General features: G+C 37.8%; 2 protein-coding genes across 10 annotated transcripts; both read right to left on the minus strand.

Moving 5' to 3' along the window:
• Positions 1-3,241: 3,241 nt before the first annotated feature.
• Positions 3,242-144,608, minus strand: TAF4B (TATA-box binding protein associated factor 4b). Of its 9 annotated transcripts, none has more exons than XR_014251500.1 (16): positions 143,776-144,608; positions 132,513-132,658; positions 130,903-131,010; positions 125,297-125,458; positions 125,067-125,189; positions 123,120-123,209; positions 119,912-120,526; positions 111,291-111,426; positions 110,513-110,615; positions 90,182-90,351; positions 86,418-86,548; positions 81,075-81,200; positions 75,198-75,254; positions 50,471-50,581; positions 18,711-18,831; positions 3,242-8,180 (listed from the first exon to the last, which is right to left on the minus strand). XR_014251500.1 is itself a non-coding variant. In XM_082416039.1 (15 exons), exons 1-15 carry the CDS (start codon positions 144,116-144,118, stop codon positions 18,823-18,825), a joined length of 2,430 nt encoding a protein of 809 aa, XP_082272165.1. In that variant the 5' UTR covers positions 144,119-144,608; the 3' UTR covers positions 11,308-18,822. The 9 variants fall into 9 exon arrangements, 5 of the variants coding, with proteins under 5 accessions (XP_082272165.1, XP_082272162.1, XP_082272164.1 ...); XR_014251501.1 differs by lacking the exon at positions 3,242-8,180 and adding an exon at positions 11,308-13,018; XR_014251502.1 differs by lacking the exon at positions 3,242-8,180 and adding an exon at positions 11,308-17,581.
• Positions 144,609-150,004: 5,396 nt separating this feature from the next.
• PSMA8 (proteasome 20S subunit alpha 8) lies at positions 150,005-198,638 on the minus strand. The gene is made up of 8 exons (XM_082416235.1): positions 196,168-198,638; positions 182,651-182,777; positions 178,144-178,268; positions 174,645-174,767; positions 169,303-169,422; positions 169,125-169,187; positions 163,093-167,115; positions 150,005-162,772 (listed from the first exon to the last, which is right to left on the minus strand). The coding sequence occupies exons 1-7, from the start codon at positions 196,267-196,269 to the stop codon at positions 167,023-167,025; spliced, it is 753 nt and encodes a 250-aa protein (XP_082272361.1). The 5' UTR covers positions 196,270-198,638; the 3' UTR covers positions 150,005-162,772; positions 163,093-167,022.
• Between the last annotated feature and the right edge of the window lie 7,986 nt (positions 198,639-206,624).

The following is a 206,624-nucleotide window of genomic DNA, read 5'->3' on the forward strand; positions in this document are numbered from 1 at the left end:
TAGCAATAAAGTATTTTTAAATTAAGATATGTACATTTTTTTAGACACAATGCTACATACTTAATAGACTACAGTGTAGTGTAATCGTAACTTTTTATGCACTGGGAAACCAAAAATATTGCGTGACTTGCTTTATTGCAATATTTGCATTATTGTGGTGGTGTGGAACCAAACCCGGAATATCTCCAAGGTGTGCCTGTAGTTTTTCTTCAAATAGAAAATTTTAAAATATATATTTTAATCTTTTATGAGATATCGACAATTTTTAAAATGTTATATGCCATTAAATACACAAATTATTCAACTAATAGGAACATTTCAGAGACAATTTTTTGAGAATCTCTCTTCTCCAGAGAGGGACAGCTGGAGTAAATCATCAGGGTTGCCCCTGCGGCCGGCATGCAACTTGCTGCTGGGGTCAGGAGCCAGCAGTGCCTCGAAAACAGGGCAGCGACACCTAAGGTGTAAGTTCTGGCAACAGTGGTCTGTCTCCTTCCACATATTTTACATCAAAGCCAGCCAAATTTCTCTGAGGTTCCCTAAGAATTTCTCTCACTATATCCCTAGGAGAAGGTAGAGTTGGAGAGAAGAAATCGTGTTTTTAAAGGGCCAGTGAGGATGCTGCTTTGGGGAGCCTCACAGCCCTTTGCCCCCGAGCCCTGGGCTCGTCCAGCAAGGCGGGGCCCCAAGGGATCTTGAATCCTGTCCAGGTTCACGGTCAGATTCCATGTCCCACAGGAGGAAGCCCTATGGAGAGAAAGCTCTACCTGTGCACTCCCTGCTGAGAAGAAACCCAGACCCTCTCCAAGTGGACGGCACATGAGGCAGCAAACTTTCAAATATAGATGTGATTTTTTTAGGTTCTTATTTCTCTGGTCCTTGAATTTCTGCCTGGAATGTGAGGAGGTTTCCAAGAAGACTCCAAGCTGTACCCTGAAGTGGAACACGCAGAGTGGGAGCCTGGGCTTCCTACCCAGCTTCACGGAGGGTGTGATCCGGCCCTGCTAAGCCTCACTTTCCTCATCTGTAAAATGGGCATAAAAATACTCTGCTGCCACAAGTCCCAGTGGTGCCACGAGTATGAAGTGGGGAGATGGACATGTCTGCACACAGTGAGAGTCTAATAAATGTTGACTGTTGTGATTTCTGCCCAACAGAAGTTTGCTTTAGTTACCTAAAGCAAATATCCTCAATCTGGAGGATTGAGAATAGTCAAGCTGTTAGAAACGGTCTGGATGGACGGCTGATTTTTCATAAAATTACGGTCTTCACTGTCCTCGTAATAACCCCTGTGGGATGCCCACCCAGAGGCACAAGTTTCCCCCTGTGAACCCACTGCCCTGGATTTTATCTGTGGCCTTTGACCTCTGGTAATGGCCATGGGTGGGACTCCCAGTGATGCTCCTGAGCTTAGCCCCACCCCTGCTGCCCCATGCCCAGTGCACACCAGCCGATGGCTTTAGTTGCCGTAACAACGCAAGCTGCTGCCCAGAACGCAGCTTCAAGTTTTTCCATCCCTAAACCGTGCTTTACGTGTTTAAACTAACAACAGAGTGTCCATCAGCACAGAAAAGTGGATTTCCTCCTTCTATCGGAGAGAGGAGTGAATGGGGAAGCAAATCACTTAAAGGGGTTTCAGAAATGAACAACCAGGAGCTCTTGGTTGTGAGCAGGTTGGAAGGAGACTCTGCCCTCTCTTCCACAGGGTGCCCGCCAGCTCGCCAGGGAGCAACCACCAAAAACCACGGACAAGGTGGAAATCTCCAGAGAGGTGAGAGCTTCTGTAACTCCTACAGAGCATGACTTGGGCCCTGGGAACACTCCAAGAACTGTCACCTGGCCCTGAAGGCTATTCGCTAAAGAAGAGTTAATTCCAACTGCTGGTGGTCACTGAACCTCCAGAAGGAGAGAATAACATGCATCCTTTCCCAAACAGAACTCACCACAAAACGCTTTTATTCGCGGAGTTCTGAGGGAATGGCTCCCTCAAGCCATTGCTCTAGGGACGTGAGCAAAGGGAGAAGACACAGCTCCCGGACACAGGAGGGGACAAGCAAGTTGAGGCCATGCTGCCGCCATGTTGAAGAAACCAGACACACGACCCCAGGCAGCCAAGCCAAGGGACGTTGTCGTGGAGTGAAGGGCCTTCCCCTTCCTTTGCTCTCCCTTCTTTCTGAGTACACGCTCCTGGGTGTTTTCCTGGTTCTACCATAGCATCCATCACAGAGGCTCGGGGGGTTGGGGGGGGTAGCCAGGGTGGGGAGGTCCAGCCCCTCACATGGCCTGGACACCTGACCCAAGTCCCAGCCAGGCCTGAGACAGAGGTGGGGATGCTGAGTTTTGTCTTTGTGTTTTCTATGACTGTACTTTCCACCATCAAATGGACTTTTTCAAAGCAGTCATTCTCATTGTTTTAAAGGATGAAATTTATGGTTTGAAAGTAATGGCTGCCAACCTCATAAAATGAGCTTTAATATCACCACAGACATTCTCACAATTGGCCAAATCCCCAGGACCCCTATAAAGAGTGAATCGCCCTAGGCAGAAAAGGATTAAATTCACTGAACATCATAAAAATACACAATGAGCTCCATATCCTTTCTCATTTTCCAGTGACAGTTGTGCTGGGGAGGGGTTCTTTGGTCATGATCTCCTCTCCCCTCACCGTGCCCTCCTCCCAGTGTCCATGTGCTGGCCTCCACACTAACCCCACACAGCCTGGTCTTCTACCGCTGGTCTCGGCCCCTGACATCAATGTGGACCTGCTCCAGCCCGATCACAGTCAGTGTCTTCTCTTGGATCCTGAAGAACCAGATGAGTCCAGAATTTGTTTCTAGATGTTGGGAATATGGACTCATTAATATAAGGCAATTAAAGGCTAATATTCACCTTGACCTGTGAGATGTGTGAAAATCTCTTTATAGGTAGGCTATGCTCTGCTTTATAAACTGTGACCTTGAGAAAGTTACTTAACTGCTCTGAAACTGCTTATTCATCTGTTAAAAAAATTTTTTTTAATGTGGAAGGTAACTTTATTTTATCGTCTCCCTTAATACTCACTAAAATCCAACTTTCACAGCAGTTGAGGAAACTGACATTCCCCAGCCAGTACGAGTGGAGTTGGGGTTCAGATTCTGGTTTGTCTGATTCCAAAATTCACACTCTTTTTCGAGAGCCCTCCATCATATCCCGGGGCGGGGGGGTGGGGGGGATGGGAATTTCTGGAATAGTAGGCAAGATGGCTGAGAAAGGAAAGAGGCCAATAGCAGAGCCTGGCACCCTGGTCCAGAGTGAGAGATCCTAAACCAGAGGAACAGCAACTGGAGGGGACAGAGATGCTGTGAAGGCTGAACCAACTTGATAGGAGCCAAGGGGGAGAAGAGTAAGAACGTGGGAGGGACCATACTAAATTGAAATTTTTGAACCTAAATGACCCGGGAGGTGATGGAAGAGATGAATGTAAAAAATTTAGAAAAGAGAGGCATCTTGAGCATCAGGACAGTAAATGAAATGTCTGGAAGGAATTTAGGGATACAAGATTTTAGATTTAGAAGAGATTAGATGCAGAATCAAGATGTGAAAAGCAGCCCCGTTAATTAAGGCTAAAGTCACGAAGGCAGGGGACCCCCCCAGTACAGAGAGGAAGGCTGTGGGCTGAGAGAGGCTTGGGTGGAGCGGTCACAGGTCACGGGGCAGGGGGAGCAACCCAGGGAAGGGACACTTTCCCAGCAGGAGTGCTCAGAATCGGTACACAAAGCTGAGGGAAGGATGTGGTGATAGAAGGAAAGCTTTCCTTTTTAAGAGCGTAATCTCAGTAGATAGGTGAGGGTGGAGGTCAGATTATAGTTGGTTAAAAAAAGACTCAGGGCAAAGAAAGAAGACAGAAGTCATAGACCACATGTTTAAGATACTTGGAAGGGAAAAGATAAAAAAGGGGACACAGGACCAAGGGAAGAGATTTTTCTTTCCCCTCCAAGTCAAATACTTGAGTGTGTCTGGCTAGAGGAGGGAGGAATCTAGTGAAGATGGAGAGTGAGTAAGGAAAAGAGATCATTGGAAAAGCTGATTTCTAGAGAAGGCAAGAAGGGATTCATTTGTTAAGTGACAATGAGCCATTGTATGCAAAGTATTGTGTTCAGGACAGTAAGAAATAATAAGGATAAAATGAAAAACAGTGCTTTCTCTAAGGATCCCACAGTTTAGTAGGAGAGATGACCGTTAAACAAATAGTAATATTGCATGGCAGTGTGAGCCCTGTGTTCATTTAGCAATATAGTGTTATTTGAGGTTCAGAGAGGAAATTTGAGATGAAAAGGAAAGGGACACCACAAAAGGCATCACAGAAGAGAAAGTACCATATTCAGCCTCAGAAGATGAGCAATAATATGACTGACAAAGATGCAGAGGAAGTGTGTGAGAAAGGAGGAATTCCAGATGCAAAGATGGTATTCAGCACAAGGATAGAGGAGGTAGCCCTGGAAAGAGGAAAAATTCTCTAAATGGGACTTAAGGAAAGAATAAGTAGGGAGGAAAAATAGGATAAAGAGGTATTGGAAAGCAGAAAGGAGGGAGTACAAGAGAACTCATACCTGATGGTCTCACTGTACTTTGTAAGGTTGGCAAGCAGAGGAGCCTCTGAAAGCAGAGGGTCAGGGGTCAAGGTCAAGAAGAAACGGGTGCATCTGAAAGAGATGGAGACACAGACTGCAAAGCAGCCAGGTGGGCTTGTTCTACTGAAGTTAGAAACTCCCAAAACTTTGTCTAACAAAAGTCAGCACTCTGGGAATAGGAACTGGAATAGTAACTGTTGGGAGGACTTTTACTTCTGGAAGCATGGACGAGATACGCTGGCCTACCCTCCTATGGAAAACGATTAACAATGCTGATCTATAAAAAGCATTGTTGAGTTTGGCCAGAAAAATGGCAAGAGACTGAAAATTAAGTGAAAGTGAAAAACTAGAGAGATGTGTAGACTTCTAAAGCCAGCTTTTACCTTGATGACATTTGCTGCAACAGTGAACTTGAATTTTGTTTTTCACAGCCTTGCTGGGTGAAGGAAATAGGGCCCAGTCAAGGTGAGGAGTCTAATAGAACACCCCCTACATAAAGTTAGAGACTCACTGGGTTATATCTTTCATGTAAGAGTGAACTGAGAAATAGACTCATCTATTCCCTCCTCCAAGGGGGTGCAAGGAGTTTCCCTTTGTGAACCTAGAACTCAGGAAGAAGGAAAAACTTCAAGTTGAATATTTAGTTTAAAGATATTTATGACAGGAGGTGCCCCAGATACCTGAAAGAGGCAAACACAAATTTTCCCAAGAGAAACTCATCAACCAAGCCTCAAATAATTCCCACAGGTATCAGCTCACAGTCAAGAATCACAAAATACATAAGGAAACAAAGCATGAGTGGGTACAAGCAGGATTTAAAAAAAAAAAGATGAAGAAGAATCAGACCCATGGAATTATCAGATAAAGAATATATGTTGTAAAAGATAAAATAAGGAATTTTAAATATGATTAAAGACAAGAGACTATATGAAAAAGAACCAAAAAACCCAAGAAATGAAAATGATAATTATAACATGAAACTCAGTAGTTGAGTTTAACAGCAGATTGGATACAATTGAAGAGAGAATTAGTGGATCAAAATACAAAACGTTAGAGCATATAATCTGAGATTAGAGGAGGGGTTTTTTGATAGGAGTTAAACTATCCCTCAAATCATGTATTGTTCAGAAAGAGGGAAAAAATACTGATTAACTTTGATGTTAGAATTTCTAGAATAGTAAGAAAAAAATGGGAAAAAATTATATAATTTTTAAGCTAGTAAGGGGAAAAAGGAGATAAGAAAAATAATTTTTACTCTAAAAAAAGAAAGAAATGGGTGGGCCTTACTGGATCCAATTCAAGCAAACCAATACAACAGTAAAAAAAAAAAAATTTTTTTTTGTATGTGAGACAATTAGGAAAATTTGAACACTAACTGGATAGTTAATGATATTAAAGAGTTACTATTTTTTAAGATGTAATAATGGTAATGTGGTTTTGTTTTATAAAAGACCTCTTAAATATTATAGATACACACTGAAGAATGTATGAATGAAATTATATGATGGCTTTGTTTTGCTTAAAAACAATCCAATGTTGGGTTGTGGGGAAAATATAGAGAATAGAAAAAATTTATTTGGTGAAGCTGAGAGATGGTTTTTCCATTTTTGTATGTGTTTAAAACTTTCTGTAATAAAAAGTTAAAATAAGAAAATAAATATTAAACAGATAAAAGAAGGCAAGTAAGGAGAGAAAAAGAAACAAAGAAGGTAAGACAAATAGAAAGCTTTTGATCAAATGGCAAATATATCAGTAATCACATCAATACAAATTGACAAAGTTTCAGTTAAATAAATCTGTCTATATGCTATTTATAGGTAACACATAGAAACATAAAAGGTAAAAGTACAAAGGACTGAAAATGATATTCCAGGCAAATGCTAATCAAAAAGCTGGTGTACCTAAATTTAGAGTAGAGAAAATAGACATGAAGGTAAGAAGCGCCACTAGAAATAAACAGAATCATTATACAGTGATACAAGTTTCAGTTTACTGGGAAAATAAAGCAACTTTAAACATGTGTAACCCAAAAATATAGCTTCTGAATATATAAAAGAAAAAATATACACAATTACAAGGGGAAATAAGTAAATCCACTCTTATGGTAGGAAAATTTATTATACCTGTCCCAGTAATTGAAATATCAAGAATACAAAGCAAAACAAAACAACAACAAATAAAACAAAAAAGCACAAAACACATACAAATATAGAAGATTGGAACAGCACCATAAGATTGATCTAACACATATTTATAGAGAATTATACCAAACAACTATAGAATATAAGTTATTTTCAGTGATAACACACTGAGTCAAAAAATGTCTCTATAGATTTTAGAGTATTGATATCACACAGACCACATTCTCTTATTACAATGTAGTTAAAATGAGAAAGCAATAACAAAAAGATAACTTCCTAATGGTTGGAAATGTTCAAATATGCTTATAACCATTGATTCAAAGAAGCTAAGGCAAACAATTTATAATAGAATTAATGAGCTAAGCATACAACTTAAGAAGATAGAAAAAGATAGAATGAACCCAAAGGAAGATGAAGAAAATACAGATGAGAAATTAATGAAATAGAAGACAAAAATATAGAGAGAATCAACAGAGCCAAAAGTTGTTTTTGGACAAAACTAATAAAATTGATACATTTCTGGCAGGATTAATCAAGAAAAGGAGCAGTCACAGATAACAATATCAGAAATTTAAAATGAGACATAATTATAGATGCTGCAGACATTACAACGATTTAAGAGGTTAATATAAACAACTTCATACCAATAAACTTGGAAATGTACATGAAATGGACAAATTACTAGGTAAGTATAATTTTATATAACTGACTCAAGAAAAAATAGAAAACTCAAATAGTCCTTTAAACATTAAATAAATTGAAATAACAGTTGAAAATCTTTCAAAAAGGAAACACCAGGCTTAGATGATTTTACCAGCAAGTTCTACCAACATTCAAGAAATGAAACTAGTTTCAAATTATGTTAAGATAGAGAAAAGTAGGTACAACTCACCATTTCAATGAGGTTGGCAGAACTTTGGTATCAAAAGCAGACAAGGACAGTAGCAGAAAGTTACAATCTCACCTATGAAATATAGATGTAAAACTAGTAAACGGCTAGCTAACGATGGCAGATTAAAGATGACTGCACTTTTTTTTTGCGACTTCTCCCATTCAGAGGTAGAGTCTAATTCCTTCCCTTTTCTTCTAGAAAAGTGCTTCATCAATAGAATGTGGTAGATGTGCCACTGCATGACCTCCTTCTGCCTTAGTCTCTTAGAAACTTCCTCTAGGAAGCCCTGAGCAGCCATGTAAGGAGTAAGACTACCGTGAGAACGCCAGGTGGACAGGCAACATGAGAGCACTGTGATTGACAGTCCCAGATGAGTCCAGTTTTTCAGTCATTTCTGTCAAAGCACCAGACGCATGAATGAGGCTGTTTTGGACCCGCCAGACCAGCCCATCTGCCAGCTTAAATCCACCAAGTGACCTCAAGGAGTCCATATGAAGCAGGAAAATCCCTGGGCTGAGTCCTGTCCAAATTTCTGATCTGCAAAACTGTGAATAAAATAAAATGAATATTGTTTTAATCAACTAAGTTTTGAAGTAGTTTGTTATGCAACAAGAGATAACCAGAAACACTAACAAATTCCAGTACTGTATAAAATCATTTATGACCTAGTTGGTCATAAATATTAGGAAATCAGTTAATATAATTTACTCCATTAACAGATTAAAGGAGAAAAGTCATCTTATCTTCTCAAAGTAAAAAGAAAGGTAGTTGTTAAATTACTACTCATGATTTTAAAAAAACAAAAAACTCTTAGTAATCTAAGTACATAAAGGAACTTCTTCAGCCTAGACATCACTTGACAGACATCATCATATGGTAAAACATCGTCTGTATTTCTTTTAATATCGGGTACAAGACAAATGTGTCCGCTCTCACTACTTCTAATCCATTTTGTACTGGAGATTCAACCCAATAGAGGAGGGCAAGAAAAAGAAGTAAGAATTGTAAAGACTGCAAAGGAAAAAGCAAATCTGTCGTTATTTTTTATTTTTTATTTTCTTATAAATTTATTTATTTATTTATATTTCTTTTTGGCTGTGTTGGGTCTTCGTTTCTGTGCAAGGGCTCTCTCTAGTTGAGGCAAGCGGGGGCCACTCTTCATCGCGGTGTGCGGGCCTCTCACTATTGCGGCCTCTGTTGTTGCGGAGCACAGGCTCCAGACGCGCAGGCTCAGTAGTTGTGGCTCACGGGCCCAGTTGCTCCGCGGCATGTGGGATCTTCCCAGACCAGGGCTCGAACCCGCGTCCCCTGCATTGGCAAGCAGACCCTCAACCACTGCGCCACCAGGGAAGCCCAAAACTACAAAACTTTTAAAAGACAACTTAGGAGACTATCCTTATGAACTTGGATGTAGTTGAAAAGGATTCCTAAAACCAGACACAATTATGCAAATTCTAAAGGGAAAGATTAAAGAACTTAACTACATGAAAATTAATAACTTCTGTTCATCAAAAGGCACCACAAAGACAGTGAAATGATAAGCCAAACCTGGGAGTATATATTTGCACAACACATAACTGACTGAGGATTGACATCCAAAACATATAAAGAACACCTGTAAATCCATTAAGAAAAATAGGCAAAATATTTCAATAGATGCTTCACAATGGCTAATTGGCATAATTAGAAGACACCCATCCTCATTAACCAACAGGGGAATTCAAATCGAAACTATGGTGAGCTGTCATTTTCTGCTCACTGGACTGACAAAGATAAAAAACAGTATCAAATGTTGGTAAGGAAACAAACGGTACACTTACTACACTGCAGCAGAATGGAAACTGACCTAGCCACTTGGGAAAACTGAAGATGTACACATTCTAGAACCAGTCATTTTACTTCCAGAGCAAGTCTCGAATGAGGAGACATATCTAGAATGTACATAGCACAGCAGGAAAGTCTGAAATAGTGAAAACAACCTAAACGTCCTTCAGAATCAATATCACCATACGATGGGACTCAGTGAGCGGAGACACTGAACAATTTCACAGCCGCAGCCAAAAGGATGCTTCTCAGGTGCCTGGTGTTGCCGGAAAGAAGCTGCAGAAGAATATTATTCTATCATGTAAAGTCCGGAAACATGCAAACTGAATATTCTAGTTAGAGATACTCAATATACATGAAAACGTAAAGAAAAGCAAGGGAATGGTGAACACACAACTCAGGATGATCGATCACTTCTGGGGGAGAGAGAAGGAGGTGGATCAAAGAGAGCCCACAGGACACACCACAGGCAAGAGCAACGGCCTTTTATGTAGAGTGAGGGTTGGGCACATGGGTGTTCTCTAAATCATGAGTCTTTTTATTCTGTTCCGTCTCATTAAAAACAGCGAGGGTCCCCCAGGATTGGCGACTGGTGGCCAGAGGCGCCGCTACAGGACAGAGATCCCTGTTTAGCCCTAGCTTCCAGACAGTTGGGCTTAAGAGGAAGGTGTTGTAATTCTCTTCGGTCACCCCTCAAAAATCAGAAAATGCTTTTTTAAAAAAGCAAAAGCCCAGGTTTTCCACCTGAGCTAGCTTCAGGGAAATCTCTGACTCTGACGGATTAAGGATTACGCACGTGTGAATGCGTAGGTGGCCGGGGAGGGGTTGAAGAAGGATGAGGGAAAGTGAGAAAAGAGTGTGATGGTGGTGGTTCGGGCCCCAAAGACAGGCACCCAATGGGAGAGGTTATGGGAAAGCTTCCTGTAGTCCCCAAGGAAAGTGAGGATTAACGCTGAACGCACCAATTAACGCACGTAGCGTCTACACTCAGAGTCTGATGAAACCAGTTTGATTCTGGCCAACAGCCAAGGGGAAAAAAACCCCACTGGATCTGATTTCATAGTGCCCTTGAGGATGTACCCAGTAAACGGACACCTTGGAAAGAGGAAGAAAGGGTTGTGTCAGTTCCTGCCAACTTCTTATCCTTGCAAAGTCCTTCCATCAGTTAAAAATGCCTCTGTCCTGTTGGGCCTGTCTGCCAGGGCACAGGGGAGGTACGATGGCCTTGCTTAATACCAGGGATTGCTCTGCCTTAGTTTTTCCTGAAGCAAAACTTGGCGCTGGTCTCCAGCGTGGCAGAAAGACAAGCCCGTCCCTCCCAGGCCCAGGCCATTCATTCCTCGCCTGGACTTGGGGCGGGAAGGTTGGTGATGCATGAAGCGCCTCTGGGAAGGGGCCACCGTGCTGGCCTGGCTTCCCAGGCACAGGGTTTGAATCAAAGGCGGAGGGGGAGCCGCTGGCTCCAGTTGGGCTGTGCTCAGAGCTCCAGCTGTTGGGTCTTTGGTTTTTATTACATTAGTCTTCAAAAAAAAAGTTTTTAATCAGCAAGAATCAGTGAAGCAGGCTTTATGGTGCAATAATTCTGCATGTTTTGTTATAAATATCCCCAGGCAAAGTTAAGGTTATTTCATACGACTATCAAAGTAACACGCCCGCTTCGGTTGCAACAAGGAATCTGTGAGGACTAGCAAGCAGGAAGCATACCATCTGCATTTAAGAGGCTTTTGTTTTAATAAAACGGGTACATATTTATCTATAAAAGAGATTGACCGGCTTGGTAAAGCCAGAGCCTGTAATAAGTAAAGATACAGAGAGAAGCCATGTTATTTGCTGAATTAAAAAAAAAAAAAAAAAAATCCATCCACTCACTTTCCAGAAACAGCACTCAACTGTGGGTTTTGGCCACACTGATGTTTACAATAAACTCTCGGAGCTCAAAGGCTCCAGGTCCAGTACCCGAGGCCTTGGCTCTACAGGAGATGCTGACGTCTGATTTTTTATTAAGAGTTAAGACCCTTCCCCACCCCTCCCCTGAGAAAACATCAGATGAAAGTTTGAAATTGTTCAGTCCAGGATGAAAAGACACTCCCATGGTTCTGCTTCATATATCGCGCTCGATCTCGCTTATTTCGACCCTGAAGAGGTTTGGCAGTAGACACCGGAAGCTTGCAGAAGGGCAGTGCAGAGGCGACAACCCCCCCATGCAGTTCTTTCTAAACCACACACACTTTCTGATCGCGGTGCAAAGACACATTTCCAAACTCCATGCTTCCTGCCGGGGAGGATGTCACAAATTCTTTCCCGTCAAACTTCCCGAAAGCTTCAATTCTTGATGCTGAGGCTGTCCTGGGTCAGAAGGAAATACCTACAGGGTGTCAGATTTAGTAGGAAGTCCGTTTGTTCGCTTACCTTTTCATTTACTAGGCGTCTCACACATCCCAGGCTGGCCCTGGGCATCTGCATATTGAGACATCCAATGACCCTGCAAGGTAGGCATCTCCCCTGGCACAGACGGGCCCGCAGAGGCCGGAGAGGGCAGGAAGGTGTCCAGGAGCACAGGCTGCTTGGTCACTGAGGGCTTGGGAGGCAGATCTGCCTGCTGCCCTGTTCTTCCTCTTTCCCACCATAAATAACCCATTCGGCTCTCCTCCCTCTGACCCCTCCGCCATCCAGGTGGGTGAGTTGTGAGAAACATGGGCAGCCAGGAAATGCAGCACGAACTTGACCTGGAGGCAGACCCTGTGGGGACGCTCAGGTTTTCACACCGTGGAGACAGCAGCTGCAGGAACTCCGTGTCAAACCACCTGTCCCAATTTTGAGTAGGAGACATGGCACTGACTGTCACAGTGACCCTCCTTCTGCCCTTTGACTGGATGCTCTACTTGGAGACCCTCCCAGGAGTGTGTCCCGGGGACACTGCCGGCCTCCTGTCCCACACTGAGGTGCAGAACAAGCATCTTTACCCTCCTGACCTCCGTGCTTCTGAGCCGTGTGGAGCCGCAGCCTCTGACACGGGGTCTGTGAGCCCGTCCGCCAGGCATCCACCCAGCATCCACCCCCCAGGTAACATCCCCTGGCCCTGCTGTAGCTTAGGGCTTCCCTCCAGCCTGGATGGTGACGGCCACACCGGCGGGGCTGCCCGAGTCTCAGGATAATCATCTCCCTCGCCCCTCATACCCATAAATGCACACCTGACGCCACGTAACCCCCTTGGGGCTCAATCAGCAGCCTACGTGGTATTTGGAAGGGATTTCTTCTCTCAGAGCCCTTCCTACAATGGACAGACTAGGCTTCTAGGCAGTAAAGTAGTCCTCCCACCCCACAAAAAATAAAATGACCAGGGAGCCCATGGTTGGTTAACAGGCCTTTAGTTGGTGCCCGAGTGGGAAACCCGGGGCTCTGGCTAGGGATAGAAGGGTCTGGAAGTAAGACAGTTCGACCCATCTTGATTGTGCAGCCAGAGGCTTCGCTCCCAGGACAACAGAGTGATGATAAGGGAAAACAATGACCTTCTCTTCTCGGTTTTCCAGCTTGAGAGACGGCGTCCAACCCTGTGGGGGAGAAATGGCTGGGACACCACACGACCACCGACCAGAGGAGGAGAAGGGGCGACAGCAGGAGAGGAGCCGCAGCCGGGTTTTCTATTACAGAGCACGTTTGAAAGTGCTTAACCAGAGTCCATGATTTACACGGCACAAGCCACCTGCCGGCCGTGGCTTCCAGGAGATGATTTACGAGGGTTCTGCACCCAGACGACCCACCTAAGCCTTCTCAGGAAGAGCCCCAGGACCGTGCCTGTGACTCAAAGGTGGCCTGTGCTGCCATCAACAGTCAGGAGAACCACTGCCCGGCCCTGCCCAGCCAGTCTGGCTCCTGCTGACTTCCAGAATTTCCATTCCAAAGGAGGTAAAAACAGACAATAAAATCCCTAATTATGGCTTCCCTAGGCACTCCCTCCCCCAGGCTCAGGCTACCTGGCAGGCAGCTAAGCAGCTCCCAGGTGCCAGTGCCTGGGGAGGGGACCCCTGCTGGTGCTGGGCCCGCCCAGTCCCGCCAGGGCCCACAAGTCTTCCCTCAGCCTTCAGACCTCTAACCAGACCCGGGGTTTTCCAGAACCGAGGTTGCCGTGAAGGGGCACCTCTTCTGCTTGTTACCACAACACAAGTCACGTGGCGCCTCAGTGGACCAGCCCCACGCGAGGCCGTCTGCAGACAGCCTGGACCTGTGTCCTAACCCACTCCCACCAATCCCACCACGGAGAAGGAGAGGGTGGGAGTGGGCGGAGGAGCCCCCAGAAAGACGCTCCAGGGTCCGACCAGGCAGGGGCTCAGGCAGCTGGGCAGCAAGCCACCCCCTGGCTGTTCTCTCGGTAGTGGTGCCTGGCGGGCAGGCAGGGCCGCCACGAGATACTTCATCAGCAGTCCTGCCATGTGTGCAAGACCAAAGCCCGAGGATGGAGGTGGCTGGTGTGTGGGTGTGAACGGTGAGCAGAAGGGAGACTGTGCGAAAGCTGAGGCCCTCTCATCTTAAATTCAAGCAGGCCTTACCTCTCAGGAAGCCTGTGTGTGTTCCACCAATGTATTACCATGTAAAGGGCTCCAGAGTCAGGCGAGTCAGGGATGTGTGTCCTGTGCCACTATTGAAGGGTTGACTCCTGTACTCCCGAGCTGGCTTACAGAAGCTGTCATTCTGCACGTGCTCCATCCTCAGTGAACAAACAAGTCCCCAGATATAGACACGTCATGGACCTCTGCCTTTTGCCTGGACAATCTTCTTCCGAGGAGTCTAGGCAACTCCTATTTATTCTTCAAGTCTCAGTGTAAACTTTCCCAACTCCCTCCCAGAGAAGGCCCTCCTCCTGTGTACCCCGAGGGGCCTTGCACGTCCCCCGTCCCAGCACTTAGCACACCCCATGTAGCTATTTGGTGACAAGTGTGTCACCTGTCACCGACACAGTTCACCTCTGTGTACCCATCCCAGTGCTTGGGTACAATGGACGTGTGATAAAATAAAACCAGGTATTACTATCCTTAAGCTATTTGATATTGATTCATTTTCAAGAAGGAAGAGAAACTGAAAGAAAAGGCAGAAAGTGAAAGAAATAGAGTTGATGCAAACAAGAATGAAAACCCTCCCGCTGCACTTGGTTCATCTTTCACCCTCACCACACTGTGTTCCGTCCACCTGCCTCCCGGATATCTTGTTTACTCTATGCAGGGAGCTCCCAGGGCAGGGAGTGTGTCTTCTTCATCCTGGAATCCCACTGCATGAGATGCAGTGCCTGGTACACAGTAGGCACCAAATATATGTCTGTTGGATGCATGGCAAAACCGATGATTGCAAGAACTCCATAGACAAGAGGAGCAGTACTACACGTTGAGGGAAAATGGTTGAATGCATTGGAGTATATCCAGCTCACAACCAAGACACCTGTATACCTGGAAGCAAGAACCACAGCTAAGACCTGTCGCTGGGGAACAGGGGTAAGTATTTTGCCAGGCGGCCCAAGCAAATGCCCAAATATCAGGTTCTCAGGCTCCCAAGACCAAGCTCACAGCCACACGGGACACCCTACCGATCTGTTGGATGATTCAAACCTCTGTCCCCCTGGACGCCAGTTTCTGCTTTGCCACTGACCATTTATGGACATTATTCTCCTCACCTGTAAAACGAGGTGCCAGTTCCAGGCTCTCTAACATTCCTTTGAGTGTTCATGTATATAATTCCACCCCCTCAAAAGCTCTGCAAAGGGGATATTCTGTAGCTAAATATTGAATGAGCAGTGACCACTACAAAACCTAAGAAGAGTATTTTAAACTATAAGATCAATCTATGGATCAAATGGAAAATTCATCAGGGAAAACCTTCAAGATTGCAATGGCATATTTTTTTAGATATCAGTGTGACATACATAGCTCATTCATACAGATCTAAAATGCTGTACTAATTATTATTGCTACCAGTGCCACTACTGCAAGTGCTTTTATTATCATGGTGTCTGTTTAGATGAAAAATGTGTGTGGGCCAAAGGCATTCTGATGTGAATCAAAATGGAAATTTAAAATATAGAAGGTGTGGGAGAATTTGCTTAGAAATGGGATAGACTTTAATAATCTCTCCTAAGAGGGTAAGACCAGATAGAGTAATTCTCCAAGCCAAGTGTTGGCCCCTGTAACTGGAACCACAGTGGTGTTTCTCTTTGGCAGACAATCCTTCTAACTTCTCTTCAACCCTCCACGGTACTAACCCCTCTGAATGCAGTTCATGTATGCAGCCAGCTAATTCGTCCATTGCTTTAATAAGTTTAGGCCCAGTTCTTACGTTTATCTGGCTCAGAAACTGACTCAGTATTGCTGGGTTGCATAAGAAAATAATTTTTTTTTTATATTACCAGTGTTCCTACACAATTGTGCATAATTAAATGCATTCTAGTGCTGTGCTCTTAGGCAAACTAATCTCTCTGGTCTTCAACTTCTCGTCCTGAAATCTGTCTGTGTGGCTAAGGCTCAGCACAGCTTTAAAACTCCTAGGATCTGATCTGACCCACACGGGTATGCAGTTTTAAGCAAGCCTAATATTCAGAAAAGTTCAAATTTACCAAAAATCAGTGGGGACAGGGCTTGGTAGAGCAGTTCTTCTCAAACTTATAACACACATACAAATCCCCTGGGCATCCTGTTAAAATGCAAATTCTGGTTGAGCAGTGCTGGGGTGGAGTCAAGGTTCCTCATCTAACAAGCTCCTGGTGATGCCCATGTTGCTGGTCCATGGACCACACTTTGAGTAGCAAGGGCATGCCCGCTATGCTAAAGTCTTCCAGTGAACAACACTGCCAAGGGCACTTCCTCGCATGGGATCTTTTCTTGCTTTACACCTGTGACATTATACCCAGGGACTAGCACCTGACCCCAGAGCAACTATCTATAGGCCAGCCAGTCAGTCACCTGTGAGATAGTTTAGCACAAAATCATTATCCAAAATGTATGAATATCCAAAAGGAAGAACATTTAATCTATCCAAGCACTTCCTCTCTCTTGCGAGGTTTGAATGTGACACACAGAGATTTGTGCCCAGATGTAAAAATGTGCAGGGAGAAAGCACTCAACAGAGAACAAAAGCAGTAGCAGAAAAGTTAGCAGGAGAAGCAGGGATTGAGCAGCTGAGGCACTAACGTCGGAAGCACTAGAGTCACGAGAAAGGGATTCTGACGTCGAGGGGACAAGATGACAGGGCTGCTGGGGTTTGTGTGGTATGGTGATGACTTTCTCATTCTCCCAGAAGCTTCACCTCAGGGGTGTTGTATTCTGGGGTTCCCAGTAAGCTTTGATTAAAGCCCATGAATGCAGACACCTTGAACATTCCTCCATACCTTGTGACCCTAGAAGTGATCTTGCCCTTTGAGTCAATCCTTTACTTCACCCAGGACGTTACTGGAGCAAACAGCCCTGAGGCGTTTTAAAGGTAGCATCCTTTATGCCCACGTTTCTCACACACACAGAAAGGTACCACCTCAGATCATCTTAGCAGAGCCAGATGATCAATTCTACCAAAAAGCAGTGGCAGAAGAGGGGAGGGGATGGGATGGTAGATTGCTCAAGGCTGCCGTAACAAAGAACCACAAACTGGGGGGCTTAGACAACAGAATATTTTCTCACGGTTCTGGAGCCCAGAGATCAAGGTGTTGGCAGGGCTGGGGTCTCCTGAGGCCTCTCCCCTTGGCTTGCAGGGGGCTGCCTAGCTGCTGCGTCCTCACATGGTCTTCCCTCTGTACCTGTGCCTGTGTCCCAATCTCCCCTTCTTGCAAGGACACCAGTCACATTGGATTAGGGCCACCCAAATGAGCTCATTGTAACTACCTCTTCCAAGACCCTATCTCAAATACAGCCACATTCTGAAGTGCTGGGGGTTAGGAATCTGCTAGCAGGTGAAGACCTTCCAAACCATCATCATGTTCTTTGAGGTGGCTGCCGGGCCGGCCCAGCACGCGCTGGATGGTGCACCTGAGGGAGCAAGTTCGCCGGAGCTGCTCGTGAAGACTCTGGGGGCCCTGCAGCAGCACTGCCCGTCAGATACGACCCCGGGCGGCCAGAGCAGTGTCGGTGCTGATTAACAGACTGACGGTGGAGACAGAAACGTGCTTCGTTATTTCCTAGCAGCCCTGTCCTGTTCAACACGTTCATGCGCAAACTGAATGAACGCAGAAGGCATGCTGATGAAACGCGTGGGTGACGCGAGGCTGAGCAGGATAATGGGTTGCAGAGTTGACTGAGTCACTTGAACTCAGATGTGCTCACTGAGTGACAGAAGCAAACTTAAATGATCATAACAGGCCAAAACTAACAAAATGAAGCAAGCAGAACATAGTAATGTTTTCTCTTTAGGTTGATAGAGGCAATTGAGAGACAAGTGCGTCTCAAACTGCAGAGAGCACAGGAGTCACCTGGGGATCTTGCTAAAATGCAGGTTCTGACTCAGTAGGTCTGGAGTGCGGGCTTCAGCTCCTGCTTTTCTAACAAGTTCCTAGGTGAAGACGATGTTGCTGGTCCACTGGCTACTCTCTGAGTAGCGAGGGTGAAAAAGCCCTGGGGTGATTTGTCTGCCACAAGTTCGCACGACCACCATCTGACTTCAAGCGTACGAATGGGCCCGCTATCCTCCGATGCCTCCAGCCCCTTCTGCTGTGTTGCATTTAGCATAGGAAACCAAGTTTTAATGTGGCCTTTAGCAGAGTAGAATGTGACCAAGAGAACAATGAAAATTCTGAGACATCTGGAATCTATGTGCGGAGAATGGAAAGAACTAGGACGCTTCAGCTGACAGAAGGGAATACCAGGTGTAGGAAAGGACACGGGTAGCTATCCCTAGATATTTAAAGTGCTGTCACATGGGACAGAGATGAGCTCTGAAGCATTAAAAAACAAACAAAAACAAAACAAGACACAACAACCCCCCAGCTCAGTGTAAGGATCAAGAGTGTAGGCTCTGGGGTTAGACCTCCAACTCCATGACTTTCTCTGTGACTTCCACTAAATTGTCTAATCTCTTAAGGCACCGGTGTGTTTATCTGTAAGATAGAAATAATAGTAGCAGTAGCTATCTGGGTTAGTTGATTTAGCTGCTATAGTTATATTATACATCATAATATGTATAGCATAGTTATATTACATATATAGTTATTAGCAATTAACTACTATGGTAGTTACATCATATTAGTGATTTACACATTAGATGTTTATTACTCACTTGTGCATAGTCCAAAATGGGTGTCCTTGATTAGCAGGCAGTTTTGCTCCAAGCCACGATTCAGTGACCACAGCTCCTTCCATCTGGTGGCTCGGCCATCTTCACGAGCCTTTCAGGGCCTCTGTGGAAAGGGAAAGAGCACACAAGTCATACATGGCAGGCTGTCATGAGCCAGCTTTGACATGTCACACATCACTTCTGCCTACATGTCATTGGCCAGACCTCAGGCACAAGTCCACTTTCAACAACAGGGAGACTCAGAAACGTGGTCTAGCCGCGTGCCCAGGAGGAAACGGGTTTAGTGAACAGCCAGCCACCTTCTGACACTCTCACAAGGCCGCTGTGAGAGTGATGATTTAGACAGCGCTGGTAGAATGCTTAGTTTCGTCCAGTCTGAGTTACAGAGTCAGTACTCAACAAACCTGTGTTATTATGTAACTTCGGAGAACAAATGTAGGCCCCAAATGTTAAATTATAGGAAGGCAGATTTCAAATCAAACCAAGACCGAACAAAGAAATAATAGTTCAATTATGAATTCCATGATAAGATTGTAAGGTCCCCATCAATGAAGCTATTCAAGTAGAGGACCTAGGCCTCAGGGATGCTGAAGGGAATTCCTTTATTAGTGGAATGCTGGACTAGCTAACCTTTGGATGGCCTCAGAAATATCGAGAACCTTGGGCTGCAAGTAAGTGGCTTGATTCTAAGTGGATTTGTACTCAAATGTGGTAGACTAGACCACATCACCTCTTGTTCTACAGACACTCATCTTTGTGACCTAGCCTGCATCTCAGCAATTGACGTCTCTCAGTAACACTGAAACAGATGTAACAGAGAGAAGATGAAACGTCCTATCATTTTGCTTGATTTGATATCTTTCTCTCCTTATCCCTATGCCTGCCTCTGCATCTGCCTCTGCATCTATCAAACAGATGGATTAAAACTTAATCTGGGGAACCTGATATCTGAGTCCTCCCTTGAGATAACTACAGACTATGTCATGAAAACAAGTTTGAGAATCTGGTAGATGATTGAGCCTATGTTAGCATTTTAGGCACAGCCTGCTGTTTTTTGACATTTACAGACTGCACTCGATAGACTTTTCTGTGGGATTCTGCTTAGAATATATGCAGACGTCGTCTAAGGGCCTTTTCCCCAAACCCCTGCCAACTGTTTGTCTAGTTATTCAGTAAATCCATAAGAAGTAGACAGAGGATGGCCTTTGAAAGCTGCAGTAGGCAAAATACACATTCTTTAAAAAGTTAGTTAGGATCTTTTCAATACTCTATCGCAAAAGAAATCTGATAAAAAGCTGAACTGCCTGTTAGCGACTTTAGATTTAGAACTTGCTATCAACTCCCAGGTCCAGAGGCTAATAATGCCTGATGGTGGCATCTGTGATGAAGTCAATAAAACTATTCTTGATGTTTCTCCAATTTCTAAGTCTCCTCAGTGATGCCTCTCTCCCCAGTAATTCTGGGCTTTGCTTCTTCCTTTCCTTCTCCAATAATAGAGATTCCCACCTCAAAAGTGAGACTGCCAGTGTCAAATCAACTGACTTGATTGATTTAATGGGACTGGGTCCACAGTTGGCACTTGGGAAGCAGATTGTGAAAGGCACAGTTACTGACATTTTCCATATATTGGCACATTCTCATTTCAGGACTAGACAGCCATACCTTGGAGATATTGTGGGTTTCGTTCCAGACCACTGCAATAAAGCAAATATCACAATAAAGTGAGTCACACAAATTGTTTGGTTTCCCAGTCCATATAAAACTTATGTTTACACTATACTGTAGTCTATTAAGTATACAATAGCATTATATCTAAAAAAACAATGTACATACCTTTATTTAAAAATACTTAATTGCTAAAAAATGCTAACTATCATCTGAGCCTTCAGCGAGTCATAATCTTTTTGCTGGTGGAGGGTTTGAAATATTGCGAGATACTGAACAAACTGTGACACACAGACATGAAGTGAGGAAATGCTGCTGGAAAAACGGTGCCAATAGACTTGTTCAACGCAGGGTTGTCACAAACCTTCAATCTGTAAAGCAAAGCACAACTAAATGAGGTACGCCTGTACTCTCTTGACGTTCTTGCAGAGAGGACCTGGGTTCACTTCTATTAAAAAAATTCTAATACTTGACACTTGTTAGAAATAAACTTATGATTTGCTCATAGTGTGGAGAATTTCCTTAAGAACAGTCAACATGTACATAGCATTCAGAATCTCAAAAGGCTTCTGAAGACAGTCACTTGAATATACTTCTGTAAACACCAGGATGGCACAGTCTAAACCACATCAAAGACACATTTCTCAGAACAGAGCCACCTACTAGAAACTTCTGAGCTGAAAGAGGAGAGAAGTGGGGAGAAGAGGAGGACAGGTATCTTGACAGACCACAAGATTCTAAGACACCCATTTAGGGAGACACAAAATCAACCCCTTTACATTTTAACAACCATTAAGTTTTTCACTACTTTTGAAGTCAGAGGTAAAAAATAAAGTATCAGGAATATATAATCATATACAGTATGCTCCTGTAGTGGGGTAGACAGTGTCTCCCCACCTAATACATGTTCACCTGGAACCTCAGAATGGGACCCTATTTGGAAATAGGGTCTTTGTAGATGTTAGTTGAGGGTCAAGATGAGATCATACTGGATTCAAGTGGGCTCTGAATTCAATGCCTGGTGTTCTTATATGAAGAGGAGAGGACACAGAAGACGCAGAGAAGACCATGTGAAGATGGAAGCAGACACTGGAGTTCTGCTGTCACAGTCAAGGCCATTAAAATCTACCAGAAGCTGGAAAGGCAAAGAAGGTTCTCCCCAGAGCCTTTGGAAGGAGCTTGGCCCTGCTGACACCTTGATTTCAGACTTCTGGCCTCCAGAACCGTGAGAGAATTTAACTGTGTTTTAAGCAGCCCAGTTGTGGCAATTTGTTTTGGAAGCCATGGGAAATTCATCTAGCTCGATATACCTCAAGAAGGATGCTTGGATTGTTCTTTGATTGGGGTCTGGCCCAGCACCATGCACAACGTACACTTTTTGATAATGGCAGAAGACACGGAAAAGACATGATGCACCATTTATTCAATTGCTCTCCTCAGCCGTAGAGGCAACCACTGTCTACTTTGATAGCAATTAAAACTCCCAAGAAGCACCCAGTGAGATACTCATACCGCCATCTGAAAGTTTAAAGGTTCCTTGAAGACCAGCTGGCACAACTTCACACTTCTATTTAGGGACATGAAAACCTAAGGCATGAGATTTCATCAAGAAGCCAACCAGCAAATCCTTACCTTCCCCTCATCTTCAGGCAGAGACTCCATTAAGATTACAAACAGGAAAGTTATCAGTCCTATAGCCTAAACCTCATGGATAACATTCCTACATTAGCTTTGAATCTGCTCAATAGTTTACAGAGAATTATGGCAATTCTTCCTCCACATTACCTTCTCATATAGAGGCTCAATGCAAGTAATGATGAGACATAAAAGGTACTCTCATTTCACCCCGAAGTGCAGCAAATTGAAATTGTTTTAAACAAATCCACATGCTATATGATGGCACCAGAAACATGGCCTCTACATCACTTTGAAAAGACAGAACTCAAAAAAGTGATGTTTTATTCTCCTAGCTGTGTTTCCTCTCATTTTCCCTAGTGTCTCCAATGGTCTGTAGGTAAGGATACAAAGCTGGATCAACTTTATGATCTAAAACATCTATCTACAGATTTAGCACAGAAAAAAAAGGATAGAAAGAAATGCACCGAATATTATTATATTTTTCATTTTCCTTATAGTCTTTTATTTTCCAAATTTTCTACAGTGTGAATATATCATTGTTATAATCAAGGGAAAATCTTTTGGGTGGGTAGGGGGTTGGTTTCAGGCAACTCTTACCACTTTCTTTTTCTATAATCACTTTGACATAAAAATTATAAATAACTTATCTAGAAGACAAAGGTAGGGGACTTTTATATTCTTTTGTATCTATGAATTTTGGACACTGTAAATATTAGTTGCTACTATCTTAATTTCCAAAATTATTTTCCATTTCTCCCTTACATGACTTTCATAATCAGCCAAACTAGATCTAGATATTTACTTCCCTAAAAGTACTCTATCCCCCCCCCCTTTTTTTTTTTTTTTTTTGCTTCCCAACCTTTTGCCTTAGAAGGCCTTAAAACATATGACTTGAAAAAGTCTTATCCATTCCTTTCATTGCACAGGTCAAATTCTATCTCTTCTGTAAGAAATTGAATACGATCATTCCATTTGGAAGTGACATCTTTTTTCTAAAGGCACCTACAAGAAACTGCTATTTACACCTCTCTCTAGGAGGAGTATATGCTACTTTGTGTTTATGTGTCTAGAGTCCATCTCTCTGACTAGAAAACCCCTCCAGGCCATGGACTGTGTCTTATGCATCTTTGTTCCCCATAGTGCAGAAAATTTTTACAAATTTGCCAAATGAATATTTTGGTATCAGGCATTCCTTCATGGATCACTCTCAGGAACCCCAAATTTAGATCATCCCTATTATGATCTACTTATTACATTTAAATGAAGAATATCAATCTTACAAAAAAGAGGTTGGAGTGATCCTCAATTCAGGTTGGCTTCCAATGCTAATGTTCACGGTGGGAGGGTTCTGTCAGTGAAACTTTATAATTACAACTAGAATACTCTATTCTTCCTTTAAAGGATTTTTCCTCTTTCCCTCTCCCCACTTCCTCCCAGAGGAAACCTCTACTCCCCTTGTTGCTTTTCATGATGCCTGTTTGGTAGAGGAACGTTGCTGACACACACTCAGATATGACTGAATTCTTCTAGTGAAATAAGAAAATTTACAAAACAGTAAGAAAATCTGAGACTAAATCCTTCAAGGAAAAATTCAGTGTTGTTTTCCCAAAGATTTACAGGAAGATTCTACTAGGACCCCTGGCCTGGGACACAGTATAAATTGACTTAAGAATAATGAAACCGTGAGAATGGCAAGGGATAGATCAGTATGCTCCCATATGCAAATAAAGGGGGAACCTACAACTATGTGCTTATATGTATACAAACTATGTCTGGTAAGAGATATATGAAACTGGTAAAAGTGGGTGAATCTAGGGAGGGGAGCACAGGACCTCAGGAGGTCTGTGAGTAGAATTACTTTGGTATGCCCTGTTACGTGATTTGATTGTTCACAATATCTATAATAGTTTCAATTAAAAATTTAAAAATAATGGCACAGCTTCATTACTGCTTCCAGCCCTACAAGAAACTTAATAGGTAAAGCCAGGGACATAAGAATTACTCTGCTTAATGGCTCCACTATAGTATCATACTTTTCTCCTTCTAGCCTCCCATCCTCCAATCCCCAATGCAATACATTAGACTTTTGCATGAGCTTAGATTATTCTATTTAAAATAAGATACTAGGTTCATGCATTCAACCGGTGACTTTTATCAATACAATCTAGTACTGGAGGTGGGTGGGAGGTACAACTATGCCTTTCAGAATTGATACAACCGTGACAACCACCATTACTAACAAATATAGTGTTTACTACATGCGACACACTGTTCTAAGAATTCATTAAATTCCCACAACTACCTCACCGGTAGGTACTATTATTTGCAGATGAGGAAGCAAAGGCAGAGAGATTAAATAGTTTACCCAAGGTCACACAACTGGTAAGAGGCAAGACTGAGATGGTGACAATGTCAGCGAGGGCGACATTGCCTCAGTACCACCTATAATAAGAGAATTTAGAAAGATATCAAACTGACCTTATTATTTGAAAGGAAAAGAGCCGCCATTAAAATTGCTCTCATCATGTTTTACCAACCAAGTCAAAAGTCTTCAAGTGAGTTCCTTGGAAGTATTTTCTTCCCACAAATATTCAATGTGCAAAGTCTACACAAATTCTAAACATATAACTGTTAACATTATCTGTTCCTCTCATCCAACCAGTCAGTGTCCAAGTACATAGTGGCCAACACTTTAGGTTTCTTGCATGCACAGCAGTCTCTCAAAGTTTCCCAAAGAAAATTATGGCAAATATATTCTACTTGGAACAATTTCTAACTGATGGAATAACTTCAGTGAAAACGTAATTGCACCAATGCCATACAGCTGAAACGCATGTGAAAATACCAAGAGGTTGTTAAAAAGTCAGAGAAAAAGAAATTGATATCAGATGTAACTGTGCCTAAATGTTAAAAAAAAAAAAAAAAAAAATTGTTTCAGGGCAGCAAGGCATATGAAAGTATCTTAAAAGATAATAACGCTAAAAACAACAAGGTAAAAACTGGCTACTAGGTCATATATAAACACAGGATATACTATACTTTTATTTCCTGTAGAATCACTGAGTCTTGCTGAGGTTAAAGTTTCATAAACATTTAGTTGGTTCATTGTACAACTAGGTATAAAGTCCAACTTAATCCCCCTGAGATCTTGGTTTCTTATTTTTCTGAAGAATATGTCCTAATATTGCTTGCGTTTTTTTGCTGCAACTACGACATAACTAGTATAAATGGTTTTAATTCTAAATAAACCTTTGCCAAAATTCTAATGAGACAAAATTTACCCCAAAGCAGATTTCAAGAAATATAGGCTTTAACTTTTATTCAACATAATTTTGGAAGTCCTAGCCCCAGAATCAGAATAGAAAAAGAAATAAAAGGAATCCAAACTGGAAAGGAAGAAGTAAAAATATCACTGTTCTCAGATGACATGAAAATCCTAAAGATGCTACCAGAAAATTAGACCTCATCAATGAATTCAATAAAGTTTCAGGATACAAAATTAATATACAGAAATCTGTTGCATTTCTATACACTAACAATGAACTATTAGAAACAGAAATTAAGGAAACAATCCCATTTACCACTGCATCAGAAAGAATAAAATACCTAGGAATAAACCTATCTGAGGAGGTAAAAGACCTGTACTTGGAAATCCTTAAGACACCGATGAAAGAAACTGAAGACAATACCAACAGATGGAAAGATATACCATGTTCTTGGATTGGAAGAATTAATATTGTTAAAATGACCACACTACCCAAGGCATTGAATCTGCAGATTCAATGCAATCCCTATCAAAATACCAATGGCATTTTTCACAGAATTAGAGCAGGTAATTTTAAAATTTGTACGGAAACAAAAAAAACCCCAAATAGCCAAAACAATCTTGAGAAAAAATAATAGAGCTGGAGGAATCATGCTCCCTCACTTCAGACTATACTATAAAGCTGCAGTAATTAAAACAGTATGGTACTGGCACAAAAACGGACACATAGATCAATGGAACAGCATAGAAATCCCAGAAATAAACCCACATGCTATGGTCAATTAATTCATGAAAAAGGAAGCAAGAATATACAATGGAGAAAAGATGTCTCTTCAATAAATGGTGCTGGGAAAACTGGAGAGTTACTTGTAAAAGAATGAAATTAGAAATTCTCTAGCACCATATACAAAAATAAACTCAAAATGGATTAAAGACCTAAATGTAAGGCTGAATACTACAGAGGAAACTCCTAGATGAAAACAGAGGCAGAACACCCTTTGACATAAATCACAGCAATATTTTTTGGATCTGTTTCCTAAAGCAAAGGAAACAAAAGTAAAAATAAACAAATAGGACCTAATTAAACTTAAAACCTTTTACACAGCAAAGGAAACCACTGACAAAATGAAAAGACAACCTATTGAATGGGAGAAGATACTTGCGAATGATATGGCCAGTAAGGGGTTAATATCCAACATATATAAACAACTCATACAACTCAACATCAAAAAAAAAAAAAAAACCTGATTAAAAAATGGGCAGAACTGAACAGACATTTTTCCAAAGAGGAAATGCAGATGGCCAACAGGCATATGAAAAGATGCTCAACATCACTAGTCATCACGGAAATGCAAATCAAAACCACAATGAGATATCACTTTACACCTGTCAGAATGGCCATCATCCAAAGAACAAAACAAAGAAACAAAAAAACCCACAAGTAACAAATGTTGGCGAGGATGTGGAGAAAAGGGACCCCTCGTACACTGTTGGTGGGAATGTATTGGGTTGGCCAAAAGGTTCATTTGGTTTTTTCATAAGATGGCTCTAGTAGCACTTAGTTGTCTTTAACTTCATTCAAAACAATTTTGCTAGACTGTATGGGACAGCTGTCATATCAGCATGCATTTAAAAAATGACATCAAAATTAGCGGATTTTTGTGTAGCCATTTTAATATTGAAGATGGAAGAAAAAAAGCAACATTTTCGGCATATTATGCTGTATTATTTCAAGAAAGGTAAAAATGCAACCGAAATGCAAAAAAATGATTTGTGCAGTACATGGAGAAGGTTCTGTGACTGATCAAACATGTCAAAAGTGGTTTGCGAAGTTTTATGCTGGACATTTCTCGCTGGATGATGCTCCACGGTTGGGTAGACCAGTTGACAGTGATCAAATCGAGACATTAACTGAGAACAATCAACATTACACCATGCGGGAGATAGTCGACAGACTCAAAATATCCAAATCAAGCACTGAAAATCATTTGCACCTGCTTGGTTATGTTAATCGCTGATGTTTGGGTTCTATGTAAGTTAAGCGAAAAAAACCTTAACCGTATTTCTGCATGCAATTCTCTACTTAAACGTAATGAAGACGTTCCGTTTTAAAAACAAATTGTGACAGGTGATGAAAAGTGGATACTGTACAATAATGTGGAATGGAAGAGATCGAGGGGCAAGAGAAATGAACCACCAAACACACCAAAGGCTGGTCTTCATCCAAAGAAGGTGATGTTGTGTATATGGTGGAATTGGAAGGGAGTCCTCTATTACGCGCTCCTTCCGGAAAACCAAACGATTAATTTCTACAAGTACTGCTCCCAATTAGACCAACTGAAAGCAGCACTTGATGAAAAGCATCCAGAATTAGTCAAAAGAAAATGCATAATCTTCCATCAGGATAACGCAAGACCTCGTTTCTTTGATGACCAGGCAAAAAGTGTTACAGCTTGCCTGGGAAGTTCTGATTCATCCGCCGTATTCACCAGACATTGCACCTCCGGATTTCCATTTATTTAGGTCGTTACAAAATTCTCTTAATGGAAAAAATTTTAATTCCCTGGAAGACTGTAAAAAGCACCTGGAACAGTTCTTTGCTCAAAAAGATAAAAGGTTTGGGGAAGATGGAATTTTGAAGTTGCCTGAAAAATGGCAGAAGGTAGTGGAACAAAAGGGTGAATACAGTGTTCAATAAAGTTCTTGGTGAAAATGAAAAATGTGTCTTTTATTTTTACTTAAAAACCGAAGGTACTCTTTGGTCAACCCAATAAATTGGTGCAGCCACTGTGGAAAAAAGTACAGAGGCTTCTCAAAAAACTAACTAGAACTACCATATGACCCAGCAATTCCACTCCTGGGTATATATCCAAAAAAAACAAAAACACAAATTTTAAAAGATACATGCACCCCAACGTTCATAGCAGCATTATTTACAATTGTCAAGTATGGAAGCAACCTAAATTTCCATCAACAGATGAACGGATAAAGAAGATGTGGTATACACACACACACACACACACACACAACGGAATACCACTCAGCCATGAAAGAGAATGAAATTTTGCCATTTGCAGTAACATGGATGGACTTGGAGGGCACTGTGCTAAGTGAAATAAGTCAGACAAATACTGTATGATATTACTTATATGTGGAATCTAAAAAGTACAACAAACTAGTGAATAAAACAAAAAAGAAGCAGACTCACAGATATAGAGAACAAACTAGTGGTTACCAGTGGGGAGAGGGAAGGAGGGAGGGGCATTACAGGAGTAGGGAAAAAAGGGTTAGTATGGGATTATATGAAATCATGTGTGTGAAACTTTTGAAAATTGTAAAGCACTAAAGCGCTAGAGAATTTAAAGAATCTTTCATTCAATAAAAAAAAAAGAAAAAGAAATATAGGCTTTACAAGAATGTTAAACTTCACTTCTTTTAAGAGGAGAAGAATCTTACAGATATTCAGGAGGAAACAATTTAAAAGGTCCATCAGTCATATTAAAATTAAATGGATAAAATGGTGAATTTTATATGTAAAACATGCCTCAATAAAATTGCTTAAAAAACAGTAAATAGATGGAGAATTTCTGGCACTTTCCCCTTTTAGCGTTCATCACTTGAGATCAACACTGAAGGCAGAGTCTCACACTTCAATGCTTAAAGGGATCAGGCAAGGGAAGGTGAACTTAGGCTCCCACATCTAAAGTGGACAGCCACTGGTTGGCTCCAGCAGACTGTCACACGAACGGTACACCTAGTGACTCCAGATCTTCTAATTTTTCAAAAGAAGTGGAAATATAGCTTTTTGTGAATTAAAATATCGGCAGCACCGTGTGAGTCACAGAGAACGCATTTAGAGATCAAATTGGCCCCAAGGCCATCATTTTGCAAACTGAGTGGAAGAATACCTTGGGTCCACTGTGCTTGTTCTTTTGTGTGTAAGATATACTTTAGGACACAAAGTTTAAAAATGTATATTAAGGATAAATTTTGAAAAACAATACCTTTGTAAGAAAACCTTGGTGGGCAAGAGAAGCTTTTGTAATGAATATGTGTAGCTTTCATTGTGAGTCAAATACCATGCAGGTTTACAACTATTTCAAAGAAAGTGATACAGGAACTTGGATCTGAAGTGAGCTTCTGGAACCCAAATGCTCACACTCCAAAGTAACAATCCCAGCTAAGAAAGATCTACTGCCCAGCCCCCAGCTTCAGGGGCTAACTTCCAGAGATATTTCCAAAGTCAGTGACTAAGCAAAGTTATTCTTATAATAAAATAATTATTTTAATGAAGTATTTGAAATAATTTTAAACATCTGATCAATAAGATTACACACAAATATGGGAGTGTGCTGCACTTTACCAAAAAATAAAGCTAAGCATTTAAATATACAAAAACAACTTTAGGTATAGATCTCTTCTTAAAGGACTCTTTTAACATACACATAATTTATAGCATTTTTACATAATAACTTGCTGAAACAGAAAATGTGGCCAATTTGAAACTTACTACAGTATAGAATATGGCCATAACAGTCCCGACGGGAAGAACAGGATGAAGAATAACATACTTGAGGTTTTATTCCCCTGAATTCTTTTTCTAAGAAGCACAGCTTTCCCCCCCCCTTTTTTTTTCTTTAGCCTTCTTTGGAGGATTTACTCATTCTTTCTGTATGTGACTAACTACAGCTATTATTTTTCACCAGCTACATACCACAAAAGTGGAATTAAAAAAAAAAAAAGAGGGTTTGCTTTGCAAAATGTCAGCTTCCTCCTCAAACAAGTATATATAACATGCTTCTCATAATATATGTAGAGCCAAGATCTCCAAGAGTAAGATGCTGACATTACCTTTTGAGTACAGAATCCAAAATGGAATCCCATTGTTAAAAATTTCTAATCATCAATTAGGATTTTTTTTAATGCAACAAGATGCTTAAAACTTAGGGTAACTAAAAGAGTTTATAAAACTATCCTTCTTGAGATTTAAAGCAATACACAAAACAAAGAATAACTTCTTCCTTTTGAAATACGATAATTTAAAATGTTTGATACATTTTCCTTTTTGGTTGGGCTGTGATTTTTTTCCTGTCAACAAAACATGTACTGGGGGCTTCGGAGTTCCAATTCGACCACTGACCCCTCTTAGGTGTATACAGCATATTTCCTGTTTCATGATTCCGTTTTCATTTTTCCTCCATTGGTTTGGAGGCAATGCTCCATCATTCCTTTCTATACTCTCCATCTTTTCAACGAGGTATATCAGCACCTTCAATGTATATCATCCTTCCCTGACAAGGATGTCCCCTCACTTGGTATCAGAAGCAGCACCTGGTGGTGAGGTGAACCAGGGAACAGCAACCTCAGGCACAAACTATCCCCATTTGTCAACGTTTTAACAACAATGGGACTCAGCCGACAAAAGCCACCATTGGCCTTACCCTGTGGCTTGTCACCTTCAACCACAGAAGGCAACTGTCACAATTTGCTAAGCAGCTTCTGATTCCAGCCCAGAAAGCCTAATGCTTTGAGTCAGGTTCCGAGTAGGATGAAATACATAGTTTCCTGGTAAGTGGTGACCCTTCCTTTCTTCCCCCTGCATCTCAATGCAGGCTGTAGTAGGGAAAGACGCCTTACCTATTAATAGTTTGGCAAATGAAGCAGGGAGTAACAAACAGAGCCTTGCTGTAATTAAACACGTAGGTAGGCATATGCCTACTTCTGTGTAAATAAACCGTACTTCACAACCTATTTTTAGAAGCTGAATCCTAGTCATTAAGAACCTAATGGAATACATAAGATTTAATAAAAGTATATAACTGTAAACAATGGTCTTCCCTATCGGTGATTATTTTCCAGAAACTGAAATTTCAGGACCATGTGACACCGCTCTTTATATGTCTTCTTTGGCAGTAAGTAGCAAGGATCTGGATGGAGAGGGCCGTGGTCACTTCAGAAGGGCCAGGTACAGAGCTCGGGAATACTTCATCTCCCTCTCCTGCTCCATACAGAAGATCAGGTCCCTGAGGCAGATTCTTGTGATTCTTGGACGAAGCAACTGTTTGGTGGCTGTCAGGCTGGATGTCCCAGAAGCAAAAAGGTTGTCTTTTAAACCCTATACAAAGTAAAGGGAGAAGCAAGTTTAAAATAAACAATCTTTCATAAAGAGAGAACCTGTCAATTCAGCAAGAGCCTGCTAGCCTCTGGCCCCTGGGGTAGGTGCTGGAGGTAATAGCACGATGCAGCTTGTCCTCCAGCAGCCCAGGCTCTCGGGGGAGGCCCATGGCCAGCACACCTAGTTCATGGCCTCAGTCACTCTCTCTCACCTGGACCATGGCCACAGCCTTTTAACTGACTTCTCCACTTCACTCCGTTCTTTGCTGCATATCACAGGGCAGACTGTCCTCTTTAAAGGTCTTAGACAAAACTTTCGGGAGTGATGGCTGTGGTCATAATTCTGATTGTGGCGATGATTTCACAGGTGTGTATACATGTAAGAACCTGTCAGATTACACACTTTAAATGTGTGCGGTCTTTTGTTTGTCAATTATAAAAGTAAAAGTGAAAGCCTCACGTGGTTCAGATCCCACCACTCCATGGTTCAAAAACCTTCAATGGTTCCTCTCTGTCCAGAGTAGCTACTTGAGCACTTATTATACTTTGAGAGCTACGTTAAGCACCTTCCACACATGATCTCTTTTCTTTCATACAACACTGCAGCAAGTTACATGGGTGCTGTCCTCATTTATCAAGTGAGGAAACTGAGCTCAGACAGGTTAAAGTAACCTGTTGAAGTTCACACTGCAACACTGAGCTGGGACTCAACTTTTGATTTGATCGAAAGTGAATGCTCGCCGCATAGCACAGGGAGATCAGCTCTGTGCTTTGTGTCCACATAGAGGGGTGGGATAGGGAGGGTGGGAGGGAGACACAAGAGGGAGGAGATATGGGGATGTATGTATATGTATAGCTGATTCACTTTGTTATACAGCAGAAACTAACACGCCATTGTAAAGCAATTATACTCCAATAAAGATGCTAAAAAAAATAATAAAGTGAATGCTCTTAGCTTGTTCTGTATTATACATCATATCAGGTACAAACTCATTACCTGGCTTCCCTTCAGCCTTACTTCCCATTGCAGAGATCAGCAAAAGGCCATTCCAGGCCAACCTACTCATCCTTTAAGACCCATTTCAAATGGGTCTACTTACCCTCCCCTTCCCCGTAAGAATTCTCACTGTGGTAATTATCTTACATCGTATTATAGTAATTTGTATACGCTACCACCACCAGCACATACCCACTAGACTGTAAGCTTTCTGAGGACAGGGACTATCATTTCTATATCTTCTATGGCTTAGCAAAGTATACAGAACAACACAGATTATCAGCAATATTTTCTCAATTGAATACACCGGTTTAAAACAGAACAACTAATACGAGTTCTAAATGTCATTCAAAATTGAATGAAACCCAATACTTCTGTATTAAGATATTAAGTTTCCTAAGTATCAATATGTCTATACACCACTATTTAAAAAAAAGATTTGGAAGAAGAAATAAAAATACAGAATACTCAGATATAGAATAATTTGGCAAAAATGAATCCTTTAATCTCCCATTCTTTTTTTTTTTTTTAACCATACTTTGTTTCAAAAACATCTCAATTGAATTGGCAACCCTCCTTTCCCTACCCAAAAGACTTACACAAGGAAAGATATCTACCTAACACAGGAAGCGAATCTTCTGGTTCCATTACTATCTTTTTATAACCTTCAAATTTTAATTACTCCCTCTACATTTCTGGTTTTTTCTTCTTTTTGCTTTGTTTTAGTTTGATGGAGGGTAAGGAAATCCCCTTTAAGGTCTCCAAAACCCTATGGTCAAAACAAGTGAACTTAATTCCATACATGTTCACAGAATGACTGGGAGCACTTTACCTCACAGTCGAATAAAATTTCCTTCAAAGATACTACTCACTTTTGAAGGGATATGATATCACAATCCCACTTCTATACTCATTAGGTCAGACTTATTCAAAAGCATCCATGAAGCAAATTTTGGAAAGTCCACGTTTTTTAAAAAAAAAAAGGACAAAAAGACTAACTTAGACGTGGTGTAACACAGATATAATCTTAACTCTTGTAAATTATCACCATCAAAATATTCTCATAAGATTTTTACAGAATGGGCCCACCAACTCAGCTTTGGAACACTGGATAAAAGGACAAATTAGGAAGAAAGTTAATATAACACGTCCCAGGCACTGAGCAGCAATTTTGCTGTATATAGGAGTTATCTATTTAAAACTACAGTATATTTAACTAGAGGCATTTTTCTTAGCCAAAAATTAGATATATTATGCTAAAGCTGAATCTAAACATGTTTATAGATCTTTCCTACCAAGTTTGCCAAAAATCACTCGTTTAGTGTTTTACATGAATTTTTAAATTAAATGGCTAGTTGGACATACTATATCTTGGCAATTTCATTTCCACGTAAATATCCAGAAATATGTCATGTCTTTTGATAAAAAGACATGTATGAGAATGTTTAGCACTACTATTCATAATGGCCCTAAGCTAGAAACGATCCAAACGCCCATTAAGAGCAGAAAAAACTGTGGACTATTCACACAAATGGAATACTACACAGCAGTAACAAACTGAGTAACATGGACAAATGTCACAAAATGTTAAATGAAAGGATCCAGATGCAAAGGAATACATATGGTTTGATTCCATTTCGATAACGTTTAAAACAGGCAAAGCTACAGAAGTCAGGATAATGATTCCCCTTAAGGGAGAAGAGTGGTAACCAGAAGGGGATAGTAGAGGTTTTCTGGGATTCTGGTGATGTTCTCTTTCTTGACCTAAGTACTGTCTGCATAGGTGTGTTCGCGCTGTGAAAATTCAGTGAGCTTACTCATGATTTGTGTACTTTTCTGCATTGATGTCCTACTTCAATAAAAAAAATTAAACTGCTACCAAAAAAGTCTTGTGTAGGTAGGAAATACAAAGGGAAATGAAGAGGGAAAAGAGGAAAGAAGATAAGGCAAAATAGTTAAATAGAAAAAAATTATGGAGAACGAACCATCTGGGTAAGGAACAAAGGGGTCACAGTTCATGTCTGTCATGTGACAAGCCTGAAGGATCCCAGGGAAAGAGCCATATCACAGCTGCCAGCACAGGGTTGAAAAGGAGGTCATTCCAACAGGATGCAGCAGAAGGCCTGAGGCAATGTTATAAATGAAACAAACCCCAAGGGACATTCAGTAACCCAACAGAAATGTCTTTTATAATTCACAACTTTACGAAAGTGACAGCATTCTCTTCCCCCAAATAGTGACTGGCTTGGAAAGTTAATCTTTGTTGAACTTAGATACAAATATACAGCATTTTTATTCCTATGCTTATGATTCGAAAAAATCCACAATCTGACTTTTCAGCTTCATACTGACCTGGCCAGAATAATCAGCTACATCTCAATTATCCATGGTAAAGCAGGTGGAACTCAGAGCCATAAAAATTCAAACCTGCCTTCACCATCAGTTTTTATTTTCTTCCTCACCAAGTCCTTTGCCCAAAGTCACTTAGGGCTGATTTCTGGTTACACTATACTGTCAGTGCCAAAGAACACAAATGTAGTTAGGAGACCATTTGTAAGAAGACAAAAAAAACCTGTTGGGACAATGTACTATTTGTTTCTGAAATAGAGGATTTTCCCAATCGACTTTCTACATGAAGATATTCCTTAATCTGAATTCTTCACTTAGATGAATAGAGGGTAAAATAGAAGATGGAATTCAATGAAGATGAAAGAAATAATTCACTTACTAAGTGTACAACAGATGTTTTTGGAAGCGTAACCGAACCTAAATGTAAACATTCTTCAACACCGCCAGGTCAAATTAAGTTAGCCCTCATTAATTTGTTCAATTATATCACTAAACAAAGTTTTATATTTTTATAATGAAACTTCTGAGAAACCCTTTTGCTCGAATAAGGAAAACTTGAACACTGTCAGTTACCAATTTCAGAGCAATGACACCATTTTAAGGATGACACTAAGTAATTAAAATAACCAATTATTCACATTTCCCCCCAACTTAATAGAGCAGGTGCTGTGAGGTAAAACTTTTAAAAGCGTCTCTACTTCTTTTTCCATGTTTCCTTAAATTATGTTACTGCTATACTAACTAGTTCATGCTAGCCCATGTACTGATTCAATTCAAAAGTTATCTGGGTTACTGGGTGCCTACTATGGGCAAAGGAATTGTTCTGGCAGCATAAGATATACAGGGGGACTGAATGGTGGTGAATACACGTTGTCTCCTCCATAAGGAAACTCAGACAAATTACTTAAGTTCTCTGTGCCTCAGTTTCCTAATTTGCAAAACAGGGACAGTAACCGTAATCATCTCACAGCGTTGGCCTGAGGATTAAATGAGAACAATGCCTGGCATACAGTACACAGTCTATAAATGTCATTTGTCAGTTGGGAGGCATTGAAGGTTTATAAACAGGAAACAGTATAATCCTAGTTCCAGATCTTTTTTTTCCATCCCCTAAATCTAATTAAAAGTTCCGGTCCATGCCCTAGTCTCATAAGTCCTGGCTAATTTAAATAATTTGTCCTGCCACACTAACCTTGTCCCTCCTAGAGAAATTTTTAAATTTTAGTTGAGCTTTGAATGCTTAAAGCTAAAAAGTAAACTAATGGGCATTACAGACATATGGCAAATGGATGAGGGATGTATCCTGGGACAGGAAGGTTTTCACAAGCTCCTCACATCAAACAGTGGAGGAGCAGCGCTGCGGCTTTACAGAACCAACCACACGTACAGTACCGTCTCCAGGAGCTGATGTCCATTCCTTCCATTCTAGTCCCTGAATCATAAGACCAAGAAAACACAAACGTGTCCCTGAATCTTAACAGTTAACCAGGAACAAGAGTGGGCATTTTAACCTCTAAAAGGCAAAGATCCATTATATTTCTCAGACTCTCTACTTGATTTATTCTAATCCCATGTCACCATGGCAGCTCTTAAGGGACGAATCAAGTCTCAAACTTTAAGGAAAAACAAGAACTAGACATAGGGCACAGGGGGTGGAAAGAAGATCTGGCTCCAGAACAAAAATCAAACTTCTTCTAAGTCTTGCAAGCAAAGATAAATAAAAGTGCCCTGGATGCCTGGCCTTAGTGTAATAAGATCACTGAAAATCTACGTTCGAAAGACCTGAGCTTCTAGGCCTCAAGGGCAGCACAGAGCAGAAAATACTGAGTTGTGAGACTGCCTGCCCTCTGCTGGTCAACAAGCAGAATTTATGAAGTAACACATCCCTCACCTCTATCACCTTCATTGCATTCCTTTGAGTTATTTCAGAATACAGACAACCTTGCATATTAACTTCCACCCTAGAATTTTGTCACCTCTAAGTATCTGTTTTTCAACAGTCTTTATAGAAGTAATACGTCTAAATAGACTGATGTGACATGTAATCGTGGGCTTTGAGTTCTAATTCTAGTTGTGTGATTATGAGAGTTGTGAAGACAATACTGGTTGTCCTATGCTAATGACCACTCGCGTCTTTATCTCCAAAAGAACACTTTCTTAAATTCTAGACCTCATTGTTCAATTTCCTAATAAAGTATGTAGCCTAAATTCAACATGTTTCAAATCATTACTCCTGCCTTTCTCCTCTTCTCTTTCTCATTTAAAGGAATGGTAATACCATTCACCTCCAATGCCTAAGCCAGAAAACTGGGTGTCATCCTCAACCCTTTCTTCTTCTAATCCCATCTATCACTTCTTATCAGTTCTACCTCTTTAATAGTTTCCAAATCATCTACATCCTTCTACATTTTCACTTCCATTATCTTCTGCCTAAGATGACTTCATCAACCTTCTAAGAAACTATTTCCAGTATTAATATTCTTCACACTGCTGTGAGAATGATCTTTCTAAAATAAGTAATCTAATAATACCGTTTTCCTGTTTAAAATGCTCCCATGGCTAAAAATCTCCTCTAGGACCAAGTCCAAGTATTTAAGCATGACATATATAGTCAACCATGAGCATACCAAAGCTTCTCCCCACATTCTCATCTCTCATTCCTTTCTTCCTATTTCAAACTATTGATCATGCCATAGAATGTTTTTTCCTCTTTGTTCCAGACAGTTAATTCTCTCCTCCTGGAACTCCTTCTCCAATCTCTCTGTCCTATCCTTATATCACATCACCCGACTAAGTTCTTTAAGACTCAACTCAGGTAACCTGTTTCCCCAACGCTACAAACACAGACTCACCCCAGGTATAGATTAGGTGCAACTCCTGTGTATTTTAGCTGTACTCTGTACTTTACCGTCACATGTATTCAGCGCAATGCAACAACCTCTTTAACTTTCCCACTCACTGGAAAGGAAGGATTCTGTACCTGTGAATACTTTATATATATATGGCACTAGCTGGTATCCAATCAACATTTGTAGTACAATTATGCATCAAGTGTCACCCAATATCATCAGTTATATAAATTACCAAATAGTGAAAATGAGCCATATTATGGGCTTTGGACATTTTAAATCAAGATCCTGCTGTCATTCTTAGCTTTAAGCCAAATAAATTTGGGAGAAAAGCTGAAAGGTAAAGTCCTTTGATGACTTGTTCCTCAGCATTACTCATCCCCACCAAGCTGCCACCAGATGGGATTTGCTCAAAAGGCTATTTTCTGCCACTTTCTCCAAACAGTGGGTAAGTGCTTCAACCCACCAAGTAATACAACACACAAGAACAGCAAATAACCAAATAAATCTCAATTCTGAAAAGCAGTAACTTACTGCAAGTTGAAAAGCCTGTGTCAGTAGGACTTTCCTCTTTATACTCTGGTAATTTTCTTTACCTTTAATTAAGACACAAAGTCCTTCGAAAACTCAAGTAACCTATGTCCAGAACTAAGTTTTATCTATTATTTTATGATAACTTCTTTAAAGGACCGCCAGTTAAAGATTTTTCTTTCAGAGCCAACTTTAATTTTATCCTTGAAGGACTATAAATGTTAAAAAAAGCTACAACATCAGTAAGGATTGCTGTGCCTCACAACTAAAGGTAGATTTACCAGTATATTTAAATGTATTAATAGTAGCTTTAGGTTTGTTTAATTAAAACTCTGGTAATTCTGGAGTTGATGAATTGCATATAGACTGACAGAAAATGATACTAGAAAGAAATATGAATTTACAGGAAAAATGAAGGAGCACTAGAAATGGTAAACATTAAAAAGCTGTTTTTATTTTCATAAGTTCTTTAAGAGATATATGACCAAGTGATAACAATGTACTATGGAGGTTAAAACATATGTATAAGTAAAATAGGTGACAACAATAGCACAAAGGATGGGAGGGATTTGTATAATGGAATTATATAGTTAAAAGGTTTTTACATGATATGTGAAGTGGCATTAATTCAAGATTGAGTATAATCAGTTAAGGATACATATTGTACCTTTAAACAGATCTGTAAAGCAACCATTAAAAAAAAAAAAGAGGTACAGTTAAAAAGCCAAAAGAGGATATAGAATGGTATACTAAAACACTACTTGGTTAACTCAAAAGATGACAAGAAAGGAGAAACAAAAAAAACAGAGGGACAAACAGAAAATAGCAAGATGGTAGACTCAAATCTAATCATAGTAATAATTGCATTAAATGTAAATGGACTGAACAGTCCAAATAAATTTTGGATACAAATCCAAAGCTCAATTACATGCTACTCATAAGAAACCAGCTTTAAATAAAGACACAGATAGGCTGGAAGTAAAAGAATGGAGAAATGATAAATCATGCTAATACTAAGCATAAGAAGTGCTGGTATAGCTATAATAATATCAAAGTAAACTTTAAGACAAGGAATATTAGAAATGAGAACAATTTCACAATGACAAAAGGGGGCAATTCATCAAAAAGACATAATGTGTTTGCACTTAGTAAGACCATCAAATAAAAGAAGCAAAAATTGGGCTTCCCTGGTGGCACAGCGGTTGAGAATCTGGCTGCCAATGCAGGGGACACGGGTTTGAGCCCTGGTCTGGGAAGATCCCACATGCCGCGGAGCAACTAGGCCCGTGAGCCACAACTACTGAGCCTGCGCCTCTGGAGCTTGTCCTCTGCAACAGGAGAGGCCACGACAGTGAGAGGCCCGCGCACCACAATGAAGAGTGGGTCCCGCTCGCTGCAACTAGAGAAAGCCCTTGCACGGAAACGAAGACCCAACACAGCCATAAATAAATTAATTAATTAAAAAAAAAATTTCAGCAACATTTAAAAAAAAAAAAAAAAAGAAGCAAAAATTGACAGGTAAATATAGACAAATGCACAATTATAGTTAAAAGAAAACAACTTATGGAATATTATTCAACCATAAATAGGAATGAAGTACTGACACATGCTACAATATGGATGGATCTTGAAAACATTATGCTAAGTCAAAGAAATTAGATACAAAAGGCCAAATAATGTATAATTCCTTTTATATGAATGCCTAGAATAGGTAAATCCATAGAGACAGATGGTTGCACAGCTATGTGAATATACAGTTGTCCCTAGGTATATTGGTTCCAGGACCTCCCATGGATACCAGAACCTGTGGATGCTTAAGTCCCTTATATACAGTGGCATAGCATTTGCATATAACCTACACACATCCTCCTGCATACTTTAAATCATCACTAGATTATACTTATAATACCTAATACAATGTAAATGCTATGTAAATAGTTGTCAGCACTTAGCAAAGTCAAGTTTTGCTTTTTGGAACTTTCTGGAATTTTTTCCCCCAATATTTTCAATCCATGGTTGGTTGAATCCATGGATGTGGAATCCAGCAGATATGGAGGGCCAACAGTACTGAATTGTACACTTTAAAATGATGAGGTATGGTGTGTGAATTTTATCTCAACAAAAATCCAAATAATGGCACAGTCTGGTAAGTCAAACAAACAAGTTCAAATAAACATTTCAAAAACAACTTATATTTATTCTTTTCAATACTCTCCACAATTCTTAGGGAAAAATGCGTAAATAGGAATTCAACAACATACTCTAAATAGGTACTGTTGCAATGCTTAAGGCAGATACATTGTTTTCCATGTAAACCTGGATTTTCACTGGTAAGATTAGTTGAAAATCTGAACATTTTATTTCGGAATATTTCAGAGAGAAATTTACTGTCATTTAAACTACTGAATAATTTTATTGCTGATTTCTCCTCTCTTCTTTATTCTTGTGTATTTATGTCATTTTCACTCCTTTACTAACATTTAAGGGGGATTTGGGAAGAAGGGAAGATAAACCCATAATGTGCAATTCAACTTATTTCACAGGGGGTCCCTGAAGATAGCTGACAAGGTGTCAGACTTTAAATCTCTGGAAAATTTTAAAGATCCATCTAAAATTCAGATTTATGTTTAAGTCATTTACGAAAAAGAGGCATATTTGTTTATGGAAGTGTGAGCAAAATAAAATGTGAAAAATATATCTCAAAACATAAAAAAGCTGCTTCTTTATCTAAAGTAATAATGCTCTAGATTCTAATGAATCTACATGATATTTATAGAAAGTGTTAGATGACAACAAATCTGTTGAAATCTCTAATTCTGTTTGTCCCCTAGTAGATTTTAAGCTGCTGCGTTTCCTCAAATCATTTCAGGCTTAATATTTCAATTATAATCTACTCAGATCCTCAAATAATGAAAACTAGTAAATACGGTAAACAAAATGACATCTATGTAAGATCGATCATTCAAATACCCATAAGAATTCAACTCAGTTCTCTATTTCAAAATACACACATTTCTAAGTTATGGGGAAAAAAAAGTCCATAAATAATTTTAATGCTTAAATAAAAATTTTAAAACCCAAGTATCTCCCTCATAAGGTATTTTAGAGGTTTTTCACACTTCTACACCATGTTTCCATACAGAAATAGAACCTCAACCTTTGAAGAGGACACATAGAAATGGTAGAGATACAATAAAGGAAAAATTGTAGCGACTAGAATATTTTTAAATGACTGATCACATCTGTTGCTAAAAGGGAATGGGAAAACAGGCATTCACACAGTGGTGGAAACTGGCACAAAGTTTTTGGAAAGTATTATGGAAATATCTATTAAAATTTAAGATGTGCACACCCTTTGACCCAGAAGTTCCATTTCTAGAAATCAATTCGGCAAAATAAATGGGTACATGAAGATAGAGGATGCTAACTGTTTATAATAAACCAATGAAAATATTCTAAATGTCTATCAGTGGATCATAGAATTACGGCACAAAAGTATGTACCAGTATGGAAAAATGTCCAAGAGGCAGTGCTTCACAAATTGTAAAACACTACTTTTAGGATGATCTCATTATAGTAATTAAGAGCACAGACACACCCCGATGAAGAGTGGCTCCCGCTTGCCGCAACTAGAGAAAGCCCTCGCACCGAAACGAAGACCCAACACAGCCATGAATAAATAAATAAATAATTCCCATTAAAGAAAAAAAAAGATTAAAAAAAATTAAAAAAAAAAAAAAAGAGCACAGACAAACACCAAATTCTCTGGACATGTTATCTGGGTTTCTCCACTTACTAACTGTGGAACTCTGGAAAAGTAATCTTCCCTATACCTCAACTTTTTCATTTAGGGAAAATAATAGTATGATTTTACAAAGGAGTTACAAGGACTCACCAAGATAATACATTCTAAGTGCTTGCTAAAAGTAAACTATTATTATATATGCAATTGTAAATATATATATATTTGATTATATTAGGTAGAATTATATAAAATTGCCAATACTTGATAGTTTTCCACCTATGAAAACGGCAAGTTCATATGGTTTAACCTAATACATGCATGGATATTTTTGGAAAGGACAACCCAAGAAACTTAAGAGCTGTCTGTAATACTCTTTTATACTATTTTGACATTTTCAACATGATCAGAGTTAACAAACACTCTTCTCTCCCAAATAAAAAGCTATCTACTCTATTCCCCTTGCTTACGCAGTACTATCTTAAAAGTATAACAGACATTTTTCTTCCCCCCAAAATCAATAATCATTTGTTGAATGTATAATCTACCTTCTGATAGTACTCTTTTAGAAACTGAGTCTTCTTCATTTCAGAGAAATTTAGACTTCATAAGAAACTTGCAAGCATTGGAAAGGATCTTACCATACCTAGGTAAATTCATACCAGTTTAAACAATGGAAGAAAGTTATCACTGAAATCTATTCTAAATATTATATTCCAAAGAGCTTTGATTTTAGTAATTCTATACAACTATCCTTATATAAAGGTGGGTGGGAAGAGAGAAGAAAAGGCAAGAAATAAGAACAAAATAATATTTTCTGACAGGTACAAAGAAACGTGTGGGGGAGTCTGTGTTTGAGACCACCACGTGTCTAGTGCTTTGGAAGCCCTAGCCTGCTCCATGTTGAAGATTCTTGGAAAAGCAATAATGGGGGAAATAATTAAGTCCAGAAATTCCCTAATCATCTTCCTTTGAAGAAGACAAAGCAATGGAATCCATCTTACCCTGCCTCCTGATATTTCCTCTTATCTGATACAGACACACGCAAACCAGCAAAGTTCCATCCGTTCTTGGACAGAACATTCTCTGGTACCATCACTGCCTTTCCAGGACATCCCACCTTCCCCAGACTTCATTTTTGTCTATGAGCAGGAAGCTAATGCTGAGCGCTTGTTTTAAAAAACAGGTACATCATTACCTGTCACTTAACTCGCTAACTTCCACTTCCTTGAAGGGGCGCACCACCAAAGAACAGAAATAATGGGAGAGGGACAGAGAATACTGTTGTTACGATTAGCATGGAGTGAAAAAAAATGGCTACCCACCACACAGACTTCTTCAGCATCTCAGAGATAGTTCTTGGACTCCAGTAAGTAATTCTTTTCCTGAACGCTCAAAGACATCCTAAGACACTGAGGATATAGTATTAAGTCATGAGGACAGGCAAATGTTTGTGCTACTATGACTCTGGTAAATTTTTTCTCAGATATATTCAAATTAGTAGAATGCTCAGGTGATTTCTGGCTGTCTATGAAGTAACTACAATTATTTTTCTTTTTCTTAAGAATAAAATTATAACAGCTCAAGAAAAAAATTTTTTTCAAAACACAATGCGTTTTATTACTTTTTACACTGCTTCAGCACTGCTTCATAGTAACTTGTGATTTTTTCTTCAAACAATTTCAGTTTAGTTTCTAAAAAAAAAAGCTTTATTTCCCACCTGATTTTCAAAGTTGTATACTAGGTGCCAAAAAATTCACATAAATGAATTTTCAAACCCTAAGATATCTTTAACCTAAAACAGGTTAGGCCCTAATGGTGTACTTTGCCCTTCAGAGGACTAGGTGTCTAGCAGAGTAGAGACATTCTGTGTTTTAGGGCACCTACACACAGGCTAAAATAACAAAGAAAACATATGGAAAGATTCTTAAAGCTCTTTTGTTTCCTTTATAGCAACATCATTTATTTCTTTATCCTGATTTTTTTATTGCAGTTTGCCCACAGTCTTCTGAAAACTGCCTTCCCTCTCCCTGCCCTGTCCCCCCAAAATCAAAGTACTCTAATACTTTAAACATCAAATTGGAGCTAAAGGGAAAGGTAAGTTGCTACAATAGATACTATCACAAGATCCTCAAGTTCTATATAGAGACGTTCTAATAATATCTATAGCAAACTGCTGTGGAACACTATTTGAGGTACAGGATTTTTTCAAAAGTTCATCTCTAAATACATGTAAAAATTAATGAAACTTTCTCAGAAATCACTCTTCTGTAAGCTATAGCATGAAATATTCTTGCCAGTGGAATTCAATACATTATTCTAAAATGGTCCTTTCTCACCTTCTTAAGCCTACTCATAAAATACTGCAATGTGATCACTTCTATTATTAATGTTATAGTGAGACCACTAAACATAAATGGTTAAGAATATAGATTTAGGGTTCTGCAGTAGAATCATTTTATAGGTTCTATCCAAATAATATTTGCTTGGCTAATAATATTTAAAGAATGCTTGGTTTAAAAATATTTACAAGTATGCCTAACTGAAGTGCCTTGTTTTCAAGGTATACAAATTTAAAAAGTACAATAAAGAAGAAATGAATTTTAGGAATGCACCTTTAATTGTAGGGAGATATAGCAAAATTGTTATCAATATCTGACATTTATCTCTGAATTAGAATTCAACTGTGGAAAAAAATATGTTTGTCTGAAAGCAATTCTGATTCAATCAAATTTTCTATTTATTGCTAAGAAACGTTTCAAAAAAAACCCTTCTCCTCATTATCTTCCTCTAAAATTCTTACAGTTTTACAGGGTAGTACTTTAACCTGCTTCTAGATAGAAAGGAAATACACTTATCTATATAGTAATAATTTCTTTGTTTTGGTTAGCAAATGAACACTATTTTAAGCAACACATACTAGGCATATCAATACTATAAGCATCATGTAGTTGATCTGGCACTGTAACCACTTAATTTTAAAAGAAATATCAGCATTTTCAAGCCAATATGTTATAAGGTTAAAATAAAACGTATCTTTATTTTCAATAAAATAAAGAAATATTGCTATGATGGTTGGCTCATTAAGTTAGGTGAACTATTTGAAAGTATTGCTAACAGAGAAAAGATAGATCCTTTCTAATCCAAGAACATAAAATTAATGCAGGAAGTAAAGTTATTAATGACTTAACATTCCAAAGAACCCCAAACACATCACCTCAGCAGTATACATACATGACACACACATGCAAACACTCTAAATCTTTAAGTAGGTTCTAGATTACTGCATAGGTATCTGTACAGCCTATGTTAATTTAAGAACTAATTTCATATGCATATATTCTTATATGTAACTTCAACACACAGCAGTAAATTAAGGACAAATTAAATACTCCAAAGTAGTAAATTTTAAGTTTCCCCCCCTTAAAGCCAACAGGCTTATGAAACAAATAATTTGGTTCTAAATGATAATTGGTACTTGTTGCTTTTTCCCAGGTTAACATGAGGAGACAGGAGCTGATGCTATTCAACTCTACCAAGACTTCTGAGAATATCAATGTAAATCTACACAGAGGATAGTTTAATATATAAATTGTACAACTAGAAAGATTTTTTTAAAGGATAAGAGCCAGTTTTGCTTTGTTTTACATAATAGAAAAAAATACTAAAGGAAGAAGGTCTAAAACTAATTTCTCCAAATTTATTATTGTTGATTTATTATCAACAAAAATGATAATCTATGAATGCTGAATGTTCTAAGTTTAATTCTCTGAATTTTACATTTTTTAAAATCACCGTTTTATGCAATCTTCCAAACTGAAACCTCTTCCCTTCAGTACTAAAAACCTGCATTTGAACTAAGGATTTTACTCTTCAAAGAGCAAGACTCTACCTCACTCCCCTCTGGGTTTATATGCTTATTCTAGTAAATTCAAATCAAACAGGTAAGATTTCAGGCTCCCATCTATAAAGAAAGAGGCAGACAAAAAGTACACCCTCAGTTTTCAAGGTACAGAATATTAAAAATCTAAATGGTTTCATACATCAATTTTGTGTTATTTGTGAGAGAACAAAAAAACTGAATCGTTAAAGGGTTTTTAACAATCCTGATTCATGCAATTTAAGTGACTGGAGGGGCAAATCAATCAGCACTATATGTAAACACTGAAAGAGCATACAGCAGGGTTCTCTCCAGTTTCCCATTTTTCAAAGAAAATTACCTTTGAAGTTAAAACACCATGAATAAAAATCAACAAAAAAAATAGTTTTCAGCTAATTTCAAAATAAGGATTGTACTAAAATGTCATCAACTCATTAAAGAAATGGATATTTTCAATTCAGGTTGGCATTACTTAAAAGTACTCGCCGTTATAATTCAGTAAAAGTCTGACAACGATCGAAGTTTAAAGTCCAGGAATAAAGGGGAAAACATACAGGCCTAAGTTCTCAAAACTGAAGAAGCACCAAGCAAACACACACTTCAGTATATTTATAGCCACGTTAGAACACATCTGTTTTGAAATTTAAAAATTAAATAAGCTTATATTTTAATGCTAATAGATAAATCATATAAACTGATTTTTTTTAAATCACTGTTTTGAACATCAACAGTACATTTCATTTTCCCCCCGTAAACTATGGACTTTCTCAGATTCAAACATACAATCGATGAAAAATTCTTTAAAATCTCTGATTATTAGAAACCAGGGAACATTAATGTTTCTGAGATTTGTGACAAACTCAAATGAGACATAAAAATGAAGCTTTGAAGAGATTAATGATTAACAGTTCAAATTCACTATGGATCATTAATACTACTTATAAAATTCTATTAAAAGCTAAAATAATGGTACTATTACTATGATGACAAAGACGACAATTTATTAGGCCTGTACTTGAGGCCAGGAACTAATTAAGCACTTTACATAATCCAATCCTTAAAGCATTATAAGGTGGGTATTATACCCATATTCCAGTTGGGGATAATTGAGGTAAGAGGTTTAAAGAACTTGTCAAAGGTTACAAAACTTAATGGTCAAGAACCAAACCCAGATTTGACTGAGTCCAAACTATTAGGTACTTACCCACGTGCTATGACGCTTCCCCACAAAGCAAACATTTAACAGAATTTGTTGTATAAAGCTACCATTATCAAAAAGTAGGGCAGGAACTTAGACATCCCTGTAGCTCTTTCTCAAAGGAGTTATAATATTATAAAGAATAACTTTATGTGGATGACAAAAAAATTACAAGTAACTGTTCTTGCCAAAAAGAAAAAAGTATGCTAACTAGGCCATATTTATAGGAATACGCTTAATGATGAAATAGCATGCCCCACTTTTAATAAAATATTTACACACATCTACACACGAGGTAAATAGACGAAAAATAAAGGGCAGTGGCTTGTCCTGTGCTAGAGAAGTAGGAACATAAAAAACTCTACTGGGGGGGCTTCCCTGGTGGTACAGCGGTTGAGAGTCCACCTGCCAATGCAGGGGACAGGGGTTTGAGCCCTGGTCCGGGAAGATCCCACATGCCGCAGAGCAACTGGGCCCGTGAGCCACAACTACTGAGCCTGCGCGTCTGGAGCCTGTGCTCCACAACAAGAGAGGCCGCGATAGTGATAGGCCCGCGCACCGCGATGAAGAGTGGCCCCCGCTCGCCGCAGCTAGAGAAAGCCCTCGCACAGAAACAAAGACCCAACACAGCCAAAAATAAATAAATAAATTTATTTTAAAAAACCCTGATACTATTCTCCCCACTTTAAAAAAAACAAAAAACAAAAAAACTCTACTGGACTAGTTTTACCATATTTTAAAATATACTAAGATTTGGAACCTTGAGGTCACAAAAAGACAAATACTAAATGATTCCACTTACATGAGCTATCTAAGTAGTCAAATTCATAGAATCAAAGTAGAATGGTGGTTACCAGGGGCTGGGAAAAGGGAAGATGGGGAGTTGTTTAATGGGTACAGAGTTTCAATTTTGCAAGATGAAAAAGTTCTCGAGATGTGGTGCATAACAATGTGAATATGCTTAACACTACTGAACTGTACACTTAAAAATGGTTAAGATGGTTAAAAAAGATTTGGTACTAATACATAAGTAGCCATAAACAGATATACATCAGTAGACTGGTCCTGCTGCACTTATATGGTAGTTGCTAGTCACATGTGACTATTAAAATTTACATTAATTAAAAAAAGTTACAGCTATTTCCTCAATCTCACTAGCCACAGCTCAACTGCTCAACAGCCGTATGTAGTTGCTGAGGACAGCACAGACACAGCACATTCTCATCACAGACAGTTCTACTAGCTAGCACTGGGTCAGAGTATACAGAGACAGACTCAAATACATACGGCAATTTGTATTTGACACAAAACTGTGATAAAGGTGGCATTTCAAATCAGTGGGGAAAGAATCATTAAGTAAATAGTGTTGGGACAATCTGCTAGCCTGGGGGAGAATGAGGGGGGGAGTGAGGGAGTAATGGTAAATCCAGATCTCAACTCTTATTCAAAACAAATTCTGAATGAACCAAAGATTTATACTTAAAAGCTGAAATGATAAAAGTACTAACACATGAGTCTAATTATTAAGAAAGGGCTTTCCAAACACCATAGAACCCCAGAAGGACAAAAGCAGAAGACTGATTTTTTTTTTTAATTTAAGAAAATACAAACTTTTAGATGAATAAAGCCCAGACAAACTGAAAGGAAAGTGGAGGGAGGTATGGAGTGTTCCATTTTCTTAATCTATTAAAAAATATAACGCAGTGGGGAAAAGGTAAATTGAAAGTGCCAATATACACATGAAAAAATTGCTCAATTGCACTCATAATTTAAACACTCTATTAAAAATTGCATTTTCAACCATCAGATGGCAAAGAGAATCCCCAGTGTTAAATGAGAGTGTGAGAAAACAGGCACTAATGGATGTAAAACCTGATACAACTCATTCAGGAGGTAATTTAAAAATATTTATCAAAAATGAAAAGCAACAAATAATATTTATGGGTAAAATGATATTGAGTCTAGGATTGACTTTAAAATAACCTGAGGAGTGAAAAACTTACCTGAGAAGGTTGGTGTAGATATAAATAAAACAAAATTAGGCATAAATTGATAGTAGTTGCAGCAGGATGGTAGGTGTGTAGGGGATTCATTATACTACTCTAGCTTTGAGTATGTTTGAATTTTTCCAAAAAGGTTTTCCTATTAATGCACACCCTTTAACCCAGGAATTCCATTTCTAAGTATTTAGTCTATAGTTACAGTGGACAAGCACACAACAAGGTAAGTACAAGGATGTTCTCGGAGGCAATAAAAGCAAAAACCCGGAAACAACCTAAATTTCCATTAGAGAACTGGTTGAATACATTATTTATCTAAACACAGTAACGTTATATACCTTTAAAAAGTATGGAGGTAAATTATATGAGAGAGATTACGGAAAAGGGGAAAAGAATCAAGAGCAGAACAATAGACACAGTTTGACTGCATTTAGTAAAAACAAAATCAAATGTGGATTTGTGAAGGCACATGAGATACATGCCCATATTCACAACGAATTCTAGAAGGATATGTGAGAACCTTAATGGTGGTTACATCTGGCTGGGCAGGAGATGGGGGACTAGAAATCTGTGAGGAGGAAACATTTACTTTTTTCAAACATTTTTATACTATGAATTCTTTTTGCATGTGAACATATTGCATCCATTATACTTTTATTAATAAAAAGAACTAGACGTTTTAAATCCTTCTTCTACTGAGATGACTGTCATTCATTTAGGAACTATCAATGTTTAGGGTCAGCACTGGGAGGAGCTTGCCTCAAAGCACACTGAAGTTTTACAGAGCAGAACAGAGGAGCCGCGGTTCCTTTGCTGCTGACCTAGCTCAGGGCTCTTATCGAACCTGTATCTCAGCCCTGATGACCGATCTGAACATCTATCACTACAGCAAATAATTACTCTAAAGACGTAAGTAAGATCCTTCCTTGGTGTTACTCAAACATTAATGATATTTATTGAATATGTATGTGCCTGGTCCTGTGGGAGATACAAAGGAAAAGGATTATAGTCTTGCTCAAGAAATTCATAATCTCACAGAAGAGAAAACACGCATGCGAGGAGCAGAGAATGATTAATGCCATGCAAACACATTATGTGCTGAGAAAAGGAGAAGTCAGTGTGGGTATGTAGAGTCAAGGTTCATGATAGAAATGAGAGGGCAGACTTGATTTTAACAGATGAGCTGGATTTAGATACACAGAGGGGAGAAAATTACATAAAACTGCCTGAAAGAGTGCACAGAAGAAACTGAGATAGTGAGATTCAGTATGACTAGAGATGGGGGATAGGAAAAAGTATAAAATAAGTAATTAGTAGGAGTAAAGTTCAAGGTGATATATATTTTTAAAAACAAGCAAAAATTAAGATTTTATAAAAGAGGCAAAGGAGAGTTTTAACAAGTATTTGATAGCAATAGTTTGCAAGGCAGAGTAAATTATTTGCATTCTTTGCTTCCTTCAGGCTTGCTTTTTTGACATGAAAAATAAAATAACAAACAAACATTATTTCAATACCTCACTTCCAGACCCGGATTCTAGTGGTCTCTTCTTCCTTGGTCCAATAGCTGCAAGAGCTGTGAGATTAGCATCTCTATGCTGTATCTGCGCGAGCTCCAACTGTTGTAACTAGAAGATGGAATAAAAAAAAAAAAAAAATCAGTGTTTACACACAGTGATGCTCAAAGGGGGAAAGAAACTGATCACTAAGCCCACTGTTCTGTTCTTTACCAAATACGTGACAGTGTAAAATAAATATCAGATTTCCCTAACAGCCAACGGTACATCAGTTCTTGATTCCTTTCCTCTAACAAACTTTTTATTCCTGAATCTCTAAATAGAAGAGGCAGAATTTAGGTAAGGAAGAAGTATGGAATAGAAGAAAAAGAAGAGAAGAAACACCCCTAGAGCTTAAGCTCTCCTTAGTTTAAGCACAGGTTAAGAAATGCCTGAAGAATAAGTTGGACGATAAATTGGAGGGAAAGTGGCCAAAATATAGTCAAACCTTTTGGAATAACAGAGAATTACAGTTGGCCCTTGAACAACAAATGTGGGGGGGTAGAGGCGCGGACCCTCTATGCAGTAGAAAGTTCACATGTAACTTATCGTTGGCTCTCCACATCCGAGGTTCCTCCATATCCACGTATCTGCATCCATTAATTCAACCAACTGCAAATCGTGTAGCACTGTAGTAGGTACTTAGTGAACAAAATATGCATATAAGTGAACCCACGCAGTTCAAACCTGTGTTGTTCAAAGGTCAACGGTACTTAAAAATAGTTTCTGTATATTATAGGAAACAGTTCTATGCTGTATGATTTACAAAGCACTTCCTTAAAATTAACTCATTTAACTCTTACAACGACACTGAAAGGTATATATTAATTGCTATAATAACATGAAAATTATACATGTTTTTTTAAAATAACTAAGGGAGAAAGTGAGGTTTTAAGAGATTGGGAAAACTTCATAAAGGTCACACAAATAATAAGTAGTAGAAACAGAACTCAGAGCCAAGTGTTCTCATTATAAACCTTTTCAATATATCACACTTTCTTATGGATTTACTCTGTATCTACCCTCATGTCAACAATTGAAAGTGAGTTAGTATTGTTTTGTTGTACAGCTTTCATTATGCCTAACCCACAATGACCAAATCTACAAGGTATAATTTTTTAGTATTTGGGCACTAAACTATTCAGGGGTACCCATCAAAGATGCCTCATTAAGGTAGATAAATTTAAGATACTAAAACTGGGAAATAAATGCATGAAACATAGCATCATTTCACCAAGGCAAGTAAGTGTCAAATGGTATTCTTCAAAAAAACAAGGTGAAGAAGTCAAAATAAAATATCACTACACAGGTCCTTAAGCTTTTCTGGAAAAGGAAGCAGGTTTAATTCCCACTGACATCTTATTACTGTGGAGAAGAAGGAAGAAAGAACCTGGCACTGGTTGCTAGATAAATATTCAAACAAGATCAGACTCCAAGATAGTCAACTGTAAGTAACCTATTGGGGAACCATAAGTGTATCCTGAGAATATTTTTCTAAAAGAACACTAACTAAATTTTTAACATTAAAAAAAAAAAAAAAGCCTGGATGAGAGCAGCAAACAATTTATGATGAAATAGGCAGTCTCAGAGAGACACAAAGTAAAGATCACTTCAAATTATTTTATAATATCAGAGGAAAGACAAAGAATAAGCCATAGGTAACTGAATCCAGCAAAGCAGAAAACACTTAACTAAAGAAAATGAACTAGGAACCATTTTCCATTTGTTCCCCAAATTACAGGGCAGAAATCCTTCATTTAAATTGTGTATTTACTTACATATAAATTGCTAGAAAACTATTTTCAGGAGTTATAAACCATCTTTTGTTAATGCTGGCCTTTTAAATAAAATATATAGTTTTACAGTCTGATGCTGTCACAACACAGAACTTGTAAGTGACAAAATATAATTTTAATTAACCTACCCTGCAGCACAAATCAAACAACAAGCTATATTTTAGTCTTTCCCTGTAGAGAAATGGCATCTGCACAATAGTCACATCAAATTAATAGTTTTAAAATTGACCTCTGTCATCAAATTCCGCTACCTATATAGTAAAATACTTTCTCCCACTCTGCAAATTACACTTTGGTTTTCAGAAATCTCACAGACGTTTTAGAAAATTTTGCAAAACTCTTAACAAAAATGGAAACTGACAATAGTTTGGTTGTATTTACAATGAACTTTCTTAAAAACAATGTACTTTGGCCAGCACAACAGAGAAAAACTATGGACTTTTTTTTTTTAACATCTTTATTGGAGTATAATTGCTTTACAATGGTGTGTTAGTTTCAGCTTTACAACAAACTGAATCAGCTATACATATACACATATCACCGTATCTCCTCCCTCTTGCGTCTCCCTCCCACCCTCCTTATCCCACCCCTCTAGGTGGTCACAAAGCACCGAGCTGATCTCCCTGTGCTATGCGGCTGCTTCCCACTAGCTATCTATTTTATATTTGGTAGTATATATAAATCCATGCCACTTTCTCACTTCATCCCAGCTTACCCTTCCCCATCCCCATGTGCTCCAGTCCATTCTGTCTGTCTGCATCTTTATTCCTGTCCTGCCCTTATGTTCTTCAGAACCTTTTTTTTTTTAGATTCCATATAAATGTGTTAGCATACGGTATTTGTTTTTCTCTTTCTGACTTACTTCACTGTGTATGACAGACCCTAGGTCCATCCACCTCACTACAAATAACTCCATTTCGTTTCTTTTTATGGCTGAGTAATATTCCATTGTATATATGTGCCACTTCTTCTTTATCCATTCATCTGTCGATGGACACTTAGGTTGCTTCCATGTCCTGGCTAATGTAAATAGAGATGCAATGAACATTGTGGTACATGACTCTTTTCGAATTGTGGTTTTCTCTGGGTATATGCCCAGTAGTGGGATTGCTGGGTCATACGGTAGTTCTATTTTTAGTTTTTTAAGGAACCTCCATACTGTTCCCCATAGTGGCTGTTATTAATTTACATTCCCACCAACAGTGCAATAGGGTCCCCTTTTCTCCACACCCTCTCCAGCATTAATTGTTTGTAGATTTTTTGATGATGGCCACTCTGACTGGTGTGAGGTGATACCTCACTGTAGTTTTGATTTGCATTTCTCTAATGATTAGTGATGTAGAGCACTCTTTCATGTCTTCGTTGGCAATGTGTATATCTTCTTTACAGAAATGTCTATTCAGGTCTTCTGCCCATTTCTGGATTGGGTTGTTTGTTTTTTTGATATTGAGCTGCATGAACTGCTTGTAAATTTTGGAGATTAATCCTTTGTCAGTTGCTTCGTTTGCAAATATTTTCTCCCATTCTGAGGGTTGTCTTTTGGTCTTGTTTATGGTTTCCTTTGCTGTGCAAAAGCTTTTAAGTTTCATTAGGTCCCATTTGTTTATTTTTGTTTTTATTTCCATTTCCCTAGGAGGTGGGTCAAAAAGGATCTTGCTGTGATTTATGTCACAGGGTGTTCTGCCTATGTTTTCCTCTAAGAGTTTTATAGTGTCTGGCCTTACATTTAGGTCTTTAATCTATTTTGAGTTTATTTTTGTGTATGGTGTTAGGGAGTGTTCTAATTTCATTCTTTTACATGTAGCTGTCCAGTTTTCCCAGCACTACTTATTGAAAGGGCTGTCTTTTCTCCATTGCATATTCTTGCCTCCTTTATCATAAATAAGGTGACCATGAGATTGGTTCAAGATGGCGGAGTAGAAGGACGTGCTCTCACTTCCTCTTGGGAGAGCACTGGAATCACAACTAACTTCTGAACAATCATCGACAGGAAGACACTGGAACTCATCAAAAAAGATACCCCACAGCCAAAGACAAAGGAGAAGCCATAATGACACGGTAGGAAGGGCGCAATCACAATAAAATCAAATCCCATAACTGCTGGGTGGGTGACTCACAAACTGGAGAACACTTATACCACAGAAGTCCACCCACTGGAGTGAAGGTTCTGAGCCCCATGTCAGGCTTCCCAACCTGGGGGTCTGGCAACAGGAGGAGGAATTCCTAGAGAATCAGACTTTGAAGGCTAGCGGGATTTGACGGCAGGACTTTGACAGGACTGGGGGAAACAGAGACTAGACTCTAGGAGGGCACACACAAAGTAGTGTGGGAATCAGGACACAGGGGAAGGAGCAGTGACCCCATAGGAGACTGAACCAGACCTACCTACTAGTGTTGGAGGGTCTCCTTCAGAACTGGGGGGTGGCTGTGTCTCATCGTGAGGACAAGGACATGGGCAGCAGAAGTTCTGGGAAGTACTCCTTGGTGTGAGCCCTCCCACAGTCCGCCATTAGCCCCAGCAAAGGCTCCAGTGTTGGGTCGCCGCAGGCCAAACAACCAACAGGCAGGGAACCCAGCCCCACCCATCAGCAGTCAAGCCGATTAAAGTTTTACTGAGATCTGCCCACCAGAGCAACAGCCAGTTCTACCCACCACGAGTCCCTCCCACCAGGAAACTGGCAAAAGCCTCTTAGATAGCCTCATCCACCAGAGGGCAGACAGCAGAAGCAAGAAGAACTACAATCCTGCAGCCTGTGAAACAAAAACCACATTCAAAGAAAGACAGACAAGATGATAAGGCAGAGGGCTATGTACCAGATGAAGGAACAAGATAAAACCCCAGAAAAACAACTCAATGAAGTGGAGATAGGAAACCTTCCAGAAAAACAATTCAGAATAATGACACTGAAGATGATCCAGGACCTCGGAAAAAGAATGGAGGCAAAGATCGAGAAGATGCAAGAAATGTTTAACAAAGACCTAGAAAAATTAAAAAACAAACAAACAGAGATGAACAGTACAATAAGTGAAATGAAAAATACAGTAGAAGGAATCAATAGCAGAATAACTGAGGCAGAAGAACGGATAAGTGACCTGGAAGACACAATGGAAGAAATCACTGCTGCGGAAAAGAATAAAGAAAAAAGAATGAAAAGAAATGAAGACAGCCTAAGAGACCTCTGGGACAACATTAAACGCAACAACATTTGCATTACAGGGGTCCCAGAAGGAGAACAAAGAGAGAAAGGATCGGAGAAAATATTTGAAGAGATTATAGTCGAAAACTTCCCTAACATGGGAAAGGAAATAGCCACCCAACTCCAGAAAGCGCAGAGTCCCATACAGGATAAACCCAAGGAGAAACACGCCGAGACACATAGTAATCAAAGTGGCAAAAATTAAAGACAAAGAAAAATTACTGAAAGCAGCAAGGGAAAAACGAAAAATAACATACAAGGTAACTCCCATGAGGTTAACAGCTGATTTCTCAGCAGAAACTCTACAAGCCACAAGGGAGTGGCAAGATATACTTAAAGTGATGAAAGGGAAGAACATACAACCAAGATTACTCTACCCAGCAAGGATCTCATTCAGATTTGATGGAGAAATCAAAAGCTTTACAGACAAGGAAAGGCTAAGAGAATTCAGCATCACCAAACCAGCTCTAGAGCAAATGTTGAAAGAACTTCTCTAAGTGGGAAACACAAGAGAATAAAAGGACCCACAAAAACAAACCCAAAATAATTAAGAAAATGGTAATAGGAACATACATATCGATAACTACCTTAAACATGAATGGATCAAATGCTCCAACCAAAAGACACAGGCTCGCTGAATGGATACAAAAACAAGACCCATATATATGCTGTCTACAAGAGACCCACTTCAGACCTAGGGACACATAAAGAATGAAAGTGAGGGGATGGAAAAAGATATTCCATGCAAACGGAAATCAAAAGACAGCTGGAGTAGCAATACTCGTATCAGATAAAATAGACTTTAAAATAAAGAATGTTACAAGAGACAAGGAAGGACACTACAGACAAGGGATCAATCCAAGAAGAAGATATAACGAGTATAAATATACAGGCACCCAACAAAGGAGCACCTCAATACATAAGGCAACTGCTAACAGCTATAAAAAAGGAAATTGACAGTAACACAATAATAGTGGGGGACTTTTTTAACACCTCAGTTCCACCAATCATCCAAACAGAACATTAATAAGGAAACACAAGCTTTAAATGACACAATAGACCAGATCGATTTAGTTGATATTTATAGAACATTCCATCCAAAAACAGCAGATTACACTTTCTTCTCAAGTGCGCACGGAACATTCTCCAGGATAGATCACATCTTGGGTCACAAATCAAGCCTCAGTAAATTTAAGAAAACTGAAATCATATCAAGCATCTTTTCTGACCACAATGCTATGAGATAACAAATCAATTACAGGGAAAAAAACCGTAAAAACCACAAACACATGGAGGCTAAACAATATGTTACTAAATAACCAAGAGATCACCGAAGAAATCAAAGAGAAAATCAAAAACTACCAAGAGACAAATGACAATGAAAACACGATAATCCAACACCTATGGGATGCAGCAAAAGCAGTTCTAAGAGGGAAGTTTATAGCAATACAAGCCTACGTCAAGAAACAAGAAACATCTCAAATGAACGATCTAAACTTACACTAAAGTAACTAGAGAAAGAAGAACAAACAAAACCCAAAGTTAGCAGAAGGAAAGAAATCATAAAGATCAGAGCAGAAATAAATGAAAAAGAAATGAAGGAAACAGTAGCAAAGATCAATAAAACTAAAAGCTGGTTCTTTGAGAAGATAAACAAAATTGATAAACCATTCGCCAGACTCATCAAGAAAAAGAGGGAGAGGACTCAAATCAATATAATTAGAAATTAAATAGGAGAAGTTACAACAGACACTGCAGAAATACAAAGCATCCTAAGAGGCTACTACAAGCAACTCTATGCCAATAAAATGGACAACCTGGAAGAAATGTACAAATTCTTAGAAAGGTATAACCTTCCAAGACTGAACCAAGAAGAAATAGAAAATATGAACAGACCAATCACAAGTAATGAAATTGAAACTGTGATTAAAAATCTTCCAACAAACAAAAGTGCAGGACAAGATGGCTTCACAGGTGAATTCTATCAAACATTTAGAGAAGAGCTAACACCCACCCTTCTAAAGCTCTTCCAAAAAACTGCAGAGGAAGGAAAACCCCAAACTCATTGTATGAGGCCACCATCACCCTGATACCAAAATCAGACAAAGATGTCACAAAGAAAGAAAATTACAGACCAATATCACTGATGGATATAGATGCAAAAATCCTCAACAAAATACTAGCAAACAGAATTCAACAACACATTACAAGGATCATACCCCATGATCAAGTGGGATTTATCCCAGGGATGCAAGGATTCTTCAATATACACAAATCAATCAATGTGATACACCATATTAACAAATTGAAGAAGTAAAACCATATGATCATCTCAATAGATGCAGACAAAGCTTTTGACAAAATTCAACACTCATTTATGATAAAACTCTCCAGAAAGTGGGCACAGAGGGAACATACCTCAACATAATAAAGGCCATATACGACAAACCCACAGCAAACATCATTCTGAATGGTGAAAAACTGAACGCATTTCCTTTAAGATCAGGAACAAGACAAGGATGTCCACTGTCACCACTATTATTCAACATAGTTTTGGAAGTCCTAGCCACGGCAATCAGAGAAGAAAAAGAAAGAAAAGGAATACAAATTGGAAAAGAAGTAAAACTGTCACTGTTTGCAGATGACATGATACTATACATACAGAATCCTAAAGATGCCACCAGAAAACTACTAGAGCTAGTTAATCAATTTGGTAAAGTTGCACGATACAAAATTAATGCACAAAAATCTCTTGCATTCCTATACACTAATGATGAAAAATGTGACAGAGAAATTAAGGAAACACTCCCATTTACCACTGCAACAAAAAGAATAAAATACCTAGGAATAAACCTACCTACGGAGACAAAAAGACCTGTATGCAGAAAACTATAAGACACTGATGAAAGAAATTAAAGATGATACCAACAGATGGAGAGATATACCATGTTCTTGGATTGGAAGAATCAAAATTGTGAAAATGACTATACTACCCAAAGCAATCTATAGATTCAATGCAATCCCTATCAAATTACCAGTGGCATTTTTTACAGAACTAGAAAAAAAAAATCTTAAAATTTGCATGGAGACACAAAAGACCCCGAATAGCCAAAGCAGTCTTGAGGGAAAAAAACAGAGCTGGAGGAATCAGACTCCCTGACTTCAGACTATACTACAAAGCTACAGTAATCAAGACAATATGGCACTGGCACAAAATAGACCAGTGGAACAGGATAGAAAGGCCACAGATAAACCCATGCACCTATGGTCAACTAATCTATGACAAAGGAGGCAAGGATATACAAATGGAGAAAAGACAGTCTCTTCAATAACTGGTGCTGGGAAAACTGGACAGCTACATGTAAAAGAATGAAATTAGAACACTCCCTAACACCATACACAAAAATAAACTCAAAATGGATGAGAGACCTAAATGTAAGACCAGACACTATAAACTCTTAGAGGAAAACATAGGAAGAACACTCTTTGATGTAAATCACTGCAAGATCTTTTTTGATCCACCTCCTAGGGTAATGGAAATAAAAACAAAAGTAAACAAATAGGACCTAATGAAACTTAAAAGCTTTTGCAAAGCAAAGGAAACTACAAACAAGACGAAAAGACAACCCTCAGAATGGGAGAAAATATTTGCAAATGAATAAACGGACAAAGAATTAATCTCAAAAATATATAAACAGCTCATGCAGCTCAATATTAAAAAAAAAACCACCCAATCCAAAAATGGGCAGAAGACCTAAATAGATATTTCTCCAAAGAAGACATACAGATGGCCAAGAGGCACATGAAAAGCTGCTCAACATCATTAATTATTAGAGAAATGCAAATCAAAACTACAATGAGGTATCACCTCACACCAGTTAGAATCGGCATCATCAGAAAATCTAGAAACAATAAATGCTGGAGAGGATGTGGAGAAAAGGAAACCCTCTTGCACTGTTGGTGGGAATGTAAATTGATACAGCCACTATGGAGAACAGTATGGAGGTTCCTTAAAGAACTAAAAATAGAATTACCATATGATCCAGCAATCCCACTACTAGGCATACACCCAGAGAAAACCATAATTCAAAAAGACACATGCACGCCAATGTTCACTGCAGCACTATTTACAATATCCAGGTCATGGAAGCAACCTAAATGCTCATCGACAGATGAATGGATAAAGAAGATGTGATACATATATACAATGGACTATTACTCAGCCATAAAAAGGAACGAAATTAGGTCATTTGTAGAGATGTGGATGCATCTATAGAGTGTCATACAGAGTGAAGTAAGTCAGAAAGAGAAAAACAAATATCGTATATTAACGCATATATGTGGAACCTAGAAAATGGTACAGATGAACCGGTTTCTAGAGCAGAAATTGAGACAGAGAAGTAGAGAAAAAACATATGGACACCAAGTGGGGAAAGAGGCGGGGGGTGGGGGTTGTGGTGTGATGAATTGGGAGATTGGGATTGACATATATACACTACTATGCATAATAGGTATAACTAATAAGAACCTGCTGTATAAAAAGATAAATAAAATTCAAAAATTCAAACAAAAGAAAAAGGTGGCCATATGTGCATGGGTTTATCTTTGGGCTTTCTATCCTGTTCCATTGATCTATATTTCTGTTTTTGTGCCAGTACCATACTGTCTTGATTACTGTAGCTTTGTAGTATAGTCTTAAGTCAGGGAGCCCGATTCCTCCAGCTACATTTTTCTTTCTCAAGATTGCTTTGGCTATTTGGGATCTTTTGTGTTTCCATACAAACTGTGAAATTTTTTGTTCTAGTTCTGTGAAAAATGCCATTGGTAGTTTGATAGGGATTGCACTGAATCTGTAGATTGCTTTGGGTAGTATAGTCATTTTCACAATATTGATTCTTCCAATCCAAGAACATGGTATATCTCTCCATCTATTTGCATCATATTTAATTTCTTTCATCCGTGTCTTACAGTTTCCTGAGTACAGGTCTTTTGTCTCCTTAGGTAGGTTTATTCCTAGGTATTTTATTCTTTTTGTTGCAATGGTAAATGGGAGTGTTTCCTTAATTTCTCTTTCAGATTTTTCATCAATAGTGTATAGGAATGCAAGAGATTTCTGTGCATTAATTTTGTATCCTGCTACTCTACCAAATTCATTGATTAGGTCTAGTAGTTTTCCGGTAGCATCTTTAGGATTCTTTATGTATAGTATCATGTTATCTGCAGACAGTGACAGCTTTACTTTTTCTTTTCTAATTTGGATTCCTTTTATTTCTTTTCCTTCTCTGAGGGCTGTGGCTAAAGCTTCCAAAACTATGTTGAATAATAGTGGTGAGTGTGGGCAACCTTGTCTTGTTCCTGATCTTAGTGGAAACGGTTTCAGTTTTCACCACTGAGAACGATGTTGGCTGTGGGTCTGTCATATATAGCCTTTATTATGTTGAGGTAAGTTCCCTCTATGCCTACTTTCTGGAGGGTTTTTATCATAAATAGGTGGTGAATTTTGTCAAAAGCTTTTTCTGCATCTATTGAGATGATCATATGGTTTTTATCCTTCAGTTTGTTAATATGGTGTATCACATTGATTGATTTGTGTATACTGAAGAATCCTTGCATCCCTGGGATAAAACACACTTGATCATGGTGTATGATCCTTTTAATGTGCTGTTGGATGCTGTTTGCTAGTATTTTGTTGAGGATTCTTTGGCATCTATGTTCATCAGTGATATTGGCCTGAAGTTTTCTTTCTTTGTGACATCTTTGCCTGGTTTTGGTATCAGGGTGACGGTGGCCTTGTAGAATGAGTTTGGGAGTGTTCTTCCCTCTGCTATATTTTGGAAGAGTTTGAGAAGGACAGGTGTTAGCTCTTCTCTAAATGTTTGATAGAATTTGCCTGTGAAGCCATTTGGTCCTGGGCTTTTGTTTGTTGGAAGATTTTTAATCACAGTCTCAATTTCAGTGCTTGTGATTGGTCTGTTTACATTTTCTATTTCTTCCTGGTTCAGTCTTGGAAGGTTGTGGTTTTCTAAGAATTTGTCCATTTCTTCCAGGTTGTCCATTTTATTGGCATAGAGTTGCTTGTAGTAGCCTCTCAGGATGCTTTGTATTTCTGCAGTGTAAGTTGTTACTTCTCCTTTTTCATTTCTAATTCTATTGATTTGGGTCTTCTCCGTTTTTCTTGATGAGTCTGGCTAACGGTTTATCAATTTTGTTTATCTTCTCAAAGAATCAGCTTTTAGTTTTACTGATGTTTGCTATTGTTTCCTTCATTTCTTTTTCATTTATTTCTGCTCTGATCTTTACGATTTCTTTCCTTCTGCTAACTTTGGGGTTTTTTGTTTTATTTTCTCTAATTGCTTTAGATGTAAGGTTAGGTTGTTTATTTGAGATGTTTCTTGTTTCTTGAGGTAGGATTGTATTGTTATAAACTTCCCTCTTAGAACTACTTTTGCTGTATCCCATAGGTTTTGGGTCATCGTGTTTTCATTGTCATTTGTTTCTAGGTATTTTTTGATTTCCTCTTTGATTTCTTCAGTGATCTCTTAGTTATTAAGTAGTGTATTGTTTAGCCTCCATGTGTTTTAGTAATTGATATCTAGTCTCATAGCGTTGTGGTCAGAAAAGATATTTGATATGCTTTCAATTTTCTTAAATTTACCAAGGCTTGATTTGTAACACGAGATATGATCTATCCTGGAGAATGTTCCATGAGCACTTGAGAAGAAAGTGTATTCTGTTGTTTTTGGATGGAATGTCCTATAAATATCAATTAAGTCCATCTTGTTTAATGTATCATTTAAATCTTGTGTTTCCTTATTTATTTTCATTTTAGATGATCTGTTCATTGGTGAAAGTGGGGTGTTAAGGTCCCCTACTATGACTGTGTTACTGTCGATTTCCCCTTTCATGGCTGTTAGCATTTGTCTTATGTACTGAGGTGCTCCTTTGTTGGGTGCATAAATATCTACAACTGTTATATCTTCTTCTTGGATGGATCCCTTGATCATTATGTAGTGTCCTTCTTTGTCTCTTGTAATAGTCTTTAAAGTCCATTTTGTCTGATATGAGAATTGCTACTCCAGCTTTCTTTTGATTTCCATTTGCATGGAGTGTCTTTTTTTCATCTCCCAACTTTCAGTCTGTAAGTGTCCCTAGGTCTGAAGTGGGTCTCTTGTAGACAGCAGATATACATACGGGTCTTGTTTTTGTATCCATTCAGCCAGTCTATGTCTTTTGGTTGGAGCATTTAATCCATTTACATTTAAGGTAATTATCAATATGTATGTTCCTATTACAATTTTCTTACTTGTTTTGCGTTTGTTATTGTAGGTCTTTTCCTTCTCTTGTGTTTCCTGCCTAGAGAAGTTCCTTTAGCATTTGTTGTCAAGCTGGCTTGATGGTGCTGAATTCTCTTAGCTTTTGCTTGTCTGTAAAGGTTTTAATTTCTCCATCAAATCTGAATGAGATCCTTGCTGGGTAGAGTAATATTGGGTGTAGGTTTTTCCCTTTCATCACTTTAAATATGCCCTGCCACTCCCTTCTGGCTTGCAGAGTTTCTGCTGAAAGATCAGCTGTTAACCTTACAGGAATTCCCTTGTATATTGTTTGTTGTTTTTCCCTTGCTGCTTTTAATATTGTTTCTTTGTATTTAATTTTTGATAGTTTCATTAATATGTGTCTTGGCGTGTTTCTCCTTGGATTTATCCTGTATGGGACTCTCTGTGCTTTCTGGACTTGATTGACTATTTCCTTTCCCATATTAGCGAAGTTTTGAACTATAATCTCGTCAAATATTTTCTTAGTCCCTTTTTCTCTTCTTCTTCTGGGACCCGAATAATTTGAATGTTGGTGTGTTTAATGTTGTCCCAGAGGTTTCTGAGACTGTCCTCAATTCTTTTCATTCTTTTTTCTTTATTCTGCTCTGCAGTAATTTTTTCCACTATTTTATCTTCCAGGTCACTTATCCGTTCTTCTGCCTCAGTTATTCTGCTATTGATTCCTTCTAGAGAATTTTTAATTTCATTTATTGTGTTGTTCATCATTGTTTGTTTGCTCTTTAGTTCTTTTAGGTCCTTATTAAATGTTTCTTGTATTTTCTCCATTCTATTTCCAAGATTTTGGATCATCTTTACTATCATTACTCTGAATTCTTTTTCAGGTAGACTACCTATTTCCTCTTCATTTGTTTGGTCTGGTGGGTTTTTACCTTGGTCCTTCATCTGTTTTGTGTTTCTCTGTCTTCTCATTTTGCTTAACTTACTGTGTTGGGGTCTCCTTTTCGCAGGCTGCAGGTTCGTAGTTCCTGTTGTTTTTGGTGTCTGCCCCCAGTGGTAAGGTTGGTTCAGTGGGTTGTGTAGGCTCCCTGGTGGAGGGGACTGATGCCTGTGTTCTAGAGGATGAGGCTGGGTCTTGTCTTTCTGGTGGGCAGGTCTGCGTCCGGTGGTGTGTTTTGGGCTGTCTGTGACCTTATTATGATTTTAGGCAGCCTCTCTGCTAATGGGTGGGGTTGGGTTCCTGTCTTGCTAGTTGTTTGGCATAGGGTGTCCAGCACTGTAGCTTTCTGGTCATTGAGTGGAGCTGGGTCTTAGCATTGAGATGGAGATCTCTTGGAGAGCTTTCGCCATTTGATATTATGTGGAGCTGGGAGGTCTCTGGTGGACCAATGTCCTGAACTTGGCTCTCCCACCTCAGAGGCACAGGCCTGACACCTGGCTGGAGCATGAAGACCCTGTCAGCCACACGGCTCAGAAGAAAAGGGAGAAAAAAAGAAAGAAAGAAAGAAAAAATAAAATAAAATAAAGTTGTTAAAATAAAACATTATTAAAAAGTAATTTAAAAAAAGGAAAGAAAAGAAAAAATGGACAGGCAGAACCCTAGGACAAATGGTAAAAGCAAAGCTATACAGACAAAATCATACAAAGAAGCATACACATACACACTCACAAAAAGAGAAAAAGGAAAAATATATATATTTAGTTGCTCCCAAAGTCCACTGCCTCAATTTTGGGATGATTCGTTGTCTATTCAGGTATCCCACAGATGCAGGGTACATCAAGTTGATTGTGGAGATTTAATCCGCTGCTCCTGAGGCTGCTGGGAGAGATTTCCCTTTCTCTTCTTTGTTCGCACAGCTCCTGGGGTTCAGCTTTGGATTTGGCCCCGCCTCTGCGTGCAGGTTGCCTGAAGGCGTCTGTTTCCGTTCAGACAGGACGGGGTTAAAGGAGTGGCTGATTAGGGGGCTCTGGCTCACTCAGGCCGGGGGGAGAGACGGGTACGGAATGCGGGGTGAGCCTGGACGTTGCAACAGCCTGAGGCACGCCGTGTGTTCTCCCGGAGAAGTTGTCTCTGGATCACGGGACCCTGGCAGTGGAGGGCTGCACAGGCTCCCGGGAGGGGAGGTGTGGATAGTGACCTGTGCTCGCACACAGGCTTCCTGGTGGCTGCAGCAGCAGCCTTAGCATCTCATGCCCATCTCTGGTGTCTGTGCTGATAGCCGTGCCTCGCGCCCGTCTCTGGAGCTTGTTTAGGCGGTGCTCTGAATCTCCTCTCCTCGCGCACCAGGAAACAAAGAGGCAAGAAAAAGTCTCTTGCCTTTTCGGCAGCTCCAGACTTTTTCCCGGACTCCCTCCCGGCTAGCTCTGGCTCACTAGCCCCCTTCAGGCTTCCTTCACGCAGCCAACCCCAGTCCTCTCCCTGGGATCCGACCTCCGAAGCCAGAGCCTCAGCTCCCAGCCCCCGCCCGCCCCAGCGGGTGAGCGGACAAGCCTCTCGGGCTGGTGAGTGCTGGTCGGCACCGATCCTCTGTGCGGGAATCTCTCCGCTTTGCCCTCCGCACCCCTGTTGCTGTGCTCTCCTCCACAGCTCCGAAGCTTCTCCCCCGTCCACCCTCCGTCTCCACCAGTGAAGGTGCTTGCTAGTGTGTGGAAGCTTGTCCTCCTTCACAGCTCCCTCCCAGAGGTGCAGGTCCCGTCCCTATTCTTTCGTCTCTGTTGTTTCTTTTTTCTTGTGCCCTACGCAGGTACATGGGAGTTTCTTGCTGTTCGGGAGGTCTGAGGTCTTCTGCCAGCATTCAGTAGGTGTTCTGTAGGAGTTGTTCCACATGTAGATGTATTTCTGATGTATTTGTGGGGAGGAAGGTGATCTCCACGTCTTACTCCTCTGCCATCTTGAAGGTCTCTGAAAAACTATGCACTTTTAACTGGAACAGGAGGATGTTCTGGGCATTAACGTGGACTTGGCATACACAGTGGGTGAAAACGACATGCAAGCTCAGTTCAGTAAAAACAGCCATTGAATTAGCGGTTTGCTGGTGGAAAACAGGATTGCAAGTGACATGCTTATCTACACAGAAAACCTCAAGGTAGGTACAAAAAAACAAAACCAAAAAACCTCCTAGGACTAATGAATGAGTTTAGTAAGGCAACAAGACTCAAGGTCAATACACAGAATAATCGTATTTCTAAATATCATTAAGGTAAAGTCTGAAACTTAAATTTTTAAAAATCCCACTTATAATAGCTTTCCCCAAAATGAAATACTTAGGTATCAATCTAACATGTACAGGTATTTGTATGCTGTAAACCACCAGACGCAGATGAAAGAAATAAAGGAAAATACAGATAAATGGAGAGACATGCTGCATTCATGGATTGTAAGATTCAACATAGTAAAGATTTCCAGTCTCTCCAAATTGATCTACAGATTTAACACGATTCCAATAAAAAATTTTTGTGGATATGGATAAGTTGATTGTAAAACTTATATGGAAACCGAAGAAACTAGAAAAGCTAAATCAATTTTGGGGAGAAAAAGGGAACAAAATGGAAAGAATTACACCATGCAATTTTAAGAATTACTTATATAAGGCTACAGTAATCAACATTATGTGTTATTGACAAAGGAATCGACACATAGGTTAATGAAACAGAATAGAGAATCGAGAAATAGATCCACATAAATATGGCCAATTTATTTTTGACCAGGGTGGAAAACAATTCAATTGAGAAAGCACAGTTATTTCAACAAATGGGGCAATTGAACATTCACATGCAAAAAAATGAATCTTGAACCTCAAACCTTATAAAAAATTAACTCAAAATGTCAACTATAAACTTCTAGCAAAAAGCTTAAGGAAAAATCTTTGTGACTTGGGACCCAGAAAAGAATTCTTAGACATGACAGCCAAAGGCAGGTCTATTTTTTTTAAATTGACAAATTTGACTTCATAAAAATTAAACTTTTGCTCTGTAAAGGACACAGTTAAGAGAATGAAAGAACTAATTTTTCTCTACAAGCTATATGCCTTTTCCTTTTCTTGCCTTATTGCACCAACAATATAATGTTGAATAGTAGTGAAGAAAGCAGACATCCTTGCCTTTTTCCTAATCTTTGGAAGAAAGCATTCAGACTTTTCACCATTAAGAATGATTTTTAGTGGTAGGGTTTTAACAGCTGTCCTTTATCAGACTGAGAAAGTCCCTTCTATTCCAAGATTGCTGAGAGTTTTATTATTAATGGATGTTGAAATCTGCCAAATGTATTTCTACATCAATTGATATAGTCACATGGTTTTTCTTTCTTAGACTATTAATATGTTAGATTTTACTGACTAATTTTTGAATATTGAACCAGCTTTGCATCCCTGGGGTAAACTCTACTTGGTCAAGATATATTATTATTTTTATATATCACTGGATTTGATTTGCTAATATTTTGGTGAAGATGTTTACATCTATGTTCATGAAGCATATTGGTCTGTAGTGTTCATTGGTATGCTGATTAGATCAGAGTCACATATAACAAATCTGTAGCTCAAGAGTGGTAATAAGAATTAAACATAGTAATATGGGGTTGCTTTCCTGAGCTCCTCCCTTTCAACCATCTTCCCAGTAATTTCTGGTTTCCTGGGGCTCCTCTTTTTGGCCCTCTGGCCAGAAAGCTGGGGCTTTAGTTACTCCTCTTTGCCACATAGTTCTATGACTGCGTCCATGCCTAAGGTCAAGCAGCAAGAAAAAATGGGGGTGGGGAGTGGAGTAAAAAGTGAGATGGCAACCTCACTGCTGGTTCAGAAGTCAGTTTGAATTCTCATCTTCTTCCCCAATTTGCCTACTATTTACTTTTCAAAGCCTTCGAATAGCTGCTCCATGCATTCTGTCCTGGTTTTATAGCTGTGTTCAGTGGCAGAAACAGTACGGAATGTTTTGACTCCATCTTAACTGAAACCATTAAAAGCTAGTTTAATCAGAATTCTGACAGCAGGCTTCTGTTATATTATATTCCTACTAGCTTTTACTTCATAAAACTTAAGCCTGCTTGCTCACCTATACCAGCAAACTCTCTCAACTTGGTCCAAAAAGACCTAACAGGCTTGGCAGGTTTTCTTTTAAGGGCACCCTCATTCCTTCCTTAAAGACTAAAGAAAAAGGCAGAAGTCTTCATCTCCCTAATCATAGTCTCTCTGATATCAAGTAGAGGTCCCCTAAAATTCAAGTCAGTGCCCTAGAGAGCAACAGAGCAATCGTGGTTGAAAATTATTTTATCTCTGGTGTTTAGTACTTGTCTCTGTTCCTTAAAAGTATAACTATGGTAGTACTGACTTTAATCAAGAGCCAAACCACATTAACAGATTACCTTAAAAAATCACACAAGCTCTCAGAGGTAAAACTCGGTAGAGGTACTTCTTGATGCTAAGGACATAATTTTTTTAAAAAACTAAAGATATAGAAAAAATGAAAATTAATGAAAACAGAAAGCAAAAGCTTATTAGGCAGAATCAGAGGAGTTACATGAAGAATGAATAAGCTAGTGTCCTACAGCCAACTCCCTCAACAAATATAGGGACATATTTAACAGAAAGGGCTAAATTATCTAGATAATTATGACACTGACATAACAGGAAATCCAAAAATGAGTTTCTGTTTCATGCTCAAGGAAGGCAAGATATTGGGGGAAAATGCAGGCACAGAGAGTACAAAAGATGACAGCAGAGCTGTCCTTCATAACAAATGATCCAAAAATATGAAGTAGTGTCACCTTCAGTCCGATTTTGCTACATACTTTCAGAAAGTGATAAGGTATAAAGCAAAGGAAGGAATTGAGAGGTAAGTTAATGAGCCTGTGCTCTAGAGCCCACGAGCCACAACTACTGAGTCCTCGTGCTACAACTACTGAAGCCCGTGCGCCTAGAGCCCGTGCTCCACAACAAGAGAAGCCACCACAATGAGAAGCATGTGCACCACAACAAAGAGTAGCCCCCGCTCGCTGCAACTAGAGAAAGCCTGCACGCAGCAACGAAGACCCAACAGAGCCAAAAATAAATAAATTAATTAAAAAAAAAATGTCCTGCTTAGATTTCATAATTACGGTTAACATAATCTTAAACCAAAGGAAAAAAATTTTAGAACAAGTTCCAAAAAAAATCATCTCCCCACCTCACATAAATTCAAGGATACCACAATTCAAACACAGAATCCTTTTTAACCCCTTAAAGACAATTATTAAGCAGGCATTCTACCAAATCAAACAGTCACAGGGTCTGATTAATTTTTCTCCCAACCATTAAGGCTAATAATATCAGGACACTGTCCAGAAGACCTGAGATACTTGGCTTGAAGTTTTTTTCCTCCATTGATAATTTTTTTTAATTGAAGTATAGTTGATCTAAAATACTGTGTTACAATGTTCATTGCAGCTCTATTTATAATAGCCAGGACATGGAAGCAACCTAAGTGTCCATCGACAGATGAATGGACAAAGATGTGGCACATATATACAATGGAATATTACTCAGCCGTAAAAAGAAATGAAACTGAGTTATTTGTAGTGAGGTGAATGGACCTAGAGACTGTCATACAGAGTGAAGTAAGTCAGAAAGAGAAAAACAAATACCGTATGCTAACACATATATATGGAATCTAAAAAAAAAAAAAAAGGTTCTGACGAACCTAGGGGAAGGACAGGAATAAAGACACAGACATAGAAAATGGACTTGAGGACACAGGGAGGGGGAAGGGTAAGCTGGGACGAAGTGAGAGAGTGGAATGGACATATACACGCTACCAAATGTAAAACAGATAGCTAGTGGGAAGTAGCCGCATAGCACAGGGAGATCAGCTCGGTGCTTTGTGACCACCTAGAGGGGTGGGATAGGGAGGGTGGGAGGGAGACACAAGAGGGAGGAGATATGGGGATATATGTATACATATAGCTGATTCACTTTGTTATACAGCAGAAACTAACACACCATTGTAAAGCAATTATACTCCAATAAAGATGTTTAAGAAATAAATAAATAAAATATTGTGTTAGTTTCAGGTGTACAGCAAAGTGGTTCATATATATATATATATATATTTTTTTTTTTCAGATTATGTTCCATCATAGGTTATTACAAGATATTGAACATTGTTCCCTGTGTTATACAGTAAATCTTTGTTGCCACCTGAGATAACTTGGAATTTGAAATGTATACCTGCTGGTCAGCCCTTCTAATCCATCTCTACCTTTCAGGAGAATAGTATATTCCACATAATCTCAATTGAACACTTTTCCCCTTACATGCCAACATAATACTTGATTTATGTATTGTTAAAAAGAAATATAATGTGCTGTATTCATATTAGATTATATAATTTTTTTTCCAGTTCTTACTCTTATATCCTTTTTTTTATTCCCAAACTTCTTTTCATTCCTCTGGAAGGAAAAAAAACCCAAAAAAACTAAAAACTGACATATTAGTTTTTGGAAACTGACATACCCATGGGCAATCTCAAGATTATTATATTTAAGAGTTTGATGGCATCTTTCTTAAATGTATCTTAGCTAATGGTTTTAAGCTACTGGTTTTCCCTCTAATACCGCACCTTTCCCTAAATTATGACAGCTCTGTAATACAAGCAGAGCATGTATTGTTACATTCATTTTAAATACAAGGAAATGGGTAAGTTCAAAGAGGTCAAGTAACTTTCCCAAAGTGAAATCTAGATAATGGCAGGCTGAATCTAGCATCCAGGACTCCTGACTTCTACTTCAATGCTATTTCCTCTATAATACACACCTTTTCTATCAAAAGGATAATACATATCTCAAGACACACAGATCCTATACATCAAAATTAAAGAATGAGTACAACCTTCTGAAGAAGCTCTAAATAAAATGTTATATTTTCTATGTAAGGTTCACCAATCAAGAGATACAACCAATGAAGGTCTCTTGAGAAAATTTCCATTAAAAAACCTAGTGTAGCTTTCCTGCTTCCAAAGAGAGAACCTAGTGAATGGTAATTGGATGGTAACTGAACTATGCCAGTTGAAGATGCCAATTCTCAGATTCCCAAATCACAGTATTTTATTTAACTTTCTATGACCATTTAGTCAATGGGAAAACAAAAGTGATAGATTTTAAAGGCCCCCTTCTTTCCCCTCCTAGATTCTAAGTGTGATCTCCAGAACAGTGACAGCAATAGAAAAATCACCGAAAATTTGTTGGAAATGCAAATTCTCAGGCTTCACCCAGGCCTACTGTGTCATAGACTCCTGGGGTGGTACCCAGCAATCTGTGTTTTAACAAGCCCTCCAGATAATTCTTATGCATACCAAAGTTTGAGAACTACTGTCTTAAACTATCAATGCTTTGAAAACATTGCATTTCTGTTTCTCTGCTATGTATACAAGCTCTTTATAACTTGTCATTTTAAGAACATCTTCTCCATACTATATTAATTTGATTGCACTTTTAATGACAAATTCATTTTTCCCTGTTCAGTGTTCCATGAGTTCTGGCTCATGCAGAACTAGCATAAAGTTTAAATACAAGTTGCTATAAATTTAATAGTTAGCCTTAACTATCATATTTCACTGACTCCGTATCTTTTAAAATTTCATTTAAAAAAATCCCTTGCCCTTCTTGTACCTAAATAATATATCTTCTAATCAGTAATGAGCCTTATGAGTCAGTATTTTATTTATTGTACAATAATGCTTCATGGAGAATTGTATTACTTATAGTTTTTATATCCTATATTTTCTATAAACAAAAATCCAAAGTCCTTCAGGGTACAACTTTTCTAATCTGTTATGCATTTTAATTATTTAATACTTATTTTTGCCCAGTTTCTACAGGATGCACTGTGAAACTAATGTGCCAGCAGGTACATGTCATGCATTCCTTTTTCTTTCTTCTAATGTCTGATAACAAATGAAAGTGGGGATGCTAGGAATTGTTAAAAAGAAAGTAAATGAATTCTTTGTCTCACTCTGCAAAGATGTACTAAACTCACATTTCCCAAAGGAGAAAGAAGATATTCAAAGGAAATAAGGGTCACAATATATATAACAAATGTTTAAGGAATCAGGATGTTTGAACTCCAAGGTCAGATGGTTTGCTCTGAAGAACTCTGGATGATGTGGTAAGAAAGGAAAACATTGAAGGCTAGATGGTAATCTAGGACACACAGCGCACATTTCAGACAAGTCTGCAAAAGCATTAAACAAAAACGTGCCTGCTTGTTTGAAGTCAGAATTGGCAATTAGTAATCTATTTAAAACCTTTCACACATTGATGGTGAAATGGAAGAATGTCAGTACTTATATTTCAGTAAAAGTATCTAGGGGAAAAAAGCCATCACAATTTAAAAGTGTCCATATTTAAAATATAAACTTACAATACAGAGAACGAGAACACTTATGACTTTTTTTAAAGGCAAAGATAGAAAACAGGAAAAAGATGGCCCCAAAGTTGGAACTAAAATGTTTGATATCCACAGACATTTTAGCCAGACAACAAGGTTTTCAAATAGATGGATAACCTGTCAGATCAATAGGAATAGTATGTAGCAGGAGCTGCTTCAATGGATTCAGACTAGGCTGGAGGCAAACCCAAAGGCAGCCTACTTTTTTAAGTGCCAAATGAGAATGACAAAATTGGAAGAAGTCAATAGGAAGGATGAAAAGAAATTAGACATCTTTACAAAAACCTGCCCAATTTAACAGTTTGTCTTTACACCAGAATGCAAAGAAGAAATGCATAGACTCTAAAACTGTATTAGAGAGAAGAAAACCCATGGGAGAAATGACCAAGATCAAAACTCTAGTCCTTAACAGTTGAAAGCAACCATGGATTATAAGACTACGTATAAAGGGGATTCAAGTTGTGATTTAATATTTATATGACAAACATCACTGCTGAAACATTCCTCAGGATCAATAAAGCCTACAACTTCTCTAAACAGTTCTTTGGAGTTCTATATTTGTAAGATACTGTCATTAATCTGTTTCCTATGCCCAGCTTGGTAGGTAGGTAGTTACCGGAAAAAGGAAAGCAAAGCAGTTTTATATTGAGCAACTGTAAGGAATCTGTACTAATTTTCACAATTGGACAAAGAAAACTTCCTAAACAGCCAAATACCAAAAAATCACAAACCAAAGCTTTATAGTTTATAGCAGTGTGATAACAATTAGTATATCCCAAATGATAACCTTACGAATTACCATATAAGACAACAATTCAACTCTATATAAAGATAGGGTCAGTGATTTTGCAACTGAACAAAATATGGTGTGTTTGATTCTAAATTAGAGCCCCTTAGAATATTAAAGTTATTAAGAACTCTAGGGGGCAAGGGGATGACAAAAATGACAATATTTTACTTTCATCCAACATTTGCAACTAATACAGAGTGGCTCTGTTCTTGGAACTGGGCCAATGTATTTGATTCTTTTTTAAATCAAAGATGATTTAGAATAGGAAGCAACCAGAAAACTTTTGAAATATTTTGGAAGGAAAATATACAGTCTTTTTAATCTTGCTAGGAAAAATAAATAAATGGAGGTGCAAAAACAGTGGGCAAAAAAAAAAAACAGGTTTGCTACAGCACACCTGCTCTCATTGAGAGGTTTTGTTTCTTCTTTTCACATTTGCTCTTACAATTTTCTTCAAAAAATCCTGTCCACCTATTCATCCTTCAGGGAATAAAAAACACAATTAAAAGAAAAACAAACAAACAAAAGCATTCCATACAAACCTGAAGGAAAAATTAATCTATGATCCAGATGTTTGTGAAGGTATATGAAATAAGAACAGACAGGATAAGACATTTAAGGATAAAGCGGTAAGTTTTCTGATATTTATTTTCCAAAAAGTGGGTGGGATTAGAAGTAAGATAAGCATCTATCAGTCTTAAATGAAAACAAAGAGGGACACTCATGATTCAAAGCAATCAATCTATCATCAAGCCAGGCTTGCTGTAAGATTATAGGTCCAGTTCTCATGTTAACTTTTTTAGATAATATTTTTAGATAAATTTTCTGGAAAGAAATGAGTAACAGAAATTTTTTGTTGTTGAAATAAAATGATTCGGTTTCAAATCCTTTTTAATATTCTCCTTTCCCAATTCTCTTCACCTCAATCCAGAAACCCCTCCATCCAGACAGAGTTCATGTTTTCTTTCTTTTCTATTTTAGTGAAAACACACCACATTGATTGTAAGAATCTTACTAGATTTCCATTTGCTTTGCCTCAGCTCCTACATTAATCCAAACAATAAGGGCCTTTAAAACATTCATAAATAACCTGCTGCTGCTGGCACCTAGGAGCCGAGTGCAGCAATGTTAAGCAACAACAAATTTCATAGTTCAAGAGGCACAGTTAAGGAAAAAGGTTGCTCAGGAAATCACTCTTATTTAGCACAAAGATCCTTAAAAATTGCATGAAATCAGTCAAGTAACTATAGAAACCAATTTCTTCAGCTCCATATCACACGTCTCACACCTCAATTGTCTTTATTATCGTCTGCTGTCAGATCCTTAATCAGAAATGTGAACAGGCTTGATGATTTATTCAGCAGGGAAAAGAATCTGTAGGTCAAGTGAAAAATTTCACACACACACCCATACCAACACCACGTCTTCAACCTCAGGTACTTTCATTTCCTTCTGTTCTCAGCAGCTCTGGGGGCAACTCCAGTGAGATCCAATATTAAGGCTCAATTAAAATAAGCTCCAATTAGTGGAGCTTTTTTCTCTGGGGCTAGAAAAGTCAGGAAATGGATATTGGGAAATGTAAAAAGTCAGCTACTGAGAGGAGGCTGCAGACATAAATGAACTTATTTGTTGATTTCTACAGTTGCTATGCAGAGGCCTCTGGGAGTAAAAGCTTAACCAGTCTAAGCTATAAACTAAAACCCCCGCAGCTAAACATGAACTGTGTGAAACAAGGGCTCCATTCCAGAACAGAAAACTGCTGGGCCCAGAAAATTAAAAGCCAGAGGCGTTTTCCATTTAAAACTAAATCCCAGTACCACCTCCCAGCCAAAGAATTATAAGCAGTATCAGATTTACAAAACGAACAATTACCCTGGAAAAATGTAGCCTATTGTACGGTCCCAGATGCTAAATCTCAGAAGTTTCTTTTCTTTCTTTCTTTTTTTTTAATCCCACATTATATTCCTCCAAGTGTACTGCTGTAGTTTACAAAGAGCCATTTCTAGACAGGCCTAAGCCTTGAAAATAAATTTTAAAAGGAGAGCACATAACTCATTGACCTCATTTGAAGTACTGCCCTTGCCTGCAGCAGTTCCTGTCCTTCCCCAAGGCTTCGGCAAATGGTATGCAACAGCAAAATAAACCCTGACCTAATTGCCAGGAGAGAGCTGCCAACCTTCCCTCAAACACAAAGACAAGCATGGTAACTTGAAAGTCCTACCTCTTTGGCTTTCTGCTTTAATCTCAGCTGTTCTGGATCTTCTTTATTGGAACGACTCTATCAAAGGAAAAGAAAATTTTAATAGAAATTACTAGCATCTAAACACCATAGTTGCCGTTAAATATTTAATAAATGACAATTTTCTCTTGTGATTGAAAACCTTAGCTCCAGGGGAAAATGCCTCAATCCAGTCTCGTGCTCTCCCTCCCACCTCCCCCTCCCTCTCATCATCTGGGCTGGCTGCTGCAGTCTAGCCCGGAGGAAGCTTATAGAGAAAATGATGCTAACAATGTCAGTCAGGTCCAGTTGAGGCATGACGTTGTTCTTGCTGGAACACTAAAAACTGAAAAATGGATGGTAGAGATGAAGGAAAAGAAAAGGATAACTGTTGGCTCAAATGAATGAAAACAATCAACATGGGCTAATCCTTAGGTGAAGCCATTTTGGTAAAAAACATGGTATTTCAAGGACTATTAAAAACAAGAACGTGATGAACTTTGAACCAAATTTCTCTCTCTTCAAAAGTGTAATTTTTAAAAAATAAGAAATACATCCCAATGTTTTCATTAGAGTATCTTATCATCTTTGGGTCCTCTATAGCACTTAACAGAATGCTGTGCCCAAGAAAATGTTCAATAAATGTTTATTGAATGTCACTTTCCATACTGATTCAGTTTAACATTCAAAAAATGAATAATCTTACAGGACTGCTATAAGAAAAGAGCTACCTTCTACATGTAATGCTATGATGGAACCAAAGGTAAGGAAAGAACTATATTTCTGACACTACAGACATTTGTCCACTGAAAAATATGCTGCGGATAGGTGTATTCTTCTTATTCTAATAAAGTTACCTAACTCCTTATAAATCTGAATATTCCATAACATTCAATAGCAGCTAACTAAAGATAGCTAACAAAATGAAAGCAAAAAGTATTTTCCTATTTACTTAGTTTAACTGATAATGTTTTTACTGATTTATCAGTACTTCTGTTAAAGGAAAACACAAGGAAGAAACTGTTTAGATTTGAGTGCCTTCTAATTTTAAACACCTTAATTAAATACCTACATAAGATTCTACCCAAAGCTAATACATTTTTTCTTAATTTTGTCTCCAATCTAATAAAACAACTTCACTCTAGCCCAAACTAAGAAAACTCCCTTGTTATTCTACTTATGTTAGGAGAGAATGAGTATGAGTATATGTGTATTCACATAAAAATATGTGTGTATGTATATGTGTGTGTACATAATTTTTGCCACAGTATAAAATGGGCACATTTGGGTATCAAGCCTTTGTCAGTCAACCAATATTTATTGACTATCCATAGTATATATTCTACTCTGTGTGCCATGGTTCTAGGACTTGGAGATATAGAAATGAGGTAACAAGACAAAGTCTCTGCCTTCGAGTAACTTACATTTTAAGAGAAAAATAAAACAATTTTATAGAAATTAAACACAACTGTGAAATGTAAAACATTTATGATGGGGAAAAATAAAAAACAATGACTGATAGTGATAAGTACTATAAAGAAAATCAAATAGGATAATGTGATAGAAAGGGGGGCGTACTTCTATAGCTAGAACGGGATGGAAGGCATCTCTGAGGAGTGACAACTGAGCAGAGATCTGAATGACAAGAAGGAGGCAGCCACATAACGATCTGGGGGAAGAACACTCTTAAGCAGAAGGTACAGTCACTGCAGAAGCCAAAAATTGGGAATATGGTTGGCATACTTGAGGAAAGAAAGAAGGCTGGTGTGGTTGGAGCATAAAGAAAAGTTGAGAGATAAGGCTGGAGACAATGTGCCGCCTTGTAGGTCATGATAAGGAGTTGGGGTTTGATTCTAGTTGTCAGAAAAAGCCAGTGGAGGGTCTGGAGCACAGGTGTGAGAGGGCACTGGCAGGACACTTTCGGAAGGTCACTCTAGCTGCCGTACAGAGGATGCACTGTGCGGGTGCAAGACTGGAGACACAGGCACACAGAGCCGTTAGGAAGCTGCTCTAAAACAACCGCTGTAAATGCAAGACTGAGAAAAAGATGAGGGCAACTTGAACCAGCACCACAGAATATGATGATAAATAACTAGATCGAAATACATGTTGGGTGGGGGTAGAGTCAACCAGATTTATCGATGGATTCGATATAGGGTGTGAAGTAAAGAGAGGAATCAAGAATGATGCCTAGGATTATGGCCTAAGTAACTGGAAGGATAGAAAATTCCAACTTCCCGAGAAGGTAAAGACCAGAGTAGATTTGGGGAAAGGGAACTCAGTGTTCAGTTTTAGATGTTTCATTAGTAGTCTAGGATACAAACTTGGAGCACAAAGAAAGGTCACTGTGACTGGAGCAGAATGAGTGAAGAAGGGAAGGACATGAGGCAAGTTCAGAGAGAGAGGTGGGTGCCTTTTAAAATTTGGTAGTAAGTTTGGATTTTATTTTAAGGCAAGAGGAAGTCACTGAAGGATTTTAAGCAACAGAGACACACATGATTTGTTATGAAAACATTATCCCGACAACAGTATGAAAAATGGATTGTAGAAGGAAAAGGACATTAGTTAGAAGACATTATAAAGGTCCAAGGGAAAGATGACTCAGACCAGAGTGATGACAACAGCGATGAAGAGAAGGTGGTGGATACATTTTGGGAACTGAATAGGAAAGCGAACTGGACGTAGGGAGAGAAAAGAGGAAAAGGAGTTAAAGATGACTCCTAGGTTTTTTTGGCTTGAACATCTGGGTGAATAATGATGTCATTTACTGAGTTAGAAAATCTGTAAGAGTAGAAGGTAAAACTACGAGAAAGTGAGAGCCAGTATAATATACTACACCCGATAATAACTAAACAAGTATTTAAAGGTTTATAACCTTGTTTACAGCATAGTAATTGGGAATAAAATACCAATAAACCACCTCATTACACTGGCTGTGTGCTTGCTTATAATACTCAAGGGCTCGAGAAAGAGCATCCTCCTGTCCCAGCAGCCTTTCCCAGTGCAAGAGGGGTCAGAATGGGGGCTGAGACTGTGGGACAGTGAGACGCTGCACAGTGACAAGGTTGTGGTGCACCTTGGCACATGAAGGTATAGGCCAGAGGTCAAGAATGCAGGGTGAGGAAGGGCTGGGGAAGACCCACCAAGGCATGGGCCAGTGGGCATGGCGGCCAATTACATGGGCGATGAAATGAGGGCAGGGGTAACAGTGGTAGCAGACAGAAGAGTCAGTCAGCATGGCTGCTTGGGAGATTGGTTACATTGATCAAATAAGTAAACTGAGAACATAAGTAAATATATCAAGGATAATGAGAGCCAAGTTTCTGACTTCAGAGTAAGTACTTATAAACATGGAAAGGTTAAGGCTAGGAAGAACCCTAAGATATCAAGAGTCGGAGATATTCATATAAATTTATAGTTTTATAACGTACACACACAGGAAAATAGTTATAGATCTATGTTTGTGTGTTTATATAGATATGTGTACATATCACATACCATACATGTTTCCTAGATCTGTACATCTGACAGGGTCTACAGGGTATCTATGTAATGATACCCTCTTAGCAATGAGCACACTGTAGGCTCTAATCTTGATTTCTGGATATCATCCTCAACTAAAAAGTATACGGTTCCTTGGAGAACTGACTGATTCCAGGGCTGGGAAAGGATGAGTAAAAGCTGGGCCTGGGGGCTTCCCTGGTGGCGCAGTGGTTGAGAATCTGCCTGCCAATGCAGGGGAAACGGGTTCGAGCCCTGGTCTGGGAAGATCCCACATGCCGCGGAGCAACTGGGCCCGTGAGCCACAACTACTGAGCCTGCGCGTCTGGAGCCTGTGCTCCGCAACAAGAGAGGCCGCGACAGTGAGAGGCCCGCGCACCGCGATGAAGAGTGGTCCCTGCTTGCCACAACTAGAGAAAGCCCTTGCACAGAAACGAAGACCCAACACAGCCATAAAATTAAAAAAAAAAAAAAAAAAATTAAAAGCTGGGCCTGGAGTATCTTGTGCCTGAAAGTAAGGACATGCTCAGTGAATGATGGAAACATGATTAAAGGACAGAAGTGCCAGCTGGAAGGGTCTCCCACTCAGGAGCAATTTGAGCAACAAAATAAATAATGATAGTAATGGGTTACAACCTGTTGCATCAAACAGAAATCCACAAGCGCATGTTGATATAAATGAATGCATGAATGTATGAATGTATGAATGAATGAATGAGAGAGAGGAAAGCTCTTCCACAAAGTAGAGTACTAATAAACGTAGAAGAGATGACGAGAATAAAGAATCACCATTTGGCAGCCATCACAGAGGTATCTGATTCACAGGTATCATCTATGGATGCTAAAGTTGCTCTGTGGAGTTTGATGAGGTACGGGATATTAGTATAATGCTATAATACCGTCCTACAAAAAACTAATTGATTACAAAGGGGGAAAGGGCAACTTTAAAATGGAGAGAACTGATCAAGGTTGCCTTTTGATAGAATCAGCTGAGAAGAATGAAGCATCATTTCTATGCATTCCCACCAAGAATGCATGACCCAAGTCAAGTTGTAAGGAAACATAAGATGAACCCAGGTTGAGAGTCACCCTACAGAAGGTAAGGCTTGTACTCTTGTACTCTTGAAACCTGTCAAAGACATGAAAGAAAAAGAGTGAGAAAATCTGACTGAAGGAATCTGATGACAACTGAATAGACACATATTCCTGAATGGGAAAATGGACCATGAAGGAAAAAGAGGGTTGAGACAGCTGGTTAAATCTGAATGGGGTCTGTGGATTAGATGGTAGTGTCATGTTATTCACGTCCTGACTTGGAAGGTTATACAGAAGAATGGCCTTGCTTTCGCAAATACATGCTAGAATGTTTAGGAGTGATGAGACATCATGTCTGAAGCTTGCTTTCAAAAGGCTCAGAGAAAGATTAATTAGAGACAACAGTTCCACAACTTTGTGAATGTACGAGAAACCTCTGAATTCAAAGAAAAAAAGAACAAAAGAAAGAGAATAATGATAACAGGAGTGTGCACCTGTGTACAGAAATGATGCAGATGGAGGAAATGTGGTAAAATGTTAAAAATGGGGAACCCCAACTGAAAAGGAGATGTATAGTTCTGGCAATTTTTCTGTAAGTATGAAATCATTTCAAAATAAATGAATTTTTAAAAAAGTGATTAGTATGTGACTAGGAACAAATATTCTAAAAGGGGAGGATTCCAGTAACATTGGAAATCAAAACTAAAGCGTTTAAAACAAAAAATAACACTAGTATCCAACCCTTAAGACTGCTCCCCAAGGCCTACAAAGAAATGTGCAGCAACAAAATGCAAACTATGATGGAACTAGCTCTCACTCCATCTGGCACTAATGGTCCAGGAAAATGCTTAAAGGAGGAAGAAAGAAAATCAATAATAGCCTTACCTGTTCTCTCTTTTAGTATCTCTCTAACCCATTCCTGCTCATCTTCTATTTTGTTTCATATAATCCTAATTACTCCTAATTTTTACCTATAACATTCATGTCCACTTTCCAAATTTTCCTCTCTCAACTTCAACTTGGCACATATTAAATCATATCCCTAAAAAGACCTTGAAAAATTTTAAAACATTTTTACTTGGGGAGGGGGGAATGGTATGATGCTAAGCACACAGGAATTGAGAATGAGGAGACAAAAGATTATGTCTCATTAAACTAAATTAACTGAAAGCCACTGTACCACACCATCCTGTGGCTGTGAGAGAATTTATTAATAATTTCATTTTAAGAAATCCTTCAGAGAAATCTAAAGGCCTAACAAAACCAAGATAGTCAACAAATGATAAAGCCAATTCTGACCTCCTTGCCAGGCCATGTTCACTCATAAATCACACAGGACCTTACCTTGGCTGCTTTAAGTAACATTTCTCTTTCTTCTACATCCTTTCTCTGCTTCTCCAGTTGATCTAGCTTTTCAAGAAATTTGAGCTGTGATCTGGTGTCATTAGACAGGATGTAATTTTCACTTGCCTGGGGAAAAAAAAGGTCTTATGATGATCCTAGGCAACACATTCTACATTAGGTCTTGTTATAAATCAGCTAAAGACAGTAACACAAACATAGGGAACTAAATTTACAGGAGGTAATATGTTTATTTCTGTTAAGCAAACAACAACAAAATAAGAACTTTAATCATCCTTAAAATTTGAGAGGTGATTAAGCATTGAAATTTCAAAGAGCTTTCCTAGTAAGCTTCATCCAAGGGGAGGAAAAAGGAATTAAGCCAAGCAGATCCTAATAACTGGAAGTAGAAAGCAAGAGAGTGCACCGTTTACCTATAATCTAAATCTTTTTATTTAAACTATCGTCCAGATCAGCAGACCTTAATGATTAATTAAATCGTAGGCCTGTGAAAGACAAAAATAAGAAACAATCATCTCACTGAAAAATATACCTAAGATGAAAGTTATCACCCTTGTTTCTATTGTTGAATTGGTCACCATGCCAAGTGAAGGCAACTGCTATCAAAATACAACATAAGACAAAATGGCAAACACTAAAATCCTAAACCCTGTTGTAAGGATTTCCTTAAGCTATGGACTTGGGCAGAAACTATAGTCAAAGAAATTAAGTATACAATGTATAAATGAGAGTCATAACAGAGAAGTATAATTATTCATCTTCAATGTTCCATAAAATGATAAAATTTATACTGTTTCATTTATTCTGATATTCTACAGTGTAAAACAGTGCTTTACAGTCTAAATATTTCATAATTTTATCTGATATGACCACCTATCTCTCCTCCTTTAATACATGTATGCTTGTTGGGGGTGGGGTGACTTCCTGCCATCTACTCATTTCAGTAATTCAGACGTCCAAGCTGTAGGAGGGAGACTATAAAATAGGAAAACTGAATGTTTTTAAACATTTAGTCCAACGGTCAGTGCGTGGCTTGGAAATCTGGGTACAGCACCATTCCCATCTTTGTTTTATCCCATGCTTATGGTTGATTCAATTAACTGGGACTGAGAGATTTCATATGCCCAAGATTCTTTTTAAATTAAATTTTTATTGTTGGTATTTAACTAGATCAAAAGAGTATTACATAGAATAATGAACAAGGATGTATTAGTGCTACTTATTTTACTTTGTGTTTAATACAAAAAGAATTCTCAAATGTTTTTAAAGTTAAATAATACAAGATAGAATATGGAATACATTATAAGCCAACCATATAGGCATAAACAATAACCAGTGGTTTCTTAAATACTTCATTTTTACCATTTTTGTGTTCATATACCCTGGAGATAATTTACTGACAGGATTTAATTTAAAAGGACAGCAAATGCTAAATTAAAAAGGGGCACAGACTTCCTAAATTTGAACCCAATCTCATTTCCATGCTAAGATTCCTTCTCTCTCTTCCAACTCAGTACAACTGCCTCTTGCTTAATGCATCCTTCCTTTACTCTTACACATCCTAAACAACTGAGTGTCTTCCCTACTTCTACTGAGTCTCCAATTTTATTTAAACAACAGTAACCCCAATCTTATCATGATGCTTCCTGTCTACCCAGCTGGTCTAACTGAAGTCTTTTTGCACCACAGAGTCAGGTGGTTTAGCAGTGAAAATATAAGGACTCAGACCAAACAATAACATCATCAAGTGAATCCCATCTAAAGAAAGTACTACAGCCCCTTTCAACTGGAAAACATGAAGTTTCTCCACAGCCACTGGCACGTAGAAGACTCTAACATATCTTCAGTGGGAAAAAAGCTGGCAGCAAGATCAAAAGCTTTGTATCACGTGTGTCACTTTCTACTTCTTTACTTAAATCTCAGTTTATGGACTATGATTAATTAGAGAATTACGTCTAACCAGGTGAAAGATTATCAAAAGTAGATGGATTTCAAATGGAAAGAGATGGTGGGATTTTGCTTTTAATAAAAGTAGCTTGGGGCTTCCCTGGTGGCGCAGTGGTTGAGGGTCTGCCTGCCAGTGCGGGGGACGCAGTTTCGGGCCCTGGTCTGGGAGGATCCCACATGCCACGGAGCAACTAGGCCCGTGAGCCACAATTACTGACCCTGCACGTCTGGAGCCTGTGCTCCGCAACAAGAGAGGCTGCGATAGTGAGAGGCCCGCGCACCGCGATGAAGAGTGGCCCCCACTTGCCGCAACTAGAGACAAAAAAAAAAAAACCCTCACACAGAAACGAAGACCCAACACAGCCATAAATAAATAAATAATTTAAAAAAAATAAAAGTAGCTCACTTTTGTGAAATTCACGGAGTAAAATTTCCCATACTGTACAGATAAAAATAAATCCTATCAGGGATGAACTAAAATATAAGGACAGGGCTCAATCTGTGACACAAAGATGATTAAAATCAAAGTCTACAAAATAAGTATATAATTTTGAACTAGATCCAAATATAATTAAATGATTATTATTTCTGTTTAAAGAAGGATGATCATGTAGCTGCTTTTCTATATGTGCAAATTCACACAGTGGCATTAGCTGTATTAAGGAATAAGTGTGCGGAAAGGTGGACAGGGGAAAATCAATCAGGATAGGCAGTGTCAAGACAGAAGGTTAAGAAGGTGTTAGCTTTAAGCTAAGTTATTGAGTTTCTAAGTGGGGTAGATACTATCCATTTTGCCTGGGGCAACTAAATCCTTGAAATATGTGTTATTGATATACACTAGAAGAACTACTCCATCTGAAGGCTATACATAATAGAGCTTTGGATGGCATTCTGGATAGTAAACATTACTTGGAAAAATTCTATTCCATACTAAAGGTACATGCTACATTTTGTATAGAAACTGCTTACTGTAAATGAAAGTGCACTCATGTATATCTGAAACAACAGGGTGTTTGAGGCAGGAAAAGGGGAGAAGCCAGATGTGAAAAATTATAAGGCTCTTTAAAAAGTTACAGTAAAAAGACAAAAAGGAAGACTAATCCCCCCACATCCCAAAAGTGAAGGTAAATTGTTATCAATTTAAATTAGGTTACTGCAAATTTAGGATGCTAATTGTAATCCCCAAGGTAACCACTAAGACAATATCTAAAAAATACACACACACACACGCGTGCGCGCGCGCATGCGCACACGAAGGGAATCAAAACAGTATACAACAACAAAAAAAATCAAACAAAAAAGAAGGCAGTAGTAAAGGAGTGCCAAAAAAGCTGTAAGACACACACAAAAACAGAAATAGCAGAAGTAAGTTCTTCCTTAATCAGTAATTACTTTAAATGTGAATGGATTAAACTCCTCAATCAAAAGGTAGAGACTGACAGAATGGATAAAAAGCAAAATCCAACTATATGCTGTCTACAAGATATTGGCTTTAGATAAAAGCACAAATAGGTTGCAAGTCAAAGGATGGGAAAAAAATATTCCATGCAAATAATAACCAAAAGAAAGCAGGGGTGGTTATACTAATATCAGGCAAGACAGACTTTGTGTCAAAAACTGTTAAAAGAGACAGGACATTATATACTGACAAAAGAGTGAATTCACCAAGAAGATCTAACAAGAAGATATACACACTAGACAACAGAGCCCCCAAATATATGAAGCAAACACTGACAGAACTAAAGAGAAATAGTTTTACAATAGTAGTTGAAGTCTTCAATACCCTACTTTCAATACTGGATTGAATACCTATACAGAATATCAATATGGAAATAGAGGACCTAACACTATAAACCAACTAGATCTAAGAGACATATATGAACATTCCTCCCCAACAACAGCAGAATACACATTCTTCTCAAGTGCACATGGAACATTCTCCAAGACAGACCATATGTTAGGCCACAAAACAAGCCTCAATAAATTTAAAATGATTGAATTGTGCTAAGAATATTCTCTGACAACAATGGAATGAAGCTAGAAATCAACAACAGAAGGAAAACTGGAAATTTCATGAATATGTGGAAATTAAACAATATACTCTCAAATAACCAATGAAATAAAGAGATCTCAAGGGAAATTAGAAAATACCTAAGAAGATGAATGAAAACAAAAACACAATGTACCAAAACTTATAGAATGCAGCAAAAGCAGTGCTCAGAGAGAATTTTATAGCAATAAATAAATGCCTACATTAAAAGGGTAGATCTTAAATCAGTAACCAACCTTACATCTTCAGGAAACAAAATGAGAAATGAAAGTAGGATCATTACCACTGACCTTACAGAAATAAAAAGGATTATTAGAGAATACTATGAACAACTGTATGCCAACAAATTAAATAACCTAGAAGAAATGGACAAATTCCAGAAGCACACAAAAATAAATACTGATATTAGGGGTTTTTTCACAGCTTTTTCTGATGATCATATATTTTTAAGTCAGTCCAGCAAATTCTCACAAAGATTTATACAAGTGAGGACCTCAGCAACTATAAATAGTTCTTCCAAAGTTCTAAATGAAGCAGAAAGGAGAGAAAACAGAATGATTTCCTCTAGGAAATTTACCGGTGGTAGAGTGGCTGATCTTCCCTAGATTGCTTTTAACCTATGTGTAGGACATCATGACAATGACCATTCTTGCAAACTCAAAACCTTATAAGGTTACCCATATACCACATTGTACAAAATCTACCTATGAACATCTCTTGATATAGGGGGAAAAGGTTATCTTTTTCAACCCTCATTACCCAATAAATTTGTTCTCCATCAAAACCATAATGCAAATAAATCTAATGCTTTCATCTTGATGATGGCAAGTGATTTGGTTCACACTACTAGAGATAAGATAGGCTATTCTTGCATTTAATTTTTTATAAAAGTGGTCAATATCAATAATGAGTGGCACCAATATTAGCACTCAATGCAATCATTTAACTTATTAAAAGGAACAGGAGTGCTAGCAGAGAACGGATCACTGAAGAGAACACAGCTATCCAATATGTTATCCTTTCTAACATATCCTCCCTCCCACTCAAGAGCTTTAGGAGGAGAAGCCTCAGTCAGAACAGATGCAAATTTCAATGTACAGTGACACAGAAGCTTTGGATACCATTTGAAACCCTATTTTATTTGTCATGTAAGCGTATCTAAATAAGGCAAGTTAGGAATGAGACTTTTATTTTCTACCAATATGAAATATGTCTCGACCATTTCCTTGAAAAAATATACTTAGAATATGAATCCATATCAAAAAACTACCTTTAACACAATAAAGAAGAGACAGAAGAGTTTGTTCTTCTTTAAGGATTTCCTTTACCTTGTAAGTTGTCATTCGATGCTGAGCGACTGTAGTCAGTTTTTCTAGAAGGCCTCGTAATCGCTCCTGTGTTGCATGGGAGATCAAGTTCACAGCATCAGAGTTAAGTTCTGTAATGTCATGCTTTTTACCTGTGGAAGCAGAGAAAATCCATTACGTGTTTTAGTAGTGGCTGATAATTGAAATAATTAGCACAGCAGGTATTCTGTTCCCCCTGGAAGTCATACCCATTATGAATAAAGGTTTGGAGATTATGATTTTCCTGGTAAAGTCACAACTTCAAAGATCTTAGACATTACATTAATAAAACCTAGCCTGAAGCCTCAGAAAATATAGACATTGTTTCACTTAGCCTCTAGACTCATTCTCCTTGCAAGGTCATTTATAGGACAAAGTTAATAAGAACACAAATCAAGTCTAGTGTTCAGGGAGGAAAATGGTAACTGCAGAAATCAGTGCTGTATTCTGTTAATTTTAGTCATTAAAAAAATAGAAAATTACATTTTGCCGTTTGACACTGTTAACAATTTATGACATTTATTTCAGTTAATTCAGATTGTGAGCCTCTGTTAATAACTTGTCTGCATGACACACCTATACTCCTTTTGTCCATTACCAATCATGCTTATTTTGCACTAACTCATGTTCCATAAGTTGACCTGGTAATTAATTTACAAGTTGAAATGGTTTCAAAGCCTCATCATTTTACCCATCAATTTGAAAAATTTCTCTTTCACTATATCTCCTTCCATAAATAAACCAAACTTCTATTCTTCCTTCTGCTAACTAGAAAGAAAGTTTCAGGAAAACAATTTGGACCACATACCCCAAAGCAGAAGCTCATTTATAAGTCAACCTTATCAGTTTTTAAATAGTAATTCTCCAGCTCAGTGAAACAACCTGTATCATCAGAGACCTAACTCTAAAGATAAAGGTAATTAGGTAATCTCATTTAAATGAGCTTTTAAATAGTGCTATTGTGTTTGTTTTTAACATATGTATTTATAGAAATTTAAAATATATTATTGTTTGATTTTGCACTCTATCTGAAACATACTCATATACTCAAAGTGTGAATGAGTATTGCAAAAAACAAGCTTTAATTAAAAGCTAACAATTCTTAAACACATTCTTTGACATTATTCTATAACAAATGTTAAACTTCATTCAAAATGTGGGCTATAGTAAATCACACAGGAAAACCATATAAAATGATTCAGCTTCTCCTATAACAAACCTTCAAAACAAAGCAGTTCATTACTTTGTAGCAAAAATGAATTAATCACCAAGTGATTCAAGGAGGGGAAAAACACTGAAAAGTCAAATCTGCTTTACTAAAACATCAGCATAAACAAAGAGTGGGAGCCTTCTATAGAAGGAATAATGCAATTTCAAAACAATCCAATGATTAAAATTATAATTAAACATAGAGTATATAGAGGATGACATGCCAGTTAATTATTAAAGAAAGTGAACATTTAAGAATATATAGGGTTTGGGGAGAAACTTTGAAAATAATTTCATATGTATTTTATAAAACAGAAACCTATGCTAAAGAAATATCCGTATTTTTAAAATACTAAAAATAAACAAGTGCTGGGAGTTGCAATCAATTCCAGGGCTTAGTGAACAATCAAACATTCTAATATCTTCACTAAACTGATGATAAAACATAACAGAGTTACAAGTTAAAGTCTCACTTTAAAATAAAACACTCCCTTTAGTAAAGTCACCATTAACTGTTTAAGGCAATCTAGTAGGTGTTCGCAAGCTTACTATGTGATTTTTACATAATGTCTGTGTAATTTAATTTAGGTAATTAGCAAAAAAGGAAGAACACTGGCATGTTTACTCCTCTAACATATTCAAGTAAGAAAATCTTCCTCCCCAAATTCTTTGGGTTACTTTATAATTCCTGTTATTAAGAAATGGTCTTGGTTCTGATCTATTCTGTAAACATGGAATTTTATTATAAATGAAAAAATTCCTAGAAATATATAACTCCATTCACTCCATGGTTTTTGTTTTTGTTTTAAAAGCTTAGGTAATTTAGAGGGAAGAAGTTTTGCAATTTTCCATCATATTAAATGACAAGTTGGTGTTTTACCATCAAGAACTGAAAATACAAAGAGTTCTCCTTGAAAGCAGAGGTTAGCAAACTAAATCTGGTCTCTATAGATAAAGTTTGATGGCAATACAGTCTTTTCTATTTGTTCATATGCTGTCTACAGTTGCTTCTGTAACATAACAGCAGAGGTAAGCAGTTGCAACACAGAGTATATGGCCCACAAAGTGGTGAATATTTATGATCTGGTCCTTTGCAGGAAGAAATATTGTCAATCCCTGTCCTAAATGATGGAAAATGCTCTGTCAAACTAAAAGTTTTCCTATCATATAATCAAGGTTTAAATCAAGCTAGAAATAAAATTTAGAAGGGGGGCAGGGAATTGCTAAAACTAAGTATGAATCTACGTCTACTCCACCAGAGTTCTAAATAATTATATGGCTAAAAGGAGTTAAAACACCAGTAAATTTCCCAAGCCATCACAGAAAGATATTTGCTTAGGCTTATTCCAAAGTTAAGGTACCGTCTCCTATACAATACAAAATACAATGCAAAGAAGAAAACGAAAGAGAAAGAAAGAGAGGGAGGGAGGGGAGGAGGAGGAGGAGGGAGAGCTGGAGAGGAGAGAAATCAAACAAAACACAAGCAAACAGCAAACAAACATTTTACAATCAGCTCTTCTGAATTTCTTTCCCTTTGAACTACTGTAAATTCTAGTTTTTCAAGATAAAAGAAGGATAACATATAACCAACTTAAATTAGAGGTGAAAAAAGTGATAATCTGAATAACATACAGTAGGAGCTCACATATTTCTTTATTGAGTAATTGTGAAGTAGACTTAGAATATGTAATAGTAATGTATTTTGAAGTCCTTAAATATACCATGGATGTATCAAAAATCTGAAACCTTCACATTTTTGTGTTAGGCCTTCAACACAGAATGTAAAGGTTCTTAGTCAAGCATACTAAAAGGTCACTGGCACTGGCCCCTCAAATTGGACATGGGTGAAGGAAGAGAGCTAGAAGAGACTCCAATAAGTCCCTGTGTCAGGACACAAGAAGTGAGATAACTCACATGCAACAATCTCTCTCCAATCTGTCTCTTTTTTCAGTTATCACTGCAAGTTTGGTATTAAACAACAACAAAAAAGCTGTTTGGCTCCAGAATAAAACTGGTATGTTCTCTTCCATTTCCTTTCACATACTTCAGGCCACCCAGCAACTACTCCTGGCCAGAGAGAACTCTGATATTCTAGTTTAGTTCTTTTACGGTATGGATGGGTTTGAATTTCAGGATTGAGATGAGGAAAAAGGGACTTACTCTCATTGGCTATTTCTTTATTTCATAAACACAAACTTGTAACAAGTTACATGCCTAAAGCCCAACCAAGGAAGAACAGCACAGAAAAAAATAGTATATCATAAGCATATATTCATTTTTTACACATCTATTCTCCCATTAAGATGAATAAAATATTAACTTCTATTATCTACACCAGAAACCATAGGTTACATGATTTAAGTTACATTAATAATTTTTAAAATAAAATACTTTTTTCTATAACACCCATGAAATCTTGATTACTTCCAGAGCCTTTTTTAAGCCTCAGAATTTCCAGAAAAATCAACCCAGGCTATCTCTTTCGATAGCATTTTCCTTGGAAGAGACAGTCCTATCAGGTCAATAATCATACTTACCAATGTCTAAAATTCTCTTTTGTAGAGCTCCAATGAAAAGAAACGGTTCATCTTTACATGACTGAACAAGTGTGCCCACCAATTCAGAGTTTGTTGCTAAGATGCAGGCATTTTCTTCACTAAGGTTGACCCCTGCCATGGAAGTCACATCATTGATGTCATCTTCATCTCTAATAGAAAAAAAAGAAAGCTTTCAGTGGTGGTGGTATGTGAATGAGTGATTTAAGAGAGCAAAGATGGCTTCCCCGGTGACGCAGTTGTTGAGAATCTGCCTGCCAATGCAGGGGACACGGGTTCGAGCCCTGGTCTGGGAAGATCCCACATGCCGCGGAGCAACTGGGCCCGTGAGCCGCACTTACTGAGCCTGCGCGCCCGTGAGCCACACTTACTAAGCCTGCGCGTCTGGAGCCTGTGCTCCGCAACAAGAGAGACCGCGATAGTGAAAGGCCCGCGCACCGCGATAAAGAGTGGCCCCTGCTTGCCACAACTAGAGAAAGCCCTCGCACAGAAACGAAGACCCAACACAGCCATAAATAAAATAAATAAATAAATAAAAGAGAGCAAATAATTATAGATCTCTCCTTATAACTAAAGACATTATTTTACTCAATTTATCTAAGCAAGAGAAGTAAAGCATGGCTATCTTTCCGTCAGCCTTTAAAATTCATTGGTGTTTCTAACCACTAGTGTACATTTAATATCAGAAAGATGAATCAGAAGCAACTTTAGTCTCCTAGTGCCCATCTCTCCCGCTCTCAGTTTAGTAAATAAGATACTCTAAGAAGGATTTGGAAGTTATACTAAGTTATCCACAAATTGCGGGTAATGAAAGAATGAAATAAAAACAGACTCCTTTGTTTTCATCCAAGATGATTTAAAAACCCCTCAGATATCCCCAGTGCAGTCCACTGTTCCACTGAGGAGCAGGAGAATTCCCCCAATCCCTAAAGGTCCATACCCGTGTAAAAGCCCTTGAGAAGAAGCTTTCTAGACTAGCTATTCTGAAACCATATGGTTAAAACTAGTTTTGTTTTTCCCCTTCAGACTTTTGGTGTGCTCCATCTGTACCAACTGAATTCATTAAACCACCTCCTCAAGCAAGTGGCTGCAAAGGGCTTATATTTAAAATATAAAATTATACACACATATGTAAAAGACATACATATAAAAACACAAAATATGTTTGAGCTCCTTGCATTGTGCCAGCAAAATTAAATAGTTGCTTTTATCTAATAGAATTGCTACATGGCTACAGTACTAAGATGAGTATATATGTTTAAGGATAGAGAAGTGAGAGACAAAAACACTAAAATCCCCTTATGGCATTTTTAACACCCTGTAATAACAAGCATATTACTGATCATAACTCATGTACCAATGCATAACATAATTTACACAAACATGATTATATAAAAAACATATTGTTTCTATTTATTGCATGGGCCAAAAGATAGATCATGTGGTTTCATGTCAACAGATTTAAATTATGAACCTCCTTGCGGTAATGCATTTATGCACAAAAAAGGGAAATAAAGTATAACTGTCAAGCGCTCAAGATATAAAGGCCTCTGGTGTTCAGCTTTAAAAAGCAGCATGTTAGGAGTGAGAGGGCAAGAGCCCCTACTCACACAGGTATGAGAGATTCAAACTAAATGAAAGAAAGTTAAGTGCTGGACATAGCAGTTGCAAGTGAAGAGAAAGAACAATGGTCTCACAATCTGAACACTATATTTAAAAACCTAACATTAAAAGGTGTGTCTCTGTAATGGAGAAAAGAAAAAAAATGTAATTAGTATCTCAAATCAACCAAATGAAACACGCAATATAAATAAACTGTATGGGGACTTCCCTGGTGGTCCAATGGATAAGACTCCATGCTCCCAATGCAGGGGGCCCAGGGTTGATCTCTGGTCAGGGAACTAGAGCCCGCATGCCACAACTAAAAGAGCCCACACGCCACAACTAAAGATCCTGCATGCCGCAATGAAGATCCCATGTGTTGCAACTAAGACCTGGCACAGTCAAATTCATAAATACTTAAAAAAAAAAAACTATATGAAAATGGTTGGACTCCACCTCATCAAATGTCACAGAGGTACTGTCAGAGGGATGGTATGCTGAGAATGGTTCTAAGAATCAATTTACCAACTATGTAAACAAAGAAGTATTCCAGAAACATCTAAACATTTAAAGTCTAAAGTGTAAGACGTAGAGAATGGACATGAGGACACGGGGAGGGGGAAGGGTAAGCTGGGACGAAGTGAGAGAGTGGCATGGACATATATACACTACGAAATGTAAAATAGATAGCTAGTGGGAAGCAGCCGCATAGCACAGGGAGATCAGCTCAGTGCTTTGTGACCACCTAGAGGGGTGGGATAGGGAGGGTGGGAGGGAGATGCAAGACGGAGGAGATATGGGGATATATGTATATGTATAGCTGATTCACTTTGTTATACAGCAGAAACTAACACACCATTGTAAAGCAATTATACTCCAATAAAGATGTTAAAAATAAATAAATAAAATCTATAGCATAAGAACAGTAGAAACCATAAACCTAAAGATGGACCAAGATCTGAGTAAAAAAGTATTTTAAAAGGTCTGAGTAAAAAATATTTAAAAAACCTCAAGTATCAAGAAAATGAAAAGACAAGCCATACAATGGGAGAAAATATTTGTAAAAGACATATCTGATAAAGGACTGTTATTCAAAACATATAAAGAACTCTTAAAACTCAACAATATGAAAACAAACAGATTAAAAAATGGGCCAAAGACCTAATAGACACCTCACCAAAAAGACGTGCAGATGGCAAACAAGCATAAGAAAAGATGCTCCACATCCTATGTCATCAGGGAAATGCAAATTAAAACAATGAGATACCATTACACGTCTATCAGAATGGCCAAAATCCTGAACACTGACAGCACCAAATGCTGATGAGGGTGTGGAGTAACAGGAACTCTCATTCATTGCTGGTAGGAATGCAAAATGGTACAGCTACTATGAAAGACAGTTTGGCAGTTTATTACAAAACTAATGATCCAGCAGTTACACTTCTTAGTACTAACCCAAAGGAGCTGAAAATTTATGCCCACACTAAAACCTGTACATGGATGTTTATAGCAGATTTACTCTTAATTGTCAAAACTTGGAAACAACCAAGATGTCATTCAGCAGGTGACTGGATAAATAAACTGTGGTAAATCCAAACAATAGAATATTATTGAGTCCTAAAAAGAAACGGTATCATACCATGAAAAGACTAGAAGAAACTTAAATGCACATTATTAAGTGAAGTAAGCCAATCTGAAAAGGCTACATACTGATGATTCCAACTATATGACATTCTGGAAAACGCAAATTATGGAGACAATAAAATGACCAGTGGTTGCCAGGCGTTAGCAGAGAGAGATGAATATGCAGAAAACAGAGGACTTTTAGGACACTGAAACATACAGTATCTGTATGATACTATAATGGTCAATACATGTCATTACACATTTGTCAAAACCCACAGAATGTACCACACACCTAGTGAACTGTAAGGTAAACTATGAACTTTGGGTGATAATGATGTCTCGATGCAGGTTCATCAATCGTAACAAACAGACCACTCTGGTGGGGGATGTGGATAATGGGGGAGGCTGTGCATGTGCTGCCATTTTCTACAACGTCCAAATCAATTTTTTGCTATGAACCTAAAACTACTCTAAGAAATAGTCTATTTAAAAAAAAAAGGCCAAGTACAAATCGATGAAAAGTCAGTTCACTCCAAAAGAGAATACCAACCAGTTACTTAACACCTTTAGGACTCAAATTTTTCTTCCTCTAAAAAATGAATAACTTAGATTAGGTACTTTCTAAGGTCACTCTCAGCCGCTTAAAAGAATGAGGCAGCTCTCTTTGGCCAGACACAGAACAAATGCCAAGGTGTATTGTGAAGTGGGAAAAAACTAAATAAAACATAACAAGGTATAGAACAGACTGCACCTTGAAAAAAATACACACACACACACACACACACACACACACAAGCATAACATATCTCTGGATGCACAAGAAATTCTCCTCTGGAGAGGGAAACAGGGAAGCATGGATAGGAAGAAGATTTCATTTATACCACATCATACTCCCTTCTACCCTTTGAATGTTGTAGTGTATACACAGATTACCCAATCAAATGGTTAGTGATATTTTAAAAAATAATATATAAATAAACAGAGAAAGAAAACTGGAGACAGAAAAATATTATGAAGTTTAGACATATGGCCTCATCCTTCCTTTAAAAAAAATCAGAATTGTTTAAGGTACACAGGACATGGCCTTTACACACATGCAGACAACACTGATTGTTCACAATCTCAGCTGTTTGCCAGGTACACAGGCCCTGTAAACTGCACCCTGCTTCCACAGGCGAGTTCCCACATAGCCCCTGCTGAAATCTCACATACAGACTGGAGAGACCAGTACCAGGCCTCCTTACTACCAGTACCATGCACAGTACTAGAATTGAACAGAACTCATTAATGAGGAGACTGCCCCATGTCTTTTAGAATCTTCTTGCAGCCCTTCTCTGAACTAAGAAGGGAGCTAACCACCCAATAAGATTTGTTCTTGCCTACCCCCCCCCCAATTTGGCCCCAAGCTGAACACAGCTCCCTCTAGTTCAGCTGCCAGTTGCTATGGTTACAGAGGGCAGCAGGAATAGAGGAAGACCCCTACTGAGGGAAGAGGAAAAGGTACCACAATAAACAGTACCCGAACCACTTAAAACTTCCTCTAAGAAAGGAGGCAGACTAAAGGAAAGCAAAGACAACACAGTGTTGTAGCAGCATTATTGATAAGGCTAAATATTGTAAGATAGGCCAAGGCAGTAATAAAGGCTTTGATGCTGAGGCGTATTTGTGATTCTGGGTTGGCTCAATTTTAAAGGAAAAGAAAGTGAGAACCTCCAAATCACATCTTCAAGTCTTCTGGTCTAATGCAGTATGTCTTTTAACGAAGGTGCTGTGAAAGATAACCTGTTTCATTTTAAAAGACATACAAAAAGGAAATTTAATAGTGCCTCAGTAGAAAAAGGCTTCCAACTCAAGATTCTGTGGGGAGTAATAGGTTAATATGCAAAAATTAAAGTAGCATTACCCAATTATCATTAATACCTTGCATTTTGGTTTCTGAAACTGATCTAATTCTTTAGCTTTTTATAAAGTTAACCATTGCTTGTGCCTACCTTCTTAAATCTCTTCTACCCTCTTAAGGTCTGTAATAGCACCAGACTAATTTTTATATAGTAGAGAAAATCACATTACTTTCCTATTCAAAAACATTTCATGATCCTATGAGCTCAACCTGATATTCAAGGCCTTCCAAGTAACGACCTTAACTTAGCACTCTTACCTCCCATTCCTCACCATAAAATAGCTCCTACTGATTCTGGCTTTCCTGTTCTAGTCTTTAGCTTCTCTTGCTTTATTATCTTTCAGCTGTCAGTGCCTTATCTATATTCCAGACCTACTTCAAATGCCTACTTTGGAAATGTTGGTTTAACTTATCTTTATACTTTTAAAGCATCTGTCCAATTGCTACATCTTTTGAACTTCCAAAGGTACATTTTGTCTCTATTATGGTAGGTCTTACTCTGTCTTCCAATAATCAACTATTTGCCTTATACTTCAACCAGACTAATTTTATTGATCATATTAATCACTTTCATCACCTATCGCTTCTAGCAGAGTAGTCATAAATGGTACTTAAATATTTGAGGAATTTGTATGCGCTCAGAACAGCATGCTGTTTATCTGTGACAATGTACTGGGAAGTAGAAGAATGGTGGGTAAAAAAGATGAGTCAAACTGCCTACCGTGAAATCCTGACTCTGCCACTTACTGTCTATATGAAATAAAGCAAATTAATTAACCTCTCTAGGCCTGCATCATCAGTAAAATGGAGACAATAACATTCCCTACATCTGAGACTGAGGATTGAAGGAAGCAATCATATCACGAAAAAAGGAGTTCCTTTAATATATAAAGAGCTCCTACAAATAACTAAGGAAAAGACCTAAAATCCAATGGAAAAATGGACGAAACATAGAAACCTTCAGTTAATGAAAAATTTTAAATGACTCAAATATAAGATGTTTTACGCTACTCATAAGAAAAATGTAAGATACAATTTTTCACCTGTTAGATTGGTAAAGTTCACGAGAACATGTGGAAATATGATACCTTAAGCTTTGTTGCTCAGAGTATAATTTGTTAATCCAACTCCACTGAGAGTTATTTGACATTACCTAATTTAAAGTGAATAAACTGCTCTTTCTAGAAATTATGTGAAACGAGAGTCATTGCAACTCTGTTTTCTGAGTACAAAACACTGGAAACAACCTAAATATCTATCATTATGTAACTTTGTTAAAAACATCAAATCACAATGATTATATACTGATATTGAATAATCTGCAAGATTTATTACTACTAAGTTGTAAATATCAAAATGGGTTGGCCAAAAAGTTCATTTGGGTTTTTCCATTACAGCTTATGGAAAAACCCGAACGAACTTTCTGGCCAACCCAATAAAACATCATGTATTGTATACTGCCATCTATGTTGAAAAGAGTCTATCTAGAGAGATATGCAAGAAATTGCTAACAGTGGTTGGCTCTGGGCTGAGAACCTGGGTAGCAGAGGGAAAATGATGCAAGAGAGAACCTTATTTTTTTCCCACCGTATATCCTTTTGTTCCTTTCGAATGCTATACAAAATGTATGTATTACCTAGTCAAATAAATATATAATTTGCTTAAAAGGTATAAACAAAAAATTTTTATTTTAAGAAGATCAAGTTCTTCCTTTAGGTTACTAATCCCTGGTAAAATAAGGTTACCTTCAATATTCTTTTTTCACCACCCTTGGGCATAACCTCGCTACGTTACCACAGCCAGCTTACAAACCCTGCTTTCTTCCTTCTATGACTTTTTTAAAGGTATCTTTCCTCATGGGAAATTCCCTTTCCTCTTTTTAACTCAAACACAGCATAGGATATTGCAGTATTTCTCAAACTTCAGTGATTTTAGGAACTACTTACGAGTATATTCCTTCGCAGTTTATTCAGCATGTAAGCGCAAAGATAATTTATCCTAAATCGCATTTTACTATGAAAAAATCTGGCCAAAAACTATGAAAGACTTCACAATCTCATCTCTAAGTCTTCATTCATGTAATTTCCCTGTGAGGAATGTTTAAGAACCTAATTTCTAACAAGATTTAGCACAAGGCAACTCCTTCAAGAAGATTTTTTTGTTGTTGAATTTTAACCCTAGATTTAGAGTTTATCTGGGCACAGCTCAGAAGGATGTTTCTTCCCTGTCTCCTGACTTTCCAAGATTTTGTCACCAGAGACTGTTTTCTCTCTCTTTAAGTCCTTGCTTGAATGATTAATCATCTATATTATGTCATACTCTATATAACAAGTGTATATCATTGATACACTTGTATATGTAAGGACAGACTCTTAATAAATACATAATGAAACAATTAATTACATATGAAGCAAGGTAGAGCACAAGCTTAATCTACACTAGAGAATCTGATTCTTGCAATAGGAAAAAATGGGACATTAAAGTTGGTGGAATAATATTATCTGTGCAAACAGCATGTAACCTTGTCCTATATTATTTTCTAAGTGCCTTTTAAAGCAAATTTTTTAAAAAACCTCTTAATTCCTAGCTGTTAAAATACCTTCTAAGTTATATAAGTATATATTAATATACACATATATGTATTATTTATCCATAAATATTTTATTATTTCTCTCTAAAATATAAGGACTCTGAACGAAGACCTTAACCATAAGGCATTATCACCTCTTCAAAAAATCAACAATAATTCCTTATTATTATCAAATAGTCAGTCTGTTTAAATAGAGTTAACTATACAAACATGCACAGGTACTGTAATATTTATCACCTCTGATTCTGAAGTACAAAGAATAAAACACAAATCTCTGGCACCCTCTGGTGTTTAAACACTATATAGCTTCCCTTATTCGTCCCAGATGTACTGACAAGCACAACAGAAAATATGACTTACACTGGAAAAAAGTCACAAAAATGTTCTTTTCAGTTAAACAGGTAGTTTTGAAAATACAGGCAGATATCACTCTGTTATTAAACCTCATCCAGTTAAGACAGGATCTAATGCCATACACTATTACCTCCTCTTATTTAACAAAAGAGTCAATATGAAGGGTCTATTTTAAGCTTCATTTTAACAATAACTGAAGTGATATTAAGTATCCAAGAAAGCAAACTGAAAGAAAAGACATTACTATAAAAAGATATGCATAAAACCACATATAACCCAAATAACTAGAACATATTATACAAAAATGAAAAGTGTATCTTTGTGCAAAAATAAAATATATCTTAAAAACAGATTATATCTAAGATTATAGATACTCCTGTTCTCTTTTTCAAAATTCATTATTTCAACAAATTTCTGAATGCTTATTATGAACAAGGCATTGTTCTAAATGTTAGATATACAATGGTAAAGTTATTGTAAACTCTCAGAGATTTAAAAAGGAGTGGGGCGCATAAAGAAGGGTAAATAAATGAATAGGGTAACTTTAGATAGTGCCTCAAGACAGCAGATGTGACTGAAAAAGGAATAAAGAGAGAGGATTTATCTAAACAGATATAAAAACAAATAATGAAAGATAATTGAAAATGCAAAAATATTAACACAGAAATAAAACAAAAACAGCACTAAAATGAAAATCTTGAAATGTACCCTTGTATAACTGAGAATTTACTAAAAGGTAAAGCAGCATTTCAAATCAGAAAAGTAAGGATGATGAAATCTTCAGTAACTGTTGTTGAGATGAGCAACCCAACGGGGAAAAGGTAATTTCTGTTTCAGCTATTTACAAAGATAGAATCAAGAATTACTGAAGATTTTGTAAAGGTCTATTGCATATATGAGGTGTGTATAGATATCTTGGAAGAAAATATAGGAGCACATCATTATGAGCTAAGGATAGGGAAAGATTTTTTAAAATAATGCAAAAGTCAAAAGCTATAAAGGAAGAGACTAATAAAGTTAATACTGTGATTTAAAATCTTCAAATAACAAAAGACACTAAAAACAAAATTACAAGTTAAACAAAAGATTGGGAGAAAAATATTTATAACATATACATATTTATAACATACACAACAAAGATCTACTCTCAGGAATTCCCTGGCGGTCCAGTGGTTAGGACTTCGTGTTTTTACTTCTGAGGGCCCGGGTTCAATCCCTGGTTGGGGAAATAAGATCCCACAAGCCACACAGCGCAGCCAGGAAAAAAAAAAAAAGAAACTATTTTCCAATATATAAGTCTAGAAAGCAATAAGCACTCAATAGCTAAATGAGCAAAAGTAATAAGCTAGAAACTACCTAAAGAAAATACTAATGGTGACACTTATGCTTCAGGCATTAACTGGACTAGATTTACCCATGAGAAATTACATGACATTCTTCTAATTTAGACCAGCTTATTTTCATTCCAGTGTTGGATGCACAGAAGTTGTCAAAAAGATGTCAGTAAAAATAAGCACTGAGCACACTCTAAAAGTAGAACTGCCTCAGGGGCAAATGCCTGTGGCTAGCACTAGTTTTCGGGCCTCTGTTAAAGTGGAGAAACTCTTAAGTCAGGTTCTCTAGAACAGGTACTAATGTGGTCCCAAGTCAATAGTCATCCCTGGTTCCTATGAGACACAGTCACAAATCTTCTTTGGAGTAAAGCAAACTCCATTTGGGTCACCAGGTTTAATCTGATTTACCCATCCACTGAGGTTTTAAATTCAACAATTATATTTTTCACTTCTATATGTCCTATTTGGTTCTTTATCAAATCTTTGTATTCATTTTTTAATAGATAATTGTTACTTGCTAATTTTTTGTGATTCCACATTTTATTTTTAACCATTTTATGAGTTTTTCATATTGAATATTTGATCACCCAATGTTTGAAGTCAATGGCATTCCAATTGTGTTGCTGTTTCCTTTGCTTGGGGTGACTTTTCCTTGTAGGCTTTATCTTTGAAAGTGAACACATGCATACATACCAGAAAAGAATGAAATGACATTATTAAAGTGCTGGAAGCAAAAAAAGAAAAGCCAAACTATAATTCTAATCTCACTCCTGACATCACTGTCTACATAAATAACCTAATTTAAAAATTATCAGAAATAAGAACTTAACAAGGGGGTTGGCATATAATTTTTTTTTAAAAAGCAACCTAGGGAATTCCCTGGTGGTCCAGTGGTTAAGACGCGGGCTTTCACTGCTGTGGGCCCAGGTTCAATCCCTGGTTGGGGAACTAAGATCCACCAAGCTGCGCGGCGTGGCCAAAAATAAATATAAATAAATAAATAAATAAATAAATAAATAAATAAAAAGCAACCTACATTTCTATATACTAGGAACAGAAAAGGCAATTACCCAAAATTTTACCTATAATAGCAACAAAAAGGTGCCTAGGAATAAACCTAACAGATAAACAAAACAAATGGTGGGGTTTCCCTGGTGGCGCAGTGGTTGAGAATCTGCCTGCCAATGCAGGGGACACGGGTTCGACCCCTGGTCTGGGAAGATCCCACATGCTGTGGAGCAACTGGGCCCATTAGCCACAATTGCTTAGCCTGCACGTCTGAAGCCTGTGTTCCGCAACAAGAGAGGCCGCGATAGTGAGAGGCCCGCGCACCGCGATGAAGAGTGGCCCCCGCTCGCCGCAACTGGAGAAAGCCCTCGCACAGAAACGAAGACCCAACACAGCCATAAATAAATAAAAATAAATAAATTAAAAAAAAAAATAAACCACAAAGAGGCCCCCCATCACTGCTCATGAAACCATTGTTTAAAAAAACAAAAACAAAAACAAATGGTGTACAACCTGTATAGATAAAATTATATCACTTTACTGAAAAATGTTAAAGAAAGCATGCATAAATGGAGACATAAATCATGTTCATAGATAGAAGGTTCAAAATTATAAAGAAATCAGCTGAAGGACAATGGACCTATGGGCTCAAGGCCATGTTGGTCAAATTCTAGCAGAGGTTTCTGGTGGAATTTAAACTGATGCTTAAATTTATATGAACAGCAAAACCCCAAGAATGGCGAAAAAAATCAAGAAGAGCAGGGGAAGGGGGTATGAAAGTGGAGGAAGGAGGGTATAAAAGTAGAGGAAGGAGAGGAAATAAAAAAAGAAAGAGGGATAGGTAGGAGACATGCCTTAACAGAGGTAAAATTTATTTTGAAGTTATAGTAAATATAGTAAAAAGTATAGTAAATAGCAGTATGCTATTGGAAATAAATTAAACAGTAAGATAAAATAGAGATTAAAAAAAAAGATTAACAGAATAGATAAGCCCAGAAAAGACCATGCCTATACAGGCACACCTCCCTTTTTTTTTTTTAACATCTTTATTGGAGTATAATTGCTTTACAATGGTGTGTTAGTTTCTGCTTTATAACAAAGTGAATCAGTTATACATATACATATGTTCCCATATCTCTTCCCTCTTGCATCTCCCTCCCTCCCACCCTCCCTATCCCACCCCTCTAGGTGGTCACAAAGCACCAAGCTGATCTCCCTGTGCTATGTGGTTGCTTCCCACTAGCTATCTATTTTACGTTTGGTAGTGTACACCTCCTTTTATTGCACTGCACTTTATTGTGCTTCACAGATAATGTGTTTTTTTACAAATTGAAGGTCTGTGGCAACCCGGTGGTCGAGCAAGTCTACCGGCGCCACTTTTCCAATAGCGTTTGCTCATTTCGTGACTCTTCGTCACATTTTGTCAGTTCCTGCAATATTTCAAACTTTTTCATTATTTTTTTATTTGTTATGGTGATCTGTGATCAGTGATCTTTGATGTTACTATTGTAATTGTTTTGGGTCACCACAAACCATGCCCATACAAGATTGCCGACTTAATAGGTAAATGTTGTGTGTGTTCTGACTGCTCTACCAACCAGCCATTCCAGTCTCTCTCCCTCTCCTCAGGTCTCCCTATTCCCTGAGACATGACAATATTGAAATTAGGCCAAGTAATAACCCTACAATGCCTCCTAAGTGTTCAAGTGAAAGGAAGAGTTACTCATCTCTCACTTTAAGTCAAAAGCTAGAAACGATGAAGATTAATGAGGAAGGCCTGCAGAAAGCCAAGATAGGCCGAAAGCTAGGCCTCTTGTGCCAAACAATTAGTCAAGTTGTGAATGCAAAGGAAAAGTTCTTGAAGGAAATTAAAAGTGCTACTCCAGGGAACACACAAATGATAAGAAAGTGAAACAGTCTTACTGCTGATATGAAGAAAGTTTTAGTGGTTCTGGACAGAAGATCAAACCAGCCACAACATTTCCTTCAGCCAAAGCCCAATTCAGAGTCAGGTCCTACCTTTCTTAATTCTATTGATTCAAAAGCTAAGAGAGGTGAGGAAGCTGCAGAAGAAAAGTTTGAAGCTAGCAGAGGTTGGTTCATGAGGTTTACGGAAAAAAGCTCTCTCCGTAACATAAAAGTACAAGGTGAAGCAGCAAGTGCTGATGTAGAAACTATTGCAAGTTATCCAGAAGATCTACCTAAGATAATTAATAGAAGTGGCTACACTAAACAACATACTTCCAATGTAGACAAAACAGCTTATACTGGAAGAAGATACCATCAGGATCTTTCATAGGTAGAGAGGAGAAGTCAACCCCTGGCTTCAAAGCTTCAAAGGTCAGGCTGACTCTCTTGTTAGGGATTAATGCAGCTTATGATTTTAAGTTGAAGCCAATGCTCATTTACCATTCTGAAAATCCTAAAATTAGGGTTCAGAATCCAGCAAAGAAAAGTACCCTAAGCCTTAGTTGAAATACCTGAGGTACTACATCCTGGAGTCAGGGAGAACCAAAGGGACATGGAGTCTTGGAAAGATTACAGCCTAGATTTGAATTCAGTTACTGACTAGATGAAGGCAATCTGCTCCTCTCCTGCCAACCAGGAAACTGGATAAATTCTCTTTCAGGAGGTAATTAATCCAAAACTCCTATAATTATTTTTTACACATATTTGACACTGACTCAAAAATTACTAAGTTCATACCAAGAAACAGGACTTAAAAGCCAAATAACAGAAACAGACTTACAGACAACCTGGACGTTGGGAATATTAGGTATGAACTTTAATATAACTATGACTAATTGTTCAAGAATGCAGAAGATAATTCCAATAGAGAACAAAAATCTATTAAAAAAGAAATGGAGGTATGGTTTCTGGTAATGACAGAGTAGCTTAAGTAATCATTACAAAATCAACATACAACTTCTTAAAAAGGTAACCATTTTTAAAAATGGGAAAAAGGCAACCAGAAACTAGAGAGAAGTCAACCCTTGAAATATGGTAACAACGATGGGTAAAATTTGTGAGTTTATGTCTTTTGGCCTGAAAGCACTCTCCAGCCTGTGCAGCCGTATTCTTGGTGTCAGAGGACAGATTTTAGTGTTGAAAGAGCACTTGGACAATTAGGGAAGATACATCAGAATGTAAGGCTCCACAGAAGAGTAATCCCTCAAATCTGCATATAAATCTGACCTAATCATTGACTGATGGAAGAACTACATATGCCCCAGGGGACACTCCAGGCAGTCTAACAAAAACAGCAACAGGAAGGGGAAAGAACCGAGTGAATATTTCAGCTGCTACTCAACCTAAGAAAGACTAAGTTTGGAATTTAAGAACAGTCAAGTTAAACTAAAATAAAGTCTACTAAACTAAAAATCAGTCTCCAGGAACATAACTGAATCCAGAGTCAATAATTACTAGATATGTGAAAAAACAGAAAGTCACTGAATGTTCTGAACACAATGAAAATTTATAAGACATATGAAAAACTGGAAAATGGGACCTAGAGTTTTAAAAAAAAAGTTGGCAGAAATGAGGCAAATGTTGCAATTAGCAGACAAAGATTTTTAAGGAAGCATACAAATATGCTGACAGATTTAAAGGAGAATAAAGATCAAAGAAAATAACAGAGCCTTGGTATATGCAGGAAAATATCAAAGTCTAATGCATATGTAATTGGATTCATAAAAGGATGGGAGAGATAATGGGGCCAAGAAAAAAAATCTGAAGAAACATTTTCCATAGTTAGGAAAAAGAAAAATAAACCCAAAATAAAATAAGAAAATAATAAACCTAAATAAAAAAAGAAAAATAAAGTTACAGATCCAAGAAGCTCAGTAAAACCCAAGCAGAAGAAATATAAAGGAAATCATAACTAGAGTCAGACTGAATCAAAGTCAAAGTGCTGAAATCTAAACAAAGAGAAAATCTTAAACTAGTGAGAGGAAAACAAACAAAAAACAGTGTGCACATGGGAATAATGATATGAATGAAAACTGACTTTTCATCAGAAACAATGGAGACCAGAAAACAATGGAATAACATCTTTAAGTCTTCACAGTAAAGAAGATTGGGTCAGCCTACAATTTCTAATTGGAAAAAAAAAAACCAAAAAAACCTACCCTTCTAAAGGGAAGGTAAACAAAAATAGTTCTCAAGAAAAGGAAATCAGAAGAGTTGTCACCAGAATTACAGACCAAGAAATGCTATAGGAAGCTCTTTAGCTGAAGGGAAAAAATACCACTGAAAACTGAACTCTACAGAAAAAAAAGAAGAGCACTGGGAATGTTTTAAAGAAAAGAAAGAATATTTTAAGGAAAAAAAAAGACTTTAAAGCTAAAATCATAACACTGTAGATACATACATACATTTATAATGTATGCTGATGTAATACATATGAAAATAAAAATATATAGCACAGAAGAAGAGAGTGAGGTAAATGGACTTATACTGTTGCAAAGTTCACATATTTTATGTGTAGTACTATATTAACTCCAAAGACAGTGCATACTAAAAATACATGTTATAGCATATTGTAATCCCTGTAGATCAAACAAACAAAAAAATGCAGAGATATAGATAAGAAGCCAACAGAGGAATTAAAATGAAATATAATGAAATATATTAAAATGAAATATAATGAAATATAATAATCACTTACCCTAAAAGACAAAAAACAAATGAATAAAATAGCAAAATATTAACCTAAAGAAACAACTGTTGGATTTCATAAGAAAAGCTCAACCTAGCTATATGCAATGTACAAAGGACACTCTTTAAATACAAAGACACATGTAGGTTGAAAAAAAGGAAGGAAAAAGATAGCCTATGCAAACAATAACAAAGCTGAAGTGTTTATATTCAGCAGATAAAATACACAGCAATACAAGAAATATTTTCAAATAAAGAAGGACATGTGGGGACTTCCCTGGTGGTCCAGTGGTTAAGACTCTGTGCTTCCACCGCAGGGGGCCCGGGTTCCATCCCTGGTCCAGGAGCTAAGATCCCGCATGCCATGCAGCATGGCCAAAAATTTTTTTTAAATAATAAAAAAATAAATAAATAAAATTTAAAAAAATAATAATAAAAAAAGAAGGACATGTAATTATGATAAAAGGGCCAATTTATTAGAAAAACATAACAATTATAAATATGTGTATACCTAATAACAGAGCTTCAAATAATTAATGCAAAAACTGGCAGAACTAAAGGAAAAAATAAATCTATAAGCATAGTTGGAGATTTAATACCCACTCTCAGTAACTGATGGAACTAGTCCAAAAAAAGAAAGCCAGGAAATAGATATAAACACTACTAGCTACCTTCACCAGAATGGCACTTAAAAAAAACTACTCCCCCAAACTGAGTAATACATTTTTTCCAAGGGCATATGAGATATTCATCAAGTTTGACCACAATAGTCTCAAATTTAGTAAGATTGATATTTTACAGTGTATATTCTCTGATCAGAACAAAATTACGTTAGAAAAAAAATGAATAAAATCTCTAGAGAAGCCCCAAATATTTGTACTATTAAATAAAAGGAAGAGGAGAAAACATTTTGACATGAATAAAAATGAAAATGAAACACTATAACTGGCTGGATGCTAACCCAGTACTTAGGGGGTTTATAGTTTTAAATGAGAAGCAACTAAAACCCAACATAAGGAAAAGAAAGGAATATTTTTTATAAGTCAATAAAATAGACAAAAGATGAACAGATAAAAACAGTAAAATTGGGCTTCCCTGGTGGCACAGTGGTTAAGAATCCACCTGCCAATGCAGGGGACACGAGTTCAAGCCCTGGTCCAGGAAGATCCCACATGCCGGGGAGCAACTAAGCCCGTGCACCACAACTACTGAGCCTGCGCTCTAGAGCCTGGGTGCCACAACTACTGAAGCCCATGTGCCTAGAGCCCGTGCTCCACAACAAGAGAAGCCACCACAATGAGAAGCCCACGCACCCCAACAAAGAGTAGCCCCCGCGCGCCGCAACTAGAGAAAGCCTGTGTGCAGCAACAAAGACCCAGTGCAGCCAAAAATAAATTAATTAATTTAAAAAAAAAAGTAAAATCAAAAGTTAACTCTCTAAAAACACTAAACAAAACTGAAAAAAACATATCAATGAAAAGAGAGTATCACTACAAATCTTACGATATTAAAAGGATAAGGGAATAAAATGAACAGCTATATGCCCAAAAAAGTCAACAACTAAGATAAAATACAGAAAATCCTTTAAAAAAAAAAAAAAGCATGATACTACATTACCCTAAAGAATCTACAAATATTAAAAGGAAAAGAAAGTAGTAGCACACTTTCATTTCAACAAATTTAAAAGTAAGATGAAATGTATTAAAACCTTAAAAAATGCAACTTTCTGTAATTGACATTAAGATGACATAGAAAATCATTTATAGATGAAACTGACTTTCTTATCAAAACCTTCCCCCAGGGGACTTCCCTGGTGGTGCAGTGGATAACACTCCGTGCTCCCAATGCACAGGGCCTGGGTTCGATCCCTGGTCAGGGAACTAGATCCCACATGCATGCCGCAACTAAGAGTTTGCATGCCACAACTAAGGAGCCCACAAGCCACAACTAAGGAGCCCACCTGCCACAACTAAGGAGCCCACCTGCCGCAACTAAGACCCAGAGCAAACAAATAATAAAAAACCAAAAAAACCCAAAACCTTACCCCCAAAGAAAACAAAAGACCTATTTAGTTTCAAGGGTAAATTCATTCGTATATTTAAGGAAGAAATAATATAATTTCTACTCAAAGGTTTAAAATAAAGGAGAGGGAAAAACATCGTACAACTCATTTTTGAGACCAGCATACCAAGTACCAAAATCTGGCAAAGACACCATAAGAACAGAAAACTATATACCAGTATCCCTAATGAACATACATATAAAACCCTTAAAATATTAATCAAATCAAATGCAGCAATATATAAAAAGGATAATAATACTTCAGGAATACTAACATTCAAACTATTTTTTTAAAAATCAGTGTAATTCACAATACATTGTATAATTTAAAAAATGAATGACCATCTTAAATAGATGAAGAAAAAGTGCATGAAAAAATCACTCAATTTAAAAATGGGCAACATATTTGAACAGACATTTCACAAAAGGAGCTACACAAATGGCCAATAAGGACATGAAAATACACTCAGCATCTTGATCAACATGGGTTTGAACTGCACAGGTCCACTCATACACAGATTTTTTTCAATAAATACATACAGTAGTAGATGATCTGGAGCTGGCTGAATCCAAGGATGCAGAACCACAGATATGCCGGGCAGACTTTAGAACTTGAGCAACTGCAATGGGTCCTAAAACCAATCTCACCGCAGATACTGAAGAATGAGGGTACAGCCATATACCAACTACAATGGTTAAAACTTTAAAAACTGCAGTTTATCAATTGTTAGCAAGGATATGGAACAAATTCTCATACTTTGCGGGTAGGACTGTAAATGGTACAACCACAAAGGAAAACAGTTTGGCAGCTTCTTATAAAGTTAAACATATACCTACTAAATGATTCAGCATTTTCATTCATATCTTTATGTAAGTAAAGGGAAAACTTATGTCCATACAAAGACTTGGAAACAGGTGTTCCTAGCAGCTTTATTCATAATAGCCAAAAACTGGAAACAACCCGCATGTCCACCAATGGATAAAGAGACAACAATTCAGTACAAACAAATGCAGTATACCCATACAGTGGAATACTACTCAGCAATGAAAAGCAACAAATTACTAATACATGCAACAACACTGGATGTATATCAAACACATTATGCTGAGCAAAGGAAACCAAACATAAGAATATAAATTATATGATTCTATTGATTTGAAACCCCAGGAAAGACAAATCTACAATGATAAGAAGCCAATCAGTGGCTGCCTAAGGTATAATGGGGGGACTGGCTGGGAAGTCTCACAAAGGAGGCTTCTGAGGTATTGAAAGTATTCTATGTATCTTGACTGAGGTACTGGGTACATGAATTTAGCCTTTTGTCAAAACTCACTGTACTGGAAGACAATGATGACTTCCTAGGTCACCATATTCCAACATTTACTCCCCAAAACAATACAGAACAACAAGAAACACAGCCTCGGCATAACTTGAAGACAAAGAATACCCAAACTTCAAAACAAGAATAAGTGAAAAAGGAAAACAGTTCCCAGTGCATACTTTCTTGTCCTATTGCGACCAATTTCCCAACCCACTCACCCCCACCTCAAAGGCTTTCGGTAAAAGGAGACTGAATAAAAACTGCAGAAGAGAGACCAGAGAACTAGTGGCAGGCACAAGGATGAAATAATGGTTGTCCTGGTAGATCAAAGCATGGACTACATTCAATTAATTTCATCCAAACAAGAGATGACTGGGAAAACTTCAGAGAACAGACTGAAGGTGAGCATTTTAATATAAAAGTAGAACTACAACTAAAATACAGGTGGGGATGAGGAAGGAGGACTAATGTACAAATATTTATAAATTGTGACAAATAATGCAACTAAAAATGGGAGAAGATAGAGAAAAAAGAAAATAGGATATCCACACACTGATTTTTAAGTAATCAACTGGTAGAAATTAAAGAATATCAATCCAAGAAGGACAAACATAAGACTGTAAAACTTCTAGAACAAAGCATAGAAGAAAATCTTTGAAACCTTGGGTTACACAAACATTTCTTAGACAAAACATGAAAAGCATAACCTAGAAGAGAAAAAATTAATGAACTAGACTTAAGCAAAATTAAAAACTTTTGCTCTGTGAAAGACACTGGTAAAAGAATGATAAAACACACCATAAAGAAAATACTTCCTAATCACTATGTAACAAAGGACTTGGATCTTGAATATATAATGAACTCTAAAAACTCAATCATAAGAAAAAAAACAACCGAAAGGAAAAATGGGCAAAAGATCTGAATACAGACTTCACCAAAGAAGATAGTATAAGGATAGCAAATAAGCATAAGAACAGATGCTCAACATCTTAAGTCATTAGGAAAGTGCAAATTAAAATGACAATAATAACAACCACTATACACTTACTGGAATGGTAAAAATCAAAAGAATTGGCAATAACAAGTACTGACAGAGTTGGAGTGCAACTGGAACTCTCATCACTGCTGGTGGGAATGCAAAATGGTACAGTCCCTTTGGTAAACAACTTTGGTAGTTTCTTAAATAGTAAAACACATACTTACCTAATGACCCAGCAATAATACTCTTAGATATTTACTACAGAGAAATGAAACCTGTGTTCACATAAAAATCTGTATGTAAATGTTTACAGCAACTTTATATAGAATCATTAAGAAACTGGGAACAACCCAATGTCCATCAACAGGATAACGGATAAACAAATTTACATTCAGACAATGAATACTGCTCACCAGTACAAAAGAACAATCTTCTAATAATCAAAATGATGTAGATAAATCTCAAAAAAATGCTGAGTGAAAAAAGTCAAATGCAAAACAGTAGATAATATAATTTTCCATTTATGTAAAGTTCAAGAATGGACAAAAATGATCTATGGTGATGGACATAAGAACAGAGGCTGCCAAAGGCAAGGGTTGGAAGTCATTGATTTGAAAGGAGCATAAAGATGATGGATATGTTCAGCATCTTGGTCTGAATTGATTACACAGGCATATGTTTGTCAAAATTCATTGAGCTCTACATTTAAGATCTGTGTACTTTACTGCTTATAAATTATACTCAATAAAGTACTGTTAGCTTTTTAAAAAGGCATCATTAAATTTATTTTATGTAAGTATTATTCTGTCATCCCTTTTCTGTTGTTTAAAAAATATTAATTTCTTAAACCAGACCAAGTTTTAACTATTTAATTTCTTTACCTGAAGGATGTTGTTCCATTCTCTTTTATTTTGTTTTTCTGAATAGATGATTGAAGTGACAGAACTTTATTTCCTGGCAGGGTAATTTGCTTTAGAATGGAAGCTATAAAAACAAAAGAAGAAAGAAAAGGTAAAATTTAAAAAAAGCAATCACACTACATTAGGAAAAATTCAGGACAAGTCATTTTTAATGCATATAGAATAATCAAAGAAAATTTCAAGCTGCCCTAGAACTATGTTTAAATTCAAACATGACAATGAATTTATTCCCTGCACAAGAAATCGTAAAATTAAGACCGCTCCCATTTCTTTTTATATGGTCCTCAAATTGGCTAGAGAATTACCAGCATTATAAAAATATTATACAGAAAAGGTGACAGAAACATGTTAATAATATATCCTTTATATTGGTAGATTTAAAAAATACATAAAACCTCTTTTATTTGTAAGACTGACTTCCAAACGTAGGGAAAGAAGCACATTTTAAAAAGAAATAAGACAATAGCAAATTTTAGAAGTTAAAAAAAGTACTTTATTTACTAGTAGACTGTTTTATCTAGTTACAAAACACCATGAGTGGTGCTTCTTTAATCTAAAACAACATACACCCTTAAAAAGTGGCTATGTACAAAGAATATAATAAAGTTATCTTTCAGTCTTCTCTCACAGGTCTCAACTTAAAAGAAATCTCTCTTCTCTTAACAGTGCAAAAGAAAAGTACGGAAACCCATCATGTTCCAAACCGAAGGTGATGGGGTAGGGATGAGCCAGGGTCTACCTTGAGGAAACTGACTGGTAGGTACTGCAGTGCTCACTGTCACCTTCTTCTGTCCAGATTTCTGGATGGTCAATGCTGAGGAATGGGAAAGTGTGGTCACTTGTTTTGCAAGGCCTCCTGAAGGCTGCTGGACTACCTGAAACAATGAGAATTATTAATACAGTCATTCAACTAGAGCTGCTTTAGGAAAGAACAAGCTTTCAATTGTAACAACAGAACAAATGATTAGGCTCACCTAACTAAGCATACCTTTATCGTAGCATCACAAGAAAGCCTACTTAAAATTTAAATTTGTATGTAGCAAAATTATCTTACTCAAAAGTGAAAAACATGACTATCTCACACTATAATTTTCAGAGTGTAATTCAAATTTATATTCTGCTCAATTTAAATCTCCAAATAGACCCTATTTTCATCTTTTAACTTAACACAGAAAATTTCAAACACATACAAAAGCAGAGGGAACAATAAAATGAAACCACCTATACCATTATTACCCAGCTTCAACAATGATTAATTCTTGACCAATTTTATTTCATCTATATCCTTACCCACTTCTCCCCACTCTCAATTATTTTAAAGCAAATCCCAGATATATCTTTTTATCCATAAATATTTCAAAATATACCTCTAGAAGATGATGACTTGCAATCGGTTGTTTTTTTAAAAGTGTCTGAAAGATAACAATGCTAAAGGCATTCTCCAAGATAACAGTTCAAGAAGTCCAGAGGGTGAGGGTTGGGGATAAAGGAAGAGAAATTAAAGTAATAGCAGGGCCTTGTTTTTAGCTTCAAAGAAGAAAAAACAGAATAGCAGAGTTTCATTTTTTCACTTCAAAGAAAAAAAACAGTCACCATGTATTTGAGACAGCTATCGAGAGCGAACTATTTATAAGTCCTCAAACTCATATATGGCTAATATAAATGATCTAGGAGGTAGACTTCAAAATAGAATTCTGGAGGTATAATTTATTCTATACTCTAATTTTTTATAAATAAAATTGTCTAGTGCATATTACTAAACAAAAGTAACTTACAAGAAATCCAAAATGTCCCAACAAATAATCTTATAGGAACCAATGTTCCTAGAGAAAAAATACAAGTTGGAATAATTCAATTGCCATGATTCTATGAGAAGAGACTCTTGAAAGAGATAAACAACTCTTGAAAACACTGATGTATTTCAGTTGAGATCATACTTATGTATTGTAAAGTCCTAGGAAACAGATTTAAATTCTACAAAGTAATACACATTCAGAGTCCCATTTATGCATTCAGATTGAAACTCAAAAGAAAACAGAAACACTCCTAACAATTCTGGCATACCTCCCTATTGTTCATATTTTCTTCCTTGATATCTTTTATTTGGTATTCTTTTCAGTATTTTAATTACAAAAGATAGTAATAAAATGTTATTAGAAATTTGTTTATGAGTTAGTCTTCATACCATTTTTGATGGGTACTCAAAAATATTTTAAAAAAGTAACAGCCTAGAGACCAGCCCCTGAGGTGGAAGGAGGCTCTATGCCTCCTGGGGTCCTGCGAGGAGGGGTGGGGGCATGGAGGCCAAGAGACCCCAGCATCAGCGTGTGGCCCTAGTACAGAACAAGCTGGGGAAGGCAAGCCTTGGTGCCTGCAGGAGGGCTCCCAGGCCAGGGATGTGTGTGGCTCAGCCTACAGCCCACTCCAGGGCAAGTTCATGCAGGGAGCAGGAGGCAAATGTGCCAACTGATTTAACAATCCTGGATACCCATCATTCCTCATCCTAATGAGGATGTACCAGTGAGGATGTATGCTACCAAGTGTACCTAATACACTTGGTATCATATGTGCAGTATATTCCTGCACACTTGCTGAACAAAATAAAATACCATGAGTGAGAAAGTATAAAACAGTTCAGTAGTCTTCTTTCAAAGAAAGTACCATTTTTAGACCACAATATTAGGCATCTTATGGAGACTGAAATTAGAGAGATGGAAATTGGCCCAAAGATGATATATCTGCTCCTACTTGGCAAGCAAAACAAAGAGCTATTATATTTTTTAAAACATGTCCTTTATTTATTTTCCCTCCAAAAAAAACACTAGAAAAGAAGAAGAGTAAATAGTACATACCTTAGCTTTTTCTCTTGACAAGTCAAGTTCTGATGTTTTACTAGGATGTTAACATAATTAAATGTTCTATAGTTTATAGAAACTGCAGGTCTAGAGCTACACAATATTCTTCAGGTGACAGCTTTTTTTTTTTTAACATTAATTATGATTTTTACATTAACTATGATCTGGAATATCTGACATGGAACTGTTCTTAAATTCCATAAGGAAAGGAAGCAAACAAACACAAGTACAGATTAAACTAGTAGATGAGAACACCCTTCACACTCTGCTTTCTCTATATTTCGACCCCACCAACTCCTCTGTTCATAAATACACAGCAATCAAATACTTAGCTCTAAATAACTCAAGTAGTAAATGCACACAGTTACTAAACCGTAATACCTCCTCTAATTTTTATATAATATTCAATATGTGATTACTGGCACACACTCACTGAGGTTGAGTTCTAGAAAACATAGGGCCCCAAATGAACAAAAACTGTAGTATAAAAAGTCAAGAAATAGGGAATCCCTGGTGGTCCAGTGGTTAGGACTCTGTGCTTTCACTGCCGAGGGCCTGGGTTCAATCCCTGGTTGGGGAACTAAGACCTCGCAAGCTGCGCAGCGTGGCCCCCCCCCCCAAAAAAAAGTCAGGAAATACATGTTAGTTGCCACTATTTCTTAGGAACAGCCAATGTGTGGTTCTTGTGCCACTACTCATACTCCGGGACAAGCATACACCACTAAATACCACCACTTCTATACACCCACATGCAGCCTTAGAATCTTTCTTAATACAGAGGTCCAGTAAAATCCTATAATGAGAGTTGAAATATATTTGCCATGCCCAATCTAGATAAAAATTCAACCCTGGCAACCTCAGAATATGCTGTTTTTTCAAAGGGCCTTCTAACCACTTTTTAAAATTGGCCCAAATGAATTCTTTATTACCAGCTTTTACAGAAATCAGTAAATGCTGCTTCAAATCGAGAACCTATAAATTTCTGTTAAAAAATTTAAATGTGCTTATATTTGTATGATGATTTATATGAACTTTAACAACAAGCAAAACTAATCTGTGGGAGTCATTGCTTCTAGAGGTACACAGGTGGGGACTGACTGGGAAGGGACAAAAGGGAACTGCAAGGTGATGGTAACACTCCATATCTTGAAAGGGTTTGAGTTACACAGAGGTAAGCATTGTCAAAACTTATCCAACGTTACATTTAAAATTTGTGCACATCACTGAATATAAATTTTAGCTAAAAAGAAGAAAAGAGTAAACAAATATTGATTGGTAGTTAATGATATGCATGCATTAAAATTAATGTTTAATTTTTTAGGAAGAAACTTTTGAAATGTATCAAAAATTAAGATTGATGGGTGGATAAATCAAGTATAGTAACTGTAAATAGTAGAATCTAGGTGGTTGGTATATGGGTGTTCACTATAAACTTCAACTTTGCTATGTTTGGAAATTTTCATAATAAAACATTTTCTTGAATAAGGCAAAAAATAAGACAACATACACACTGTAAATATTGTCTCTAAATAGTTTATTTTCCATAAACTCTAATGTATCCTCACCAAACTAAACCCTAAAAAAATATATTCTTCAATTAAATTTAAATGAACTGGCATTAATCAATTAATACTATATAAACCCTGACTAAATTATAGTCCATGAAGATTTTTCGACGCAACTCCTGATTATATATGGAAAATAAAGGGTAGTAGGCCTTACTTGGGTTCAGCCTCTTTACCAAATCTTTCATTAGTCCTATTTGACAATCAACAACTGAATTCTACCTCTCCTGTCACTCTTAACAGCATGCTAAGAAGAAAGAAAAAAAAGACAAACTGATTACTTGTCTGGATCTTAGATCAGTCCAATATGAAACTGACAGTGAACTACTTGACCCAATAAAGCAATAATCTTTGTTTTGTTTCCTACTCAATTTTAATTTCAACTTCTTTAACAAAAATACTGGCCACCAGCACACTCAGAGACTGAAAATTATACCTTGAAAATATTTCTCCTTCTTCAGTGAGAAGTGAAGTCAGAGACAATCAGCAGAGTTAAGCCTCACAGAGCATTTCATATAAAAATGTGTATTTTGAAATTCTTTAATGATTCCCTACTTCAAAATAATTAGGTATGAGACAAAAATATGATGCAACAACAACCAATTTTTTCTAATATTCTGGGTCAATTTATTTTAGGAGATCAGTTTTACTTCAATGAAACTGAAAATTACCACATTAATAATATACTGATAATTAGTTGTTTTTCTCTTATATCCGCAAAACAGTAATAGTTGGAGAATGATTGTTGAACGTACTTGGTCACTGACTTATCAAATGTCTACAATTCTGTTAAGAAAGAAATGCAAGTAATAGTCACCTGGGGAAATACATATCTGAAATAAGGAAAATATCTATGATAATACTACAACTTCCTGCCCTATCTCCAAATAAAAATTTTTTTTAAAGATTTTACACACACACACGCACATGATTACTAAGAGTAACAGTATTCAGTTTACTCTCTAAAACTATACACCTTTTTTCTAAAACCAGAAACCCAGAATTTTGAATTTCCTTTCTCATTCATGATTTTTGTTCACACATGCGGATTTGAGAAGCTTATTAATTTTTTGTGTTAAAATTAGTTATTAAAATTTATCAAAATTTAATTTAAAAAATGATGAGACATTAAAATTTAGCTCTTTTAAATTAAATTAACTTTTCTAATTACATTTAAACTGAATTACTATGGCAATGTTTAATTTAAATTAAATTTAGCTTTTGCTCAATTATGTGCAAAATAATTTTTTCACAAATATCCTAAGGAAAACTTTTAAGCATCAAAACTCCTGAAAGCTTCTACTTATTATCTATCCACCATTGGTAGACTCTAATCCAATTCATCCACTCTCTTTCATTAACTTTTTAAAAAAGGTAAAAATGCCAAGCTCCGCTTAGTTGTAGTATATAACATCCTATAACAGCTGCTATGCCAGAATTGGTAGACAACCAATAAGATTAATCATTTAAAAGAATTAGGTTCTTAGATGAAATACGGGAACTACTGGTTAGTCCATATTTCAACAATTCAAGCATTTGAGGACCAAGATATACAAAGCACTATGGTAAACTACTGGTACAAAATGAAAAATTTACACCTAAAGAAAGTGTGAACAATCTTAGCTAATTTACTTGATGAGAACTTTAGCAGATCCCCAGAGGGCAACATACAAAAATCCATGAGATAGAAAAGATAACATGTGGTCATAAATCTAAATTTTTTTTTAAAAATTGGGAGGAGGGTCTCTTTAATCTGGAATGAAAACATATACTTCATAAAATAATAACTGTACAAAATCTAAACTCTGCAATGGTAGATTAAGAGGATTCTCATACCTTGAAAGTGTGATATTTAAAACATCTTATCAAGAAGGCAGGAAACCTATACAACTCTTCAGGAAAACTAGTACAAGCTAGAAAAAGATAAAGTATTAACAGGGATTTTTAAATTCATGATTATTAAAGGAAATAAATCACATAAATTTTATACCTAACGTTGAAAAACACAGGGCTTCCCTGGTGGCGCAGTGGTTAAGAATCTGTCTGCCAATGCAGGGGACACGGGTTCGAGCCCTGGTCTGGGAAGATGCCACATGCCACAGAGCGGCTAGGCCCGTGAGCCACAACAACTGAGCCTGCGCGTCTGGAGCTTGTGCTCCGCAACAAGAGAGGCCGCGACAGTGAGAGGCCCGCGCACTGCGATGAAGAGTGGCCCCCGCTCGCCGGAACTGGAGAAAGCCCTCGCACAGAAATGAAGACCCAACACACCCAAAAATAAATAAATAAATAAATTTATAAAAAAAAAAAAAGAAAGAAAGAAAAACACAGCCATACTTCTACTGTTCAGACCACTTTCGGAGGTTGCATCCTGAGTTACATGGACCACAGATTTGATCTAGCGTGGCAATTCTCGTATTTTAAATAATTATTTACCATATTTCTTACAAGCTGCATTGAATACTTTCTTATGTTTCTAGCACCCGGAGTGTTTTCCTCCTCACTCAGACCTAGGATTAAACTGGACTATGGTTTATAATGAACTCACTGATGATATTCTTAAATTACTTGAGTAATACTAATTCAAACTTAAGTAACATTAATTTTCTAAATTAGCTGATTTGAAAGAACGTCCTAGTTCAATCCTCTCTGTGGCATTACCATACAGAAAGAACAGCTTATGTTGTTTTGTGCCCCAGGTAAAAATCTGTTATAAAACAGATTACAATGCATCTTCAGTGTCTAGCTGCTCTGTTTCTGCCATTTTAAACAGGAAGGTATGAATACTGACATCAAATTTGTTGACTAAAATTGAAACAAAGGCCAAACAAGAAAACAGAATTCACAAGGAAAATATATTCCCCATTCTTGTAAGAATGAAAGCAGGAAGTTTAAACCCTAAAATTTACCAGTGGATTTTGTTACATGTTTTTCTTGATTGAAACTGTTTCTAATGTATAACAAGGTAAGCCTATAAAATGTAAATGCTGTCAAGATGTTATTACCTGACAGTTTTCCATTTCAGGACCCTCTAGAAACCTAGAAGTTCTTGCCATAAGTGCCAGAATCTAATGGGAAAGACGCTGGGTTCTAGGCTGAGATCTATTACTTGTTGAGTGCCAGTGGATAGGTCCCTTACAATTTCTGGAATTCTTAGTTTTCTCCCTGCCTTGTCTTCATCAAAATTATTTCAAAATCCATACTGCATACAAGACACGTTTTAAGACTCTATGTAGCTATAAAGTATTATTTCACTTAGGGGTGGATATGCTATAGATTTTCAATAAAGAATAGCATTTATTCAAGAATCAGCTATGACCCATAAAGAGGATTTCAATACTATTAAGTGCTACCAAAAGAGACCTTTCACCAGGGCAATTACAGTTCCAATGGTTCCCAAACCTGGCTACTCAGATCAATGTTTAAGAATCACTGCTTCTGGGCTTCCCTGGTGGCGCAGTGGTTGAGAGTCTGCCTGCCAATGCAGAGGACACGGGTTCAAGCCCTGGTCTGGGAGGATCCCACGTGCCGCAGAGCAACTGGGCCCGTGAGCCACAACTACTGAGCCTGCGCGTCTGGAGCCTGTGCTCCGCCACAAGAGAGGCCGTGATAGTGAGAGGCCCGCGCACCGCGATGAAGAGTGGCCCCCGCTTGCCGCAACTAGAGAAAGCCCTCGCACAGAAACGAAGACCCAGCACAGCCATAAATAAAATAAATAAAATAAAATCAGACGCAGAGTAGGAAGGGATGAAAAAAGATCAACGCCCAGGAAATGATTATTACTTCCCACCTACCCAAGAGTTTGACTATTGTCCAAACTGATCTTTCCTCTTTCATTCTACACCTAAAGCTTGCCCTCTGCGTCAAAGACAATCATTCACAGATACTAATGTCTTCTCCTGATCATGTATACAAGGCTGGGAAGTTTACTTAGATTTTACTGTTCCAAAAAGCAGAAAAAACTAAAACAAAGAGATTCAAAACACAGCCTTTAACATGAAGGTTTTCAAAGAAGAACAAGGGCAATCACCAAAAATCAAAAGAACAGTTCTGTTACAGTATAAGGTAGGGGAGAACTTTACTTAAAAAACACGATTTTTAATTAATTCACCATGTACTATCTTCCACAGGTTAACAATACTTTCAGTCTTCCGATAAAACGTGTCTTGAGTGAAGTAGATCTAAACACTAACAGATAAACAGCTAAAATTTCAGGTTTCTTCCACCCAAGAACTTCCCAATCTATAGGGTTTAGGAAGAAACACAACTTCTTACTCCTCTACTCCCCTCACTTCTCTCTTCCCTCAGCACATTTTTAAAAGAAATGTTACCATAATATCATCTATGTAATAACCTTACCAAAAATATTTAATCTGAATCTAGTCTTGAGGAAATGATTAGACAAAACAAAATAAAGGACACTCTGCAAAACAACTAGCCCAGGCACTTAAAATATTACAACAAAATGAACAACTACAAAAGGCTGAGAACTGTTCTACATTAACGGAGCCTGAAAAAAAAAAAAATGACAAGTAAGTGTAATATGTAATTCTTTACTAGAAACAACATCAGAAAAAAAATTAGCTATTAAGGACATTGTTGGGACAACTGGAAATATTGTGCCAATATTAACTACCCATGTGTGATAATAAGTACGTTTGCAGTTATGCTAAAAAAAAATCCTTTTCCTTAAGAGATACACAGTACTTAATGGCACAAAGTCAATTTCTGCAACCAACTCTTAAATGGTTCAGGAAAAAATTACGTGTGTGTTTGTGTATGTGAATAGAGGGGGGAGAGACAAAGCAAACATGGTACAACGTTAACAACTGGTCAACCTTGGTCAAGGGTACACAGGGGTTCATTTTACTAGTCTTGCCAGTTTTCTGAATGTCTGAAATTTTCAAAAGAAGAAATGGAGGAAGAAATGAAATGTTACTCACTAGTTGTTTGACTTTAACTGCCTGTGGAATGCTGGCTGGTTGTGTAAGCACGGGGCCCGACTGTGCAAGTTTGATTTGGACTGGAGTGCCAATGACAGGCTTGTCAGATGTGGTCCCAGCAGAAGTAACAACAGGTTTCACAGATGGAAGACATACAGCTGCTGCTGAGGTTTCTCCAAAAGTTACCGAGGGGAGGGCCAGTGTCACTGCTGTCCCAGAGACAACTGGCTTTTCAGGCTGAAGTGAGACTGCTGTCACTGTGTTCTGCAGAGATGTCACTAGCGGTTTTGGAGTCTGAAGCACAACAGTTCCAGCTGTTGTTCCTCCTGGCACAGCAGCTGGACCCACAGAATGAAGTGTCACAACTCCAGTTTTTGCTCCCCCTGGAGCAAGTGGATTCAGAGTTTGCACTGACACAGTTCCAGATGTTGCTGCTTCAGAACCAATGATGGGCTTTTCAGGCTGGATTGAGGAAACTGCTGTTGTCACCACAGGAGAAGGCATTACTGCTGTGGTACAGGTAGCAATGAACACCTCGCTAGAAGTCTGCTGAACACACTGCTGAATAAAGCTCTGGGAGTTAGGCATCAGTTGTCGTAAGGCAATCACACTTTTCTAGAAACAGAGGACAAATAAAACACTGATAACTAAATAAATGAGCTCTAGTAAAATAGAACTACTTTGAATGTCATATCTTTACAACATAAAATTAAAAATATACCAACGTTTCAGTTGAGGAAATCTGTTATCAATCATTTACATTCTGTCAATATCCAGGATACAATTTAAAGCCCCAAAGTGCTTCATTTTTCAATTCATAATTATTATGTCTAAGTATTAAACTTATTTTATATACCTCAGTATTAATTTGGTATCAAATATTAATTTGGTAAAATAAAACACTGTATCCTACTTATTTGTATTTATCTAAACCCCATAATAGATCACCCATAACTTCAGTATCTACAAGTTTGTTTACAGGACAGCAGAATCTAAAAAAAAAGTTTTTGTTAAATAACTTCCAAACTTTGAGTAGAAACAGTCTTTAAATAAAATTAATAAAAACAGGTCAATTAAGGTCAATTTCCTTAATTGAGCTAGAATATTTTCTGACTGGATTTTAAGCTGGAGTCTACCTTTGTATCTTGCTAAAAAAATAAAAACAGCTTAACCTAAAAAGGATAAGGTTCTGCCTTTTCATCCCTGGGGTTTTTATCTACTTTTGTTTTTGAGTAAGAAAAAAAGATGAAAAAGGAGGTGGTTAGTAGGTTATCTTTCAGCGAATTCATGGGCTGTTTTGGAAGATTTCCTTGTCTTGATACTTAAATTCAGTCAGATTGCCTTTACTTAAGAAGCAAATGAGAACTATTGCTTCTCTTCCCTTTCCTTCTAGTTACTTCTTTTACTTTTTTTATTTAAAAAGACTGAGAAAATTTTAATCTGATGGTTTGCAATTATATATATCTATAAATAGTATCAAAGGAAAGAAACAAAAAGTCTTTCACGCTCTTTTCCCAAACTTTAAAAATGGTAGAAAACAAGCTGCTTTGGAAATACATGAACAAATGAAGTGATCTGATTAATTAAATTTAAGCAAGAAATCTAAGATGGGGGAGACCTGAGAAAAACACAACTGGAAAGAAATGTTAAAGTAATAAGACTTAAAGAGACAACAATAAAAACACGTATGTTAAATTATCTCTTGATCACCTGGCCAGAGTTAAGTCCAAATGCCGAATCCCTTATCCCTATGCAACATTCAACCTCCAGAGCTCTCAAGGATGTGAAAAAAATATTCTCAAGAAAAAAACATAAGGCTTAATAATAGTCCTTAGAAAACTGATACAAAATGCAAATACTTAATGGTAATATTTAGTAACTTCAAGGGAGTGTTACATAGCCAGTAGAGTCAGGCTAAATTCTAGACCTGTGTGTTTGATCAAAAGTTAAGTCAATTTAAACAATTTTCTCATCTCCAAAATGGAAAATACTATACCATGTATCACCTATTGTGAAAAGACTGATATGAAAATTAAGTCCAAACAATGCAAATTATAAGTGAAGTAGCCAGCAAAGCACAGAACACATAGTAGGTACTTTCTTATTTCCCTCCTTCTCCCCCACAGTGTCTCCAGTGAGTATGAAACATAGATACACTAAACAGAGTTGTCAGTGTCACGCAGAGCACCTACAGCTCACAGAACTTTTACATTGAAAGGGACCCAAGAAGAACTGCAGCTAACTTCTCAATCAAGAGGGTCACCTGAAAACAGGGCTCTAGTCATTTGATGTTCAGTACTGCGCTGACCCTTCAATCTTCCCTTCCCCAGACTAAGTCTTCCCTGGCTAAAACATTCTCAGTTTTTTAGCCACATTTTATATCACATGATTGGCAACTTCCTAATCAACATGGTCAGCCTCCTAGGGACAATTTCCAGTTATTTTAATAGCCTTCTGAAAATGTGGTGCCCCATCTCCTTTCCCACTCTTCTTTCATGAGGCATCAAAAGGAGTCTTCCTCTATGAAGTCTCTTTCATCTCCCCTAGACAATTAAGCCAAATTTTTCTAAAGGCAACTCTTCGTTCCATTATTTCAAAATATATGGGATGAGTGTTTGGTTCACTAAAATCTCAGGTCTTTAATAACTTTATAAATTTCAATTCAATTCCTTTTCAGCTTCAAAATATCCAAAAGGAATATATTTTTTCAGCCTGCCAAAGCTCTTGTTATCAAAGTTATTGTTCTCCATCAAAATCTACTTAATTCAATAAATCTTAGAGAAGAGTGTGCCTACTAACAATATAAATTAGTTTTTAAAAATAATAGCTTCCCCTCTCCAAAAAAAATAATAATAGCTTTCACACTAAATTTGGTACCACGTGGTTTACTATTTCTAAGAGAATAAGAGTCATCAGGACAAAGCAGAGACACTATTTTTTTTTAAAGTTAAGAATCTTTGAGAATACAAGCATCAAATAATATAATCATTAAGTTATGTTCATGAATGTTACTTCTGTTTTCTCAATGTGTTCCAATGCAAAGAATATGAATTATGAATGTGCTTTACAGATTACAACAGCCCTGAGAGATTTCTTCTACTGTTACTATCTTCACATTAAATTGCTGCCATATTGAAATATTCAGATTTTAAATTACTTTAAAGTAATCCAATCCAAACTATTTCTTCAAAGTAACACATAACTCTACCTTAAGGAAAGGAACTAGGTGAGGCTGAGGTGAAGACTTGAGTTCAACATACAGTTGTCTAGTAAATTCTTCTGCTTCAATTTTTGCATCCTGAGGAATGGAAGAAAGAAAAACACTTTTAGGTCTACAAATATTTTACAAGAGGAAAAGTCTGTGATTCATGATTGTAGACATAGCAAACTTGGAACAGTGATAAAGTCAAAGTCTATCATTAAATGGGAGCAGTTTTTTCACATCCCCTACAAAATGAATAAACATAGAGATGTTCTTTCATACAGAATACAATGAAGAGATTATTATTATTATTTTTTAAGATCCCAGTAATAAGCAAAGTGAGAGAAGAGCTGGCTGACTGGATAAGGTGATAGTACCACAGTCTGTCAAGAACAATTAAGAAGTAAAGGCACAGGAGTCCTACACTTCTTAGGGTAGGAAATTGGAAGTTATTTGGTGTGGGGGCCTTAGATTTTTTTTGTTTTCCTTTCTCAATTTTTAAATTACTTTAACTGAGGTTAAACTGTATTTTATTACAAGGCCACAATAATAGATATGCTGTTGTTCCAAAGGACTTAGGAACCCTTCCATACTGGCTTGGACTCTAAACACTGCAGGGGTCTATGAGGTCTAAATTATTTTCACATTAATACTAATCGTTTTTTGGCCTTTTTCACTGTGCTGAGATTTGCACTGATGGTACGAAAGCAACTTCTGGCAAGAAAGGCAATGATAACAAATTTAAATAGTTGTCGTCATACTCTGCATTGCTATGCATGTGTGGTAAAAAAAACAGAGCCAGTTCCACTTTAAAATGTCCTTCATAAAACAGTAAAATTTAATTTTACTAAATCTTAACCCTTCAGTAGACATCTTTTTAAAATACTGTGTGCAACCTAATGGGAACCATACATACAGTAGACCAAAGTAAGATACTCAAGGAAAAGCACCTTGTGATTGAGTTGCTAGCTGGGCTAGCTGCTTTTCTTGCATTTACTGGAAAGAATATCAAACCAGCTGTGGTTATTCACATTGGGGTATTTTGAGAGACACTCTCTCAAAAAACAAACAAACGAACCACGCCTGTCACTGTAAGGAAAACAACTGATGGTTTTTGTTGCTAATGATAAAAATCAGAGCTCTCAAGCCAAAATTAGAATTTTGGAAAATTTGTAACCACAATCCTGAGCTTGATAGCTTCCCTGTACTGAAAAAATTTTCTGATGCGATTGTTAGATTACAAGTATGATTGTTTGATATCTTAAATAACAAATCTGTCAACATTTGGAAGATCTATACAGCTCAGTGAACCAATTATTTTCCAGATGACCAAATGTGAGCTGTTACATTTGGGTGAAAGATCCATTCAGGGTACAAGATAAACCAGTGGACTCTAAAGAATATCCATAACGATCGGGAGAAAAGCTCTTAAAATACTTTTCCAACCACCTCTTTTCATGAGGCCAAATATTCTCCAAATACTTATAAGTTTTTATTTGAGCAAGTAGTCAACCTTCTCTCCAAAGCGCTTTTTAGGCTAAGTGAAGCAAGACTAGCAAACATAAAGTAATACAGTCGGCCCTTCGTATCCCCACATTTTGCATGAGCAGATTCAACCAACTAAGGACTGGTGTAGTACTATATTTACAATTCGCAGTTGGTTGAATCCACAGATGTGGAACCCACAGATAGGGAGGGCCAACTATGGGACTTGACCATCCGTGGATTTTGGTATCCTCGGCAGGTCCTGGAACCAACCCCCATGGATACTGAGGGACGACTGTATAGACTAGATTTACTAGTCTAAGATTTATAATCATTACAAAGCTTTCAATAAGCAAAAGCAAAGGTTATCCAAAAATGCATTTAAGATAAACCTCATTTAAAAATATTTATTTCTCATTTAAAACATGTTCCATGGCTGCTTACAGAGCTTTTACAGTCCCAACTTACCAAAAGTTGTTCCACCAACTTCTTCACATTCTGCCCCATCTCCGGGGACTGCGATCCACTACACGCTAGTTTTATTAACATTGCGAGGAAGTTCTTACATTTCTTCACATTTTCTAGCATCGTCTAAATATAGAAGTATAAACAAACACTCACAAATGTTAGCTAGAAAATATACTTGAAGAAAATTTGTAAAGAGTTCTATTTATGTAAGATACAAGGGAGAGCTTTACCGGAGAAAGATTAGTCTGAGCAGTGGCTGAGTTCTCTGCTGTGAGACTGGGCTCACTTGAGGGGGTGGGTGGCGCTCCCAAACTTGAAGGCTTCAGGGTAGCCACAGTATTCAACGGCTTCGCAGGGGTCACTGTGACAACACTGGTTGGCACAGCCACAGACTGAAAGTAAAAGCGGTAGATATCGAGATATGTATTACTAGGATATGCATCATGGAGAGTGCCTCATTTCACACTTAGACTACAAATGGATCTTGACATCCTTGGTTTTATATTATGCTCTACTAGTCTAAGGCAATGTAACACCATTTACCAGCTCTGGACTCTGGCAGCTCTGGGTTTCATTCTCACCTACCTACCTATTTATCATTGACACCCAAGTGTTGACCTCAGGCAAGTTACTTTATCCTGCTAACCCTCTGATTCCTGTTTGTAAAAAACAAGGACAGCAATGGTACCTACTATCCTGGGATTGTTTTTAAAAAACGGTGCCAAGCACGTAGTCCTCAAATATTATTAATACTTCTCCAAAAAAATTTGAAATAGTAAGTTTTTGTATGAAAATATAGAATTTCTTATTTTATAATATTCTGCTTTTTATTTTTTTTTATTATCATTTTTTTGTAATTTTTTATTTATTTATTTATTTATTTATTTTTGGCTGTGCTGGATCTTCGTTTTTGTGTGAGGGTCTTCTCCAGCTGCAGCGAGCGGGGGCCACTCTTCATCGTGGTGCGTGGGCCTCTCACCGTCGCGGCCCCTCTCGCTGCCGAGCACAGGCTCCAGATGCACAGGTTCAGCAGCTGTGGCTCAAGGGCCCAACTGCTCCACGGCATGCGGGATCCTCCCAGACCAGGGCTCAAACCCGCGTCCCCTGCATTAGCAGGCAGACTCTCAACCACTTCACCACCAGGGAAGCCCCTGCTTTTTATTAAGTATAAATCTGAGAGATCTACTGATCGTCTCATATTCAGATAAGCTGCTTTTATGTAGACTATTAGAAAAGCAGTAATAGATTTGTAATTTGTAATAACAAATATTACAAAATGTGATTATCTTATTTTCACACTGAAAAGAATTTCGGTTGTTTCTTCTAGCCTCTATTAAATGAGGTGTGATTATAGCACCACCTGCAGGATAAAAAGTTTAATATAAGAAATCACAAATTGGGTAATAATTTAGACAACCACATTGAGATAAAGCAACAATCTTACTTTAAAGACAAACACTAAAAGTTACAGAACATGAGTAAAGTTTGAGGGTGGGGGAGAGAACAGTATTTACAATTCACACAGAAAACTGAACACTGCACCATCATTTTAATTTAAATACTTGTGTTCTACAGGCATAAAACACAAAAAGGTCAGGTTGCTATTACCCTCAAGAAAATTTCTTTCTGCAACAATCAATATAAGTGAATTCAAATATACATCAAAAATTTCCACTTTAGAAAGACTGAAGCATATATTAGACAAGAATGTTTTGGGGGTAAAAAAATGGGAAAGAAATTTAAAACACTGATTAATGATGAAGATGAAAACTTATGAAATGTTAAGCAAAAAAGGTAAAATTAAAAATCATACCTAAATTAGTAGTTTTATTAAATATTAACAGATCTCAAAGACAACAATGAAAATGAAGTCTCTTTCTTAGTCTATCCCTAGTCCTGCTCTTCAAGGACAAGTACTGTACAGTTCCCTCTGAATCCTTTTGGAGATCTTCTAATAAACATTTTTAGGTTTATGTACAGTAAACACATACTCTTTTTTCAGTGAGTATGTTTTATACTCTACCATTAATTCTCTGTACTACTATATTTAAGAAAGTAATGTCAAACTTTAGCTGTTGACTATGATTACCTCGCAGGACTGATAGGAGGGGTTCCTCAGGGGAGTACTGTCCCTCTTCCTTGTGAAGCAAAATAAGGCCCAACGAAATGTGAGCTCAGGAAAAAAGTCCTATTTTTTGTGAGTAGAAGAAGCAGCATTTGTGGCACTCCTACTTTCCTTGTCAATATTTTATTGTCTCCAGCACAAAATTTGTCCTTCATAACTTTCTAATATAGCTACTACCTGTACCTTACCAGATACCTGCAACTCTTAAGAGGCATGGAGAAATACACAATCCTGGTCTTACTCTATGTATATAATCACACTGCAGTAATGGATGGACTGTTTTAAACTCAATCATAAATCTCAATATTCTAGACCAGGCAACGCTATTTCCATGCTTTGCAAGACTGCACTGGCACTGATTAAGCATGTATAGGGGACAGGAGAGAAAAGACCTGGGGTATATGTGAAGTAAATTGTGAAAATCAGCTATATTAATACACAAGAGTCAGTGACATTAATTGTATACAAATTTAACAGACTAAATTGCCTTTTAAGGAGAGTCATCCAAGTTCTAGCTCCTTATTTCCAAGAAATGTCTAAAACTGAGATGCTTTACCTCTCAAAGTGGACACAGAAATTATTCACTGGGCTTCCCTGGTGGCGCAGTGGTTGAGAATCTGCCTGCTAATGCAGGGGACACGGGTTCGAGCCCTGGTCTGGGAAGATCCCACATGCCGTGGAGCAACTAGGCCCGTGAGCCACAACTACTGAGCCTGCGCGTCTGGAGCCTGTGCTCTGCAACAAGAGAGGCCGTGATAGTGAGAGGCCCGCGCACCGCGATGAAGAGTGGCCCCCACTTTTGCCACAACTAGAGAAAGCCCTCGCACAGAAACGAAGACCCAACACAGCCAAAAATAAATAAATTAATTAATTAATCAAAAAAAAAAAGAAATTATTCACTAACTTCACTGATAAATTTCTACTGCCTTAGCCTACCACTAAGGAGCAACTCAGCTTAAAATATGCATCAATCTAAATTAAGAAAAGTTATACACACCCTGCATGGAAATAGCTATTGTAGACATATATATGGAAAAATAACCCAAGGAAAAGAATTAAACAACACATATATACCATTTTAGTACAACTATATGTACTAAATCTTTAATAAATAGATACAATAAAAAAATTGATTTACTCAAAACACTGTGGAAGTTGAAACCCCTTTCATAAAATAACTGTATTGTAAAATCTTCAAACTTCATATTTTTCTGGTGCCTCAACATCCCCACAAACAGGCTGTGAACGCCTTGCCCAGGTGACCAGGTGCACCAGTGTGATAAGGCTGGTCCCTGCCACAAGTTCTCTTTCTGCTCTCCCAACTGTGACATAATGACATTCAAACACACCAATGAAATCCCCTCACGTCTTTTGCTTGTGTACTCCATACCAACCCTCAACACAGGCACTTGCCCCCACGTCCTCATTCTCTCTCAGATCCCCACTTGCTTGGTTGCGCCTGCCCCGGGTGCTCCTCCCATATGGCCCCCTGCATGTCGTGCAGGACCTCTTCTAGGACCTGTCAGTATAGGAAGTCTCTTTCACTTTCATACACCTTCCTGTGGTGTTATTTGGTGTCCACATTTGACTGATCAAAAAAAAAAAAAATCCCATTTTAAGAAACATAATTATTTCTTACAACACATAGCGGCTATCAGCAGGCCTAAATTCATACCCTTTGGCCCAGTGATCTCCCTAGAATAACCTAAGGGCAGGGGGGCGGGGGGGGGAGGTGGAACCTAGAGTTTGAGACAATCAGCACAGAGGTCATTAAGAATAGAGTTTCCAGAGTCAGATAGAGACCTTGGTTCAAATGCCCCCTTTGCTACATATTAGCAGAAGTCATGCAAATTTCTTAACTTCTCTAAACCGATTTTCACATACATAAAATAGAGATAATACTTCCTTACAGAATAGTCACAGGATGAAATGAAATGAGATGAGGGATGTAAAGCACTTAAAAAGTGTCCAACACATTAAGTGCTCAATAAATGGTAGTCATTATTAGCAAAGAAAACAACAAAAACAAAACAACAACAACAAAAACTATGTTTAAAATCAGGTTCACTGATCACCATCTCTGTTAGAGGAAGTAATATGGTTAAGTAATTCTGAAACACCAAACACCATGTTTGATCCACAGCATGGGATTTCACATAACATGCTTCAAGAAGATGTATCTTCTATACAGCAAAGGAAGTACAACAGTGGTCCCATGACTATGGGATCCACTGATTATATCATATATGGCATGATCCAGAAGCTGCCTGCCTAGTAAAGTATTAGAACAGCGTGCAGAAAACACAGGTGAAGTGCAAACTCAGAGACAATACTCTATGAAGATGGAACTCCATCCTCCATCTTCTAAGACTTAGTGCATACTCACTGAATCAAAAAATTCTATATGGTACTATGTCCCCAACAGGACAAATATATGAAGAACCAAGGAATCAAAGAGTAGAAGGATGAACGGATCCACTTATCATTACTCCCAAAGACCCACTGGGGGATCCTGTGCTTCCCATTCCTGCCCACAGTGGGCACACTTTCACCAAAGAACATAGCAAGAGTCCCTATAAACTAGACACCATGGCTGCCTCTTGGACACTTCAGGGTCCCTGTGTCCAGGGACCAACAGGATAGAGAAGAGTCATTATCATGACAGGGGTAACTAACCTGACAACTGGAATAGGTAGGGTAGCTTTTACACAATGAAGGCCAAGAGGAGTTTATGCAGTGAATCCAGGTGATCCACTTAAGTGCCTCTTGGTATTTCCTTGCCCAATTGTGATGATAAATGGACAAGTGACACAACTCTTGCCTCAAAAGACTGGCAATTTGGACCTTGGATCCGTCAGGGATAGAAGTCTAATCACACTACCAGTTAAGACCCAGAAGAGTTGGTAGTTGAGTGTGGGAGGAATCTAGAATGGATGGTGGAGGAGGAAATGATGGTATCAGCTGCGGTAGTGGGGACTGTAGTTCATCCTACTAACCTCCTCTTCTTTGCTTCTCCAAGGAAGAAACCTATTGAAATCCAAGGAGAGCTGGTTTCCAACACATATGAGGAAGTAGATCCCAGCAATTCAAGGAGTAGACTGTGATACACCATCACAAAGAGAGATTTGTGCTATCCTAGCTGTTGGGAATGCTATTTAGACAGACGACAATTGTCAGCTCCTTCAGAGTCTGCTTCAGCTACAGAGAATTACCTGCCCATGAGCACAACTCTCCCTGGAGAGTCCACATCCAATGACTGATCACAGAGGGGAAATTATGGCTCATCCAACCATGTTGGCACACAGTGGGACAATTCTGACGGGCCACAGTTGCTCCAAAGCTCTCCATGAGGTTGGCTGAGGCTTTATTGGACCTGCATCTAGTTCAAACTCTTACTCTCCTTCCCTTCCACAGGTATCAATCCCTAATAAATATCTCACACACCAAAATTCTGTCCCAGCACCTGCTTCTAGACACTGTGACACATGAACATTAGATGCATTTGTATTAATTTAATACATTCGAATAAATCTGATATTCCAAGAATATACACCATGTTCATCTTGTGTTTCCCATACTTCCAACAATTCCCAGTTTAATAAGTGTCCTCATATATCACTGAATTGCTCTCTTCAGGAAATAGCTAACAATAAATAATAATGAAAGATGAGAAAATAACCAGTGCACACATGGCCACAAGTCACAACTTACTTGCACTGGGGAAGGCTTCGGAACAGTGGTTACCACAGTAGTTCCTATTTGTGCCAGTTGTTTAACAGGTGCCACTGCCACCTTCTTGATTAACTGTGAACTAGAATTCTTGGGGGGGAGGGGGAGATAGTACAGAGTCATCAGCATTAGTAATTTAAAATTAATCGGTACTATGGCAAACATCAAAACACTTTACCACAGCAAACTTCTTTGTTATAACTGGTTTTATAACCTCATGAATTTTATGCATATTTTCTACTATTAACCTAACTGGTCAATTGGCCAGTTGACACTCATTTCTTATTCCTGAAGAGGCAACTGATTAAACAGATAAATATCACAGTATTTCTGCATTAAAATATTGCATTTTACTCTTTGGCTCACACAGAAAACATATAGATACTTTTTTTTTTTTTGTCATTTCTATTGCTGGTATCCTTTTAGTCTTTTTTAAAAAATAACTTTAATTAAACTTCATTTTTTGTGATATAATTGACATATAACATTGTGTAAATTTAAGGTGTACAATGTGATTTGATATAATTATATATTGCAGTGTGATTCCCACCATAACATTAGCTAACATCTATGTCATATCACATAATTATCATTTTTCTTTATTGAAGTATAGTGGATGTACAGTATTATATAAGTTTCAGGTTTACAACATGTCAATTCACAATTCTTAAAGGTTATACTCCATTTATAGTTATTATAAAAGATTGTCTATATTCCCTGTGTTGTACAATATATCCTTGTAGCTGATTTATTTTATATATAGTAGTTTGTATCTCTTAATCTTCTACCTCTATCTTGACCCTCCCCCTTAGACTCTTATTTAATACACGATTTTAAACAAAAGTCTGCTAACCTATCTCCTCAACACATAGCAAACAAGAAAGGGAAGGAGCAGCTATCATTGACAGATACTGAAATAGAGAAAATGACTGGCTGAGAACCTAGAATCAAATTATGAGAGAGTGGGTTGGGGGAAACTGGCAAAGAATGATATTACCACAGAATACAAGGAAACTTTTTATTAGGATGAGCCTGCTTCATCAAGAAAATACTATACTACATTCCACATTTTCTGTTTAACCAAAGAAAGATGCCCATAAAAATATATTTTTTTAACTCTGGCACACACAGGATAAGCTTTAGTTACCTAGAAAGATGATCACGTATGTAAAATAAATCATCTTCTAACAACGCCAAGTTAATGAAATATTACAGCAGATTTCTAATTTTTTTAAAGGTAATTCCTATATGATATGGATAAAAAATACTATAAATTGTAGTGTTAATGTTTTACCACAAATTAAAATTGAAGCAGAATGGCTATTTTTTTCCCGTTTAGAGATGCACATAGCCCTTTGAACATCCCCTTGAGGACAACAAAATCTTTGAGTACGAAGATTAACTTATTAATTTTGCCAAACAACAAAACCAAACACCTAGATTAAATTAACATATTCAAAGAAAGTAGCTTAATTCAAAAAGTCGAGCAGAATCATCTCTTCTACTATTTTTACTGGCAAATACATACACATTTATATGAAGATAACTGCTGGAAAACTAAGGAGGATGAAAAAAACTTTAATGTATATTACCTGCATTGTACAGATTTTGACTGTTTGAGTATTCGTTGGTACAGCTGGCCTTGAAGTTATGTTACTTGTGGTCTCAGTTCTTGTTACAGCTTGCTGAGGAGATACCAACATCAACTGACCACTGTTACTTTTGATCAAAACTGTTCCTATAGTTAAAAGAAAACAAAATGTGAGCTAATAAATGAAGTATAATCATCACATATTGTTCTCCCACTTCTTTCAGTGCTGTAAAATGTTCTGAATAAGTGATTAGTTAGTACATACTGAATTCCATGTCTACTAATTAAGATATATAATATGGAAAAAATGTTGTCATTCAAAGCTATTTAAAATATTAAAAGTCTAAATGTATTAACAAGATACTCCTGAAGAAGGCAAAACACTTTTCCTCATGACATCAAACTATTTATAATGCTATAGTAAGACGGTTTGGTAACAGCACAAGACTACACAAACTGACCAATGGAATAGAATAGAAAACCCCCAAATAGACCCCAAATAGCCTGCAGATACATCATATCAAATTTTTCTAAAAGCACTGCAGATCAGTGAGAAAAAGAGCTACTATTCAATAAATAGGGCTTGTTCAATTAACTAATGGAAAAGATGAAAAGTTTCACACCATACACAAAAACCCAAGGGCATTAAGGATACAATGATGAAAAGGAAAAACTTTTAAACTTTTAGACAATGTAGAAAACTGTCATTCTGAACTTGGGATAGGGAAAAATTTCTTAAATACGTGAAGTTTGATACATACAACTATATTTTAAAAACTTTTGTTCAGCAAAATATATCATCAGGTAGAAAGACAAACCACAAAATTGGAGAAAATTTGGGGACTTCCCTGGTGGCGCAGTGGTTAAAAATCCACCTGCCAAGGCAGGGGACACAGGTTGGATCCCCAGTCTGGGAAGATCCCACATGCCGTGGAGCAACTAAGCCCGTGCGCCACAACTACTGAGCCCACGTGCCTAGAGCCCATGCTCTGCAACAAGAGAAGCCACCACAATGAGAAGCCCATGCACCGCGACGAAGAGTAGCCCCTGCTCGCAGCGACTAGAGAAAGCCCCTGCGCAGCAACAAACACCCAATGCAGGCAAAAATAAATAAATTTTAAAAAATAAATAAAACTAAAAAAAAAAATTGGAGAAAATTTTAGTTCACATATATTCAAAGAACAAATATCCAAAATGCAAAAAAGAAACACAGATACCAATGACAGGGAAAGGTAAATTAAGACCACAGTGAGATATCACTTTATATCTACCTAGACAGAAAAAAATTAAGAAGTCCAATGACAATATTAAGTGTTAGAGAGATGTGCAGTAACAAAAACTCTCAACATCTTTAGGCTGGTAGTGTAATTTGGTACAACTGTTTTGTTCAACTCTACATCGTTGTGCCAAACTGGTTCCCATTTGCATACCCTCTAACCCAGTATTTCTCACGTAAAGAGATAGTTGTCCATGTAAGTAGGAGGTACAAACAAGAATATTCATAGCTGGAGTTCCATTTCTGGAATGGCAGCATGAAGAGCTCAATAAAGCCACTCCCCAGCAAAACAAGCATAACTGGTGAAAATTATTTTTAAAAACAACCATTTAAAGTCTTTGGAAATGCCCTAAGGCATACAGAAAATGACTAGACAATTATTAAAGAGAATCTACTAAAACTCAGAACAGCAAGAATCTGTGGCATCTGAACCATGACCCACTCCCTCTCCCTTCTCAGTTCAGGCATTGTGGACAACACAAGGCCTCCCTCTTTCCCAAACTCCCAGTTGAGGGCTATGGTATCTTCCTGGGAGAAGCAGGCCACCAGCATTTCCCATCTCTGCCACCCCAACTTGCATACAGAAGAGAACAAATTTGAAATAAGTGCTTCCAAGAGTTTCCAGCCTTCTTGTTTCACCCATCCCTACTCAGAAAGGGAAGGCTCTACCCCAGGGATGGCTCAGAGAATACTTGGGGCCCAATCACCCTCACCCCAGTTCTTTCATGGGGTTGAGGTTCCACACTGGAAGAGAAGCAGAGAAGACCAGAGGCTACCACCCATGCCCAGTACCCCACTTCTAAAACATGGATATCACTCAGAAAGAAACATGCCACAGCCCTGGGTACTTGCTCCAAACATCTCCCAAGAGAAACTGACTTTATTTCCAACAGAGTGTGGGAAAGGTCAAGGCTAAGGTCACTCTCAAGTACAACAGAACAATTAAAAGGTTTCTGGTATCTTCATGACAGATACAAGCTAAGTCACAGGCATATCTCCAGTTTACCAGAGAGAACAAGATAAAGAAACAACTAAGAAGGGCCCTTCTGGGGTCAGAACCTCAAGCAATGACCTCAAAAACTACCCTTTGTAAAGGAGTCCACATTTAATTGAATCAGACTATGGAGGAAGTTAGGCCCTAGGGCACTGTTGAAAACAAGAGGGTAACTGGCTGGCAGTGAGTGGAGCCTAACAGCTAGGCGTGACACCAGCTGAAGCAGAAAGCTTAACAGAGAGATCAGAGAAAGAAACAGTCAAAAAGAGCCCTGCTAAAACCACTGTCATCCCAGGGTGGCTGTGCTTATGCCCAAAGCTGTACCCTGTGAGGAAAATAGACTTCACTAAAATAACACAGCCATTTAAACAAACAAACAAACAACAAGAACCCACTCAGGGGAGTAAAGACCAGTATCTAGACTTGCTATAATATATTAGTTTTGCTTAACAAAGTACAAGACATACAAAGAAAAAGAAAAGTGTGACACAGAAAAAGGCAGGCAACAGAAACCACCTATGAGGGACTAGATGTTAGATTTAACAAAGACATCAAAGTAACTGTTATAAATATGTCAAGAAACTAAAGGAAATCATGCTTAAAGAAGGAAGATATGATGATGATTATCTCAACAAATAGAGAATACCATTAGAGAAATAGATATTATAAAAAAAGGAATTCTGTAGTTAAAAAGTACAATAACTGAAATAAAAATTTCACTAGAGAGGCTTAACAGCAGACTTGAATGATCAGAAGATAAGTCAGTGAACTTGAAAATAGTTCAATAGAGATTATGCAATCCAAAGAACTGAGAGAAAAAAGAATGAAGAAAAATGAACAGAGCTTCATAGAAACGCAGGACAATGATAGGCACACCAACATAGGCATAATGTGAGTACCAGAAAGAGAGGGGGGAGGGAGGGGAAGGAGGGAGGTGGGGAGGGAGCGGGGGGAGAGAAAGAGAGAGAGAGAGATAGGAACAGAAAAAATATTCAAAGAAATAATGGCTGACAATTTCCCAAATTGGATGAAAAATAATCTAAACATCCAAGTAGCTCAACAAACTCTAAGTAAGATAAATGCAAAGAGATCCACACCAAGACACAACATGATAAAAATGTACAAAGAGAAAATCTTGAGAACACCAGGAGAAAAATGTACAAGAGTACTGCATTAGTAGGATTAACAGCTAACTTCTCATTAGAAACAATGGAGGCCAGACAGCAGGGGTATGACATATTCCACTTGCTGGGGAAAAAACAAAAAACAAAAAAAACCAACTATCAACCAACAATCAGATATTCCCTGAAAATATCTGTCAAAAAAGGAGACAAAATAAAGACATCCTAGACTGGGATTGACATATACACACTACTATATATAAAATAGATAACTAATAAGAACCTACTGTATAGCACAGGGAACTCTACTCGATACTCTGTAATGGCCTATATGGGAAAAGAATCTAAAAAAAGAGTGGATATATGTATATGTAAAACAGATTCACTTTGCTGTACACCTGAAACTAACACAACATTGTAAATCAAATATACCCCAATAAAAACTTAAAAAAAAAAAAGACATCCTCAGATAAAAAAGACATCCTCCTTAGAGGACTGAGTGCTAGCAGACAAACCAGACAGGAAATACTAAATGAAGTTCTTCAGGCTGAAAACAAGAGACTCCAGAAAGTAACTCAAATTCACATGAAAAGGGCATTGGTAAAGTTAATTATATAATTTATATGCATATTACTACTTTATCTTAATGGGTTTAAAAAACAACTATATAGAACAATATATATAATTGTATTCTTGAACCTATAACATATTAGAAATGTAACATATTTGTGAACAATAACACAAAGAAAGTGGTCAGGAGCAAAGCTGTACTGCACTAAGGAAATGACTTCAGATGGTAACTGGAATCTATAGGAACAAATGAAGGAAACTAGGAATGGTAAATAAGAAGGTAATAAAACAAATGCTACAAATATATCCTTGTGCTCCTTCTGTCAGCATCTTTAAAAGACATATAATTACATAAGGTAATAATTATAACAAGGTATTGTTGGGTTTGTAACATATCTAGATGCAATATGTAGAGCAATAATAGCACAAAAATAAAAAAGAGGGAAATGAGCTAAATAGGAAAAATGTTTCTACATCTCATTGAAACAAGTTAATATAAATGTGAAGTAAATTCTAAGATGTATATTGTAAGCCCAAGAGCAATCACTAAAAATACATATACATTCTTAAAAAATATTATAAAGGAATTAAAATGTTACACTAGAAAATATTCACTTAATGCAAAGGAAAGAGGGAACAGAGGAAGAACAAAATAGAGAAAATACATAGAAACAAAAGTAAATGGCAGGGGCTTCCCTGGTGGCACAGTGGTTGAGAATCTGCCTGCTAATGCAGGGGACACGGGTTCGAGCCCTGGTCTGGTAAGATCCCACATGCTGCGGAGCAACTAGGCCCGTGAGCCACAACTACTGAGCCTGCGCGTCTGGAGCCTGTGCTCCGCAACAAGAGAGGCCACGATAGTGAGAGGCCCGCGCACCACGATGAAGAGTGGCCCCCGCTTGCCGCAACTAGAGGAAGCCCTCGCACAGAAATGAAGACCCAACACAGCCAAAAATAAATAACTAAATAACTAAAAAAAACCAAAAAAAGTAAATGGCAGGCCTAAACCCAACTATATCAGTAACACTAAATGTGAATGGATTAAATAATCTAAAAAGGCAAAAAGTGTCAGACCCAATTATAAAATAGGATTCAACTATATGCTGCCTACAGAAGACACACTTTAGACTCAAAGACACTAAAAAGGTCAAAGTAAAAGGACAGAAAAGACATATCATCCAACAGCAACCATAAGAAAACTGGAGTGGCCATACTAATATCAGACAATAGAGTAAAACAAAATGTGTTACTGGAGATAAAGAGGGGTACTTTATAATCGATAAAACAGCCAATGGATCAGGAAGGTTTAACAATTACAAACATATATGCACCAAACAACCAAGCCCAAAATATATGAAGAAAAGTTGACATAAATGAAGAAACAAAATAGAGAATTCAACAATAATACTTGGGAGACCTCAACACTCTACTTTCAATGAAAGATAGATGTCTAGGTAGAAGATCAACTAGGAAATCAAATACTTGAACAACACTATAAACCAACCATACCTAAAACACATCAATAGTATACTCCACCCAACAACAGCATTCTTCTTAAGTGTCCGTGGAACAGTCTCAGGATAGACTACATGCTAGGATATAAAACAAGTTTAAATAAATTTAAAAGGACTGAAATCATACAATGTGTGGTCTTCAACTACAATGGAATGAAATTAGAAATCTGCAACAAAAAGAAATTAGGGGACCTCATAAATATGTAGAAATTAATTACTCCTAAGTAGCCAGTTGGTCAATTAAGAAATCACAAGGGAAACTGGACTACACTTTGATATGAATGAAAATGAAGACACAACATACCCAAATTTATGTGATGCAGCTGAAGTAGTGTCTAAGGGAAATTTATACAGCTGACCCTGAACAACGCGGGGGTTGGAGGTACTGACGCCCCACACCCCTGTTCCGTTGAAAATCTGCATGTATCTTTACAGTTGGCCCTCCATATCTGAAGTTCCACATCCACAGATTCAACTGATTGCAGCTCATGTAGTACCATAGTATGGACTTATCGAAAAAAATCTGAGTATAAGTGGACCTGTGCAGTGCAAACCTGTGTTGTTCACAGGTCGACTGTTGTTGTAAATCCCTCTATTTTAAAAGTAGGATTAGGGCTTCCCTGGTGGCACAGTGGTTAAGAATCCACCTGCCAATGCAGGGAACACGGGTTCAAGCCCTGGTCCGGGAAGATCCCACATGCCGCGGAGCAAATAAGCCCGTGCGCCACAACTACTGAGCCTGCGCTCTAGAGCCTGCGAGCCACAACTACAGAAGCCCGCGCACCTAGAGCTCATGCTCCGCAACAAAAGAAGCCACCACAATGAGAAGCCCACGCACCACAACGAAGAGTAGCCCCTGCTCGCCGCAACTAGAGAAAGCCCATGCGCAGCAATGAAGACCCAACACAGCCAAAAATAAATAAATAAATAAATAAATTTATATTTAAAAATAAAAGATCTGAGTAGATGTGGGAAGCCCTGAAAGATTTCAAGTAGGAGAGACATTATTATATTTGCATTTCAAAAAAAATAAAATAAAATTAATAAAAGAAGGATTATTTGAATTAATAACTTAACCTTCTATCTTAAGACATTGGGGAAAAAAGCAAAATAAAAACTATAGCAAGCAGACGAAAGAAAATTAATAAAGATTAGAGCAGAGGTCAATAGAATAGGGAATAGAAGAACAACTGAGAAAAATCAAAAGTTGGTTCTCTGAACAGACCAAAAAAATTGACAAATCTTTACCTAGATTAACTAAGAGAAAAGGAGAGAAGGCTCAATCTGCTAAAATCAGGAATGAAAGAGAGGATATGACCACTAATCTTACAGAAAGAAGGATTATAATAGAATACTATGGCCTATTATAAACCAATAAATTGGATAAATAATATGAAATGGGACTCGCCTGGTGGCGCAGTGGTTGAGAATCTGCCTGCCAGTGCAGGGGACACAGGTTCGAGCCCTGGTCTGGGAAGATCCCACATGCCACAGAGCAATTGGGCCCATGAGCCACAACTACTGAGCCTGCGCATCTGGAGGCTGTGCTCCACAACAAGAGAGGCCGCGATAGTGAGACGCCCGCTCACCGCAATGAAGAGTGGCCCCTGCTCGCCACAACTAGAGAAAGCCCTCGCACAGAAACGAAGACCCAACACAGCTAAAAATAAAATAAATAAATAAATTTATTTAAAAAATAAAAAAATAAAAAATAATATGAAATGGACAAATTCCTAGAAACACATAAACTACTAAAACTAACTTAAGAAAATGGGCAACCTGGGCTTCCCTGGTGGCGCAGTGGTTGAGAATCTGCCTGCCAATGCAGGGGACATGGGTTCGAGCTCTGGTCTGGGAAGATCCCACATGCCGCGGAGCGACTAGGCCCATGAGCCACAATTGCTGAGCCTGCGCATCTGGAGCCTGTGCTCCGCAACAAGAGAGGCCGCGATAGTGAGAGGCCCGCGCACCGTGATGAAGAGTGGCCCCCGCTTGCCGCAACTAGAGAAAGCCCTCGCACAGAAACGAAGACCCAACACAGCCATAAATAAAATAAATAAATAAATAAATAAAAATTAAAAAAAAAAGAAAATGGGCAACCTGAATATATCTCTAACAAACACAGATTGAATTAATAATCAAAAATAGCATCCACAAGATAAGCTCAGTTCCAGATGGCTTCACTGATGAATTCTACCAAACATCTAAGGAAAAATAAATCCTTCACAGATTCTTCTAAACAACAGAAGAGGAAACATGTGTCAATTCATTCTGTAAGGTCGGTATTACCCTGATATTAAAACCAAACAGAGACATCACAAGAAAACTAGAGACCAAAATGTCTTATGTATACCAATGCAAAAATTCTCAACAAAGTACTACCAACTGAATCCAGCAACATTTAAAAAGTGTTATACCCCGTAACCAAGTGATATTTATCTCAGTATGCAAGGTTGGTTTAAGACCCACAGCGAACACCATACTTAGTGGTGAAAGACTAAATGCTTTTCCCCTAAGATCAGGAACATTTGAGATGAAGAATGAGACAAAGATGCCTACAATCACTACCACTTTTATTTAACATTATACTGAGAGTCCTAACCAGGGCAATTAAGCAAGAAAATAAAATAAAAGGCATCCAGAATAGAAAGTAAAACTATCTATTCACATATATTATGATCTTCTATATAAAAATCGAAACAAATCCACAAAAAAAGCCATTAAAATTAATAAACGAGTTCAGCTAGGAAGAAGGATACAAGATCAATTAAAAAAAACAACAACTGTATTTCTATACATTTCCAATGACTAACTATAAATGGAATTAAGGGAAAAAAATTCCATTTACAATAGCATCAAAAATAATATACTTTAGGAATAAATTTAACAAAATAAGTGCAAAAGCAATACTCTGGAAACTACAAACTTGCTGAAAGAAATTAAACATCTAAATAAATGGAAAGACATCCCATGTTTGTGGACTGAGAGACTTATACTTACTTTGCAGGACTGTTAAAGGGATCAAATGAGACAATATGAGCAAATTTATGAATTTTAAAGTTATTGGTGGTAGTTGTTATTAATGCCTTAAGGTCCACAACCTTTGAGTCTTTCTAACTCAAATATGAGTTAAAGTGACTTCACAGCCTTTGAAATCCAAACAGTGGATGGCGCATATGGTGAGCACTGAAGACAACTGCCTCTCATTTCATGACGTCCACGAGCACTGTTACAACTGTGGAGCAGATGATCACATAATATTCCTTTGATAAAGCTAGGGTGGAAACAAGAACCACGAAGATTATCCAGGAACTAATTCAGGAATTTGAGAAATGCAAAACCTATACCACGTCTCAGCATGAAGGAGTTGATGAAAAAGGACCCAAACCATTTCACAAGCAACTTTCACAAACTTCTGTACAGTAAGACTGAGAAGCAGAATTTATGAAGCACAGTCTATGACATAAAAGAAGCAATCCACTCTGAAATACATGATAGAAGAGACACAGAATACCAAAACCGGAAAGAGCCACAGTCTGGTCTAAATCCCACAAATTCATAAAAAAGAAGACTGAAGAGATTACCAAAAATATTCAACAGAATAATCTTCAGGGCTTTGCTACAGTTTCTTTCATTTCCTCACAATGCCCCCCTTTTTGTTTCCAGCTCCTGCTCCCTAGAAAAACCTGTGGTGCATATGCATATTTTTTAAAAACTAGTTCTGTTCACAGAGGAAATTCTGAAGTAAAGAGAAATCAAATACTTAAAGTATTCATTACCTTGGGAAAATGAGAGCTGACTCCTATGTAATTTAAGCATCCTTGAGTAATCCTCTGCTAATCCTCAGTATATAAAAGAAGTAGAACAAGACCTTTTTAAAACGTTATTTTAATCAGTGTTTCTATGTCATTCCTCAAGTATTGGTTATCTTATTGTGCATCTGTGAGAGCACAAATATGAGTATGTTCTTCTGCCACCCCTCAGCAGAAATTCCAAAAGCTGCTCTTCAAGGTACCTTCTCACCTCCTCTCTAAATAACAACTCCTAAAGGCAACTTATCTCCTCTCTTTTGTGGGAGTTTATCCATGGTCGACAGCATAACAAGTTTTAGTGTAGTGCATACTTAGGCTGTGGTCCTGGTTTGCTGCTGTTTTGCTCTAGCAAGTTTCAGTTTTGGTTTCTCTGTGTAATAAAAAGATCAGGCTCTAAAATTCTATAAATCGCCTTTTAACATTGCTACGCAAGGAGGCATATTGTACACACACCAAGTGGTAAGCACAGTGTTTCGGAAAGAGTAGAGTTAAACAGACCTGAATTCAAATTCCCTCTGACATCTATGACTTGTCTGGCATTGGGCAAATTCTTTACCCTCAGAGACCTTTTTCCTTATTTGCTATCTATCTATTATGACCAGCAAACAAAAGAATATAAATAATGGATAAAAAGTGCCCAGCAATATAATGTTGTATGTCAACTGTAGGTCAATTTTTTTAAAAAGTGCTTAGCACAGTACGCCCTCAATAAGTGACCCGTTCCCACTTACCAGCAAGTTTCCACTCCTGAAAGTTCTTCTCTCTTAATACTTTTTTGATTGTTTCTAGACAAACTTCACTGACTAGATAGGAATTTTGTTTTTAACAAATTAGGAGTAATTTCATTCAAACACATTCATAGCTACTTTATAAGAGTGCATGTAGGATGACAATTTAGAACCAGCATAAAATGTATCCAGTGGTGCACACAGCCTTAAGTGTATGTACGTCGTGTACCATACAAAACTAAAACACAGCTACAACAGAACATTAGCTACAAAAGAGGCGCTCTCATTTTGCTAGGGGAAACTGACATCACGTGAACCAAATGCTTCCACTTCTTTACCACCTTTGGGGGTCAGAGTTCCCACTGCTGCTCAGCAAAATACATAGAAAACAATCAAATTATGAATAGAGTTTTTTCCCAAAGAAGATAACATGTGCTTTTTTTCCCCACTGAAATTCCAAGTGACTTTCATTTGAGGAAAGAAAACAAGGTAGAACACTCAAACACCATTCTGCATATTTACAATATGCAAATGATCACAAAGCAAAACCTTTGTCTCAGTCATAAAAAACAGCCCCACAGAGTAAACTCTAGTACATAAAGTAGTCACAGGCTCATTAACGGTAGCATTCACACAATGCTTCACAAATAACCACCCCTTGGCTCTGACCTGTCAACTCCGGCATTTGCTCCCTGTGAGAGGGATCCTTCTAACTCAAAGTTACTTACAATCATCACCCATCTGAAAATTGTGCGGGAAGCAATATTATTCATTTCTAAGCAGTAAACTTACTTAGGCTTGTTTAAATTTAAAATTCACTTTCGGTCTTAACACACAAGAGGCTTTTAAAAACACTTTTTTTTTTTAACATAGTAATCTAAGCGTGTGGATATAAAAATTGATCCTTTCTCCATATGAAAACAAACTTTAGCGATACTCTTTATCTTCCCGCACCTAAGAGCCAGTGCCTCAAAGGCCCTCCTGAATATGCTGCTCCAGCTTTTCCTGTGTCACGTAAGGGAAAAGATGCTCTCTTTAAATAGAAAAAGAAAAACTATGCAGTAAGGACTCAAAGAGGCTATCTTGATTGCAACGCCAAATCACTGCCCCGCAAAGTCAAGATTATGAAAGGTTCTCCTGGCTGAGTTGTTTAGAACTCCCAGCGAGAAGGCGCAATCCCGGGCTGCGACGTTTCCCGTGTCACCGCTGGCTGGCCCGAGGGATAAGCCGGAAAAGGTGAGCGACATACCTGGAGGAAGCTGCAAATTAGCAGGCAACTGGATTGTTGTGGTGTTGGGGGCTTTCACAGCGACAATCTGAGGAGCTGGCAGACGAGGGCCGCTGCTGAGTTTAGGAAGAGCACTGACAGGAGCCACTTTTGTCACCAGGGTCCCCACGGGGGACCGCAGCGGCTGGGACGCCGTGGACTCCACGCAGACACTGACAGGAGCCTTAGTCACGGCGCCCAAGGCCACCGGAGTGCTCTCCACCCGGACGGGCAGAGCCGCGGCGGGGGCCATGGTCACGGTCCCGGAGGCGCCCACACCGGCGGGGGGAGCGGCGCCGGCCGGTTCTGTGAGGCCCGCGGGCATCCCCAGGTGGATCAGCGGCAGCTGAGGCGCCGCCGTTCCGGGAGCACAGGCGAGGGGACGCTTGACAAGCGGCAGCCGACTCCAGTGCAGTTCCGGCTCCACAGCATCGCTAGGGAGAGGCGCCGGGGCCGCCACACGAGTCAGTGACCGGCGCCGGCTGGACAGCGGGACCCCGGCGTCCCGGACCTTCCTCCAGTCCGCGCGGCCCCGCCGGCAGCCACACCTGCTCGGCCGCTCGCCGCTTCCTCAGCGGCGCTCACACGTGCGCCGGATCAACCCGGCCCCTCAGCCTCGGGACCAGATACAGCGGAGCCCGGCTGCGCGGCTCCCGGAAGGGCGTCACTTCGGCTCCCACCTTCCACCAAAACTCTGCGCGGCGGATTCCCCCGCCAGAAATTTCAAAACTACAAACCCAGAGCGGCCCAAAGCCCCCTACGCGCGCTCCGCACAGCCCCTCCGCGCAGCCACGCCAGCCATGTTTATATAGCCACGCGGAGACCTCGCGCACGCGCACCAGCCGCCGCCGCTGCACCGGGCTTCCCCCAGACTCCGGCCGCGTGATTGGCCACAGACTGGAATCGCGCTCGTGACGTCAGTAGGGACGGCTCCAGAGGGCCTTAGAATCCGCCTCTGAATCCTGAAGAAGGAGGGGCGAGTTGCCAAAAATCTACCACGTGGGGAGGCCAGACAGTACTTGGAAAACTGCGGCATCCGCGTTCTGCTCTCTCCTTGGTATCCCCAGTTGCGTGTTTCTTGAAGAGCCCGGACTATACTTTCCACAGGCTTCTACTTTTTAAGGAAACAGTGTGGAGGACCGATTTCAGAGAACGGTAACAAAGTAAGAACTCAATCACGCTTCCTCACTGTTTTTCTGCGGGCTTGGCTGTATAGCGTCGTTAGAATGAGCATTGCATTTGACACTGTGAAAAAAAAACTTCCATTTCTTTCTTTTAAATGTTTAAGCATGGCGTATAATTTTACAGTCCGTAAAATGTGCCTATTTTCGAATAATTAATTTAGGGTTGAGCTGCCCCAGGGGAAAATCTCTTCCTTCCTCGGCGTTGCTGTAGATGTCTCTGTCACCTTTGAGCTTATTTAAGTTGTTTACGTGTCTGTCTGCTTGAAAACTGGGACAGTGTCTTTTGATTCCTACATCCTCAGATTCTAGGGCTTAGATTTTAAGTGCAATGCTAGATATTCTTTTAATAAGTGAAAAGAGTGTGGCAAATGAATCAATAATACAAGTCAAATATGGGAAAACATGCCCCTTAGAGATCTAATCAGAGAGGATGCCTTGATTTCAGGCTGTTGTCCTAATATTATATATTTGTAGGAACCGACACTATACTGAATGAGATAGATTATGCAGGTAGGCAGGCAACGTGACGTTTACAGCTTCTAGGTCTCTCCCTGCCTGTCTGTTCCAGCGGACAGGATCTCCTCACAGTCCTCACACGTCACTGCGTTTGCCATCTCCCACATCTCAGCCAGTCCAAATCAAGAACCCATCTCATGACCCAAATCAATCGCAACATTCCCCATTTTATGAAGACTTACTTGATCACTTACCTGACAGAAAACCCCTCCACGTGAAGTTGAAGAGAGGAAAACTAAATTTATTGAGCACCTTTTGCGTGCTGGTCTTAGGAGCTACCTTTCTTTCTCCTTCTTCCTTCCTTTCTTTTTTTCTTTCTTTCTTTCTCTCTCTTTCTTTCTCTCCCTCCCTCTCTTTCTTTCTTTACCACCTCATTTTACTGACTTAAAAACTGTAAAAGTAATTTATCCATGAAGCTGGGAATCTAACCAGTCTGTGTGAAGCCAAAGTACATCTCTTTCTACTACTCCACAAATATCTGATTCATCTTATATCCTCCATTGCCACTGGCAAAATGCCTTGCACAGAAAAGGTATTTAATAAATACTTGCTAAGTGAATGAATTAAATGGAGCCACGCAACATTTTCAGCGAAGCAAAACCATCTAGTGGGTTTGAATCTTAGACCTGCTCTTTACTAGATGGGCAAATTGTTGAGCCTTGGTTTTTCTCTCTCCGTGTAGTATAGTTCAGTGAATGCTAGAGGAAGGAAGGCTCAGAAGTTTGCTCTGAGAACTACCCTTTTCTAAACTTCCATTAAACCCCACCTCCAACTCACATACTTTATTTAGGTATGTAAATAACCTCTATCAAGTTACTAAGAGGCTTGACTTGAGGAAGTATACTTTCTCTTTAAGGTGACCTTGAACATTTTTCTCTTATGTTTGCTTTATAATTTGCCTTGCTAATGGGAACTTTAATTTTCTAGTTGAAAAAAATATACTCCTCCTTACCCAGCACTTGTCCTGATATTTGGAGTTTAGCAATAATTATGTTTATTACATTTCCTTCCTATAGAAACTTATAATAATAAAATAGGATACATAGGAAGGCAAAATGCGTTCTGTCTCTATGTAAGAAAAGAAAAAATGTAGGGGGAAGATTATATCTTGATTTTATTAGATTTATCTGTTAAAATATTTGTAAAATTAAAGATGTTGAAAAATACTTATTCATTTACCTTCTGTCTTAGTCCAGAGTACTAATCCCATTCATGAGGGTTCCACTGTCATGATTTAACACCTCCCAAAAGCCCCACCTACTAATACCATCACCTTTGGGAATTAGGATTTCAAAATACGAATTTTGGGGAGACACAAACATTCAGATTACAGCTCCTTCTAAATGAGGGACTAAGTCATTAATTGTCCAAATATTCTGCTTATCAACTCAGGTAATAAAACAAAACTGAACAAATAAAAAATTTATGTTCTGAATATTTTACTATTTTACATACAAACACACACAAACATAATTTAACTAGGGTACAGTTATCGAGTGGACAATGTAAGTTACTCTTATTGTCCATTTGATTTTCCAAGTACATACAGTCTCTTCACAAAATGAATAAAAGTTTACTACTCTAGAATTTAAGTAGGAAGCCTTCTTTATCAGTGAAATGAGACCAGCTGAAAAATCTGCCGGAGAAAACATAACTGTTTGACTAAGATGGCTATGGCCTCAGCTTCAAAGCGAGCCAGGAACAACTGTGTGCCTTCAAGTTCTATACCTTGAACCTAGTCCAGTATCTATGTTTTGCATCAGAGCATTTAAATACTTTCTGCAACAGAACACCACTCTGTCATTCCTTTCCTCTTAAAGGAATGTGACTCAAACTTTTTTTGGCCGCGCCATGTGGCTTGCAGGATCTTAGTTCCCCAGTCAGGGATCGAACCTGGGCTCCTGGCACAGAGTCCTAACCACTAGACCACCAGGGAATTCCTGTGGTCCAGACTCTTAAAGAGTTTTTTTTTTTTTTTTTTAATTTTATTTATTTATTTATTTTTGGCTGTGTTGGGTCTTCGTTTCTGTGCGAGGGCTTTCTCTAGTTGTGGCAAGTGGGGGCCACTCTTCATCGCGGTGCGCGGGCCTCTCACTGTCGCGGCCTCTCTTGTTGCGGAGCACAGGCTCCAGACGTGCAGGCTCAGTAGCTGTGGCTCACGGGCCCAGCTGCTCCGCGGCATGTGGGATCTTCCCAGACCAGGGCTCGAACCCGTGTCCCCTGCATTGGCAGGCAGATTCTCAACCACTGCGCCACCAGGGAAGCCAAAGAGTTTTGACTTTATGAATGATTTCCATTTTTGGTGGCTTCATTAAAGATTCAGTGAAGTTTGAGACACTTTTTAAAATTTTTAGTGTTTGAAATCTTGCTGTTAGAAAAAGTGAATACAACTGAATGATCCTAACATAAGAGATCCATTCACACTATGGAATATTAATTAGCGTTAAGGTTTACACATTTAGGGACTTCCCTAGTGACTCAGTGGTTAAGAAACCGCCTGCCAATGCAGGGGACACTGGTTCAAGCCCTGGTCCAGGAAGATCCCACATGCTGCAGAGCAACTAGGCCCATGTGCCACAACTACTGAGCCTGCACTCTAGAGCCCGTGAGCCACAACTATTGAGCCCGTGTGCTACAACTACAGATGCCTAGAGCCCGTGGTCTGCAACAAGAGAGGCCGCTGCAATGAGAAGCCCACGCACCACAACGAAGCGTTGCCCCCGCTCGCCACAACTAGAGAAGGCCTGCGCGCAGCAACAAAGATCCAACTCAACCAAAAATAAATAAATAAATAAAATTTATTAAAAAAAAAAAAGATTTACACATTTAGAGATACATTTATGGAAAAATGATCATGGTATATTGTTAAATTTAAAAAAGGAAGTTATAAAATAGTATGCAAAGTATGACTCCATTTTTTTGTAAATTAAAACAAAATTTTAACCAATAAGCAGATTAGATATATACTCAGAAGAAAATCTAGATTATACACCAAACCCTTAACAGAGGACATCTCTGTTTGGAGATACTCTAAGTGATCCTTTTTTTTTTTTTTTTAATTTTTATTGAAGTATAGTTGCTTTACAATATTGTGTTAGTTTCTGCTGTACAGCAAATTGAATCAGCTATACGTATACATATATCCCCTCGTTTTTGGATTTCCTTCCCATTTAGGTCACCATGGAGAATTGAGTAGAGTTCCCTGTGCTATGCAGTAGGTTCTCATTAGTTAACTAAGTGATCCTTTTTTAAAAAAATTCTGTGTATTTTCTAATTCTTTTAACAATGAATGAATAGTATTTACATAGTCAAAAATTAACACAAGCTTTTTCTTAAAATATGTATTCTTAGTAACAATTGAAATCTGTAAACACAGCTAAGTACTCCCTAGTCTCCTTCACATAGCATCCAAGAAACTTCACTGAACTTCACCAAGCTGGGAACCTTCCACTGGCCCATAGGTAACTACGGGAATTTCCCAAATACCCCAAACTTTCTCTCAACTTTATGCTTTTTCATACATTGGTTCACATCCCTTCAAAGACCTTCCCCATCTGAAACATGTTCTACCTGGCCAATTCCTGTTTGGCCTTCAACAGGCTACAGCCTACACTGGATGAATTCAGTGCCTCTTTCGTCTCCCATAGCACATTGTACTATCTGAGTTGTTTTTCTTGTCTATCCTCTCTCACTAAATTGTGAACTTCCTGATAGCTGAGACTGTGTCATGTTCATCTCAGAACCAGAAGAGAGAATCTAATACATAGTAGAGAGACAAAGAGTACTTCTCCGACTCCTATTCCAGTCCCAACCTCTAGACTGGCTACCAGGAGCAGGAATTATGTCTTGTCTGTGTATTCCTGGTGTCTAATAGGAGGGTAATATTTCAGCATTCTGTTCTCAGTCTATACTTTCCTTGGGTGATAACATTCACTTCCATGGCTTAATTTCTATCTATATGTTTATGACTTCCAGATCTATCTATCTTTGGCCCAGTTTCTCTCCTGGTTTCCAGACTTATGTAGACAGCTGCCTACTGTCTTCACCTGGATGTGCCACAGGTTCAAACTAAACTTATTCTGCCATCATCTTCAAACCTGCTTTTTCTTCGATGAACCTATTTCAGTGAACCAATGAACCCCTTTCCAGTTGCCTAAGATGTAAAATTAGGAACTGACCTTGAGTTTTCCCTCCTTTTCACCCCTGTTTCAATCAGTCTTAGATCCTGTCAATCCCAGCATCATATCTGTAATATCTCTGTAATCCATCGACTTCTCTCATTCCCACCATCACTCTTCTAGTTCAAACCCAAGTGCGCGCACTTAAATTATACTAACTGTGCTGTGTCCATGCTTCCAGCCTTGCCCCTCCATTCTATTCTGCAGTCTGCGATTAGAGAGACTTTTTTTTTTTCCAAAATGTTCCTTTAAGCACTAACATGGTAGTTATTATCATCATTCTTTGATTTAGGATTATTTTTCTTTCTTAATGAAAGGAACCTAAAAAGAAAACAATTTCTATATTTAACCGTTTGTAATTCTGTCATTCTGGCTGAATTCTAATTTTTGCATATTACTTTCTAATCCTTGTCCGTTGTTTGCTTGTGAAGTATGATTTTGCATATAACTTATAGAACTTACCTTTGCCGAAATAATTTTCCACGCCTCAACATTTAAAGCAAGTCACTTGCATAGTTCCATACTTCTAAAATGTCTTCATAATGATCATTTTACACGTTTATGAAATACAAACACATAATTGTTTGCATGTATAATTACAAATTATGATAAATGTTATGAAAGAAAAGAACAAGGTGCTTCAAAACAGGGTAATGGATAGGATCTAATTTCGCTATGGAGATAGGGGAGTGGTCCGGGAATTAAAAGAATGCCTGTGAGACAACTAGGGGAACGGTGGCCTAAATGACCTTTGGAGAGGCCAAAAGGGGCTTGACCACCTTCAGGGCTTAAAGGTCATGTGATGTGCAAATGAAAGCAATTGAAATATTTTAAGCAGAGGAGTAAAAATGAATTAATTTACATTTGAAAACTTTTTATTTGGAAATAATTTCAAATTTAGAGAAGAGCTGCAAGAAATAGTACTTAAAATTCCTATATCCTCTCCATCCAGATTCACCAATTTTAACATTTTGATTTGTTCATCACTTGCTCTCTCTCTTTGTGTGTAAATGTGTGTGTATGCATATATAGTAAACATACTCACTGGATCCTCATTACTCACACATTCTGTATTTGCAAATTCAAATTCAAACCCCCTACCTGCCAAAATTTATTTGTTCCTCCCCTCCTGCCCTGTGGTACTTGCAAGGTCTTTTGCAGACATTTGCAGAGCAGGGAAAATTTTAGTTGCCAAACATGCACATTCCCAGGTGAGCTCAGACAAGGCTCTGCCTTTTTGTTTTAGCTCTCATACTGTAAACAAGTATCCTTTTGCAGCCTGTTTAGTGCCATGTTTTTCATATTTTTGTACTTTTTGTTGATGATGTCACTGTTTAAAATGGTGCTCAGGCACAGTGCTGAAGTGCTGTCTAGTGTTCCTAGGTTACATGCCTTACAGAGAATATATGTGTTAGATACGCTTCTTTCAGGCATGAGGTATAGTGCTATTGGTTGTGAGTTCAATGTTAATGAATCAACAATATATATTAAATAAGGTATCTTGAAACAGAAACACATAAGACATGTTGATACATTGAAGGGTGGAAAAAAAAACCATGTTATGACCAGAGGCTTACAGGAACCTAACTCTGTATTTCCCCTAGTCACGATTTTTTAGTATTTGCTAATTCAGTGTTCTGTGACTTCATCGAACAATCACTACAAATAATGAGAATCAATTCTATATACACTTTTCCCCTAAACTACTTGAAAGTAAGTTGCAGACTTACCCCATTACCCCCAAATACTTCAGTTTAATATTTCCTAAAAACAAGGACTTACATAACCACAGTACAATTAACAAAAGTAGGAAATTTAACACTGATACAGCTATTTAGTCAGCAGATCTTTAATCAACAGATCTTTTTCAATTTTGTCCCAATAATTTTTTTTGTTTTTGTTTATTTATTTATTTATTTATGGCTGTGTTGGGTCTTCGTTTCTGTGCGAGGGCTTTCTCTAGCTGTGGCAAGTGGGGACCACTCTTCATCGCGGTGCGCGGGCCTCTCACTATCGCGGCCTGTCTTGTTGCGGAGCACAGACTCCAGACGCGCAGGCTCAGTAGTTATGGCTCACGGACCTAGTTGCTCCGCGGCATGTCGGATCTTCCCAGACCAGGGCTCGAACCCGTGTCCCCTGCACTGGCAGGCAGATTCTCAACCACTGCGCCACCAGGGAAGCCCCCAATAATGTTTTTTATAGCAAATTTTTTTCTAATCCAGGATCCAATCCAGAATCATTCATTGCATACAGTTTTATATCTCTTCAGTCTCCTTCAGTGTAGAACAGTTCTCTGCCTTTCTTTTTCATGATATTGCCATTTTTGAAAAAAACAGGCCCTTTATTTTGTAGAATGTCCTCAGTTGGGTTTGGTTGTTGTTTCCTCATGATCAGATTCAGGTTATGCATTTTGACAGGAATACTGCATGAGTGATGTTATGTCCTCTGTGTCACATTAAGAGATACATTATGTAAGTTTGCGTTATTACTGTTTACCTTAAATTTGATCACTTGTTTATGTTGGTATACGCCAAGTTTCTCACCATAGAGTTAACTGTTTTTCCTCTTTGTATTTAATAAGCAGTGTGGTGGGACATATTTTGAGACTATATAAATATCTTGTTCTTCATCAAGCTTTGCCTTATTAATTTTAGCATCCATTAATGACTTGGCTGAATCAATTATTACTATGATGGCCGCAAAATAGTGATTTTTTAAAACTCATTTCTTCTATATTATTGTTTGACATTCTACTGAAAGAAATAGTTTTCCCATTTCTCTTATGTATGTATCAGCATGGATTCATGCATTCTTTTTTAGTCAATGGGCTATGATCAGTAATTGCCATGACTTATTTTGATTCTCAAATTGTCCGAGATTTGGACAGTAAGAACTCCTTTTTAAGTTGTTTCCTGTATCCTTTTGATGTACCCCCATCATTTTCTGAGTAATGTACATTCTTAAAAGACCATTCTAGTTATTATATGGAGAATGGACTTGGGGAAGGCAAAAGAAGCAACAAAGAAACTAGTTGGATGGCTGTTGCAGGTGAGAGATGATGGCGGCTTGAAATAAGTTGGTAGCAGTGGACAGATTTGAAGTATATCTTGGAGGTAAAAATCTGTGGGTGTTAGTGGTAAATTGAGTAAAGTAGCTTAGGGAGTAGAAGGTGTTAAGAATGACTCACATTTCTAGCTTGAGAAATTGGGTGGATGGTGATTGCATTCACAGTCATGGGGAAGATTGGAGATGGAGCAGCTCTGATGGAAAAGATCAAGAGTTCAAGAAAGATCAAATGGAACTTGAAAGTGAAACAAAAACTAGGCTTTATATTACCTTTCTACCTGCATTTCTTGACAGTATAGATTATACTTGAAGTAATGGGAGTAAATGTTATCATGGAAGGAGAGCAGGTGCAGTAAAGAGAGAAGAACCCATATCAAACCTCACATTTCATGGTAGCATAGAAAAAGAAGCCAATAAAAGGAACTAGAGAAGGAGGAGAGGCTGGAGAGATAGGGCGAAAAACCAAAAAGGGTGAAGTCAGGAAGCCAAGGCAAAAAAAATCAAAACAGGTGAAGTCAGGAAGCGAAGATAAAAGTGTTGAACTAGGTGAAATGCTGAGAGTCACATTTCAGTTCGTCTCTTCTAGAATGATGCTTGATGAAGACAGGGATCTTTTGTTGTTGTTCACTGCTATACCCATATATATGGGCCAATGCCTGGCCCATAGTAGGTGTTTCATAAATATTTTTGACTGAATGAATGAATTTGTAGATCATGTGTTTCTGTAGTGTTATCACATTGATTAGATATAATGTCCAGGAAAATGTTGAATAATAACAATGATATGCTTCCTAGTCTTGTTCTTTTTTTTTGGCCATGCAGCATGCCAGATCTGTAGGATCCTAGTTTCCCAATCAGGGATCGAACCCGTGCCCCCTGCAGTGGAAGCATGGAGTCCTATCCACTGGACTGCCAGGAAAGTCCCAAGATGAAGGCTTTGACATCATGTCAGCTCAGGACCATGTTTTGTTTTTTTGTTTTTTGCTGCCATCAAACATGGAGGTGCTGGGAGTTGAAACCAGGGCCTTGTGCATGCTAAGCACACATTCTACCACTGAGCTACACCTCCCCTTGAGTTCCTAGTCTTGTTCTTGATGTAATATTTCCTCAAGTGGTTTAATTGTTTGATGTTTGCCTCTCCAAAACAAAAATTTGTGGTTTCTTGCATCATTAATAACTTTCCATGCCCCCCACCCCGTCACCATATGCCCCTTCTCTCCCCCAGTGTCTCCGGAGTAAAACCCAAATGTAGAATAGAAGTCCCATCGTGATGTGACCTCTGGTTGGCATCACTTCTGGCTACCACCTCCCTTTTCCCACATCTTCTTGTGGTGCCATGCTCCTCTTGCCAGGCAAAGAGCTGGGGGAAGAACTTTCCCAAGGAAGTCTTCTTTGACCCCCTCCCCAGCAAAACCCCCCATTATGTTTGTTTTCCTCTTGGTTGATCCTCCTAGTAGATTCTCCTAGTATATTCCTTACTTCCCTGTTTCTCTTGAGACTCTAAGTTTCTTTCAGAAAGGTCTGTTATTTTACTGTTTAACCTGCAGTTTCTGACACAGTATCGTGAGGTTTTGTGGTAGGAAGGAAGGAAGTCAAGGTCCCAGGCAAAACAGCTAAAACCTTTCGCCCACCATCACCTCTCTGTTTCCAGGTATTCTTCCCACAGACTCTGTCTTCTAAGTTTCAACAAATTCTTCATTATATCTTTCCTATACTGTCAAGTAATCCCAGCTAATGTATTTCATTTTAATTACATTGTTAACTGATAAGGTGTGATTCTTTTCTTTTTTTATTTTTTAAGAAACTTCTGAATGAGAAAAAAGTTTCAAGTTTTCAGGACTTAAAAGTTGTCGACCTCACCATCTCCTAAAGCTTTATGTACGTTAGATCTGGGTTTAAATTCAGATTTGCGATGTGCATTTGATATCAAAACTCTGAGAAGACTTGCAGTAAAACAACTGTTTTCAAACTTTTTCATCTCATGAAACTTTAATAATATTAAAACTTACTGAGGACCCTGAAAATCTTTTGTCTGTGTGGATTGTATCTATCAATATTTACCATGTTAGAAATTAAAACTGAAAAAAGTATAAATTATTTATTTATGGGTCCATTTTAAAATACCAATAAAAGCCTCACCACATGTTATATTAGCCAGGGTCCATTCAGGGGACAGATATCACATCAATTTTTTGAAGAGGGAAAATTTAATATAAAAAATTGTTAGCTACTAGAAGGTGGTTAGATACTGAAAGGAGTAGAAGAGGACTGACTCTAAGGCATCCTTAGAGTAGCAGATGCAAAAAAGCATCTATACCCTCCAGCTAGAGGGAGAGTGGGCATTAAAAGAACCAGGGATTAGGAGAGGAACAGTCCCCATGGCTGAGATTCAGACCTCCTCCAAGGGGGCATGGAGCACACAGCCTGGCAGTGATGAAGGAACTTGCCAGATGACATGGGCCATTGCTGGTCTATAAAGCCACTGAAGGTGGGGAAAGCATGGCCTGCGGGTGTAACTGGAGTTACCTGTACTTCATAACAGCGGAGTACCAGAATCCATAAGCCAAATAGTTCCCTGTTGCTGTGGCTCTGCAGTGTGACTTCAGTGCCCTCTATTGGCGAAGTTTAGCATTTCATTAGCTGGCAAAGGAGAAATGTTACCAGGGTCCAACTCTGCTATCACAAAATAGGGCAAAGAAAGGCAGATTTGTAGCTGAGAGTCAAGAAATTGATAATTAGCACACATAATACCATAAATATTTTATAATATTTCATAAATATTTTAAATGAAAAATAACTGTAGTTTTCTCAGCCAGAGATGCCCACATTCTAGTAGGAGATGCAAGTGTGAAACAATTATAGACAGTATGAGACAGGTCACAACAAAGAGCTTGGGAGACACAGAGGTTGGGCCTCTAATCAAGCCCGAGGAAAGGCTTCTTGGAGAGGGCTACCTGTGGTGAGTCATAAGAAGTTTCCAGAGTCAGCTCAATCAATGAAAAGGAGGAGGAAAAAAGTCTTCTCAGCCAGAGATGCCCACATTCTAGTAGGAGATACAAGTGTGAAACAATTATAGACAGTATGAGACAGGTCTCAACAAAGAGCTTTGGAGACACAGAGGTTGGGCCTCTAATCAAGCCCGAGGAAAGGCTTCTTGGAGAGGGCTACCTGTGGTGAGTCATAAGAAGTTTCCAGAGTCAGCTCAATCGATGAAATGGAGGAGAAAAGTCTTTTCTGTGAGAGGAAGCATGTGTGTGCTCCCAGGTCAGTCACATACGCAGCCCCTTGCAAGACAGCTGCTTTACTGACAAAAAGGGCATCATGGGGTGGAACCACTTGACCCCAAGCCGCTGGCCACCACAGACTGGACAAGCAACAGGAAGCTGGCCCAAGGGCAGCCACTCCTTTGGCCACACTGACCCTACCCAGGCCTGATGCAAAAATATCAGCTGGTCCAAACACATTTACTCATGCAGCATTGCAGTTGGGAACCTTGGAAAGAGAAGGGAAGTTAACTGTGGAAGCTGAAGCTACATGATTGTAGTGGAAAGAGAAGGTAGAGAGGCCATAATGCACATGCATGAGCTAGAAGGTTATAAGGGAAAAGAAACCATGAGTTAGCATAAGCCGTGAGTTAAAGAAAGAAAATGAGACTGAGAAAGTCAGACAGTAAAGAGAGAAGAACAGATGTGCTGAAAGGAGCTGATCCTGTTACTGCTTCAACATTAGAGTTAAGATCCAAAAGCTCCTGATGCTGACATTTCTAATGCGGCCATTCCTAGGAGGCAAAATGATGTTATTGTTCTCAGCTTTGTAATTCCCCATGAGGGCCCTTGTTTCTTTGAATCCTTACTGGAGTGAACCTTTGTTTCTTTTAACCAAAAGATCTCAACTGAAGGGGGCATAGAGAAAACAGGACACAATCAGCAAAATGCAAATATCATGTCTGAAAAAAGGTGGCCTTGAATTGTCCCTGAATTCCTAGTGCAGGTGGGCCAGCCTTATATACATGATCCACTCACATGTTATATGTATTTCAAAGACGGAATTATAATTCACCAAACACATCATTTGGAGAACTTTTCAAAACCTCTTTCCTATTACTTTATCCATTATCAACAAATATGATATTATGCTAGAATAAGATAAGCAAAGAACAATCTCATCTTAGCCAGTAATTTTAAGTAAGAAACATGGAAACAACTGGTATCTGATTTTGGATTTTTATGTTGTAATATAAATGAATGGCTCTCTAATATTCATTCAGTAAGTATTTATGAACTACCTACTATAAGCTCAGACTGTTCTAGGCACTGGCCATACACACCAACGAATAAAATAGACATGGAACTTACAATTCTAATGGGGGGGGGTCAGTCAGTAAACACATACAAACACATATTTCAGGTGTTAGGTGTTTGGGGCGTGGGAGTCCTATTTAATAAATGAAGGTCAGAGAAGACCTCTCTGATAGGGTGACATTTGTGCAGCAAATGGAAGGAAGTAGAAGAGCAAGCCGTGCCCACATAGAGTATGGGTAGAGTGCTGCAGGCAGAGGACAATTAGTTTCAAAGCTCTGAGACAGGAGCCTGCTTAGTGTTTATGAGGAACAGCAGGGAGGCCAGTGTGGCTTGAGGTGAATGAAGGATGGCAGAAATGGCAGGAATGGCAAGAGATGAAGCAAAGAGGTATGGGGAAGGTGGGGGAAGGGAGATCACATAGACCATAGTAGGGGCTACATGTAGATGTCTCCTAAATACTTAGCTAATGAGATCTAACAAGTACTTAGGTGATGCCAGTGTATCCTAAGCATCCGTCATCTGGGAGCTTGACAGAAAAGACTCATGGGCTCTACCTCAGACTGACTGAATCAGAACCTGCATTTTAAAAAGATCCTCAGAGATTCATATATACATTAAAGTATGAGAAACACTAGTTTAGCTTATGTTAGTCAGCAAAGACATAGGAAACCACAATCAGCACTTTTTCTTTAATTTTCAGTTTAGGATGGATTTTTCTACTTCTGCAAAAAACATCACTGGGATTTGGATAGGGATTGCATTGCATCTGTAGACGGCTTTGGGTAGTATTGACATCTTAACAATATTAAGTCTTCCAATCTATGAAAACAGGGTGTCTCTCCATTTATTTATGTCTTCTTTTATTTCTTCCAGCAATGTTTTGCAGTTTTCAGTGCACAAGTCTTTTGCCTCCTTGGTTAAGTTTATTCCTAAGAATTTTATTCTTTTTGATGCTGTTGTAAATGGAATTTCTTAATTTTCTTTTTGGATTGTTCATTGTTAGTGTATAAAATGCATCTAATTTTTGTTTGTTGATTTTTTTATCCTGCAACTTTGTTTTCTACTCCAAAGATTCCATTTAAAAAGTGTTAGAACTAATAAACATCAGTGAACAAAGACGATTTTACTTCTTCCTTTCCAAATTGGATGCCTTTTATTTCTTTTTCTTGCTCAGTTGTTCTGGCTAGAATGTCCAATACACTGGTGAATAGAAGTGGTGAGAGTAGGTGTCCTTGTCTTGTTCCTGATTTTAGAGAAAAAGCTTTCTGTCTTTCACCGTTGAATATGATGTTAGCTTTGGGTTCTTATCATGTTGAGGAAGTTCCCTCCTGTTTCTAGTATACTGAGTATTTTTTTTTTTAATCACAATTGATACTTCAGATTCTTTCCCATTTGGTAGCTTAAATGGACACAGAAGTCTTGGGAGTGTTTGAAAATGGCATGTTGAAGATGGCAGAGCCACAAAATGGGAGGAGTCTTGGCTCCTAGATTTTTTTTTTTTTTTTAGTTCCTAGATTTTCGCTTGGAGGATTGCAATCAACAATGGGATTTGTTATTGGGAAACAAACTGGGGAATTCCCTGGTGGTCCAGTGGCTAAGGCTCTGCACTTCTAATGCTGGGGGCTCGGGTTCGATCCCTGGTCAGGGAACTAGATCCCACATGCCTCAACTAAAGATCCCTCACGCGGCAACAAAGATCCCACTTGGTGCAACTAAGACCCAGCACAGCCAAATAATTAATTAAATTAAATTAAATTTAAAAAGAGAAGCAAACTGTGTGGGCTCATCTACCATAGTAGCTAGCATTGCTTTAACATGTTAGCAAAAAGTAATTTCCCAAATATAGTAAATGCTCTTACAAATTGATGTGGGAAAAAACCAAAACCTTTTGGAAGAATTAGGCAAAGGATATGAACAATCAATGGGAGGAAAATTCAAAAGGCTTTTAAACAAACAAAGATGTTCTACATCATTCATAAGAGAAATGCAAATCAAAATTATTTGGGTAAATTTTTAAAAATACAAAGTAAATAGCTATGAAATTATATATTGAGATTTCACCTATTTATTGGCAAAAAAGTTTGAAGCACTGTTGTATTAGTTTGAGTTCAATTAGAGAAGCAGAACCACTGTGGTATCAAATAAGCAATTTTCTTCCTCTAGGAATTAGACCTCACACAATTGTGGGAGTTGATGGAGAAGTCTGTGCAAGGTTGTTGCCTCTGGTGTCAGCTCATTCTGGTAGTCAGGAAGGGAAGTTGGATGTGAAGTGGGGAGGGTGAGAATAAACTGTAACCGATGAGGACAAACAGTGCCCTCATGTATCTTTCACCATCTGCAACCTTGGCAATGCTGGTGACCTGCAGGAAAAGCTGGTGTCCTTTGCCATGAAGCTGCATGCAAAGAATCTGTTAGCAAAGAATATGAAGGAGGAGATCCGGTAGGATCTGGAGGAACTAGAGTAGCTGTGGGCCTGGATGCCTTCCCACACCAATAAAGTGAGCCAGCAAACCAACATCCTTTGCGAGCTGCTACAGTGCTGGTGCCCTACATGGAGCTACTTCTCTTCTGCCTTTCAAATACTGTACAAATTTCTCTTGTGGCCAACTCAAACTTGCAGCCATACAGGAAAGAAAATTCTGGGAAATAGTTCCAAGGTTAGCTGAGTTGATACCATACAAAGCCAATGCAACTACAATGGGAAAGGTATAGAAGAGGGACCCTCACTCACTGTTAGCAGAAACATAAATTTGTATAATTGTATAACATACTTTTCACCCTGAAATTCTAATTCTAGTGATTTATCCTGTAAATATACTTCTAAATATGGGAAATGACAGACAAAAGTTTATTCATTGCAACATTATTTGCAGTAGCAACACCGTGAACAGTAATGATCATCAATAGAAGACTGGGTTAAGAATTTAACCTTACATCTGTACGTTGGAAAGAATGATCCTCTTGTGGGAAGATCCTCAAAGATATGTTAAGTGAAAATATCAAGATACAGAACAGTGTACAGTATGCTACCACTTGCATTAAAAGATATATTCATGTTTGTATATGTATGGAATATCAATAGAAGTATACTGAAAATATCAGTAGAAACATACTAATAACATCCGTTACCTTCAAGAAGAGAAACTTAGTTACTGGGGGACCAAAATGAGATGGAGTATTTATACAACTTTTTTAAAAGTTGTGTACCACGTGAATGTATCAGTTATTAAAAATAAGAGTCTCCTTTAAATGAGACTGTTACATGCATTTCTTCTGTTGTTTATTTCTGATATATGCTTCTTGAAATCAAGATCTTACAGAAAACATTCTTGTGACTTGTTTTCTCTATGATAGGTAAAGCACAGTAGACCTTTATAACTCTCTATTAAAAATACAGTGAAAAACCTTCTTATAATTTTTAATTAGATGAGGCATTTTTATGACCCCTCAGTAACCAATGAAAATTTATATGGAGTTATGATAAAGTAACTGCTTAATTTCTTTCTAAAGGAATGTCAATGTATGAAATATATATATACACATATAGATATATTTATATATGTATTCAATTAAACAAGACAAAGCATGGGAATACTTGGAATGAAGAGCCCTAAGGAAATATGAAATATGAGATTAAGTGGGTTTTTTTGCAAACTTGGAGAGTATTTATTTCAATCACATCCTTTTCCAAAGATCAAGTAGAAATTTACTTGCTTCCAAGCGTCTTTTAAAACTTACTGTGCAAACTGCAGATCTCCTTGATCTGCTTCCTAAGAGAATTAGTCATGACTTCACTTCAGATGGTGGTGAGATTGTCATGTCTTTCATTACTTCACTCACTTGGTCATCATCCTCAAGATGACCAGGAATGAGGGAAAAAAAACTTTTAGAAAGGATTAAGTGCTGACCTTAGTAATGAAGCAAAGCTGTCTCTGGCTCTGTTAGACAAGGGAATATTGTAATGACCACGCTTATACCATCCACTATTCAAGAAATAAAGAAATACAATGTGTCAAGTGCAGTTGAAGCCCTGTGTGTTCCCTTCTCTTCCAACCATCCTGATTTTGCTTTTTATTTTTACTACATATGGATACATACATAGACAACACAATATATTATAGTTACGCATGCTTTTAAGTTTTCTTAAGCAGTGTGCTTCTGGAGGGCAAGGTATGCATGTTTAAACTTTCTTAAACTTTTTCTGCATTGAATGTTTTTTGGATTTATAATTGTAAGATACATAATAAAGTATAGATAATTGACATGTACAGTTTAGAGAATAATGAAGTGAATATGCACATGCTCACCACCCAGCTTTATAAAAGCCTTACCTTTCTTGTGCATTTCTCTCCCCAGCTCCCAACAGAAGTACTCACTGTCCTGACTTTTGCAACAACTATTCCCTTGCTTTTCTTCAGTTTTACCTCACTGTATCTGTTAAACACTATATTTAGCTTAGGTCTTTAATCTTTCTATAAACATTCCTTTGTGTATACTCTCTCACAGTTGGCTTTAGTTTTTGCTCAATGTTTTGGAGACATACATCTGTTGTGTACATGTAACTGTAGTGCCTTCTTTTTCCCTGCTATATGGTATGCTACTGTATGAATAAATCACAATTTATTCAGTGATTTTCCTGTTGATGAATATTAGGTTACTTCTGTTTTTTTTTTTTTTTTTTGCTATCACAAGCAATGCCTTTATAGGTGATTGTTTTTATGCACATATACTAGAGTTTCTGTAGGCTGTATACCTCAGAGTGGAATTACTGGCTGAAGGACACTTGCCTCTTTGACTTTCTAGATCTCTCTACCTTGTTTTTTTTTTTTAATTTATTTATTTATTCATTCATTTCTGGCTGTGTTGGGTCTTCATTTCTATGCGCGGGCTTTCTCTAGTCGCGGCAAGTGAGGGCTACTCTCTAGTTGCTGTGCGCGGGCTTCTCACTGTGGTGGCTTCTCTTGCTGTGGACACGGGCTCTAGGGCTTGCGGGCTTCAGTAGTTGTGGCATGTGGGCTCAGTAGTTGTGGCTCGCGGCCTCTAGAGTACAGGCTCAGTAGTTATGACACACGGGATTAGTTGCTCTGCGGCATGTGGGATCTTTCTGGACCAGGGCTTGAACCTGTGTCCCTTGCAATGGCAGGCAGATTCTTAACCACTGCGCCACCAGGGAAGTCCCCTCTCTACCTTGTTGCCCACAGCAGGTGTCCTAAAGTCCAATAGCAGTAGACAGGAGTTTCTTGGGCACCAAATGCTCACCAACATTTTATATAGTCTTAAAAAAATTTTTATACAGTCATTTTTAATTTTTGCCAGCTTGATGGCTGTGAAGTAGTGTCTCATCATAGTTATAATGTGTGTTTCCTGGATTAGTGTGGAAGAGCATTATTTAATAAGCTCCTCATAAAGAGAAAATCATTCAGGTGTTCTCTTCTGTGAACTGCCTGTTTAAATGGTCCATCCATTTTTCTGTTGCATTGTGTTTTTTATTCCTTTGAACCAACAGTCCTATATAAACTCCAGACACGCACCTTTTATCAGTTATATGTTACAGATGTCTTCTCCCATTTGTGGCCCGTCTTTTCACTTTCATTATGGTATCTTTTGATGTAGAGAAGCTTACATTTTCAGAGTTGAATTATCAATCTCTTCCTTAAGTGTTAGCACTTTTTGTAGCTTGTTTAGATACAAGGTCTTAAAGATATTTTCCTGTATTGTCTTCTAAACGTTTTACCTTTTTTTTTTTTTTAATTTTTTATTTATTTATTTATTTATTTATTTATGGCTGTGTTGGGTCTCCGTTTCTGCGCGAGGGCTCTCTCCAGTTGTGGCAAGCGGGGGCCACTCTTCATCGCAGTGCGTGGGCCTCTCACTGTCGCGGCCTCTCTTGTTGCGGAGCACAGGCTCCAGACGCGCAGGCTCAGTAATTGTGGCTCACGGGCCCAGTTGCTCCGCGGCATGTGGGATCTTCCCAGACCAGGGCTCGAACCCGTCTCCCCTGCATTGGCAGGCAGATTCTCAACCACTGCGCCACCAGGGAAGCCCACGTTTTACCTTTTATGTTTGGGTCTTTAATTCATCTGACACTGACTTTTTAAAAAATGGTGTGAAGTAGAGGTTCCATTTTCTTTCTTTCCAAATGGATAACCAGTTGTCCTATCACCATTTATTGAAGCACTTATTCTTTACCCACTGATATGCAATGCTAGCTGCCGTAACCAAGTATCCCAATGAGGGTGGCTGTGTTTCTGGGCTTTTCATCGTCTCATTCTTAGTTTGGTTATCGTGCCAGTACAACTTTCTCTTGGGCAGCACCGGCATCTGCTCAAATGCCTTCTCTGATTCTCAACCCCTTTCTGTTTTTGGCCTCTGGGGATTTCCCTTACTTCTTGTGAGTTCAGTTATGCATTTAAAGGGCATATGTTATGTTTATTAGATCTTATCCAGCATTTCTTTGCCTGTAGTGAGAGATTTTTTTCAGACTATATAGTTAATGATAACCTAATGTTGGAAAGAGAAGTTGTTTAGCTGATTCCCAAAGACAAATGTTTGTGATCATCTCACCTTGAGGATACAAGGGAGGAAAAGCACAAAGTGCTTGCGTATTGCATTTTTCCAGTAAAAGAGGTAAAACTGACTTTTTAAATAGCAATAATGTTTAAATATATTTTGGCTAAAACTTCACATTAAATAAAAAATCACTTTGTATAGATCAGCTAAACATGACCAAAACAATCCTTAGGTTTCCAAAGTAAAACAAAGCAATTGAGTCAAAAATAATCTGACTCTCATGCCAGTTACAGGAAGAATAAAACCAATGAGGTATAAAAGCTTCTGCCTCCTATGATACAGCCTTGTGAGGAAGATTTGGGAGAAATGTGTCCATTTCGATGGATAGCAGTGGTGTAAAGCACTATAAGCATCAGCACTTTGGGCATAAACTATACGCTGTGTCTCATAAGAATTAAGTGAGTTAATGTGTATAAAGAACTCAAAACAATGCCTGGCATGTAGTAAGCTCTATATGAGTGGTTGTTTAATAAAAATAAGGGGTGGAATTACAACCATATCATTTGGATGGTGTGTCCCTATTTCCCCCCATATAGGAAACATGTCTTCAAGACAAGGACCATATCGTTCATTTCTGGTACTTAGCACGAAAAGAACGTTCAATGAGGATGAGGAGTAGGTGAATGCACCTTCATGAGAAGGCTTCCCAGGGCCATGTGTGGTATAGCAGCACATCCCTCTCTTTCTGGAGGTCCCCCCATTTTTACTTAACCAGGGTCTGAATCCACTTTCAGGGACCCTGCATGCAGTATATATTCAACAATTATGTGGTGCCTTCCCATCACTATAATGTTCAACAAGAGCCAAAGACATTAGGGAAGACATACAGATTGAAAACAGGCACATGACAAGATGCTCAACATCACTAATCACCAGGGAAATGCAAATCAAAACCACAATGAGATACTGCCTCACACCTGTTAGAATGGCTATTATCCAAAAGACAACAAATAACAAGTGTTGGCGAGAATGTGGAGAAAAGAGAACCCTGTGTACTGATGGTGGGAATGTAAATTGGTTCAGCCACTATGGAAAACAGTATGGAAATTCCTCAACAAAATTAAAAATTGAAGTACCATTATGATTCAGCAATTCCACTCCTGGGTATTTTTTTTTCTTTTTTGGCCACACTGTACGGCCTGTGGGATCTTAGTTCCCTGACCAGGGATTGAACCCGGACCCCCTGGAGTGAAAGTCCTAACCACTGGACTGCCAGGGAATTCCCCAATCCTGGGTATTTATCCTAAGAAAACAAAAACGCTAATTAGAAAAGATACATGCACCCCTGTGCTCACTTCAGCATTATTTACAGTAGCTAAGATATGGAAGCAACCAAAGTGTCCATCAGTAGATGAATGGATAAGGAAAATATATACACACACGTGTGTGTGTGTGTGTGTGTATGTGTGTGTGTGTGATGGAATATTACTCAGCCATAAAAAAGAATTAAATCCTGCCGTTTGTAACAACATGGATGGACATAGAGGGTATTATGCTAAGTGAAATAAGTCAGACAGAAGAGACAAATACTGCATTTTACTTATATATGTAATCTACAAAACAAAACAAATGAACAAAAAATAAGGAAACAGAAAGAGTTATAAATACAGAGAACAAACAGGTGATTGTCAGAGGGGAGGGCGGGTACAAGGAGGAAAGAAATAGATGAGAGAGATTAAGAAGTACAAACTTCCAGGGGCTTCCCTGCTGGCACAGTGGTTGAGAATCTGCCTGCCAATGCAGGGGACACGGGTTCGATCCCTGGTCCGGGAAGATCCCACATGCCACGGAGCAACTAAGCCCGTGTGCCACAACTACTGAACCTGCGCTCTAGAGCCCGCGAGCCACAACTACTGAGCCCATGCGCCTAGAGCCCATGCTCCGCAACAAGAGAAGCCACCGCAATGAGAAGCCTGTGCACTGCGACGAAGCGTAGCCCCCGCTCGCTGCAACTAGTGAAAGCCCGTGCACAGCAACAAAGACCCAACGCAGCCAAAAATAAAATAAATAAATTTAAAAAAAAAAAGAAAGAAAAACAAACTCACTCATATAAAGAGATCAGGGCTTCCCTGGTGGCGCAGTGGTTGAGAATCTGCCTGCCAATGCAGGGGACACAGGTTCGAGCCCTGGTCTGGGAAGATCCCACATGCCGTGGAGCAACTGGGCCCGTGAGCCACAACTACTGAGCCTGAGCGTCTGGAGCCTGTGCTCTGCAACAAGAGAGGCCACGATAGTGAGAGGCCCGCGCACCGTGATGAAGAGTGGCCCCCGCTTGCCACAACTAGAGAAAGCCCTCGCACAGAAACGAAGACCCAACACAGCCATAAATAAATAAATAAATAAAATTTTAAAAAAGATGACTTTCCTCTTAAAAAAAAAAAAAAAAAAGATATCAGATTTGTGGTTCCCAGAGGCAGAGGTTGGAGGAAGGGGCAATTGGATGAAGGCAGTCAAAAGGCAGAAACTTCCAGGCATAAGATAAATAAGTACTAGGGATGTAATGTACAACATGGTAAATATAATTCATGCTGCTGTATGTTATATATGAAAGTTGTTAAGAGAGTAAATCCTAAGAGTTCTCCACAAGAAAAAGAATTTTTTTATTTCATTTTGCATATATATGAGGTGATGTTCACTAAACTTATTGTGATAATCACTTCATGATGTTTCTAAACCAAATCATTATGCTGTACTCCTTAAACTTATACAGTGCTGTATGTCAATTATATCTCAATAAAAGTGGAAGAAAAAATATACAAGAGGATGTGTGTAGGTTAATGCAAATACTGTGCCATTTTGTATAAGGGACTTGAGCATCTGCATATTTCGGTATCCACGAGGGGTCCTGGAACCAATCCCCCTTGGATACCAAGGGATGACTGTACTGCAACTTATAAAATAACAAAGGTAAAATAAATATAACAAAATATTTAAAAATTTTTTAAAAAGGCTCTGACAAAATTTTGGCAATTCACCAACACAAGGATGTTTTTATCATTCATCTAGAAATGCAAGTCAATAGTATATTCAGTTTATTTTGGAATAGCTATCTTTACCTGACAGTCTATGCTCAAATGGCACCAAATTATTCATTTTTAATTAAACATTTTTATTAATTAAATTTGCATGTATGAAAAAGTAACATACTAGGCAAGTTATAAAGTATAGTCTCAGGCTTATGTAAAATCTTTACTGCTTTCAACAATTACTGAACTCTCTTTTCAAAGAAAATCTTCATACTAATGTATGTTTGTCCCTGTAATAGACTGAAGACAGCCACAAATATGGCATTCTCAAAACAACATGTAACTACTGAATGTAATGTTGCAAATTAACTTATTTCCTTAAAATTTCACTAAATAATTCTAAGGAGCCCAACAAAATATTAAAAGCTCCCAGTGTTTATCCTAAGAATTAGGCAGTCTTCTTTGATTTTTTCTTCTCTGCTTCTTCCTTTTCCTTTCCTGTTTCATTTACTTGTAATTCAATTTCTTTGGCACTAAACATCTGAAAAGAGAAAAAAATTTAAAAAGCAAATTTCAATTATAGCAATAATTTCTAAATATTTATAATGTGAAGGAACCCAATTATATTTTATAAATTTTTATGTTCTATTTATAACATATTTTATAACTTCAAATACATAATGAAATATTTCACAAGGTTCAAAAGCAACATACTTGTAACAATTATGGACAAAACCAGAACTCTATGACATTTCCACTCTCGTGTGCTAATATAGAAAGCTGGGCAAATGCAACATTGCATTACATATCCTATATATGATAACTCTGAAAACATTTTTATGTGAGGCTTAGTCTATTCATGAGCAAATAACTCATTATTGAACTCCTATCCCTACCCCACTGTGTGATTCTTGAAAAGGTTTGTCTATTTTATCAGCTCATGGACTAGCCAAAGGCAGGAAAATGATGATTTACACTGTGCTTTGTTTACAGCTACTGAGTAGAGAGCAAAACAGTTTTAATTTTATTTTATTTAAAATCAAAGTTGGGAGCAACTTGCTCAAGATCATATGGTTAAACAAATGTATCTGCTGGAAATTAAACCCAGATCTATCCAATTCCAAAGCACAGGCTCTATTCACTACACAGCCTATTGTGAAATATGATGTGGAAGGATAGTGTAACTTTGCTGCCAGTACACATACCATTCTACCACTCATAAACAAAACTATATGTATATCTGTGTGTGTGTCTGTCCAGGTGTGTACACATGTATGTGATGGGGCTGGAGAGGTGACTCTGGACTCAGTGGTTCTGTGTCCCTGTGCTGTTGGCACATCTGTCCCTGAGTCCTTGGCAGCAGGGGTGACAACCTGACCCGGTTCCTATCTCCATACTCTGTGCTCGGCACCCTGGTTATTTACGTGGAGCCTTGCAGAGGCAGACCCAACTACGCTGTCCCCATTTCTCTTATTCATTGAAACTCGCTTCTGCACTCTCCTTGCATCCCCATCCATTGGTGTCAAAACAACAATAACAAAAAAAAAAAAAACTGTCAAGAAAACAAAAACAAAAGCAAAAACCACTGCTCCACACAGCACTGATTTTAACATTATTTCCCCTTGAAATATTTTCTTTAAAGCAAAAGAAAAGTTATATGTAAAATAATCCTTTTTAGCGCACTTTTCATATAGTTTCCCATGCAAGTGCTTTTGTACACTCTCAGCTAAAGTACAGCTAGTTAGCAGACAGTGTGAAGCTCTACCTAATGAACAATAGTGAACCACATTTCAAATGCTTTTTAGCCAATGAGTCCTCTATCACAATATTTGGAACAATTTATCACAGCGTTCTGAATATTTTGCAGTCTAGCAGTTTTAACACGTAATGGCTGACAAAAGGTGTACAAATAATAATGCTAGACTTGCCATAAAGAAATATGGAAAGATTATCACACTAGATATTAAAATGCAAGTCTTACATAAGCTCAAGGCACTCATAAGTGAAAAGTAGAGAAAATAGATAAAAACCAGTAGGCAATCAAGAAAGGGTGGTTTTTTGACATAATGAAGGATAACATTATGTTAGAAGCCTAGAGGGCCAACAATTATATAAATGGCAGCTGAATGACACTGGCTAGAAGCTAATCTTGATTTCAGAAGATGTAAAGACAGGAAGAGTAACTGTTCTCTATATGGTGCCAGGAATGAATCTCTGTAAGGAATATGCTACACTGACCCTATACAGGACTGACTCAGTAGGGGTTCCTACTTATAAGAACATATACTAAATGGGGTAGGCCTATATATAGATCTCAGCACATCTAGGTCTTCCCAGAGGGCTAGGAATAGATAACTGCTTGTGTAATAAGCATGTACAAATTAGTGACTATTAGGCTACAGAAACAAAACAGAAGTCATCATAGTGTCAATGGATGCTAATGGATGTTTCAGGCTTATAATAGAAGATTCACAGGTGTCAACAACATATTAAATTTTGTCAAAATACTTTATACTACAGATATTTTTTCCTCTTTGGCTAATGACTTACCTTCAAAGGTTGGTTTCTTCTTATTATAGCAAGTTCAATGTTTTTTCCACCAGATTGGACAACCTAATGTAAAACAAGTGCAATTTTAGAATTACTTCAGGAAAGTCTCTGTTTTAATAAACGACTGAATGAGGGGAAAAAACATGCTTTTCTGTATATGCTTTATTAGATCACTTACTTCCAGCAAAGCTCTTATTGCTAATTTGATAGCTTCACTGTCGTTTGCTATAGCATCCTCTGTGTAATTCTTTTCTAGAAATTCTTGGACAGTTTTAGCACTTCGACCTATTGCATTTGCCTTGAAAGATAGAAGATAATTATTAATATCACTGCAATATGAATGAACTTATGGTTACTAAGTGAGGTTCAGAGTTTACTCCAATATTTCTTAACATAATTACTAAATGAAAATTGTAGGTTCGAAGATTTAGCATACATTTCAACAGCTCATTTGATTACTATATGAATAATCTGTGGTGATGGCATGCCTGACTTTCAAATATACCAATGCTTTCCTGGCCAATGCTTTCTATTTCCTTAATGGCTCCCAGGTCCTTAGTAGTCAGAAAAGATTAAAAGAGTTGAAACTCGAAAAGATGTGAAGAGGAAAGGAGATATAACTTTGCAATATGATGCAAAAAGAAGAAAAGAAAAAAAAAGGACATAACTGTGAAGAAGAAAGTTGTTTCTGTGAATAGGACTGTGCATCATTTTCTTAGAACTTAGAATATAAGTATACTAATTACTGATTCATTATATCCTTTGACTATAAGCAAGAAGGGCTGCTTCTGTTCCATTCCCCATTTTTCTTTGTTCTTTAGAAATTTTCATCAGATGAAGGGAAGAGGTAAATGCATTTTCCTGGCTGCATGACTACAGGTAGTATATGGCATGTTCTCTCCATTTGGTCTCAATATCCAGTACTAGTAATGATAATGAGGATGATAACAGTAATTTATATTAACAGAGCACTTAATGTGCCAGGCACTATGTTACGCATTTTACATGGATTATCTCATCTTAACCATCACAAAAACAATTAAATGGGTACTGTTACTAACTCTGATTCATTGAGGAAGAAATGAAGGGTTGACAGGGTTAGAAGAGCCTTCTCAACCTCGGCACTGTTGGCATCCTGGGCTGGATAGCTCTGCCCTTGTGAGCGCTGTCCTGTGTACTGTAGGATGTTTAGCAGCCTTTATCCACTAGATGCCAGCAGCACCCTGACCTCGGCTGTGACAACCAAATGTGTCTCTAGATATTGCCAAATGTCCCTTAGGTGGGACAAAATCACCCCCATTGTGAACCACTGGCTTAAGTAATCTTGCCCAAGATCATATAGGGGGTAAGTAGAAGATCTGAGCTTTGAAACCAAGTAGACGGAATCACCAATCCAAGCTTTGAACTCTATACGCCATGCTGCCACATGCCCCTTGCTGTGATGTCTCTAGAGAGAGAAAAGAACCAGCAGAAAGGCCCATCCTTTCACTGAAGGATTCTGGCACGAAATGGGGGATGTCTCAGTTCCAACTGGTAGGTATTATGATTACTGGAAAGAGATCTCAAAGGAGTCTTTTAGGAAGTAATTATGAAAACACACCTTTTGTACTACATGAGTATATAGTTCTGCTACTTGACAGAACTTTTTTGATACCTTTATATTTCAGAAGATTAAAATAAATAGCTGTGAAATTTTAAATCAGATTCTGTGGCCTTGAAATTTCATTAAGATCAAAGGTAAAGCCTTCAGCCTGGTATGACTTTGGAGTTTATCAGCTTCTAGTTTGTTTTGGTTAACTAATGGGTTGCTGCCCAGAGAGGAAGTACACAAGGTAGTGGTTTATCCAAAAATCTCACTGAGCCTTTAAAAGTCACCTTGTAAATTCCTGGTGACGTTCCTGTCCACCTCTTCCAATTGCTGATGTCAAAATTCTTTAACTCTTAACCTATTTGACTGGTTTCTTAAAATCTAGCTGCTTCTTGCCACACTCATGCCCCCACCCTCCCTATAACCCCATCACCCACTCCAGCTCACTTCAACAGACTGATGGTTTTGCAGCGTTTTTCCTGCCTGCCTATCCAGATTAATGACGATTTTCTGTGGCAAACAATATTAGCTGCCAACCCCAATATCCATTCTTCCTTTGTGACAGAACTCTAGGCAATGTGCCTGCTGAAAAATGTCATGTCCTACCCTCTGTTACCAAAAGGTATATACAAGTGGAAGTAACTGGGTGAAACTTCTAGGAATCCTTGCTGCCTGTAATGCAGACATGTTGGCTGGAGGTCTAGTAACTGCCTTGAGAGCATGAGAAAAGACTAAGATAATAAAAGAGACAAACACCAGCAACTGCCTACTTCAACCTTCTCATTATGTGGGAAAAATAAATCCTTCTGTGTTAAGAATCATCGCATCTCTGTTGTTAGGAGCCAAGAACAATAACTCACCAATACACCTTTGAGTAGATCCTGTGACATACTGCCCCGCCCCCCTTCAGAAATGAAAGCCTTATTCCTACAGTTGCTGGAAGTGCCAATGGCACACAGCCCTCAGCTCCTAACTTTCTTTGAGAGGTGCCTTTGTTAACAAGAGCTGCCTCACCTAAGGTCTTGTACTGTCTAGGGCTGGCCCAAGTCCAATGACTTGATGAAGAGCTATTAATGTCCAGTCCCCTCACCCCAACTTGGAACAACTTTGAAGAGTACCCCAGATCCAGGGCTTCCCACGGGATTGATGAGGCCTTCATTGAGATTGCACTGCAGTCCAACGTTTCCCTCAGCCTAATCTGGTTCCCTTCCCTTCAACAAATGCTGATCCCCAAAGCACTTCCTAATATACTTCCTAAAAATGATGGTTAAATGGCCTTTAAAATATTTTCCAAAGAACACCAGACTGGAGAGAGGATCTATGATAAAAGGGTTCCAAATTCAAATAATCTTGGAGACTACTACTTTAACTGCTTCTAGAATGTTTATAATGCCTTTTAGAAGATGCAGAATGTAACAACATTTACTAAATTTCTTTAGAAAAACATCTCTCAAAGTTAATTAGCTTTAAAGAGCTTGTTTACATTACACCTATTAACATCAAAAGAAATACACTTTGAGAAACACTGCTCTGAAATATACAACATATTAACTTTGTTCCTGTTTTAAAGTGTTACCTACAACAGCAAAACACTTGGCCTTATAAGCTCTTCACCATTGCTCCATCCAAGCTGTCCTTGCCGAAGTGACCAGTGACTTGCCTGTTACCAAATTCAATCATTTCATAGTCCTCTTCTTACTTGATCCATAGTGGCACTGACTCAGCCGATCAACTCTTCTTAGAATACTGTTTTCACTTAGGATCCAGGATACTGCTTTCTGGGTTCTCCTCCTTTACAGGCTAGGCTGGATCTATCCCCACCTTTCACTGGCCACTGCCCCTGATCTAAATCTGGTCTTGCCTGAATTATTATTAAGAGTCCCCTAACTTGTTTGCCTGCTTCTACCCTACAATCTGTTCTCAATAAGAGAGATACTTTTAAAATATAAATCAGATCATGTTACTCTAATAAGCAAAAATCTCTACTATCTATTTCACATGTCCTCTATGTGTACCCTGTAAGACTGCAACCTAGTACTGCAGTGTTGTCATCTCACGGTACCAGAGCTGTGTTCTCAAGTCCTCTATACCATCCTGTCAGGCTACGTGGTATAGTAGGTCAAAGTAAAAAAACAAAACATAGAAACAAACAAACAAAAAAACTTGATCTTATGTTTAAAGTGCCATAGCGCCCCCCGCCCCAAATAAAAATAAAACCGGAAGATTTTACTCCACCTTTAAAGACTGAATATCAGAATTTATATAAAAGGTATAGAGAATCCTTTGGCCTAGGGAAGTAGCATGAAGTAGTGGACAGAATACTGGACTAACAAGCAGAAGACCCTGAGTTCTAATTCCAGTTTTGCTATTAACTAGTGAACTTAAAAAAGAAAAAATCGCTTAACTCCTGAGTCTTACTTACCAAATACGTAAAATTAAAGTTTCCAAGACTTTTTTGTTATAGATGATTTTTTTAAGCTGCATAATGCTTCCTTCAACCAAAATCTTATAAGAAAGTACAACATGTAAAATCAGTAAAATGATGATAACGGGGTGTACGTGTGTGTATGCACATGCTCACGCTGTTCACACCCTCCCCACCTCCACCACGTGGCCTTGCAGCACCACAGCAGCAGTTTCAGACCTGAGTGATAAATGAAATCCCCAACAATTAAAAAAATTTCCATAATTTTCCTGACTGAACTTGAAATGAAATAAAAATGCTTCTCTGTGTAACCCCCAGGGAGCAACCAAATTAAAACAGAAAATTATGTAAACTTGGAAATTGTTATGATATTGAAATTAAAGGTCAGGATGTAATGATAAATGTAAACAGAAGATGGCAGACTTCAAAATATTTAGAGAAAGATTGAGTGTAATAATTTGTTTTGTTTAGGGCATAGATTTGGGAGGCACATGAAATCTAGTACCTGTAAAAGATTTCTAACCGGCAGAAAAAACGTCTGGCATTTGCATCAGGTAAATTCATAGTTTCTGGTTACCAATTAGATTGTCCAGATAGCTTTTTAAGATGTGCAGTTAATAACACAAGTACTCAGATCTTTGTGGCAAGAATATAATCCACTGTTTTACTGGCCTGGTTAACTCATAACTGTCTTATGAGTATGGTCAGCTAAATTCAAATCCTTTAGTTAATACAGGTTTAAAGACCAAGGCAGTATTTCCCATGAATTTATTTGGCCCTTAATAATAGTAAAATAAGCTCTTTATAAAATTATTTAAAGCCTGAGTGTTTAAACTTTTAATAAAGTCAAAATCACTTAGATTCTATAGTATATAGTCTTATTCTTATATATGAGAATATAAAAAAATTCACTTCTGGAGGCTGTCACTAGTTTCCCTAAGCCCTAGACTTTTGTATTAGATTTGAGTTTACCATTAAACAAAGTTAGCAGTTGGGTACTAAAACAAGAGTAACAACTTTTATCTGGAAAACAAACTATGTTCCAGGAATTATGTGGATACAACTGCCATGTACTGACACATAAGTATAGATTCATAGTTTGGGGTGCTTTGACTCTCGTAGAATAGAGGATATATTAAAGGTTTCACCATGAGATTTAAAAGCTCCTTTAATTCTTTACTGAAAACAAAAAGACTGTTTCTACTCAAAGCAAGCATCCTACTAATATGGAGGAATGAATGATGAAAAGAAACTGGGTATTTATCTTACTTTGCCATTTATATACATTTTGGTTTGTCACATTTTTCAAAAGTAAAGATCCTGTGATTAATAAACCGAAGTGTTTCTTTATCCATCAAAAACCATCATAGTTTCTGACTAGCTAAATTGTTACATAAAGTTTATACTACCATCAATATTTTAGTACAACACAATTTGTTGTCGTGTCCCTGAAAGTGATAAAGCACCTACTCAAATTCTAAAATACATTAACAAATTCATGACTCACCTTCCAAGCATGATAAGTACCAGAGGGATCAGTCTGATATAATCTTGGGATACCATCATCATCAAAACCTGCAATTAAGGCAGAAATACCAAAAGGTCTTCGTCCATTGCTTTGTGTATATTTCTGAAAAATAAAATGTTTTCATGACTACTTTCTATATGAGGCCTTTTAAAGAAAGGACAACACTATTACTTATCAAATAACAAATTCCAATAGTAAAGTATTCCTGATAAAATGATCTTTATTAATCCCTATTGCGTATAACTTCAAGATCCTCTTCCTTTTTCTGTACTAACCACAATCCATGATGAAAATTTTAAGAAATAAATGTACACAGTATGTAAAATAAAATCGTAAGTTTCTTATGTATGGTCTTAAATTTGTTTTCTCGTTGCCTTATGTAAGTTTGGTAACATAACTACACTGTAATCTTTTTCTTACTTCAGAGAACTGTGCATGTCATACCATTTTGGTTCCCAATAAAGCTGATTTCAATGAGCTGTGCTTTGGAAGCATGTCCTTGGTTTACTTTGAGGGACACTTTGTTATTATCAAGTATTCTTACTTGATACTATTACTATCAAGTATATTCTGTTCACTATACCAAGTTATCTCTACATAAAAACCCAACTAAGACATTTCTTTCAGTACCAAGACAAGGAACTTCTGTTTCTCTTGAAGAAAAAAATATGTTTTTTCCTGACTGACAATGGGGCACTGGAAACCAGTGGTATTTCTTTTTATTTTAGTGCCAGGAACTTTCTGAATTTGTGCTCTAGGGAGTGGAATTCACGCTAATTCTGAGACTGGCGTCCACAGAAGTTGTGCAGAAAGGCAGCTCTGGCAGAAAACTCAGGACTACATTTGTAGGCAGCTGTAGGAACTGTATATAACTCTATGGCTTGAGATAGCTTTATACCAGCTTTCTTCTTGGACTCGTCTACATAGCTATTTTTAAATTTTAATTGTATTATATCTATATTTGTAGGCCACTTTAAGTTTTGTGTTTTTTTGTTTGTTTGGGTTTTTTTTTTTTGGCTTCATGGCTTGTCGGATCTTAGTTCCCAGACCAGGGATTGAACCCAGGAAGCATGGAGTCCTAACCACTGGACCGCCAGGGAATCCCAAACCACTTTAAATTTTGAATGCAAATAGTGAGTTAAAACATAAACTCTTTTTTTTTTAATAACATACTTTTATTTTTTATAAATTTATTTATTTTTATTTTTGGCTGCGTTGGGTCTTCGTTGCTGCGCGGTCTTTCTCTAGCTGTGGTGAGCAGTGGCTACTCTTCGTCGTGGTGCGTGGGCTTCTCATTACAGTGGCTTTTCTTGTTGCGGAGCACAGGCTCTAGGCATGTGGGCTTTAGTAGTTGTGGTACGCAGGCTTAGTAGTTGTGGCTCACAGACTCTAGAGCACAGGCTCAGTAGTTGTGGTGCATGGGCTTAGTTGCTCTGCAGTATGTGGGATCTTCCCGGATGAGGGATCGAACCCATGTCCCCTGCATTGGCAAGCGGATTCTTAACCACTGCACCACCAGGGAAGTCCACAATATAAACTCTTAAAGAATAGGGTTTGTCTTTTTTCTCTGTATTTCCTAATGTTCCTAGTTCACACCTAGGTATGAAGTAGATGTTTTGTAAATATACTTTAGAGGAGAGAAACTTTTACTTTATTTGCTTAATTAACCACTTTTTTTGTTTTGTTTTGTTTTGTTTTGTTTTGGCTGCGCCGCGCTGCATGTGGGATCTTAGTTCCCCCACCAAGGATCAAACCCGCGCCCGCTGCACTGGAAGCGTGGAGTCGTAACCACTGGACCTCAAGGGAAGTCCTAATCAACCACTTTTTAATGAAAAAGTAACACATGCACAGCTTAAAATAATTTAAAAGGACAAAAGGTGTACATGGGGATAACTCTTTTGTCCCAGAGCCTCAGGCTCCTGCTCAGGAGCAACCCCACTGTTACAGAGTCACAATGTATATTTCTATAAATGTTCCACGCATAATAGCTTTTGTATTTCCAAAAGAAAACCTAAAAACCACAATTGGGAACCTTGTATACACAATGTTCCACACCTTGTTTTTTGGTGAGTAGCCTTTTAACTACTGGGAAAATCAAAGCAAAGAAAAAAGAAAAACAGAACAATATAAAAATGTTGAACTTTCTTGAAACATGAATTAAATTTTAAAAAAATGTATGTAATCTAAAACTTTAATATCTAGACTATATAGAACCTATTAAAACATCTCTATGTAGACAAATGGTAAAATCCATGCCAGGAAGTATTCTAAATGCTTTAAAATATACTAAATCACTTAATCCATACTGCAATTCAACAAACATTATTGTAACATTCATTTTATAAATAAGAAAATTGAGGCAAAACAGGCTAAATAGTTTGCCCAAGGCATTAACTAGGAAGTAGCAAAGCCAGGATTTAAATCCCAAAATTCTGGCTCCTGGGAGCACATTCTTAACTACTAGAGTGCCTGTCAAAAGGAAAGATAGTTTACACTGGCAAGCCAACATGTGGAAAAAAATTGACCTTACTACTAATTATAAAATACAAATTAAAACAACTATTACAGTACTGTGTTATACTTATTTGCAAAATAAAAGAAAAATGGAAAACCCAATGCTGATGATTCTTCAGGGATGTATTTATGCATTGCTAGTAGTACAATAAAAATTTGTTCAATCTTTTTAGAAAGCAATTTAGGTACATATAACAAGAGTCTTAAAACTAATTACAATCTCTAATCTAGTAATTCCATACTGAAAATTAATTTAACAATATAATTCAAAAAAGAAAAAAAAGCTGTGACAAAGATAGAGTAATGTTATTAAAGCAGCAGATTGAGAGAGAGACAGAAAGGCAGAGAGAGAGAGAGAGAGAGAGAGAGAAGGAGAAAAGGAAAGAAACTGGAAACAACCTAAATAATTACCAGATAGCAACTAGAAACAGTACTATATAGTTCGTAAGGATGGTAAGTATAAGGAGATGTTGCCATATTTAAAGAACAAAGAAAATGATAATAAATGAAACAATACTTGTATGCATCATGATTATACTAAATGTCAAATCAGGTATCTACACATGGACTCAGAAGAAGTCATATCTAAACCTGATCAGTTGTGTTTAGCTTTGTAGGTGAAAGACTCATGGGTATTTCTTTGGAAAACTTTAAAATATGTGTTTTACTACTACATCTCTGATGTAGAAATCTGTACAACTGTAGAAATCTCCTTAAAAGGTTACTCGTTTTTTAAAATTTAATATAATTCTCAGAGTTGACATTGATTGAGATTTCTGATAATCAAATCAATCCACTCCACTGGAATAAGAATGTGAGTTTGAAGTTAAGTGTGAGAAATAATAAGGAATTTAGGAAATTTTAATAGACTAAATGGTGGGAGTGACTGTAGTATTCCCATGACAGGACCCATAATGATGGAAAAGAAGAAAACTTGAAGAAATCTGTTGGAATACTGGCTTACCTGCTTTAAGGTTGCTATGAAGCGAGTTATATATTCTACAGTGACTGGGTCCTCAACTGTAAGCTTATGACTCTGGCACTCCACACGAGCTCTGCTTATTACTACTCTTGCATCAGCAGTCAGTCCTATAAAAGTAGTCGATACATTACAAAAAGGATGACATTTTTTCTTGTCAATAGGGTTTTGGCCACCATGATATTTTTCTTGTAACATCCTTTGTTTTTTCCAATATATGTTCTTAATAAAGGATTTATAAAATAGACTATAACTCATCTTAAATTAGTTTCCTTCATTTGATACATTCTTATTTACTTTCTAAAGAAAATTGTTTTGAAGAATAATGTTTAAACACTAATGTTAAGTCACCTATTTCCCAAAGATCAAAATGGTTTAATTCACAGGACAGTAAGTCCCCTACATACGAACAAGTTTTGTTCCGAAAGTGCATTCATAAGTCCAATTTGTTCCTAAGTCCAACAAAGTTAGCCTAGGTACCCAACAAACACAATTGGCTATATAGTACTGTACTGTAATAGGTTTATAATACTTTTCACACAAATAATACATAAAAAACAAAAATAAAGAAAACATTTTTAATCTTACAGTACAGTACCTTGAAAAGTACAGTAGTACAGTACAGTACAACAGCAGACATCTAGGGGCTGGCATCAAGTGAACAGGCAAGAAGAGTTACTGACTGGAGGAGGGACAGGAGGTGAGAGATGGTAGAGCTGAAGGATCGTCGGCAATAGGAGATGGAGCACAAGCTCCAATTTCACTCACGCCTGATGTTGATGGCACAGGTTCTGGCTCCTTGCTGGATTCAATTCTATCCACATGCTTGAAAAAACGATCCAGTGATGTCTGGGTAGTATCTCTTTTTTTCTCGTCATAGATGACACTGTAGCACTGGATTGCATTCTGAATGGCTGCTGCAACCTTCGTGTACCATTCTATGTTCGGGTCCTGTCCTCAAAAACTAACAGCGCCTCGTCAAAGAAAATCCCCTTGTCATTTCCTGCGTTGAGAATCTCTTCAGTTCTTCAGCAGTACCACCTACATCACTGCTGCTTTTACCCTTGCTTCCGGATAGCCTGGGCTTGAAATAAAGACACTGTACTACTGTACTCTATACAGTACTGTAAAGTACATAAAAGCATAACCACTTGTAGAGGATGCACGCACATGACAATGTACACCAGACACGTGAACTAACTTATGTGATTGGACATGTGAAGACCCGTTTGCATCTTTGAAAGTTCTCAACTCGAAGGTTCGTATGTAGGGGACTTACTATAGCTGGTTTGATTATTAGGTTTTATTAAATTAAAAAAAAAATCTCTGTAGTCATATTTTTTAAAACTTTTTTGAGAAGATATCAGTGGCAGATTGTTCAAAGGTTGATGGTCTGTCCTAATTCCAGAACCAAGATACTTATTACCTAAACCATGAAGTAAGCTGGATTTCTTCTGATGAAAACAATGAGTATTACTTCATTATCAAACAGAATTCAGTCTGCATTCAGTATAACTGTGACATGTCACTTCTCAGCTTTTTGTCTAAGATTAGGGGTTTGAAAATCAGGAATGTTAAAACAGAAAAAGAAGGGAATTCCCTGGTGGTCCAGTGGTTAGGACTCTGTGCTTCCACTGCCGATGGCCCGGGTTCAATCCCTGGTCGGGGAACTAAGATCCCACAAGCCATGCGGCCAAAAAAGAGAAAGAGAGAAAGAGAAAGAAAGAAAGAAAAAACTTCATCTTGCTTTTGTCATACCAAAACATCATGTGATGAATTCTCAACATTTCTAATAAGGAGATAGAAGGTGTTTCTATCAAAAGAAAAACAAACTGACCAAAAACTTAAATGGATTCTAATAATTACAAACATTTCTACTGAAGACTTTTTTGGCATTTGACCTTTCCATCACCATTTTCTTTCTTTCTCCACTCTCTTAATATCATATTGCCCAAAAAATTCTTTCACAAAATCTCTGAAACAGCCGTTTCCCACATAACCATCAATCTTTTGCAGTCAGAGACTCTTGTTTCCCTTCCACACCATTTCAAAACGTGTTTCTACAAACCTGGAAGAACTGTCAGCTCCTGAAGATAGTTAACAGTAACCAATGTTGTCAGAATATGCCGCTGTTAAGAACACTCTAACATTCATGAGTAGGGTGTGAATCATAATCAGATACTCAGTTAAAGAAGAGAAACTGATTCTCTTCTCTTTGCAAAGGTTATCTGAGAGAAAGAAATGGGAACAGATTGACTTAGCCTACCCTATAGACTAAAAGCTTCACTCAACTTAAAAATATGATCAGAAAGGAGATTTTGAAGTACAGTTTTCCCCTTTACATGTAAATATGGTCCAAAACTACAGAAAAATAAAAGTATCATACTTAGAAAGTAGTAATGTAACTACTTCAAGGAAAAAAATAAGTGATAAATTTGTCAAACCATACGAGTAACACAGTTGTGTATATGTGTCTGTTTTTAAATAAGAACTAGCAATTATACAAATCAATACTAAATGGCTAGGAAAAAGAGAACCACTTCTATTTAAAGATACATTGAAAATTGCAATTTCACTTTATTTATAAATAGGCAACTTATAGAAGAAATGAGTCCTCAGTCTGTTGCTTTTAAATTTATACAACTTTAACTTGAAAATACTATCATAATGTTGATCTTTTCAAAGAACCAAATCTCGGGTCCATTGCTTTTTCTCTATTGTTTTTCTGTTCTCTATTTTACATATCTCTGCTCTAATCTTTATTATTTCCTTCCTTCTGCTGGCTTTGGGTTTATAGTTTGTTCTTTTACTAGTTCTTAATGTAAAGTTAGATTGCTAAATTGAAATCTTTCTTTTTTTTAATGTAAGCATTTATAGCTATAAATTTTCCTCTTAGCAATCCTTTTGCTGCATCCCGTAAGTTTTGTATGTTGTGTTTTCATCTTCATTTGTCTCAAGATATTCTCTAATTTCTCTTGTGATTTCTTCTTTGATTCATGGGGTTTTTTTAGGCATACTCTTTAATTTCCACATATTGTGGATTTTTCAATTTTTCTTCTGCTCTTGATTTCTAGTTTTATTCAATTTTGGTCAGAAAAAATACTTTGTATGATTTCAACCTTTTAAAATTTATTAAGACTTGTTCTGTGGCAAGATGATTCCTTTTATAAGACAGTAAGGTAAAGGCTATTTTTTGCTCAATAAAGTTTTTAAACTTCAATACAAAGTTTTGGTTTTGAAAAAACACAATTAGAAAATGAGCAAAAAGAAAAAAAAGACAAGAAATATGTCTTGTTTGCTATACAGTGGCAAATAAACACATGAAAATATGTTCAACATCATTAGCTATGAGGCGAATGCAAATTAAATCCAACAAGAGATTTCATGACACACCTATACAAATGTCTAAAATAAAAAATAGTAACAACACCAAATGCTAATGAGGAGGCAGAGAAAATGAATCATTCATACATTGTTAGCAAGAATGCAAAATAGTACAGCCTCTCTGGAAAACAATTTGGTGGTCTTTTATTAAACTAAACATGCATTATTATATGACCCAGAAACTGTGCTCAAGCATTTATCCCAGAAAAATGAAAACCTACATTCACGCAAAAACCTGTACACGAATGTTCACACCAGCTTTATTTGTAATAGGCAAAAATTGGAAATAATCCAAATGTCCTTTAATTGGTGAGTCGTTAGCAAAGTGTGGTATATCCCGTACCATGGAATACTATTCGGCAATAAAAAGCAATGGAGTAATGACGTATGCAATAACTTGGATGAACTGCAAGGGAATTATGCTGAACAAGAAAAGCCAATGTGAAAAGGTTATATACCACATGATTTTATTCATACAACATTCTCATGCAAAATTACACAGACAGAGAATAGATTAGTAGTTGCCAGATGCCAGAGACAAGAAGGAGGAATAGCATGATGTAGCCCTGTGATGACCAAAGAGTTGTATATCTTGATTTTGGTGATGGCTACATGAATGTACACATGTTAAATCTATTAAACCTACACATACACACACACACACATACACATACAAATGCACGCAAATGAATGCACGTAGAACTGGTGAAATCTCGATAAGCTCTGTGGCTTGTACCAATGTCAATTTACTGGTTTTTAAAGATGTTACCTTTGGAGGAAACTGGGCAAAGGGGACTCCCCTGTGTTTTTTTGTAACTTCCTAAGTATAATTATTTCAAAGTAAAAAGTTTAAAAAGAAAACAGCTACCTAAAGTTATAATTAAGGTAATATATTTCTTTTAACATTTATATTTTATTAAAGTTCATTATCAGAAATGCTGGTTTAGAGTTGTGATCTCCCAAAAAATATAAGGCGTACTGTTTATGTTTAATAAGAAATGGAGTTTAGCTCTATATGTTGTATAAATATTGCATAACAGCTACAGAGGGGCCAACTGTTACCCTACTACACCAAGATACTCTATCATTACTGTAGGTCCCTAAGTACCTGCAAAAGCCATGCAGACATGGTCATCAAGGGCACAAATTTTCCTCACAGTTCTTTCGTCTTGAAGCTTGGCAACAGATTTTTTTTCGACCCCAAGCACAACTATATCAGTACCTCGAATTCCAACCTGTTGAGTCATTAAAAAAACATAACAAGTTGTCAGTTTTAACACTAAAATCAAATTATTCTAACATATGACTTATGGAGAAAGGCTTTTCCTTAACCTTCAATAAAAATGAGAAAAGGAGACTTCTAAGAAAATAGATGCATAGGTATAGGCTTACTGGAAGTTCATTTCCCAAACTCAAAGCAAAGACAAATAGGTATAAACTAGAAGAATATACCACCAATGCTGAAACTACATGAGTGTCCTAATCTCATACAGTACACCTAAAGAAGTACTATCTCAATATAGAAAAATTTTAACCCAAATGAAAGATGCTGGAAATACATGTGAATTCCTTATAGAATGGGTAGTCCTAGTGCTGGTGGTAGGAGAAGTAGTATAGAAAGTCAAGTAGAAAAAATCCTGAAAGCTCTCCCATGAATCTCACAATTTGGAGGGATAAGGAATAGGGGCCGTAAGCAGCCAAGAGAAAGACCAAATGCCCTCACGCTACATCAGTGATAAGGAAAACCACAATGCAAACATGAATATAATAAGAAGAATCACTATCGCTCCACTCTCCACTCCTTCATTTGGGAAGGAAGTGGGAAAAAGTTTAAAGAATAATGTATAAGGGTAGTAGCTCTCAGATAGGGACTTCTGGGAAACATGACCCTTTTCTCAGGGGTTCAAGAGTAATCTATGAAAATTTTAATTCTGTATTACAATGTAATGTAAATATTTTGAGAGGCATTTGTGTTTTATGATTGCCTTGTGACCAAATGTGGTATTAGTACTGTTTTATACAACATAATTATGCAAAAAGGTGTGCTTGAATTAGTATTACTGAAGTAAAAATATAGAACAAGTTAAATATATAGAACTAGATCTGAGACTACATCTTCCAGTTAAGTAAAACACAGACAATTTATCAAGGCTTTTGCTCTTATTCCCTTACTTCAAGTCTGTCAGTTTATCCAATATTCCTTCTCTTACCATTCTATCCAACATCAGCTACCCTCCCCCCACATCCCACCATCACCTAATACACACGTCGAACTTTATACCCTACAGGGAATATGCCTTTGTACCAAGCCATGGGACATTATAACACTTTAACATATATTAGGACTCAAAAAAAATCTCAATATTTTCCCAAAATTGAAATAAATCAAATTCAATTCATTGATCACAAGAGAACACAATAATTTATGTAGCTCTCACCTAAATAATTTTTGACTTGATAAAGTGATTAAAACTGTCAAAACAGACTCTTTAGAAAATGTTTATAATGAAAATCCTAATATTAAAGTCTTGGGCTTCCCTGGTGGCGCAGTGGTTGAGAGTCTGCCTGCCAATGCAGGGGACATGGGTTCGCGCCCTGGTCTGGGAGGATCCCACATGCCGCGGAGCAACTGGGCCCGTGAGCCACGACTACTGAGCCTGCGCGTCTGGAGCCTGTGCTCCGCAACGAGAGAGGCCGCGATAGTGAGAGGCCCGCGCACCGCGATGAAGAGTGGCCCCCGCTTGCCACAACTAGAGAGAGCCCTAGCACAGAAACGAAGACCCAACATAGCAATCAATCAATCAATAAATAAATAAATCTTAAAAAAAAAAAAAAAAAATTAAAAAAAAAAAAAAAAAAAAAAAAACTAATATTAAAGTCTTCTGTGGATGAAGTTAGGCTCAGAAGAAAATTCAGAATCTCACTTTATAAAATCAAATAAAAATTAAGAATTCATTCAAGAAGATCAAAAAGGAATAAAAATACTTAAGCTAAACTTAAGAGGCGAAGTAAGGCAAAAGCAGAAATTAATGGTTAGGGAGAAAACAATACAATTGATAAATAATACTAAGATTTAAAAAAAATTTTTTTTTTAAATTTTTGGCAGCGCTGAACAGCTTGCGGGATCTCAGTTCCCTGACCAGGGGTTGAACCTGGACCACGGCAGTGAAAGCCCAGAATCCTAACCAATAGGTCACCAGCGGACTCCCCAAGATATGTTTTTTAAAAGAAATAATTAAAAGCAGTATTTCAGTTAATATAGCCAAGAGGAGGAAAGGATAAAATAAATATATGCAAGTGTGAAAAGTAGGAATTTAAAAATTCTAAGTTAATAAATTTGAAAACCTGACTGGAAAAAAGATGACAGATTAGAAAAATTAAAAATTGCTCATACTTACTCAAGAAAAGATAGAAGTCTCACTCTCACTAACCAACATGGGATAATGTCAGGAAAGAACTATTTCTCAAAAGCAAGTGTCAGACTTAGAAGGTTCAAGGATAAATTCTTTCTAATCTTCTGTTATAGGTACTTCCTATGCTATTTAAATTATTCTACGGCGCAGATCAAAATTGAAATATTCCTAATGCTTTTTTAAAATTATTTTTATTGATTGATTGATTTTTGGCTGCGTTGGGTCTTCATTGCTGTGCGCGGGCTTTCTCTAGTTGCGGCGAGCAGGGGCTACACTTCATTGTGGTGCGTGGGCTTCTTATTTCTGTGGCTTCTTTTGTTGCGGAGCACGGGCTCTAGGCGCTCGGGCTTCAGTAGTTGGAACACGTGGGCTCATCTGTGGCGCACAGGCTTAGTTGCTCCGCAGCATGTGGGATCTTCCCGGACCAGGGATCGAACCCATGTCCCCTGCATTGTCAGGCGGATTCTTAACCACTGCGCCACCAGGGAAGTCCCCCTAATGCTTTTAGGGAAAGCTACGTAACAATGTTAAAATCTGGCAAAAAGTACTAATGATTTTCACTTAGGAAACCTGATGCCCATTCAAAATGATATTCATAAATAGAATCTAGAGGTACAGAAAAATAACAATATACCATAAATAGTATGGTTCATTCCAGGAGTTTTAGGAACATCAATAAAAGTAAATCTTTTAATATAAATGTTACACTGGGTAAGTGGAGATCTGTTATTTTTGGCCTTCTGATAAGAACAGAACTTCAATTGTTCTTGAAAAAATACTGAGTCTTCAGGTGGGGCTATAATGTAACCCAGCCTAGCCAAATGATGAATCCTTAAAGTTTTATTGGAAGTGTTTGGAAGACAAGATAATTCCTTCTGCTGTACCTAGAGCTGGGAGCCTGAAGCCTAGGGCTCTCTGGGAGCCACCACGTAGAGATGTTATGTCTGAGGGTGAAAGTAATAGGGAGAGGAAGCAAGAGATAGAAGGGGAGAGAGAAGGAGAGAAAGGGAGGAAGAGACACACCAGTTCTGTCATCGTTTAATACCCTAGCAGCCATATAGTTGAACCTGAAAGGAAGGTTTACCGCTGCTCCCTTTGGATACTTGACTCAATAGATTTACTTTTTTTGCTTAAATTAGTTTGATTTGAATTTCTGATACCGGCAACTGAAATAGTACAAACTAAAACAATCAAACAGTAAAAATAAAAAGTAAATGATAAAACTACAAAGACGTGATAAAATTCAACATCCATACCTAAATTAAAAATAACACTAGAAAAGCAGGAAGAAGATTATTTGTGAAAACTATTTCACAGCTTGTTAAAAGTATCACAAACCAGCAGCCAGGTTCGTCTCAGAACATGAATCACTGTCCATTCAACTGTTCAAGCCAAAAATCTGGTTGACATCCTTTATCATTCCTTCTTCCACACTATCCATTTCCAATCAATCACCAAGTTTCTGTCCATCTTACCTGCAAAAGCTAGCCACTTCTTCCTATCACCACTCTAGTAAAAGCAACCATCATTTCTTTCCTGGACTACATACTACTGCATATCCTAATAGGTTTTCCAGTTTCTTGTCTTGCTCCCCACCTTCCTCCTTCCATCCTCCCCCTTCACTGTACCCCCATCTAGTCTCCACAAAGCAGCCAGCACGAGCATTTAAAAACATCAACAAGGTCAGATTACTCTCCAGTTGAATATCCTTCCGCTGCCCTTAGGAACTTTTTTCAAACTCCTTAGTCTTACCAGTAGAGCTGGGCATGATCTGGCCCCTGCCTACTTCTACAACAGTACGTCACTGTTGTTAACCAAGCACCAGCTACACTACCTTCTTTCAAGACTTCTCAAACACAATTCTGTTTCCCTCCTCTGAGCCTTCACATGTGGTATTCCCACTGTCTGGAATGCTTCTCCTCTTATTTCAGGTCTCAATTTAAATCTCACCTCAAGGAGTCCTTCTGTATTATTCTCTAAACAATCTATCTGTTCATGCAATCAACACATTTACAATTATTTATTCATTATACTTATCTCTCCAAATCGTTAAATCTATGAGGGCCAAAAAAACAATCAGGCAAATCTAGATGGGGGATACTACTGAACAATTAATCCAGTCTCTTCAAAAAGTCCAAGGCATGAAAATAAGGGGGGATGCTGTTCAAGAATAAAAGAGATATCGAACAGCTTACTGCAATGCATGGACTTTAGATTCAGACTCAAACAAAAGAACTATAAAAAGATATTTTGTAAGCAATAAGGAAAATTAGAATGTAGACTATTACAAAATATTAAGGAGTTTTTGTTAATTTCATTGGGAGTGATCATGGTTTTAAAAAAACATCCTTTTTGGGACTTCCCTGGTGGTCCAGTGGGTAGGACTCCATGCTCCCAATGCAGGGGGCCCAGGTTTGATCCCTGGCTGGGGAACTAGATCCTGCATGCGTGCCACAACGAAGAGTTCTCATGCCACAACGAAGAGTTCGCATGCCACAACTAAGAAGTCCGCATGCCGCTACTGAGGAGTCCACATGCCGCAACTAAAGATCCTGCATGCTGCAACAAAGATCCCCTGTGCTGCAACTAAGACCCGGCGCAGCCAAAGTAAATAAATAATAAATAAATATTAAAATAAATAAATAAAAATAAAAAACATCCTTTTAAATCGAGATAAATACTGAAATATTTACAGGGGAAATATCATAATATCTGGGATTTATTTTAAAATACTCCATTGAAAAATGAATTTCAACTTCAGCCTCACACCATATACAAAAATTAACTCAGTATGGATCATAGAACTTGCCTGGGGACTTCCCTGGTGGTGCAGTGGTTAAGAATCCGCCTGCCAATGCAGGGGACATGGGTTCAAGCTCTGGTCTGGGAAGATCCCACATGCTGTGGAACAACTAAGCCCGTGCACCACAACTACTAAGCCTGCACTCTAGAGCCCAAAAGCCCACAACTACTGAGCCCACGTGTCACAAAAATTGAAGCCCTCGCACCTAAAGCCCATGCTCCGCAACAAGAGAAGCCACTGCAATGAGAAGTCCACGCACCGCAACAAAGAGTAGCCCCCACTCACCACAACTAGAGAAAAGCCCACACGCAGCAACGAAGACCCAACACAGCCAAAACTAAATAAATAAATAAATAAATAAATTTATTTTAAAAAAATGAATTCGCCTGTGAAGCCATAACATCCTGAACTTTTGTTTGTTGGAAGATTTTTAATCATAGTTTCAATTTCAGTACTTGTAATTTGTCTGTTCATATTTTCTATTTCTTCCTGGTTCATTCTTGGAAGGTTGTACCTTCTAAGAATTTGTCCATTTCTTCTAGATTGTCCATTTTAATGGCGTATAGTTGCTTGTAGCAGTCTCTTACGAGCCTTTGTATTTCTGTGGTATCCATTGTAACCTCTCCTTTTTCATTTCTAATTTTATTAATTTGAGCCCTCTCCCTTTTTTTCTTGTTGAGTCTGGCTAAAGGTTTATCAATTTTGTTTATCTTCTCAAAGAACCAGCTTTTAGTTTCATTGATCTTTGCTATTGTTTTCTTTGTTTCTATTTCATTTATTTCTCCTCTGATCTTTATGATTTCTTTCCTTCTACTAATCTGGGTTTTGTTTGTTCTTCTTTCTCTAGTTGCTTTAGGTGTAAGGTTAGGTTGTTTATTTGAGATTTTTCTTGTTTCTTGAGGTAGGATTGTATTGCTATAAACTTCCCTCTTAGAACTGCTTTTGCTGCATCCCATAGGTTTTCATTGTCATTTATCTCTAGGGATTTTTTGATTTCCTCTTTGATTTCTTCAGTGATGCATTGGTCCTCTAGTAACATTGTTTAGCCTCCATGTGTGTGTGGTTTTTACAGTTTTTTTTTCTGTAATTGATTTCTAATCTCAGAGCATTGTGGTTGGAAAAGATGCTTGACGTGATTTTAATTTTCTTAAATTTATCGAGGCTTGATTTGTGACCCAAGATGTGATCTATCCTGGAGAATGTTCCGTGTGCACTTGAGAAGTGTATTCTGCTGCTTTTGGATGGAATTTCCTATAAATATCAATTAAGTCTATCTGGTCTAATGTGCCATTTAATGCTTGTGTTTCCTTATTAGTTTTCTGTCTGGATGATTTACACATTGGCATAAGTGGGGTGTTAAAGTCTCCCACGTTATTGTTTCCCCTTTTATGCCTGTTAGCATTTGCCTTATATATTGAGGTGCTCCTATGTTGGGTGCATATATACATTTACAATTGTTATATCTTCTTCTTGGACTGATCCCTTGATCGTTATGTAGTGTCCTTCCTTATCTCTTGTAACAGTCTTTATCTTAAAGTTTATTTTGTCTGATATGAGTATTGCTACTCCAGCTTTGTTTTGATTTGCATTTGCATGGAATATCTTTTTCCATCCCCTCACTTTCAGTCTGTATGTGTCCCTAGGTCTGAAGTGGGTCTCTTGTAGACAGCATATATATGGGTCTTGTTTTTGTATCCATTCAGCCAGTCTATATCTTTCAGTTGGAGCATTTAATCCATTTACATTTAAGGTAATCATCGATATGTATGTTCCTATTGCCATTTTCTTAATTGTTTTGGGCTTGTTTTTGTAGGTCTTTTTTCTTCCCTTCCTCTTTTGTTCTCTTCTCTTGTGTTTCCCTCCTAGAGAAGTTCCTTTAGCATTTGTTGTAAAGCTGGTCTGGTGGTGCTGAATTCTCTTAGCTTTTGCTTGTCTGTAAAGCTTTTGATTTCTCCGTTGAATCTGAATGACAGCCTTGCTGGGTAGAATATTCTTCATTGCAGGTTTTTCCTGTTCATCACTTTAAATATATCATGCCACTTCCTTCTGGCCTGCAGAGTTTCTGCTGAAAAATCAGCTGATAACCTTATGGGGATTCCCTTGTATATTATTTGTTGCTTTTCCCTTATTGCTTTCAATATTTTTCTTTGTTTTTAAGTTTTGTTAGAAAAATATGGAATGCTATGAATTTGCATGTAATCCTTGAGCAGGGGCCACATTAATCTTCACTGTATCGTTCCAATTTTAGTATATGTACTGCCAAAGTGAGCACTTAATATGGATCATAGACTCAAATGTAAAACTATAAACTCTTAAAAAAAAAAAGGAGAAAATTTTTGGGATCTAGCCAAAGAGTTCTTCAACTTGACACCAAAAACATGAACCATAAAAAGGAAAAAAATTATAAATTTGGCCTCATTACAATTACAAACTTTTGCTCTGTGGATGTCCATGTGAAGAGGATGAAAAGACAAGGTACAGAGTGAGAGAAAATATTTGCAAACCACTTAACTGACAAAGTACCAGAATCTAGAATATATAAAGAAATGTCAAAACTCAACAGTAAAAAAACTAAACAGTCTAGTTAGAAAATGGACAAAAGACATGAAAGACATTTCATGAAGAAGATATACAGATGGCAAATAAGCACATGAAAATATGTTCAACATTATTAACCATTAATGGCTAATTTAATTAAAACCACACTTAGGTATCACTACACACTTATCAGAATGGCTAAAATGAAAGACAGTAACACCAAATGCTGGCAAGGATGTGTAGAAACTGGATCACTAACATATTGCTGGTAGGAATGTAAAATGGTACAGCCACTCTGGGAAACAATTTGGCGGCTTCTTGTAAAACATGCAATTACCATACAATCTAGTAATTCTACACTTGGGAGATTTATATCAGAGAAATAAAAACTTACGTTCATACAAAAGCCTGCTATGAATGCAGCTTTATTCATAACAGCTCCAAACTGGAAACAACTCAAATGTTCTCCAACACATGAATAGTTAAACACCGTGGTACATCCATACCATGGAACACTACTTGCAATAATATGCAACAACTTGGATGAATCTCAAGGGAAGAAACCAAATTCCAAAAGGTTGCATATTGTATGATGCCATTTAAATAACCTTTTGAAGTTAAAACAAATCAACCTCAACTTTCTCTCCAGGCTTTTTCTCACCAACATTTAAACGTATGCTGAAGTCTCTCTTATCTTAAACAAAATCGTAAAGACCACTTAATTTCAATTCTGCCTCTCTCTCTCAACTTCAAGGCCAAATACTGTCATCAACTCTCAGCTTATAGTAACCTGCTTTCTACCCCACTCCTCCCAGTGTTTAGCCAAGGTAGACTACACATAGGGTCATTAAGGTCCCTTAAGGTTGCAGTCTACCCTAGTCTACATAGTCTAAATTTTGTCTTCTCTAGTGAAGAAGAGTACTCAAGAATACTCATTTACTTGACCTTCAACGTAGGTTTTAAGCAAGGGAGAGAAAGGATACACTTCAAAATACCGATAACTATCTCCAGCCCAGATCAATATCCTGAGTTCCAAATGTGTACATTCAGCTGCCTCACCGTCTCTGTGGATCAGGAATCTGGACACAGTTTAGCAAAGTTCTCTGGCTCAGGGTCTCTCACAAAGCTGCAACCAAGTTGTCCCCCAGGACTGCACTCATCTCAAGGTTCATGGGGGAGAATCCATTTACAAGTTCACTCACATAGTTTTTAACAAGATTCAGTTCCTTGTGGATTGTTGGACTAAGGACCTCAGTTCCATACTGGGTTTTGCTCCACACTGGGTTTTTAACAGAAGCTTCCCTCAGTTCCTTGCTACATAGGACCCTCCAAATGACAAATCACAACATGCCAACTGTGTTCCACCAGAGTAAACAAATGAGAGAGTGAGTGAGGATGAACAAGACGCAAGTCACCATCTGTAACCTAATATCTGAAGTGATGTTCCATCACTTTTGCCTATCCCATTCCTTAGAAGCAAGTCACTAGGTTCAGCCTACATCCAGGGGAGAGGGTTACTTAAGGGCATGAACACCAGAAGGTGGGGATCATTAGAGGCCATTTTAGAGGCTGCCTACTACAGATTCTATAAGCATCTCAATCTCAAAAAGTCCAAACCTCAGTTATCTTCTCCTCATACTTAGTGCTTCATATTCCCTAAAAAAGTGGCAGTGCCATATACTAAGAGGCTAAATCCAGAAATGGAGGCACCCTCTCTAACTCCTCCCTCTTCAGTACCTCCTCTTCTCCTTCCCCCACCCCCAGTACCAGCCAAATAATCATCAAATGTATCAACTATGCTGCTTAAGTTTCTCCAGAATCTGCCTTATTTCCATTTTTGCCCCAACCCTAATGAGAACTATTATCATCTTTCATCTAGACTACTTCCATAGACGCCTACGTGGTCTCCCTGCTTCCAGTCTTGATTTCATCTAATCCACTGACCACGATACAGTCTGAGAAGTCTTTGAAAAATAAGAATATGAAGAAAAAAGAAAAGAAAATCTGAATGTGGCATTCCTCTACTTAAAACCTGTATTAGTAGGGAACATTTCTCACTAGGCAAACCAAGACAACACAGAGATGGATTAGGGACAAAAGGATCTAGGGACTATAATATTTACTTCTGCATATCAGCCTTCCTGCTCTCTTGATGCAGAGAGGCTTTATCTGTACAGAAAAAAAGATGGCCACCAGCAACCTTGGACTCATATCCCAACAGTTCTCCGAGAGGAAAAAAGCTACCACTATCTCTAGCTAGAAAAGTCCCGAGGATGGACTTATATTGGCCAGATTTCTGTCACTTGCTCATCGCAGGAGGACAGAAACTATGAATGATTCTGCTCGGGTCACGTGAGTACCTCTTTGGTGGGACAAATGCAGTCTGTTATTACCAAGACAGAACGGCAATAGTCACATCAAAACCCTTCAAGGCTTCTTATTCCTTTAAAAGTATTCCGTGATCTGGCTCCTGTATCTAGCTTCATCTCTTCCCATTTTTCCACTGCTTCAGCAATCCTGAATGCCTTCCAGTTTGTGAACCATAGTCATATTTTCCTGCTTGGTCTTCCCATACGCTATTTCTTTTGTCTAAAATATTCTTCTCTTTCCCCCTCCACTTTTTCACCTGGCTAACTTTCATCTTTCAGGTGTCTACTTAAATATTACATACTTCTTCATGGGGACCTAACACCTAGAGTTCCCACAATGCCTCATATTCTCCCATTATAATACTCAGATAGGCCTTCTTAGGACTATCTACTCATAGTCATCTAACGTTCCTGCAAGAGAGTAAGCTCTCTGAGGCCACTGACTGAGTCTATTTTGTCCACTGTGAAATCCTAGGACCTAGCACCACATTTGGCAGATGTAAGCGTTCAACAAAAATGTCTTGAAATAATAAATGAAAGTGCTAGAAGAACTACAGATCAAATTGAAGGAAAGGAGAAAACAAAGGGATAGTAAAGAATAATACCTACCATTTATTAAGTACTTGCTGTGAACCAGACACTGTGCAAGATGCTGAACATGTATTATTGCCTCATTCATTTATCACATCAACACTATGAAGCAGGCACTATTTCGAGGCCTATTTTACTGTTAAAAAAAAAAACCCTGAAGCTTAGAGAAGTTAATTGCTTTACATGATACATATCTAGCTTCCACACTCATGATGTTGACAGATAAGTAATATACAAAATTTATGAAATAAATTGCATGGTGCAATGCAAAGAGCAGAGGCTTTGGAACTAGAAAAACTTAAGTGAGAATACGGGCTCTATCACTTTCTAGTTGGGTACCTTCACCAAGCTATGAAAGCATCCTAATCATGGTTTCCACATACATTAAAAAGGGGATTAAATACTGTTCTTAACGTTAGATAATGTACATGAAATACACGGTATAAAATAGGTATTACTTAAATGGTAGTTTACTTCCTTGCCAGGTCATCCACTATATATCTTGCAGTAGAAGCACAAAAGGAATTACACCATCTAGATTCTCAAAGATCTTTCTAACCAGTTGGTGTGAGAAGACTATTAAGAATACCTGAAGTTAAAGAGAATATGAGGCTAAATAGTAAATACTCTACACTGCTCTGTGGTACAGATGATAAATTCAGAAGAAGAAAGAGATCCATGATGACTGGACTGGATCAGAGACAGGGCCACAAAGGAAAGAAATGTGCAGAGACTCTTAGAGGATAAGTAAGATGGAGAGTGACAGAGAGGTGTTTTCCACTCTCCCCACCTACAAGGCAGAAGCATATATTGGTAAAACCATGAAACTGCTCCCTTAATTAAAGAGTGTGGATGTGGATCGTGGAAGACTTTCGTGGCCAGACTGTGGAGCTGAGATTTGATAAAGTAGGAAATATGGAGCTAATAACAGTTTGGGGTCAGGGAAAGGACAGAATGAGGAAGGATAATAAATCTTAATTTTTTCATGGGAATATTGTGAAGGATTCATTTTTTTCTTCCCTAAAAAGAAAGTATTACCTCTTCGAAATGTTATTCAAACATATTTTTCATTTATATAGAAGGGAACTAAAGCAAAAAGAAAACAGGCCTCTTGCCTCACTTCATGCTGTAAGATAATCATCAAGAAAGAAGCAGAACCCAAGGACTCTAATTGTGGCCCATATAACTTTTTGTATTACCAAATAATATCGTATCTACATACTGGTCACAATTGGCCAACCTCAGCTTATTTATAACTCATCATATCAACTGTCATTTATAGACGGAATATTTTGTGACATATTTTAATAAACAATGCCATTATAAACTTTACCCCACGTAAAAGGTCATAGTGCCCTCAAGGAAACACAATGAATAACTCCATACAAAGATGCAAATTATAATTTCAGAATCCTGAGACAAAACTGTCTCATCCTTCCAATGTGTCTTTAAAAATGCCCACTATAGGTATTTTTATATCCTTACCCTTTTACAGTTCATTACAAAGGAACCATCAATCAGTTCTATAGCATTCTTAAAACATTTTAAATAGCCAGTGCGGTTTCTTATTACACCTCAGTTTTCTCCCATTACTCCCTTTATTTTAGGTTCTAAAACTCGGGCATTATTTTCTAACCATATGCTTCATGGCATGCTGGGGATTATATAATTTTTGTTTTTATCAAAATGGTACCCTTTTGGTTTAAGCTACATCAGGCTTTTCTTAAATTTACAATTCCAAAAGAATTACTTACAAAACAGAAGTAAAACTAGAGGGCCCAATTAAATAGAAAAATACTTTAAAAAATGGTGATTCTTTCTAGTGTTATTTTTTTTACCACTTTACATTCGATAGATTTATGATAAAAGTGAATTATTTCCTTTCATAACTAAGTTGGTATGGAAAGTGAGAGAAAATACAGATACTACTAGACTTAGAAATGCACTGCGTATTGTCATAGCTAGTGTCTCAATTTCCAAGATACACAACAAACATGCTCATGAAATTTGAAAGATTTAAAAAAAATTGGATCCTCCTGAATTCAAAGGCTAGGATCTGGACGATTTGGGGTAATATATCTTTGGTCACCAGGGCACTTTTGTCCTTTTAAATTTTTATAAATCACCAAGATTATTAAATATAATTAAAACTTGGCAGGAGCATTACTGCTGCCCTGAATATTTTAAAGTTTTTCAGAAATGTGGGTATATCAATTTAAAGGAGGGTATAATCTCTCAAGGAATTCCAGTATTATTTAAAAACCAAGCCAAAAGAAGTGGAAATGGCAAAAGAGCAGAGATTCTTGGGCTTAAAGCCTCTAGAAGGCTGCTAAATATTCAGGAGTAAATTTTTGGACAATTATTTTTAAAAGGTGAAAGTGTTGGAGTAGATTAGCATTTTCAACCGTTCCCTCAACAAAGATTTAATTTTACATCGATTTAAGCCACATTTCAGGGACAGCCATGTTTGATTTTTGATTTTTACTGTAATTATTACTTTTCCATGTGTCTGCCAAATCCTGAGGAAGTGGGCAGTGTGCATTCAGGCAGGCTGTTACAGGCTGAAAGAAGTCTTTTCTTTCCTTACTGTCAGACACAGCGTTAATATCTCCTCTACAGTCAAGGCTACAACACACACACACACACACGTACACACACCCTAGTTAAACGTTTACAGTGACTGTTAAAGGCAGTTGCACAACGGAAACCTATGAAATCTACCAACTTTTAACTCCTCCGCTTCCATTCCACATTTCAGAACAGCATCTCCCTCAATAAAGGAAGGAGGCAATTTTCACACGTGGGAGACTCTTTTCTTGTCCCCCTACACTGAGTGATGCGCTGGGGCAGCGGGATAAGGAAGGCCTGACACAGGGCAGGGACCGGTGGCCAAGAAGAGTTGCTCGCTCACCACGGTGGATCCTTTCTGTACCGCTTCCTGGGCATATTCCACTTGGAATAGGTGTCCGTCCGGGGAGAAGACAGTGATTGCCCGGTCATACTGAGACGCCATCGGCGCAGGGCTACCGCAATATCCGCTGTGAGTTCCACGCTGCTTCAGTCGAGGGGGCAGAGGAGTCACACCTGTGGCCACATGCTACCCGGAAGTGCTTGCGCATGCTCAAGACGCCGTCGGAAGTGATCACGGGGACAGCTCAGGGGGTCCTCGTGGCCTTCCGCTGGTTCGAGGCTGTGCCTGCGAGTCAACCGTGTTCCTCTGCTATCCTTAGTGCCTGGCGCGTGTGTCCCAATTTTCCCACGCTGGTGTTGCTCCAGGAGTGGGGTTATTAAAATGACCCTAAAAGATTAGGGCTTAATAGTGAGAACTTCAAAGATCAGGTGTTTTTGTTTTCGCAAACCTATTAGAGAACCAGTGGTAAGTTAATTTTCAACCTCTTATTTTTGGATTCAAATTCTAAAATGTCCTTCTCTCTCTTTCTCTTCCCCTCCATCCTTCGTTATCTTACATTATTTTAACCCAAAGAAATAAGTTATAATTTTCGAATTTTCATTTGTCCTTGCACTTGCTCGCGCTCTTTCTCTCTTTTCATTTCTTTCGTCCATTTCTGCCTTGTGATCAAAATAGAGCAAATGAGCGAATAGTCCATCAAACTAATGCTAATGATAGGAATTAAGATAATACTATTTTAACCAAAGAAATTTTCTAAAAGCCCAAATTATGCTAACTTGAAAGATATCTGCAAATTTAACTGTTCTAGAAAGTCTGTATAATCTGGTACAACATTACTACCTGTGAAACAACTCTTGTCTCTTTGTCCTCATCAATAAAATGGGAATATTTAAAAACTGGTAGAAAAGTGTTCGTCTGAGGTTTAATGTATTTATAGGTATAAATAACTTAAAATGGTGCCTAGTGGATAGTAATAGCCAGGTAAGTTTAAGTATTGTTATTATTTTCCATGTTTGTTGTTTTCCATCGAGGAGGATCTTAAGCTTGGTGAAACCAACCTTAACTAAAAAAAGAAAAAAGGGTACCCACAAAAGAGGAGAACTCCATACCCTCAATTCCAAATACTTAATTCAGAGTTTTAGTTGACTACTAAAAGCAATTTGTATTTAGCCCCCCATGCTCCCCCCATCTTTTTCTTTAATATTAGAAACTCTTGAAAAGTCTGGTTTTACTAAAAAAGAAAAAAATTCCTAACCAAACCAATTCACTCTAACGTTTCAAGAGTTTCTGAAATTTACCATGTTATGGTAAACCAACATTTGCAAGAAGCTGTTATTTAAGAAGTGTCTTGGTGTCCTTGTTGAATAATAAGATTTTTTCTTTTTCTTTTTACATGATTATAGATCACAAGAAATTTCAAAAATAGTGCAGAGAGGTCCCCTGTACCTTTCACTCAGCTTCCCCCAATGGTGATATTTTAACATAACTATAGTACAATATCAAAACCAGGAAAATGACATTGATGCAAACTTATTCAGCTTTTACCAGTTTTACATGTACTCATTTGTGTATGTGTGCATAGTTCTATGCAATTTATCATGTGTAGATTGGTATACGCACTGCCACAATCAAATACAGAACTGTTCCGTGACCATAAAGGTCCCTTGTGCTGTTCACTTACAGTCATACCCATCCTACTCCCCTCCCCCAACCCTGGAAACCACAAATCTGTTCTTCATCTCTATAATTTTGTCGTTTCAAAAAATTTATATAAATAAAATCATACAGTATGTAACTTTTTGTGACTTTTTATTTTAAGATAATTGTAGATTCACAGGAAGTTACAATGATAATACAGAATGGTCTCTTGTACCCTTCACTTAGTTTACCCAATATGTTACATTTTATTGACTATAGTACAATATCAGAACCAGGAAATTGACGTTGGTAGAAAATATGTATATAGCTTTGATTGAAAGACATTTTGAAAGTGTTATGATGTATTTTAGCATTCATTTCACAAATATGATAGCATTAAAATGACAAGGATTAATTGACACATTTGGGATTCACATTGACACTGCAGCTTAACAGTGTGTCTTTGGGCAGGTATATTTCACTTCACAAAAAACTAGTTTCCTGATCTGTAAAACAAGGGTAATAATACTTACTTCATAAGTTTGTTGTGAAGAGCAAATGACATAATGTGTTAGCGCACATAGGGCAGTGCCTGACACAGATAAGCACTTGAAAAATGTTAACTATTGTTATTAATCACTGAGTTAACTAAAAAGTTAAGATTATTCTGTAAGAGAGAAATTAGGAAAGTAAAAATGTAGCATGAACCCATTTATATATTTTTAACATGTATATATGTATAAATATACATTTGTAAATATACAGAAAAAAAAAAAAAAGAGTGAAAGAACATACACCAATTTGACAAAAGTGGTTTTCTTTGCAGGAGGCCAGGGATTGGAAAGAGAATGGGGAGACATGGTAAGGAAAGAGAAGTTACTGTTCTAAACTTTATATGTATATCTGTATTATTTAAAAATTTTTACAGCAAGCATAGTTTATACTTAAACAATAAAAACAACATTGAGAAAGTTTAATGCTTAGAGGCTGCCAGCAATGACAGCCTTGATGGTTTGAGCCAAATATCCTATTGAGAACAATTAGAAATACTGAACAAAATATTTTTAAAAAAATATGTATGCTGACTGCAACTAGGGTTTGTGGTGCCAAGATTCAGAGAAGGAAAACTCGTAGAGTTTTAGCATCTTCCCTTGGAGGTATTTGCCTATTTCCAAAGCACTCACTAGATGAGAAGTAAAGGAGACCTTTGATAAACAAAAACTGGAGTTCAAAGTCTGTCAGGGTATAGAGGTCATGAAAAACACCTAGGCTTTTGTTTGGGACTCAGGGGGCCACAGCCCCGAAGTAAGAGTGAAACAAAAATAGACCTGTTCTCACAGGGACTAACACTGAGCTTTGAATCATCTCAATCCATGATTAGAATAAAGCAGTGTTTCTCAGACTGTGGTTCAGAGATCTTGGAGGTACCCAGAAACCTTTCAAGGGATTCACAATGTCAAGCCTATAGTGATAACACTAAAACAGTATTTGCCCTTTCACCGTGTGGATATTTACATTCACAGTGCAAAAGAAATGGGTAAAACTGCTAGAGCCTTAGAATAAATCAAGGCAGTAGTACCAAACCGTGCTAGTAAACATTGTATTTTTTACCACTAAGCACCTATGGAAAAAAATGCCAATTTCATTTTAGATTATCATTGAATAAGCAGTAAATTATTAATTTTATTAAATCTTGTCTCTTGAGTACCTGTCTTTTTAATATTCAGAATGACATAATGGGCAGTACTCATAAAGCACCTCTGCTGCCTTCAAAGTAAGATAGTTAGCTTGAGAAAAAGCACTTTTTAAAATATTTGAGTTGCTAACTGAACCAGCCCCCTTTCTTGTGGAACACCATTTATACTTGAAAGAATGACTGACACACTGTGGTTATTTAGAGTTATAATTTGGGCAGGCATTTCTTGAAAATGAACAAAATTAGCCTGTCATTTCAAAAAAACAACAGTATGTGTTTCAAAAGATAAAATTCAAGCTTTTAAGCAAAAATTAGAATTTTGGAAGACTTGTATACATCACCATGAACTTGACAACTTTCCCATAATTAAAAACTTTACCGGGACTTCCCTGGTGGTGCAGTGGTTAAGAATCCGCCTGCCAATTCAGGGGACACGGGTTTGATCCCTGGTCCGGGAGGATCCCACATGGCCACAGAGCAACTAAGCCCCAGCGCCACAACTACTGAGCCTGTGCTCTAGAGCCTGCGAGCCACAACTACTGAGCCCATGTACCGCAACTACTGAAGCCCATGTGCCTAGAGCCCACGCTCCACAACAAGAGAAACCACCACAAGGAGAAGCCCACACACCACAATGAAGAGTAGCCCCCGCTTGCCACAACTAGAGAAAGACCGCATGCAGCAATGAAGACCCAATGCAGCCATAAATAAATAAATAAATAAAATTTATTAGGAAAAAAGACAGTCAAATTGCTGTAGACCAATGGATTTAATGTAATAATCAAAGTTCACTCATAGGATTCTAAATTGTGTTTCAACCAACTTTAAGAAACTATCACCTTCTGAGCACTGGTCTAGTATCAAAGGAGACCCAATGATTGAAATTCACTGAATGATTGATGTGCAGTGATTTAAAAAGGCTATAAAAAATACTCCTCTATTTTCTAATATGTATCTTTGTGAGTTTTTTCTCTATATTTCAACCAAAATGACATATTGCAACAGTTTGCATGTAGAAAGATATAAGAATCCAACTATATTTTATTAAGCCAGACATGAATGAGATTTACAATCTCATTCTTCTCACTAATTTTTCAAATTTGGGAAAATATAGTTTTTTTAATAGAAGTATATAAAACATATCAATATGTAATGAGTTTAATATTTTAAATGAATTAATAAGTAAAATGTTTTAATTTCTTATAGGATCAATATTGGTAGATATAACCCCCATAAACAAAAGCTCTTTGAGATCTTCAATAATTTTTAAGAGGGTAAAGTGTTCCTAAGGCCAAAAAGTTGGGAAGCACTGGGATAAAGCATTGCTAGTGCCCCTAGATGATTAGCTACCTGCCAGAAGCAAAAGTAAATCCTTTGTAGAGGAGGATAAGATCATGCAGAAGCTCAAATAATTACTACACTTTCTCATTTGCAATATCATGTACTCAATCAAAAATAACCGGGCACACACAAAAAATGGTGTGACCAAAGAACAAGAGAAACAGCAGACAATATAGGATCTAGATAATGGAGTTATCAGATGCAGATTTTTAAAACAAATAAGATAATTATATTCAAGGGGTTAAAGACAAGATCAAGATTTTCAGCAGGGATTAGAACTATCAATAAAGCACATATTGGAAATTGTAGAAATGAAAACTAAATTAACTACATTCATTGAGATTAAGAGTTCAGTAAATGGATTTAAAATCAGAGTAGATATAGTTGAAGAGAGAAGTGGAGAACTAGAAGATAGTTTTATATGTATATAAAATCTCCATATATTGGAAATTCAGAGTTTTCTCTGTGAATTACTAGTAAGAATGATTAAAAATAAAAACTAATGGATGCACTGAAAAAAAAAATACAAAAATACCCCTCCATATCAAAGCAGAGAGAGGTAAAAGGATAGAGAACACTGAAAAAGAATTTAAAACATTTTGGATATGCTGAAAAACCTAATGTTTGTATAGTTTCAGTACCAGAACAATAGCAGATAGAAAACTAGGGCAGAAACATGTAAAGATAGTTTGTTTAGACATTTTCAAAACTGACAAAAGAATCAAGCAACAGATTCAGGAAAAACTATTAACAACAAGCAGGATAAATGAAAGAAATTCAGCTTAGAAAACCCATAATAAACCTGCATGTATGTATTGGCCACTTCATTACTGTGAAGTCTTTAAATCTTTTGTCCATTTTTGTTAATAGGGTTGTTTGTCTTCTTACTGAGTTGTAAGGGTTCTTTAAATATTCTAGATACAGGTTCTTTGTTTTCATACATTTTCTCATGGAGTATAGCTTGCCTTTACATTTTCTTACAATCCTTTGAAGAGCAGATTTTTAAATTTTATTGAAATCCAATTTATCAATCTTTCTCTTATGCTTCTTGCTTTTGGTTATGTCTAAGAAATATTTAACCTAAGGTCATGAAGATTTTCTCCAATTTTTTGTTTCAGAAATTTTATAGTTTTATTTTTTACGTTTAGGTCCACAATCTCTTTCAAGTTAACTTTTGTGTCTATGTGAGGAAAAGGTCAAAGTTCATTTTTTAAAACGTGGATTGTTGTTCCAAAACAATCTTTTCTCTGTTGAATTACCTTGGCATCTGTATTAGTTTCCTATGGCTGCCATAATAAATTCCCACAAACCTGGTGGCTTAAAACAGAAATTTATTCTGTCACAATTCTGGAGGCCAGAAGGCTGAAATCATGGTGTCTACAGGACTGCACTATAATATTATGCTATTATTTTTCTTTTATAGAAAATATACAATAAATGTGATTGATAAGTTAGCTTAGTATATAATTAGGATAGTAGTTTGTAACATATTGAATAACATCAATATTTTAGTGCACATTGCGTAATTCAACCATAAATGTTAGATGGGGAATAAACATTGTATTAGTTTCCTATTGCTACAAATTATCACGAATTTACAGCTTAAAACAACACAAATTTATTACTTTACAGTTTTAGAGGTCAGATGTCCAAAAGGGTCTCACTGGGCTATAATTAAGGTGTCAGCAGGGTTTTGTTACTTCTGGAGGCTCTAGGGGAGAATCTGCTTCCTTGCCTTTTCCAGCATCTCGAGGTCTCCCACATTCCTTGGCTTATGACCCCCTTCTATCTTCAAAGCCAGCAATGTCCAGTCAATTCTTTCTCAAGATGCCATCTGTCTGATTACGACTCTTCAGCCTCACTGTTCTCCTTTTAGGGATATCTGTGATTACACTGGGCTCACTCAAATAATTCAGGTTAATCTTTGTATTTTAAGGTCAGCTGGTAAACCACTTTAATTCCGTCTGGAAACTTAATTCCATGTTGCCATGTAACCTATCATATTCACAGGTTCTGAAGATTGGGAAGTAGTCATCTTTGTGAGGATGAAATTATTGTGCCTATCATACCCATTCATAGGGAAAGTAGCTATGAATTCATAGGGAAATTATAAATCCTATAAATTGTGAAGTAGTTCAACAGTTATTATATTCTTTTACTGAAGGTAAAGTAACTGCACATCATGCACAAGGTCAGGAAACATGTTAAACAGGAAAAAAAAATCATATGATCTCTAAATTATTGCCAGAAACTATCTCAAGGGTAGACTGCACTACCAAGTGTTTTGGACCATTTCTAGTCTTGAAGTATGTATTTCTCTTCTTATTAGGTTATTAAGTACAAATTTTATCCTTGTTTAGTAATTTACAATATCACGTGTTTTTGCATATTTTACCTGTTAAAATTGACACAATCTTAAAGAATCTAAGGTAAGACTATCACTTAGCACAGTGGCTGTGCATAATAAATGCTAACTAAATGATTAACAACTTATTATTTCTAACAGCCTTTTAAATAGGGCGGCTGTTTTTCAGAAAGGTGAATGAGATACAGAAATGCCCTGTGCAGTATCATGCCACAGGTGGACGAACTGGGAACTCCAAACTTGGGCATCCATCACAGTGAGTTACGATTGCATAGAGCTTCCCATAGAAACTAATTTTTTTGAAGCAATACTTTCTTATAACATTAAATCCCCAAATATAATTGATTCAGCTCCTTCTTAATTCATTAAATATTTGATATAAGAAGAAATGGAAATGCGCCAGAGATGCTAAGTTATAGTCTACTTTGAATGAAATCTTCTGGAGTATTGAAAATAAAGTCTTTTATGAAGAATTGGGAAAGATGATTTGTTCTTGCCTGGAATAATGATTATATATATAGATGTATGCTCTTCGCCTTATAGTCTTGAAATCTGTGGAAGCCACAACTCAAAATAACTCATCAAATGCCATGGTGACAATGAGCAGAGAAATATTTTGAAAGATATTACCTGAGGGGTTTTGCTCTGAGCCCAATTACAAGCAGACAGGCTTGGTCTGTGCTTCCCAATGTATTATAAGAATTTATGGCAGCACTGGGGCTTAAAATATCAGCTAATTTCATAGTACAGAGATTCTACTAATTATAAAACAGTAAGTATTAAAGAAATGTTTGTATGAAAGTAATCTCAATTATCTGCAAATTCATGATTTTTTTGTGGATTAAGGTAATTTTAATGCCATGATTATATAGTTTCACTAAATATTGAGCGTATTCCTACAGCACTTCAAGCTATCACTTCAGTGAAATACATTTAAGGAATACAGATTCATGTAAAACAAATAAAAAATTGAAGCATATTTGAAAATCAAGCATGGATAATTTCCTTATTACCTTTTTTTGCTTAAGTGTACCTACGTTCATTAGTGTGAATAATCAACATTTAATTGTTCATCCAGATTATTTTATTTACTCTGAGCTATTGTATATTCTAAACAACCTTTCACATCTTCATTATGTGATCTCAATTCCTTTTTCAGATATCTCAATCCAAGAACAATTTAAATAATGGGACTGATTTTTCTGGTTGGGGAGATGGTTGCCTGGGTAGCTCATTTTTAAGTTCCCAGGGTCATTTATCAAACTTGGGCCAACTGCCCATATTCATTCTCTGTTTTATCCTTAACTAAATGCTGGGGACTCTATTTTCTTTCCAGCTCTGCTACCACTCAATCTGTACCCTGGGATTCCTCTCTCTTAATGGCGAAGTGAGACAGGATTTACTAGATGCTTCTATCTTTTTTCTAATTCAGGGCTTTTACAGGTACAAAGACTCCAAAATTCTAAGAAAGTTCCTCCAGGCTACAACGTTCCTTATCACTTTCTGAATTTTCCACTTTTCCAGGTCAAGCTCACTGATTGGTTTACAATGGACGCTTAAGAGTAAGATAAAGTCCCTTCTAAAAAGTGTCTTCTCTGGGGGAGATCATTTGTATTTTTGGATGGATCTTTACACCAGTGCTACCCCTCTGATTTCATGTGATGGACACATAGAAAATACTGGTATTTTTATGGCACACATGGTATCAGAGAAAACTGTGGTCCATGCCTAGAGGCTCGGGGTGCCCTAGGCTCTACCGTGCTACTCTGAAGGAATAAACACCTTAAGCAGATCTCTTACCTATTCGCAGTTGATTTCCTTTCCTGCTGCTGGGAAACTGTAATTTAGACAAAAAACGTACCCATCTCTGGGTACCTCCTTGGAATAGGAGTCCCCTTGGCACATTTTTTTTTTTCTGGGATATAGTAATTCAGACACTGTTCCTACTGGTTCATGTCGTTCTTCTAAAATTTCCGTGCTATCTGCCTAGCAGACAGAACTGGAGCAGTAAGAGTATTTATTTCTCCTACTGAAATATTGTTCTTAACTACTAAGGCACGTTTGTGTAAACATCAAGACAAGATGATGGCAGCCAGGCTTTCATCTTGAAAGACTTAGTGATGGATTTTCTGTTCTGAATTCAATAGGTTTTCTAAATTGATGTGTTACATTATGTCCAAATATACCAGAGTATTTTTGTCAAGGCTTAGGGTAGTGAAAGACAATTACATTCCTAAGAGTAACTACTATTTGTAGGAGTACGAATCATCTTCCTTTTATTCTTAGGATGGCTTGAGCCTTTTCATCCTTTAGGCCTCAGTTTAAATATAACCGAGGGGACTTCCCACCCTAATCCACACGAGTGCCTCTGTCACTCTCTCTCAGTCCCCTGTTTGCTAGTCTCTTAGTACTTTAATTTTTTTTTTTAGCTGTGCCATGTGGCATGTGGGATCTTATTTCCCCAACCAGGAATAGAACCCGTGCCCCTTGCAGTGGAAGGGCAGAATCCTCACTACTGGACCACCAGGGAAGTCCCTCTTAGTACTTTACATACGTACATATTTGTTTATTTGTTTCTGGTCTCTCAACCCTATCACAGCTGTATCCTAGGTGCCTAGCATAAAGCCTAGCACATAAAATGCACCCGAATTTGCTGAATGAACGAAACTCATGACCTTTTTGTGAAGAGCATTTACTTGAAACATAAATTTTAAAATATTAAATTTTCCTTTATTTTTTCCGATTTAGTTTATACATAAACTGAGGGATTGATTTTTGAGCCTCATTAATGTTGGGTGACACTTTATATAAACTTTTCCTTTGTGTTACATGGAAGTCTAAATTTACACCATAATAGTAAACCCCACACCAACACATTACACATATTTGCCCATGTCCCTTACAAAATTTGAAAGCTATGGCTTTTTGCCTCACACTGATTGGAAGCCTGGTAGCTTGGGCCTAATTTACAAGCCACTAAATATTGCAAAAGAAAAGAGCAAGGGTGCCCTATTTCAAAAGTTAATTCCGAAGATGCAAGTCAAATGAAATCGACCCACATTTCTGCCAAGGGTTTATCCTAAGAGGTGAACTCTTCAACTCTGGCCTTTCCAGCCAACTTGGCCGACTGCCCCCAAGTGCAGGACACAGCCTTCGTTTCCCGATTTTGGGTCGCGCTTACTTTCCAATTGTTAAGAACGACTGTGTGTGCGCGAGAGACCGTGGACTCGGAGGTGCGCACTCGGGGCGTAGCCGAGCCGTTCAAACCAGCGAATCCGCGTTCCCCTCATCCTCCCAACTCTGTCTCATCTTGGCAGATGCCCCACGGGTTTGCACGAACTCCCGGGTCCTGGCCTCCCTCCTCCCATCTCCGGGGTACCCGGACAGCTCGGGGAGGCCACTTCTTTCCCGGAGAGG

This window comes from Balaenoptera physalus (genome assembly GCF_965194825.1).
Source record: "Balaenoptera physalus genome assembly, chromosome: 12".
NCBI lineage: Eukaryota > Metazoa > Chordata > Mammalia > Artiodactyla > Balaenopteridae > Balaenoptera > Balaenoptera physalus.

Coding starts and splice junctions, on each gene's coding strand:
- TAF4B (XM_082416036.1), bottom strand. CDS start 144,118: ATGCCCGCGGGCCTCACAGAACCGGCCGGCGCCGCTCCCCCCGCCGGT. Junction 125,459..130,902: donor CGAAGCCTTCCCCAGTGCAA/GTAAGTTGTGAC, acceptor TTTTACTTTCAG/TCTGTGGCTGTGCCAACCAG. Junction 125,190..125,296: donor CTCAGACTAATCTTTCTCCG/GTAAAGCTCTCC, acceptor TTCTATATTTAG/ACGATGCTAGAAAATGTGAA.
- PSMA8 (XM_082416235.1), bottom strand. CDS start 196,269: ATGGCGTCTCAGTATGACCGGGCAATCACTGTCTTCTCCCCGGACGGA. Junction 169,188..169,302: donor CAATAAGAGCTTTGCTGGAA/GTAAGTGATCTA, acceptor GTTTTACATTAG/GTTGTCCAATCTGGTGGAAA. Junction 167,116..169,124: donor GAAGAAACCAACCTTTGAAG/GTAAGTCATTAG, acceptor TTCTCTTTTCAG/ATGTTTAGTGCCAAAGAAAT.